Consider the following 209,011-nt stretch of genomic DNA (forward strand, 5'->3'; position numbering starts at 1 on the left):
GTATTCTTACTAGAGGACTAGCAGGAGAAGCTCCGGAGAAAGTCCGATAGTCTCAATTGAGCCATTTTTCAGACATGGCAGACAAATCCGGAGAAGTGGCTATGGAGTTTATCCACAGTTTGCTTCTCACACATGCACAACACAGCAGGAGCTTCTCTGCACAGACGCTTCACAACAGCAACAAATCCGTATTTTTCAGGCAGAGGCCGGAAGTGACGCATTAATTCTGCGGCGGTGATCACGGGGTTTTCTTGACAACACACGGACTCGTTCGCAGTGAATCCGGCGGATTTCTACGGACGAACTACGGAGTTCAGTGCATGTCTGAAAGCAGCTTCGGACATTTGAATTCTCACGCACACAGCCCATCCGGAGAAAGTCAGGAAATTATCTGGAGTACCAGCAACGAGCATGGGCCTCTTTAGTGGGGGCGAAATCTGCCTCGACAGGTTGGAGTGAGAAATGAAGGGAGAGATGAGAGTGAGGGGGTCAAGTGAGGAGAAAACCCAAATGAAAGCCAGACTCTAATATTATCTCTTCTTAAAGACTGACATTAAAACCCTCCCTCGTCCAGCAGGTTGGAGCAGAGGAGCCAGTCAGTGGGAGGTCTGTCTACCTGTGTGTCCCACCAGCAGCAGCAGGCGGATGATCCCTCCTCCTCCTCTTCCTCCTCTTCCTCCTCCGCCACCGTCACTGTTTCCCTGGAAGCTCACAGACACCAGTCGCAGTGAGACGTCTTCTGCGCCTCCGGTCCACAGGGCGCAGGGCTCAGACGCACACTGGAGGAATGCGTGGCAAACCCCGGCGTCTATTTGGATTCCCAGAGAGGAGAGCCGCCGTTTTAACCGAGTGCATTTTCTCCAGTGGAATAATATCCCCGTAGCTAGACATGTCTCTCCAGCCGCGGGTCGTGCAGCTCTCCGCCGCGTCGCTCGCTGTGATCCTCGGCCAGGACGAGGAGAGTTTGCGCGCCGGCGGAGAGAAACTCAGCGCGCGGACGAGCGGTCAGGAGATCTTCGCGGACTTCAAGGAGCAAAACTCGCGCAGCTTCTGGAATAAAAGGCTGGTGAAGGCCATCGCGGATGTGTGCTTCCAGGGATGGATGGAGAACTTGGTGCTTTTCATTCAGGGCAACGCGAACAACCTGGAGGTGCTGCGGGAAGCGTGGATGCGCAGGGCTCTGAGGTCACCGAAGGGGTTCACCATTAAAGCTGTCGGTATGTAACGTGCGGTTCTGTCAATGACCTGCTGTCACCATTTATATTATAAAAGTGTTATTATCAATCAATGGCACCAATGCAACTTTACGCACCTTAAAGTCAGAAATACAATGCAAAGCTTCACCAACAAGAGCTGTTGTAGTGATTACACTGGAAATAAAGACACCACGGGAGCATAATGTGTTGTCCTAACCAGTGACACTGTGAAATGTGTGTAGAATCGCACACCATTTGTTTACCACACTGAGAGAGGTGTGTGAAAGTCATAAACTTTGAATAACAAGGAGCTGACAAGGTTTAACACCCTTCCTCCTCTTTCTCCTCCTCCTCCTCTTCTGGATTTACCTTCTACTGATCACACAATTTAGTTAAATCTGATGGGTAAAGTGGATTAATCTTTACCCAAAAGTTATGGAATCAATAGTGATTTGTTTTCAGTACGTCTCACTACCCCAAACAGCAGGTCTGGACGACTATTTCATCCCTTGTGGAATTAAGAGTCTCGCCTTTTTGGATGTTTCTAAAGTGTAGAGGTATAAAAGAATGCCAAGGTCAAATATTTTCATATATCTACATGGCTGCATCAGTTTCCCCTGTACGAAACTGCTTTCAAAAATCGGCATACTTTTTAAAAAGTCCAAAATTTGTTGCCACAAGCAGTGAAAAGTTGCCAGTTTAACCAATTTCAAACAATTTATAACACAGATTGTTCTTTGGTAATTTGAAGCCACTTGATCCATCCAGATGATCTTAAACTCAGATAACACCTCTTTGGTTTGAGATGATTGCCTGACGATTGCCTCCCTTCCTTGTAGACATGGTGTTGTGTTTAACAAAGCTCTGCATCTCATTTAATTACTTCTAATTGCTCCCCTCCTCTGGTTTTCCTCTGGATTTATTCTAAGGCAGCATATACCTGCACAGAAACAATGAATGGAAACCTTTATGCAGCCTCCCATACCGTGATCTCATGGGTTGTAAATGCCTGACAGCACCAGCTGCTGGACAAAATGACAACCCTGTGTGTGGACTTAGCCCTAATGACAGTGTTCTTCAGAGATACACCAGGTCATTCACACGTTTTCTTCCTCTAGAAGACAGATACTAAACTGTAGGTTATAGCAAATACATGCGGGGGGCCTGATTTTATGGCTTTGTCGCAAAGCACCAACTTCCAGTCATAAATATGTAATCATGAAAAGTTCAATAAGCCGTTTTCAGACATGACCTGCGGGTAAAAACCCGGAGAAGTGGCTATGGAGTTTACCCAGAGTTTGCCTTTCCCACATGCACAACGCAGCGGGAGGTTCTCTGCACAGATGCGTTCACAACAGCAACAAATCCTCCGTATTATTCAGGCGAGAGGTGGAGCAGCCGGGTGCAACAGGCAGAGACAGGAAGCAAGATATTAACTGTGCTGCGGAGATCATGTGATTTTTCTGTGACACAGACACCGCCGTCAGCTCTTATCACCACAAACTCTCTTGACATCTTCATCGGTGACTACGTGTGTGATATTTGTTTTCTTTTTTCTTTCTTTTTTCTTTATAAAGCGTCTTTCACACATTAGAAGCATCATCAACCCAGTGAATTCAGTGGGGATCCCCTGCTGTGTTCTCACATCGACTTCTCCTTGATTTCTACAGGATTTATACTCGGAGGCCAGGCGGAGAAAGATCGCAGAAACTGAGGAGCGCCTCACTCGGATATTTGCGTTCACACATGCACCTCATTCAAAGAAAATAAGATGAAATCAGCTATAGTGTTAGTTATTCAATTGCCGGCAGGGTAGATAGTCAAGCAGCAGCAGGGTCCTTGTGGTTGTTGAAACAGTGTCCCAGCAACACACACATTTGCTCTGAGCTGCCATTTGGTGCAGCTGCCTCACGACACCTCTTGTTTCATTGTCTGTCTTTCCAATATCATGTCCGTCTTTGTTTGAGTGTTATTGTGTCTGGATTCAGCCCCTGCCGCTGTGTACCTGCTGATTTTGTGTCAGTCGGTCCGCTCTGCCAGACTGAGTGGTGCACGCACAAGTTAAAGGGAGGAATGTGAAAGGGGAGGAAGAGACCACACACATGGGGGAAGACCCGGGGGGGGGCGTGAAGTCACGGAGTGGGGGAGGAGGTGGATGCTGACATGCCGTCCCGCTGTGAGAGTTTCTGGCCCCCAAGCTTCAACTCGGCACACAAACAAGCACCATATGCGGCAGAGGTGATGCTGAGCCGGTCATTATGCACCGCGTCAGCACAAAGGTGCACACAGATATGCATGAGCTCACAGTCGGACACAAGGCCGAAGTCCATACCTTTTCATGTTTGAGCTTCACAGCAGACACTCGTGAGCAAACACGTCTGTGTGTGTGGACATGTCACCTTCTCCTCCTCCTTAAGAAATCCTTCGCCTCACACCGCAGCAATTTGTATGGAAATCAGTGCTGGCAGGCTGTCAGGGCCTGGTTTACTGCCTCCTCTCAACAGAGAGAGTTGGTCAGCAGTGAATCACCGTGCGACTGGCTGCCGAGTCGACCACAGACGCTTTTCTGTTACCCAGGATTAATGTCCCTCCATTTCATGGCCGGTGAGGCACTGTGGAAGTCAGACTCCGAGATTGATATTAGGCATGGAGCAAAAGGCCATGACATTGTCCTGATATAAATTTGTTGGCTGGAAAACAGAAAAACTTTAGAGTTATGGGGTGTAGTGAATTTCAAACAGCCCCGTGACGTGAGGAGATTTTCTTTAAGGGGAGTTCAGGGGCCAGTGTGTGAGCTGTTAAGCTTAGACTAACCAGCGTTCGATAATTGGAGAGAGACGTGGATGGTTAAACAAAGCTCCCAGACAAACAGACGCACTCACTTTGATTAATTTGTGCTAATTCCTCATTGGCCCTGTCTGGTTATCTGTGCTAAAAGCCCGAGTGAGGACAGATTGTTCTGTTGGCCAATCCGCTGTCTCTGGGCCTCTTAAGAGGGGCGAACACGTAGAGAAGGAGGTGTGCGGGAGGCGGGGAGGGTTGATGGAGGAAGGGGGATCGTAGGGAGGTTAGGCCGAGGTAAACAGACAGGGTGAGGAGTTAGTATGAACAGACATTATTGTTGTTATCCTTGTGGGAATGGGGCCCACTGGTACTGCGGTTGACCCCCTTCACTTCGTCTCATGAATGTCTGGAGGGTGTTTCTCATTCTTCCTTTTTTACTCGGAAATTATCTCTTCATCACTTCTCTGGCTTTTAGCAGTTGTTTACAGAATAATACCAACGCAAAGTCATTGCGTTAATGATCAGTGTGAATACAGAGGACATCCATCTTGCCAAGAGTCTTGACATTCACAGTGTTTACATACACACTGTAGCCTGAATACAGAAAATCCTGGTTTATAGTAACCCCGTTTAACCGAATTTTTTAAATAATCAGGATATGGTTTCTGTAGAAAACAGAAGCTGTATGAAGGAGAATTCTTATGAAATGCTAAGATAACTTCTTCCAACTCTTGCTAGACAATCTACTCATTACTGATCTGCAATGAAGTGCATAACCCTATTTCCAAACTTTTCCTTTAATCTGATTTGAAGAGAATCTTTGAAGTGTATGAAAACAAACTCATGGTCTTGTCCGCAGTCAGTCCCCAAAAGCTGGAGAACCACCAAGGCTTTCCTGTTGAAACCAGAGGCTTCATGATGGCTGTTAGCTGGTTCTGCATTATTTAGACAGTCACTGTTGTCGCTGCAGCGGTATGACCATGGATCCATGACTTGAAACATTTATATGGAGTCAGCCAGTGGTGTAATGAGGTGTCCTGTATCCTCCCTACAATCAACCTCTGTTAACTGCTCCTGTCCTCTTTGAACATGGACGTGAACGAGTCCTCTGGACGGGCCTCTCACTTTCGCCATGGAAAACACTTCTCTGGTCATTGTAGGACATACTGAGGGTCTCCCTCTGTGTGTTTTCGGGGAATTGGGTTATGGCTATGCTGCAACTTTCCAAGTTTCCTTTTTTTAAATGGTATGTTTCATTTATCCGTCCATACCATGAGGTGGTGAAGCATTCCTGAAATGCTTCATTTACTCTTGAGATCATTTCCTGAACTCGCAGGACCAGTGAGCCTCAGTTCTGCTCTCTACTTTTTACTTGAAAGCGTTGTATTCTCACACATGGGGTGTCTCCTTTCATGAGGGTGTTTTGTCAAAGTCTCAAAGCGCTCTACTAATGGTCATAACTCTTCCAGATGTCAGCTTATTAACCGTGACACTCCCTTGCCGGGGTTTACCACGTTTAAATGGCCCACCCTGTCCTAACTAAGCAGCGGAGGTCAGAGGTTACGACCTTCCTGCTAACAAGCCATTGAGGTCATATATCTTCAGAGGGTTTTTAGGAAGCAAAATGAGCAACATACAACAACAAAGTATCCAGGTGTTCTACACTGGACAGTTAAGCTTCTGTTGGTTTCCCCAACCTTTATTTGTCAGGCACACCCCCACACCCTCTAAATATATTCATTTACAATATATACGCCTATATACTGGATTTATTTAGCACTATTAACTATATAGAAGTGAATATTTTGCTTGCTTTACTCAAGTTTGTAGCTGTAGGTTGAGTGGCAAAAGCTGAAGATTACAAATGCTTTTTTAGTTACAATTTAAACTATAAACTCTACAAAGATGGAAGACATGACAGCCCCTTAAAAGTGAAGCCAAAGCGTCTCAATCACAACCCGGTGGCTGGCTGCAGTATAGGTTATAAACTTCCCCCCACCATGTTGGGATATGGACCAAACTACAGTAAAAAGTCAAATAATTTTTCTCAAAGAAGGTTTCTATCATTTTAGGTAGTTAGTATTACACTGATGTTTGTTCAAGTGTTGATTTTTCCACTAAGTTTGGTTTTAACTATTTATGCTATAAAAACGGAGTGAAACATCATGTTTGACAGCTGAGTCTGAATCCCAATTAATCAAGCATGTGCATTTGCGGGCCCTTCTTACTAAAGCTCCATCCCCCTATTGCTAATGCGCTGTGGCTTCAAACACGTAAGATAGCGCCGTTGGTATCCGGAATATTTTGGCCTCATTTCTGAATGGTGCTAGGAGGTGGAGACATGTCATCCATCTTTATATACAGTCTATGATTTCAACAGTTTAGCCACTGCGTCACAGCGGTGCAACTAGGCTGTTCCATTCCCAAGACTCCTTCAAATGTGGCCAGCAAATGAGTCCTTCCGTTCCTTAGCAATAAAGGATTGAATGGATGGATCCTTCTCCGGCCAACCTATCCCAGGATTCAATGAACAGTTACGAAGCCAACAGGCTAGTTATGCGTGTGACTGAGCTACAGTAAGAGCAGACATTCAATGAAGCTAATGATGCAATGTTAAGAGCGGGACAAGCTGGTGACGCAAATTTGAAATCAGAGTCCTCAGAAGGATGCAACTCCTGAAGAGTTAAGAATTAATGAAAAGTTACCATGGATCAGCATCATACTAATTTATTATCCTATCAGTGTGTTTATTTTCCTTATCAACAGAATGTGGTTATATTTGAAACTAGTCGAAAGCTATTTTTTCAGTTGAGTTTCCCCACATGCCTGGTGGTATAACCATAGGAGTATAACAAACTGCCATCATGGCATGTGTTTTTACTGAGACTTTGTTAAAGAACTCCTGTGATTTGTCAATGTCTGTATTTTATTGGTCTGGTTACAGACAGATTGATGAAGGGAAATACTCATGGAGGCACATCTGTGTGAGATCTGCTCCACTCACCATCAGAGCTGCTTTCAGACAATACTTGTTAAAGAATGACCACTCTCCAGATCCCTTGACACTAATAGCATGACATTAAGCTGTTGCACAAAATATATGCTGCTGTTTTTCAGGCTCAAAATGACGAAGAGTCTGTGTTATGGCAGTGGTCGGTTCAGTCGTGTTCTCACAAAAACAGAGGTGGAATGTTTTTTTTGAGAAAACCATAGACCAAGTCTGCAAGTGCCCATTAGTGTAGGGATTATCTGAATTAAATGTTGGTTTGACCAAAGAACACCTCATTTCATTTATCCAACAGTTTATGGGAGATAAACTGTTATATATCGGAAGGTTTTGACTTAATGTAATGAAAAGATAAAGCGGCATGTGGGATTTATGTGCAGATTTTTTTTTACTATTAAAATGCTTTTCAAATAGCCCTGTGCACTGCCAGGAGGATGTCTCTGTATTTATGTCGAATGTCTTTCTACCTATCTCCTGCGCTTGTAAACTATGGTTTATGATATCGCTCAGATAGTAAGAAACCTTGACCTCTGCAGTGTCTACACATGTGTGAGAGATTCTGTGCTTGCATACCTCTCAGCACATCATTTGTTAGTCACATCCTTTCCCATTGAGCAGGAAGCTCTACCCAGGTGCAAATCTGGCATGTTGGCCTTTTTATCGACCCAAATATTGGGCTCGCCCTTAGCGGTGGAGTGGAGCGGTGCCAGCAATAACAGCTTCCTCTGTATCCCTCAGCTTATACACCCTGTCAGCAGCCGCTTGGGTTTCACTCTTGGGATTTTATCTTCATTCACCCTCAGGTTGGACAAGTGGGTTGACATAGAAGTGAGGCTATATTGCATTAAATTTGGTATTACTATTACTCTTCAGTTTCCTGACAGGATGTTTTCTTTGCTTCATTTAGCATTGATAAATGCAAAGGTATGCTAACACCGGCTCTGTGATAGCAAACTGCTGTGTTATTGTATGCAAAGAGTGAAAGATACTTTCAAGCATCACACCACAGCTCTGTGCTGACCAGTTGTAGAGCATTAAAAAGCACTTGATCATATGGCAGACACCATGATGGGAGCTCTGTTCTAAATACTAAGATAACAAACGCAGAAATCTGCTGCACCTCAACCTCAATTAAATGAGAGGAAATGGGTTTCATCTGCAACCAATGAGCGCCGTCTCTCTTGATTATCTGACGTGAATCTGCTGGAAACCCCTTAGGATTGTATGTATGTTTTGGTGTGAGGTGTCCATTGGAGAAGTTGGAGGAAAGTACCTGGACCTTTGAATAATACAAAACTGGTATAACTAGAGCTCTGTTGTTTATATGGAAGTAACATATCCAAGCACAGATTAGTTTCATCATCAATGCAACAATTCAAAAACATCATATGCATAGAAAAGTACTGGCCGGTTTAATCGTATAAATATGTTGTTTGTGAATCTAAATTAGACACAAAGTCGGAATAACATCAGGAAATCATTGACTTAATCAATTGTTTTGAAAGGATAAATAAACAGAGCAGTTTTGTGTTATTCTAAGATTGCAGATAAGGCATTGAAAGGCCATTTTGCCTCAGAGTATAATGTACTACCTTAATAACTATACTGAGGTTGCGCAGAGCTATAAATTACTTTTATGATTTAACATTCATCATGGAGAAAGTACATTTACAAGTGCTTTTACTTTGAACGTAAGCCAAACACGAGGGTCTACAAAACATCTGGGCAAAGACCAGGTTTTTCTTCTTGTCATGACTACGACATATGAATCTCAAAATTGAGGGGATTTCAGTTTATCCATCCAGTCTATTGCATTTTGTATAGTTTATGCTGACAGTCCCATTGATTTGGAATAATACAAGCTTCATGGTTATTATCAATAATGCACGGGGAGATTAGACAAGACCGGAAAGTATTTTACGGTAAATAAATTCAATTACTGAAAACAAAATATTTTCTATGGCACACAATGAGCTTTTGTGTGATTAAATGTCACTGGTGATGTCATGCACGAAGGGCTGCATTTCAGGATAGCTCAGCCTCTGGAAATATTTTTTTTTACCATTCTGTTCTTTTTAAACGTTGCATTTTTCATGTGCAACACTAATCTCTGCAGTATCACTTTACTCAAACTTTTTCTAATCACATGAAAGGTTTACACTTGAACACACTGCATCTGAGCTGGGATCAGGCCGAGGTGAAGTAGTTACTCAGGAGATTGTGACAGATTTGGCATATGCAGGGGAGGACTTGGATGCAGTTTCTGTACAATGCAGTGATTCTAACAGAAATGTTAAAAGCACGAAGTCGGCTGTTAAAGAACAAAGGAAAGGCACTGTGGTCCACATTTAAATGACTTGGACATGCCAGGCGTCTGGCCCGAAAAAAGGCACCGGCAAACTGTGGGGTAATGTTCCTGCTCATGAAAGCAGACGAGAACCAGATCTGTCGGGGTGTGTCCCATCAAGTCGGGGGAGGTAGGAAATAAAAAGATGGGGAAATAAAGTGTAGGGAAAGTTGTGCTTTAAATCCTGTTTCCTGGCGCCACAGCCATGTATTGGTGTTATGTTACACAGTGCACTTTAGGCTGTGATATAAAATACAGCGTTGTGTAAGTCCACATTGTCACTGGTCTTCTGATAAACACCTGCTCAGGTGTAATTCCCGTTTCACAAGAATATGATAACAGGATTTCTGCACTAGTTCAGCTCCAGGTCATTGATATGAATAGCAGTCCATCACATGTCACAACAAATGGCATGTGATGTGAGTTCTAATGTCTAATCGGATGGTAAAAGCATTATTTAATGGCATTACAGCTGCAGGGATTTGCAGCCAACATCTGCGGTAACGGGCTATGTGAGCGAAGATGTTTTAAGCTCTGTAAATGTGAAATGAGAAGCTTAGTCACAGGCTGTTTATCCTTTCTTGCCAGCATATGTTAAATGTCACAGAGTTGGTTTGGCAAAGTGAGTCTCGAGGCTATAGCTGGATTGTCAATGTCCGTACGACGCGTCTGCTGCTGTTTCTTCTTTTTCGTTGGCTTTGTATTGCATGTGGCAGGTCGTCGCCGCAGTAAAGGTTTCTATGGCGATGCTAGTCAACACAAAGCCTGCCTGTGTTTCACTTCATTGCCTCAAGTTGTAGCTCATGAATCCTCTTTAGTCACAGTGTTTTGACTTTTTTTTTTTCTCTTATCCGTTCGTCTGCTGATTAAGGAGTGCGGTTCGCTCTCAGATGGAGCATTCAGAAGTCAGCGTTCAAACCCTGACACGAAATCAGATTAAACAATACAGAGCAGTCTCCAGATAAAATCTATTTAATCTGAGGTAGCAACCTGCCAACAATCTCATCTTCTCCAACACTGATTACAAAGAGGGCACAGTCCAGATTTGACTCTTTCCCTCCCTTCACTTAATATTTAAACAGGAGCACTCAGACCTTCTCAACCACCAGTGGGTCAGATTAAATATTTACCTAATTCTTACAAGTCTGGCCACAATTGCTGGTTTTATTATTGTGAATCAATCAATCAATAAAACTGTAAAATGATCAGTGGCTCCGTTTTTCAAGTTTACTGCATATTGGTGTGGTTTTAAGTGGTAACTGGCCGCCGTGTTGTTAAAGTTGTTAAAAGATGCTGCAGTCAAGTAAATTAAACAATAGACAAACATTTTGATTAAATGTGGACAGCCGTATTTCTTTCAGAGAGGACGGACAGGAAAGGGCAGTGTTGCTAGACTGGGCGAGGTTTGGTTGTTGGGACACTCGGGCTGTGATTGCTCTCTGAAGGGATCTTTTCACTCACTTTATTGGGCCATTTCACTGCACTGCTCACATCTGTGTGTTCTATGGGAGTGAGAGACACAAACTCGTAAAGCCCTTTTAAAACACACGCAACACATAAGAGGGGGGCGGGGTCACGGAGGCCTGCTGGACCAAAAATCCCAAACCTGAGGGTAAACTCGTCATGGGACTGGGAGGGAGTCGCGACATAAATTACAGTTGGCGTCTCTTCCCGTTACACTGAATGTTTGACATTGTCTCACCTGAGACGATCGTTCACGCACAGCCGTGCAGATTCACTGAAGCGTGTCCTTCACAAGGTCTCCGTCGACTGGGAGACAGGGAGCGATTCTGCAGTTTGGGCAGGCCTCAAGTTCATGTTGAATGCCATGCAGTGTGTCCTTAATGAGGGAGAGAGGAGATTAGCCTGTTTGCCTGCTGGAGCCTAAAAGATTAGACGATAGCAGGATGAGATAAAATGGTGTGTGTATGTATTTGTGAGTATGTGTTTCTGGAGAGGCCAAGGAGCCGGGGATTGCGGCAACAAAGCTGATGTTTCAAAGTGGTGGTGTGATCGACGCCCTGAGGGGCCACACTGATAGCAGGGTTAATGAGCACGCAGCATTATAAACAACACTTCACATTCAAATGCAATGTTTTAAGGTTTAGAGGAACCTGGCTGCTTTAAAGTACAAATTAAAACAGGTTTTTACTTGTTTTACTTCACTGTACAATATTTTTGTTTACAGGTTTTCGGTCATGAAGGGCTGGTTGTGAGGGAGAAGAGGATTACACTACTGCTGCACTAGTTAGCAAAAATATCAAGTATTAAAAATCTCTGTTTAATAGTCCATCCATTCATCCATCCAACTGTCCGTGATCTATACCGCTTCGACATTGGGCGAGAGTTGGGGTGCACCCTGGTCACCAGTGTGTCCCAGGGCCAACAAAGACAAACAACCATTCATATTAACACTAGAGTCAATTCAGTGTCTCTGATCACCTTAGCCCTATCTGTATGTATTTGCACGGTGGGAGGAAGCTGGAGTACCTGTTAAAACCCAAACAGTCATGGAGAGAGCATGCAAACTCCACACAGAATGGCCCAGGAAATGTAGATTCATTTTCAGGCTGTTGTGAAGGCTTTATCTTTGTTCTGTACATCTACTTCTGAGTCTCTGGAATTTGTGCTTTTACTAAGGTATGTTCTAAAGTTTAACAGGTACTTTAGCTTTAATTGCCTAATAGTAGGGTTACAAAATGTCCCTTCCCTCTACGATACAAAATTATTCTGGTCCTTGTGCGGCTGCAGGACACATTTTGACCGTGACATAGCCGCCTGCACTCATAATTGGAAGAAACTCCCTCCTTCCTGTTCAGTAAATGTACAGATAGCAGGATGTACTGTATAGTGTGTTGTTGTGTTAGTGTTTCCCCCCAAGAAGCTGGAGGTAATGCAATCACGTAAAAATGGGACTCATGTGGCTGCGAGCTAACAACACAGCCAGCTAACAACACAGCCATGTGAATACATGTGGCATTGATCAGCGTCAGCAGACAAAAATGTCTCAGTGGGGACAGACGAGAGAAAGTCTGTGTCAATCATCTCCACAAACTGAGCAGTCAGCTTCAGGCATTATTCATTTTTCATCCCCCAGGCTGCAGTTTATTCTGACATGGAAAGTTTATGGCACGGGGGAAAAACAACATTCTGCGTGGAGCAGAATAATGTGGGGTTTGTCACTTTATTCAAATGTTGTGGAGAATAGCATTAAAATGAAATTTCAGACTTATCATATAAAGTTGCAATGATCTCTTTTAATCCACATTGGCATATAGAGTATTTGCATTATGGCAGCAGCTCTGAATACACTTGTTGATGTCATGCTTTTATCAACTTTCATTTCAAACGAAACAACATGGACAAGCTGTTTTGCTCTCTGCTTATTCCTGTCAAAGTGGTTCACTCACAACAAGTCAATGCTTTACTCCAGCAGTTTAGTATTAATGTTTGGAGACACATGCAGGAAACAGTGTTGGCAACAGAGGGTGTGATATTCTGACTTTAGTCCATGCCTTTGGTTCAAGTTCCCAAAACACTGGATCCTACACTTCCCATATTGCAAGCCATCTTTTAATTACAGTTGGGTTATGCTTAAACAAAACCAGTTCCTTCAACATGTTCTCCAACGACTACAGAAACTGTAATTGTTTCCAAACGGCCACACTCAGGCAGCCATCATCCAGCAGCGAGACATGACATTGTTATGGATGAGGAGGGAGTATGGGGATATTCAGACAGTCACTCCTGGAGGACATTCATAAGCTGCTTTCAGACATGCACTGAATGCCAGATGATCTCCTAAATCTTCAGTTTTACGGAACTTTTCCTGTCAGTCCCATGTCCAGAGAATGTCCAAGTGAGCTCATGTGAGAATAAAGCGGGACAATGTCCAGAAAACAGCAAGAAAGTGAGCGTGTTGATGACGTTTCTAACAAGCTATGAAAAAATAAAAATAAAAAAAACGATGAAGAAGTCAACTTTGAAAGACAACAAGATACGAGCGCTTTACGTAAGTGGAATTTATACGTCATGTGATGCCTCCTGCCTGCTCAGCCCAAGCGCCACCCCTCACCTGAAGGTTTCAGACATTTTCCTGTTGTTGTGAACACATCTGACCCGGACAATCTCCTGCTGCAATCTTCATACATGAGGGCAAAGTCCGGAAAACGTCTGTACCCAATTTTCTGGACATTTTAATGTCTGAAAAATACAAAGAGAAAGATTGCACGCTGGCTTTTGACCCTCCCTGCTTGATAAACAGCAAAGTCCTTAAAATTCTGTAACCCCAGTTTGTAAATCAGGGTTTCTGTCTGCAAACCCAAGGTGTGATAACCTTGATGGCATCATGGTGACATCATCAGCACTTCCAGAACCAGAGAAGACCCTACACAGTTGTTTTCTTAAGTTGAGCAGATCTAAACATTACAGGGGAACAGACTTATAAAATTGTTAGGTTCTGTTCTGTTTCTCCTCCTAACTTGCACCGACACAAATCTCGCCTCTTGTTTGATTCCCGAGCTGCTGTTTACCCCTCCTCCCTCTTCCTTGTGGCACAGGGTTCGGTTGCCATGGCACCCAGCCGGGTATTCATGCCGCGTATGACAAAGGGTGTAATGTCGGCGGCCCTGTCTTAGATTACAGGAACACTGAGGTCCGTTCCCCCTGGAGAGAAGATGGTTACAACAGCGAACCTCCTCGATGGTCACGCCTGCTAATGTTAGACTCAATAAACACTAATCCTCCGCTCGGCCCATCCTTCGGTTACACAGACGTTTTCCTATATAAAACACTGTAGGTTTATTAATGTCTTCTGTTTTTCACCTATTGCCAGTCACTCTTGTCTGTTGAATTCTTTTTGTCAGTACCGCTACCCGAGCGTAAAGAATTGACTGGTATGTGGGAAACATGCTCTCGCTTGATCCTATTTCAGTTTTAAACTCCCTTACGAGTATAGATTATGTTCTCCAATGTCAGACAGGATATCCTGGTCTGATCCAGGACGTGGTCAGAGAAGTGGAGCTAATGGTCAATGCAGCGAAACTACCTTTGTGTGTTACCTCCACCAAGGAGGTCATTACCAGTATTCCACAAAACCTACGAGACAGATTGACCACAAAACTTAGTGGAAGGATGTTTTAGGGAAGAATCCTTACATTTTTGGTTTGGATCCGGATCAGAGGGTTAAGAGATAAGGATTGTTTCACCATTTTCAACACCAGGGAAAAATGTATTGACCATGATGAAAAGAATCTGCCATGTTTAGGGATATCTATGAGTGTAACTTGCTGCAGCTTGATGGAAGTTTAGGGGGCTGTTGGGCCGGAGGTATGTGCTCTTCAATACTTAGTGTATTAATTCCCCATGACCCTTTGACTGTTGGCTATAAGTGGTTGCTATGTGGACAGGCTGCCGCTCATATAGGAAGTCAACAACAATGAGGAGCACAAGTCAGCAGCACTAATTCACTGCCCAGGGAGACAGCTATTGAGATATCTGTGCAGAGGTTTAGTCAGATTAACGTCCTCTGTCGGAGCTGGGGGAAGGCAGATGTTTTTTTTACAATCCCTCTGTGTGTCGTAGGATCAGTTTTACAAAGAAAGACCTCTGTCTGTGAGACTTATGGGCCTCAAGTGAGCTCACTGTGCTGGTAATTGTTTTTTTTTGTTTTTTTACTGACTTAGTTTGAGAATAGTTCATTTTCAGTTTAACTAAACACATGAGTATCACTTTGATTAATTTCAGCAAGTTAAAGAACTGCTGTGGTCAGTGTGGCCAGATTGGGTGATTTTCCACCCAGTTGCTTTATAAGTCACCAGTTGGATACTGTTTTTTTTATTTAGGTTAAAGTACATTTTTAATAAATAGTTTAGGTTTGTTTTTGTACGATTGAGTTCACATCTACATAATTTTGGACTATTTTCCCATAGATTGGCCCTTTCCTCTCCACTGATTAGTTAAATATATCGACTGTTAACTGATCACCATCTAACAAAAGGTAGGTATAGTTTAGTTTGATAAATTGAGCCATCGCCCCTGTTCGAATTAATATTGTAGCTCTGAGATAAAAGATTTGTTAAAATGTACATGTTTGTGTGGGTCAGGAGGGAGAGAGGGTTGGTGGCTCCAAGTGTCCTTGGGCAAGATACTGAACCCCAAATTGAGATTGTATGAATGGGGTTTGTACTGTCATGTAAGTCCATTTACCATTCATATAAAAGAATATGCTAAATGAAAGAGTTAATGAAACAACTATTTTTACAGTGATTGGACATGTCGTAGGCGGCTCAGGCTACGTGTCTGTGGGGCTTCATTGGTTGTAATAAACCATTTGGGTATATACACATCTCTTGTCAAATAAAACAAACATCAGTAGACTTGCCTGGATCCATCAGCGTGGTATGTCTGTGTTCTGTTCCGCTTCACCGTGGCAGATATTTGATTAGTTGTTTATTTTCCCTGCGTCGGACATAAGTGGTTCAAGTGTGACGGTTGTAAATGTTTGGTTTACATCAAGTGTGAGCCTGGTGGTGTTTTCACTGAAAGCCCTGGAGATGATGGGAGTATCACTCACACACTCCACATGGTGAAGAGTGAATCCACACAGTTACACAACTGGAGACATGAAATCACAAGGGGACAATGTGTCAATAACAAAAACAAGTTGAAACTCCAATTGAGTGGAAATTGTTTAAACACGTGTGTTGCATTTTTTACTCTCATATTTGGACTAATATTGGATTCTGTTGTTATGAATAAAATAAAGCAGGTCGAGTGTGATGAGGAGCCTTTTTTCTTGTTACCACCTTTTTTATTAACTTATCTCCTTTCACTCTTCATGTACCGGACACGGATGCAGTGTAGCTCATTAACTAAAACCAATTTTCCAGTTCTGTGGGTAAGGTTAAGTCTGTGCCCTTGTTTTTTATGTGGGGAGTGTCTGTATTTACCCAGATACTAATCATTCATCAGCAGTGGGATCTGATGTGTTTTGGTGCTTTCACTGAGTTTACTTCACATTAGTTAACATCACTACTTGTGCTTTGTCTGTAGCTGCTTTCAGAGCTGCATTGAATAATCGGTCATTATCCAGGGGGGCTGTGAAAATTCAAACGTCCGAGTCAGTCGCTGCGGACATTCTCCAGAGTTTTTCCTGACAGCCGCCTGGTAAAAACTGTAGAATATCTAAATAAGCCTGTGTGTGAATGCAGCAGGATATTGCCTGAAGAATTCATAGCAAGCGAGTGGGTGCGTTGATGATGTTTCTAACACACAACATACAAAAAAAACAAAGCAAACAAAGATTTGCCATTCATGTAGAAGACGCAGACGAAGTTGTCAATCTTGGAAAGACAATGAGATTTTAGAGCCTTTATGCCATGTCCTGCCTCCTGCTTCTCTACCGAGGCACCAACCTTCACCTGAAAGCTAATGTGTATATTTTCCTGTTGATGTGGACGGGTCTGACGCGCACAATATCCTGCTGCATATGTGAAAGACAAATTCCAGACCCCATTGTCCATATTCCGGAGTTCATGTGGATAATATGAAGACATTGATGCCAGTATTTTCAAAACTAATGATCTTTTGTTTAAAAATAAGTTTTGCAAAGTCTCCAGGATCTAAGAAAATATCTTTTCATTTCCCTTTAATATTGATGTGCAGGGCTTTGTATTTCTTATTGATCCCACTGTAGTTATGCACAGCAAAAAAAAACTGTCTCTGAACAAGATGACACATTGAACTCAGAGGTAACAAATAACATCAGTGTGAAACTCCACATTCAATTTCAACGCATCTCGCTCTCTTTGCGATAGGCTTTGCACAAAAACAAACGATTTTCCTGAATGAACTTAAACACCCCATGTTGCTTTAATTATGTTTTTCCGTGCGTGAAACTGCCTTGATTGTTTTTGATACTCTAATAAAATCTCTCTAAAAATGTCAGTTTAGCTTTAAAAGCAGCTTAGTTTTATGGTTTGAAAGACTTGTGGCTTCTGTCTAATGGGCTTTGTTTGCCTGTCAGAGGAATATTGTCTGTTAACGGGGGGGGGTTGTGACGTGAGGTAGACGTAAATAAATTTAGTTTCCTGCAATTTTAACAAAGACAAAATATTTCAGTCTTTTCTCCTAGTTGTCTCACTTCTAGTGTTGTGTTTGTATAAGGGCACCTCCTAGACATGTGGGGCAGTGTGATACGGGGGCAGGACATGTGATCTGCCCAGCAGGCAGCGCTGTGGTCATTTCTGTGGGAGTAATGGAATTCTGTGGTTTGTCCCAGAACTGATGGAATTTCAAAAGCAGTCAGGCATGGTTCATATAACTCACATAAGTAGACCACCTCGGTCATGATTTAGAGGGTGGTTAGGGGAGGAATGTCAACTTCAGTACTTTGAGTTGTTTTCTCTGGCAGGCAGCACGAGTCGGAGAGAGGGGCTTCTCTAACCCAGGTGTGTTTGTGTGTACTGCAGCAGGCCCACCTGTTTCTCACTCCGTCATCTGCTGGTGTTTTGTTTTCAGGTGACCTGTCCCCGGTGCAGATGTCCCCCGTCCCCCAGTCTCAGTTCATTCCCCTGGCCGAGGTGCTGTGCTCGGTCATCTCAGATATGAACTCCTCCCAAACCATCGTCAACCAGGAGGCACTTGTCAACTACATGAGCAAAGCCCACCCAGGTAATCCAATAAAGAATTTACTCATCTTGCTTTTGAAAGGACTATTTCATCATTTTGATTTGCGTGCTTATTCACTTTCTGACAGGGTTTTAGATTACAAGCTTTGTAAAGCTCATATGATCTAAGCTTAGCAAAAACACTAACCTAGTTCAGCCCTAAATCTGGCTACCAACACCTCAAAAGCTCACAAATGATCACATTATATTTCATCTTTCTGCATCCTTCCACCGAGTTTCGTGGAATATAAGTGCTGCGCAATCGTGCTAACTAACAGACAGACGCATACAAACATATAACCTCCTTGACGAAGATAATTACAGTTTGCTATTCTAGGAGGGGTTGTGTGCCAGACAGCGTAACAGACAAAGTAATAAGAAATAATTTGTCACATAAACCCCTGTTGGTTTTGCGTGACTCAAAGAAGCAAAATGTATTATGTGAAATATTGACGTAGTTGGGAATTGCATAGAGCAGGCGCATTGTTTCCCCATTTTCAGTCTATGGGCATAGCTAAATGGCTGCTGGCTTCATGTGTAACAGACTCGGGTGAAGCCATGAGACATTACATATGTTACATGGTATTATTGGACTAACTATATTCTTAAACCAGAAACGATTTTCCTTAACTTGCCTTTCTCTTGCCTGTCTGTCTCAGGGATAACCATCCCCACTCAGGACATCCTCTATAACGCTCTGGGCACTTTGATCAAGGAACGCAAGATTTACCATACAGGCGAGGGCTACTTCATCGTCACCCCTCAAACTTATTTCATCACCAACAACATCGCCCGTGAGAAGAGTTGGTGGACGTCTGGGTCAGCAGATGACCCTCCCTCTCCTCCTCCAATTACTTACCTCCTGAGCAACGACGCCTGTGTGGAGAGCACCCAGTCCCCCCCAGTGGCACACTGCAAGTCCTGCAGCTGCTTCAGCCCCCTCCAAACACCCACTAATGTCACCCCTGCTACTGTGACAGCCACCGTGTCGCCTTCCACTGTCCCAGACCAACATTCGGTCTCTATCTCAGTAAGTGAGTGCACAGGTAAGAGCCTGAAGTGGCCCCGACCGCTGGATCACAAACCCACGGTGCAGAATCAGTCCACCTCCACGGCAGCAGACTGTCAGGCAAGCGAGATCAGCAAAAATACAGCTTCCACTAACGCCACTGGTCGCAAAGAAAAAGACACCAAGCCGGGGAGGAAGTTTGGTCTCAGTTTGTTCTGGAGGAATGGAGGGAAAAAAGAGAAGCCAAAGAAAGAGTATGCATCTTTCTCAGGTCAGTTTCCTCCAGAGGAATGGCCGGTGAGAGACGAGGACGACCTGAACAACTTACCTCGTGACCTAGAGCACGCCATCATCAAACGCATCAACCCTGAACTGACGGTGGACAATTTGACTCGCCACACGGTCCTAATGAAGAAGCTAGAGGAGAGGAGAGAGAGGGGGGTAGACAGAGTGTTAGAGAGGGGTCTGGATAAAGATGATAAGGGAGTAGACAAGGGAATGTCTACAGAGATCTTAGCGTTCTCAAAACCCAGGCACCATCACTCCTCTAAGGCGGCGGCAGGAAAGAGATCTGCTCTGAAGGCTTCCCGCAGCAAGCGGAGGGCCCACTCATCCAGAGAGAAGCAAAGGGAAAGAGAGAAGGAGAGGGTTAAGAGTAAGGTTCCCATATGTGCGGACAATTATCCAGAGGGGGACGATTTGATCCCTACTCGGCTCAGAGGGGAAATCCCTGTTGATGAACCAGATCCAGTGGAAGAAGGTGGAGTTGTCGGGGGAAAATCCCTTTATAAGAAACGCATTGAAAACCCTTTCCAGACTCAGCCAATCAAAGACCCGGCTGATGCTGCCATTCCCGCCACCAACAGAGAGCAGAGAAGACGAGAGGTGAAAGAGGGCAAGGCCTCGGGGCCAGGAAGGAAGGACCGAACGGGTCACCGGTCGAAATCCTGGGACCCGCATCGGGCCAAAGTTAACGCCACAGACGGAGAGCACGTAGGGAAAACCCCGACATCTGACGACAGGTACGACTATGTGCATGAGAAGGAATTCGCTGCTGATCATCAGCTCCAAGCAGACACAAAACTCAACAGAGAGCTCCCGCTGGACTACAGCCCAGCCTACCCACAGAGCAGCACCCTCCGGATAGACGACAAGGTCCGACATCAGAGGGAGGGAACTGGCAAGAATGGCTGGGAGAGAGACGGCAAGAGCGCACCTTTTCAGGAGGTTGAATACAACACTGTGCCACACCAAACTATAGCTGAACAATACTCAAATGCTAACAGCAATCTTTCTACACCTGTCGTAAACCACTCACATGACACAACCCTGCCCTGGCCCAAGCCCCCTTTGCAGAGGAAACACTCGCTCATACTCTCCAACCCACAGAGGGACGATTTACCGAGGCCTGACAAACTTTTTTCACATCAGCCGACCTGTGAAAGTCCAGCCACCCAGGAGCAACAGGAGATCAGACCTGTCGCTACCAGCTGTAGAGAACAAAGGGCCATGAGCCAGGGTGAAAGGTCTGAGCTGATGACCCAGAGCAATCCCTCGATAACAGACGCTGATGGATTGATAGAAGACGACTACAGGCTCTATCAGCGAGCAGACGAGCAGCAGGACGAGGACGCCTGCAGCTCCCTGTGTCTCAATGAGGAGGAGATTATTGATGTGACAAATGTGTACAGAGCCGGTGTAGCAGACTACCGCGGTCACCAGCTGGTTTATCATAACCGTGAATCTGATTTGCAATATCAGGGACACCACAGTCTCTATTACAACTCCAACCTCCACCAACCACAAGGCTCAGGGGACAGCACTGTGAAAGATCTCATCACCCCAGCAACCCAGAGGGCGTCTTCCCTCAGCCCCGCCAGAGCTGGAGAGACCAGCTGGAGGCTCCGTCATCACCATCAGAAGGCTCGATCACCAGGGGCCCAAAGTGGATCCACGTCCATCCAGGGGGAAGGGCCCCACGAGATGAACCTCGATTTGGATTGTCCCGAACCGTCCGAAGTTGCAGACAGTAGCATCTTCGACTACTGCCAGACCAGCGAGATCGAGTCAGACGCAGAGACCATCCGCAAGTCGGCTGACGAGGGCGACGGCGAATCCGCTCACTGGGCGGTCGAGGCAGAGGAAGCGAGGGAGGACGACTTCGACGAGACGGGCGTCCCTCCGACTCACAGGGTCGTTCTGGGCATGCCCGGTGGAGCGAGAAGGGCAGAGATCGGGGAAGCGGTGGAAATGGGAGAAAACCAGAGCATCACAGGAGACAGTGGTATCGATTCTCCTCGGTGAGTGCCTCTCTTTAGAGTTTGTTCATATTAGCTGCAATAAGACACTGTGATATTTCGCTATAGCCCAGGGGTATCCTGTCACAGCCATTGAACTTTGTGAAAGTTAGACAGCTCACACCTTCTGCTGAAAAGGTTTTATGTAGAGGAAAAAGAGACGTTCTTAATCCCTTAGCACAGATGCTCATTCTTCAGGTCAGCCCTTTTCTGCTTTTCACACCTCGGGCTCTATTTCTTTGCGGCCACACCAGACTCCCCCCTCTTGGTGGAGCTTTAGTGACAGTTAAAATAAACACTGCATTGAGGTTAGTTAACCTCTAGGTTACATGTCTGTGGCTGGCCTTACTACCAATTAGGTTTTTTTTCTCCTTTTAAAGTAAATTGCAATAAAGCTGAACAAACACCTCATGACCAATTACAGGTTCCAGTATTTGGACATAAGGGAGTCATTTTGATAATAATGTGTAATTGCTGTGCAGCACTTAAATTATTGTGTCATTATCAAAGAGGAAGAAAAGACTTATATTCTGGCATTGAACTCGTCGTGCACTCTGGTATGTCGGTGGACTGATAGAGTGCACGAGCGCTTCACCTTGTTAAAGTGGCGTATTTTCGGAAAATATCAACCTCGTGCCCCCTCTCTCCTCTCCCCTCCCCACAGGACCCGTGTTAGCCTGGCTTCCACTAACACCAACATTCTGGAGGGTCTCAAGAGAAGAGGCTTTCTGCAAAACCTGGAGAAGCTGCACTCAAAGAGCAGCACCATCCGACCCCAGAGCTCACTGCTGCAGCTGACCCCCGTCATGAACGTATAGCGGGTCCAGGTCTCCTGCTCGGGCTGAGATCTCTTCACGCAGCTCAGAACGCAAACCGAGTGCTTGAATGTTAAATTCTATGCAAACCGCTCCATTAGAAACACACCCTGTAAGAAGGGTGCGCACGTTGTTGCCTTCCTCCACATAATGATACCTGCCTTACAGGGGTCAGTGTACAGATGTACAGTAACTATATTTTTCTTTTTGTAAATATGTTTTAAAGGTAATATGCTACGATTTATCTATTCATGTATTTGCTGTTAAACGTGTGTATCTGCAGTTTTTGTCTTGTAAATATAGTTTTCTTTCCCTACATGTCTTATTGGTTAAAATGTTCATAACAGCAATAACATGTTCTTGCATTTACTGTGAAGAAACAACACGAGTATGTGAGACTTTGCCGTTACTTAAGTAAAAGTTCTGAAACTTGCTATTAATATTGGCACATCAACCTCAGAATGCGATGTTGTTCTAGGTCCAATAATGCTTTTATAGCCTTTGTCCAATTTTTAAACAGGCATTTTTGTTTTTACTGGAAGATATCACCCAATGCAACTAACAAATTGAATTTAAATACATATATTTGTAAAGTTTACCCAGTTAAGTCGTTGTATGTGTTGGTGGGAGATTGTGGATGGTTCATCAGCTTGAAATAAAAACTATGTCCCATCCCTAATGTAAACCAGACATTGCTTTTCACCCACAGGACTGATAAGGTTCTATTATCTCCGAAGGACTTGGTGACAACTGATCCCAACAATGAGTCTGATCCAGTTCTGAAGGAATGTAAAGCAGTGTCGTGCTTTTTAGCTTGGAAAGGGGGGAACTTTCCTGGTGTTATGTTGATGTGTTTACATTTGTACTCGGGACATTCCCATAGTTTCCCCCAGGTAAACGCGGCTCCTCTAACCGCAGCAGACTGGCTCAGTTTCTTTAAGACAAAATAATCCTTTATTCTTCCCACAATGCAGAAATGTGTTATTGCAGCAAAGAGGACAGTCAAAATAGACATTGCTAAAGAAATAAGTGAACATGCAATACAAATGTGAATGAAATGTAAAAAATAAATGGAATAAAATGATAGAGTAAACTGAATATATAAATTACAGTTAAAAATTACAGCTTGAGTCAAATGTTTTAGTTGTATAAAGGATAATAATCATAAAACACTAGCATTAGTAAAGGACTAAAAAATATATAACACTAGCATTAGTAGCTATACCACATCTGCAATCAAAGCATTAATGTAACTGTTGCTGCAGTTTGATGCTTTCATGGGTAAAGAGTGACACCATGTGGCTACACTGTGGAAGTGCAAAGGGCAGAGTACAGGCACGTGGTGAAAATAAGACCAGGTGTCAAGCAACACAAAATTCATGTGATTTATTTCGCTGGATTTTATAAATGAGTAAACCTATTAAATATTGAACAAATAAGACCTGATTAGCTCTAATGTTCGATGCCTTTCCCACTTTAAGAATGCACTGCATTGATCGGACACCACAAGAGAGTCAACAACCTTTATTTATCCATAAATGTGCCACTCAGAAATTGGGATAAGGTGTTACAGGATTTGCCCTTAAGAGAAGCTTATATGGATGATTTACAATTTCTCTCTACAATGAGTCCATCGACAAAAAAAAAAAAAAAAGGAAGGGTGGGGTAAAGACAATATGGTCGTAACAGTGTAAACACATGGTAATATACATGAAAGCAAAAGGTATCAGTGACATCAAATTAAAATGTAGGGTAAGTTAGTATGAATAAGAACAAAAGACTCCTGGAAACCCTAACTTTTTTTTCCTCAAATAACAGCTCGGCATACATTTCTACATCGCATGCAATAAGGCACCTATCTAACACAAGGAAGAAACCTATGCTACAGTTTGAAGCACAATTGTTATCCAAATGAAAAGAAAATATTGCTCACTATAATGTTCACTCCCATAAAAACTGTATATCTCTCATTCCCTTTCATAGAGCCCAAGCCATATCTAAAAAAATACATCAGTTTGTAAAAGATATTTTACACAGAACAGTAAATAGAGCGCCATCCATTGGAATTCCAAAAATCTTGTAAAAGTGAGATTTTTCACGTTGTCTTTTAGTATACACAATCTATTTTTAGATCAAATCGTGACAATCTGCAGATCAAAGTGTGTGTTACCTATATTCTGTACACGGGTCATTGAATTAGTCTCCAAAGAAATAAAGTGTGGTGTTGCATTTCAGTTACATTTGGTGCTGGGGTACAGAGGAAAACCGCACAGTAAATAATTAGGACACAGGTCATGTCTTAATATGCTACCCAGTAGGTTTTTATTTCTATTATGCATTTTCTTATGGCTAAATTGCATGTCATAATAGAACCAGGGGGTGAGCCAGTATTGCTCTCTGTACAGTCTATGCAGCAGTGCCAACCCATAGTAGACATACAAGAAAACAACCTCATAAATATACAGGAAGGCTCGTGTCTGATGGAGCCCAAATTCAAGAACAAGCTGCTTGAGAACACCTGCAACACGTTTCATCTCCAACACTTAAAACAAATTAAAGTCATAAAAAGGAGGAAAAAAAAGGGTGGAGACAAAGTGGATCTTACTATCAAAAATGTAATCTTTTGGAACAGCACACTAGTCACCTATACATATATATAAAAGAAAATCAATACGTATTTACATTGGATTTTTGACATTTGCTTTAGATGGATTATGTGGATGAAAAAAAAAATAACTATTTAAATTGAAACAAGTCTTGTTCATTAATTGTGTTGGTAGCCTTGAATAAAGTTGAGGCTGAGAAGCATGTGTGCCCACCTGAAAGTACATCAACTGAATTTGTCTATTGAAAAATACAAAGCCAGAGGGTGAAGCATATTTTCCCCAGGTAACAATTTTATCATGTAGATCTTCAAATCACATTTTTTTTTCTTTAAAAGTGTTCAAAAGAGCTCCTGGAGCAAGTGAAGCACAATCGCGAACAAGAATAACCGCTGCCTTCCCGCTCTATTATTATACCCTCTTTAAACTGAGCACATAGTCACAGGATCAGCTCTGAATTATAGGTTACATTGTCCTTCAGGCCAAGCAGTTTCTTTCTGAAGACACATGTTACTGTCCATTTATTGTCAACTGCTCCACTTCATCGCAGCCATGTGCTGACCTGACCCTTTGTCTATAGAGGTTGGCCTGATGATGGGGGTTTTCATTGATGGGAACATCGTCGGTACAGAAACAGGAGGGGAGTGGTGGTGTGTGCTTGGATGGGACAACATTTGAGGGATAGAACTGGTGCTCACTGATCAACGTGGATCCTATGATGTCTGGAGAGGGAAGATGAATGGTTAAAGCCTTTGCCGCACTGAGTGCACCTGTACGGTTTTTCAACAGACAGGATGCGCTGTTTTGGGAAAGCGTTGTTAGGGAATGCCTTCCCTGTGGGGATGGTGGTGTACTGCTGCGGTTGCGGCTGTGGTGGCTGTGGCTGCTGCTGCTGTTGTTTGTTCTCCAAGTGAACTCTCTGATGTCTTGCAAGGGAGGAGGAGTGATTGAATCTTTTGCCACAGTGAGCGCAGGTGTAACTCTTTCCCTCTGAGTGGACTCTTTGGTGCCGGGACAGGGAAGAGGAATGATTGAAGCCCTTATCACAGTGGTGGCACATGTAGGGCTTGTCTCCCTGCTGATGCACCCTCTGTTTGGGGGGAGTGCCGTAAGACAAGGGTTTCCCAGGCTGCGGTGGAGAGAACACTGGATTCTGCAGGTGGGTCTTGTGGTGGCGAGAGAGAGAAGAGGAGTGATTGAAGCCCTTGTTGCAATGTCGGCAGGTGTAGGGCTTTCCTCCAGCATGGACCTGCTGGTGCTTCTTAAGGTGGCGTTTGCGGACGAAGCTCTTCCGACACATGTTGCATTTGTATGGCTTCTCACCCGAGTGGATCCTCTGGTGTTCTCTCAGAGTGGCTGCAGCCGCAAAACACTTTCCACACTGCGCGCAGCGGTGGGGTTTGTCTCCGAGCACGACTGCAGCATGGGTTTTCTGGTGCTGCTTCAGGTTGGAAGTTGTGGCGAAGCCCTTGCCACACTGGCCGCACGTGTATGGCTTCTCACGTGCATGGACTTCCTGGTGCTTTTTTAAATGCCTTCTGCGGACAAAACTCTTCCTACACTGGGTGCACTTGTAGGGCTTGTCCTCGGAATGCATCTTCATGTGTTCTCTCAGGGTGATGGCAGCAGCAAAGCTCTTACCACACTCCGAGCATCTGTGGGGCTTGTCTGGCAAATGAATCATCTGATGAGACTTGAGGCTGAAGGCATCGATTACATCTTTGCCCATAATCTCAACTCCAGGGGGAACATAGGGCTTTTCTTTCATGTGAATCTTCATGTGTTGCTTGAGGCTGGCCTCCACAGCAAAGCTCTCACCACAGTGGACACAGATGTAAGGATTCAGGTCCTTATGGATCTCAAAGTGTTGGTGAAGATCGGCAATGCTGCCAAAAATCTCCCCGCACTCGTTGCACTGCAGACCATGGGCTTCATGTATGATTACACCATTCTCAGACTCCACAGTCAACTCTCCACCATGGTCAGACTCCACTTTGACCACATGCTCACTTTCGGTCTTAAGCAGCACCTCTCCCAGCAGAGCCTCGCCTCCTGTCGTCTTGATTTCTGCTGCCGTGAAACAGTGCATCTCACCATGTTCCACCTTGATGTAATCATGGTCTGTCTCGGCTACAATTGCCTCCACGCAGGCTACAGCACCGAGGTCCGTTCCCAGTCCCTGGATCTTTAAGTCTGCGCCGTGAATCTCCAGTTCTAATCCACGCTTTTCTTCAGTCATGATCTCAGTTTCTGCTCCATAGTGTAGGTCTACATGGCTGTGGGCTATGACACACTCCGACCCAAGTGTGTCAAGGCCGGGTGTGTCACATTCAGTCTCTGACTCGGCCATGAGAACACACTCCAACCCCACGACCTCCGTTTTCGTGCCGGGCGATGACTTCTAAGAGAATCGGGGAAATAGGTTTGTTTTGTGTGGGGCGCGTTGGTTCTCTTGTCAGTCAGCAGACCTGCAAGAGGAGAACAAAGGGGGGAAGTTAATCATCAGTGTCATAGAGTAGCTCTAATTGGTCTTGCTTACCTCCAACATGGGAAATTAGGTGGCAAGAGAAAAGATGGGACAATTTAACAAGCAGTCCTAAAAAATTAATGTCAGAACAAACCATATTTCTTATACAACTCCATATGTTTGTACGCATGTCTCATATTTAACTAAACTGATAATTTCTCAGTCGAGACCCGTCAAAATACTGGAAAGTGACAACAAGCCAGATTTAGAGTCAATGGCAGGTCTCTCTGACAGCTAAGTTTGTTGACATGTGATAAGTAAAGTGATTTTAGTTAATATTGTTTACCACCCTCTTCCCAGGACAGGCATGGACAACATATGACAATAATATAATAGATGTGATAAACAAAAGGCTTAATATTAGATAAACTGATCGACTCTGATAGTGTATAATCACTTAAAGTGAGTTGATTTGATCTAAAACAACTGAGTTTGCACCATTTAGGTTAGGAAAAATTACTTGAACTGGGAGGTGCAATTAAACCAAATAAAGTTGTTGGGGCGGACGTAGTGACATTTATGAATTAATACTACTACATGTTTCTAATATCCTCAACTGCAGCAACGCAACACTACTTAGCGAGCTATGAGATGAACCTGTTAGCTTCGTTAGCACTTAAAAAGAGCTTCACCTCAATTGCTAACAATATTGATAAAACCAAACCAGACAACATCCCCACCAAGCTCCCAGTGCGAAATTAATCCGTAAGCCAAAGTCAACTGGCCTGTGAAACTCGCTTTGTTTTCAGTCCACTGTTCGTTCTGATAAAAGCACAAAATGTAATATATTAAGGCATTAAACTTTGATGTTTTGCTACCAAAACATTGAACTGTTTGGTTGCTAGCCTCCTGAAACGGCTACAAATAGCCCCCATAGCCGCTAGTTAGCTGGCTATGGTGGAAGGGGGAACTGGTTAACGACAAAACAGCATTGTGTTAGCTGCTAATGTTCGCGATTTAGCCAGCTAACTAGCTTCGTAGCGAAAGCACCGCGCAAGTAATGAGCCAGAACCTGAACAAATAACGAAATACTTACATTTAAGCGAATAACTGAGCTCAGTAATTTGGTGCGATATGTGGGTCTGCTGTCGACGCGGAAATTCGCTCCGTGCGAGTATTAACAGGCCATCTTGTTGTGCCACACCAGCACTTCCAGCTAGCCAAGATTACATGCTCGCCTAAGATGGCTGCCGCTTGCTAACGTTAGCTCGCTTAGCCTCCGCCCTTCATAACATACTGAATTAGAGCTGCCTCCCGAAGCCATTTCAAACTGAGCGGAAATCAGACTGAGTCGTGCTGCGTATAGGCTTTACTGGGTCGCCGAAACGATCTCAAACTCCCAGTAAACCCACAGCTTCGCCAGAGACAGCCGTGAAGGCTAGTTTGAGTGTGTTAGCAAGCTAAGAGCCACATCGTATTTTCGACCAGGAGCGGGGCTAGCTGAAACAAAGATGGCTAACCGTGAGGGAGATGAGTGCTGCGAAGAAAAGCCCGGGAAATTATGTCTTTTACTCACACAAGAATGGACGCAGGGGATAAATCAACAAGCAGATACAGTTTAAAATACATAAATACAATAAAAAACTACAGGACACGCAGTGGTTTGACGTTGGGGGAGTTGCGAGTAATCTTGGCTACATTCCGGGCTAAAGCTCCCCCTCACTGCGGCAGCTCCAGCAGACCGCACACACAACTGCAATGGCGGCCTTGCTGGGGTTAGCAGCTACCCAGCCCCGACAGTGTTAGCGTGCTGGCTACGTAGCCATGATGCCAAGCTAACGAGCCAGCTAATCCTGCCTGCTAGCCCGGCTACAGCCCGCTGTCCAGGGTCGGTACCAGCCTGTGGAACACTGGAACGGAAGCTTTGCTATTAACCGCCCATCCGACCATGTTGAAGTCTGCACAGATAAACTGGACTTGGTCTCAAAACAAGCGGATTGGTCGATTGTACACAAAAATAACCTAGATGAGACCCAGAGCTGAAATAGTTCATTATGTGTAGTAACGTAGTGTCGCTGTCTGTCTGGGTTTTTCCTACAGGACACGAACAACCAGTGCGGGTCAGGGCCTGTATTTTTCCATGACAAAGTTGGCTATTACCACAAAGGCAAAGAGAAAATACACACCCTACATGCTAACTAGCATGCTAAATAACAACTAAGCGTATATTGACTAAAACAACGTCCTCCTGCCTCGGTGCCGCTGCTGCTCATGGTATCGCAAGTTGCATTTAAATGGTGAAATAACCACCACGCGTAAACACAGCGCCGGCTCCAAATGTGTAAATCGATGCATGCACACACCCACCTTATGAGTCTTTAGAGAGATGGAGGGAGGAAAAGAAGAAGAATCGTATAAATGCTTCAAACTCCGGGTGGAGGAGAGATCTTTGCAAGCTGTGGTGAGCCTCGTCTGATCACTGTGTGTGTGAGTGTGTGTGTGTCTTCCCCTCTCTCTGCCTCTGTGTGTAGCTGGCGCCACTGCTCATCTGGCGCCAACGTTGGACGACCGACGCACTTTACCGAACGCTACCCGTCATTTCAATGCGGCAACACAACCACTAGCGCTCCCCGCAGCCTGGGAGTGGTACGTGTCAGAAAAGCCAAATCTTACAAGGACAAACTTGGGCATGAGAATGGTTCTTATTTGTAGTTTGTGGCCCTCAGTGGTGAGAGGTGAGCAAATAAGCAAGTAAGTTACACATGATGAGTAAGCATGTTAAAAGTATCGTGCAGGTATTTAAAGTGTATTCACTTAACATACGTATTTCCATTTCGGGATATTTGCTGATTATTTTATGACCAGTCTGCTTTTTTTTATTGATCATATGATTAGTCTGCTTTATTTTGCTGCCATTGTAAAGCACTTTATAATGTAGATTTTGAAAAGTGCTCTGTAAATATATATTTTGTATTATTATTATTATTATCTCCCCTCCCCTATCAATGTTTAAGTAAATGTAGCCACGTTGTAGAGACACTGTTTTACAAGTAAAAGACTTGCATTCAAAACTTAACTTAAGTGAAACCCCAAAAATGTTTCCATCAAAACATGTTGAAAAAAATGAATGCGCTCATTATGCAGACTTATTATAGATAAATTAATCTAAAAACTTCACTTTAATTGAAGTAGAGGTAGAAGTAGACTAACTCTCAAAACTGTATAGTAACCGAGCTCATGAGACAACCAGACTTCACTGTAAAGAATATCTATCTATCTATCTATCTATCTATCTATCTATCTATCTATCTTAAATTTTGTTTTAATACCTTCAACTCTCTCTCTCCTTTCTCTCAGTTGTGTTTGTCAGTCACTGTAACGCCCACTCCCTGTAAATTAAACATCCAACCTGGAATACTGGTTTTACGATGGGAGTAAAGCACATAGCTAACATTCTGTCACAAACAGAGTCAGTCACACAGTTTCACTGAAGCTGTTCACTTCGGGAGCTCGTCTGGTTTCTTCTCCTGCTTCTGTTCAGTCTTTTTCTCGGCCTTTTGATCTCAGTCCATTTTACCAAGAGGGTAACATATTTGCTGTTGAGCTAAATCCCCTGTGGATTTTGAATCAACATTTTGTGACTTCTGGTAGGAAGAATGTCACACCCCAGCACTCTGGATTTGGACAGAAGCAGCGTCCTGGAGAAATCTCGTCGCTCCACCAGTCGGAGCCTGCCCCGGGCCCAGGCCAAGCCCGGGGAGGTCCTGTGTGACTTCTGCACATCAGGGAGGGAGAAGGCCGAGAAGTCCTGCCTGGTGTGCCTGGCGTCCTACTGCGAGGCTCATCTCCAGTCCCACTATGACTATCCCGCCTTGATGAAGCACAAGCTGGTCAAAGCCACAGGTCAGATGAGGGAGAAGATCTGTGCACAGCACGATAAGCTGCTGGAGGCTTTTTGTCGCGCTGACGACACATCTGTGTGTGTGCTGTGCATGATGGATGAACACAAACATCACGACATTGTCCCGGCTGGAACTGAAAGGACAGAGAAACAAGTGAGTGGAAGAAACAATCTGTCAAGTTGAAGTTTTGGTGAAGATTATGAGATATGAAAAGTGGTTAATGGTACGATGAGCACAGAAAACAGTTTGTCTGCAGTGTCCACTGAAAGTTAATGACTGTTAGGATGGACGTCTTTACAGTCAAGAAAAAACAGTCATTTTATGTTAATCATCTATAAAGTTCTTCTGTTTTATGCTTCCAAATACCTCACCTCTCATTTCAAACTATAGTCACTAACGTATACAATCCAGTACCTACATCATCTTAGATATCACCTACTCTCACACTGATGTTGGCAGAACTGGGTTCAGGTATTATGCACCGAAATGGAGAATGGACATTGCAGTCTTACATTCCCCTTAGTTATTCTAAATATTTGTTGTCTGATGTTTTTCATGATTCTTGAAATCGAAAAGTCCCCATTGTGTTGCTTTTATTTATGAACTCTTTGTTGTGTTGTATTTATTTGCTGATTTTGAATGTCTCCTGTTCTCAGGTCTGTCTTGAAAAAGTGACTGACAATCTTAATGAGATTACACAAGGATTAAATAAATAGAAAAATTAAAAAAAAGTAACTCTCTTTGCAGAAACAACTTAGTACTACGCTGTACAAATCTCAACAAAGAATTGACCAGAGAATCAAAAAGTGGCAGGATCTCCGACAAGCTGTGGAATCAGTCAAAGTAAGCGAAAAAAAAATCTCATTCTTAGTTACACTACATGATGCTGAGAACAAATCATTGAGGTTTGCCTGTTTGAAAAAATAATCGCTTTTTATCCACACCTTACTCATCAGCATTCTGCTCAGACGGCCCTGGAGGAGAACGAGCGGATCTTCACCGAGCTCCTGCTCTCCATAGAGAGGAAGTACAATGAAGTCAAGGAGATGATCCGCTCCCACGAAAAGATCACGGTGACACGGGCCGAAATAGTGCTGGACCGTCTGGAGGAGGAGATCACTCTGCTGAAGAAAAAACATAACGACCTGGAGAAGCTCTCGCACACCGACGATCACATACACTTTCTACAGGTGAGGTCTCGGACAAGGCCTCCAACGTGTGGTGCAAAAATCAGGGTCCATGTATTAGATGTCTCATGTCTCTCCTCCACTTTCCCATTGTTTTTATCAGAGCTGGCAGTCTCTGTCAGGACCCTCTGGGTATGAAGACCTCAACAACATCTCTGTCGCTCCCAACTACTCCTTTGAATCCACCAAGAGAGCCATCTCTGCTCTGAAAGTACAAGTTGAAGAAGTCAGCAAGAATGAAATGAGCAAAATCTCAGGAGCAGGTGAACAAATCTCATCTTTTCCTCTGTTTGTTTCATGAAACTTCGCTATCTCTCTGCATGAGTGGTTGTTTTTTTTAGTCTACTGTTGCTTTCATGAAGCTCACCATGTGTTTGTCACATGTATCTTCATAGTGAAGGAAGTCTACGTCACACAAGAAGGGGAAACCAAGGCACGAAGAGAATCGATTCTGAGGGAAGAACCGAGAACAAGAGAAGAACCAAGACAAAGAGAAGAACCAAGAACAAGAGAAGAACCGAGAACAAGAGAAGAACCAAGAACAAGAGAAGAACCGAGAACAAGAGAAGATTTCCTGAAATGTGAGTTATCATGTTGTTTTTTTTAAAAGAGAAGTCTGCTTTTTAACCGTGATCTTAAACTTCCGGCTTGAAAAGCGTAGCCATGGTGTCATGAACATAACCATCCTTAACATAGGCATGGCCTAACTGTGGTGAAACTACAGTTACGTAAGGAATGTTCTGTGCAGAACAGGTTTGGTGAAACTTAAACAAACACAGGTGTTGCTGCTTTCACTCCGTCTACATGGGAGTTACCAGCCAATGGTTTCAGTCGGCTAACTTTCCTTAACACACAAGATTAAGTTTGACAAATTATGTGCAACAGGATGAAATCCAATGAGATATGTGAAACTGTGACACTGCAGCAGAACAAATGATAAAATTAGACAATAACAACACAAAGAGGGATGGATGATAATCTTGTCCTTCAATGTTTTCAGACTCCTGCCAGTTGATTCTGGACGTCAACAGCATTCACCCCAGCCTCCACCTCTCTGAGGGAAGCCGGACAGCCACGATGAGGAGTGAGCCCAAGAACTACCCAGACCACCCAGAGCGATTCGACCACTGGCAGCAGGTGAGGACTTGTGGCCTGCCAGAACGCCATTTTGTGCCGTGGGGAGGGAAACTGATAGGTTGTTAAAGCTGCAGAGCCCAAATTATGACTGTATCCAGAAGGGAGAATGCGTAATTCTGTTTAGAGACTTAACAGTAAAATAAGCCTTTGCTTTCAGAGAACTTGCTCTTTGAATCACTCTCCTGAGGCAAGAATTATTTATGGGTTAATATCTTCTACTTTTAAAATATGGTTCTCTCCTCTACATTAGTTTGATTGATGAAAATTACTTCCCATATATTTTTTTGGTATAGCTATAACAAAAAAATCTGTTTTCAATCGTGCAGCAAGTGAGTCCTCATTTAAACTCACATATAAACAGCTTTAAGTCTTTCAATCTATAATTTCATCCATTCCACTCTAGGTATTGTGCAAGGAGAGCCTGACTGGGACTCGTTGCTACTGGGAGATGGACTGGAGGGGAACAGAGGTAGACGTGGCTGTCACCTACAGGGGAATCCGCCGCAAAGGGAACGGGAATGAGTGCAGCCTGGGCTGGAACGATAAGTCCTGGAGTCTGTACTGCTCTGACTCCCAGTTCTCCTTTGTGCACAATAACAAGAGGAAAGAAATCCTGGCTCCAATATCGTCTCGTATTGGCGTCTACGTGGATCGTGCAGCAGGAACACTTGCGTTTTACAGCGTCTCTGATGGCATGAAGCTTCTGCACAGAACCCAAACCACGTTTACAGAGGCCCTCTACCCTGCATTCAGTGTGTGGGGCTTTGGCACCACAATTAAACTGTAGCAGAGTCACTATACTGCTACTGATCTGAATTCACTTCACACATTTTCAACAATATACAACAGGGTGTTTGATTAATTCTTGTTAGTTTAGTTTCAGTGGTTCCCGAACTAGACCCCCTGGGGGGTCAAGGGGGAAGCCAATTGGTTAATAGTGAGATGTTTGCAGAAATCAGAGACAATGCACAAATAGTTAGAAAAATCATATATTTTAGCCATACATTGCTACAAAAGATTAAAAAAAATGTTTACATTTAGAATAGAAATATGTTATCAGCGTCTGTTTTACGTTTTTGTTCTGTTGATCATTGCTTTCTATTTTTGGGAGAATCAAGTTTGAAGAGTAAAAGAACTAAATGTTGAAATCATGAAACATATTCAATAACTTATTTTTGTGGTATTTTGTTTATGTAGAAAATATTTTCTCTTTTATATCCATGTTACATTTGCATTATTGGTGTGTTTAATGCTGCGTATAAAATTAAAGCACAGTTGATAAAAAAACTCATGTTGTCACTCATGTTTGTGTCAATATAAATCTGGATTTGAGCTGATTTTGTTCAAATACATAATGTTGACTGAGGAGCAGCTTTACCCGAGCTGGAGTTGCTGTTGTTGTTCACACTAAGACAAGCATCTCACCTCCATTAATACAGTAACCACCCCTATATTATAAATGATATGTATGCATGCATTATATTATATATATTATACGGATGGTGGTTTTGATTGATCATTGGCAGACACAAATTCACTCTATGGTCTTCAGGACATTCAGTGCAGAGATATTACGTTTAAACTCTAGGCGGCAGCAGACACACACACACACGCACACACACACACACACTCACACTCACACTCACACACAGGGAGGGAGAGAGAGAGAGAGGGGGGGGGTCATATGCGTGTTTATTTTTCCTTTACAGAGGTGGTGTTAAGTTTCACTGTGGCTCCATCGTCTGACAGTAAGAACTGAAAACGAGGCATCGAATTGGGGGAAGAAAACCGCAAAAGGAGAAGGAGCGCTTGGTTATTTGCATCAAACACACCGGAGGCAAATTCAGACGAGCCAACGAACAGACATCCTGCTCCTCTCCACACTGATAAACTGGATTAGTAGAAATAGATAAACTACAAGTGTCTTATACTAACAGACCTGAAGTTTTACACATTTAACTTGCTACTGTTTGAAGTGATCATATTTCAATCTGCTCTGTCTGAAACAGTTTACTGGACATGGCACCTGGAAACATTCTGTCACAAACAGAGTCAGTCACACAGTTTCACTGAAGCTGTTCACTTCGGGAGCTCGTCTGGTTTCTTCTCCTGCTTCTGTTCAGTCTTTTTCTCGGCCTTTTGATCTCAGTCCATTTTACCAAGAGGGTAACATATTTGCTGTTGAGCTAAATCCCCTGTGGATTTTGAATCAACATTTTGTGACTTCTGGTAGGAAGAATGTCACACCCCAGCACTCTGGATTTGGACAGAAGCAGCGTCCTGGAGAAATCTCGTCGCTCCAGCAGTCGGAGCCTGCCCCGGGCCCAGGCCAAGCCCGGGGAGGTCCTGTGTGACTTCTGCACATCAGGGAGGGAGAAGGCCGAGAAGTCCTGCCTGGTGTGCCTGGCGTCCTACTGCGAGGCTCATCTCCAGTCCCACTATGACTATCCCGCCTTGATGAAGCACAAGCTGGTCAAAGCCACAGGTCAGATGAGGGAGAAGATCTGTGCACAGCACGATAAGCTGCTGGAGGCTTTTTGTCGTGCTGACGACACATCCGTGTGTGTGCTGTGCATGATGGATGAACACAAACATCACGACATCGTCCCGGCTGGAACTGAAAGGACAGAGAAACAAGTGAGTGGAAGAAACAATCTGTCAAGTTGAAGTTTTGGTGAAGATTATGAGATATGAAAAGTGGTTAATGGTACGATGAGCACAGAAAACAATTTGTCTGCAGTGTCCACTGAAAGTTAATGACTGTTAGGATGGACGTCTTAACAGTCAAGAAAAAGTCAAGACGTGGCTCTGTCTGAAACAGTTTACTGGACATGGCACCTGGAAACTAACAATTGTCAGTTGACTGAAAATGAATTGGCATCAATTTTGATTAGTGATTTGGTGTTTAAGTCCTTTCTTGCACCAAATGTTTGGTTGTACTCTCAGATGTGTTTATTTTCCAGTTTTCACAGTTTTCAGGGTCAGAAAAGATAACAATTTTGTATTTTGAGAGCTGGTCACAAAACAAAAGACATTAAAACACCAGGAATGGAAAATTATAATTTTCAACTATATTCTGACATATTATACACTGAACTTTTATTTGATGATTAAAGAAAATAAATGTGAGATGCATGGGCAAAAAAAATATGTTGGACTGGAGCCTTACAGTTCTCATATGATAAACATTAATGCTACTGGAAGAAATGTGAGGAATCAAATCTTTATGATCTTTATTTAAGAATGAGGCCCACAATATCAATGTGTATAACTATATTAATTAAAACACAGACAAATACAAATAAGTATAATTACTTATTCGTGTTATATATCATTCTGCTATACAATAAAGGCTTTCAATTAACTCTTTATGATACTTTGCTTAAACACATCTCACATAGTGCATTTAAAGTTCATTTTTTATAGTATTCATCTAAAATTATAGTAACCATATAGTAACCATCTTATCTCATCTCATCTCATCTCATCTCATCTCATCTCATCTCATCTTTATCTTATCTTATAGTTACCTTACCTTACCTTATCTCATCTTATCTTTATTTTATATTCTTAAATTTAGTGATCCACTGATTTTTTTGGAGACAACATACAAAACTGTTGCCAGCTCAGTTATTTTGCCTTAGAGCCCACCTGCCCGCCCACACGGCGCGCCTCTAAACTTAAATGCAACGCACCCTGCCACTTTTTTTATTTAAAGGGGGGGGGAGGAGTTAAACAGCTGGATTCTCTGAGCGTCTCGTGGCGACTGTACAGCAGGATGGACCACATGTGTGACGGGATCGGTACTGTGCAGCTCCAGGAGAAAACAGTGGACTTCAACACAGAGAAGAACCGGGAGCTGGAGCGGAGGCTCTGAGCAACAGGAGTCCGGCGAGGAGCAGCTCTGAGGCGGCAGAGGTGTGGAGCACAGGTCGGCCCGCTCCAAATCATCCAGGGGAAAAACTTGGCAGCTGACGGAGGCAGAAGGTGAGTTAGCGGCTGTAGAGTTGTTCTTCACGGTTGGTCGTGTGTGTAAATGAAAACACGAGAAGACCCATAGTGATGTGTAGTAGATGTTAGTTTCAATGCAAACCAATCATCACACTCTTACAATGTGGTTTTTTCCTCCCTGAAACACAACCAGAGAAATCCATCAGCTCTGGATCACAAATCTTGAAGTAAATGATTCATGGAAATAAAACCACTGGATTGTACTGCGTGTGTGTTACCTTTTTAAATATGTCATATTGAGTAATATGAGCTAGTATTTGTACTTTTAAACCGATGTGAGCATCACACAACTCTTATTACAGAGTACAGCTGAAACTATAAGTCAACTAATCGCTCAGTAGAGCAACAAAAAATCAATCTCCAACTATTTCCAGAATCAAATAATCATTTTAAACAAAAATGTCAAACGAGATCATCCTTCAGCTTCTCAAATGTGAGAATCCGATGCTTTTCTTCGTAAAAAAACGATAATAATCTGAATATTTTTGTGTTTTTGACGAATCACACTACCTGAAGATGTAATCCTGCAGGAAACTGCAACAGGAAGTTCTCACTAATTGACAGATTAGACAATAATTAAAGTAATTGTTGGTTGCATTTCTTACTCAGATTTCTTTCACCGGCAGGGCTTAATGATGATTACTCTCTCTCTCTTTCTTATTTCCGTAGGTGAATGATCCTGACCCTCTTCCCATCTCCGCTCATTCAACCAGCCAAGAGGACACATCTGTCCTACATGTGTCCCATCCACCATCCTCCGCCTTCAAGAACATGAACCCATGCAGGCGTCAGTCACACTCATTTAAATGTTAGAACTACTTGAGCAGATATCACTCGGCTGGCCGAAGAGGAAGAAGAAGAAAGGAACGGTTGAAGGTGCAGGAAGATGTCTCTGTGGATGATACTGCCTGTGAGCCTCCCAGCTCTGACCATCACTGGGATATGGGTTGTGTAAGTGTTATTTTTTTTCTTTGCCAGTTTCTCCTCAGGTCGGCTGAGACTGAACTGGTTTGTCAAATTGTCTGTCGCCCCGCTAGCGAGAAGTGATGCTCCGTGCAAGTTCTATTCTATTTCGACGATGACACTTCATGCAGTGATGTTGTGCTGCTTTTGTGAATACAGCAACTTCTGTCAAAGTACATAGGAACATGTACTGTTTGCTTTGGCAAGATTTATGTGCTACCAGGTTTTATTACACATTACATATCTGTTTTTCCCATACATATTCCACATCACAATATATCTGTGCTTTCACTCTCATTTTTGCTGTCTGCATACTCACCGACCAATCACAGCCATTTTCAGATTCCCACACTTCTTTTAAAGCTTGGGTTGGTAATCCTTGAAGAGCTATGCAACCGATACATCCCACCACCTCCCAGCGGCCCTCTCGTCAAAGCTATGCCCCCAAAACACATGAGCGTGCACAGCCTGACAACTGAGAAGCGGACTTTTCCCTGACTCGGCCAACGTCTCAGCTTCAGTGTGTGTGTCTCCGGTTAAAAACTTTGGTCTTGAGCAGTGAGCGCACAGGCCGGTGGGTTAGTGACAGACACCGACAGTACGCTGACCAATCATTTTACTCTGGCCAAAAGAAACGATTGTGTTTATTTTAGTCCTGCGGGGTCGACAGACACTGGCTTGACACAGACACGACTTTATTTATTGATGGTTATCAGGAGGTGAAGAGGATTTCACTAAATAAGAGAAAAACAAACGGAAAAATCAATACTACCTTAAAAAAAAATTACGTAAAAACCACAATGTCTGGTGTTTACTCTACATATTGTTTCTCTTTTATTAGATGCACATACCCAGGCCATATTCTTCACATTACAAATCTGTTATCTACAATGAAGCACAAACCTCTTGACACCTCAGCCTCTCGCCTGCAGGAAAGCAGCGCTGCATATTTACTCTGAATTCCTGGGCGCCATGGCAATTGCCATGTGGATTAACTCTCTCCGGGAAGCATCTGGGATTATCTCCCCCTCACTTAAAAGTCAGACGTTCACGTTAGCAGTGTAGCTTAATTATCTGCAGTATCGGAGCAGATGCACGGCAGGGAGAAGAGTGACTCCTGGTTATGTCTGGGCTGACAGCTCTCTTGTCTGCTCTGTTATTACTGTGGGAGGAGGAACCTAAACCCCAGGGGGAAGAGAGACAGATGGCCCAATTCCAAACTGTCGTAGTCCTGTATTTAGGCTGCGTGCTACATCTATGATGGGCTGTGTGGGGAGTTCGCAGTCTAATCAGATGCCAGAGCTAACATCTTGCACAATTAGTGCTTGTGTGCACGGCCGCTTCACAGTCGGGAGTGTGTATTCAGGTGTGCAGGGCTTCGCTGGAAAGTGGGTCCGTCTAGGTGGAGAACCCGCGGGTTAAATCACTGCCTGTGATCTTGTTTTGGCATTTTGTTTCCGAGGTAGAAAGTTAAAATGGCAAACGCTGCTGACTGTCAGTTCCTTTAAACCCATTTCCTTCCTGTTACCTCGACAAGGCGGCCTTGTTTCTAAGAGCAGTCGAGGGTCTTTTATTCCAGACTCGTGGAATGTCAAAGGATGTGACATGTTGCACAACCCCCCTCTTTCACTGTGGCAGAGCAGGCAAGAGTAAGGCACATCCATGGTAGATGGGTTCACAGAGAGTGTAAGCAGAACTTTGACTCAGCATCTGTCAGCCGGCTCCAGAGTACAGACGGAGGCAAATCAGTCTTGTGCCCACACAGGAGTCTTGTCTCAGATTCTTTCGCTGACCTTCTGCGAGTAAGGAATGTATTAGAGTTTCTGTCTGGCTCTGCTGTGAGGAACACTTGTTGCTGTTTTGGATTTTCAGAAGTTTTTAAGCTATGTTTTGCTTTAAAATGTTTTAAAATATTCCAATGTATACGGTTCTACATCAGCCAGCCAGAGAAGCTACTGGAGTCTAGCGCGTCCTGTGGCAAAACCCATCCACAGCCTTTTTATGCATCACACCCTTTCCTGTGGTTTCTGTTATTTTTCACCGTCAAATCAGGTTTTTCCATGAAAGACTTTCTTAAATGTTATTCATCGAATCTTGAATGAAAAAAAACTTGCTCTGTTCCACCTATATATTGCCCATGGACATGTAATTACAGTTTACAACCACTGCCGAGCTTTGATAGAGGTCCAATTATGTAAACAAACCTATTATTACTCAGCCTTCTCGGAAGAATGCACCAGTTTGAGCTGTTTTATTCAGAAATTTCCCAGAGCTGCACAGCCGCTCTTTTAGCCTTTGGCAGACGACCAAACTTACAAAATAGGCCCCAACATGGAAATTGTAACAGCAACAGTTGGCCGTCATTTATTTTCCCGTATTCTCTCTAATGATGTCCCCTGATGAATCTCTGCATTTCCTGTTGTTTTATTTTGTTTTTATAAAGTTGGTGTTACTCTACTGTGGTTTAAGGAGTCGGAGCTGGAGCTCTGGCAGTCTTTTACCTGATCTATACCACAGGTTTCCTCAGTGCATAATGTCAGAGCATTGCAGACAACATGTCTTCAATTTGGCTTATGTGATTTCAAATGGTGATTCACATAGCATAATGCAAGCCAGTAACCAGCAGACATGCATTTTACAGATCACATGCAGGGTTTCATTTGTAAAGAAATGACTTGAGAAGATGATGAAGTTGAGCCACAAAGAACAGTGTTTTTTTCGGCGGTAGTGTTTTTGCATTGTCATGATCATCGTCACAATTAAGTGGCTGCTGTAGTGATGATTGATGTTTCATTTGACATTTTGTTTGGAGGATGTTGTGGTAGATCTCTCTGAAGTTGCTTTCAGACATGAACTCGAGAATATTGGGCCCATACATTTTCTTTGTTTGGAGGAGTTTGCCTTTCATGTATGAAGAACGCAGCTGGACGTTGTCCGAGTCAGACGCTTTCACAGCAACAGGGACATTTCCGGAAGATTTGGGTGAGGGGTTGGCGCTGGGGTGAAGCATGCAGGAGGCAGGACATGGTGTATACATTCTGCTGCCTGTTTTTGTTTACAGCACATTAACACAAGCGTCGGCCCTAATCACCAAAACTCTTGAATCAAATTTTTCCAAGTTGACATCTTCATCTGCTTCTTCTGCGTGTATGGCTCCTCTCCTGTATGATGTCACCTAATTATGCATCTGTATATTTAATGGGCTAATGGAGAGATCATAATATTTGTGTTATGGTCACTTCTTTAATGAGTATTGCCTTATTACAGGACTTTTACTACTGCTGCAGTAGATATTGCCGGTGACCCCGTGTCCTGGTTTTTCTTGTAATTAGGTTCTCAATCATTAACTGTGTTATACTGTGTATCACACTGTAGTATATGTTCCATTGAAGCGTGAGACCTTGAACACTAATTAAGATGTTCAGCTTGCTGGATTCTGCTGGTAGGTATTTAATTGTTGACATAATTTCACACCACTTTCTTTGTCGTGCAGAAATTAGTTCTTACTTCCAGTGAATCTTGGCACAAAGCGCTGATTTGTTGATTACGAGTGTCTATGTGCTTATTAGCAGCCTGTGTGGGTGTTAATGATATGTCTCTGCTCTTCAAAGACCGGTTTGTGATTATGATACTATCGACCCTGGAAACATTTGTAATTGGTACTTAACCTCCCACTGAACCGACTGCTCAGAGGACCGAGTCTCTGTGGCTGACTGTCTCTTTTTCTGCCAGTTGAAAATACTGTTTTGATCTGTGTGTGTGTGTGGGTGTATTTATATAAAGCTTTTTCTATGATGACCACTCAAAGTGGTTTACAGTAAAGTTTATTGCCATTCACCCATACACACATACATTCATACAATGCATCTATGGGCAGCACTTTGAGAACGGCACAGCAATTTGGGTTTCAGTATCTTGCCCATGGACACTTCGGCATACAGAGGGGGAAGACTGGGATTGAACCGTTCTACCCCCTTAGCCGCAGCTGCCTCTACATGCAGTGTGTGTGTAGTTGTTTATATCTATAATACAATTTGAAAGCACAGTTTGGTATATGTTAATAACTAAAGCTATTCACTATGTTTTCCTTTGTTCTTTATGCTGAGCAATGCAAGACACATTTTAAAGTTACATGATTATGCACTGTGTAACTTTGGGTATGATGACGTATGATCTGCTGGATCTCCACTGAGTCCAGCAAGTTCCAGAGTAATGCAGAACTGAAGATCAGTTGGGGGGGAAAAAACAGCAATTATCTCCCATAGTCAGCAAGGAATCTTTGAAGATACGACTATTTCAAAATAGACTTTTGCTTGTTTTTTCAAGAGAAACGGTTCGTCTGATTCAGGAACTATGGATCATGAGGAACATACACCGTGTGGCTGTCTATATTGATAGACTTTGTTTTGTCTACTATTAAACAGATTTTACCTGGAGCTCAACAGCATTAACTGCCCCTTGTGGCTCCACTGTTCCTCAGCAAAAGTCACCAGGCAATGCTTTTGCATGTTTGTCTCATTCCCAACGTACTTCTGTATGACTTGAACACGTTTGGACAGAGACAGCTGATAATAAAGAGCCTGACACCGCATCCCTAAGGCAGCATTATGTAAACGTTATTCACCAGGTGTGCACTGGTAACTAACTCAAACAGCTCACTGATTGGTTGAAAAATCTTTCATTACGACATCAGTATCCTTTTGCTAGGGGAAAACTATTCAAATGTACAGTTATGACATAAGCGGTTATTTTTTCAGTTGGAAAAATAACTATCCAAGTCTTCTCTAGTGGAGAACTTACCTACCAATAGAGACACTTTCTAAACCGCCTCAATTCTAGTTTGGTATTTCTTGCATTTAATCATCAGCTAATTGAAACACCAATATCTCAACTTATTTCAGTTGATGATCACCAGTATCTTGTTATAAACAACTTTTTTCATCGTTAAAACCTTATTTCAGTTGTGGATGTTAGAACGCGAAAGACCGGCGTTCGTAGCAGTTTGGAACAATTACGCAATGTAACGAACCTTAACGTCTTTTATTTGAGGAACAATGAGTCTCACAGTTTGTATCTTTTGTTCCTCCGGTCAATGACCACTGTGTAATCAGTGACCTGATGAAACAAACTCTGCAGCTTGATCTCAGTATTATAGTCACACCATATTGACTGACACAAGCCAGCCTGTTCTCGCTGACCTCTGAGGTTTGGATAGAGCGATAAGAAGTGATAAGTCAACCTGGTCCTGCAGGTTGATCAAACATGTACAGTACAACAGCATGTTGAGGTTTGAAGACGTGGCTTTTAACGAGAAACTAATCATTCATGCTTCACTTTATCTTCTTTGGGAAATATCCCAACCCCTGAATCCTGATGTTGTTTTGTGTGTCTTCTGTGAGATTTAAACACGAGTTGTTTTTTTCTGAATGATTCTGAACTGAGTCACTCTGGATAACAATGTCAAAATGCTTGTAGTTTTACAGTAGAAGTCATTAAGCAGGGCAGACTCTCTCACTGGTTGCGGTTGTGTTTGTAATTTGTCTAATCACACTTCCTGTTCTTCAGGTATGCCATGGCCCTGTACAACCAGCACGTCTGCCCTGTGGATAACTGGTACGTTGCTTAATCTGTCCTGTATCCTATGCTTCATCTTGCTCCATCATACCTCTGCTGATCCCTGCGCACTTTACAAAATCACGCCTTGAAGTCAGGTGATTAATCGGTGTCAATGTCAGCATATTTCTCAACAGGATGTAATTACCTCGGTCGGTCTTTTAATCACTGGTTTCATTTCAACTCAGAAATGTTAGGGACTCAGATGTGAATCAGCTCACAACCCGTAAGAATTAAGTGCAGTAAATGAACACAGATTTAAACTGTCAGTGATGACTCACATTTAATTTCACCATCCCTACAAACAAAAGAAAGCACAGTTATGACTCCACTGTGTGTTTTTTGTTACTGTGCTGTCAATGACATATTTGCTCCACACAATCAAATAATTTATAAGAGTGAAGTTGTTGTGGCGTTTCCAAAACCAGGGTTTCCGCAGGGTCTTGTTGTAAAAACTTTTTCTTTTAAAGATATTTGCGGAGCATTTGACCTTCATTGAAAGGACAGTACAAGTATGAAATGGGGAGAGAGAATGGGGGAAGACGCGCAGCAAAGGGCGAGTTGGAATCGGACCTGCGGCCACTGCAGGAGGATTGGAGCCTCTGTATGTGGGTGCCCGGTAGCTGATCTAGTAGCAGGGGCGATAGTTTAGAATTTTAATAATCTTGAGTTTTAGGTCTTAAATACGTTAGAATCTATTATTTACTAGGTCTTAAATACATTTAGATAAGTCTTAATTATGTTAACATTCATTTAACACTACTTTTGTTGCACTTAAGAGAAATGTTTTGGCAGCATACATAGTTTGTAATGTCAACACGCTGTATTAAAACTCCAAACTAGACCATCATGGAACTGATAACTGATACACAAGCCTACAAACACAGAATCTCATTACACTCTGTTTGTCTTTGGGGACTATGGTTACCTACTGTCTCTGCCTTTAGTTTGTGAGATAATGAGGCTACATTAACGTATTGTGTCGTAGTCTCTACTCGGCCACTTCACTTTATCTTCAATTATGGAGAAGTGTAAGTCAGTCTGGGCCTGTGATAATCCTTCATATCTGTCATACTTGGCGTAGATGTTAAATTTCGCTATTGATTGTCTCAACAAGTCTTAGATTTTACTTATTGAGACCTGCAGTAATTTGATTTTGCTCCATATTTTAACACTGAACTTTGCTCTGTCTTTTTCTTTGTGTGCTTGAATGTGTGCGTGCCTGTCTGATGCTCTAGGTTGTACAACCAGTCATGTGAAGAGGAGCTTTATTTGCAGAGCGGGCCAACCTTGTGCTGCACGCTAGACAATGTACCTCTCATCAGGTCAGTGAGACTGGACTCCTCCTCCTCTCCTCTGTGCGTCCCGCTGTCTCCTCTCTGTCTGTCGGTTTGTACTTTGTGTCTGGTCATTAACAGGAATACTGCCCCATTGTTTTACCTGATTCCTGTCGCCACATTGTTGATAAAATGTGTGGGAGCTTCCAGGAGGTGTGTGTGTGTGTGTGTGTGTGTGTGTGTGTGTGTGTGTGTGTGTGTGTGTGTGTGTGTGTGTGTGTGTGTGTGTGTGTGTGTGTGTGTGTGTGTGTGTGTGTGTGTGTGTGTGTGTGTGTGTGTGTGTGTGTGTGTGTGTGTGTGTGTGTGTGCGCATTCTGGAAATAACTCGGGGCTGAAATATCCTGCTGCCACCGTGGCAGTCCAGAGGAAAAAACGTGCGTCTGCTTTTAACCTTGTAAACACTCACACAGCTGAATTGGTTCTGTTGGGAGAAAATCAAGACTACCACTCTTTTGTTTAGCTTCTTGGCTCACACATCACACCAGTTGTAGAGCGTAAATACTGTGGTTTGTATAAAGAATCTGGAGAAGTTCCTGTAAATACATCACTGCTTAGGTTTCTGTTTAAAGTCAAAAAATCATGAATATGTGCCCAGAAATAAGTTTACTTCCAGCTATGTGATTAACCGCAGACTTGGAGAGAAACTAAGAACTGTTAAATGTTGCAAAAGTACTCTTTCCTAACACAGTTCTGCTGCTGCTGCTGTTGTTGCTTAATTTACTGGTGCAGGTTGAAGAGCTGCACCTTTTTCTGCTGTTTTACTCTAGAACTCACCACTAAGCTGTGTCCTAATTCACTCTTTATGGGCTGGGTTGACCCTGAAGGCCTAACTGAAATAAGGCAGTCTGGCTTACGGAGTGTGCATGCGTTATACTCGAGTACAGTCTAGTCGCGCCACTGTGACGCAATCATTCTTCAAATGCAGCCTCTGAAGGATGTAGCCGCTGAATTGAGACACCGCTCGAGTGTTTCAATCAATAAGTAACTGACTGATATCAAGCTAAGTCAGATAACTATAATAATAATAAATGTACAGAACTTTCTATTAAAATACAAAATATTCCAAAGAGTTATTCCAAAAACAATGGTTGTAAATATTAGTCTACTGAATTTTGTGTGTGTGAGTGTCCGTGTGTGTGTGTGTGTGTGCGTGTTACTGCGGTCAGCTGAGAAGTCTTTGTAGGCAGCGGGAGCTCGGGCACAGACGGCCTGTGTTGACTGTCTCCTGCCTTCCCCTCCTACAAACATTTCCCGTTACTAGAAGAGGGGCCGTGTGCAGTAGGGGAAAAGTCAAAGGCTTCACGATGGGATGTGAGGAAGCGTAGTTGTACCCACCCCTCATGCCCCCAAACTACCCACCCACCTCCCTTGTTGCACAAGGCATCACTAACATTATATATTTCACTTAGTGCACAGCGTGGGAGGTGAATGAGTGGAGCTGTTCCTGTGTGGTGTGCGTAGGTTGATTCACAGTGTGTTCTCTAATTCATTTCTGTGTACTCTCTCTTGCAGTAAGTGTGGGACACTTCCCCCCGAGAGCTGCTTCTTCAGCCTTATCTGCAGCACCGGCTCATTCATGGGTAAGGCATCACGTGCACACGCATGCAACAAGCTCTCAATGGGCCCTATTTTACACCCAGCGCAAAGTGGTGCAAAGTATGATTCAAGTGTCTGTGCTAGTTTTAGACTGAGACAGTTCCCATTCAGCCCCTTGTTGCTTGAATAGAAAATACACTTGCACCCATTTGAGCACCCATGGGTTCGTGGTCTTAAAAAGAAAACCAAGAAAATACTTGTCTGAAATCAGTGATATCTTACTGTTGTTTTAGGCCACATTCTCTGAATAGTTTTATGCACATACATGGTGCTCATGTACAGCGCACATACTCTGCTTATTACACACACACACATACACAAGATCTGCTCTCACGAGAAGTGTAAGAAAATTGCAGAGGACCTTTATAAAGCCACCATTATAAAACTATAATAGCAATCTGCTGAGGTGCACCTGGATTTCAAAGGGAATGGTAGATGACACTCTGATTGGTTAATTGCATGTTAAGCCCAAAACACACCCACAAGAAACTAAGAGACTGGTTTTATCCGTTGATTTGGACTTTTCCTAAATACACTGCGCTTCAGACGATGAGCTTACATCATTGAAATAGAGCCCGACTTTAAATTCTAGTATGAGTCACTCTATCACTTCAACCAGCTTCAACAAAAAAAGGCTTAATTATACACTGATTTATTTAAATTTTGTTGGTAAAATGTCAGAAAATAGTGAAGAATGTGTTTCACAATTTCCCAGAGACCAAGGCAACACCCGAATAGATATTGTTAGATAGATATTCAAGTCACTCTCATATCATATATCAAAACAAAATCAGAAAAACCTCCTAAAAAAATTATGAATTAATTAAATTAAGTTAAATGAATACTTAAACATATGACTGATGAATGAAAAGGAGGCATCCCTTTTACTTTCTTTAACTCTTATGTCCAAAATTCCTTCTTAAACTACTGCACCATGAGAGATCAGTTTCTTTGTGGTCGGTATCGCTTGCAGTAGTTTTGAACAACTCTTCAGTTTATGTTGAGGCTTTGGAGTAGTTTTATTGTCCGTAGAGAAGTTATGATCTCTTGTAAAAACCTACAACCAGACTGACAAGGAGCCAGTGAAAACCTTCACTGTCATAAATTTGAATGCAGAGTTAATGTGGAGGATGAAATAACAACTTTCACTTGTGTGACTTTAAGTAGTCACCAGGAAAACATGCATGAAGAGAATGATCTCCCACGTGCTGCTCTGTGTGTTTTGTGCGTCTCCACGTGCTGTTCCCTGCATTAACTGCTGCTGCTGTCTACTCTGATGTAGTTAATGTTTCCCAGCTGTGCCTTAGACGTGTTCTCTCTCTCCCACTGTGTGTGTGTGTGTGTGTTATATATACATGGTTTCTTTACTTTTTCAGTCTGTCTACAGCGATTCTCCGTGCTTCTATTTAAGGCCTGACTGATTGGCCGACTCCGAACTGTTGCTTGATAAATCTGAGAGGGAGGATAAGAAAAATCCATGATGAGATAAAAACACTCAAAAGTACCTTACAACACAGTAAGATGTGTGTGTTGCTGAGCTTTAAATTACAGCTTAGGTCTTTGCCTGGAGCAAGATTGTGTCATGTCTATAGTGTAAATATACTGTATATGGACAGAGACTACACATAGTAATACTATATTTAAGAGATCCTGCTGCAGCTCAGTGTAAAAACATTTTTATGGATTCGGAGTTCTTTTTTGGTCCATTAAGTTTCGTGAAACCTTTTCTCTGAAGTTTTTGCGTAATACTAGTGACGAAAAACCAATAAATCAAAGGTGAAAACATGACCTCATTGTAACAAATCACAATTTGATACAAAAATGCAGACAAATCAATTCTGTAAAAACGTTATGTTGCAACCAAACAACATAACAGCCAAACAATGGAGCATCTCAGGATTTACCGCCTAAAAAAGCTGTGTTGCAGACTTCCTGTCTCCACTGGTGAGTAAATCTGCAATCAGCTAATATTGGCTGTGGCCTGGCCGATCCGTTGCTCTCGCTTTAAATGGGGACACACAAACTTAGACATCAGACTGTGCCTTGTGTTTTATGTGAAGAAATCACATCTGCTCTTCCTTTGCAAAACATAAAAACCTTTTAAAAACACATGTCCAAAATCCTTTCCCAACAGTCGTGTGAATATCAAGAACAGCTGTTTGAACCACATTTCTTGATTTCATCTGATATCACTACTAAAGTAGTTGTTGTACTTAGAATAAATACTCGTCCTTTATTTAGATTGAAGCTTAAGATGCATTTCCACCTTGTCGTGTGGATCAGTGACCTCTGCAGGTGGTTTGATTTTTTTCACTCTCCTGTCGGTGTTAATTTGTTCATTACCGTCTAATTAGCCTGAACATATCGTATGTTAATGCCTGTGATACTGCGAGTCATTATGGATCTGCAGAAGTAGGTTAAGTTGATCTGGCATGTAGCTGTACAACAGGCTATTGTAAATAATCTGTGTTTAGCTTCTTAGCCTATTGATTTGTGTCGTACTTTGTAGATTGTGCCTGCTGCCGGTGGCTCAGGGCTTCGTTCCTCTCTGGGATAACAAGGACCTGATGAACTGCACATTACATCAGAATTGTTCTTCTTATTTTTTATTTTTTTATCCCAGTCCGCACCTTTCTGCCAGTGTACACACACAATGTTTCAAAGACAATGCATCCATTCTTTTCCCTGCATACCTCCTGCGGGAGAGAAGAATGCCGCTGGAGTTTTGGGTTGAAATGTGTCCCCAGCAGGGTTTATTTAACTGTGAGGTGTGGTGCGGCCGATGTAGGGATATACGCGTCTGTGCGCATGCACTACCTCACCCCATGTCTGTGTGTGAAAGCAGAAGTCTGTGCTTGTCTCCGCAGGGTTGTATATACAGCACATTACAGTATGTCCACGCTGTTGCTACGTGACCTCCATGGTAGAGTAATGTGTGTGTGTGTTTGAGCCAGCTCTCTGCTGCTGTGGGCTTCAGAGAAAAGAAGAAAGATCTGAAGAGGCTGTTTGAGAGGCGACCAAAGCTGTGACAGTGTTAGAGACACAAGTACGACGTGTTTATGTAAATGTGTTCCCTCTGCTGAGCTGTCAGCTCTTCCTGACTCAGGAAAACTGGAGGGCAGCTCATCAAACATGTAACCCTCATGCTGTTGGATCCTGTGAGCTAATCGCACAACATGGAAATGGAAGATATGTGGATTTTCTAAAGGAGACTAATGGGGGGGAAAAACCTTGTCTTTAACCTTCAGGCCAAGCTTACACCATCGTAGGTAAATGCCAGCACATGCAGCCATTATTATTTGTTATGATGAAATGGTCATTTTGTTGGAAATGCTGTATGGAAGCTCCACAGCCAGCCAGTCTACGGCAGAGAGGCCGAGATGTCTAATTCAACAAATGCATTAGACTCGCTCGTCCCCTCAGTCACACAGTGTGTTCTCCATTTGAAAGAGAGAGAAGGAAAAAACAAGATTGTTTCCGAGCCTGAAGACACGTTTTGGTTTTCCATGATTGTAACTGAAATCACTTTGCCAAGATTTTGTTTAGCACGGAGGGAACAGAGGGCAGATGACACAAACAAGAACACACACTTTGAGGATTTGAAAAACAATATTGTACTTTATATAATTGTATCAAATTACATTAGCTTTGTATGCATTTCTTGTTTATCTGTGGTTCCTGGTAATCAAACCAAAATATTGATATATTAATAACACTCGGTAGAACACAGAACTCTGCCGAGGCCCAGCAGACCCCTTAAATTAAAACAAGCCTTTTTGCTAAGGCCACATTACGTGGTCCTAGTTACTATACAATGGCTGAAACAGAGCCAAACAGACCACAACAGATGTCCAAACTGTAGCTAGTGGAGAACTTTACATTCATTTCTCCTCTCTCTGTGACCATGGTTTCTGTGGACACCCTCTTAACGCCGGCCTTTAATGCCACAGTCTAGTCTCTGGGATATTGTACGAGTTTTCACGTCGACACAGGAGGGGAGCGTCGTCCCCTCTGATTCTCTCAGCCTCCTCTTGTCCACTCGTCCCCTCTGCCCCGCTCTCAAGCAGCCCAGTCAGCCTTTGTCAAGCGCCAGCCGTGAGGAGCTAACAAAGAGAAAGCAGGCGGGGGTCAGCTCCTCGGTGCACCAACAATACCCCCAGTCACAGCCCATTAGCACATCAGCAGTCATCTGTCCCATATACTGTATTCCGCTTCTCTTCGCCTTTTAATCTTATGTAAGACTTTGACCAACCCCCACCCACGTATCGTTGCCACTTTCCCGCCGTTTCCTGCCCCTCACTTGTAAGGCAGAGAAATTCAACTTCCTGTTATTCTCAATCAGCTTCAAAGGAATTCTTTTGTTTCCTGGCTAAATGAGGTGTGCGAGCGCTTTGCATTGAATTGAACTCGGGGCCTCCTGTGAAATAACCTGTGTGTACTTGAACTTTTTCAAGTCCAAGCTTAAAGCTGCTGCTTCTCCCCGACATGGTTTCACTGTTCGACTGACACATGATGTCTCTTTATGTCTCTCTCTTCCTGTAGTGATGGTGATCGTGCTGCTCCGATATGCTCACGTCATTGAGAAGCACCAAAACTGTGTTCTCAACACGGCGAGTCTCTCCACAGGCTGGATCTGTGCTGCTGGACTCATCATGGTGGGCAACTTCCAGGTACGGTCACCCACTTTATTCATCCACAGGTTTCTAGCCCTGTTTGTTACCATAGAGTGGTTGGAAAAAGCCTCTGCCCTTATGAAACCACATTTAACTCCACTAAATCAAGATTGACATATAATTCTCTTAAAAATCTCTCTCTATCTCCCAATGTTACATAAAATATAAAGCTTAAACCTTATCTGGATCCACACCAGAACTGAGTGGGTTCTTCCCTGATCCATTCCCCATCCACCCACCGTGTTTCATGATAATCTGTCCAGTAGTCTTTGCGTGATCCTGCTAACCCTAACCACTTTGGCAGACGTAACTATTCAAATTTTCAGGGAAAATAATTAAATAGAATAAGTTTTCATGTTCTTTTCTTTTTTTCAGTGTGAGAATTTTTTGGCTTCTGTGGTCTAACATCATGTTGTTGGTTTAGGAGCTGAATGGTGAAAACAAGAGCACTGATTGGATTTTATTGGGTTGTAGGATATTGTTATGGGCAGGTTTTATGTTTTATAGACCAAACATTAAAGGAATACATCAGAGCAGAATTATCAATAAGGAAAAGAACCGTAGTTGCAGCCTGTTAACAGAAGTGAATTTCACTGGGAGGTCTGAGTATTTCCTGTAATGACCCCTTCTTTCCACTCTCACACACACGCACGCTTACACATTGAATTTTCGAGGAAATCCACATAAAGGTTTGTAAATGTCTGTCGTGTAGTTTAGTGTTGAAACTGTGAAGAAGAAGAAGAAGAAACTCACCCTGAATTCCTGTCCTGTAGATATTTGTTCTTTGGTAGAGAATTTCTTCAAGTTTAAATATTTGGAGCCTTGGCTTGACGCCTAGAGTGAGTGTTTGTGTGGGTTTGTTTGTTCTGATGAATTTGCTTTGTAGAAAAAGTTTGAGAGAAGAGTTTGTTAGAGGAGCTTCAGAGATAAATGTTACTGACATTATTTTATTACCAGCATGGACACTGACTGGTCGGTGGTAGTGTGTGGATACCTGACCTGAGGGCCAAGTTCGGAAAAAAATGTTAAAACGATATTTGTCAATGCCTGTCAGGTTCAGACCAAAAGTTGTGGCCTGAATCACACTTGAGTCTGTGGCTACGTTGGTTTAAACCACAAGGGACTGTTGGGTATTGCCCAACACTTTGTCGGCAGTTTGCGATGAGGTGTTGGGCAATGCCTGTCCCTCCTCTGACTGCTGTTGGCAGTTGTTCACTGCACGAGGATCGCTTTTTCAGATTTGCTTTGAATCAGCAAATCCTCTCGAGCTGTCCCCTCTCAAATTCGCTCCGATCTACACACCACTTCATTTCTCCCAGATCCAACACGTTGACTACGAGAGTAAACTGTTCACGTACCATCTATTATTCCCCAGACCTTGACCTGAGCTGATGTTGGTCAGTTTGTTTCTTCTGCGAGTGGCGATAATGTTTCTCTGGTGTGGACACAGTTTGTTTTCTGATGACAGGCTGAATTCTTCTGTGTAGTTTTGTTGCAGTTGTGCTTTCGTCCTTTAACTTTGACAACTGTTGAATACACGACTGTTGATGGGAAACTTTTGAAAAGAGGGCCGAAGACGTGTGACTCACATCGTACGCACTCTTGTCCTGTTGACCTTCATCCCATTATATGTCCTTAGAGGGTCACAGGGGAGGGGGGCTGGAGCCAATCCCAGTTTAGGTGGGGTACACCCTGCACAGGTCACCACCGTATCACAAGGCCAACGTACTGAGACAAACAACCATTCACACCTATGGACATTTAAGAGTCTTCCATTAACCTAATCCCGATCTGGATGTCTTTGGACTGTGGGAGGAAGAGAACTCCTGCAGACACGGGGAGAAAAGGGAAACTCCACACTGAAAGGCACTGGGAGCTCACAGTGCTCACCACCGGCACCACTTTGCCACCCTTTCCAGATTATGATAGATAAATGATCATGTTTTCTGTCGTGGAAGCACATGGAAGTGGAAAGACTGTGACCATATAGCCAGAGCTTTTTTATGTGCAACGACACTGAGTCAAGGTCCTTCTGAAGTGCCCTGTGCAATAAAGAAGAAGAGGGATGGTCTTACAGGAGTGTGTGAAGCAGATGTGCAGTTTGTCTCAAAGTGCACGAAGGTCGTCTTCACCTCCTTCCCGCTTCTCCTCCAGGGGCCTCCGCTCTGAAGAACTGCGAGGAATTTTACGGGAAGCGCCAGGGGGAAGTGAGTCATCAAGTCTGGCCATGCATGAAGCGGAGCTGGGCAGACAGGGTGTGTGAAGCAGAGGCCCCATACCTAACCAATCACAGACACTCGCTCGCAGAGTCACATCTCTTCCAGTTGGGAACATTTTCAGTGGGATGGAGATAGAGATGTCATTGATAGTGAAGAAACTGTGGACACCACATGGAAGGAGAGAAATCCTGCTGCAAAATGAAGCGCAGGCCCAGATTCATAGGCTGAAAGAGCATCTGCAGGCAAACACTACAGGAAAGAGTAAAAGCAGCCAAAACACAACACATGCTAACATGTTTTAGCGGTGGTGACAACTGCTGCGGGTTGTAGCTGTGTGTTGCATAAGACTTTGGCAGCACGGCTGTGGTGTGGCCAACAGGCCTTTTTGTTAGGTCGGATGGTTTGGGTTGAGAAACAGAAGAATAGATGATCACTGCCGCACAGAGGTGGGCGAGTGTGACGAGGCTGCGTCGAGAGCTGCCTCCGGAAAAAAAGTTGTCCCTCCCCTCTTATGTTCCCCCGTTTCTTTGTAGTTTCTTACTTAAAATACCACATTTTAGTCCACGTCATTACTCTCAACATCCAATCCGTTTTTCATCCTCGTCACCTACGCCCTCACCTCTGACCCACAGTGTCTGGTCCTAACAAACTGTGTGAATAACACACATCAAGTTGAACAGCAATGGTTCACTTGGTGGTTTAATATCCAGCAAGTGATGGCTGCAGTTAGCGACAGAATCTGGAATTCCGGGATAGAAAGTATTATCATTATTATAATTAAATGGTGCTCATATCATTGCTAATTCTATTATTGATAACACCATTACACATGTAGGTATTATTATGATTGTCATTATAGCCATTATGACAGTGCTTGTGAATATAAGTGAATAATGCCCATAACACATTCCTGACTTTTTGCTCAGTACTGTAGTTAATCAAAATCGTTGTAGATATGTTGTCAGTGTGGTTAAGCTCTTGTATGGATACAAGAAGGTAGGTGTGTGTGTGTGTGTGTGTGTGTGTGTGTGTGTGTGTGTGTGTGTGTGTGTGTGTGTGTGTGTGTGTGTGTGTGTGTGTGTGTGTGTGTGTGTGTGTGTGTGTGTGTGTGTGTGTGTGTGTGTGTGTGTGTGTCCATTACTGAGTAACACGTTTGCTGTCCCTGTTTAGACCATTTATTTATTTACAGAAGATAAAGAGGTGATGAAGTAGAAGAAAATAGTTACTTACTTTGTTGTATCTATTTAAGAGGTATGAAATAAAAATAGAAATGTGAAAACTCACAAAACCCTGTGGGAAAACGCGTAAGGCCCGACAGCTTTCTTCACTCTCAACTCTGGAGATGTCACAGGCAGATCTGAGAAAAGACTCAAATCACCACGTGTGCGTTTCATATCTAACTGTCTGGAAATCTTACACTTCAAGGATTAGCCTACTGCACAAGAATGTTCAGTATGTATTAGCTGGGTCAATGGACAAATGGCTTAGAAGCCAAAACTAAATAACTTCTAGGCTGTTGCTCTAATGATCTCTAAGAATTATGTGGAGCCGTTCCAAACACAGAGACTTCAACCATTTAGCTTCAGTGAAAAACCCCCAGAAATAACTCTTTATCATCCGTCTAAATTAGTCTGGTTCATGGAGGTGTGTCCCGAGCTTTGGTTAATGCTCCATTGAATCTCTTATCTGTTCTCATCAGGACATTTCAGCTCTCTCTTCGTGTGTGTGTGTGTGTGTGTGTGTGTGTGTGTGTGTGTGTGTGTGTGTGTGTGTGTGTGTGTGTGTGTGTGTGTGTGTGTGTGTGTGTGTGTGTGTGTGTGTGTGTGTGTGTGTGTGTGTGTGTGTGTGTGTGTGTGTGTGTGTGTCCTGCAGTGGGAGCTGTAGTCACATGCTCCTGAGCAGCTCTTTTGTGTATTGTGTCTTATCGTTCTTGTGACCGTCGGGGGGGGAGGAGGTGTTCTGCTGTGTTGCTCGCTGCTGTCGTTTCCTGCACATCACCCTCTTTTTCCCCTTCGGCTCCTTATTCGAAAGAAACAAGAGGCTTTGAACAAAGTGAATGAATAAACCTGATCCATCAGCTCGATGATGAAGCTCTCATATGTTCCCCCCTTCGGATCTCTGCTGTCAGCTGCTGATTTTGTGTAATTTCCTCATCTCACCCATTTCCCTCACCCTCTCCCTCTTTTCCTCAAATGGCAGGTGGATAATGCCAAAGTCCTCCACTATGTCGGAGCGGGCATCGCCTTCCCCACCAGTATGCTGTTCGTGGGCCTGCAGTCGGCGCTGACCTACCGCCTGGCCAAGACGCAGGGGGAGTACAACGTGGCCCACCTCCGGCTCTGCATGACCCTGCTGGCCTTCGTAGCCTTGGTGCTCAGTATCCTCCCCAGCCACTGACAGATGGCAGCCGCCGAAGCTTTCAAGTGCTTCACAGCCGAGCGTAGCGCTGCCAGCCTGATATAGGATGGAGACTTGCCTCTAGATTCTATCACAACAGTTTCTCTGCAGTATATTTGTGTTTTTATGGGACACGTTTACAGCCATACTGTGAGAATAGATTGATGGAGGGCATGTTGTTAACGGCTCAATCAGTTTTACCTCTGGTAGACGTAGTTTACAGGAAAAGATAGATTTAAAAAAAAAAAAATTTTTAATATGCACATTTACTCTCCTAAGATATTAGTCTCATATATATGGTAAAGAATTAGCAAAAAATCAAGTTGAACATTAGCTCAGATACAACAACAGAAACCTACTCTGTGTTGAGCAAGAGAATCATAGCCTGTATATAAAGGTGGATGACTTGACAGCTCCTATAAAGTGAAGCCAAAGTGTCTCTATCACCCCCTGGTGGCTGTTTGCAGTATAGATCATAAATCCCACCTCCGCAGTCCTAAAAACTCTGAACTTTATGCTTTAAAAAGTCTTTAAAACATAAAATATTACGTACTAGGTCTCAAACATGTTTGCCTTAAATATGGCTAACGTTCTTACCTCTGTCAGGCTTGAGAATTAGATTTAAACAGTTTGTTATTATTATTTTGTTTGGTGTATGATTTGGGATTTTTGTTTTGTTGATGTGGGCAGTATAAATTGAGAAATGTAAAGAATATTATTTAAAGAGGGATATTCACTACTAGACTACTAAACCTTATCTTCATTATGGAGAAGGACTAATGGTAATAATAATAGTGCTGTGACTCTTCACTATCAGAAAATGCTCAGTTCCTCATTATATAAATTATTTTGTATTACAGTTTCTACACATGAAAAGTTCAGACTTTCCTCAGGGCTTTGTGATGTTGCCCTTCTTGCTGTTGTTGCCCTTAACCGTGTGTGCAGGTGGCGTGTTCTTCTGTCAGGAGAGCTTCGCCCTGCAGCACGCCTCAGCCATCTTCGAATGGTTGTTCTGCGTCATCATCATGCTGTTTTACGGGACGTTCGCCTTCGAGTTTGCCAACTTGTCAGGGGACACCATGGTGGTGCTGGCTAGAGGCGGTGCTGCTGGGAGAGAACACAAGGTGGACGCACTGGGAGCCCACCAACCGGAGAACCTGTCCATACTGTAGCCTCATCGACGCATCCAGATGTCACACAGATGGCCTGTTCATTCATTTCAAACTCTTGGTTGTAGAATGAGTTTAATTATTCATTTCCAGCCGCATTGTCTGGAGCGCTGAGGTGAACCAGGCCAGTGCAGCAGCCGCTCATGGTAGAGTGGATCCTACCCTTACAGCCCGAGGGGGTGCAGATCTACTGCCACAGTGGAGAGCTCCACTTGTATTGATTGTGTCTCTAAAGAACTTGTTTGCATTTTGCACATTGCACAAGTGTGAAACCAAATTTTCAGTATTTTGTCAATCATGGAAACGTGCTCTCCCTCCCCCGCTGAGATCCTGAAACCTGTCTCAATGTGTGGCCTCGGACCATTTCTGCTTCACTGCCGCGATGCTAAAGGAGTGAAGGCTGCTGGACGGCCTGGCTGACGGCGTTACAGTGGCGAGACGGAGTGAGAGAGAAGATGGTGTAATGGAGGATACAGTCGGAGGTCACATGAACATAGTAAATCCAGAGAGACGGTCCAACAGAGTATAGACGTTTCAGTCAGTGGTCTGCATTTTGCAATCATTTAAACCTGCAGTAAGCAATATGTTTGATATTAACAAATCAAATGATTGTTACATCCAAGCGTTCTCCAGGATATCGAACCACCTGAGAATTAACATCCTGCTCCACATAGATTTTAGCGGCTTTTATCCGACAGAAAGTTTGGAAAGCAGGAGACGTTTTTCTCTGGAGCTGGATGATTATGATGAAAAGGAAAGTGGATATTGGACTCGTATTCTTCAGATGGCCGTTAGGATAATAATGCTGCTCTGTTTCTGCTGGATGTAGAAGTAGCTATAGAAGTTAACCAAAACCGCCAAAAATCACCAAACACATTTATAATAAGGTCAACGACCTTATGTTCGATCTGCAACTCCACACATGCAAAGCTAACACTATTTTCTAAGCATCAGGGTCAGGATGCTTTGGGTGGCGTGGCATGTCATATCACCTACAACATGCATACAATAGATCTGGTACCTTTACGACTGAGTCTCAATGCAGCACGTCAACCTGAAACCTCAAATAGTTTTTAATTCAACTCCCTCTCTGTAGAGTTTCTGCCAAAGAATAGGAAAGGGAGATGACACGGCGTCCAGCGGCTAAATGCGTACCAGCTAATTCAAGCCAGAGCTCTGGCTTAATTGAGTTTGGTGAAGAGGCATCACACGTGGTTTCAGGTCTTACGCTTGGAGGTCTGCATGTAATTACTCCCCCCCCACCCAACCAGGAGGAGCAGAATGAGCTCCCACTGCTGAACATTCTGACTTTCTCTCTGGATCTCGGATGTCCAAGTGAGATGAACTGTCCCGCTCACTGTACGTGCCAAATATCAGTCACCGGTGCTCAAACACAAAAGGCCTTATCCTGTCATGTTTCCCAGAGTTCAGCTGTGATTATGATGAGTGAAAGCAATAAGACGGAGATGTGGGGGTCAGTTTGTGGAGGAGTAAGAGACAGGAGGTTGAATGAACGCCTGAGAGTGCCAGGAACTCCAAAGCAGATATTTATCACAACAAGGAAAATCCTTTCGATATCTGTAGCTTGGACTCATGGTTTAGTATCTTCTCTTCAGTCGTCGCTCTGTGAAGATACTCACATGTTGATTTGCATTCACTGACTTTCTCTAAAAGTGTTATGTTTATATTTTGAATTCTGTGTAACATTAACACAGTTTCCTATTTCGGGTGAAAAACCAGAGCAAGCTGCACAACAGCGACAGGCTTGTTAGTTTGCTCTTTAAAAATATCGCTTCCTCTCACCACAACCAGCCACATGTTGTGCCGAGGTTTTTGTCAGTGCCAGTATTTTTTGAGTGCAAGTGCTCAAAAGGAGCTTTCTTCGAATGCAGTTTCACAATCAGTTACAGAGCGACTGAAATATAGTAAATCACTCTGGGACTGAATGTATGAAACCTACTGAGCTGGAGGAGCTCGTGCTCGCTGCTCCCGTGGAATGAGCTGAGATGAGGTCAGAACCCCAGCAGCTGATCACCTGCTTCTCTCTGCTGGTCAAAGCGCTCATTGCACATGAGCTTGTGTTGGGATCGGAGCTGTAAAGTCGTATTTCAGTTTGTTTTCTACTTGAAAAAACGTTTGTGTCCACAGACGAGAGTGTTCAGTTGGTCAAATCTGCTTTTGTTCCTCTGGTAAAAACCTGACCTCGTGTCCACACACTACTTCTACAATATGCATTCTTCTAAACAAATCACATGTTCATATTCAATGTTCTTTTAAACGTTAATAAGCCAACTGATGGTGCTGCTGTATCAAAAAACATTTCATCATTATGCATTTACTAAAAGTTACTTTTACGGTTTGTGCATGCTCTGTTCCATTTAAATCTTTTGCATCATCACCTCGGCCTCCACGTCGTTTCATACCTTTCCTTTTATTTTCTCCCCTCGTTTTCTGATCTGTCTGATCTTTGCACTCAGGAAAATGTTACGACACCAGCTGCATTGTTTGATTCAACTGACTGTTTGCTTCTGCCTCCCGTTGCCTTTTTGTTTGAATGGAAACCGTTTCATGTTGGCGAGGACTCGTTGTGTATATTTTGCTTTTGTGTAGCGTAGGCGCAACTGCTTTTTTTATTTTTTTTTAACTGTTGCAGGATTGATGGTTGACTGTGATGTAATTGATTATTTTTGTTAATCAAAGACTCAGTAAAGCTTAAGAGAAGAATAAACATTCCTCAACAGTTAGCTTGTGAGGAGGTTTATGCTGTTTCACGCAGACATGGTTAAATATCTGCAAAGATAAACTGGCTGACTCTTGTGTTCAGTACATGATGTGTGAGAGCATTCTAAGAAACTAACTAGCATCTGTAAACCCGACAGTTACTCAATACCAAGTTTCCTCAGTTAAAATGCAAAATATTCCCTATGTGCCTTATGTATTATTTTGATAATGAAACCAAAGAGGTTTAGGATATAAAATTCTATTTTGATGAAAAGTCATATGATTGTATGTGTGAGTATAATATCTCTATATGTATAGATATAGATATATGCCTTAATGTTAAAAAAAATAAAAATACAGCTAAAAACATGTAGCATTTCTCCCTTCATTATTTACTTCCTGTGAGTTGTGTTCAGATATCGATGGAAAAAGGCCGGACAACACTTTAAAACTTTAATTTTCTTTCATTGTTGAATTATTTACATCGTCCAGTTTCTCTGCCGACAACGTCAACAGATGATGATACAGATCAAAACATTCAACAGAGGAAGACCTCTCTCACAAAAACAACGTTGGCTGTAGAAGAAAGCACGGATTGTCACCACAGAAACTCCTAAAGCTCCCCACACACTTCATCAAGCCCATCAGAAGTGTTTCAGACCAAATACTTTGATTAACGACAGAATCTGACTCAACATTAATTTTTTTATACACCGTGAGAAATATATTAAAGTATTTCCTCTAAATCCACTGAGACAATGTCGGCCCCGCAGTATATGGCTGCAGTGTAACCAGGCAACAGTCCAAGATGTGGTTTTTTTTGGGGAACATCAAACTTCATATTGAGGGGAAATGAGGAAAGAGTCTCAGAGATAAAAAGGGAAATGAGAGGGAATCTGCATTTGAGGCAATTTACTGTGTCTGATATGAACTTTGATTGAACACAGGCTTAAGACAGAATGCAGTTGTAAGACATCAGTGCAGCTTTAATTTAACGCCAAGAGGAGATTGATTCACAGTCAATTAGTTGCTAAAAAAAATTACAGACACATGATAATAAAAATCCGTCAGCAGTTGAAGTGAGCAGCGAGTTGATTAAAACAGTAAAAGTGGCGACAGAAGTGAAAACATGAGACTCCCTGACCGTTTTGCATTTGATTCATCGCAGCATATTTCATCTTTAGGAAATAAAAAGCTCGCCAACGTTGAAATGATCCGTGTGGTGGTCGCAACGGTGCAAACAGCTTCCTGTCGCACACGTTACAAAATAAGACTTAAAAAAGAAACACATTTTACACTCATGACAAAAAAAAAAGATGAATTTCTTCCCCTAAAGCCAAGCCTTTGGTTTAGCAATGATTACACCACTGACATTCACATCATCGTCACTGACAAAATACCTATTGTGTATAGCACCGTCATGAAAATGAAGCACTGAGGTTGTCTCTGTACATCGTAAGGTTGAAGTCACAGCTTTAAAATAAAACCCTGCTTCTAGTGGTGTAGATCTTTTTTTTCTTTTATCTTCAGAGGATTTTATTTTTTTGTGGTGTTCGTTTACCAGGGAAGAGCTTTGAATAGTGATGGATCTTACTGTGTGTTTGAGATGCAAGAAAAGGATTAGTTACTGAGACGTCCTCTGCAACGCCTCGCTTCTCGCTGGGAGACGCTCCCATTTTACATCCGTTTGGCTACAACCGCTCTCAAAATTATCTTCTCATCTCTTTAAAGCTGACCCTGACTTTGGCTTTAGTTCTTCCCATTAAAACGTGTTCTATCAGTGACCGGAGGTGGCAGTTGTAGCCCACGAGCAGCTGTCGATCAGGACGAGCAGGCGGTAGTATTTAGAAGACAAGCTTTTTGGGCACCTCCCAGGTAAACTCTGGTCGACCGAAGTGGCCGTAAGAAGCTGTTTGCTGGTAGATGGGCCTCTTCAGGTTCAGTTCCCTGAGGGAGGAAACAGAGGAAATGAATCATCAGAGGTGGGAAAGTCCACAAGATAATAGAAGCTGTACTTCTGCTTGTTCCTTTTCATTCTGTGTATTTCTAAATGGTTTCACATCTGCAGCCAAATCCTGTAATCCCCTCACTTATGTGATTTCATATCACCTGATGCATACAGGTGGACAGATTTCCTGCTCGGAGGATCCGTACGTTACAGACCCCTACAGTCCTGAGAGGTGATATCGCACAAGTTGTGAACTTGATCACACACAAGGATCATTTTAAACTTTAATTTTGAAAGAGGGGTCAGAAATAATGACTCACTTGAGGTTTATGATCAATTTACAGAATAACTTTTTGTGTTTCGTGCTGTTCAGTAAAATAAACTAATAATAAAATACTGTGGATGACTCTCTTTATCTATAAAGTCTGTATAAATTCAAAGTTTGATAACCTAATGTTTATGTTATCCTTCTTATCTCATCTTATGAGCTACCCTCTTAAAACTAGTGTTTACATTTTGAAACTGTCTTTGGGGCCCTCTAGTGGGTATATATATAAAAAAAAGGCAGAAGACAACAGCTATAACACTGCACACATTTTCAACAGGCTGCACATAATAATTCACTATCAAATAATCTGCTGATAATCTGCTGATTTTTGAGTCTTGATTGATCATTATCGATAAATTCTCAAAAAAAGTGGTGAAAACCCATCATCACTTCCCAGAACCCAACACGACGTCCTCAAGTGAATTATTTTTGTGCACACCCAGCAGCTGGATTAGTCATTTACTGACATGTTGGATGTAAACTAGCAGTATATTCTCGAATTTTAGAGGCTGCAACCTGAAAATATTTGTCTTTTTCCTTGAAAATATGAATAATTAATAAATACAAAATATAAATATATAATCAATAATCAAAAAAGTTGTCTATCAAATTTCTTTCCATCTGCTAATTGATGAATAGTTTCAACTCTGCCTTTAGACAAACATAATAGTTTGGCCATCCGATTAACAGGAGACATGCTGCAGTTCCCACACAGCTGCTTCAAGCACAGCAGTTTTGTTTTGCTCGTGACGAACACACGTGTTTACCTGACAATGACTCCGGGCCGCAGATCAAAGTTCTTGTTGACGATGTGCAGCAGCTCTGTTTCTGATTTGTGGGAGGAACCGTAGGTGAACACGGAGATGGACAGGGGCTGGGCCACTCCGATAGCATACGACACCTGGAACACACCCAGACAGGTCAATATGAATGCTTCTGTCCGCACATGTCAGCTGCTGGTCACTGAGTGAGAGTGACAGGAGTCGCTCACTCACCTGAACCAGGACTCTCCTGCACAGTTTGGCTTTGACCAGAGACTTGGCGACCCAGCGAGCGGCGTAGGCAGCCGAGCGGTCGACCTTTGAGAAGTCTTTGCCGGAGAAGGCTCCGCCACCGTGAGCTCCCCAACCTCCGTATGTGTCTACGATAATCTTCCTGCCCGTCACACCGGCATCGCCCTGGTGACCCCAAAATAAGATAAGTGGTTACTTTTCATTTTTCCAAGTTTGCTTTAGATGAAATGAACAGTGCAAGGGTGTTCATCACCTGAGGTCCTCCAATGACGAAGCGACCGCTTGGCTGGATGTGGTAGATCGTCTTGTCGTCTAAATATTTAGCAGGAACCACGGCCTTGATCACCTGAAAGAATCAATGCAACATTTAAACCTAAAAGAAACGACATCCTGAGTTATTCATCAGTGCGAGCTAACAGTTCGACGCGTGACTGAGTCTCTACCTTCTCCTTTAGCACCCTCTTCTGTTCCTCCAGAGAGATGCAGTCGTCGTGCTGGACGGAGATCACGATGGTGTGAACTCTCTTTGGGATCACGGCTCCATCCTTCTGCTCATAATGAACGGTCACCTGTGGGATGGACCTCGAGTTAGTTAATTACTTAAAACCACTGAACAGATTACCATGAAACTTGGGAGGAAGAAAAAAAATCTGCTGTCAAATCTAAAAAGAGCCAAAGATTCATGAAGCTGCTGCTGTCTCCTTCTTTCTGCTGTTGAGAACAAAGTGGGTCCAAATGACAGGAGTGTGAAAAGACTTATTATGATAAAAGTCATGATAATTCAACACTTTGTAAATTCATTAATACGTTTCTGGTGTAGTGAAAATGTGTGCTAACTCTAATCTGAGCTAAATCTAATGCTCTATGTTCGATTCCCTGGTTTAAAAACCGGCCATCTCTCTCCTGTCTGATGTTCTAACAACCTTCATTAAACATGGGACAGAAGGAGATTATCCACTTTGTGCTGAAATATTAAACTTTTGACTGATTTCGTAGGAAGTTAGCCGCTTATTTTTAAATACCCGCAGTAGCCACCGTTAATCTGATTTTGTCTGCTGGCACCGATATAAATCTCTTGGAAGACAACCAGAGTAGAAACAATGAACTCAGTCACACTGCGACCAGTGTAATGGTGTTACCGTTTCAGTCCTGTTGTGTTTTGTAATACCGCACATGTTATAACCTCACCTGTGTTTTAGAGTCGGGACGCAGCCAGGGGATGCTGCCGTCGCGCCTGAGTTCAGCCATCATTGAGTTGAGTCTGTGGGCTAAGACGATGGTGAGAGGCATGCACTCCTCCGTCTCGTCTGTGGCGTAGCCGAACATCAGACCCTGTAGACAAGAAAGAGAGAGAGAGAGAGAGAGAGAAATAAAATATAATAATAAATAATAAATAGTGTTAATAGTAATAATAGTGTTGGCTGTGATTAAGTAAGTGTTGGGGTACTTGTATTTGAATTTCATGAAACTTTATACGTTTGAGTGGGAAATATTGTACTTTACAGTTTACATATTGTTACTATTGTTGCTTCACAGATTTAAATTGTGGATACAATGTGCATTATGGGCTTATAAAACAATATACACTTTTAAATATGAACATTTTTGTCTTGTGATTCTTTATGAAAAACACAGCTGGGCCTGTTGTCATGTTCCAGATGTTGTCCCATCACAGAAAGATTTCACTTTAGTTTGAAAAATGTCTGTTTGGTAACATTACTATTGATTATCTGAGTGATTGAGGTTTTTCAAAATAAGAACAGCAGTGTCTGTTCATCAAATCTGTAGCAGGACGGAGTCAATCTAACTGATACTTGATTTTATGTCAATATCACCCAGCCCTCCAGCCAACACGGGCCCAAGGACACACTGAGCTGTTGCAACAGCCGTACCTGGTCTCCTGCTCCAATGTCCTCCTCCTGTCTGTCAACATGGACCCCCTGAGCAATGTCCGGACTCTGCTGCTCCAGAGCCACCAGCACGTTACACGTCTTATAGTCGAAACCTGCAGAGGGAGGGCGAATGAGAGGAAATGTTGACAAACCTGACCACACGCTCCCTCTACTTTTCTTCTGCTGTGTGTTATATTCTCACCTTTGTCGGAGTTGTCGTAGCCGATGTGTTTGATGGTGTCTCTGACCACCCTCTGGTAGTCCACGTTGGCCCGGGACGTGATCTCCCCACAGAGCAGCACCATGCCGGTCTTACACACCGTCTCTATGGATACAATCAACACATTACATGTGAAGTCATTTTACATAACTCTTGACTTGGACATGTGTTTAGACGCGTCCTGATTGCTGCTATCAGCAAGTTCGCAGGGTCGCGCTCGCAAGCCCTCATCTTGTGACATTCAGGGATCAATACTGAAATATGATAAATAATCTCAACAATGTCGATCATTTCAATTCCAGGTGAGACTCAGGCCTGTGGGTGAGAAGTTACTGAGATGACACTGAAATAATCCTCTCTCTCTCTGTGTGTCCGTGTGTTTACTCACCGCAGGCCACTTTGGCATCTGGGTCCTGCTTCAGGTGAGCGTCCAGGACAGCATCGCTGATCTGGTCACAGATTTTGTCTGTGGAGAGGAGACAAGCATAAAGGGAAAAGTTTAGATTCAGAATTTGGACCTGTTTTGGATTTAGGAGCTTTTGTGGCAGGAATACATGTGTTTGAATGACAGAAAAAAGTATATATTCTAGCTTTATTACTGTAGGTTTTGTATAACATTAACAAGAGGAGATTTTAGCAAAGTTTCCAAATATTTCTCCTGAGGTAGAGGTCACATGTGAAGCTAATATTTCAGACAGGAGGAGTTGTCGGATTTTCATTGTGGGATTTGAATGCAGCAGCAGGACAATGGCTCACAAAACACTCCATTCATCTCTCTGTCATCCTGCTGAAGCAACGCAACACACGTGTTACATCAGACACAACATCAACATCTGGTTGCACTGACTCTGCAGTTACACAGAGGACCTGGAATTATACACAGAACACAAATCAGGATGATTGATATCGAATATGGTTGTTTACAGTGCGCAGGCGTGCGACCACACATCTGACTCCGATCCTGAAACATGGGCAGGCTCTGTGGGAACAGCCCAGACCTCGAAGTGTGTTATCAAATCGAAAGGTGCGGGCTGCGGCCTCCTGCCAAGGCCACTCACCTCAGTGAATATACAAACAGTGTGAGGAAAGTTTTCATTTCATTACTAGAATATGTGTCTTCCTATGAGCTGCATTGTTATTTAATGGTAAAGCTTTTTTATTTTTATTGAAATATGTTCTAATGAACAGTGAGCTTGTAAGAAGACAGTGAGATGTGGCTACATTTCCTCCAGACCTGCAGCTCTAAACAATGATTTTCTACCCCTGTGGTTTTTACAGATGGTCGAGGGGCTCACAGTTCGCTCAAGTACTGTCGTATCTGCGAAGCTGGACAACTGGTCAACACTGCTGCGTTTACTGATTATCGATTTGACACAGGGGACTTAGTCAGGTTAGGGATTACAACACATTTAGAGGAATAGGGGGGGGGGGTCCTGAAGGCAGCATTGGAGAGGGTAAAGTAAATTTTTACTTTCATTATGAGGTCTTAAGTTACAAATACACTCGGTATGCATCAGGGTATCTATTTTAAGTCCCACTATCCAGCATTAATGAACAATATACAAACATTTAATAAATGCTTTACATCACACTATAATGTGGTTGCACACAAGAATCTTAAAGAGACAGTATTTTCTTATGAAGATATATTTTATATTGTTAAAACTGTGTTGTCATTCACCACCAGCCTCCACCTTTAAATGGAGTTATAGTTGTTGTTATCAATTACAATCAATTACCACTTATATCTGCTAGTGTGATATAGACCATTTATTATATTTCTCATAAAGGCTAAATAGGGAGACACAAATTAAAGTGTTGCCAAGATGGGATTGATCATTTTTGGGACTTGAAAACCACTGACAGCCACATGAAGTACCGTGAAGCAGAAATTAAAATTCTTGAATCCCCCCCTCAAGCAAAAAACATTCCAGAGAGAAAGTGTGACAAGGTTGTTCTGCAGCCGCTATTTTGATTTAACGTGTATTCGAACATCTCCGTCTAATGTCAACATGAAACTTGTGTCCACATGTCGCCCTTTCCTCTAATTTGTGGGTCCCTTTTATCTTCAGCGTGTAACCTAACACCCGGCTGATGCCCAGAAGTGGGGGGCAGCTAGCACATGTTGCTGTGAATGGAATACCAGCCATGCTTGGAGAGTAAATATGCAGCTCTGTGGAGTTATTTTGGACATAAAGCCTTAACTCACAGAGGGTTTATTCACATATCAATGTTTTGGCTGTTATGGCAGTTTTAAGCAGACGTGTTGAATCTATTCCTCTGTGTACAGGTGAAGAAATGGTTAAAGTGAAGTTTTGGGATATTGTATATTTTGGGTGTTGATCTGAAGTTGTCACACGTGTATCTGAAGTAGACTCACCTGGATGTCCCTCGCCTACGGACTCCGACGTGAACATGAATGAGCCATCATCCAGCAGATCACTCATTTTGTCTACAGCACCAGGTACTTGGCGAGACTCGGCACACACAGGGAGAAAAGGTTCCTCGGTTCCCACCAGCGAGCGTTCCAGACAGGACTGAGAGCTGCTTTATATTCCCACTGGTTCTCTGTAAGAGAGAAACGAAGAAAGGGAGGCAAACAGCCGTGCAGCCAATACAAAGTCTATCCTACAAAACTCCACGTCTGTGTCCACATGGCCCAATATATATGGCCAAGAGACCACACACGCACACACTGTCACTCACACGCACACAGGCACGCACACACTCACTCTGCTACTGTCTCTATCTCTCTTTCTCTCTCACACACACAGGCATGCACACTCTCTCTCTCTCTCTCTCTCTCTCTCTCTCTCTCTCTCTCTCTCTCTCTCTCTCTCTCTCTCTCTCTCTCTCTCTCTTTCTCTCTCTAACACACACTCTGTCACTCACACACACACAAACACAAACACACACACACACACACATGCACACACACACATGTCATGTGAATCCATGGGATGGTCCATTCTGGGAGTGGGTGGGGAGGTGCATGATGGGAGGCCACTTCACTTTGTGGAAAACACTTGTTAACCCCTTGTGTACAATACGTTTGCAGGAGTGTGTGTGTGTGTGTTTATAGTCTGACCCTGTGCTGCGACAGCTCCACTTTAGGGTGTCGCGCTTCTTGAGTGGGAGCAGAAACATCTTTAACCGAGGGGTTCCCCCTCCTCTCCCCCGCCTGGCACTCCGGTGGGACAGCTCTGTCTGCTGGGACGTGGCCAGGTCATTGGGCAAGCTATGGACAGTGGGAGAGGGAGAGAAAAGGTAGTTGTTTACTGGGAAAATGATGCAATCACTCCTGTTTACATTATGTTCAGATGTAAATAATGATGAAACAACACACAGTTAATGGACGAGAGAGGAAACACAACCGCGACATGACTGTGAAATATACAGAGCTGCGGCAGGAGAATTAATTAATGAATTTAAATTAAAAAATATATTTTGGATTTAATGGGGTAAATGTTGGAATTATTTTATGGTAAATATGCTGAAGGCTTGATGGTTCCAGGTTCTCTAGTTGTCGAATTTTTTATTTGTTTTGGTCTTATAGTGAGATAATGTAGGTTGACCCAGTCAAGAGCCACACTGGAATAAAATACAACTTTAAAGTACTTAGACAGCACTTGAGTGTTTCCACTGTACATACAGTATTCATACTCCATATTTCACTATCTTTCTGAAAATATTATACGCTTATTTAAGTACATGTTACTACAAATATAGTTGATAGTAAATTTGTGAAATATATTGTCACATCAAACAAACACCTGCATCTTACATATACAGTTATACAGGTTACTAATAATTAATCCATGGTTTCTAGTGAGAATTTTCTGTGGCCATGGCAACCAACTGATCAACCATGAAGATAAAAAAAATTGTGGAAAAGTGGAGGAAATAATATTTGTCTCTGAAAGTGATGATGATGAGGGATAAAATAAAGAAACTTAAGTCAAGTACTTCCTGTCTAGTACTTGAGTAAATGTACTTAGTTCACCCACTATGCTTTGTATATGAAATCTTTACACACAATCTATAATTTCAAAATAAACGTAGTAAAGTATTATATATCCCTATTGAAAATAAGTGGAATCAAAGCTTAAATTAGTATAAAAAGTACTAGTTTAAACTTGTACTTGAGTACAGTATTGTGTAATGAGTAACTCTCCATCCCTGCCAATAATTAAGTTTCGAGCCTGTAGACAGTCACCTGTTGTCTAAATGCTCTTTTCCATCCCACTCGCAGCCCGAGGCTGTTGTCTTTGTGCACAACTGCAGAAAATCTGCAGCCATTTCCTGAGAGAAGATCAAATAATGAAGATGTGTCTCTGAGATATCTCGTGGCCTTTCAGGTGACTCAGTGTGTCTGTGTTTTAACTCAAAACCAGGGACTGTCGTGGACTGTTTGTGCCAGTGATGCTCACATATGGACACAAACATACTGTGTGCCTCATGCACAAACATACAACTGGAGTGACAATGGGACGTTGGCCACACACAGCCACAGACACTGTGCCTTTCATTTGTATAAGCTCTGCAGAGACTGAGAGATAAACACATCTCTCTTTACTGGAGTGAAACAGAGCAGAGGAACAAATACTTTCTCTACATCTCTGTCGCTCTCTGGCTCATCTGGCCCTGGTTTCAGTTGGTGTAGAGCTGAACTCATGAAACTAGAGGAGAATTTTAACTGGCTATCTGTAGTGAATATATATATATATAAATACCATTTAAGTAAGTAGCAACCTGACCTAATTTTACCTGAGGTCAGCAGAATCCTATCAAATGCAGAGAGAGCTGTCTGCTGAATATGATATAAAAGCTCTGGTTTAACAGCTGATTTTGTTTAATAAAGTTAATGGGTAAAAAGTTGAAATAAATTCAGTTATGACTTATGCAATTAAGCTAAACTAACTGTCGAGTTCCAACTGATTTTATTTTTTCCCACCTGGAAATGAGACCAAGCTCCTTCCTGCAGGGGGTTTGGGGTCAGTTGAATGAAACAAACATGAACTAGATTAAACTAGAGTTGTCATGTATGTCCTGCCTTCAACGGCAAAGAGCGCAGAGCGTCAGTCTGACGGCACAGCGAGCGACCTCTGGATGATACACCTCTGTTTGTTTTGGCCTGAAATGAGACAGAATGAACGCACTCAAGACACACGCCCCTTCACCTACACTATCTGAAGACGGAGGAGGACGGACTTCTCAGTTTGTGTAGTTTGACTCAAAACACGTGTTAATGACTGACCTTTTTTTCAACACTAACAAGATGGTTCCAGTTGTGCTGAAAGATAACTGGTATCAGAGATTTGTCGTGTCAGCATGAAGCGTGAAGAAGGTGAATGTGAGCTATAGCCAATAAAATAAATGAAAGCTAATTGGGAAAATTATAATATCAAAAGCTTTAAATCGTAACTTATTGACTTCTACCTTTACTTTTCTGTCTCTGTCACGCGTCTGGTTGGAGCACATCAGGGGCTTTAAAGACAGGGTAAAATCTCCTGAGGTGAAATATCTGACCTCTAAGGGCTCAAGTTATCATGCACAAGGTGCCGAGGTCAGGTCCTCAAGAAAAACAATAGCAACGTCAATACCGTGTTTGACTGAGTATTAATGTAATAAATGTAACTTACTTTTGTTTCACTACATCACTGTAATGATTCTTACTAATTATTAATAGATGATCCGTTCGGTATGTCCACAGAGTAAAACTATCAATCTTCCATTTTTCTGGAGTAATGGATCTTGATAAAACAAATCAGACACATTTAGGGAACTGTCATCTGTGAGAGAGTGAAGTTTGGTGCAGCTTGATTGAATTTAAGGGGAATGTTAATTACCATTCTAGGTAAATACCTGCATTAAAACTACAAGTATATTTCTGGGAAACCACTTTTTTCCATGCAAATAAGCTCTTACCTGCAGAATAATTATTAGTAAATAAGTATTTCTTAAAAGTCCAGTTGCATTTAGCATCAACTATATTTTGTTTGAACAATCTTTATCAAATTTCGTGCAACTGAAACTGAAGCTATTTTTTTCCTATATAGTTTTAACTTTTGGGTTTACTTTAAAAACAAGTATTCTGAATCAAATGTATTTAAATAGACTGACCAGACTGATTCAGTTTTTTATGGGGGGTTAAACTACACTCAGATAAGATCTAGACTAACAAGGTTGAAACTAAAGACACGAGCTGGATGACCAATGAGTAAATTAACAAATTCATCAAATAGGAAAAGAGAGAGATACAAGTCTTCTAGGTGAGGTCAGTGTAAAGAGGTGCTTTTATGAAACCTACCGAGGTTACGAGTTCAAATCCTGCTGTGCGTTCATCCACGGAGCCTTTGGACCGCTCCGAAGATGAAGAGAAAACAGTGAAAACCTGACGACCTTTGGATTTGTTTCATATCTTCACCTCAGTCAATGAACATCTAACGATTATGTCAGTGACACTGAAAGCCCTGTTGCTTTTCACTCATTCATCCCTGAAATACAATAATTCCATGAGTACCCTCGCTCTTGGTCGAGGTTAAGGAGCGGAGGCCACAGTGCGTTGCTGCAGCCCACAGCTTTGGAACAGTTTTACACATACAGACATAATTAATAGTAAACTGATTTTATTTTATAATGTTTTATTTTATTTTAATCTTGTACTTTTTTATTGCATAACACTGGTTGTTTCAAATGTGTTTTTATACATAAAGCTGACTTGACTTGAGTGTCTGATATTGACAAAAAAAACACAATGTGGCTGAACCAATCCAAAATCAGTTTGACAAAATAAAGCCACACGAGCGTCTCCTCCTTCTCTCCAATTGGCTACAAGACGTGTGTAGTAGTGACCCCCAAGCCGGGGTTACGGTTTTGGGGTCACTTTTTGGTTTGAGTGTGAGTCAGACTAAAACTTGACAGAACAGGATGAGATAAACAGACCCTGGCAGACTCAGGGGCTGTTAACACTGTTTGTCTTTCCACAGGTTCAAGGACGCTCAGTTTACCTCCGCAGCTCGTCTCGGCTCGTCTGGTTACCAGCCAGTTCCATCTGGATGGCCGGCAGGGCGGGCAGAATGAGTTGGATCCTGCTGGCCTGACGTTTTATTGCATGGCCGAGCAACTGAGGAGCGATTAGTGTTATATAAGGAATAACATGTCGATAAAAGAGTAGATAGTACACACATGTAAACAGAATTTTCTTTTATCAGTGTTGTTGTTCTGTGTTTTCACAAGCTGTTACAGCTTCAGCCAACTCTCTGTGTTAAAGGTTATTTGTTACGTGTTGAATGTTTAACTTCTTGTTTGTATTTATCTGATTTAGTCTCATTGGCTGGAATTTTAGTTTTATGAAACACCAATGTTTACTGTCACAGTAATTATTAGGGTGCTCCCTGTCCTTCTTTAACTGCTGCCCACTTCTCATGTCAACCAATCCCTGTGGGCGACAACGCCACGCAGAAGGTGGGGTGCAAATCTCCAGCTGTGATTGGCTGTTGGTCCCACACACTCCCCACCAGAGGAGCACTGGTCAAAGATGAGGCTGTTGTGTATTTGTGTGTATTTGCACCCATGAGTGCGTGTGTGTGTGTTTATGTGCGTGTGTGTGTGTGTGTGTGTGTGTGTGTGTGTGTGTGTGTGTGTGTGTGTGTGTGTGTGTGTGTGTGTGTGTGTGTATGCATGCCTGCTTGTGATGAGAAAACCAGCTACAAAACTATGACCGGGCAAAGACCTCACTTGAACCTCACAAATTAGTCGTGCCTCGTGATGTGTGAAATGTTCACTGACTCCTCGTAGCATATTTTTAACTGCAAATGTTTGATTACCTGCACAAGCACAACCCCCACTTTAACACATCATAATATATATATATATATCCAACAGAAGTCCATTACGTTTTTTTAGAGGAAGACTTAAAAGGGTTTAAAATGATGAAAACAAGCATGAGACAGACTCTATCTCACACACACACACACACACACACACACACACACACACACACACACACACACACACACACACACACACACACACACACACACACACACACACACACCCACACACACACACACACACACACACACACACACAACACACACACATACATAAGCATATATGTCCGAGCGGCATAGAGGGAGAGCAGCAGCTGTGCTCGAGGAGTGTCATCCTATCCCATCTCTATTCTGGCCCATTTTGGACCCTCAGCACATTCCTCTGTGAATCTGTCACTGATGACTGAAATATTGCCACAATACCACTCGAGCAATTTGCCTCCATCACACACGATACGCAGGAGTGAGACAATCACTTCACTCGTCAGCTAATGCTAACCATGTAGACTAAAGTCTCTGTTTTCGTCAATGGCTCCTCCTTTAAAGCTGCTATCTCCACTGTTGCTGGTGGTAAAAAGGCTCATAAAACGGAGACAGGATGTTTTTGAGGTTGGACTTGATCTATAAATAGCAACAAAGTTGAAAAAATATATAGTTTCTAGTGTCACAATCCATCTTCTTTGATCATAAACGGAGGGCAGTGCTACAGTGTGTTTTTAAAAAACTGGAATAAAAGGTTTTCTATGTGTGTTGATGCAGGAGTGTTTCAAGGGACTTTGGGGGCCCCAGGCAAAAGGGACCTGAGGAACAAAACTGATCAAAATAATAAACAAAGTGCAAACCGTGCTGACACATAAATAAGAGTAAAGAAGTCAAGTTTAAGTGCAAAACTCCACCACCATCCCCGACACATCCTACACACTTATTTAGACGTTAGACGGCGTAAAGCTCCTGGCATGGAGTCTGGTTACGGGGTCTGAGACCACAGTGTCGTTGCAGTTTCCTGTTCATAGCAGATCATAGAATTTAAGGAGGTTCTTACAAAATTGTTTAACACCCGATGGCTGAATAAGTAACCTTAGGCTCTGCAAAATTATAACATTTTACACACAACATAATTAATCAACTAATCGTTTTCAAGCTAATTCATAATGAAAACAACTGTCAGCTGTGAGTCTGCTGTGTAATATCACTAACCTGCTGCAGGGGGCAGTCTTGCTATGAGCCTCGACAGCTGGAGTGAGCTCTCAGGCCGTCTGCAGCTACTGGGTCTGACCTGATGTCACAATAAATTTATACAGGAATACTTAATTATTAAAATAAGAAATTGAAATCAACTTAATCTAAAAATCAGGGGAAAGAGGGATTGTCTTGATAGGCATCACTTTCAAATACTGAATTACAGATTCTGTTTTATTATATCAACAGCTTGAACAACATTGCCACAACATAACCGATGAAATAAAGGTAAAAACTTTTAAAATCAAGGTGTGGCATTGCTCTTTGATGAGGACTGCACTCTGCACCATGCTGAACCTGGTACTGAGGATCCAGCTCAACACGAGCCTTGTTTCACAGCAGTCAGAGAAAAATTCCTCTCATGTTACGTCCACATAAACGAGGCTTTCACTGTGGCCGCACTGATCTGAGTTAAGAGGGCTTAAAGGGTCGGTAGAAAACTTCAGATTCCTCCACATCAGCAGCGAGCCACAGTCCGGTGAGTATCACTTTTCTACACGTAAAACTTTTACGATTTCATCTTAATGGTATTTTTCTTTTTGAGGAAATTTATGCATGTAACTAATCCATTATAATTATGAATGAGTGTCGAGTGGTCAGATGGAAGAACAATGTGAAATAGCTTTAAAATCTTTTCAGTTTGAGTTTAAGAAACTCCAGACAAATAGAATGGAATAAGAAACTAACAATTTCCATAGTTGATGTTTTTTACATGATTTCTCTGCAGGTGGCCTGTGGAGTTAAGGTGATGGTGACTGTGACCGAGGTGCTGCAGTTTTGGGGCCTGTTTGTCACAGAGCTCATCAGCTCGATCACCGACTGGTTCCAGACCAAACCAGCATGGGCCAACCTGGAGGTGCTGGAGGACACAGAGCTGAAGACCACAGGAGGAGGTGAGCCACACCACAGAAACAAGCAGTGAGAACTGTGGATTTTGTTCCCCATCACTTCTACTGGAAGTGCATAAGAAGGGGATCTGTTTATGTATTATAAACAGGAAAAATATTTTACAAAAACAGCTAGTAAAAAAGTAAACCCATCTTTTGATCCTACTGAACTGCGAATAATTAAATTGGTTTGACACAAAATAAGCAAATAACATTCATGAACACTTAAAATGAAGTTAATCCCTGAGATGATCAAAACCCAGCATTTGGCACCTCAGATTATCTACGACAGCAATTAACCCACTGACTGTGGACGTCTTTATCTGATGGATACGAGTTCTGTGTTTCCTTTAGTCCACGAAAGACACAAAGCCAAAACCCTGTGGGAGAAGACTGGAGCTGTGGTCGTGGTTTTACGACGACCTGGATGATTATTGTGCAGAGAGGTATGAAATCACAAGAGCCCTGTATTCACCTCACTGGTGATTCATGCTATTTGATTATGTCTGTGCCTCTGTCTTTGCAGGAGGCCGCTGAGCTGTCCTCTCTCAAATCCCAGCTGCAGGACCTTGAAGTCCCACTTTTTGCCGTGGTGAAAGAAAACCTTGGCAAAGAGCTGGACTGCTTCAAGAAGTACTTCTCTGGGAAGGTCTACGTGGATCAGCAGGTCTGTTTTTGTAAAGCCCCTCCCCTACACATGCCTTTGAGATATTAAGTCACACACGGAGGGGTTACATGATTTAAGCCAATAAGCTGCTTTTATATTTTTCTCACAGAGAAATTTCTACGGCCCTCAAGAGCGATGGATGTTTCTCTCCATGATCCTGCGTGTCGGTGTGTGGAGGAACCTGTGGCGGGCTTATCGAAGGGGCTTCAGGGGAAACCTGAGAGGGGAAGGACTTGTTCTGGGTGGAGTCTTCGTCATTGGACCAGGAAATCAGGTTTGGGAGAATTCATATTTTCTGACAAGTGGATCTGGATGATTTATCGGGGTATGATTGTTTTTTTTAATTTCCCCCCTCAGGGTATTCTACTGGAGCACCGCGAGAAGGAGTTTGGGGATAAAGTGAATCTGCTGGCGGTCCTCAAAACAGCACGGAAGATACAAGACAACATGACAAGATAGAGCTCGGAATGTGAACGTTTGTTAGTGTGGCATCGTGTCGTAGTGGGGCTGGATGATGTGGCCAAAAATGATATCAAGATAAAATAATGCATATTGATAATTATCACAGTAAATATCATCTTTTTTTTTTCAAGTTTAAAGACAGGTTTTTGCTCCTGAGTGAAGGGTGTGGCTTTAAACTCTCAAATCAACTCCTCAATGTGTTGACACAATGCATAAACAATAATATCAATGTAGCTATATCAGACGTCAGTTATGTTGCTGCTGATAAAAATGATATTGCGATAATTATTGATATTGTTTTAAGTCCCAGTTCCATGTTACAGTGTTTCCAGATTCGTGTCTTTCAGTCTGAGCCTGGATTCACTGCACCATGACTTACAGCACATATAACACATACTCTGCTCATGTTGCAGCTGCATAATCTCAATGTGTTTTAGCTGCTGTTGGTTTCAGGGTGTCTCAAAGGGATAGTTCACCAAAAAATTTAAATGAACTACTCACCACTATGCGGTGGGAAGTGTTTGAGTCCAGAAAAAGCATTTGCAGTTTCAGTGGTAAACAGCGTTGCAGCCAAATCCAATACAATTGAAGTTAATGGTGACCGATTCTTCAAATGTATAAAAATAAAAAAAATATAAAAAGGAAAATGTTTTAGTGTCTAAATTACAGCTGTGATCCACGAGTGAACGCGGCTCTGGAGAAGGATATCAGTGGAAGTTTAGGCTAAAAACACGGTGTAAGAAGTGGTCACCATTAACTTCAATTATATTGGATATGGCTGCAACTCTGTTTACCCCTGAAACTCCTAAAGTGTTTTGTGGACTCCAACACTTCACCCACCCCTCCATCGGCATAATAAGTGAATTTTCATTTTTGGGTGAACTATCCCTTTAAGCAAAGCAACAACTGAAATGTGCCTCTTTAAAAGTTTATCGTCCACTGTCTGCAAACCTGGGCTTGGATGTGTGATGGTGTTTCGTGTGTTTTAATGAAGATCTGTTTCTAAAACTCTGATGAGAGACACAGCTCTGATGTCAACACACCAACTCATCACCTCAAAACAAGACAGAGATGTGATGACATGATGGAGGATAAACAGCTGGAGTGAGGCAGTGTTTTGTTCTGTTTGACATCTCATAATAAAATAATGTTCATGTCCAGCTGATGTAAAGTTTCTCTGTTTGTTTATTACCTGTCTCTGTGTCTTCTTATGTCTCCGTGCTCGCTCTCTTCCTGTGCGTTCACTTGCTCCTCGGGAAAATTCCCTTTTTCTAGAGTCGTGAACGCATGTGTCACGACTTCGATGAGTTCATGTACACAAAATACTCTATGTTTTTATGTGTTTGGGGCGTTTAAACTACACCACAACTACTCTACAGACTATTTGCATGATGCAGAAGAGTGAGGACAAGGGACCAGGTGTGTTTGAAACAGGGAGGAAGTGGACATGTCATTTGCAAGAGACGTGTGTAAGAGCTGAACACAAAGTTCTTTATTCACAAGCATGGGAAATTCGCCACCTGGATTTCCTAAAGCTGGTAAATATATACATCACTAATAACTAACACACTTTCCTCAGGTAGCCTATACTTTTATGATGATAATGACGATGACGATGATGATTATGATTACTATTATATTATTATCAATGTTATTAGGGCCTGAGCACCGAACGGTGGGAGGCCCTATTGAAATTGTAGGGATTATTATTATTATTATTATGACCAAAATGAATTGGCTTTTTGAGGGCTTTAACATGCTCAAATTCTTACCAAACTTTGCAGAAAATTAGAAAGTGGTGACAATTTACGTATTCTGGAGTAATTTGAAATGGGTGTGGCAAAATGGCTCAACAGCGCCACCTGGAACGCAGCCCCTAGGTTGCCCTTTGACCGATCTTCACAAAAATCGTAGCCCAGGTGTATCATGACCAGACAAACAAAAAAGTCTCAATGAAAAACGCAACAGGAAGCCCGCCATTTTGCATTTAGTGGCCATTTTGGCCATTTTTCAATTAGCAGGCAAGGATCAACATCGCGTGACGGACGCAGGAAGTGAAGCGTTTATCCTTGCCGCAGTGCGCAAAACGCATGCAACGCGGAGACGTGCGCTTGGTCATGGTGAGGAACTCAACCCAGTTCTGACAGAAGCCACGAGAATACTCTCCTGTGTCGATGACGAGTCTCCACAGGCGGCTCTGGCCCGTTTTGTTCCTCAGAGCCAGCTGAGCCTCCCGCTCCGTCACGTTGAAGCTGATATTTATAACTTGCACCACTAAGAGGTAAAGCAGTCCACCTGTTACAATGCTGCTGTACCACGCACACGTGAAGCAAAGTGCTGAGCTGTGAAAACAAAGAAATGATGAGTGCAAGATTAAAGCATAAAAAAGTATTTTGTTTTAAGAAAAAAGTTGTTCTCGTTACAAATAAACCATTGGCCCATTTTCATTTGAAAAGCACGTTATAAAAGAGGAGGGAGGAAAGATTAATAATGAGTTTATAATGAAAAAAAAAACATCTATAAAGTGGAAAAATAAAACAATTACTTTAGGTTACGTTACGTTACGTTACTTTACGTTACTTTACGCTACGTTACGTTACTTTAAGTTACGTTACGTTACTGTACGTTACTTTACGCTACGTTACGTTACTTTACGTTACTTTACGTTACTTTACGTTACTTTACGTTACGTTACTGTACGTTACGTTACTGTACGTTACTTTACGTTACTTTACGTTACGTTACGTTACTTTACGTTACTTCACGTTACTTTACGTTACTTTTCGTTACTTTGTTACTTTTAGTTACTTTGTTACTTTTAGTTACTTTTCGTTACTTTTCGTTACTTTGTTACTTTTAGTTACTTTTTAGTTACTTTCGTACTTTTAGTAACTTTTTAGTTACTTTCGTACTGTTAGTTACTTTTTAGTTACTTTTGTACTTTTAGTTACTTTTTAGTTACTTTTGTACTTTTAGGTACTTTTTAGTTACTTTGGTACTTGTAGTTACTTTTGTACTTTTAGTTACTTTTGTACTTTTAGTTACTTTTTAGTTACTTTTGTACTTTTAGTTATATATATACATTTTATTCTTTTGTCTTTGAGGTTGTAAGTCTATTGCAGACAATGAAACAATTCAGAAACTGTGCATGAGGTATAAAGAGATTTATAAAACTGACATCATCATCTTTAATGTTCTTGGCAGTATGCAGTTCAGGAAAGTGTCTGATAAAGCTCACAAACAAATAGACACCCTGTCTTCCTGGTTGGCCTGAGACAGATCCCAGTTTACCAGTTTTCTAGTTCAAGTTTCCATTTCAAGACATTTTTGCTGGGAGCAGTTTCCATTTAAAAATCAATCTTTGGATGCAAAGAGTTTTTCACTTGAGCCCCCGCTCCCCAAAATGTCTGTGCACGGCCCTGAGGAAACCAGTGGGTACAGTAGGAGTTCAAGACATGAACGTTGTTGTGTAATTACAGGGCAGTTATCTAATCTGTCATAATTAAATATTCACTTTCATGATGTGGTGTGAATGTACAATTCAAAGAAGTATAAAGATGTTATAATATCAAATCCAACCCACCAGACACAGTGGTGGTCCAGACGCTTGACGCAGGATCCACAGGTTCGACAGTGTCCGGCCCGCGGGGGTCGCATTGTTTTGCACACAGAGCATCTGCTCCACTTTTCTGTCAGGGCAGGAGGAGAGGAGGAGGAGGCCGCTGATTGGATGGATCCATTAAGATGTGTAGAGTCCTCGTTAACCTCCTTACTCTGGCTGTGATAGGAGGTGGTGTGAAACCCTGGGCCTCTCTTGGTGTGAATGAAAGATCCGATGGTGAGGATCATCCCAGCAGTCACAGTGCACAGCTGCAGATGGCTGACGTCCCCACGCGATAGAATCTCTGTGATGAAGAGGTAATACATGTAGGCCAGAGAGAACAGAGCCAGAGTGAGGAAGAAGAGGGTGCGTCTCCTTTTGCGGTGCGTGGCGTAGTAGTACCAGAGGACCAGGCTGGGCAGAGCTGTCAGGATGATGATGCCCAGCAGGTAGTGCAGCAGAGGCAGCAGAGGCAGCAGCACCAGGGCCGGGATCATGGAGATCTCCAGGTTGTCAATCAGGGCCCCGAGAACAGGAGAGTGACATCCGCTGTGAGGGGGTTTGTGTCTCAGCCACCTGCAGCGCACACATTCAGGCAGAGTTACAAACACTTGAAAATAAAACAACTTCATTAGGAATGATGCTAATACACTTTCATTGATCAAACTAATAAGATGATATGAGGAAAAATCACATGTTGTTTTCTTATTAGAAGGGTCAGACCCTATAATTTTAATATTGTGCTTTGGTGTGATGTCACACGTGTTTGGTTTTAAATAAACTGTAAAAAGATAAATAAATGGATAAAATAAAATGAATTTATGATTAAATACATTGCAACTTGAAGTCATGAAGTCTCAGAAGGATCTGGGGCCCTGGGACATTTCTTCACTCGGCCTGAAGTTTATTGTACTAAAGCAGGGATTCCAAAACCTTTGAGTCCTTGATGCCCAAAATAACCGAGTCAGAGATATGTGACCCCCATTATCCCAAAGGATATTTTAGCTGAGCTTGTTCACAAAAAATCTCCCATGTGCAATGTTTCCTGTGGTGCTGTAAACTGACCTGCTGCAACTGATGCTGTCACTCATCTGTCATAATCACCATGCATGGTTATTTACATGGTTTTATTCTAACAAGTAATTTTTTTAGCTTTTGGAACAATTATGGCTAAAATATGATATTGAGAATTGCATCTAAATTGTATTTGATGTCTGTAAATCACCTTGTGACCCTTTTGTGTCTCATTAAAGGTCATACTTCTTCTAACCTGTTAAAGGCCTCGTCCAGATCTTCACAGTCACAGCAGCAACCGTACTGGTAGATATCACACAGTCGCAGCAGCACATGGGATCATCTGGCTCCGGAGGCAGATGATCATCATCAAGGCATTTGGGCCCTTTTGTATGTGCGTGATTTACTGTTTTGTCTATTAGGCGATGGTTTTTATGAAAGAGGCTGTCACACACAATGTATAATCTTCTGACTGGGCTCTGGCTAAGAGACGACGACATTATCCCTTGAAGGCTGGCTTTTTTTTTTTTTTTAAGTATGATTTAAGTATGATAAGTATGATAGTACATAATACTGTAATTGTTGCGTCATCCCAGATGATCCCCATGAAATGGGAGAAGTTACTCCCATTTCATTATGGCTTCCTGAAGTTCACAGGGCAACTTCGTTCTCTGGAGCGATGCACAAATGAACTACACCATTAAAACAAACTATTAGTGCAGGGAACATATCTATGGAAATGTACTGACAGAATCTATAACACAAAAACACACACACACACGATCTATAACTTTGAAAAAAGCACATATATACATACATATCAACATATATATAGGAGCAATTATCGTAATTATAGAGGGTTTACTTTACTATTTTACTGTCTATAATGATGTAAAACCACTTATCAATTAAAAGCAACTAATTAGGGCCCGAGCACCGAACGGTGGGAGGCCCTATTGATCGCTCTCTCCACTAACCGCAACAGGCTTCAAAATGCCTGTGCTCGGGCCCGTTAGTGCTACAACGTAGCCCTAGTTATTATTATTATTTGTAGTAGTAGTAGTAGTAATAGAAGTAGTAGTATTGCTATTATTATAATTTCCTTTTCTTGAATTTCTACACTTAGATATCTCACTACTCTATATGCACACACTCCATTCTATGTGTTGTCCATATATACCTGATTTCTCTCTTTGTTATTTATTTTTTCATTTATTTACTTTCAGTTTTTAAAAAACTTGTCGGGAGCACATTTTTACGATTATTCCGACGGCACTTGAATGCACTCTCTTGTACCAACCGGTCGATCTTGTTTGATTAGTTTCCCTGCTCCCTGTCTCTGGATCGTTTCACACTCCTGCGTGTGATCGGATCGCTGCAGCTTCGTTGCCTGAGGTGAGTGAGTCTCCATCACAAAACTGATCCATTAACCACCTGTCGACAGCTTCTGCACAGACTCGCCTGCTGCAGCGAGCCCCGTTAGCCGCTGAACACAGGGCTCACAGTTAGCTAAATGCTAATGTAGCCTCCGTCTGTCCCGCAGCACTGACAGTAACTCTGTAAGCTCTGCAGGGCACCGACAGTGTGTGTTTATTATGTAATCATCTTCATCCTGAGGCCCCTGATCATAATATTTATCTAGATATATATTCGATCACAGCTTTAACTGCAGGTAAAGTCATACATCACGTATCGATCGAATCAAGGTCATCACCTGTCTCCTGTGGGATGTCCGGTCAGTGTTGTCACCACCTCACCTTTACAGCTCAGATAAGGCTTTACTGTTTTCAATCAGCGAGATAGAGTTCTGCTGGATTACTAATAAACCAAATAACAGCTCATGTATCAAAGGTACGAATCACTGCTGTTTAGTTTATTACAATAACTGAAGGATCACAGGTTAGACTGTTTAGTCAGATGAGGTATTAGCAGTCAAAGTCACAGAGAGACAGAAGGTTCACACCAGCTTAGCCCACATTCATTTGATAGTAAAATGTGCTTTCCACAGGTTTCTCACGTGACCAGATCAGATCAAATATCAGAGGAGAGCCCTTCACTTATTAATTTATCAAATGAATCCCTGTCATTTTATTAATTATTTCCCTTCTTTTTGTAATTAAATAATTATTCTCCTCCAATCCTAGTTTTAGCAGATTTTCCACAATGTTTGCCACAAGATTTAAAGGGTTCATAGATATGAAGGCTGTGCAAATAGTCAACAAATTGTAAATTATTATATTAGAAAAGTAAAAAACATTTAACCTAAAACATCTTGTATATGCATATTCTTGTCCTAAAACCATAAAATTGAGCTGTCCAATTTTTCTTTTTGTTGTCCTGACAGAGAAAAGTTAAGCTCACCACATAGAACGGAACGGGGTGGGGGTGGTTATCTCTATCTCTCTCTCTTTCTCTGTTGTTTGCATTTTTTCAGCTCTTCGTCCTCCCACTTTGCAAATTGTCCGTTTTCAAAACCATTTGGGGATTTATGAGACAAGTCTCAGGCGAGAGAGTATTTTCTTCACACTTTGGAAACAGAGAAAAGTTAGTATAAATTATTTCTACTCTTAAAAGATAGATTTGATCTTTGTCAAACATATTGTCGGTTTTCGTCTTGTGTAATATCTGCAAAACTGGTCGTGTTTAATAGTGCACCGTGTGAATGGCTTTCTGTGTGTCTTATTCTCCTACCTTTGAGTTTCAGTTCATTTTCTGTGTCGATGTAATTACTTGACAAAAAAGAGAACTTGGGGTTGAAGAACGGAAAGTTTATTTGCAAGTAAGAGAACTGTTGCACTGAAACTGTCAACCACACATTTTCAGCTTTATCGGGCTCTCATCTGAACATCGCACGCTCTGCAGGGCAATAACTGTTATCTTATATATATAATAAACCTGGTCCAACAGTGTCATCTTGAATTAATCCATGCAATCCAATGTGGGCTTTTTGAAAGATGGGCTGCAGTACAGGTGGGATGTTTGTTTTCTGGCATGGCACGGCCGGTTTAACTTTCATAGACAAGACGTTGTGTGTTTCTGTCTTTCAGTGAAATCTTGAGGGGGGGGTGTATAGTCAGGCTTTTTTCCGGGTCCAGATGTTGGCTCTGTCTAGATGCTCCCCATCTGTGAGGTGGTCTGTCTCCATGCACCTCTCTCTGGGCAGCCTTACCCTGAGCCGCCAGTCCTCCGCCACAGCCAGGCCCCATATTTTGAGAACCCACTCTGCTCTGTCTCACCAAAGTAGAGCCAAATCCAGTCCTGAGCCAAACAAGCCCTCTCCAGGCAAGGACATGCAGCGTTGGACTGATACGTGTTCTCTGTCACAACCCAAACAAATACAGTTTGCAAGATTACATCGCATAAACAGTAACTTTTAACTTCAGGCTAGAGTCTAATCAACAAAGCATGACTGTGCTGAAACCACTTCATTAAGGCCAAAATAAATATTTGCTGATTTTCTTGGTGTTATGCGACAGTAAACTGAATATATTTGAATCTTGGAGTAATTTCCTGTTAGATAATTGAATAAATGAAAATGTCACAGTGAAAAGAAGAAGTTGCTGATGACTTTGCTCAAGATAAAATCTGCAAATGTGTCTTTTTTACTGAATTCGTTTCATCATCTAGCTTCTCTTAAATCCCTTCTTCAAACTTTTCTGTTTATGAAAGCTTTTACAAATGATTGATTCTTATTTACACAGACTAATCCTATTAAATTAAATTATTCTATCTATTTTATTTTATCTTGTCTGCTCATGTTTTATCCTTTTATTCTCATTGTGTAAAGCACTTTGTAACATTAAGAAGAAGGTTATATAATAAAGTTTATGCATTTCTGATGTATTTCGCTGTCTGTGCTGCAGTGTTTTCCTCTGGGCTGGAGGGGGATCTGATTGAGATGGGGATGTGGTCTCTGGGTCTGGGGGCTGTCGGAGCCGCCCTGGCCGGGATCTTCCTGGCCAACACTGATTTGTGTCTGCCTAAAGTTGCCATGGCATCGCTGGAGCACCTGGAAGATGCTGACCTGCGCTCCACCGTAGATGGTAGGCGGGCTCTCTGATTGGCCGTTTTAATTATGTCCCCCTACGTTAATCTTGTTTTTTCTTAACAACCCATGAACCCGTTAGGAATTAACAGAACATCAGCACAAGAATCGGCCATTCATAGTTTTCTTTGCTGTTGCATGAGGGGCACGCTTTGTACATGTGGTGAATGATGTGTTGTGTGTAGCATGTAAGACTAAGCTGCTTTCTTAAATCAGCTGGTTGTACAGATTAGATCCCTTAGCCTGAAGCTGAAGGTCCTGTGTTATTCTTCACAAGCGTGTTCAACACATACATGTTCCCTGTGACCATGAACATGGTCTTTTTCTCCTTTTGAAGGCCACATCTTCTATCTTCCACATATAAGTTTTAATGAGTTCTTGCAGATGTGAAAAAATTTGAGTTACTTTATTGAAGAGGAACATGTTTTCGAAACAGTTTGTTCTTGTTTTGTCTGCAGACGCCACAGTCATCAAAGCAAAGAGCCTGTGGGAGAAGAACGGGGCCGTGGTCATGGCCGTACGACGGCCTGGATGATTTTTGTGCAGAGAGGTGATCGCACATGGTTCTGAGCTTTTATTCAGAGTCTATTTACGTCACATCTTCTCTGATGGTATTATCTCTCTCTCTCTCTCTCTCTCTCTCTCTCTCTCTCTCTCTCTCTCTGTAGGAGGCCTCTGAGCTGTCCTCTCTGAAGCCCCAGCTGGAAGAGCTCGGGGTCCCTCTGGTCGCCGTGATGAAGGAGAACGTCGGCTCAGAGATCCAGGACTTCCGACCGCACTTCGCTGGGGACATCTACGTAGATGAAATGGTAGCAGACAGCATCGGATCTTGTCCTTCCACAGTTTCATAATGAGCCAAAACTGTTTTACATTTCTCATAGAAACATAAGAGAGATGTTTTGCTGCGTTGCTGCATTGTATAGATGTGCAGCTGTATTTGCCTAATTCTCACGCTATCCTTCATCAAGTTTCTACCGACCACGTCGTAGACAGTCAGACCTCAGATAGTTTCAGCCTCATTTGTGCTTGTAGAACACTGCTCTACTGTTAAGCCCAGGTTTGCATATTCAAACTACTTGTTGTGTCTGACCAACTAACCAAAACCAAGTTGATAGTGGAAAGTTTGAACAAAACCAAAACAACTTTTGTAAAAGAAAATATTTAGAAGAACTGAGAATTTTGTTTGCATTTGTTTAGGCTTTAAAAAATGACCTAAACAATCAACTGATTTATCACCAATTTTCTTGGCTAAACAATTTAATCTCTATTGAGGTTAAAAACTTAGTTGTGGATCTTCCAGTCCATTAGTGGAACATGTTATGACCATTAGAGTCTTAACTGAGCCCTCTACATCGTTTTAATAGTCTTTCTACGAGTAATAGATTATTTATCATAAGTTATTACTGGGGAATGAAAAAAAGTTGCATATCTATATTTTAAAAATGAGATTTTAAGTGACCCCTCTGCATCCCTGTATTTATCTGCTGCTAGGTTGGGGTGATAAAGAATCATGTTGTGAATTCAAAAATAGAAACAAATTATGTTCATCTTATATTGTCCTTTTCTGAACTGAAACCTTGTGATTACAGAAACTCTTCTACGGTCCGCTGCAGAGGAAGATGGGGGGTGTGGGGTTCATTCGCCTCGGCGTGTGGCAGAACTTCATGCGGGCCTGGAGGTCCGGTTACCAGGGCAACATGAACGGAGAGGGCTTCATTCTGGGGGGGGTGTTTGTCATTGGGCCAGGAGACCAGGTAGCGCCGCACACACCTGGACTGAGATACGATTCGGCTCAGTAGAGCTTCACTAAGCGTCTGTATTTTAACTGCTTGTTGTGTTTTGCAGGGGATTCTCCTGGAACACCGTGAGAAGGAGTTTGGAAACAAGGTGAACGCTGCAGAGGTGTTGGAGGCCGTCAAGAAAATTGTTCCAGCGGAATAAATTCTTCAAAGAGCAGGCTGGATTTAGATCTAGAGGAATATTAACATTTTAAGTGCCGAGTCCACCCATCACTGAAGTATGATTTTTACAATGACTTTAACGTATGTTTGTGTTGTGTAATGTCACATTAATTTACTGTCGTTTACAAAACCAGAGCTGTGAAATACAGAGCTAGTAATAAAAGAGTATCTCTCTTTACCTCCGAAGACACCTAAGAAGTTAGTTTCTTTAAAACGGGTATTACGAACAGGTAGGGAGGGGGATTTAAAGGCAGCGTTTTCATTCAGGTACAACGTCCATTACATACAAGTTCACTTGAAATCTTCCATCTAGATATAATTCAGTCTATATAAATAATATCTTTCACGCTTCCTGTTGTTTTGTTTGCTTCTCCTGCTCAGGTGCATAAATGTGCCTCAAACATGGTTGACAGGTGTGTGTCCACGCGTGCGTAATAATGACAACCTGACTCTAAACTCAGCATTGAGAGGAGCAGGTTTGATGCCCAAACACACAAATGTTCAGCCTCTGTCACCATGTGGAGGAGAGTTTGTGCTGCCTGAAGCAGGTGTCGCTTATGTGTGTGTGTTAGAGATTGTGTATTTCTGAACGTGTGTGTACTAGCAGCAGAAGATAAAAATCAATAAAGAACCTCATCACCATATCTTCACTGTGCTCGTTTTTATGTGCAAAACCAGGTTGTATTCTGAACACAGATTTTCTAGTATATAAATCTGACCCCTACTCAAGTTTTGAATTGACTACATCTACAGAAATAGATTGCCACACACTGAGGCTGAAAACTGAGGGAAAGTTCTCATTTACTGTTCAAAGCTGGATGAGTCCGAACATGTCGGTAATAAACAACCCTGTGAATTATTTTATCGTCACACATCTAAAAACAGAACATAGACATCAGATTTAAATCCTTTTTTTTGGTTTCCCGCTGGAGCCAACGGCTGTTTTATCTGATCACCCTGTTTCACTTTGGCATCAACTAGACATACAAGAATGTTCCTACAGTAACATTCACTTGGGAGTTGAAGGCAATATTATAATTAAAAAATATATATTACATACAATATTAGTGCATCTCAATAAGAGGAGAGTTCAAACATGAATGTTACACTTTTTATTCAGTTGTTCAAAGTAAAATGCATGTCACGTCAACACAATACAAAATAAAGAGGAAACACTGATCCAATATTGATGAGACGTATGAACATGAAATAACAAGAAACATTCGTGAGTGTCACAGATTGTCTTTACATTGGCTTTCAGTTAGCAAAGATTACATTTTTCTTTTTCATGACATGCACAACCAAAATTATAAATGTGTAATAAAGTCAGATTTATTGTGATGTCAATAAAATTGATGCCTATTGAGATTTATATCTGTAAACTTTGTGTTGATGCCGATGTATTTTAATGTTGTTGAAAAATGATTTTGCACCGAGGTTCACTTCTGTGAAAAAAACCCACATGTTTTTGATCAGTATCAGGTCGGTACAATAAAGCTGAAGCGAAAACATTAAAAAGCTCCACACTCCTCAATCCTGTACAATTCTTACCCGTCTCATCTTTGGCTCGATCTACGAATGCGACAAGCTGAGACACACGTGTGGGTTTAAACGCTCACGACAACCGTCCAGGTTTGTTCTTGACATTTGCGCGTCACAATTCAAAAAGCAGAAAATAACAGAAAACAGCAGAAACTGAGCTAATAGCTGAAGAATGAATTTGCAGTAACGGGACTCATTCAACATTAACCAGCCCGATAAACAAATACAATTTTCGATATATATTTTAAAAAGCTTTTTTTTTTCTTCTTTTTAAATCGCAACACAAATGCATAGAGTTACTACAGCAGCACAGCAAAGGTTATATAGTGCAGTTTTGCCCTCAGCAGTAAAAACACCCCAAACAACACAATGGAGACATTAAGCACAGAAACCCAAATGAATTAATGGTGTCGTCACTGAAACACTGTCCTGCAGCAGCACCAGTCGGTGTTACAGAAGGTGAAGAGAGATTCAGACAGTTACCAACATCCGTTCACATGAACGATACAGAGACAGTGTGATTGTTGCTCCAGGTTTAAATGTTAATATGAAAAGAGCAGCTGGAAGAAGAGTGCGATTGGAAAATGTGATGCACTCCATGTTAAAGTAATACAAAGAAATCCTTCTCCTACAGAAGTTTGGAGTTATATGAAGACTGTTCCAGGAGAGGAATCTGTGGGTGGTAACGACTTCATTCGGGATTGAAACCACTGAATTACAGGATCACACATAAACACAATCATCACGTATTTCAAGATGCAACTGTTTTGGCAGTTGCTACAATCCTGTTATTGTAATGTTCAACCTCAAATTTCAGAAACAAACTCAAGGGACTCGCGTGACGCTAAATGGTGATGAATTAAAGGATGAGCTCGACTTGTACAATCGTACTGTTGGGTTCAGTTTTTCTTCTGTACATGAAACAACACTTTACACAAACAGTGAATCATAGTCGGTGATCTGTGCCTGTTCTCATTCAGCTAAAGTGAGAGCTCATTAGCTCTAGAGCACAAGCAGCTGACATGGTTTCTGATGCATATATGGGGCCATCTGGTGGATTTGCGAACAGAGGCACACCTTCACGATAAAATCTCTAAAATCCCTCATGCATATGTGCTCCATACATTATACATCATATATATATACTATAGATATTTTCTATAAATACATCCAAGAAAAATATACGTATTACATCAGTCAGACAGACAGCACTGGAATAAACTGAGCTGATAGGTCCTCACTATCTAATCCCGGCGGACAGCTGTGTGTTTGTGTTTGAGAGCTTGGTCAACAACGTCAATGAGTTTGATCAGAGAAGCGGAAACTTGCCAAACTGTCAACGACCAAACTGTCAACGACAAAGCTTCAACAAATACTGTGCGCACACACACACACACGACCTGGATATTATAAGTATTCAATATTTTGACTCCGTCACACAACACTAGCTACGTTCATTTGGTACAATGGAACATCAGTGGCTCCAGTGCAGATGGCTGGCTGTTTGCTGCACATAATAACCCTGTATTTCCAACAATAAATCCAATAAACTGGAGTCTAAGTTGCATTATTGCAGCGACACATCGTCTATGGTCTGATGATCAAATTTTTTTCTTGGCGACGAAACAATGACACAACATAGGACATTCCTCTCCAGCTAACACAACCAGCAAACATCGCCTACAGCAATCAAAGACCTCATCAATATGCTACTACAGTTAGCAACTGCACTATTTCATATAGTGATCTCAAATAATTAAAGGCCTTCAGAAACAGGCTGCCATGGAAACAGCACGTTTACGCTGACAGATCACCACATCAGATTCTCTGACGCACTCTACTAAGCTTTTGTCATATGATTCCTACACATGTGCCACATGTACCTAGCACCTCATTGCCTGGTCTAAGAGAACGGAGGAGCATAAGTACACTTGAAGGAGAGATGAACAGAGTTAAGAAGGTGCAACGGTTAACAAGGAAGCAGAGCACAACAAAAGAGGAACTTATTCATCGAAGGTTGAACTATTCAGGGCCGATTAACACAACTTTTGTTCCAGTGTAACTGCAGCAATTCAAACAAAACATGGGTAGTGTCTAATAAGCTATAATATCACAAAAGAATAATGTGACGATGTCGAGGGAAGAACTGGAAAAGCGAAAAAGTTGCACCACCTTACAACAATCGTAATATTTACGTTACATATGTGACTCACAAGCACAAGTCTTCATTTTAAACTGGAGTGAGATCATAGGACTGGTACAAACCTGAATGCGACATGATATATAAGTGAGTCAAACATGAATCAGCGAGTGCCACCAGTGACGAGGCAGTTTCGACTAAACAAAGACAGAAAACACGACACTGTTTTATAAAGGAGTCAGTTTGTCTTTTCTACGGAGTGTCATCTTTTCTACGGAGTGTCATCTATGTACAGAGAGAACTTTCTGTCATGATCCTTCTCAAAGTTTTTTCCCTTCAGTGAATCCTCCGAAATAATTGTCAGCCTCCGCTCTTACACTTGGAGCAGCTCCGTGCAGTCAAATTTTTTAAAAACAAAAATACACCAGTTACACAAACCAACAACAACAAAAAAAAAATGCATATATTCATTTTGTATTGCCCTCCCACTTGTGCCCGCAGGACAGCTGACATGTGCATATATGTGTGCGTGTCTGCGTGTCTCGTGTATGTGTGTGGAGATGTGTTGGCTGGTCCTACAGGCCCTTGTTGAAGTAGACGGTGGTGGTGTGGGGACTGGTCTGGTGTATCCTCTCCTGCAGGTCTGCCTCCAGGCTGCTTACGCTCATTGAGCTACAGAGGGATTATTGAACAAGTTTGATTTGCTGCAACGGTTTAGTTAACACACACACACACACACACACACACACACACACACACACACACACACACACACACACACACACACACACACAGGTATCAATGAGAGTGATGTGAAAGAGGCTGTCGTTACCTTTTCTGTGGGAACAGGGCGCAGCACAGAGGAGTTGCAAACACCAGGCTGAAAATAAGATGTAGAGAGGGATGGTTTGTTAGTTACAGATTCTTGAGTCCATATAAAAACATCACCATAGATAGTGCTGGTGCAAATAACTTACCACAGGCCGACCAGCCCCACCTGGATTGGAGCATTTAGAATTGGGAACCGCTGCAGGGAGATAAAACACAGGACTGTGTCTCATGTGGCATGTGACATGACTCATTCATCAGCGTAACAAGCACGGACACCAGCACAACCAGTAAAACCACAGACAAAAACAAACATATTTGACAGTCATACATGCAGTCTGCTCACCTTCATGAAAGCTTTCTTCTCCAGAGCATTCATTATAACCGGAGGGATGGCTGTGAGAAAATAACAACAAAGAATGTGAAGTGTTTTGCTTCATGAACAAAAGCAAAGAAGAAGATACATTTCAGACTTTTGCGATAACAAGTTATTTTTCAACTTTCGCACCAACAGTTTGTTTCAGGATGAGTCAGCTGATGATTGGTTTCGATAAATGCTCCACTATGTTCACAAGCTACTCCCCAACTCTGTCTGTCTGCTGTTGGGTGCTGAGCAGGAAGTATGCACTGGGGCTTTGAAGTGAATTCACTGGAAAGATATGTTTTCTGCTGAGGCAGTCAGGAACTGAGAGTGAACCAAAACTGATAGGTTGTGGGCTGGGCAGCTTAACAGAGCTAAACTTCCCTGTAAAGCTCAATAAAGCTGAAGGGAGCAGCCGATTGTCATCATGAAAATATTGATAACAGCTGCTTTATCGAATCAGTAGATGATTTACCCATTGCTGGCACTGCCATTCCGATCCTCGAAACCACCACCTGCACAATGGCCTGCTTGGCAGCGCTGGGGGACTCTCCTAACCTGTTTCCATTCTCATCAGTCACAGGGATACCGTACTTCAACTCCCTGGTAGAAGCAAAAACAAAAGTTATGTAGAGCAGCTGTCACAATCTCTAAAAGCTACTGAAAGCTTTATGTTGGAGCTCTTACCTCTGTCTCATGAAGGGAATATTGATACAGTTAGCAGCAGCAACAGCAGCGAAGGGGACAAACCGGCTGACGATTGGAGGGAGACGCTGCAAAGACGGGGTTGAAAAAGAGACACGGTCAGAAAAACAGTATAACATTGCTGCACTAATATAGACGGATCAGTGTGTCTGTATCTCAGTTACACATCACTCGATGTGTTGATTCACTGGAGCCGCAGGCATTATTACCTTAGCTAGAGACTTGAATCCCAAGGCAGTGACTACAGCACCAGTAGTAGCACTGACGTAGGCTGCGCCGAGCTGACTGCGAGGAGACGGATGCATCAGAAACATACGTTAATAACCAACTTCCTCTTTTAGAATTTTCACCTTTTAACACGTCATGAGTAGCTCTCTTCTGCCACAGCACATGAGGACTGCAGCTGGTAATCTGTCGGTCACACTTGAGTCGGTCAATACTTTAATATTTAACATAATAGTCGTCTCAGTTGCGGTGCAAATTCATGCTATGTATCAATATGCAAAGCTCAATAAACAAGAACATACAGGAACAGAAGCAGAGGAAGGCACTGGGACATTTGTCCTCACTGACATGCTAAATCCATGATTATGCAATTGCATGTCCTGAACGCATGCATTTGATGTATTTCTGCAGCATCTGAAAGGTGCAAATTCTAGCAGAATGAGAAGACAATGCAAGTTGGCCTGACATCAACAGGGATCATTTAACCTATGTCAACATGAGTGCATGGTCACATGGGGCTGAACATGCTTAACAGTGGAACGTAGTACCGCTGTGAGGGTAGCGGAGAGGACGGCAGCTCCCACAGCCTCCTTACAGACATTAGTATTGGGGGAGGACAGGAATGATCTAGAGTGGATGTGAGGTGAGAAGTCCTCCCTACTTCACGCTGATGGGGGCATCTCCGCTGCGGTTAGTGTAGTTGACGACAGCGTTGAAGGACTGGTTAACCCACTGCCAGAACACCACGGCCGGAGTAGTCCTGCAAACACAAGGGAACGTTGAGGAAGTGAGATTTCACACTATGTTCAGTCAAAACTGTAGTGTTACATTTAACACCACAGAGATAGAAATCACAAGCAGTTCTATTGAAATACCCTGAAGATGCTTTATCAGGGTGGACATAAGAATATCTAAAAATGAGAGTAAAAGTCAAGGCTGTATTGACTTTTTTTGCAGTTGTTTCTTTTATATAAAATGTCACACAGTTATTATTCAAAATTCATCTTACACTTGGGCTAAAAAAACATTTTTGTAATTACATAACATTTTGGTGATATTGACCGAGACGTGAACTGAGATTTACTCTATAATGTTATTCAGTACGACAAGTCACAAATTTATTCAGCACATAACCACCCACATAACCCTCATCCCTGTTGGAGAAACATATTGTATTTATACTTTCACATTGAGATTTTGATTTAGATAAAAACTTATCTCTGATGTAATGTGTGTAAAAGTATTTAGTTTATTCTCTCCTCAGATAAATCATCTTATCTCTAACTTATCGTGGTTCCTTTGTTGTGCCAACTTTACATATAATGAAACTAAAACTGAAACAGAAACTTCAGACTTTAGCACCCCCTGGTTTACAGCAGTGCACATTGCTATAAAATTCACTAAATAATACATTTATCAGTGAAATATAAAAAAAAAAATTTACAACATTATCACATGGCTTCACTATCGTCTCAGCAGCTCAGTGATTTATCAGTTTTCAGCATCAAGAGTTATATTTTCAATTCTTTAAGAGCATTTTTCCTCTGCAGGGATTAAAACCTCAGATTTGTATGCATCACTGCAGGCTGCCATACGGTTAAATTTACAGTCACATGGAAACTGTCACACACAATTATTCTTTATTTTGGCCAATCACAAATTTCCATTTCTCTATTTTAATTCATAAATCTTGCTTTTTGTGTTTAGCAAAACATGAGCTGTACCTGTAGAAGGTGAGCATGGAGCCTGTGATGGACATGTTCATTGGCACCTGAGCTGACATCCGCCCGATCACGAACATCTTCTCGCCAGTGTCGGGGTGGAAGGCGGAGTCGTAGACGTACTTGGCTCTCCACAGCTCGTCCTCCGTCAGGCCAGGCTTCGGATTCCCAGCTCTGAAAAAAGGCAAGAAGGTGGAGAGACTGAGTCTTTCCTTCACAGGACAAAGACCAGATAAGGGAGTTTTACTAATGTATTTGTCAACAACCAGTGTTACCTTCTCAGTTTTAGATACATTTAGAAATTCTTACTTACACGTGAAACAAACATATCAACACAAAATATGACATTCTCATTTTGAGTCATATTACCCCATTAAAGAAGGAACACTGCTATTTTTACCTGTGCTCATTTCTATCCATGCCTCACACCAACAAACTCACCCTAACATAATCCTTTACACTCCCACCCCATCCTCTACCTCCTGACACTCTACCTGTAGTCCTCCACGATCACTTTGGCCTCATCCAGGGTCTCGGAGGACAGCAGGACGGTCCTTGGATCTGTGACCATGAAGAAGTGCTTGGCGCGCCCCATGAATGTGCCTTGGTCCCATCGTGGCTCCTTGATGTTTATGTTGAGGGACAGTTCTCCGGACATCGTGGCTTTCTATGATCAATGACACCAATGTTTAATTAATAATACCGTTTTGATTATTTCCTTTGACAGTATATGTTTCTATAAACCTTTTTAATTTAAAGGAAAACATATCTCATCAACACAACATCTCTCAGATATTTGATGAGTCCCAGCACTAGAGGTAATTTTTATAATTAAAAAACCTTTGCTGCACAACTAAGCCCCCACCTCTGCTCAATTCATCACTGTGCTGCAGTACAGTAAAGTGCTGTATTGAAGCAAAGCCCCCAGCCCAACCACTAAACAACATACAAGCTACAACATACACTGAACACTTATCTGAGAAAATTACTCCAGACAGACCAGTTGTTCAGGTTTAGTCTCCATCAGCATGTCCTGCCTCTCGGTGCTTTAAGCTAAAATAAAGGATGTGCTGTGAAGTGTCTGATACGTTATTCATATTATGACACATAAAGAAATTTGTTATCAAATTGTTCTTGGGAGTATCCACCACCCAGGAGGCTTATCTCAAACGTCCCGTATCAGTTGTGGCTGCGAGTACGAGATACGGGAAAACTGTACTAAAAATGAAACTCTTCGAACTGTAGGTCAATATTTGTGGTTTTTTTTTTTATAAGTCAAACATACCACCACTTAGTGCAAAGAAAAAGAAAGATTTCTACTTTTGGTTAAATAGCCAATTAGGTGCAGGTGATATGACAGTTTTGTAAATGTTGTAAAAATGTACTAAATGTACTTGATCTACCTTAATGATGTGAATCAATGCCACGTTCATAAACCAACACAATGATTACCCATTAGATGGCTTTGCTGATTGGCCAAATTATATCACACGCCAAGTGTCTCGCCCAGGTCGGTACCACCCCATTAATGTGCTCAGATCGTAGGTTGTGAATGTTCGCCATTTGTGCCAGTGACTTTCTTTATGAACTGATTTATTTCTAGCATGTCAGTTAATTTTGAAAAATCATATTCAAAATAATTCCATAATTTAACCAAACTGATATTTGAATTGCAAAAAAAAATCCTACACTTAATTCTTAGTTTGAATACATTATTCAAAAACAATATTTCAACTTTAGGTTTTTCAATAACAATCAATTTTTTTAAATGAACAAAACTATTGGCCCTGATGGCCTCCATATATCACATTAGTTGTCATAATAGTTTGTTCATCATCAGACAAAAGAGAAAACCCAGGCACTCAGTAGAACACTTGCCACTTCCAGTACATATTTACAATATATATCCTTCAATAATTGTAGGTTATTGCTCTTATTTCTTTTAAATTCCAGTTTTATGATCTTTTTAGTTTTTTACATGTCACCTTTGGCGAGCAGCAGGTTGGAATTTAGGTCAGCTGATTTGACCATTGGAGAAACTGAAACTAAACGTTAACCCAGTTGTAAACAAGGGTGTTAGAGTTGCTGATAGGGAGTCATTCATGGGAATCACATGAGTCACAGTGTAAGGTGCTGAGCGTGTACAAAAAATGACGTGACACATGGATTTGGAGAAGTCACGACAAGCTGCTCCGGTTCCTCTGAGCCGGGGCGGCTAACCTGAGTAGCTAACAGACCCTGGAGCACAGACACACACACACAGACACACAAACATGACACTAACACGACATTGAATCCCCTTGCACGTCAATAACAAGCTCAATAACAAGTTACACGGGACAGAGAAGCTTCATCACACCGTCAAAACAAACCCCTACTGGGTCAATAACTCAGGTAGCCAGGTAGCTTACAAGCTAGCTGACATGCTAGCACTGCAGTTAGCGTTCCAGGAGAACATGTGGACTCAGAACATTAGTTCAATAAGTCGTATTGTGACTTAAACCAGGTAAACAAGTGTGTCCAGTCATCACAGGGACTCACCTGCTCTGCTCCCGGTGCTTGTAGCAAATGTTTGACCTCTCAATATCACAGCAGCGCCGGGTGGACCTGTGCCGCCTTCGAATGCTCCACAAAGTGTCGTAAAACACACCTTCACAGAAAATGACGGGGAGAGCATAGGAAATGTAAAAAAAAGTTTTCATCTGCCGGTAAACACTCGTGATGATTTGATACATGATCTGGATTTGCGTGGTTTTGCTGTTCTTTAGCATAAAAGCAAAGCAAACTCCTTGTTAAAAACATTAATCCAACCACAACAACATAATACGTACAACAGCAATCATTACTGTGGTTGTAATTTAATCCACGTGATCACTGAACAATATTACAATTTTGAGTGACAATATATCATATTATAAGATCATTGTGTGTATGTAATAACTTTATATGTAAAATACATGCAGCCCAATGGAATAAGATATAAGATAAGGTATCTTATTAATCTACAGTAAAATAGCAACACACTCAACCATGTCAGACATGTGTTTTAGAAAACCGAGCTTGTGATAAGTCTTTGAAAGCAGCACCCACTGTGGGCGGTGTTTGTCATGAAGGGCATCGGGAGGGGGGCGTGGAGCAAAGACGGCAGATGATTGGTTAAAAACCACTGACGTAGATAGATAGATAGATAGATAGATAGATAGATAGATAGATAGATAGATAGATAGATAGATAGATAGATAGATAGATAGATAGATGTAGAAATTACAATTATTCATAAGAAGTAGACAAGTACAGGGGAACAGGTGAAAGTATTGGGTGATAATAAGTATGTTTACATGATGTTGGGTAATTTCAATAAAATAAATCAATCAATAAAAAATACATTCTATAAGCTTATTTGTTTCGTATATGCAGAGTCTTAATCTACAGATTGTAGTAACTTGTGACTAAAGTTCAGCCTGATGGAATAAGAGCAATATTTCCAATTCTAGTGGAGTAAAAAGAGAGTATAAAGTAGCAGGAAAAATAAATTACTCAAGTAACTTAAACTGTAAAAACTTCAGTTCAGAACTTTAAGTGAATGCAACTGAATTACTTTGCACTGCTGTAGGTAACTGGTGAGAAAATGTCAGGAGAGCATGAAAAGCATGGAAATCAGGCTGCCATCATATGAGCTCACTGTGGCATTTTATTAATATATGCTGCCGTATTTATTTTTTATCATACTTACTTATTTGTTTTGTTTATTTTCTTCTTTTTAATTGTTTTGAAGGTTATTTTACCTTGTATTTAGAATAGTTTAACAATTGCTGACACGTGAAACTTTTTTCAAACTGTAATGTATTAATGGACTGTACATGTATTGTGTTAATCACCTGTTAATCACCTAGTCAAAAATAATACTTGTGTTCAACTCTTATCCAGACTGAGTTTAAATGAGATAAAGACCTGACGTGACATCCCTGACCACCGGGTGGGGTTGTTTATTCATCTGTGTGGCCTTCACGGTGGAGACGGTCAGCTCAGCTTTCTCCACCTCCACCTCTCTGGAGTTTCACTGCACAAACATGGACTTCATCAGCAGGTGATCAGTCAGGTTTACCTGAGGACAAGCTGCCGCCGACCCGAGCCCGTGTTTGTGTAATGTTGTGCAATTAGTGCACTCAATCGTCATCGGTGCGGCGCTAATGGCCGCACAGCTGCAGGGGCTTTGTGTAAAAGGCTTACAGCTCTTAAGACAATAATGGTCGCCCGGAGAACAAATGAGGTGACACTAATACTCCGGAGGTGTCACTGAAGCGTCTCTGCCCCCGAGCTCGTCCAGCAAAACACGGACACAACAGGTAACAGGCACCGCTCTCTTACTTTCATCACAACGCAATGTCAGGATGCTTATATTCATCTAATGTTTCACAGTCTAATGTATCAACAGGAATAAGTTTAGACTGTGTTCATGTTGCAGTTTTACACGGAGGCAGATGTTGTCTGCAGGTGATCCAGAGGTTTAGTTAGTTAGTTATAGTTAGTTACTGCGGATTAATTCATGATAATAAACAGAAACATATTCAGTTGATTTGTTAAGTCTACACTATCTGAGTCGCTGTCCATGGTGCTGACAGATAAAAAGGTGAGAGAACAACAGGTGTTTTCAGGAAGGGAAGGTTTATTCTCAGCACCACTGTCTGGTAGGGGACCATTTATACAGCCTTTATAGGCTGTAATAAACGATTAATATTTACCAATTATTTTATTTTACAAGCCATTAACAACAGTATGTTTTGTGTTGTCAGGTAATATCCTCCTCCATCATTTCATTCATCTTTAGCTCTTTGATTCATAGTTTCAGTTTCAGACCCCTCCAATGTACAGTTTGAATGGCTACCTCCCGAAACCGGACTGCAGGACATTCGGACCAAAGTCCATGTGTAAAATGCACAACAATTGATAGTTGAAGACTTTATGGATTGCAGAATTTACACTGATATAAATGGACAAAATAATAGAAACACCCGTTGGCATAACACAGTTCAACAGAAGCGCAAACAACATCCTCCACAGGACTGTTGTTTTAGACAGGATCATTTTCAGCAAGGTGTACCTAATGAACAAATGCTTTCGAATGTGATGTACTATTTATCATTACAACTGTGCCATTATTGAATAGAAACAGCAAGTCAAAGAAAGTTAATAAGTTGTTATATCATAGTAAATCTGTTTTCCTATAGCCTGAAGATAAGTGGTCAAACAGTACATTGTTAAAAAGATAGTTTAGTTTGGTTTACACAACATAAATAGATGAAAGCACATGTGGAGTGTGGTAGAAACAAGTAATAGCTTTTATTTTCATATATTTACTAAAACTTAAAATACAAAACATATAAAAATAATCAACACAGGTTATAAAAAGCTATAGGTTGAACTACAAGCACATTCAAAATGTTTTTTAAAGATCCCAGGTTAAAGGTCCTACCTGTATCACAATGAGAGAGTTTTATTCTCCCATCTCAAACTTCTGACCACATATTGCTTATTCTTCTCACAACAGATATCCATTTAATTAAACATGACCCGAGGGGAATCACCATGCACCGCTGACTCCTCTGCAGAGAGGCCTGCAGCCGCTCAGCTGGAGCAGTGGAGAACAGCCACGCACCGTGGACTCTGTGGAGATGAATTCAGAGCTACAAAGGACTCTTGTGGATTACAACAACATGACTAAACTATTAAGAAAATTAGGATTCCATCCAGGAGTGAGACAATTGGAAATCTTTTTGCCATAATTTTCCAATGGATTTATATTTCGTTCATTCAGATGTGTGGAAATGGTTCAACTCCTACCTTTTCTAAGTCACATTTTCTTCTTCTAAAGCCTTATTTACGGTTTGAAACTGTTTTTGATGAAGGTGAGTTGCCTACAGCTCTGTAAACTGGCTGCTTCGGTGAAAAGCAAGTCATTTATTATCATTACATCATCCACTTTGGACCAGCAGGTTCAAACAAGTCCAGTTCCCCACGACACCTGTGGCCCACGTCCTTCCCCCAAATCCCAGGCTGCACCTCTTCCCTCCTGGCCGCTGACCCCAGACGTCCTCCTGTCTGGATGACGAGAGGAAGAATCGCCAGACACATAGCATGGCTCACTCCGCTCACCCCCCTGGATGGAGGGAGATGACAAACGGAGGCGGGAACCCCCACTTCAACAATGGAGGCCAGGCGGGGTGTTCCCACAGCAACACGCGCTACAGGCTGAAGAAACAGCAGCGCCACAGACGCAGGTCGTCCTCGCCAATGGGCCGGGTCATTCTCATCAACGCACCTGTTGATGGTGAGGTCTGGACGTGATAATGATCCTCTGTTGCCTTGGTAACAGACGCAGCACCACTGGCAGAGTTAAGATATATTAGATTATACAGTATTTAATTAATGCTACAATATACTTTAGATATTAGAACTGAGAAGTTTTGTCAATTAATTGTTTAACTGATGGAAAATAATATGAACTACCCAACAGCACGTTTCAGTGGTTAAAATTAGCCCCACTTTGACCAAGTATATTAAATGCCACTTTTGTATTAATGCTTCAAAAATTACACAATTTATAATGTTTATCATGAATTTCTGCAGATGAATTGATTTTCACTCAGTTTTAAATTTTCAAACCTTATTGTAGACACAGGTACGTGTGTGTGTGTGTGTTTGCAGGAGGTGATGAAAGTGAAGACATTCACACAGTGACCGTAGACAAGAGTCCTGATGGGCGTCTGGGTTTCAGTGTCCGCGGAGGCTCTGAACATGGACTTGGTATATTTGTCAGCAAGGTGGAGGATGACAGCTCTGCAGGTTTGGAGGACGTGTGTTTGTGTTTTTTTGTTTCGTGGGCATGTTGTGTACATGAGACCTTTACTCCTGTGTGCCATGCTGAGTTCCACCTTGTGTGTGCAGCGGAGGCTGGGCTGACTGTGGGCGATAAGGTGGTGGAGGTGAACGCTGTCAGCTTGGAGAGCATCACCATGAGCAGCGCTGTGAAGGTCCTGACGGGCAACAACCGGCTGAGGATGGTGGTGAGACGGGTCGGAAAGATCCCCGGCATCCGCTACTCCAAGGAGAAGACCACATGGTGAGGACACACACCTCAGAGGCTCAGGTTTTGTCAATGAGGAAAAGTCTAACAAAAATGATTCTAATCTACCTTTACATTTTTACAGCACACAGTCAATTTCCCAGCTTAACCAAATAGATTAAGACAATATTAATATGCAATGTACAATGTACAACCTTGTTGTAAGAAGCACTGGCCATTGCGTGGCTGTTGTTTTGTGTAGTCTTGTCACTTGACTGTAGGTCACTCTGGTTATCTTTCTTTTGGGATATACTGTATCTTGGTTTCATGTAGCAGCAGTGGATGGATTACCGCTCTGACCTTTATGGCTATTTGATCAACCAGCACTGACAGGCCTGAGTTCAGCGGAGAAAGAGAAATTAGTTTAGTTGAATGTCTTCAAGTGTGTGTGTATGTGTCCTCTCTTACAAAGGGTGGATCTGATTCACCGGCGGATGGTGGTGGAGGAGAGCGGCCGTACACCATCAGACGCCAGTTCGGACAGCGCCCTCCGCAGGATCGTACATCTCTTCACCACGTCGGACGACTACTGTCTGGGCTTCAACATCAGAGGAGGCAAAGAGTTCGGACTGGGGATTTACGTCTCTAAGTAGGAGCCTTGAAGTGACAATCAACATCAGACAGATAGAACTGGCTGATTCTTCGTGTATTGGAGCCCAAGTTCATCCCATGCCATGTATTTTCTCTGCAGGCTGGACCCAGGTGGGCTCGCAGAGCAGCATGGCATCAAAATGGGCGATCAAATCCTTGCGGCCAACGGGGTGGGCTTTGAAGACATCACCCACAGCAATGCAGTCGAGGTCCTGAAGAGCCACACCCATGTGATGTTGACCATCAGGGTGAGAAACAATTTTACAGATAAACTTGAGGTCAACTTTAAAAAGCTGGGGTAATCAAGAGGTTTATGTTCATAGCAGACAAAATGCTCTATGGCAAGTTTTAGCCTCTTTAAGCTCATTGTTTCGGGTTTCAATACATAATTTCTGTATAACTCTCACTGTCATCATTCCAGTTTTCTAAAAAAAACCTTCTAATAAACTTACCTTGCACTACCTGCTCACTAATAAACAGCAAACACACAAATTTAGCAGCTAGTTGGTGAACATCGTAGAGCAACATATCTGCACCAGAGGCTGGTTGAGAGCAAAACGTTTCTTAAAGGAAAGTGAATCTTGGACATCTGGTCAGAAACAAACTCCACATGAACGCTGATGTTGCTAAATGTCTGTTAGATTAATGAGCACCAACATCTCAGCCAAACTAACAAGGTAATAATATGTCAATGTTTTTACAGCTTGTTGCCCGTATGAGTCCAAAAATGATTTAATGCAGGTTTATGTCAGATCTGAAATATGTGGTGCAGCGTTGCAAAGAAGCAGTATTCATCCACTCAGGTTTGAACATAACAGTTGATTGGGTACTTTGAGTAGCATGACACAATAATAAATGACACAGCCTGTTAAATAACACCAGCTCTTCTCAAGAGTGGACAGAATGAATATGCCCAGCAGAGCAGACAGCTGGCTCACGGCCCTTGAATTCCTTATGTGTCTGTGTGCATGCGTGTGTGCAAGGTCACGTCACTTAACCTGTGTCATTTTAAAGGAATCATGTGTGTACGTTTGTGTGTATCAACGGGCACATGTGTGTTGTGTTGTGTTGTGTTGTGTGTGCGCTCTTAGCTCTCTAACTTTGCTGCGTGCTCATTTTACTCCTCTGATCTCAGGTTCCACGTGTGAAAAACAGCCAGGGACGACGTTCATTATTCAAAGGCAGTCAGGGATCAGGTTATAATCAACAGAAAGCCAAATTTTATGTCTTCCTTCTGTCCTGTCATAGACACATTATGGGTCAGAGTCACACATAATGGAGCCAGGGTCTCACACAACCGGCTCTTTAAGGCTTTATATCGATATCTATTGTAAGGATTCATTTGAACAAATTAGCAAAGCAATGAACATTAAGTGCAACATGCTCACTGACAAATCATTCCATCCTTTTTCATGGATGGAAACATCGGCCTTCGTGTCAATCCACCACTTTGGTCCTAACTTCAATATCTTAACAACTGCTGCATGGAATTCCCTTTAGATTTTATATTGACATCATGGCATCCAGAGGGTGAAGCCTACTGACATTCATGATCCCTTGACGTTTCCTCAAGTGCCACCATGAGGTTGATGTGAGGTTTTGAGTGAAATATCTCAACAATTAAGTACTCTTGTGCCAAAGTCTTAAAATTCTTCTACATGTACTCTGAAGATGAGAGAAGGAATTTGTCAATAGTCACTGATGGTGAATTTGGACAATGTGGATATCTTTGTCCCACAAGTAGCTAAAACCTACAGTATTAAAATGTACAATTGAGATGCTGGTTTACTTGTTGTGTTTCTAGTCTGATGATGTTGACGTTTAAATATTTCATGCTTATGATTTCGTGTTTTTGCACTTCAACAGGAAGCTGGCAGATACCCTGCATACAAGGAAATGGTGGCAGAATACGGCTGGCTCGACAAATGTATGGTGACTGTTCCAAAAGTGTGTTTATCACGAAATATGTGTACATGTTCTTCTTGGAGAGTGGGGTCAGTCATTCAGTTTATATTCAAACTCTTTGTGGTCCACTTTGATACGAGCACTTCTGAACACAGGCAGCGATTAATTCAGTGAACTCGAGTGCTCATCAGACATCTGGAACAGAGCACAACCTCATATGTGGGTCAAGATGCTGAGTCATTTTGTAGTTTGATTTATAAAAAAAGAAAGAAACAGAAAACTCATGTTCTGTCTCTCGGAGGATTAACAGAGGGCAGACAGGGTTTAATCCAGACAAAGCACACTGTGTAAAATAAGGAAATGAAGCCTCTTCTGTGTGTATCTGTGTGTTTTTGTAGCATCTGGAGAGTTTCATGAAGTATTATAATCACACAGTACTTATTCAGGAATGGATTGTTTTCTACAGTGGCCAACGGAGGCCCTTCACCATTCCCTCAAGGTTCAGACTCCAACTCCTCTGTGTCCTCGCTGTCCTCCAGCACCCCTCTGAGCTCCCTCAGTGGTCTCTCCCAGGTCCTTTTCCCTCCCGTCTTTGGCCTGGACATGGTAGACGTGGCCATCTCCACAGAGGACCGCTCCCGTCATCCAAGCAGTGCCGAGCGAACTGCTGACACTGCCATGCAAACTGACCCCAACCCTCCAAACTACACGGACCATCCCTCCCATAACGGATCGTACCCAGACAGGCTGGTGGGGACAGAAACCAGCCGCAGTGTAGGTGCCACAGTGCTGCTGAAGGACACCGTCATACGTGGGAAAGGGGAAGGACCGAGGGAGATGGGAGGAGCTGGGGAAGGAGGGTGGGGACGGACAAGGATGATGTCAAGTGGGGACCAGGAAGTAGAGAAACACTCACCTAAGACGGCGGCGTTGATGGCCCTGAGCAGACCAAGGAAACCCATCAGACGTTCCCAGAGCCACATCACTGAGTCAGGTGAGACCTGAAGACTTGCTGCACAGAAAAGGTAAAACGTGTCTACGGTAATTTAAAAACAGTATTTATGATATAGTTTGATGGAGAACACTGACGAGTTTGCAAAAAGTCAAGAAGAGAGCTTGGTCACATTCTTATAGATATAACAAAATTAAGCTCCCTCTTCAATATTAAAATTAGTTTTTATAAGTATCAGTATAGGCTGATGCGTCCCTAGCAGATTTTATAAACTCCTTTGTGTCCAGTATCAGTCAGGCTATACTCTGTATTGTGGAGTATTCTACATCACAGTTGACAAATCAGCCTCTCCAGCATCACAGCACTCTGGGTATTGAAGCTGGTCAGGTTCAGTTCTTGTTCAGACTTTTGTGACAGCACCTTCATTCACTTGATGAGATCCGCCGTCAAAAACCCTTCACAGATCTTTCTGCAGGACATCAGCTGCTTTGACGACCCCTCATTCCTCCATCACTCCATGAAGTAAACAAGAACATCCAGACTCCACATGGCTGATTTAAGCTCCAGACTGAACCTGTCCAGCAGCATAAAGTTAACACAGACTCATGATTAATCACCGACCTTTACTCTCACTTGTTGTGCCTCTGTGAGAAATAAATAAGAACAAGCATACGGAGAAGTATCCATCCAAGCTTTGGCGGGGGGGTTGAGTTATTAGCTTTTCCTTTTCAATTTATCCAGCTCATTCATACCTCCAGGACCTGGCGGAGGCTTGGGGCAGAGCCCAGGGCTGATTGGACGTTTGTTATATAAGCCGCAGCACTTCACTGTAGTGCTCCAAATGGATGTGAGGTGTGCGTTCAGGTTGGGGTAGCTGCAATTCATCAGTGTTACTGTGTTACTTTCCAGTGGCAGATTTACTGCCGCGAACAGAGGAGCTGACTGGAAGAGAAATGAAGAGTTTAAACTGGTAGCGGAGAGTGTGTATCACCAGTGTTACTGGCTAACTGTTGAGCATGGAGCAGTCTAAAGCCTAATGGATTGTGTTTTCAACACATGCAGAATGGGCTATTCTTAATCAACAACCTTTAGAGTACAAACAGGATTAGGTGCAGCAAAGATGACATCGGCTGCCTGCTCTAAATTAGTTAGTTAATTAGATAATAAGTAAAATAACTAGTTAGTAATTTTTATAAAGCCAGAAACAACCAGTAGTTGCAGACATTATGTTTTCAGTTTGTTCGAAGGTCAAAGTCACAGGGATCCCATGTTCCTGTGAACTTGACACATCGGGAACACCCATTGGGAGTTTCATCACATCCGGCACAAACATTGACTTGGAACAAAGAATGACCTGATTAGAATGTGGATGTCAAAGGTCAAGGTCTGTGTGACCTCATTAAACCCTTTTTTGCCTCATGGATGTATTGAGGATGTCATCTGAAGAATGCCTAAAAAGAATCCTTTCAAATTTGGTACAAACATTTGGTAACAGACTAGATTTTGGTGGTCCAAGATCACGTATGAGTTTAGAGTTTGGTTTGCGGAGGCATACAACCACAGGCTGGTAGTTCTAGTTTACATTAGAAAGCCTGTGCAGACTTCACTCACAATGTTAAAATCTGTGAAAGTCATATCTTACAGCGTATTTTGTAAATGTATCTGTATAGACTACATACTCTGATTTAGAGGTACTTCACATTCACTTTCTCCCTTTAGAGGACAGACAGAAGAAGAAGAAGCAGAAGAAGGAGAAGAGCTCGGGAGAGGGTAAAACCAGCCTGCAGCGCTCCAAAACCTTTGTCAACCTGTTATTTAAGAGAGAGCGTAAAGAGAAGAGTCGCTCCAGGTCCCCATCCCACGGAGCTGACAAAGGTGAGGCTTCGGTCACAAGACATTCTTCACCGGCACATGTTCTGCATCTTATTAAATATAACAAAATGTCTTTGTTTCAGAGGTCTGAAACCAGTATAAATTATACAGTGTTACATTACACATTATAGTTCTGGCATTAGGGGTTCTGATGAGCTTTTTGATCATTTCTGGGGGTACAGTTCTGACCATAATAATAATAATAACTTTATTCATATAGCACTTATCAAAAACAAAGTTACAAAGTGCTTTACAATAAAACCATTGAAAAATTTAAAAATAACAGCAAAAATTAAGCCATACGATGAAAGTGAGTCTTAAGAAGAGATTTAAAAGAAGATGCTGATGTTGCCTGGCTGCCTAAGTGGTGTTCTTCAAATGAGTGACCATTTGTGTAAAGGTAATGATTCACTTCCTCAGGTAAAGAGCGGGGCCGTCCTCTCCAGATATTGACCTCTCCGAGGGAGTCCCGAGCTGGGGTTAAAGACGCCAGCCCGCTGCCCCGGCCTGAGACCCTGGATCACGTGGAGGACGTGGCAAAGAGGCTGCTCAGCCAGGACGAGGTGGCTGCCGTGATGAGACACTGTCATCGCGTGAGTTCCCGATCTGAAATGACCATCTCTAACACTTCAGTGGTGCTCTCACATGTGAATGGACATCCCTACTTGAAGGCTCAAGTGTGCAGTGTCGTCCCTTCTGTTGCTAAGTGCCCTTCAGTGACAGGTGTGTCTGGCAGCGGCTCAGACAAAAGACAGATTCGAGCTGTCATTTATGCTTACGATCAAATATCAGCTGTCATCTGATCCGCTTGTCTCTCCCCTGCCAGTCCTCCTCAGCTGCAGAGGGTATCGAGTCGAGAGGCAGAGTTTCTAAAAAAGTCTTTATAGTAAACAACACTACAGTTGTTTTTTCCATATTCTTCTCCTCTCATTAGTTTACCAATCTCGTCTGTTCCTCAGTTTTTGTCCGACAATATGATTGAGGATTTGGTACGTCCTCTTTTGGCAATCTTGGACAGGCCAGAGAAACTGCTACTTTTCAGAGAAATAAGGTGAGATACATAAAGCATTGGTATAGTGTAATGCTATTTTTTATACGTGTACATACTGTGCAATGACTGACTGTGCTCATATCCTCTGCAGGATGCTGATACCGACGAATAAATTGGGTCGGTTTGACAGCATAGTCCTTCCCTTTGAGCTGGAGGCGTATGATATTCTCAAGAGTCGCTCGAGTAAGAACAGGAATGCACTTCACAACACTTACACAGGTTTTTATTTATGCAGATTCTGTTTGCATGAAAGTGAGAGTGTAGGTTTGTCTGCAGAAGAAAGTGGGAGTCAGATTCTTTAAAAGAAAACGGTTTTCAAGTTAATATTTATAGAGATCATGCACAATTCATTACCGTAAAAGTGTAATAGTAGTCTAATGACTGATATTAGAATGGCACTTAGTGTCTTAATGTAATTTCTTACTTAAAAAGTATGTAATTGTTCTCTAGATTCCCTGAGTTTTGCCGGCAACCTGCCTCGAGGTTGACAGTTAAAAAAGTCTGAGAGGCAAAATTCAAGGCAAAGGCAGTAACTCACTGCAGCTCATAAAGTTTACTGTCGTTTTTATCAGCTCATATCTTCTCTCTCTGGAAAGTGATGGAAACACTTCTCCCCTATCGCCAGTGGAAATGCATAAAAGAAAGAAAAGAGACAGAAATGAAGTTAGAATTAAATAAATTACACAAAAACAAAGACATATATGGTAGGACAGTGATGTATGTCTGGTTGTTTATTTCCTATCAGTACGTTCTCCCGCTCTGCGCTCCCCTCGCAGAGGAACCCCTCGACGTCACCTCATCACCCCAATCCCAGGTACACCTTCTTTTCACCTGTTCTCTTTCCAGACATCACCTCTTTCTTCTCACTCTCTCTCTCTGTCTAGTTGATGGCTTTTCTCGGATCCCTGAGGGAACATGAGACACAGAAGGGGCTTAAAACTCTCACCCGTTGTCTCTTTCCTCTCCAGCTCTTATTTTTCATTCCTCAAATCACTCCTTTCCTCATACCTGAGTCAAACTCAAAGAGTTCCTGTCCCCGGCGTACCCACCTCCCGAACTCATATGAAACACATGTAAACACACACACACACATTAGTATGCGCACAATATCTCAGGTTTCCTGTGCCTGCGCTGAAGAAGAGGCTTGTGTTACATCTCTGTGGGCGACTGAAAAGGACTGAGACCTGTGTGGTGTGACACTTCAACAATACAGAGATGCTCAGAGCGTTTTTCCTCATTCAAGAGTCATTGAGACACAATCAATAGAGTCTTAATTTAGGCCGACTGAAGCCAGCTCACTTTCTGGGGGCACAGGTTAGGGGTCAAAGGGTCAGCGTTATGAAAGGAGAGGGAAGCTGACAGGCCATCAGTGTGGTGTCAGTGCTTAGAGGTGAGTGACCTTGTATATCTGACTCTGACTTCTTAATAAACTATTAAATTATCACCAAATAGCTAGTTAGTCCTTAAGGAGAAGAAATTATGTATCATAAGAGGAAACAGGCAAACTTATGCTTCACTGAAATTCAGTCTGATGCTCAGTTTCAGTTCAATTGTTTCAGTAAAACCCACATTCAACCAAATGTAGTTCTACCTACTCAAAGTGACAGGGGCAAGTTATTCTGATGAGAACCAGACTGTCCAGAAATATATATATATATATGAATATATTGATTTATCATCTATACTGCAGCCAGCCACCAGGTGGAGATAGAGATGCTTTGGCTTCACTTTTGGGGAGCTGGCATGCCTCCTATCTTTATATACAGTCAATGGGCAACACGACTTATGTCAGTATAAACAGATGTTGGGCTTGAGTTGCATTGTGGGTAATGTAGGAATCATGTTTTGACAAGGAATGCATGGAATAAAAAGGTCAGTTTTTTCTGAATTGATTGAGATTAAACTCTCCATCATGAGTCTGACTCTGTTATAGAAGAGCGGTGATAAAACAGTGTAGTTTTCTTTTAAGTCTGAATATTCCTCATGTCACTGCATTTATGTGCAGATGTTCCACAGATCTTCCACATCTGTCTACAACCTTCAGGTTATTTTTATGTCTGTCCAGACTACAGGGGTGGGTTCCACCTCCAGCCGTTTCAGGACCCACTGGGAGAGAATCAGTTGATTGAGGAGTTGGAGCGTCTGCGTTTGCCTGGACAGCAGTCAGGAATTCTGCCTCCATCACGTCTCTTCACCCCCTTGCTGGACGTACCTGTGGACAGCTATGCTTCCTCCTCTGTGCGGTCCCGCTCCCTGAGCCCCTCACCCACCCACAGCTCCCTCCTCACAGAATCGCCACACAGCACCCATCGTGGGTGCCATCCCCATCGCTCCCCAAACAGACGAGAGAACGGGGCGTCGCAGTATGATGAGGTCTCCTTACTGTCCGCGTCTGACCGAGGAGATGTGGCTGCTGAGCGAGGGAGGTCGCCTGTGAGGAACGGCCAGGGGAGAGCGGGGAGGGAGGCGAGCCCCGACAGCGTAGATGGCAAGGGGCAGAGCAGGCAGCAGGGCTTCACTGAGGTCAGCGTGCATGTTCCCTCACAGCCGAGAGGGAGAACACCTCTGGCTGATGTGTTTGAGCCCCAGAGAGACAAGAGTCCGTCCTCAGGCAGAGGGAGAAGTCAGCAGGTGAATCAACCTGCACAGAATGGTGTGAAGAGAAGAACCACTGTGCCACATGAGGAGTATGAAATCTGCACGTTGACCATCTCAAAGGCCAAGCAGTCACTGGGTGAGCACGAGACAGAAACATATGTGTTATAAAGTGTAAACTGAATGTATTTTAAAGGAATTTCTTGGTCCTTGCATCTATATGCATATGAGTAGAATTAAACCTGCCACATGACAATTGTAAAGCCATAGATTTTAATGTTTTTAGTCCCTGATATTCATTAACCAGCAGAGGTCAGGGCATCACTTACTATTTAACTGAGAGGGATTTGGAGCTATAACATTAGCTGAAAAAGACAAAAGGGACAATATACACTGTATGAGTTAGAAACCAGGAATCTGGTACTATCAAGTAATCCCTGAGTTTCTAACGAGTCCCCTGTTTGTTTACAGGTATTAGTATCTCTGGAGGTATGGAGTCAAGGGTCCAGCCCATGATAAAGATTGAGAAAATCTTCCCAGGAGGAGCCGCATCTACAAATGAGGCTCTGAAGGTGAGCAGTGATATGATAAGTTTATGTTTTCATTGGCCTTTGTTTGAGTGTTATGTAGCAGCATTACACAAAAAATACTGGATGGATACCATGAAACTCAAGGGAAGGATTTAGTATGGGTCAGAGAAGAACATATTACATTACATTTTGGTGCGATCCAGGAATTTTCTCACACAGGGTGTTGTACATTTTTGGGAATTTCTCAACAAATGAACCAATTATAATTTTTAACAAAAAGAACCAGGAATATATGTATTAACAGGTTAATTTGTAAGCGGTTTGTAGAAAATGTCATTCTGTATATGTATCTGATCTCTGATCTCAATCAGCCTTGGCGGAGATATGCGCTCTCCAGCTGCCATAGTATTTTTTTCCCTAAAAAAATTGGTTTTAATTGACAGACAGGGCTAAAAAAAATCTGATTATGATCCTTAGCTTTGAAGTAAATTCAAAGAAAATGTGATAAACATGTTTTCGACTTTCCAGATTGCACTTTTCTCTCATTATACCACACTCTGTGCTGGTTGGAGTGTAAGGACCTGTCACACACACGTGTCCTGTGGTTATGACTTGTTGCTGCTATAAGTAAGAAGAGAGAGGTTGACGGTGATGCAGGGACTGGATAAGAGATGAGTGGAGATCAAGTAGCCCATCACCTCCATTATTGATGAAGTACACAAGCACTACTCTGCTAATGTATCGGTAATATATTGGCTGCACAGTAACTTAACAGTCATCTGTGATCCTGGCCTGGTTCACTTAAACACACATGATACACACACACATTCACTGCAGTTAACCACGGGCTCATTCAAGTGCTGGAGTCAGAGATAAGAGCAACCAAACAACACTAGCTCCCCAAAGGTTTTTTGTAGCAAAGGATATATAAGTAAAATAATAAGTTACATATGGACAAAAAAGCTGTTTTATTTATAGATATTATTCATGTAATTTCTATGCAAAATCGGTGTACCCATCCAGCCGAGAAGAGATTCAACCTGTGACAACAAAATGACCCAATCCTGCAGGAAAGCCTCAAAGCAAAGTATTCTTCAAGTTACTGATTTGAAATGACGCTGGTTTCAAAAGTCAAAGGATCACTTAAGAAGAACATGAATGTCTGTATGAAAATTAACGCCAATCCTTCCTATTTCTGTTGAGACATTTCACTAAAAACCACAAAGGTCCACCTCATGGTAGCGCTAGACCAAAAGTCAGGGGATAGGGTAAAGTTTGTTGGATAAACTCATCAATGTCTGAAGAATATAAATCAGGATAACTGAAAACCTACACCTGCTGGTGGCGCTAGAGGTAAAATCAGGGGTTATCCAAATCCAGAGGATTAATCTTGCAGGGCACATAAATGACTCCACTAAATTTCATGTTCCATCTAATCATTGTAGAGGAATTTGAGTCTGAAGTGACATTTCTCTCCCAGCAGCCGTGCACGTCACTGTGGTTATAAACAAAGACGTTAGAAGCCTCAGACACAGATATGAAGCCACTTCTGTTGTCTCTACCTGACACATCACATCATAGGCTCCCTCCAATCTGCTCTGTGGCTCAGTGCTATCTCCCCCTATTCTGTAAGGGGAAATGAGACCAGGCCAGTCCAGTGTTAACATGCATCCTGTCCCCTCGCACACACACAATAACAGACAATCAGTGTTGTTTTGTGTGTGTGTGTGTGTGTGTGTGAGGTCATGTGTTCTGTCCTGTGCATTAGACTCCAACACCTGCTTGTATCTAGTGTGTCATGTGCCTACATTTAACTGGCTCTGGAAGAGGGCGCAGTAAAGAACGCTGAGTGGATGTGACATCATGATTTGTTGGCCTGTATGTGGTTGAAGGGTTGATTCCGTTTTTCATTTGTACCACTGATCTTTTTAATCGCACAACTGTTAACATTGTGTTATGTGAATTGTTTAGAATAACTAGGACCATAGTGCTTGCTGGGATGCTGATTGGTTGGTTCACCACCACTCTCGTTGATATAAACAGGGTGGACAAAATAAAAGAAACACAATACAGCTCAACAAACAACTGTTTGGATGATTTCAGTCACACCGCAGACTGGGACCAGCTCTCGCTAAGGTTTTCAGTGACATCCACATAAACACAGACAGTGGTCTCAACAAAATCGACCGCAGTATCCTACCAGACAAAGAAACTGGGCTTACAAAACTGGTATACAAATACACGTGCCTTGCCTAACAATCAATCTGGACAAATATGCCCCAGCCCCTTTAACAGGATTCAAACTAAAATTAGACAGGTTCTTCTACGGCCTATGCACCATCTCTCTGCCACGTTTAGTTCAAATTGTTTCAGTACTTATTGCATCATCCTGCATAGAAACAAATGTGTGATTCAATATTACCACTTTCATGAAGGCAGGGTTTATTTCAGGACTGTTGTTAAACCTAATAGATTCCAAATGACTGTGTCTCCTCTGCTTTGCTAAATAAAGTAGTTTGATTTGTTTATAATGGAAAACGAACAAACGATTCACTGATCCTTTCCCGCAAACAGTAATTTTTTCAAGCTATGTTGTTTTTGGATCGGGACGTCCACTGGCTAGAGCGCTCCAGAAATGTCCGTAAAGAGGATGGGACAGATTAGGTTGTGATCTATTTAATTCAAATAAATTACTTTTCAAAAATGAAAAAAAGCCATTTTAATCTCTTCTTTGGTCAAATGGATCTAAATCTTTTGATGCAATTCTCACGAAACACTATAAGGTTATTGGTGGACACCAGATGAGCTGTAAGAAAAACCTGCCAGGACAAACAGAGGCCAGCGCAGATGTAACCTCCTCTCATATGTGACCTGTAATAGAAAGAATAGTCTGGTACAGAGTAAAGGAGGAAAATCGTCTATTTTTGTCTAATGACTGGAAAGGAAAAGGGAAAGGGAAAAAGACATGATTGGTGGAGATACAACAATGGCCGTCGGCCTTGCGTGCATCTGTGTTATGTGTTGCTAACCTTCACTGAGGCTGAGCACATGAGGCAGGTGCATCCTCGGCAAACGCTGATGACATCAGAGGAAGTTCCTCTCCTCGGGGGTCCAAAGCTTCGCTACTCTCTGCTCACATCCTGCAGGAAACAGCGAGCAACTCTCCTAACTGTGTGTGTCTCAGTGTATGTTCTTGTTTGCAACAACCTTGTGCTGACGAGGAAACTTTATATGTGCACTAGTGACGGCCTTCAGTGTGAATATGCTTAAATAACAGAAGAGCCCCAATTCTCTGTGTCATAAATCAGGTTCCTGCTAAGGCACACGATCACTGCAGATTCATGGCAACTGTCTATAATGTTGTAAAAAGAGAGGAAAGTGATAACATATATGTAGTTGTGAAATATGAGTTGGCCTGATGGATTTGCCTGTTTTCCTGTGATCTCATCTGCAGGCAGGATATGAGCTGTTGTCCGTGGACGGCGAGAGTATGCAGGGGGTGACTCATCAACACGCGGTGGGTGTCATTCGCTGTGCGTTCGGCAACAAGGCCAAAGATCCGATGGTTTTTGTGGTCAAGGTTCCTCGCAGCCCCACCAGCAGCCCCAGGAGACCTGCTGACTAGCCTCTCTGGGCCTCTCAGCCAGACTGCAACTCGGGCATGAAGGACAACAAATTCTGCAGCTCCTGAGGGAACGAATAAACTCCAGGATTCACTGCACGGGGGAGAAAATATGAGACAGGTAGAGCTCTGGTCCCAGCGGAGAGGAATGGATGCACAGTCTCATCGCTCCTGTTAAAGGCCGAGTTGTGACAAGAACTACAAAGATATTTGTCACGAACAGAGGTTGAGGCTTGAAGCAGTTTTTTAAGACTGATACAGTAGCTTATTTATCAGAATAAATCACTTTCACTATGATAAAATGTAAGATACTGTGTTGAAGTATAATCTAAACTGGATGTTGCACCTGTACAACATTCTTACTGAAAGCATTCATTGCACAATAACTCGTTTAAAAGCAACTTCCTGTCTTTCTTGATAAGATCGCGTGGTTCATGAACTCCTCCTTGGTTGAAATCGTGCCACTGTTTGACACTTAACCACCTTTCCGTGACCTCTGACCTCTGTCTGATAGTGAAGCCAGTGGTCTGCACATTTCAGCCGGACGATCTGACTCCAGCAGCCCCACAGGCCTGCCAGAGGGAGATTACCCCAGCCTGCGTTATGAGATTTGTAGATTTATACCCAGATTAAACCCCTGTATTATGTCAAAACTGATAGTTTGGGTTTAGTGGATGTCTGGGGGGGATTATTCCAAATTGCTGCTCAGTAATTTTTTGTGCTGTATTTTTCTGGCCTAAGTGCTCGTGCTCTGGAGCAATCCGCCACTTTAGAGGCTTAATTACACCCTGCTGTGGACTGAGCTTATGCAGACATGCGGAGGAGTTGGAAAAACATGTCAATGAGAAATGCATGACATGGAGGTCGGTGGCACAGTTTGAATTAAAGTAGGCTAGAGGAGATGTGAGCAGCGAGATAACATGGACTACAGTGTGCATAGTGCCTTACTCCTGCAGATGACCAGTGGGGGGAAATGTTGATAAAATGCTGGACAAACTTGGTTTTAATAAGTGACTTGTCTCAATCCAGAGATACAAATAAAGGTTTAAGATGAAACTTCAATGACTCAGTGCTCTTTGTTTACCATGTGTTTCAGTGAAAAGCTAGAATTACAGCCGGGCTGTTGTAAGCCTCCATCAACCAGAGCAGCCTCAGCCCACACACACTTTTTCTAGACTCATGAGGTCATCGTGACCTTTGACCCCCCAAATCTGATTAGTGAGTTGTGAACATTTTTGCCAAATTCAAAAGGATTCTCTCAAGGCTTCCTTAAGATAAAGCATTCATGATACAAAAAAGGGTTTGTGAGGTCACCGCTTCCTTGACCTTTGACCTCCAAATTCTAATCAGGTCATCCTTGAGTCCAAGTGAATGTTTGTGGCAGATATGATAACATTTCCTCAGGGTGTTTTTTTATATATCACATTCACAAGAACATCAAGTCACCATGACGATGACCTTTGATCTTTAACCAACAAAACCAAATCAGTTCATCTTTGAGGTCTAACTGAACGTTTGTACCAACTTTTAAGAACTTCCACGAAAACACAATGCCTTTGGCCGCTAGCTGTCATCGGCGTGGAGGCATAAAAAAAGACAGTAACTCAACAGTCAGTCTGAGGTGTGACAACTTGTTCTTTAATTAAAAACACAGTCATTTGTACAAGAAATGTACACGTAAAAATATACATGGACAACTACATACTTAATGAATTATGGAGGTCGCAACGGAAGCGAAACAGAAATATGCACAAAGGGATGAAAAGAAAACTGCCACAAAAAAAAAGAAGAAAGAAATGTGTTACGTTGCTTTGGTCTAATCACAGTGGCTACGTTCGAAAAATAGACACTTGGTCTAAACAATGTCACTCTGTTATACTATTTAGTGTTTTACATATTTACACAGAAAAACTCTTACGCAACAATACAGAGGAATGAGATATGACGAATGAGTGGAGGTCTGGCGTGAACCCAGAATTTTTGGGAGTCGGTTTGATGTGCAACACCTGTGCTTGTTGTTTGTCTGTTAACCTGTGGTGAGTGAGTAACAGTCTACGTCTGGTTAACAACGTGAATATGGTTGGACAAACCCATCTTGCTCCATTCAAAAGTCCCTTCCCATAGCTGCATTTTAACAATCTATGCACGGTGCAGACTTTTTAATATCCTGAAACATGTCTTTAAGCCACGCTGAATGTGGGAACGTCCTGCAAAACACAGACCGGTAGAATTATCTTTAGAAGAGGTTTGATTTAAATTGGATTTCCGAGAATAGGAAACATCACATCAGCTCCCACCTCGACTCGGCGAAGACGTCACTGACCCGTCTCGTGAAGGACGAAACGCACAATGAGGACATGGATCGCTGTGACTCTATGATCATCAAGTGACAGATCAATAAAAATGGAGAGACAACAGGTCAAAACTGAACCATAAATAAAAGCTTCTAACTGCTTTACCAGCTGCAAAGTTTGGTCTTCAGATAATGTAAGTTTGTGTCACACAGGTTATATATTGTAAACAGATTCTCATGCATTACAGTATTAGGTGCACTCTGTCTATGCTGCTGCCTCCATTTGTAATTGATCCATCATTTGAAATATTGGTATGTGATATATATATATGTATATATATAAGTCTTTATAATTTGCATATTAAACCCACACTTATACCAGTACTACAACAAAATATCTTCAGGTGCTATATATAAAAAAATATACAACATCTCCTCCATTATATAGATTTCCATTTAGCTATTATTCCGTGATATAGACTCTTTGTAAAATAAAGTTCTCAGCACGTTAGTATTGTTTCCATAGAGACCGGCCACGCCGCTGTGGCCAAACTGAGCGACCCAACAGCTGCGGACGCTAACATCCTCCTCATCGGTTTATATTCAGGGCTTTAACAGCCGACCCGCCACGAGGACGTTTCAGTGCTGGAGCTACTGCATCTGCAAATCCCCATCTCAAAGCAAACTGAGCCAGCGTCTTCTGAAATCTGATATAACAAAGACATGCAGACATGCCAGTCGCGCTACCTGTATAGCAGTCATGGAAGATTATAGTCTAGAGGGGGAGACTAGGAAGACTTCGAAAAAATGTTATTTGGCTTTTGGCTGCCAAAGGCTAAATAAAGAGCACTAATGGGAGAGAAGCTGAATAAATGGAAACTCTGAATAAGCATGCCTACGTTTTAAACACTGGCTTATATCTCTGAGTGACGTGGTGACCAAACTGAAGGAATATGCTCCATTTACAGTTTCCTGATACCGACTGCGGAGGTGCTTTTCAGTGTTATAAAAATAGCTGAGAAAAGAGCAGATATAGAGATAGAAGAGAGACAAAGGCGGAAGAAGACAGAGAAAAAAGGAGAATCAGCAGCATCCTGTTGATATCTACCATGCTACAGTCTGCTTCCTCGTGCTACACAAAAATGTAAATGTTTATGTCAGAGCTTGTGAATGAGTTGACACCTTGATCAAGTGCAAAAGCAGAGACTCTTGGTGGTCTAGAAAACATGACCGGGCGTTCAAATAAACCGTGTCCTTTGAACTTCGAGCCTCTACATCCTCTGCGGTTTGGGAAAGGGCAGAAAGCGACGTCCACGTGTAAGCAAACCAAGAGCCAAATGTAAAACCTGGTTTGTTTTGAGTGTGATCGCTTGCCTCACTTGAAAGAGGAAGGGAAGTTGTGCAAAATAATCCCGCGTATCCCTTGGTGAGCGATTCTTCCGTTGCCCATTTATACTGCATTTCTCTGGAGTGGTAACAGTCACAATACATTCCTTTTCAAATACACACTGCTGAGGAAATACCTTCAGAACTAAAGTATTCGTATCCTCTGTATAACATGAAGTGAACTACTGATCATCTCAACACTATTAAATACAAACAGCGGATGTTGTAATATTATAGTGTTACTTCCCTTTTAGCAGTTACATTTTGTGTTGCCCAACAACTGTATATGAAGATGGATGAAATGACGTGGCCCTGAAAGTGACGCCAAATCATCTTGATCGCCCCCTGTTGGCTGGCTGCAGTTTAAGTCATATACCTCGCTTCCTTAAAAGTTAAGCCCAGTTCACACCACAGGACTTTCAAAGACAGCAGATCAGTGGGCAGCTAACACAACACAACTTGCTTCTTGTGATCAGGAGACTTGCAGTCGCTGTGAGTTTGCGCTACTCGACTGATCTTTTCACTCGGACAAACCCTGACTAGTGTTTCTTTAATCACTAAAAGAGGACACAGTCTAAGAGATCCATCCTGCTCACAGAATGACACATCAAGCTGGAGGAGGTGAAACGGTTCAGTGGACACAACAGTTGTAAAGAATAGAGAGCAGCTCGGGTCGGCTCTTTCTGTCCAAGCCTGTTCGAGGCCAAAAACTAACCGAGCCTGACCAACCAGTCAGGCATTCAGTTTTTTTTCTGTCCGAACCCGACATGATGCCGCTCTGCTTGGTTTTGAACTTGCTTGTTTTCTCCCCAATTACTGACAAAGATCAGGGGGCACCTCATCACTAAATGCATCTGACCTTCACCCCGTCCTACACTCTGATTGGCTGGAGTTTTTGCCGACTCTGACTACATTTGGAAATGTGATAGGAGTTTGCAACATTTCGCGGATGTTTGCAATTAGCGACTGCAGATCTGCATCGATCAGGGGCTTTTGTTGGCAAGTTGCAAATAGGGCTGAACATCGTGTGGTGTGAACTAGGCTTTAATAGATGGGATGCGGACCTAACTGAAGAGTCTAAGCTAAACAAAGTTTTTTGTCATTTCAGGTAGTTCTAATCACACGGAGGTTAGTTTAAGTGTGAATTTTTTGTTAATAATTTGATGCTATAAAAACAGAAAGCTGAGAATGAGTTATGCTTGGTCAATCCACACCTCAATCACTACTGTGGAGACTCCGGTTCCAAATGACGTCAAAAGCAAATCCGAGGTATTTTAGCTTCATCTTTTTTACAGAAGGAGGAAGTGGGGAAGTGTCGTCCATCTTCATATACAGTCTATGGAGTTGAGAATGAGCACAGCTTGGACAGGTGATCATCAGTGGTGGTGTTGATGTTGATGGGACTAATTGTCATGATGCATCATAACATGCATGCTGGTGGCCCGCTGTCTGAAACCTTATGTGCTACCAGGAAAAAGTGCGACTCCACTTGGACGCGTAGTAACATTTTTTGCTTTAAGTTCCCGCCGATGTTCGATACCCTGATTTGAACGTGGTCTGCGAAAGAAACACTTTTTAAAAACTGCTTTTTCAACAGAAGGAAAGAAGTCTTTGTGCTGGCTTTGGATTGGGATGAGACTCCAGGGGCGGACACCTTGTGAGGATTTATTGGAGTGAGAGTTCACCTTCGGGCAATTTTTGTTCTGACAGTGATAAGTGGTGAGAGCTCAGTGGTCCAGGTAAAACCATGTCGAAGAGTTCAAGATGTTTGTGTGTGTGTTCCTGTGTGTTTCTGTGCTCATATTACTGCAAGTGCGTGTGTGTGTGTGTCTAGATCTCAGTGGCGGTGATCTCCTCAAAGTGGATGTCGTTGCTGCCGCTGTGAACCTCATAGTCCTCCATGTCCCTGTTCTCCAGCTCCAGACTCAGCTCCCTCATCACCCGCTCAAGGTCCCGGTTTCGGCGGTACATCTGGATGTAGTTCTGCTGCAGCTGTTTCTGGTAGCGGATGACCTGGGTGAAAGAAGAAAAACAGTATGTGAGTATGTGGGGGAAGTTTGGGAAATCAATCAATTTATCCATGAACAAAAAAATGCACATGATGAAGACTGACAGTGAATGAATGGTTCTTCTTCTTCCTTTTTACCTTTTCCTTCTCCTCCTGCCACACCCTCCTCTCATCCTCGAACCGAGAGAGGTGCTCTTCACTCGTCCTCCTCTCGTACATGAGCTCCGCCTTCAGTCTGTCCATCTGAGAAAAAGACATAAAGAACTTCTTGTACAACTGTGTGGATATATATGTATGATGTATATATGGACATGCTCATATATGCAGGTATGTGCATGTTTATTTTTGTCAACAAGCTTGAATAAAATATATATAATTATACAATAAACTATTCAGTTATCAATAGGGGAGCATTCATTAATTAATAATATGAAGGAGCCTATTTTAACTACCTTATATACTGTTTTGTAGTTTGATCTACAATTTATCGTATATTCTCTTTGTAAAATTTTAATCTTCAAATCAACAACTACAAATGTGAAATAAAAGAAGAGAAGTAAAAATAAAAAGTATATTGTTCTGAAATGTGGTGGAGCTGAAGAACAAAGTAGCACAACATGGAAGATCTACTTCAGTACTTTGGAGTACTGCCCTGTTTTCTAATTTACGCAAAATCCTGTACCTGTTGTCTGAGTCCCAACACTGTTTCTGCATTCTGCCTCTGAGCCTTGGCCTCATCACTCTCTCCGCCCCAGACCAAATGAGTCTCTTCTCCATCTCGGTACAGAGAAGGACTGGGACCGGCCCTTCCTGCCACACCTCTGCCGTGTTGTAGGGACAGGTTTATACATTGCCCCTTCATGATTGCATTCCCAGGTATAGAGGTGTGATTGGACAGAGTGTCACGGAGCCGGGCCGACTCATCCTCCAAACGGCCCACTTTCTCCCGCAGCAGCTCCGCTTCGCTCTTGCGCCTCTGGAGTTCATTCTCGCAGACTTCGAGCTCCAGTGAACGCGTCCGCACGGCCGCCTGGGCCTCCTGAGATCGAACCTGGCTGGACTGCAGTTCCGACCGGGCTTCTCTGAGCTGGGCCTTCAGGACAACAATGTCTCCTGCCTTCTGGCTCAGCTCTGACTGGAGTTGCGTCAGCTGCTGTTTCAGGAGGGAGATCTCTCCTGACTTCTGACACACCTGGAGGGGGGAGAAGAGGAAATGTTTCTCAGGGCAGATTACAGACTCACATTTTTGATTTCTTTACTATTCCTTTACTATTTAAGTTAAACCTCAAATTTGAGCCTATGCAGTGCCCCCATGACAAAACCTTTCATTTTGGGTCATTAACAATTGAGAGATGACTAGAAAATGAGGTGAGAAAGAAATGGGGAATAAAAAGCAGCAATGGTTCTCTGATAAAACTCAAATAGGAACATAGCAGCTTATTATTGTTGGTTCCTTTAATCACTGACTCTCACCTCCCACTTTGTCTCCTCCAGACGTGGCCCAAGCTGCGTCTGCTCCCTCTGGATGGTGGCACACCTCCTCTCCAGCGTCTCTCTGTCCTGCAGCAGCGAGGAGAAGTCCTCCTGCAGCTTCTTCTTCTCCTGCTGTAGCTGAAATACCTGACGACACACAGAGACGTGTCCTTTCAAACTCTTCAGTTAAGAGTTGACTCATATATTACATTAAATATGTAAAAAAAACAAGAGACAGTGACTCTTGGAAAATGATTGATTGCATACAGTAGATGTTTTGAGAGGTTTTTAAATTCTTCACATACCTGTAACTGTAACACCTGCTGTGCCCTCTGGGCCTTCTGAGAGGCCTGCTTCATCTTCGAGGAACAGCTCTGTCTCATCTCCTCCATCTCTCTTTCACAGCGCCGCTGCTTCTCCTCATACACCTGAGAGCAAAAGACATGTGTGAGTTCTTCATCTGTATTTGAAGCACATCAACTTATTCCTTTGGTGTTTTGAGAGACAGTTTGATCCGGGTGGTTTGGCGAATGTCTTCATGTCTCACCTGGCAGATAGCAGCTTCATTCTCATCCAGATTTTCCCGGAGCTGCTGGAGCTCCAGGTCTCGTTCCCTAAGCTTCTCCTCCAGCTCCCTCACCACCGCCTCGTAACCCTCCATCGGGGGTGGCGAGTGGCCACAGGACCCGCTGTCTGACAGGGGCTGCCCGCGCCCACTCAGCGACCCCGAGCCCGTGCTCTTGCTGGATGAGGAACGTCCACTGTCCGAGTTAGTGTGACCATGGCTCCCATTTCCACCTGAAGTGTTTCGACCCAGGCCTGTGACGGGCTCCAGCTGGCCCCCGGAGCCAGACCCAGAGCTGGAGCCCTCACTGGGGGCCAGACTGTAGCCTGTACTGCTGTGAGTGGGGAGGCTGGAGAGGGAGTTCCTCCCTGAATCTGACATGGAGCAGGACTGGCTGCTCCGAGGATTGCGACCACCACTGTAGGAGTTGCGTTTCCCTTCCGTGCTGGAGTTGCTGCTCCCTCCGTTAACTTTGGTGCTGCTGGAGATGTTGGATCCTCCGAGGGGCAGCAGGAGGCTGAGGCTGGCCTGGCTCTCTGACAGACTGGTGCCCCCTGGCCGCGGTGACAGGTACTGCACAGAGTGACGATTCTTGGGAATGACGGGTTTAAACGCCGTGGGGCGGATCAGCACTTTCTCCATATTCTGAAAGCACAGAATTATAAGAACAGCATTAGTAATTGAAAAATACTAAGCTGGGGGCGAATAGAAACAGTCAAATAAACTCATTATAGAGGGGTGAGTGATCCGATGGCAGGTCACCCCTCCAGGCTCTGATTATTTTAATTTGGTTTAATTGATATTCATGGTCTTCATTTAGCACTTCAAAAAAGTCCTTTTCAAGATGGAGGGACAGGGAAAAGAGAGGGAGAAAGGGAGGAGAGTCCAGAGAAAATCTGATTAAAGGGCAGAAAAACAAAGAGGGGAAGGAGGAGCGTAGAGGAAGAGACGAGACAAAGACAGAGAGAGTCAAAAACTCCTCACGTTCTGTAAGTATTTTGCTTAGCAACCATCCTCTGGGTTCACTAACTACATCGCAGCTGAATGTGAGTGAGCTCTGACATTGATCATCATGATGTGTCTGCAAGGTGAGTAGCTGTGAAATGATCCATCTGAGCCTGTCGGGCCAATGATTAAGCGTCTCCCTGAATCGATGGAAATAAATAGCCAATTAGACAGCTGAGGTAACCTGCTGTAAAAGGTGACAGCACAAGGGGCAGAAACGCTCATGTCTGCATAAATGTTTCATGGGGACAGTGTGCGTTCACGAGAGGACAGAGAAAAAATGTCCTCACTATGATATTAAATGTCAGTCTGTGATCATGAGCTGTAATTGAACGTTTTAGCAATAAATATCTTCAGGTCAGAGGTCATCGTCAGTTATACAACAACACTTATGGAGCTGGTAGGGTGTCTTCTTAAATTTGTCTTTTAGAGACACTTGCATATCGCATGATACTCACATGTTGTGTACAAATACCTTGAGTCCAATCTCAGCTTTGTCTTCGTCTAATCTGATATGTTGAAATGTGTTTTGAGAAATTCTACAAATGTCCAGTTTTTTCATGTGGATGAATTGTTTTGCCTGCAAAGTGTTTACCAAAGTCTTAGGTTCACAAGAGTAGTGGAATATATGTATAAAATACTGTATAATTATGACATAACCGAAACTTAACTGAAATTTCCAAAAATCTCTTATTCAGTAGAAGTGTTGTTTGTCACTCTACTTTCACCAAACGTTAGAGGGACTGAGACAAATAGGGCCTGAATAATGACCTCATAATACATTTCAGGGAGGTAGTGTTTCTACTTTATACATATCCCTATACCCTCAAAAATATATTAATAATGAAGTAAAATGTAAAACAAATAAATTGTCTCTAAAACAGACTTCATCCTCTGTTCATCGTTTGTCGGTGTCGCTCCACGACCTCCTTCTCTTACCTTCTCTAACTGTCCAGACACTGGGATGAGTTTGGGTGGAGGTCCTCCAATGTTGCCGTTCAGTGTCCGGTTCTCCCTTTGCTCCTCTGAGTCACTGCAGGGGCTTGCAGCTGCCACCAGGTTGTCGTTCCAGTCCCCGACCACCACCTCATCGCTCACGTACCCAAAGTTCCCATTAATGCCACCCACTGTTGCAGCTGAGTTTCCGGGCCGAGGCTGCTTCTTGGTGGGCAGCGGTGGGGGCAGAACCTGGGCCTGAGGCTGCGTTTGGTGGCTGATAACCAGCAACTGCTCTAATGAGCTCCCGCTGCGCAGGGTGTTATCCTGAAGCCGGAAGCAGCTTGTAGCTGGTGTGGAGCGCCGTGGTTTGGTGGCGAACTCGCTTGCAGCCCGGCAGTGTTTCTCCTGGTAAGTCCGGCCCGATATGAGACTGCTGACAGAACCCATGGCTGTCCCGGAGCTGCAGGGCCCACAGGGGACAGAGCAGGGGCCTGAGGGGGAGTGGGATGATAGCGGCCGACACTGCTGGACTTCGAGACCTGGATTGGAGTGGTCAGTCACGGTCACTGGTAGTGCCTGAACCAGAGCCATGGCAGCCCGACGCTGTCAGACACACCACACACTCTGAGGAGAGAGAGAGAGAGAGAGAGAGAGAGAGAGAGAGAGAGAGAAAACACAGAGAGAACTATCAAATTCATATTCTATGTGCAACAGATGTGAATATCACACATGCTCCCTTGAAGATATTATCATTTACACCAGTGCTTTTCCAAGTTGAAAACACGAAACATAATCTCTATGGTTCCTGCAGGGTGCTGACACTCACTAATGTGATTGGTGCTTAAAATCACATCCATGTGTAAAGAATGATATGAATGAGACTCATTATGTGGCAGATTGCAAGCAGTTCTTTATTGTCAGTGTTGAATTATGAGGCTAATGTTATTGTTATTAAATGGTTTGTATTGAAATGATTAAATGCATCAACTTCAATCAAAGAAGATAGATTCACTGTATACGTGCCAAACCTATGATTAAAAACAATCCTCTTAGCAACAATGAAGCCAAATTATTTATTGATTTCTTTCCCGGCCGGTTGTCACTCGCAAAACTCATTAGCCGCAGCCACTTTACAGCTGTTCATTTGAGATCTTCCTCCAGACGGAGCAGGTCCCCAGACCCCCACTTCTTCCCCGTGAGGGCTCATCCTTCATTAAATACACTATGCATCTCCAGCGACGCCACCGCTAATTGTCCAAGTCATTAACGAGGCAGGAAGATAAAAAAAAAGAGAGGATGGATTTAGTAGAAACCGAGGACGACACAGACAGAGGGAGAGCGAATGAGTCATGGTCATCACAGTCTGCAGCTGCTCTCTGATTTTCCTGCATATCCTCGGCTGAACCTGTGCGCAGTCATCTGTATCTTACTTCTAAAGGCGTTTGAAATCGAGTCACTTTCCTGATGCACGATCACAATGCTCACAGGCCTGTGAAAAAAAAAGTCTTTGAAAAAAGCGAGCCACTATTTTTAGGATGAGAAACATGGATACACATTACTACAACACAGTAAGTGGCAGCAGATTAAGGTCTTCCATTTGCAGATAGTATTATCAGTGTTAGTTGCCTGCGGGGACAGAGAGGGGACACACATCCTGAGCCTGTCGTGCCAAGCCCAAATCCGTCTGGCCAAGTGGAATAATCCACGCCAGCTATGGCTGCACTCAGTCTGCCAGGACTAACACAGGCATACAAACTGACACCCATAGAAACGCACACGCACACACAGCGCATCAATCAAGAAAGTCCCAGAGGAAGTGTATGGCCTCCAAAGTAAATGCCAAAATAGAAAGGGGGCATGGATTTGTTTATTGAAGCACAATTGAATCAAGGAATTAGATCAGATAGCGCCGCGTTGCCAGATTCCATAGAAATGTGTCTTGCTCACGTCTACTCAGGAGGTGCAGTGTGAGCAGCACGTTTGCAGAGGCAGCTTCAATGCTCGGTGTGTGTGTGTGTGTGTGTGTGTGTGTGTGTGTGTGTGTGTGTGTGTGTGTGTGTGTGTGTGTGTGTGTGTACAAAGGAGGTGTTCAGGCACTTTTTGAGTTTTAGGTCGCCTGCATTTCAACAATGCTCAGAGTCCAATACACAATCACTGCAGTTATGTAAAGTGGTAGAAAATAGACTTGAAGTGTAAACATCTGCTTTGATCCACATTTCCTGGTGGAACAGCACAAGTGAAACACGAGCAATCGAGCCGAGTACAAAACATTGTCAAGAAAAGGAATCAGAATCCTGCAATAGAAGCTCCAAATGATGAAACTGCTTTCACTGTGGGACGTGGACATTTCAGAATGTCACTTCACCCCAAAGCCTCAATTCCAGCTTGGGAAAGTTACGATTTTACGATGCTTTTCAAAGCTCCAAAAAACACTTAGCTCGAAGCATACTGATGCTTTGACTTGTTATCAGTTGTAATCTGGTGACCACGCCCACTATAGTTAGTGATAACCCATTTGTGAGGTGAGAAAACTATTCCTCTTACTTCTTTCACTTTTCACGTGCACAACCAGGCTCAATATTGTAAATTGCTTTGAGGACGGACTGACCCTATTATCCCTATTTGCCTTCAAGTATTGCCAGGTACGAGTGGAGGTGATTTAAAAACACGCCATAAAACTAACTCTAGCGAGGCAGATGGATTTCTCTCCGGCAGGAATCCATCTTGCAAGGCTCAAAGAGGCAGAAACACAGTGTTTCAGACCAAAAGGTCATGTGAGGGAGGAACTGCTGGCAGCCACGAGTGTGTGACGACAGTGAGAAGCGATAGTTTGCAAGGTTTCTTCAAGATAGATTTAAGACTTTTTAAGACCACAATGAGGGAAATTTAAGACCTACATCAAGTACGACAGATATGAAGGAATATCAGAGTCACAGAATTACTTACACTTCCCATAATTGAAGATAAGATGAAGCAGCCGAATAGAGAATGACCCTCAAAATGCTGTGTTATCTAACAAACTATGCAAAGACAGTGAGTATCCATATTTCCCACAGCCAAGCCGAATGCTATAAATTCTGACTGGGGTGTTTGTAGACTCTCAGTTGTCAGTTCCACATTGTTCTTGTTTGTAGTTCTATTATTTATTTCATCCAGCGTGTTTATATCTGTATAGTTGAGAAAGAACTAGCACACAAGGAAACATTATTAACTATACATGATGCCAAAACACTTTAATGTGCAACAGAAGTAGCGTTAAATTAACCTAAATGTATTTAAGACCGAGTGTATTTTAACATATTTAAAATGTTTCAAGGCCTAAAATTCAGATTATTGAATTTTAGACTGTGGAAACTCTTGGTTTGTTAACGACTACCGAAGAGATCATCCTATCAGCTGCCAAGTATTTTTTGAAAGCGCCTGCTCTTTTCCAAATTGTTTCCAAGGAAGCTCTCCCAGATGGTTCTGTGAAACAAACCATGTGGCACTCAGATCAATACAAACTAGTTTAGTTTAAACATATTGAAGAAACTGCAAAGATCAATAAGAAGCAATTGATTGTGGAGGGATTAAGAGGTGAAGAGGGCAACCAGGAAGTAAATGTACAGTTATTGTGACTCTACATGGAACTTGAGGGTTGCTATATAAATATACAAATGCAGGGAGTGAGAAGGAGTTAAAAAGAGGCTACATGAGTACACGAGTCAGGAGATAAAGTGTGGTATGTGATGTGAACTTCCCATGCAAAAAATGTTTTTAATCATGCGTCTCACCCTCCTTTCACCTTCCTATCCAGCCTCCCCACCTCCCAGCCCTGACAAGGACCTCTCAGGCAGGGATAATAGAATTAACAACCCTGTGAGACCGTCAACCGTGACCCCCACAGCCGTAACCCTACGACCCCCCAATGAGTAGAGGGGAGCTGGTCTGATTCTCCCCTCCCACCCCTGTGACCTCCAAGGGTCTGTTTTTGTTCTGGGTACTCGGGCAACCAATCTCAAAAGCTAATTTCCCCCTCTGATCTCGCTCAGTGGCTATTTCTCAAGAGTTATTGAAGCCCTCCTCCTGCCCTCCTTGGCTGCATTCCTCTGACAATGTGAAAATGCATTTTCCATCTCTGCAGCCTCGCCTCCACCACCTTCCCGATTATACGCATCCTTCTCTGTTGTCAGCAGCACAAGACAGGCAGAGAGGAACCAGTCATGGTCACTAAATATAGAAAACATCTCAAGTGCCTGAAATCATTCTGATAGTCTTTCATGAGGCGTTTCTCTCAGCGAGGCATTTGATTCGATGTTCAAAAATAAACTCCTGTAGTGTTGCAGCCAGCTATTATGGGGTCAAACCAGGGGCACTTTACACTGCATCCTGACACTCTACAACTATTAAATGATGCTGGATGGCTCAAAGGCAGCCTCACTGCCTCTGACAGGGGCTGAAAATAAACCGAGGGTTTGGGAGAGTTTACCCTCCACAGGGCACCAACTGGCCGAGGATGAGTGAGAGCACTACTGACAGAGGCAAGAAGTTCCCAGGTATCTCTCTAACAAGATCCAGAAGTGGGGGTCTATCATGGGGAAATAATCCCGTTATGATAAGTCTGTTAATAACAGCGGTATTACTCAGGAGAGGAAGCCCATTATTCCGCAGCACCAGATCGCCCCTCGCAATCACACGCAACCTTCCAGCTCTTCCGGAGACTCTGCTGTGAGTCAGGACGGAGACAGAAGAGCGAGACGAAGAGGGAAGAAAAGGAAGGGGGTTTCAGGGGTGAGGACACAAAGGCGGGCGGGTGGAGGTGATGGTTGGGGGTAGAGGGGAATTCCAATGCCAGGTAGTCCAAAGAGAGGCTCCAAAGAGGCCTGAGCTCTTGGGAAAATCAGGCATCTATAATCCTGTTTGGTCATTATTATGAGAGCACGCAGACACCGGGGTCTGAGCACCTTCAGATCTCCGGACAGAATCGAACCTGAAGGGAGACATTGTTTCCAACATAAACCATCTACTCTACTGCTCAGTACCAAACATGTCCCTGATTTGACTTTTCTCTTGTTTCTCATCTTCCTTCCTCATGGGCCCCTTTCAGATAAAGTAATGTTTAAGGACAAAGAGGAGAGAGGTTTCAGTGGATGTGAGCTTTAACTATGAAAACACACCAAGATGATGGGTTCTCAGTCCAGTAAGACCAGGGAGGTTATAGCTGCATGTTGTCAATGAGTTCTATAGTGAAGCCAACCAGGACATGAGTGACCCAACAAATCAGGACAAAGTGTTCTTTCAATAGCAGCATACCTACTATTCATGCTTCCATTGCCAACACATTAATCACAAAAAAGTAATAAATAAGAAAGGGCTGAAACAAATTATTATTTTTATTAGGGTTAGAATTAGTAAGGTTTAGCGTTATGAGTAATTAACGGATTATTTTTTCAACTGATTAAAGAATAAATTATGCAAAAACTACTCAAAGAATTTTGTGGAAGGGTGGTGCATGACCCAAGGATGCACCCATTAAATTCTGATGCAGAAAAACATTACGAGATAGGATGTTTTTCAAAGCTTTCCTTTATTTCTCGTAGAATAATTCAAGGGTATTGATGGAAAAATACAGCCAATGTTTAGGGGATATTTATAGATGTGTGTGCAATTTGACACAGAATCAGATATAAATAAAAATCCAGATCTAGTGAATATAAAGGTTGTTTCATAAGGCGACTATCGGGCCTTGATGTATGAGGTATGCACAGTGTCATTCTGATTCTCTGTGGACTGATCACCAGGACCGACCCTGTTCCACGTTACAGTAATTTGATCCTGATTAGAGCAGCTTTAACCTTTTATAAAAGGTGACATCTTCCTGATTAACTGCTGTGTTTTCAGGGTCTTTCACCTCCTTCCTCCGATTTCATCCCTCTTTCCTGTCCCTGCTCATTTTCACCCGTTTCCTCTTCCTTGCCTCCTGTGCTGGATTATTGCTCCACCGCTCCTCTGTCACTCTGTCTTTTTTCCATCCCCCTCCTTGCTGGTCTGTGCCGGCTAGATTTTCATCTGGCCCTTCTTTAACAGCAACACCACAGCGTGACTAACCGAATGCAAAGCCAAACGTGAAGATGAGAGCAACAGGTGGAAAGTATCAAATTGACAGAGCAGAGCAGAAACTGTGCGGACGAGAATCAAAACTGTTCTGATTATAGGTGAAATTGTTGAGAACTGTCGATAAATCCAGAGACTAGTGGGTGAGAAAGACGGATAGAGAAAATAAACGGGCTAGGTGATCCACGATAATCCTCTCTGGGTACTCAAAAAGGAAATCCACAAGTATGAACAAGAGCGACACAGGCGCACGCAATACCTCAGCATGTCAAGTCAGTCCGCACCTAATCTACTCGCCCATTTATTCATCAGGCATCTACTCACACAAACACCACAGTAAAACTTCAAAACGGCAAAGTAAATGGTATTGAAATGAAGTCAGCCCCCTCAACTGTAAAATGAGAAGAGAAGTCTTTTAATGTTTTGCCAGAAGACCTGAGGTTATATTATGCCTCCATTCCAACACAATGACCGTCTGTCTGAGTGGTCGCTCACTGTCACCTTCCCCCACATGGCTTGCCTTTGTTTGTGTGTGTGAGAGAATGTGTGTGTGTGTGTGAGAGAATGTGTGTGTGTGTGTGTGTGTGTGTGTGTGTGTGTGTGTGTGTGTGTGTGTGTGTGTGTGTGTGTGTGTGTGTGTGTGTGTGTGATCTCTGAATGCATGCAAACCTACTCATTCCTCATTAACGCCGCACCTCAGTGCCAAATCGTGTTTTGCTCAAATCAGAGAGACATTGTCCTCTTTGGCAGAGCGACGTGGTCGACATTGTAGCCTAACTAACGCTGCCCGAGCGTCGCAGGGCTCCGACTATATCAAAGCAGGTTTTCTGAGGTGAAACAAAGGAAGAAATACGATTTCGAAAAAGTGAGTCTGTGCATGAGTAATTGGCAACAGGTCCGCCCTCAGTCCTGTTTTTTTCCCCCTTCCCTTTCTTTTACAACCAGCTTGTTGGTGTTGCAGACTTTAGTTTCGAGCTCTGTTTAGAGGCGTCGCCATGGCAGCGGAGGCCATGCACGGGGCGAAAATGAGACAGGAGTAGTGGGAAAAGGAAGGAAGGAAGAAAGAGAAAGAGTGATTGAATAGGTGAATGAGGGAGTGGGAGTCTTGTGATCGTCTGACAGCGGGCAGGTTGGCTCCTTAGCATCTCAAAGCATCTGGCCTCAATTCGGACCTGAGAGGCTGCTGGAGAGCGGGGTGACCGAGGCCTCCGTCTCTTTCTATGGAAGCGCACACATAACTGCAGAGAAACTCACCGAGTCCCTGTGGGGGTTGACGGAGAGAGCAGCCAGCCATCTATTGAAACGAGATTCAGTAGACGTCAATGACATGAAAGTAGCGACAGAGCCTTGTGAAAACACTATGGTCATTCAGGGACGCAAACTGTCAGTCAAACGCTTATTTGGGGGACAGTGAAATGAGTTGTGCTCTTCCTGTTTCTCCGCAGAGCATCAGCTACTTAAAACAGTTGAGGTAGCCAATGAAATATCTTTGCCCATGTCAAGTTTAGCCATTTTACTGGAATGTTCCTATTTTGTCTAAACATCACAAGGCTCATTTGCCAGCTTTGGAAACCAGTGCAAAGTTACAGTACTGATACTATAAATAAAAAAAAAATGTTTTTCAGTCATCAAAAGAAGCAAAATTTCAAAAATATTAAAGAAATGGTGAAACCTTTTGGGAAATATTGCAGCTAGCCAGCATTATAACATTATATTATACTGTATATTAAACATTATATTTCGGTTGTTTAACCTGTACAAAAAACAAAGTGTGACAATGAGAGATGTATTGCCAAATGTGTTTTTTGGGAGGGCAGTTTTGCAGGACTTATGTGACCTTTACTGTGCTATTAATGGTTTGGTCATAAAAGATTCATTCTGCTATGTGCACAAGCAAACTGTACACATACACACATGCCTGGATTAAAAGTAGAGCATGGTAGGAAGCAAAAAGCTTATACAAAGATTGATTAAAATAAAGGAATAGAAAATGTAAACATCATTTGGCAACGTTAAATAAAAGTAATGAGGGATTGAAGCAAAACTGCAAAACAGTCTATCTCTTTAAACGTTTTATAAACATGAACAGCTGTACACAAACCTTCCAGCACTGAGAACTGGTAAAATTTTGAGTTAACGTAGGAACTATCTGATCAATTAATATGTTTTTTGGACAAAGCCTCTCGCAGCAGTAAAGCAGTTGGTTTGCAGTCAGCTGGCACCAGAGGAAATCGAGGCACCAGTATGTGAAAAAGTGGAGGATGGCTGACATTCCTGGTCCGTCGGATTTTCCAGGAGGTTCTCCAGCCACTGACAGTTATCCAGCGGTGGCCAGTGGTCAGACCCGCAGACACTGGAAATACCGAGGATGCCAGTGGTAGAGACGGGGATTAGTCTGGCCTGCGGACTACTGTTTGTGAGGATCAATGACTTATGGACTTAATACAGTGGCAACAATTTCTTATCAGAGCGAGAGCAGGTAATCCTGTCTTAGCATGGTTGTATACCAGATTTTGGAAAATCCTGGTGCTCTCATTGTCCCAACAGCAGCGAGAAGAGTAAAGTTTTCCCTCCTAAACTTCCCTTCCTTCCCCCCCCCGCTGCTTTCGCTGTATGAACAGTGGAGAGCCATTGTTTCAGTGGAACAGAGGGCAGAGAGCAGAGAGAAAGAGCCTGTTATCTCACGCTGAAAGCAGCCACACTTTGACTGACAACGTGACCCACAATCTGAGGGAGAGCGAGGCGCTGGCGGTGACAGGATGCACGACTGCAGCAGAGCAGTTTCCTTACGACCAGGCTTCACTGACGCTACACTATCTGACACGGCTCAGCTTCAAAAAAAGAAATCATTTTAGCAGAGGTGTCACAGCTTCAGTGTGAAATCACTGATCAGACCCTGACACACATAATGCCACCCACCCACACACACACACACACACACACGCACACACGCACACACACACACACACACACACACTACTAAGTACAGCCCTGCAAATGAGTTCCACAGCAACTATTACATAAGCAGCGACGCCTCATTTTAACGGTGCCAGCCTCCATGTATAATTCACTTCCACTCATCTGAGGAAATATCTGACATGGCAAAGAAGCACATGTGCAGACGTTTTCAGACATATTGTCCACAACCACTGTAAACTCGAGAAAGACGGAGGAGGAGGGGAACAGACTGGCGTGGAAAACACTCATTCAGCAAACTGAACAGAGGCCAGGCCGACGTTTAATCTCTCACTCAGTCTTCCTCCGTCTCACTCCTTCAGTCGTCCACCATGCTTCTCAACTGGAAGCTTTACATAAACACCTGGCATGAGATTCAGCTCGACGGGATCCACTGGAAAATAATGGGAGCTCGAATCTGAATCCAGTTTGGAATCCGCTTGTCCAATCCGAATGATTTAGAATCCGACGATTAAACAACTTACCTCAAAGACATCTTTGTTAGAAAACATTGGTTTTATTTTACTCAGTGTCATACCTCAACCACAAGGATTCTACTGTGCTGAAAGGTTGTAGGAGGTACATCCCATGTTTTGTCACCGCTCTGTTACGTTCTTAAACTGTGTCCCAACTCATTTTTCTGCTCCACCCAGTTCTCTGCTAAGGTGCTGGAAGCATCTGTGAGTCTCTGCACACTTAGATCTATAGGCAGTGTTTTTAAGTAAAAACAATATTAATTCTACTTTATCTATTTGCAAAGCATCTAACATTAGCTGAGCCATTGTTGTACTGCAGGTCACATATTCTGATGTGTCAAAAAAAAAGTACTTGGCTTTGTCAAGATATCAAACATGCAAACTTGCTGCTTTCAGACATGTGAGAAACTCCGGATATGATGACATTATGTGAGAATGCACAGAGGATTCACCGTGAGTGAGTGGATGTGTTGATGACATTTCTAACAGACGCAAAACTGAAAAAAAAGAAAACAAACGAAAAAGAATACAAATTTGTCCAGATGAGATGCTGGTGCTGATGTACTGTAAACAAAATCACCTGATTTCCAAAGCAAAATTGATATGTTATGTCCTACTTCCTGGATGACGCTGTCGTGTTGTGAACATGTCTGACTGGTACGATCTCCTGCTGCATTGTTTATAAGTGAGAGGCAAACTCCAGAGAAAGTCCAATTGTCCCATTTGTCCATGTCTGCAAATGACTATGAAGTCTTTCATGAGGGATGGTAGATAAATATCTACGCAAGGTAGTAGTGGTTATCTCCTTTGTCACAAGTACCCTCCAACAAATACAGCATTTCATCGATGTTTGGTTGTTAATCCACACTTTGAAGTTAGGGTTAAGGCGGATCATCCTGTTCCTTGTGTGGCTCAGTTTGAATGTCACCAGTGTTTTTCCTTTGCAGATGACTGTCGTGTCATAAGGGGCCCAAGAGTCATTCCAGGAGAAATCATGGATAATTTCGATAAAGGCTTTGTTGCCTGCTGAGGTTATTATTTTACCAGTTGCCTCCAAAATGGAACAGACTATCAGCCCGAGTATAGAGGATGAAAGAGAGGGGAAAACTGAAGGTGAAAGAGAATGAAGATAGGTCACTCTGCCTTTCATTTCAAGCTACTTTATTATCTTTTAATACTGTAAATATATACACCACACAGGAAGCATGAGCCAACACAGCTGGACGGGGTTACGTATGTAACCTGCAACACACATTTAGCTCATTTGTTTTGTTCGGAGCAGATGAGGTAACCCGTCGTCAGTCCCCACTGCTCCCCTCTACCTCAGCGCTCGACTTAAACTTTACGTCAGCGTTCACGCCTCGACACCTGCATCAGTCCCTCTAAGTCAACGCCAAAATCCAGTGCGAGTAATTACAGCCTTCTCTCGAACGAGAACCTCGACATGACACGGTCAAACAGGCAGCTACTACAAAGAGTCGACTTGAATGGACGGCCCCTCCAACCGCTCCTGCTATAAACATATCTGCTGACACATCACTCTGGGGCCATAACAAACTTGATGAGAAACTACAATATGTGGCCCGAGGCGCACAAGGAGTCTTGTAATTACACGCGTAGGGAAGACAGAAGAGAAACAGCAGCAGCCTGTGTCTGCCGGAGTGCTTCGTCATCAAAAGAAAACTCAAAGATTCCCTTTGAGTCCTCTGGATTAAAAAAACAAAACATGTTTTGTACGGGTCACACTTTGGAGATGCAGCCTAATAGTCTGTTTTGGAAGAAGAATGTATATATCGCCTTGTGCTCTTTCTTATCTTCAGTGGGAGTGTGTGTGGTTGCGTGTGTGTGTGTGCAGACAGATTGAATATCACCCTCCTCCTCCTCCTCCTCCTCTTCTTCCTCCTCCAGGCCAACTGTCCAGAGGGTGGAACAGCTTTTCTTACTAGGCTAAAATTTCAAATCAATACCCCCCAACAGTCTGTAATGAGCAGATTCCACAGGGTCAGGATTAGAAAAACTCACACACCAACCAAAAAACTCATCATCTCACCTCAAGAAATCCGAGCTACTGGCTCTGTTCTACCCCACTCGGCAGGCCAGGGGTCAGTTAGAGCAGCCACAGTCCCAACAACTGCAGAAAACTCACTTTAAGTCAATACCAGTCAGCTGACTCTGAATCATCCAGCTGCCTTCAATCAATCTCTGGCAAAAAAGGACCCGAGACCAAGTTTTCCAGAGTTTCTTCACCATTCAGATCTCAGTTTATCCAGAGTTTAGTTTAGTCATCATCACAGACTTTTTTGGCCTTGTCCAGCATTCCTTCACTAGTTTCCAGTGCTGTTTAAATCAGTGTTTCTGTGTGGACGGGCCTGCCAAACAACTTTTGTCTCCAACTCTTTTCCGTTTAACACCTTCCTTTGACGGCGTTATCGCAAATGACACCTTCCTAAGTGGCTTCACACTGACTCATGGTGCTTGTGAACACAAAGTTTCCTCAAGCAGATTTGAATCCATGTAAACAAAGACCATCTTAAATACAGAGGATTAGGAGACACACACACACACACACACACACACACACACACATGCCTTCACACACACTCACCCCAGTGAGAGCCCTGCATCGCTGCCTCCACTTGTCTGTCTCTCTTGCAAAAGAATTAAAAATTGAAAAAAAAAAATCCCTCCAGTCTCTGTCAGCTCAGATTCTCCTCGTCGTTCCTCCTTCTTTCCCCTCCGTCGTCTACCTCTTCTCTATCACCCTCCACCTTCCTGCCGTTGCCTCTGCACTGCTCCAGGACTTCATATCCCCACACGAGGAATTTCAAATGGAAGCCCCCTTATTTTCCTGTCCTGTCCTCCTCCTCTCTCGTCTCACTCCACTCCACTGTTCCTCTTCTCAGTTTTCCTTCCCTGCCGTCAGCCTTAGCACCGCCTCCCCCACCTCCTCCTCCTCCTCCTCATTCCTCCCACCCCTCTCATACTTTTGTCTGCCAGCCCCCCTGCCTCTAGTTTCCCTCTACTTTTAACACACATACACACTCTGCCTCTCTCTCTCTTTCTCCTCCCCCTTCTCTTTTAAGCCTGATCTTCATCCATCCCCTTCTCTTTCACACATACATATTCACTGCATCAACACAATCCTGCGTCAGATTGAAACAGTTTTTGTGCAGTTTTTCCCACTGGGTCAGTTTGATGGGTGTGTGATGGGCCCACATGCATCAGGGGAACACCCCCCTCTTACCACATCCGTGTGTGTGTGTGTGTCTGTCTAGATAACAACACTGTTACAGTCTTTTGTGCAATTATCAACAGAGAAGGACAACAACAAGAGCTGCAGCCCCTACAGAGGGAGGGGGCGGGTCAATTAACCAGTAAATTACATAACACCTTTGTGCTGCTTCTACTCGCACATGCTGAACTCTCTCTTGTGCACATGAAGGTGAGCACGAGCGATGCTGCAGGTAAAGCACGAGTGTGAAGTCAAATCAAAAGGTGGTGAAGAGGTTTTTGTTGCACTTTGAGATGTGTTGAAGACTTTTGAGGTGAGATTGAGAGGATGATGGTGGAAAGTGAAGTGTGTGTGATGTGAGATAGACACATGAGAGCTGAAACTAATAAGTAGTCACGAGTTAATCAGATGCTTATTTTAACATTTGCAGTTTCTATTAGGTCTCAGCAAGTGTCAAGAAATAATTAGAAATACTAATAATACCTTCCATGAGCTCAAAGTGATGTCAAAACAACATTCAACAACATTCAATAACTTTCAAAATGATATATAACAATGAAAAGCATTACATTTGAAAAGATCGGATGAGCAAATGGTTTAGTATCTTTAGCCATGTTAGCAGCATTGGCTCTAATGTTTGTCAGTTATCATAAGAGATGTTCCGATAACATCTTCTTGATACTGATTCCGATACCTGGACTTTGCGTATCGGCCATTACTGAGCACTGATCTGATACCAGTGCATTGAAAAAAACAACTTATATAACGTATCTAACAGATGTATGTGTATTGTGGTGATAAGAGCCGGCACCGATGTCATCACTTCCTGCCTCTGCCTGCTGCAGCCGGTTGCTGTTGTGAACACGTCTGTGTAGAGAACCTCCCGCTGCGTTGTGCACGTGTGAAAAGCAAACTGGGGGTAAAGTCTGGACCCAATTCTCCGGACTTTACCCGTAGTTCATGTCTGAAAACGTCAATGAGACTGATTACAGACATAGACATTTACCCTCAGGATGAATTGTTATCACTTTTAATGAAGAGTCAACATTCAGTCAAAGGTTTAAATTGTCTTTATACCTTGGGTTAAATACTGTGACAAATGATTCCAATCAGTCTGAGCTGAATTTCCTGCTAATAAGACAACAAACATGGTAAACATAACTGCTGAACATGTTTGCATGCTGTCAGCATTTAACCCAATAAAGCAGCCCTGTGCTTACGTACAGCCTCACACACCTACTAGCATGGCTGTAAACAATTATTTGATTTTCAGGATCGTTAAAGTGTTCAATGATTTTTCCACCAATTTGCGATTGTGTTTAATTCAGTAATTGAGCAGCACCAAGCACTAAGCTACTTATAAATAGCTCACACTGCTCTGCTGGGTGGCAGACAACACTAACTACTTTAGCTTTATTGTTGTATGCTGCCATGGAAAACCAGTAGGAGGACTGAGTAATGCTGGGAGAAGCTTTGTGTGTGTGTGTGTGTGTGTGTGTGTGTCTTTCTCTCTTTACTGGAACTTCCCTGTACCTCCCTCTGAGTCCCACAGTGAGAAGTGAGAAGAGAGTTCACTTTCTGCTCCCTGACTTGGCACTTTACTGCCATTAACATGGCCCACCTTTTCATGCTGAAAACACAACACCAGAAAGCTTTTGAATCACTTATACGAGTGTGACAGTGGTTGCGTGTTTGCGTGCGTGCGTGTGTGTGAGAGAGAAAAGATAAAGTAAGCAAGATTTTCTATTTCAGCCTCCGAACAGGTAATAATAACTAAGAGAATCCTTCAGTTCAGTTTATGAGTCGGTGCAGAGCAGGAGGGTGAATGTGATGTTTACAAAAAGTAGGAAGAGAAGTTTAAACTTGTTTATAGGTGGGCTTTTTTAAGAGGGATGAAGCATAACACACACACACACACACACACACACACACACACACACACACACACACACACACACACACACACACACACACACACACACACACACACACACACACACACACACACGCACACGCACACTCTTACTTCTTTTCCTGCTACTGCAGTCATCAGTTGTTCCCTCAGCTGCTTCTCCTTGGTGCCAAACAACCTGATACACAATGACCAGGTGAGGTAATTTTATGAGGTATTTTTTAATAATAAGATAACCCGTATTTACAGATTCTTTTGGCCACTCGGGGGCAGCAGAACAAGCCACACCATAGACTGTATATAAAGATGGACGACGGGTCTCTCTTCCTCCCTCTATCCAGAAATGAAGCTAAAATATCCACAATGCAAATGCCATCTTGCACATTTGGAGCCAGAGTGTGCGCAGTAGTGAAAAGGGGATGGAGTAAGTAGGGCTGGGCGATATGACTTCAATTCAAAATCACAATTGTTTCAAACTTTTACCTGCGTGTGTGCTCGTCTCTGTCACTCACTAACATGTTTATTTAGTTTTTAAATGATGATGTTGTTAAAGTATTAACCGAATTAACCGACATGAGCAAGATTAAGGCGGTAAGAGGTTATAAATGTTGTTTCTGGTAGATTTTCGGTTAATTGCCCAAACTTAATTGCAAGTAACTCTCAGCTGTCATCATGACATTTCACCCCATTTTTTAGCATCAAAGAACAAATTAAATCTAATCTTAAGGAAAAAATTTGCAGTTGTACAAACATCAGTGTGAAGAACTTACCAAAATGACAATAACAATCTTTGACTAAAACTTATTTTACATGCACATTGACATTTTAAATTGTTTCATGTCCCATCCACCAACATGGAGGAGGTAGGGGTTATGACCTATACTGCAGCCAGTCACCAAGAGGCAATCGAGATGCTTTGGCTTCACTTTTGGGAAGCAGATAGCGTCCATCTTTATATAAAGTCTATGGTTAATCAGACATTCACAATTTTTTTCCATGTTCAACATAAAATGACTGATTATTGCAGCTTTTGCTTGCGAGAAACACGTCTCACCCATAAACAAAGCACTGGGGCGTATTTGCACAGAGTCCTTTGTGTTTTGAAGGTGACCTTCCAACACAGGCGGTGAGCAGTGTTGGAAGTTAATGAAGGAAGGGGACAGCTGGGCTCGACTAAGAGGAAAGACGGGGAGCAGAGGAGACGGCGGATCTGTAATGGAGACAGAGGAAAGAGGAGAGGAAGACAGCTGCTGCTGTGTTGACCACACATTATTATCAGCCCACATGTCTCACTGGCCTTTACAGTGGAGCCTCGAGCTGACAGAGACGACAAGGAGCTAATGTCAGGATTCAGCTTCGTGTGGAGGCTGAAAAAACAAAAAATTTGTTCCAAGTGTTGTCCAGAGAAATTATGTTACCTGCGAGAAAGTTTCATTTGAGGCAAAGGCAAACTGATAGACCAATGTTCTCTGAGTCCTCTGGGGCATTGCTGTCACCCGGCTGCCGTATGGAACAACACAAGCTCCGCCACAAATTCCTGACCCCTGACCCCCAGTGCCACACACTCTGACCAACATCCATCTCCAAACCCAATCCCTAAATGGACACTTCAAAGTCGGAGGCCAAGACCCCTATTTCCATAAATGTGTGTGAGTGTGTGTGTGACAAAGTGACCACAGTGGGTCACTCTAAACTGAGCCTACACCAAGTCAGACCATTGATCAATGTCCCCGTCTCCCCCGAAAGACAGGAGAGAAAAAGAACAACGACGACAGCGAGGGAGAGAAAGAACAAGAGAGTTAGGGGGAGTTGGAGGGGGGGGGACGCTTGAGTCAGCAAATATTGAAGGTCAACGTCATCAGAGAAGGGTTTTGTCTGCAGAGGGTGTTTTATTTTGTGTGCGTGTATGTGTGTGTGTGTGTGGCTTTTTACCTCAGCGTGTCACCCAGTGTTCTCCTCCTATGGGCCTGGGGGAGACAGGGAGGAGGCAGAGAGCTCTCATCCCAGGACCTCGCTCCTCTCTGGGCTTCTTCTCCTGAGCTCTGGTCAAAGATAAAACCCAAAGCATTGTTGTTAACCTCTTAACTCAAAATCCCACTAAATCTTTCAGCATTTACGTGATATTAAACCTGCAATAGCTTATTGCTCTGGCTGCTTTGGAGCAGTGTAAACAAGCTGTGAACCCAGTATTGACAAATAATCTCTTCTTAGTCGTGTTTTTGGCCTCTACAGTGATTTATAAATGAAAAAGAAGTAACATGACAGAGTTTGTATTGATTTTAGCTAAATTGTGTTTTCCTTGTAAGAGCTCAACAGAACTGAATTTATCTGACTTCCAGCAGAGTAAAAGAAGCAATGAATTCCTGTGTAGCTCATCATATCCACATATCTATTTTCTTTCCTACATTATTCTGATTTATGATAAACTTTACATGATGACCACAGCGCCGATGTATCTGGTCCAAAAGTTGGATTTCATGAGCATCAGCATTCCCTCTTTGCTTCCTCCCAAACATCCCTCCTCTCTCGACGCAAGCATCCAGTGAGGTAATCACTCAGCTTGATACGGTCTGATAAGTGATATGATACGAGACTATTGATTTCTGTCCCTGTGTCCCGACGCAGGGGTCAGTCCTGCCACACACCGCCCGACTGCCAAGCCGAGCCTCGGAGCTGCTTTCAGGAACCCACCAACAGCTGCTGACTGAGCTCTTTCGCAGCTTTTGTCACAAACAGGCAGACTGTCGAAATCTGGACAGGCACGCTGACAAGATTTTTCCTTCTTACACAAAGTACTGTCAGGACAAATCGCGTCAGCCGCAGTTTGATGATTTGTTTTGGCTGCGCACAAAATCAGCTATTTGGGTCAAACTTTGATCAACAATGGATGAAAACATCATATGGCTCTCACATGAGCAGAGGGGAGTATTTGTCTAATTTTAATGACATTAACACAGATGATTAAGGTGGAGCAGAATCTGAATAAAATAAATAAATATACACGCTAAACATGCCTCACTTTTTTCATCTAGATCCATAAATGATTCCCTGGGAAATCTGCAGAAATGTCAAAAAACAACTGATCTCTGATGCTAATTGTATCCAGATCCATGCCGAAAAGTAATGGCTTCTTCCTCGACCCAAACTGTATCCTTCAACCAAGTTTTGTGGTAACGCATCTGGTATTTCATAATTCTGCTAACTTTCAGACAAACAAACGCAGACCACAACAGAAGCTCAACCATATTCCTGGCACCTATTTGGAAACCATAACATTTTAAAACCAAATCAATATAATCAATTTTGCTCAGACAAATCACCAGATAAAAAAATTATTGATAAACATTAGGATTTCCTTACAGCTGTGCCTGATGGCTTTATGACGCTGACATGGCATCAATATAGAACAGACAGGAAATGAAATCATGCGCTGGTGTGTGTCAGAAAATCTCATAAACTTATGAATGGATTTCCGTAAAATGTCAGTTAGGCTTTATAGGCCGCGGCTGATTAAAGTGGCAATCAGGATCCGGGATTTCTGCCATTAGATGATTATTGTGTTGGAGGCATGATTTGATGGCCATGTGCCTCGTAGCTGTTACCGTGAACACCAGTGAGACACTGTGCGATCATCTGAAGCTGTGGAGGGGGTGAGAGGGGGTGAGAGGGGGCGAGAGGGGGTAAACGCATCAGAGTGTGTCCTGACGAGGAGCCACCAGGAGGACAGATGGTGAAGGTCCTCCCTCGGGGACACAGGGGTCGGGCAGAGGGTGAAATTGGTTAGATAACAGGGTGGTGGGGGGGTTAAGTCTATTTAGATGCCCCAGCCCTCCTCCCTTAAACTGATTCTTTCTCCCGGTAATGCATTTATTTCATAGATTTCATTTTCACCCACACACGCACGCACACTCACTCAAACCTCTAATCAGCAGATGACATCTCAGCCTGTATGATCAGCTGATGTGAACCCACGGATGCAGATTATAAAATCTTTAGATCAGTGGTAGATAGATTATATCACTATAGCAGCATATGTCCTCGGTGCAAGGTCGACACTTTATGCAAATTCAATGACACTCTGACTCAGGGTCGTGTTCACACAGGGTGCTGCAGTATTAACTGAGGGTGTTGTGAGGTTTGTGCATCCTGGTTGCCTTGGGTTCACTTTGTTAATCGCTGTGCTTCTAATGTTACTGTTAACGGGTTACACCGGCTCTCTATTGAGTTTCTTCAAGCAGAGCGATGTTGTACTGATGAAGGAGAGGTAGAGGAGGGTGACGGAGAAAGAAGCTGCCATCACACAAAAGTGCCAAGGTCACTCCTACAGAATGAAACAAGAGAAAAGTTCAGCTAAGTCCTGAAACACATGATAGGGAAAACTTAATATAGACTGTATGGTGACTGGAGGTGATAGGCGGCTGTGGTGGAGGTAGAGAGGGTTGTCCAATAACCAGAAGGTCGGTGGTTCGATCCCTGCCTACTCCAGTCTGCATTCCTAAGTGTCCTTGTGCAAACGTACTGTATGTGCATATAGAAGTGCTGTACGAATGTGTGTGAATGGGTGAACGCGACTCGTACTGTAAAGCGCCTTTTGGACATTTCATGAACCAAACCATTAATAATCAATAAAAGAATCACCAGAGTGTTGATAATGAAAATATGAACTCGTTGCAGCCTCAGCCGGATAGAAGCAGAGATATTAAGTGATGTTTAGCTCTGTACAAATAAAAAAAAATCCTGATTGACAAATTTCGATGTCAACAGCACAGTTTCTAAAAGAGAACAAAATCAAACTAAATATTAAAACATTTGCCAGGAATAGACTCAGTCAGGTGATACCACTTCTATACCTCTTTCCATTTTCTCTGTCATTAACCAAAACCCTCACATTGTACTCTGTGCCCAGCACTTTGGTGGCTTCTGCAGTCGCTCTTTTTTTTTTTTTTTTGTGAGATAGTGAAAAGCTGTTTTGTTGCCATAATATGCCCTGTGTGATGCTTGGCCCATTTTCCAGGCTGCTTTCATTGTGTAAGCACACATACATAAAACATGATTTGCTGCCTCAATTTCTGACTTCTATTCAGCAGGGATTTGGTGGCAGACAACATCAGAGCCATGAAAGGAGGAGCGGAGCGGAGCAGCGGCGAAACCCAACTCTTCCTCTCATCCTTCACGTGAGGGAGAGAGGGAGAGAGTTGGCTACGATACAGAGAACAAGGTTTAATCACTGACCTCTGGACTTACAACCCAAGACAAATGGCCTTGTTTAATGAGGGCCACTCGTCTAATAGGAAGACAAGAACCATGAGTGGTGCAAGTTCCTGTGCTGCTCTGATACCTCTATCTGCCTAAAGCATTACACTCCAGTTCTGTTAGTTTGCACTTTGCTTCAGCTCAGCTCAGGTCTGGCTCAGTGCAGATCCAGTACTCATCACTAGAGGGCAGTGGATTCCAACCTAGGGGTCAGGCCCCCATGGGTTCACAAGATAAATCTGGGTGGTCTTGTAATGATTGATAAGGGTTATAAAGAAGAAGAAGAAATGTCCAGCTTAGTTTGGCCAAATCTTTGTATCTTGTTTTGAAATACCAGCTAATTTGACCTGAAACATTTATTTAAAGATACTGACACTTATTTTGAAAGGGGTCACAACCCAAAAACGATGAAAGCCTCTGGCTTAATCCTAAACAGTGTGTCGTATTTTAGAAATTATAAAAGTATATATTATTCAAAGCAATAACCCTTAAATGCAAAGACAGACAGACAGACAGACACACAGACACACACACACACACACACACACACACACACACACACACACACACACACACCGATCAACCAAACGCTTTGGAAATCTCACTGGAATCAAAGGAGGAGCTTGTGTGTTTGCAGACAGCTGATGACTAATGAGGTTCGTCTGTGGGAAAACAGAGACACACGTCAGGCAGGAGGAGCAAAGAGTGACCACACAGAGGAAATACAAGGAGCGCGGGGAAGAAATGGAGACATGGGAAACACTGTAGGAAAGTTTTCATTTGGCTCTTCAGCACTTGAACCTTCAGTTGGAGCCAAAAAGCTAAATCTTGTGATTTTGTCCTTCTCCAGCTCTGTAACAATTTATCTGTGCGGAGGATGTGAATCATCTTCTTTCATTCACACACTTTGTCTCCTCTCATGCGGTTCCCTGTCTCCCCGTCTTTAACTTTACTTCCATTATTTCGAACGCCCTCAGATTCCCTCTGTCTCAGCCCAGAGGAGCGGGAACGCATGGTGAAGTTTCCACAGAGGAGGGCGGGGGGGAGAGCGAGGGGGTCTGCCAGGCAATATGTCTGAACATATTTCACAGAAACACAGTCGAGCACCTGTCAGTATTTGGCTGCACTTGCTGAACTGTGCAGTGAAATAGAAAGTTGAAATGAGACAAACAGCAGGAGAGCCACTGCTGTCACGCTTCAAGCCAGCTGCCGAAACCTGGAAGATTTAAACCTCCGTCATATTTCACCATCTATTACAACCACAGAACGGTTGGTGATGTCACAAGAAGAACACAAGGAAACCGATCTGAGGGCGCATAAGGTTGTTTGTTTTGTTAAATTATTGATAAATATATCAATACAGCAATGTAAAAATATAGACATTTTCTTATGCATGAATATTTTAAACATTGACACACTTTTACATTAAGTTACAAACTGTTATTTTGATTTGTGAATATGGGCTATACAAATAAAAATTGATTGATTGAAAAATATGCAAATACAAGTAAAAGTCCTGCACATTTAATTATAATGTATTCATGTTTACGTAGCATTTTAATGCTGGTTAGTCGTTTTATATACAGTAATGTAGTTTAATCCGTGTGGTTATGGGATCATGAGTGAATTTTGTGTTATAGTCCTTAATTTGACCTCTACAGGCCACAGATATAACCACTCACACACACCATGGCTGCCTCATGTGCCCTGTGTCCATTTGGTGCAAGGTTGTCCTCAGAATTTAATACTACAAGATGCATTTCGCAAATGAAGGGAAGAGGCATTAAAAGACAGGGTCAGCAGTAAAAATGGCGTAGAGATAAATTCTGTATGGTTTGAGTTCTGTGATGTGCCCCCTAGTGGATTAACCCAGTAACACAAGACCACAACTGTTCAACTCAGTTACTTGCCAGCTCTGCAACACACGAGCGACACTCTTCCACGGCTTAGGAAAAAACTGCACAAGACTGCGATCAGTCAGTTACTACAGAGCGAAGGAAAGTTAACCAGATAGAAGAAGAAATAAAAAACAAATGTTAATATTTGTCTGAAGCCTTGAGATAATTCCCAGGTCTGCTTCTAAAACATGCAGCAGTACATGAAGGCAGTGAAAACGTGAGAGTGAGTAGAAACGGTCCGTCTCGTAGATGCCTGCACATGTGCATGTTGTGAGTACTTTGCATTTATGTGAATTCATGAATGTGTGTCCTCTGCCACAGCCAAATAAAGTGTGTTATTGGAGCAGAGTGAGCCGGGGGCAGCAACAGCAGAAACAAACGAGGTCCTGTGCAACTCTGAGACTGTTCCATGAATCATCAGTCAACTTATACAGCAGCTGGCCACAGTCCTCACAACCTTCAGGTCACACACCCCATAACTTTCCCATGCAACATTTCCTATAGTGGGCTGAGATTAAATTAGTGTTATTGACAATGTAAGAAAATTAGCTTTTATGTGTAGGAGAACAAAATCTGTGACTAACAATGAGCCTGAATACTCTTACAATAAATAAGCATATCACAGTCCTCTTATGAAACCACTTATAAATTCACTAGATCCAGATATTTATTTGGATCTGCATCAACTTGCACACACACAAGTCTCCTAAATATGCCAGATTTTTCTTCATCAAGATCCATGAATTGCTCTCTAAGAAATTGCAAAACACAAAAACTTCAAAACATTAAAATATCTCATCTCATCCTTCGACCAAGTTTCAAAATAATCTGTCGAGTAGTTTTTGCGTCGTCCTGCTAACTGGACGTTATTTACAGAAACACTGAACGTCTCCTGTGTTTGGTTTAAACAAGAACAATTTCTTCTGCCTGTGACACAAATAGATTATATCATCCTGTGTTTTATTGTGTGTTTACGTGTGTGTTTACGTGTGTGTTTATGTGTGTGTATGTGTGTATTTGCCTGCAGCAGGTACAATAAACAAGTGCAGTGATGTCATCAAAGTCAGGTCAAAGTCAGCAGAAGGGAAGCCCACAGTTAGATGCTGTAATGGGAACACGTTTTCCTCTCCACTGGAACACATGTGTTCACCTGCACGTGTCGCTCAGCGTGTGTGTGTGAAAGAACAACAACAAAAAAGATGTAGATATGCAAATGTGAACTAGATGGGCATGGGAGAGGATGAACAGTTAATTTATTCCCAAGATTAAGAAGTAGAATCAGGGAGATAAGGCTGGTCCCAGTGAGGCAAAACATTAGGGTCCTGGTTAAGATGTGAATTGTGAAGGGTTAAGGTATAAGCTTAAGTAACTATGGAGCTATAGAGTGAGTCCCCAGGAAATCAACATCAACGTCAATTTATTGTCCTCTGAAGTCATGGAGAAACGACTGTGTGTGTGTGTGTGTGTCTGTGTTTGTGTTTCATATTGAACCCACTGCTCTGAAGTGTTTTGCTTGTTTCAGCTGTTTGAGCTGAGTGGCACGCAATACCACTGTTTCACAGCATAGTCATGTCACACGCTGACTGACTCTTAATTCTACACACACACACACACACACACACACACACACACACACACACACACACACACACACACACACACACACACACACACACACACACACACACACACACACACACACACACTACGTCAGATTGTTAATTTTCTCAGTACTTCAGAGGCAAAGGTCAGTGCACCGACATTTCCGTGACAGTCTGTATGTTTGTCCTCCAGATATACACACGTGTGTGTATATAAAGCTAATGGACAGCGGCATGAGGACTGACATGGATGCTGAGCTGTGCTGTGCTGGGCCAGGCGGTCTAACCCAACAGCAGGGATAGGATAAACTATAAATAGACCATCTCATCCACCTCCAATGTTCCCCCCATCCCCCTTTTTTCTCCTGTTTCCTCTTTTCCTTTTTGTCGTCTGCAGCCCTTTTATTTACAATTCGCCCTCTTTCTCAACAGCTTTTTGCTATTTCCTGCCCCCTTCTATTTTTGACAGAGAAGCACAAAAAAAGACAAGGCTAATGTTGTGGTCTCAGAAGAGTAAAGAAGAGTGTGGGGGATTGAGAGAAGAGGGAGATGGGCTAGTTAAGGGGGATGGGGGGGAGACAAAGTTATGTAAGTGGGGCTAATCCCCTCCCAACCCTGCATAGTAAATGAGACGGGATGACACTGGCCTCATTTCATCCGTTCATCTCTGCATCCGCTGCCGCTGCCACCCCTCCAAACCGCTCACCCGCCACCTTGATTGTATCTACTTGATCTTTTTGGGAAGAGCAGAGCTACATTTCAACCTCCGCAACACACCAGCCAATCAAAGACAGCCTGACAATGAGCGGAAGTTTGACACACAGCAGATGAGTTATTATATAATTCATGGTTCAATCATGAAGACGTTCCTGCAAAAATCTGCGTCCCGTCCTCCCGCTTTATTTCCCCCAGATATCGGTGATAACATCTGATCTTTCAAAGCTCTCTTACATAACACAAGCCAATCAGGACAGCGAGGAGGAGAACAGAAAGGAATTGGGACACGATAAAACCACACATAAACATTCCCAGATCCTTTCTGCAATCGTATGCCAGACATTCGTACAATGCTTTGGATTATTACTCATGAAACAGTAACCCCCACCCCCACCATTTGACCTTCACCCCTGTGGCCTCTCTCCCCTCAACTCTAGACAGACAGTCTGACCTCTCCTCATCTCAATCCCGGCTCACAAGACTCCCAATCATCCTGATCTGCAGAGTTATGCTTTGTTCAAGGGGGTCAACAAGGGCGGCGGAGTGAGCTCATGACCCCAAGCAGCCGATCACGTATTAAAGTTTTAGTATGAAATTGTACTTTGTGTTTAGTGCTACTGAGCAGCTACTTTTCTACTGGGTTTCTTTTTCACAATTAATCTTCTTTGATTAAAAGATGATGATTATTAGTCCAGATGACATCCAAGGTTCTTAAACATTATTACGGATGAACAGCAGTACTTAATTACATTTTTACCTTCGCCAAAGGAATTTATCATTGTCATCAAGGTCAAGGTTGTTTGTCAGCAAGATTGAGCAAAAACTACTGTGTGGATTACCATGAAACGTGATTCGGAGGATGTGGTATGGGTCAGATAAGAACCCATTCAATTTTGCAGCTTGATTGAATTTAAGGGGACTGTTGGGCCTTGGCAGAGATACAGGTATGTGCTCTACTTAGTGCCACTCTAGTTTATTAATATTTAAAGAAGAACTTTAAACCCTCCTTGAGTCTCTGACATGGGTTAAATGTTCCTGTTTCAACTTCACTAAACTAAAGGGCAGCACTCATGACGTGGGCAGGAGGTCCCTGGTACCAACAACAACCTTACCCCCCCCCTCCACTGCACCTCTTCAATCCTCCTGCCCAGACAGGACGCTCCACTAAACTTTGACCTAGTTCTGTCGGCCCTCAGGGGGAGAAAAACACCCCCAAGACCCCAAACACACTGAGCTTCATGCTGATCCAGCCTGCTAATAATAATCTGAATATCAAAGACTTACTTGGACAATACATCTTTTGAATGTCAAACCGCAGAGGGAAGCCGAGGGAGGCTTGAGGACGCGTGTATGTGAGAGAATCACACTGGCCTCATTGTTTGATATTGTATATTTAAAACTCAGCCGGGCACTGACAGACAGAAACTGTAAATGTCATGCAGGGGACTTGATTTCACTTTTCTGCTGATCAGCCACAAGACAAACGCTGTCCTTCTTTTTATCCATACCCTGTCTCTTGTTTCCAACAAATCTCACTCAGCAGATGGATATGATCCTCCAAAGCCAATTCTCTGCAGGATAATGCCGAGCAGACAAAGACAGAAGGACACACGGGCGGACACCACCTTCAGGATTCAGCCCCGTCAGCCAGGGCCCAGGTCCGACGGAAATTGAGCCGCAAACCAGTGACAGCATCAGTTTGTTAACTGCAACTATGTCAAAAATCTGCCAAATGTTTCATAAGCGCAGGGCCGCTTCCAGCCCACTGTGACGGGACCGCAGAGGGATGAGGGCTGGCTCGGACGAGAGGGCGGTGGGAGTTATGTTACCACAGCTGGGACAGCATCCCAGAGGTTCCCAGAAGAATTCTGGGAACATTGGGGCCCAGTATGTGTGCATGAGAAAGAGAGGGATGGAGGCACGGACAATAAGGTCGAAGACATCTGTCGCCAATTAAAAAGGAGGGATTGATTCCATAGTTTAATTGCTGAGAGTTACAGTTTGAGGGATATGACGGGGTTGTGATGTAAACACTTTCTCATGGTTAAAACCTGTGGTCCCCCCCCCTCCCTCTGCTTCCATGAGAGAAGCCGACCACAGTTAACCCAAGCGAGTCAGCTGACAGGGGAAGTGGGAGGGTCGCTATGTGGTACGCATTCGACTGAAGGGTCATCTGGCAGACACATCCTCCGAGCTGGCTTCTCTTTGCTGAGCAAAATACAAACACACACGGGAAGAAGCTCGCCAAGAGGGTGGAGGAGATCTAATCTATAAATCAGACACATGTCCAAACAACTGGGTGTCAACAGATCTTTGCTTATGTTATTAGCTCAGTGGTGTCCCACTGTGACATGCTGAAAAACTCACTGATCCAATTCTGCTGAGTCAGTTGTTTCAGACGGGGCAGAGTAAAACAAAATGCGTAGTGTTTGTACAGATAGAATCTTTCCGAGATCCACACGACGTTACAGCTAAACCAACCCAGCAGGAGCCTATTAGCCTTTACACCAGATCAATAATTCAAGTTTTGCTTCCCTTGCTGGCACAAATCAGGTTTTCAATAGACGCAAATGAACAAACAGCTTAATCAATGGTTTTCACCCTTGTGATGAGCTTTATTATTCACGTTTGGTGCTCTACCCTCACAGAGGATTTCTAAACTGATTTCAAGCTCAAGGAAGAAAAAACGTCTCCTGACAAGACGACGCAGAGAAACCAGAACGGGATTTCTTAGTGAGAAAAGATTGCTGCCAATAAAAAAACATCTAATTGTTGCAGCCGCGGGTCGTCTCCGTCCAGTCGGCTCCCCACCTCCCAAAGCCATTCATCTGCTACCAGGCAATGAGCCTCAATCCTGGAACTAATACTCGTGTCATCCATCAATCTTGTGTTTGTGTGCAGTTGTGTGCGCGTGTGTGGTCTGCTGTTTCAGCACTGTCCATTCCTGCCCTCATACATCAACCCCCCGAAGAGTGAAGTGACGCTTTGTGACATAAGAGGCCACTTTACCTTCTCCACAGAAACGGAAAGAGAGAAAGAGAGTGGTGTGATCGGGCGGGTGAAATCTGTGCTCACAGGACAGCTGCTCCGTGTACAGTGCCAAGGTGGATACACATTTACATAGTAATTGTGATTTTGGTTGCATTATGACATGATAGCTGGTTTCAAACATTTCCCCGAGGTGCTGTATGAGAGAAAATTTCCAGAAAATTAACAACAAGCAAGTGGGCATGTTGATGATGTTTTAAACTCGCCAGGGTTGCAAGACTGTTGGAATACAAATATCTCATGAAGAAAAAGAGCAGAAATACACGTGGATGACGCTGAATAAAATGTCAACTGGGAAAGACAATAATATCGTAGAGCTTTTGGGAAGAAGGGCCAACACCAGTGTCGATGTAAACAAAAACACGCTATTTCCGCAGCGGCATTGAGACACTAATGTCCTGCCTTCTTCGTGCTCTACCCGGGCGCCACCCGTCGCCTGAATGTCCCAGAAATGTTCCTGTGGCTGTGAACGGTGTCTGACCCAGACAATCTCCTGCTGTGATCTTCATATGTGAAAGGCAATTCCCTACAAATCTTTGTCTGGAAACTCAAATTGCAATTTCAGCGATTGATAGAAGTTTCTCAACAGTGACTTGGTGAACAAATACTTGCGTGTTGAACAGTTTGATTGGCCTAATAATGGATGTTTGGAGCAGTTGGCAGACTTTACCGCTCCTGGTGCTAATGTGATCTGTGCCAAGCCCTGCCCACTAATGTCCAATATACACAGACTTACTCCACTCTGCATTGATTCTGTGTCTTCTTACCGACTGTCAGGGCTTTTAGAGCCCATCTCCGCCTGCAATCTCAGCTATCAGATATGAAAAAGCAATTTGATTGACCTGCAATCTACTCATGCACTTAGACATTTTCAGTCTCCTCTTCACTCTGCAAAAATGTCCTTCGTACGGAGCATAATAGACGGATGAGAGTGTACAAGTTCATGAGGTCGTTTTCAAGGCTGTAAAAGTCAAAGAGGGGTAATGACAGACTGAGACTGAGGACGGCCTGACGATGACAAACTAAGAGCAGACGTGGTCCAACCCGAGTTTGTACAGCCACACCTTGGGGCTGATGAGTAGCTGTGCCGGGCAGATGTCTTGGTGAGCACCTATAGCTCCACATTCCGCCTGAATTGTTTGGTAAAACATAACAAAGCTTGATTCAGCCATGTTCTCAAACTCAAAAGGGCAGTCTATTGATTTTTCTCACAAAAGGTCAGTTTGACCATCATAAGGGATGAAACTCAGCCAGAGAACCTAGTCTTCAGGCTTCTGTGGCTCTGATGGGAGCTTCCTGAAACCCAAAAGCATAACTCAGATAATGCTTTAGTTTAACAGGGAGAGATGGCCTAAAGTAAAATGTCGTTGAGGTACATTATTGGATCTGAAGAATAAAGTGTTCAACCCACACTAAAGATCAAAAGCCTCAACTGCCTCGATTTTAGTCTAAAAAACAGTTCCACTATCACTATGAAGGGTCCTTACTTTATAGAAGTGTAATACTTAAGCTTCATCCACTCTGGAGTTTTCTAGACCCTTTTTACTTTTTGGAAATGCTGCTGGTCCCGTTTTAGGTTGAAAACTCAGTATGGACGAGCAGAAATTGACACGTTTGGAAAAGAAGATGTATACACTCACGTTCCCTTCCTGATTGGGTCTCATCAGTGACAACTAGACTACCAGCGTTGAATGGAACATGGATAATAAATTAAAGGTGTTTCTAAGTACATAATAGTTTCAGTGACATTTACACCGCATCATCGGTCCAAGAAAATAAATTACTTGTCTTCTGTTTACGTACATGCACATGAATAGTCATTTGATATACGCATTTTTTATGTGTTAGTATGGATGGAGATTGTTTCTGACACAGAGCTTAAACACTCATCGAGACAGAAATGTCTTTTTGTTTTAAAGCGCAGCCAGGAAAGCTTCATAATATCATTTTAAGTTTTCTCAGCAAGTAATTCAATTTTCTTTCTTTTTTCCATTCATGGCAGAAATGACTATACAGTATTTTTCACTTTGATTACACTGAACAGACCTGGTGGCTCCTACTGAAATCACTCACATAATGAGACGTTTTTCATTTCGTGATTAGACTGTCCTAATGTCTGAAAAGACTGGGAATCAAATGTCTGAGAATTTAGTACTTTTATTGAGACCAGACTCACTAATAAATCAGTGTTCAGAAAATCTAATTTGTGAAAAACCTCCATAATATTTAATGAGAACATGCAGCGATATATATTTGCAGCAGTTAAATGTCCTGTTCTCGGTTACAGAAAAAAACATTAAGCCTTCTTAAATGAACTATGAAGGAAAGTGAGACACCACATGATGAGAACCCACAATGCTAAAAGACAACATCACATTTGTGAGCGATTTGTTTCAAGCTGTGACTCAAACTGAGTAAAGAAATTCAACGCTGAAAATCTAAATCAAAACAATCATGTGGTTCAATAATACATTTCTTCTGGTATGAAGTTCCAAAGCCGTGAGATCAATGGCTCTGTGTGACGTCTGGATCAGTATTAATCGTCTAATATCTAGTTCCATTCAAGTCCAGTAAACTTCACTCAAGCTACAATAGCAGGACAAACATGTGGACGCCTGCAGGTCACTGTGAACGAGGGAAGATTGGTGTTTTCCACTTTGATTCAAGGTAAGTCTGATGTAAACATGGAGCCTGCACTGACAGGCTCACACAAAACTAAAATAATCAAACTGCTTAAACTGTGCAAATCTGCTTTGGAGGAATATGTTTATGGCAGACGTTTGTCTCTTCTTTAACAGTGTGCTGTTTTCTATTGAGAAACTATAAAAGCTAAAGTCTAATATGTCATCTGTGGCCGCTGCAAGTGGTTTCCTGCAGGACTTTGTTTCAAGCCACAGCAACATCTCTGGAATGCGAGTCCATTAAAATGCATCCAAATGAACCACAGACAGTAAATTAACAGAAAGTTGAGAACTCATTTTAGACGACTCTCAGCTTTGGGAGTTTTACGGTTTATTCTGTGCTCAATCGGAACTGTACTGATAATGACAGATCATGATCAACAGACAAGTTACAGCTTTAAAATATTGATTACCAGTGATAGGTGATTATGGCACTCACTGACAGCCAGGTAGCAAAGGTTCTCACGTGAGAGAGAGAGAAGCGCATCGCAGGCCACTTGCTGGTTACGTGCACAATTTGCAGCTGCAACTGAGGTCTGACTGTCTGCGTGTACGATAACAACTTTATGGACAATAGCGAGGGTGTGCGGCAAATCACGCAGCAAGTAGCGCTACACACAGCCATACAAAGCAGCAATAAAGTTCTTATGTTATTATGATGATTATATGTTTTTGGTTCATTATGAAACTGTGGCAGGACAAATTAGAATATGGCAGGCAGCCACAGTCTAGATAATTAATGGGAAACAATGATGTAACAGTATGAGCTGCAACTGCTCTGGCTGTAGCTAGCATCTGCTAGCATGCTCTGTAGCCAAATTATATACATTTATAAAACTGATATTTTGTCCTGATGCAAATTTGATTTACTTCTTTAGAGTTTCATTGAAACTTGGATTATGGAAAGTTTTTATTGTAAAAGAAAAAGCTTCATTAGTAAATTAAAGCCTTCCTCCACACTTGCACATTTGATATAGTGTTGGTGCTACACTATTATTTGGATTGATAGTTAAATATTGGTGAAATTACTCATAACCGTGATATTTGTTATCACTATAATCACAATACACAAATTTCACACCATTTTTTCTCTATACTATACTGTATGAAATTCAACTTTAGCAGTTAAACATAATTCATTCATTGTATAATGTCTCAGTCAATGACTCAGTCAGAGGCGATAGTGATGTTGTTGCTGCACTTTGAGTCCAGAATGGGCCACTGTAAAACCCATGGCTGCTACTAATTACAGTTTCACATACAGGGGTAGTCTTTGTTTGTCAGTGAGCGTGTGTGTGTGTGTGTGTGTGTGTGTGTGTGTGTGTGTGTGTGTGTGTGTGTGTGAGTCTGACTGGCAGCTTGTCTCCCCCCTGCTGTGCTCCTGCTCTTGTCCTGTTTTAATGGGCCGACAGCGAGAAACTCTGAAACTATGACAGAAATCTCGATGACACTCCCGCTGTTTTCCGACACATCCACAGCTGAGGGGAAATCAAGAGAAAAGTTGGATCCAGGAACCAACAATACTCCCACGAACAACACACACACACACACACACACACACACACACACACACACACACACACACACACACACACACACACACACACACACACACACACACACACACACACACACACACACACGTACACACGTACACACATACACTACAGATGTGAAATGGGCTGCAGAGGGAGACGAAAGACAAAACTAAGAAAACATATCTGTTGAGCTGCTTTGTCCGCGCGGTTCCCTCGGAGGAATTCGAGGGTCCCACAGAGCTTCCGTGCACAAGACCGTTCACGTGCGATCTTTGCGTTACGACACTTCCTGGCTCCTCTCAGACGTAGTGGCGTTTAATCAGAGCAGTGCGAGCTGGTGTTTGTGTTGTGTAAGGCTTTTGGGGGTCTATGTTACACCATGATGGATGGCGATGAATTAAATATGCCGACATGCTGCTTGTACGCTTTTAATCCGATCCAATCAATCTACGCCATCGGTGTCACTGCAGCAAAAATGAAATGGAGGCCCGTCATGACTTCAAATTCCAGATGGCTGCAGAGGCATTTTGCTAATTGAGCATCACAGGTAGGGATAAGATTGCTCTCTCTCTCTCTCTCTCTTCTCCCCCTCGTGGGATTTTCCTTCACTTATGTAAGAGTTCTCCCGAGTGCACAGATGTGCCCCTGTGTGCACATGTGTGTGATATTTTCAGCTGACATCAATGAGCAAATTAAGCTGCTGCGTTTTGAACAGTGGGCGTCGCTGTGATTTTTCAGCATCTTCAGAGCAGAGTGGTGACATATGTGCCTTGGCTGAGATTGCACCTCTGGCTGTGTTCTAGTTTTGACTCACACATATTTGTTGACTCAACGCAGACGTGGACGGAGAGGATGGGAGGTCGCTTTAGTGGAGGGGAAGGAAAAACTGTTTTGGGATTACATGCTATCGAAAGAACTTTGACCGTGACTTTGGTCATGTTCCCGGCTGCCTCAAGCACCCCCCCAGGGCTTCAATTGGAGCCATGTGACAAAAACACCTCCTTTCTCCTCTTTAACTGCTCCAATCCTGATCACCTGACAGCATGGTTATCATCTCCCAGGCTCCCACCATGAAATCCCCCACTCCCACTTCTCTCTCTCCCTCCTTCCTTCAGGATGTGTCCTACCACCTATCCTCCCTCCTCCACCCTCCTTGCCTGTGCTGTGGTGACAGGACAGGAGATGATGGAGGGTCTCCGAGTGATGTGGCGCGACGCGACGCGAGCATCAAGTTTAGAGGTGGGTGGCACTGACCTGAGCAGGGGGAGGAGGGAAAGTCTAACGATTTACGTTTGCACATTTGTGTTAATGTTTGCATCCAGCCAAAGTCTCTTAGCTTGCGACATGACGTCCAAGCCCTATCAATAAAAGTGCAGCAGGGGGGAGTTCAACACAGACGAGAAGGAGATGGAGTGGCGTCTCAGGCGTGCTGCTGCTCCTTCAGCGTTTATATCTGCTCCTGTGGGAATTATTTATGGTCCAATCAGACCTCTGGGCGCTTCCAGTTCAAGTCAGAACTAATCCATATATTAAAGTAGGCCTTGAGAGCATAAAACAAGTGGTGCTCAGGTCTCTCTCTCTCTCCCTCTCTCCTTGTGACCCCTACTTTTCATCACACTCCCTTCATCCCCTGCTATAGGCTTCTATAAGTCTTTATCAAACGAACTGCAGAACTCAAACGAAAAAGATCAAATGGTACAAGAGCAGATGTGTACGTGCAGCTGAAAAACCCATTCACTCAAACAGCTGGATGGAGACAACAGAGCAATACTTCTTCTCTAGTTTCTCTCTCTCTCTCTCTCTCTCTCTCTCTCTCTGAGGAAAGAAACAGCTGAAATAAAACTGAGGAAACTAAACTCTTGGGAAACTCCATTCATCTGGATCAAGCACAGATTAAACTCAAGTACTTTAATCACTCAGATGAGTCAAACTATCAGTAACCAATTAATCATGGAGACTAATCCATGCAGCAGAATCAGTCCCATCAGGAGAAGGCAGATTTTGTCTTCAGGCTCCACAAACCCAACACGATTTATGTTTATGTCTCAAAACAAACAAACAAACAAAAACAAAAATATTTGTACAAAAACAGGATAAAATGTCTTTGAGTCAGAGCCAATAACTTTATTTAACCCCTTGTTAGAAAAAACAGCACAAAAACAAAGCCAACACCATGAAATAAGTTCCTCTCATTCTCCCTGACACTTACAGAAACAAGATTAAAAAAAAACACAGCACAAAAACACAACACAGCCTGGATCCCTGTTGCACTCACCTTAAAACAAGATGTTCTCCACCAGCAGCCCGCACTGCAAACCCCCCCCCAAATGATCCCGTCGTCTTCTGTCAGCGGAACTTTTCCCTTGAATAAAACAGCAGCTTCTGGCTTTGTAAGAAATCAACTCCTCTTTTCCTTCTTTGCTGCAGTTTCGATCCTTTCAATGTTTCCCCCCAAACAAGCAGCTCCTCCGGGTCTCAGCAGCAGCTCCGGTACATCCGCTGCTGCCGCTGCTCAGGCGGAGTGTGCTCGCTCCTCTCACCGCCACAGACCGGTCCGCTGCTCTGCGGGGCGGGCTCTCTGACAGCTCTCCAGCAGGGGCGCCACCGCTGCTCATCCGCAACAGTGACAAGGTTTACGAGCGGGGTGCGATGGGCAGAGGGGCTCCTGGGGGGGGGAAATATTTCTAACAATTACTTTTTTAAATATTATAATTATGATTCAATTTGATTATTTATTCTTATCCATGTTGTTTGTGCCTTTTTATGTGGCTTTTTTATTTTTGCTCCTGAGTGAAGTTTGTTTTTAACACTTTTTTACAAATAAGAGGAATAGATCAATTATGTGTTTGCACAATGCATAAGCCATATATCGATAAACATTGAACTTTTGTGTTTTGCTATTGATATCAATTATATGGCTATTGTTTTAGCCCTATGTTCTACATCCTGATATACTTTATTTTAAATCAGAGCTGTTTTTTTTGTGTAACCATATTGAAAGGTGAGCGTCGCCCTTCACAGTTGCAGTCAGGTAAATTCAAAATAAGTCAGATAGGCCACTTTAAATTGTTGATAAATAAAGTATATTTGAGAATTGTTGTTCAAAGGACAATGGAAATGTTTCAATAACTATTTTGATAGAGACAATATCAAATCGGTTATTTCATGTCTCACATCCTAACTTCTTGTTGTATTCTGTTTATTTAGTTGTGTTGTTTTTCAGAATAATCTTTATGTGAATTGACTGTGCACGCACACACAGTTTGACAACAGCGGAATTTTCCTTTTAATCCAGCATTCCCCTTAAACACACTCTTATCAATATCCATGAATCATTCAGTGGGAAATTGGTGAAAACGTAATTGTTTTTGTCAAAGATAAATAACCTGGACTTGCCCCTTTGTCCGGAACCGCCCTAAAATCTAAGCGTTCTTTCTTGGCACATGTCTTTCCACCAAATTGTTCAATAGTTTCTGTGTAATCCTCCCTTCTGAAAGCTGCTGCTAAGCCAGGTGGTTACAGGTGAACATCCTGCTTTGAACTCTCAGGTGGACAGATTCCCGCCCACCGCCACCTGTCCACTCACACACGCCCTGGAAACACAATATGGAGTTTTCTCCTCTCGCCACAATAGACCGCCACCTGCCTGATTCTGCCGTGAAAGAGGAGCTGTGTGGATGCATGAATGACCTAATTTGTTTGAGAAACGTATGGATTGATCTCCACATGGTCATTAAGAAAAAAAAATCCCTGCCAGTCAGAATGAGCAGCTGCCACATCTGAGCAGATGTTAGACTGGAGAGTCACAATAAACAGATACATAAGATATAGACCAAAATATAGTTTGTTTATAAATAACCACTTACTTTAAGTTCTGGCAATGTGTGTTCAGTGAATCAATCAGTTTACTCTAGTCAGGATGTAGCTCATAGCATGAAAAGGTCAAATAAAGCATAAAAGACTCTACTAATCTACATATGCATGTCGTTTATTGGAAGTTTAGTTTTTTCTAGCAATAAGTTATATTGTTATTTAATAAGTTATTTTGCCTGAGAGTAACACATTCGTAGAAGTGAGTATTGAAACTACAAACACAGGTCAGAAAGAAAAGACTTTGGATGCCTACTGTCTGCTGTGGTGTTAATATTTCTGCAGAGCGGCATTACATTTTTATCACGTGTGTGACTTCATCTTTGTCAACAGCTCAGACATGTAGATAGGAAGCTTTATTGCGTTATGATTATGAAGTGCAGCTTTAAACGTGTTTTATTTTACCGCGGCGTGCAAGGCTTCACCTCGTGTCTCTGTCTCTGTCGTCAGGCAGGAGCTTTGTCACTGCTGAACTCCCGCTGACCTCTCCTCCGCTGCGTACGACACACCAATTTATTTCCTGCCCCAATGCCAAGTGTGGAGCCATCACCTCCACTCCTCCTCTCCTCCTGCTCATCTGTCCCCTCAGAGTATAAACCACCACCTCCTCTTCTTCACCTTAATCCCATTCCCCGCGGAAAACATCCTCATCTGTAGTTTCACCCGCGCGCTCCCTTCATCCATCCCCAACACCCCCGCCGCCATCCACGTCCCATCCTTTCTCAGACCTTCTCTCCTCTAAATCGTCTCCACGGTTCATTTCAACTTCAGGCTTCGCCAGCCCACAAACGCTAATATGATTTCCAGCTGAAATGAAACGTGCAAATGTGCTGCAGCCTCTCCTCATCCCCAGTGGCGTCCTTTAGAGTTTGCTTCATTAGACTGGGATGGGTGGAGTTTTTTTTGGGGCTGCAGAAGACGACAGTATTAAAGTTGCACATATTCTGGGCCTCATGTTTGTGGATCGAATGTCACTTATTTTTCCAGCATCACCATAGCCAAGTTAGTTTGTTATCTACTTACACAGTATGCAAAGAATGTGTGTGTACGCTGTTGCTGCTGTGTGTTTGTGTGTGTGTGTGTGTGTGTGTGTGTGTGTGTGTGTGTGTGTGTGTGTGTGTGTGTGTGTGTGTGTGTGTGTGTGTACACTTTGACACTCCTCTGACTTCTAGCACCACCATGAAGTTCATATTTTCATGTTTTTGTATTTTCCTGTCTTTTTGTGAAATAGTACCCACATTCATGTTCCCCAGAGGATGAATTGTAATAATTCCATGATCCCCTGACTTTTGCTGCAGCCCCATCTTCTGGTTACACTTTGTTCTGTGGCCAAACACAAAGTTGGTGTATTTTTTATATCAGCATTATGTAACAACAGGCTTTAGATTGAGTCAGATCTTTGCCTCCCCACTTCAGCTATATGTTTATGCCTCCGTGCCCACTATGCTGCTGTAGTATCCATGTGTGCTGCTGTATGTAGTACACACATGTCTTGACAGTGGAGCACACAAGCCTCCAGCAGTTCTGTGGGAACGGCCATGGGGCTCCCAGAGGGGGGACTTGGAGGAACAGCCCATCTGATCCATCTCACACACTGTTTGGTGTAACGGCCTCGTAAAACAAGATGAAACAGATTAATGGAGAATTCCTCACGCTCATTCGCCGGGCAGAAATAATACACTGCGAGCCTTTGTTTCCAATCCGCTTTGGTCTGTCTGTCTGTGGCTGTCTGCGTTGGACGCCGAGAGCCTGGATCATATGACTCACACATGCCCTGTCCCCCCGGGGTCTTCATCCAGAACAGGACACCTGACCAAAGCCCGACCTGCAACCTCGACATGATTCAGAAACATCAAAGAGCAACCGGCAGCACCTTCCAAATTAAGCAACTCCTCAACATTTTCTTTCACTTCACTACTTTACCTCATTTGCCAAGTGGAAACATTTTAGATGTTCAATAAACAATGAAGCTCAAAGGGCGTCCAGGATGAGTCTTCCAGACAAAACAATAAAGTGGGATATGTTAAATAATCCCATTATCTTAGTTTGGGCCCTTACATTTGTTTCCTCAATTAGATCCCTTCAATCCCGGAGCTGCATGTCCGGTATTCTCTAAAGCTTTATTTCCCTATTTCCATAATGGTTGAATCAGGAGAGTGCAGTGTAGCATGAAACACTTTATTCCCTCAGATTCCAGCTCTGGTTTGAGCCTGCGAGCTCATCCAATATTGAATTCTTTGTCTACAAGTAGAATGAGTGTGGCTGGGAAGCAGAGAAATGGGGCAGAAAACAGCTTCATCTCTGTTGTGATACTATTGTCTGTTCACAGCCTCTCAACTCGTCTTCGTCAAGGTTGGTCTTGTAAACCAATGTGACAGCTCAGTTTCTATCAAATTCCATGAGATTCTGTGCCGCTGCTGCACTCAGGGCCGTTGGCGGCTCAAACTCACTCAAACCACACACTGCAGATGATTAGTTTGAGCAGCTATAGTCTACACATTCTCATTAGGAGTGTGTCTGTGCAACAAAAATAGCCACATGGATAATTTATTCAGTTGCCAGCCACCACTTTGATCTTCCTTGTATTCCCGTCCTGATGCACTTTCATACATTTTAATTACTGTCCCATATGTTCATGTGTCCCCTGCTATACACTGGCACGGCAGCTGAACTCTGACCTCGATGAAACCCCTGCATACAGGAAATATATTATTATTACTCATAAAATATAAAGGTGCAATCACATCATTCTTTCAGAACCACTATATGAGCTCATGAAATTGTTCTGAGAACATGAAAAGCAGACTTTCTATGTGCATCAGTGTCTTTTAAGGAATTTTTCACTGTGTCCAGTCTCTGTAAATTCAAAAATGATCTGATGTTAATGTCGAAACAGAAAAACAAACGTTGAGTCATATTTTAGCTGCAGGCTTCAGGCAACAAATGTCTAATTTTGTCATAAAACTAAACTGAATTTTGCTGCAGACTTTTGTGTGTAAGAACATTTCCTGAAAATTACAATGTAACCGTGAAAAGAGGCATAAAATTCAATTTAAAACCAGTGAACGAAAAAAAAACAATCTCATGAAACAGCCGGTGTTTGTGAAGATTTGTTTATTGAAGTGATGCTCACGTTGAAATTGCAATTCACAAAACAAATATCACAAAAAGTGTGAACAAAAATATATTCAGGGGAAAAGGTACTGTACTTTCCCATTATAAATTCATTCATCTGAAAAAAAAATTTCAAAATAGTTCTAAATCGACATAAATATACAAATAATCCAGGATCTCATGTTAAACCTACCTTCAAATGAAAATGGAAACTAAAAGAAAACATAAATAGAATATGTATAACAATACAAAATCTCACATGATCTGTGCACTATATATCTGTACAGACTCTCACAGCTGATTTTACAGTCTATAGCTATGTGTTAAAATAATTATTTTGTTCTATTATTCAAACTACTGGCAACAAATTTCCAATTTAACAGACATGGCTGCCGAACACGTTGACATGTAGATAGAAAATGTTCTGCAGCTATAGGAATAGAAGAAATAGAATATTCAAAAACAGCCACAGTTAACGTTCACCAATGTAGAATTATCTTATACTCTTCTTCTGCATCACTATTAACAACCCACTGCTCTCTCCCTGTGACATGTTTACTGACTCACCCACATGAATATACTCACTCCTTGGACAGGAATTCTGGGGAAATAGCTAAAGTCGACGCACCTTTTTATACTAATTCCATATTAAAATCATCCCTGCTCTTATCTCCCTGTGATGCACTAATCCCAGCAGAGCAGAGCTCACTACCTCGACACTACTTCTCCGCCTCAACCTCTGGATTCAGGAGTCTCTTTTTTTTTAAATGGCAGAGCTGAAAACGTGATGCCGAGAGCAATCCGCCCTGGATTATTTAAACAGGCACTTCAAAGCAGAGCAATTATAATCCTTCATCACTGATATGGGGGAAAACAGCAAGTAAATGTCACCGTAACGAGAAATGAACCGCCACAGACACATGAGCACGGGATAAGTGCTTCTAGATTTGATGTTTACATTTTTTTAATGTGACATAAAAAGGTTAAATCTTACACCCTGGTCACATACGCAAAAGTGCGCAAAACCACAAATTGACACTCACATACATAGACGACATGAGCATAAGCATACACACCGAAATCCTCTGGGATGCTACAGTATGTTAAGAAAATGATGAGATACTTAGGCCACATATTCCTTGTGATTCTCTATATTTTATTTTCACAGGATCAACTGCTTTCTTTTCTCTCCGTACATTTTTGCACACACAGTCCTGAAGTTGCTGCAGCGTCTCCCACAACAGCGTCCTAATCTCAGATGCTTATGCAAGATTTATTCTCCTGCCCACTTTTCTGCATGCATTGTGTTTTCATGCACACACACACACACACACACACACACACACACACACACACACACACACACACACACACACACACACACACACACACACACACACACACACACACACACACAGTGCGGCACTATGCAGTATAGACTCTATAGTATTATGCGCTGTCAAGGGAGCTGCAACCTCCTGTAAGTGTTTGTTCACAGATCACATACATGGCGCGCTAATAAATGCCCTGACCTTTCCCTATATGGTGCATTCATAAATGCCAAGGGTGTCACAATAACTCACATACAAGTGGACGCACACATGCACACACCCACAAAATCACATGCAAACATGGCACCTGATGAAGCCACTTCATACATGACGGCTGCAGTTTGTATTTTTTATGCAAAACCAAACCACTTACTGATCTTGCTTCACGTAGTAAGTGTGCTGACCAAGATTAGACCATGCATCTGTGTGTCAATGTGTGTCAGTGTTATTAGTCAGTAGTAAGAAGCAGTGAATGAGGCTGCACGTGTCCCACAGAACTCAGTGCAGATGGTTATTTTAGTCAAGCAAACGCTGCAGGCAAGCTCACTGTCATGTGTAGATCTGGCTGCGGGGAAACGCTCCGTCCCCGCAGGTTACCGATGAGATTACTGCACGTTTGAGAAATGATGAATGCAAAAAACTAGTTATGTAACATTCAGCAAAGAGTTGGTTCTTTATTTTCACATTCTGCACCCGCTGTAATGACGCTCTGCTCATCGCCATCAGCGCTGCATGAATAATAACATTTTGTGCCTCAGTGACCTCAGTGGATTCAAAGTTTACTGACCTTTAAAATGTCTGCATCAGAATCAGATGCATTTATCAGACCTTTAACACGTTTGTTTCACTTAATACACATATTTACACTTTAAATTCATGTTCATTTACATTTTTGACCATCTACAAAGTGCGTCTTTTAAATCTGACATGTTTACAAATGTGTAACAAGTGTGTGTGTTGACAATGTTAGACATGTTGAAGGTTGGACTGTGACATGTTAGTGGTGAGTAAGTCATGGCTTCCTGCCACGACAGGCTGTCAGCGTACGTTTAATATCTAAACAAGCCAAGGACATGTCAGCGGGACAGCACGGCTGTTACACCTCTACGCCTTCACACACGGACGCACGCGACAGGATCAACACACAGAGACACCTCAGAAAAGAGCTTGTGTCTCCATGTTCATTCACAGCACACACAGTGAAACCACATCTCCAACGTCTTGCAAATATTTCTTGAATCACGCAAACATGCAGACAAAGGTGTGGAAAACAGAGGCGGTTGTTAGTTTAAAACGGCAGCTGTGGAAATGTTTGGATTGGCTGAGGTGATGCAAAACAGCGCGACTGCCTCCAGACACTCAGCACATGTGACACACACACACACACACACACACACACACACACACACACACACACACACACACAGACATACATTCATCTTCAGTGTTTTCCCTTATCATACAGTCTGTGGCGGCCGTAAATGTTGCTGTTGCATGTCCCTCGAACTGTGTGAGTCATGCATGTCTTGTTGTCACTGTGTGTGTGTGTGTGTGTGTGTGTGTGTGTGTGTGTGTGTGTGTGTGTGTGTGTGTGTGTGTGTGTGTTGCAATGACACGGAACAGCTGTCTTTTAAATTAGGGACTGAGGCTCAATCCCATCTCCTGTTCAAGAAATGCACAACATATTCTAATCTTCCAAACTTGACCCTGACCTTTGACCTGAAATATTACGTTTTCCTCTTTCAGGATCAATAGAACTATGATAAGTCATGTTATTATTATAAACAACATCTGAACAATGAGCATCCAGTCATGATTTCCAGAGATTGTTTCACATAAAAGGGATTTTGAGGTCTATGTACTTAACATCACAGAGATCACTATTTAAATAGACAATGTTTTGGTCCTTGTCAGATCTTCTTTCAGTCAAACAGTTTACTATATACAGTCATATACAGTAAACATATAATTATGCTCCTGTTACTATTGTGTTCTATTGTGAGTCTTTGCATGCAAGCAGGAAACACATGTAGACAGACAAGATGTACTGTGTTAGTGGCTCTGTGAGGCTGTTCCCAGTCACAGTTGTGGTTTGAGCTAAACGTTAACGGCAGAATGCTCACACGATCACAAAAGTACAAAGAAAGTCTGCAGGAAATTCCATGAAGACGATTCTGTCAAAAAAACATCAACCTCATGGTGTCACTATAGAGGAGAAGTCAGGGGGCTCTACAGCCATCAAGACGTGTTAATATGGATCAAATACTGACCTCAGGGCCTGAGATGTGCAGGAGCAGTGGTGAAGTTAATAACTAAATTATTCATGAGACAATAAAAAAAGAGAATCAAGTGGCTGGAGAAACATCCAGGACGGGGCGGGGGGGGCAGTCAGGACTGGGACAGGCATTTGAAAATGCAGGAAAACTTAAAAAGATGAGCATAGATTATTTTGTGAGCATGTTTCAAAAACACTGTGTGATACTTTCCTTTTCTTCATAGTCCAGAGCGGGACGGCTCGGTGAGAGCTTCAGGATGGTTTTGAGCAAAGAAATTGGCAGCATCAGAGAGATGAAAGAGATGGAAGATGGAAGAGAAAAGGTCAGAAGAGGGAGAGATGACAGAGGAGGAGAGAGTACACTGCACTAATGTGGGGAGACAGGACCAGTCAAGGGAGCATCTGTTTTTAGAGCCTCTCAACCCTGCTCTCCATCCATCCTCTTCCTCCTGACCCCATCAGTCTCTCTCTGAGTCTTTCTTTTATTTTGTATATATGTGCCAACTGCCTCTGTTTTACCATCGAAACGCAAAGACCCGAGCTCCTCCTGAGGAGTTGAGTAACGGCGAAGGGGGAGACAGCAGGGCTGCGTTTATTTTTCCGCAGCCCAGGGTCAGTCATGGGGGCTCCATTTAATAGTAGAAGGCTATAAAAATATTGAAGTGTTATTATAGTGGAGGCCTGAGAAATAATTCAAAGCATGTGTGCTCGGACCATTGTTACATAACATATTAGCATTCATAAAAGGAGTGGGGCGGGGGCTGGAGGCAGGAAACAAGGATTGGAAGAAATTTGTGTGTGTGTGTGTGTGTGTGTGTGTGTGTGTGTGTGTTTCCTTTCATTTAAATTGGCATTTAAATGAAAGGAATCTGGAGATGATTTTAGGTCAATAAACCTCATACAACAGTCGGTCATTAATTAATCGTAAGATGTAATGTACTTGATAGTGGAATTCAGCCACTTGAACTTTGCTCTCTGTATAAATAAAACAACAATTTCCCATCTTGCCCAGTCATGCATGTCTTCCGGTGTCAGTGGAGAGTGAAAACATGCTTGTCGTGCTCCTCCCACCTCCTCCACCCCTGAACCCCACAGCAATTTTCCTCTGTTTGGCTGCGACTTGAAGGCTTCAAGTGGACGACATCATTTCACCTTTATTGTACGTCATATGCCCCGGGAGGATAAAAAGAATGTACCCAAGTTGTTATTGAGGCCCCTGGGTCGACCCCGAGGCTCGAAACAAGCACTCAAGTGCCACAGCTTCAGCCACGATCAGGAACCGGCACATGCACACATCACTCATGGAAGGACACTTGTTCGTTGTAGAGAAAGGGCCCTTTTTCTGAGGTGCGTCTTTGAAATAAATAAATACATAAATTCCAGTTTAGGTACAGATTCCCTGGTGATGACCTCTCTACCCCCCTCCCCCAGTGTGAGTGTGTGTAGTATGTGTAGTTTAATTTGTTATATGAACTGTATGAAGCTGAACAGAGCAGGGCATTTCTGGTTTTTAAGATTTTTTTTCTCATATCTTTTAGTAAACTTCTGTTTTTTTGTTGTCAATTTCTCTGGTATTTTTCTGAAGTATTTCTTGTATATTTCTGGACTGCCCCTCCAAGCTCAGCGAGGCAGAGAGAGCGAGCTGGAGAGGTGGAGTGAAAGAACACACGATCCCTGAAAAGAGAGAAGGAAAAGATGGACTTTTCTCTCGAAATCTCTCACAGTCTCAATCCCGTGCTGCAGAACTCAGAGCTGCATTTCTATGAACCTCGGAGAATCTGACCCTCACTTCCAGGGCGGAAAAACACATGCAGCTGTAACGAGCAGAGCCGTATCTCCGAAAAGTTACTCTGGCAGGACGATTCTGAAGTTTTTTGGCACATGCATCTCAGCTTGTTTGAATATTTCTCTTCTATTCCTCCGCTAATGTTTAATAAGAGTCTTGCTAATGTGAGACCTCCCCACAGATCCTCGTGATTAAAGTTGTTATGGCTTCTTGCTTCCTCATAAAAACAGATGGATCTCTGGCACAGTGTGATGCTTGTCTCCATTAGCCAGTTCATTAGGAGCATCATGGCTTATTCGACCAGGTATTGATGATATTGCAACTGCTGCAGTGCAGATGTTACAGGAGCATGTATCACTGAGCCTGTGGTGTAGGTATCAGATTGATTCACAAACTTTTCATGCACGTGCACACACACACACACACACACACACACACACACACACACACTCACGATCATCAATTGTTCCCTGCTGACTGGACACCTGGTACTTTCGTCTCAATCACCAAAGCAGCGATACACACAGATTTCTTTATTATTTGATGTTGTTGTTTTGGGACATTTGTCTGTGTAATGTTTTTTGCTGGTTTGCATGTGTGTGTGTGTGCGCGCGTGTGTGTATCTAACTGGGTCAAACCCCTCTGTTGCCTCTCAGATAGTCCATTGGGAGATAAACACAGAGAGATGAGCTTTAATCCAGGATTGGAGCTGGATCCTCTAACTCAATTAAACATCTCTATCTTACAGGACACACACCACACACACACCACACACACACACACACACACACATTTGATATCTAACAAACATTGCCCACCCTTCACATTCAGTGACACACACAATCCTGCACCGCCTCACACACTCAGGTCGTCTCGCATACATCAGCAGAACCAATGCATCTGTGTCATCTGTGTCCTGCTCCGGTGCGTGTGTGTGATGTAACAACGCTCTGTCACAGATTGTGTGTTTATTCTGTGTGTGTCATAATCACACACTGTTGAACATGGAGCAAACTGTCTGTGATTATTTCTTATTTCTGACAAAACCATCTCAGCTGAAGGTCCATTCATCTGCTTGTTCTGTAGCTCTTGACTATATTAAATGGTCTTCATTAGCAGAGTGAGTTCCCTCAGTTGTCATGAACCTAAACATGATGGAGCCTCTTATTACTCTAGACTGTTTTTGAGGTAAATTTCCTATTGTGCAAGTTACCGAATAAGAATCAGTAGGGAACTAAATTTAAAAAGAGATATTAAACACATGTGACAGCAAAGATTATTTCGGTAAAGTTTGACAGTGTATCGATGCATAGACACCGGCAACATGTGCTTTCAATAAATGACAGGAGGAAATGATGGAAACAGGTAGGGAGTGGTGTAAATCAGGAGAAATGAGACATGCCTGCGTCCACACATGCATGAGATGAGGACACACACACACACACACACACACACACACACACACACACACACACACACACACACACACACACACACACACACACACACACACACACACTGACTTGTCCATTCACCCTAAGCAGGAATGACACTGAAACACAGACAAGTGTTCTTGTCATTGAAGCCTGAAATTGCCTTTCCTTCCTGCTGTTGATTGCGTTTCACGAGCTGCGACCCCATGATAGATTCAATGTGTGTGTTATTGGGTGTGTGTGTGTGTGTCTGTCTGTCTGTGTGTGTGTGTGTGTGTGTAGTCTTACACATCAATTTGAGAAAGATTTGAATTCTGCTGGCAAGATTGAATTTATGCATGGGGGGTACACACCATTCAATGAGAGAGCTGTCCGGTCAGTTCACAGTTTCACTTCTCCAGTGAGCAAGGTGAGGATGAGGCCTGAGGCTGCGTGATGCTGCAAATAAGGTTAAACATTTGGTGTGGTATGATCACTTGCTATTTGGGGGCTAATGTAAGCAAATGATTTCAGACCTAATGACACTCAGTGTGACACGTGACTCTGCCAAGGCGCAACAGTCCCTTTAGATTTAATCAAGCGGCACCAAATTTCACACACTCATAGATATCAGTTCTCTTAATGTGTCCAATTGTTTTCATCATGACCCATGAATTATTCCTCAGGAAATTAGAATACAAAACAAAACACTGTTTCTCACTATGTTGAAAGGGGTGAAAACATGACTATATAGGTGAGTATATATATGATATCATTATGTATATCCTTTATAATTTCAAATTTTAACCAATTCAAATGTATGCAATATGAATATTTTTACTTTTGATAAAAAATGTATATTATTTCTAAGTATTTTTGTTTCAGTATTTTACTGAGTGATTCATTTTCACTTTTAACAGTGAAAATTCTGCAGTATTTCTCTTTTCACTAAAGTAAAAAACAACAACAACAATACTTTCTCCACCACTGGTGTCACTGTTTTATTGTAAATTGTAAATTTGAGTTTACAATTATCTTATATTGTCTGTTGTGGATTGAAGTCAGGTTGGCTCCCAGTGACAGTGATAGGTTTGACGTTGATATAGTGTTTAACTTTTACATTCCCTGAGGGTATTTTCTCTTTGCACAGGAAGGTCAGAGGTCATGGTCTGCAATGGAACAGTGCCTGTGGAGCTGGCAGGAGCTCAGCCTCACTCTTGTTCACTGACACATTCATCAGGGTGGACGCTCGCTTGACATGAAGGATGGATGCCAGGGTTTTCAGGTCAAGGTTGGTCTCACACTCATTATGCCAACAGGCAGCCATGTTTTATTTTGCCAGATGGGCTTGTGTTTGTCTTGTAGGATGCTACAGTGAGACAGTCAAAAGACAATCAAGGGAAATCAACAGAGGGTTATTAGCAATAATCTGGATTGTTTTCAAATGTAAATCAAATATAGTCATCAAAATATCTTAGTAAGAACAAAAGTATATTCTGAAATAAATGATCGCAAAACTTCCTCATCAGTAGGTGTTTTCATCACCATAGCAACCAGATGTTAAGATTTGAAATAGAAGCTGATTTTGATTGACAGGGACACTCCCTTAATACCTCCATTGTTGTTGTGACAACAGGACGAATCTGATTGGCCAATTTTGATAGGAGACCTCTGATTGGCTGTTGATTGCCTTAAATACTGTTAAAGTTTAAGACAGTTGCTATTGCACTCTGACCTTGACTGAGGTAAGTCATGTCTCACGCTCTCTCTGTATTTACCCAGCATTCTAACCGATACAATTCAGGCTCATAATTTCAGTTTGAAATGAAACCACTGTATAATATGAAGTTGCTGCTGTTACCTGCTGCTGTTAAATATTGATCATGTGCTGTTTTCTGTGCTGGCTTCTGTTGCTTTTATAACAAATGTGGGAATATTGTTGCTGGCTTGTTTTGTGAATTCTGCTGCTTATCTTTGATTCCTGTGGTATTCTTGTCATTTTATGTTGCTATTTAAATGAATGAGTGATACGTGATAGCGTGATGCTAAGTAGCGTTAGGTCGCCTAGGCCAGGCAGAGCGAGGCATTGTGGAAAAAACATCTTTAGCACCAGGATATTTTCACATTTCACATCTTATTCTACCAAACGATGTGATTTTTGTAACAGTGGGGAGATTAATCTTGGTATTTAACGATAGTATTTAAGACAAAGTAAAAAAAAAAAAACTGCCATCACTGCCAATCAAATTGAGATTCAAATTCATATCAAAGCATCTGGTTGCCATGGTGATTGATGAGGGAAGTTTTCCCAGTCATTTATTTCAAAAAATGCTTTTTTTTTCCTGGTGAGTTTTAATTGGTTTATGGGGAGTTTGAATGTGTTTAAGGACAAGTTGATGGGAGCTTAATCTAATGCTGGGAGCACAATACATGAGGTGTGTAGCTCCTTTAAGGAAAAACCAATGCCTCTCCATTGGGTCTAATGTTATTTCAGAGAAAACCTTTCTGGAAGGAGCATCAACTCGCATAACTCACTCCCACGGTCCCATTTTTTTACTCTCACAAATCCCAAATATATCTGTGTGTTCGGCAAAGTCTTGGGATTCTCACGGTGTCTTTATTTCACAGATAGGACTTATAGTTTTTGAATTATAGTTGTTTGAGTGCTGCACTCAGAGTTTAGATTTGTCTCTTCCCAGTGGGGAGAGAACAGGTGCATTCAGTTAGTGAGCTTTCAAGAGTTTTAAACATATAATTAAATAGCATTAAATAACATTATATCATATTTAGTTATTATTCATAACATTATTATTTCAAATGTAAATCAAATATAGTCATCAAAATATCTTAGTAAGAACAAAAGTATATTCTGAAATAAATGATCGCAAAACTTCCTCATCAGTAGGTGTTTTCATCACCATAGCAACCAGATGTTAAGATTTGAAATAGAAGCTGATTTTGATTGACAGGGACACTCCCTCAATACCTCCATTGTTGTTGTGACAACAGGACGAATCTGATTGGACAATTTTGATAGGAGACCTCTGATTGGCTGTTGATTGCCTTAAATACTGTTAAAGTTTAAGACAGTTGCTATTGCACTCTGACCTTGACTGAGGTAAGTCATGTCTCACGCTCTCTCTGTATTTACCCAGCATTCTAACCGATACAATTCAGGCTCATAATTTAAGTTTGAAATGAAACCACTGTATAATATGAAGTTGCTGCTGTTACCTGCTGCTGTTAAATATTGATCATGTGCTGTTTTCTGTGCTGGCTTCTGTTGCTTTTATAACAAATGTGGGAATATTGTTGCTGGCTTGTTTTGTGAATTCTGCTGCTTATCTTTGATTCCTGTGGTATTCTTGTCATTTTATGTTGCTATTTAAATGAATTAGTGATACGTGATAGCGTGATGCTAAGTAGCGTTAGGTCGCCTAGGCCAGGCAGAGCGAGGCATTGTGGAAAAAACATCTTTAGCACCAGGATATTTTCACATTTCACATCTTATTCTACCAAACGATGGGATTTTTGTAATAGTGGGGAGATCAATCTTGGTATTTAACGATAGTATTTAAGACAAAGTAAAAAAAAACCAACTGCCATCACTGCCAATCAAATTCAGATTCAAATTCATATCAAAGCATCTGGTTGCCATGGCGATTGATGAGGGAAGTTTTCCCAGTCATTTATTTCAAAAAATGCTTTTTTTTCCTGGTGAGTTTTAATTGGTTTATGGGGAGTTTGAATGTGTTTAAGGACAAGTTGACGGGAGCTTAATCTAATGCTAGGAGCACAATACATGAGGTGTGTAGCTCCTTTAAGGAAAAACCAATTCCTCTCCATTGGGTCTAATGTTATTTCAGAGAAAACCTTTCTGGAAGGAGCATCAACTCGCATAACTCACTCCCACGGTCCCATTTTTTTACTCTCACAAATCTCAAATATATCTGAACTTCACAGGTAGGACTTATAGTTTTTGAATTATAGTTGTTTGAGTTCTGCACTCAGAGTGAACGGGGAGAGAACAGGTGCATTCAGTTGAGTTTCCATGGCAACCAGATACACACACATAGCAGGAGGGGAGGGGAGTCTCTCTCTCTCTCTCTCTCTCTCTCTCTCTCTCTCTCTCTCTCTCTCTCTCTCTCTCTCTCTCTCTCTCTCTCTCTGGGTGTCTCTGTATGTCTCACTCTCCTTAAACCAGCCAGTCCGTCTCTGTCCCTCTCTCTCCTTCTCTCTGTGTCTCTCTCTCTGTGTCAATTGTTTTATATTGAATGTTTGTCAATAGATCAATTTCACCTAAATCTTACACACTATTTCATCCTGTCAGCTGCAGACAAACGTCAAGATCCAGACGAGAACGGAAACTTCTTGTGAGAATGATCCTCGACGACCACAAACAAACATTAAGACAACAAACTACTGAGCAGATAAGAGATATAGAGCATCAACTGTTCCAAGAGCTTCATCAACAAATAGATCTGCTCTCTGTTGCTAACCATGCAGCAACCAGACAGTGTGTTGAGCCTCAGAGCCGAACTCCTCCGAGCCAACAGGGAGATTATGGCTCTTAAAAATGGAAACTTGTCTCTGATGGAGCAGGTGGAGCAGCAGGAACACCAGCTAAAAGACAAAGATGGTGTCATAAAGAAGGAGATCAAGAAACGGCGTGCTCGCCTCAGGGCCTACATTGACTGCATGGCCGAGCTCACTGAGTGTCAGGCCAAGGCTAGGAGTATGGAGGCAAGTATGCACCAGGAGCCACCTCAGCCTGAGACAAGCTGGAGCAGAGAGGTGGAGGTGGAGAAGGAGAAGGAGAAGGAGAGAGAAGGAGATCCAGGCTCTGAAGGAGCAGGTGGAGCAGCTGCAACATCAGTTGAATGACAAAGATGGTGTCATACGGAAAGAGACCACGAAACGGCGTGCTTGCTTGAGGGCCTACATTGACTGCATGGCCGAGCTCACTGACTGTCAGGCCAAGTCCAAGAGTATGGAGGCAAGTCTGCAGCAGGAGCCACCTCAGCCTGAGACAAGCTGGAGCAGAGAGGTGGAGGTCGACGAGGAAAACCAGGCTCCGAAGGGGCCGGTCAACCTGCTGGAGGTCGGACAGAGGAGGCTGTTGGTTAAGCTCATTAACAAGGACCAGCTCATCACATGCGAAACCAAAAAAAGGAGAACTCCCTACATCGGCTGCCCGGGCTTGCGCACTACAAACGAAAAGGAGCATAGGAAGAGTCGGGGCTGGAGGTGAAGCAGGAGGAGACGACTCCAACTATGGGACTGAGCTGCAGAAAGGTGGAGGCCGAGATGAGCTGGAGCAGAGAGAAGAGGTGGAGAAGGAGAAAAAGGCGTATCAGTGCTCAAAGAAGAGAGCGATGATTAGACGTTTGTACTGAAACGTCTCAGCCTTTTCCCTTCACCCATTCTTACCTCACCCACTCCTTCCCTCCTTGCCCCCGCCCCCCTCACCCGTTCCCCCTTTGGACAATATTATAAATATTTTAATGATGTGAATGTTGTAAATATGTAAAATTTTGTGAATAAATCTAACTAGTACAGTAACATCTACCTCTGTCTTTCTGAATATAGATACAGGATTCATGGCCCTGATCAATTAACAGTGTTGGAGTGAAACAAATCAGTGTGATTCATTTAGTGTCCTACTATTCACAACACAGCAACAGAAACAAACAATGTTTCTTAATTTTTTTACATTTGGTCTTATTTATATATTAATTATGACAATAATAATAAACTACATTGTCATCAGTTAGTTTTCATATTTAATTTAACTGTTTGCTGATGTTAAATGTAAAAATCACGATATTAGGCAAACATCTGTTCTGTAAATCTTGAAGATTTCACAGCATCTTTTGTGTAACAATGTCTATTTGAAGTTGTTCTCTTGTTTAGAAATGATACAAAGATTTGTAGGAACCATTTCCATGTCCTTTACGAAACTAAATACCAAAAGTCCACAGTTCTCCAAAAACACAAAAGAGAAAAACTGAAAAAACAAGGGAACACAATCCACATTCCAGAGTAATAAAGAGTCCAGAGTAAATGAGTTCACCGACATGAAACATGCATCTTTCAGAGAGTTGATGTGGGCACAGAGTCTGAGTGCCGGCCCCAGCTTCAGGTTCATGGCGCTGACCAGGTGATCCTCGGTGAGCGGAACTCTTCAACCACGACTCGACCGCCTGGAGAAAGAAGAAGAATAAATAGAATCCTGTTCATTTTAATGAGGGCAAATATTTGACTTGATTTATTAAAGCTACAACTAACAATCATATGCCTCAACTGATGTGATGATTTCTTAGGTAATTTATATTTTTTTCTAGAAAATAAATGAATAAACGCTTAATATTTTTTCCACAGTTCAAGTAGATTCAGATTATTTACACCCTGAGCCTCAGTTTATTGGAAAGTATTTTGTATTTCATTTGGCATGTAAATCTGAATATTAGTAGAAATTTCAATAGATTATTAAACAGCAGGTACTTACTGAAGAAGAACTAAACGTGTTCTTTGTTCCTGCCACTTTTATTTTCTTTTAGAACTGGGGAGTGAAGCCAGACACAATTTGTAAAACATGGGCAGAGCCAATTCTGACTTTTTGTTTATCCTTACACACAATAAATAACCACCAGCCATTTTACATATCCTCAGTCCCAAAGGAGTACCGAGAGTTGATATAAGAAAACCCTTGTTACCTGCCTTCCTCTCCCTCTTCATGGGAATGGGAGGATCATCTTGCTCCTCCTCCTCCTGCCCCTCCTCTTCCTCCTGAGCATTTTCAAGTTGAAACAAAGACTTTCATCACCCACTCAAGCTCTGCACCCTACATCAGACACACAGAGAGGTAATCCTGCTCCTGCAGCCCAGATGTCTTCCAGCAGGCAGACAGTCAAAGCTTTACGGGCCACTCGACTAAAAAGACCCACAGTCAGGAAACCAACACACACTCATGACGGACAATTAGATGATTTACATCTCAGATTACATCTCATCTCAGATTGATCTTCAGATAATCTCTGCAGATGTTTGATTTCAGACTTTGTCGTGTGCGGACTGCAAACAGGGAAGATACAATAAATGTTCCCATGTATATTGTAAAGCACATTGTAACCTTAGAATTTAAATACTACTATTATCATTATTATTATTATTTTATAAAGTACATTTGTTGGTCATACAACAGTTTATACCAAGAGAGTGGAATATACTGGATAGTGACATGAGGGTTTTTCTATAAACAGACTGGTTGGGACCTCCAGTGGTGAACAGCAGAAATGCATCAGACCTTATTAAACAGAGAGAGTCACTAGGTGGCGCCACTGCTGCGAGAATGAAACGTTTGGGTGTGAGCTCATTGTCCAAAGGGTAAGGAAGTTCAAATCCCTGGAAAACACACAAGCACACACACAAAAACACGCTCACGCACATCCACGCACACACACACAAACACACACACAGTTTTGCGCATCTATCCTTATGAGGACATGTCATTGACTCTCATTCATTGTTAACAGCCTAATCCCAACCTGATCTCTAACCTTAACCATGACCAATTCATACCTAACCTTAACGTTAACCTAACCACAATTCACATCTTACCACTATCATTACCCAGGACCTCACTAGGACCAGGCTTTGGTCCCCATTAGGTCTACTGATCCTGACAAGGTCAGTGTTTATTCTGGAAAAGGTCCTACAGATGTAACACAAATGAGTACACACACACAAACACACACACACATACACACACTAATTATGAAGGCCTGTTTCACAATGAGTTCTCTCTTCTGTTTGTCTACTTTTAAAACATTAAAAGACAAACCAGACCTGACCGGCAGCCTGGAGGATGTTTACACACTATCAAAGTCCAGGAGTCAAAGATGGAACACTTTGTCTCGGCCTCTCCAGGACATTTGACTCAGTAGCTGCCGCTCTGTGTTGATCCTCCTCACAGCCCCCATACACTGTAGCTACACAGCAGCAGTCTGTGTTTGTCTAAATCTGTTTAATTGTTACATAAGGAGAAGGAGAAGCACATGTAGGAGTTTCATTGTTATTGCTCACAAGGTTTCAGGTGAAACCGCAGCAAGCTTCTATCAAAACATCAGTCTGAAGCTCAGAAAACCTTGTGACATGTCAGAAAACCTGGCGTGATTGTGTGTGTCACACTACTGAGAATGTGATCAGGCTGATTTTCCAGGTGACGTGTCACCTAGGCGTGTCCGTGTCCTCGCTGGTGCCCTTGTCTCTAATTTCCTTCTCCAATTACGTCCTCTGCTCCTGCTACGTGAACAGAAAACCACAGGGTTTCATCTTTAATGCTGTGGTTCGGCCTTTGTATTGATTGTGTCGGCTGAAAACTAAATCGGAAAAAATGTGCTGCTGTTTAAGTGCAACAAAATCCAAAAGAATTTCACCAATATGCTTAAATAGCAAGTTTGGATTTAATCTCCTGTATCAAACCCAGGTTTTCTTGTGCTTTTCCAGAAAATAACTTGTAATTCTTTGCATGTTTACCTCCTGATGCCGGCGTGTCTGACTCTGACAGACTGACAGCCATGTGACTTGCCTGGAGAAACTGTGGGTTGACAGACAGTAAGCCGGTCGGCCCGCGTGAAGGAATGGGAACTATGGGAGTGTGGTGTTTGTGACAGCACAGGCGCGTGGCTTTGTTGGTGTCAAACCGGTCCGAGGAGGAGGAGGAGGAAGAAGAAGAAGAGCTGCCTGTTTACATGAACCAGCAACAGTATCTGTTTGTTTTGGGGGAAGAAAAGCGCAGTGAGACACAAATTGCTTTGTCCGTGTGATGAACAGGCTTTTCCATAGTAGTGACAAACACAAAGACTTCTCAGACATTATCACAGATATGCTCTGTGCACAGAAATAACAGTGTAGTTTAGTTTTTCATTAAATCGACAGACTGGATGGATCCATGTATTTGGAAGTGAGACCACAGTGAAGTACGCTTTGTGTGTCCCTGCAGCTTTTACTCTTCTGTACTTCACAGAGGCTCCAGATCCTCTTAATCATCCCGACTGTCCAGACTCACGCAGCACATCTCTGTCAGTGACATTTCCAACATCACACAGGCGGCAAAGATTCACACATCAAATGAAGAGTCCTGGGATGTTGGACGGAGGGTCAAACGTAAAATATAACATGAAACATCGGACATCAAACCCAGGATTTTCAATTTCCTTGTTATTTTGTATAGCACCATATTGAAAGAAAAAAAAAAAGGTGCTGAGATTTCAAGAAAAGGTCATATTATTTCGAGAATAAAGTTGTAATTTGATGAGAAAAAAGTACTTATACTATAAAAATATAGAAAATTTTTTTTTTTAGCAAATAAGCAACAAGGAGAACTCGTGTACTTGTAAAATTACGACATTATTCTTGAAATATTACAACTTTATTGTCTTAATTAAGTGGCCCTGATACTCGTCGTAATTCTCGATACGAATTTTATTTAAATTCTTGGATTTAGTTCAACTTTATTCATATTTTTTTATCATGCCAGGCCTCATAATACGGTGTCTCGCGTTTCACTCAAGTGCAACTAACAGACAACAGGAATGTAAAAGCAAATGAGACACAACTTAAACACAATCACATCGGAAGTGAGCGACAACAGATGTTGGTAATGGATGTCGTCATTGTGGCGTTTGCAGTTGTGTTTACTGTATAGAGATTGTGTGAGACGTCTCGTCCAATGTACTGTTACACTTCTGAAGTATCCTCGTTACAAAGCAGAGTGTTCTCAGCAGTTTGGTTCTATAATGGAAATGAGCTTTTTGTCCTTTCCCCAGTTTTAATGAGTCTTTTTCATCTGTATGAAATTTGATGCTTAATGTGACTATAATTTAATCCAAAGACACTTTAATAGGTGAGGGTTTTATTTTGGTGTTGTTTAGTAAACCCTAACAAAAGCACCTCTGCTGACATTTAAATCAAAAATTAAGAACAAATAAAAGAAAGAAAGAAGAGCGGAGATAAAACAGGAGTAAAAACAGAAGAATAGCTCCTTCCACCTCCCAACTCTTTCTACTCTGTCTCACTGAAGGTTACCTTGATATATGATTGATGTCGAGAATCTAAAATCTAATTTTTTTTTTATCCTGATGTGTCACTGAGAGTCTTTTCTACTGTCTCTGCTGAGATGACGTTTATCAGACGTCTGGAGATTGTATTCACAAAGAAGAAGAACTGATCAGATGAAAAGATTTTTGTCTCTGAGGTTTAAATCCAGTCCAGAAATAGAACATGTGTTTCAATCCCAGATTCAGTTATCTGACAGGATATTTCTATCTGTGTGGTGTTTTACAAAGAGAACGATCAGATAACTCACACAGAGTGAACAACAAAACGCCAACAGCAAGAGGCAGCTCTAAGTTTGATAATTGAACTGTACTGTATTATTTATATAGCCTATAGCTGAATGATTATTTTTCAGATATTTACATTACTTTGAAAAGACTATTTTCAATGTATGCAAGGATACAATTAACACACTGGATTGTATAAAAGAAAATTGAACCAAATGAGCGCTTTTCCTGACATGTTACCTTCATCTCACCACATCCATCTTATCCAAACCAGAATCTTATCTTCAGTGAGTGGAACATAAATCATTTCTTTGGTGAGGCTTGATGGAAACATGTCTGATATATACCTCAGCGTGGGAAGAGAAACATTAATACATGGAAAAAATTAACAAAATCTACTGAGAAATTGTCGATCTGTAACAGTGGTTCCCAACTGTTTTGGCTCGTTACCACCACCAATAAGACTAGTTTTCTACCGGTTTGGTTATTGTAAGGTGCAGATGTAAATAGGTATGGACTTCACCGAGTGCCATTCTAACTTTCTTTGTTTACTTTTCAGAGGCCTGAAGATGTAAAATCATCTATTAGATGAGTTGACAACCATAAATGCTAATATGTGGTAATACGGACTATAAACAAAGTAGAGCTGAGGGGAGTGCCATTTTCTGACCTGATGATTGAGAGACATTAAAGGTTGAGGGATCCTGGTAATAATGGATCATCCTGACATTTGCATGATGTGTGTTTGCCAGATTTTATGTCAATGAATCAACAATTTCAATGTTTTTGATAAATTTCACTGAAAACCACAAACAGGAGAAATGTCTGGGGCAGGCAGAAGGGATTCAGCCTCTGGGAAACATGAATGTCCGAACAAAATGTTGTGCTAAGTTGAGCTATTTCATTCTGGACCAGAGTGGTGGACCAACAGAGTAACATCATCAGCCATGACAGTAGCACAACCACAATTTTTTAACCTCACGTGTAAAAGAAGACGGTGTCGTGTCTGTTCAGGAGGTAGAGCGAGCTCTTCCTGTTGACCCCGATTCAACCGAGGCAGAGTTACGTAAATAAAACACACACACACACACACACACACACACACACACACACACACACACACACACACACACACACACACACACACACACACACACACACACACACACACACACACACACACACACACACACACACACACACACACACACACCACGACAGTTTGTTAATCACATATCAAGCTGTACACACTGTAGGTACCTGGCACACCTACGAATCACCCTGTGGCTGTTTGTCTTTGTGTGTGTGTGTGTGCCACGTCTGTCCTATTTGTGGGTGTTCAGTTGTGCTGCAGATAATGTATTAGAGCAGAGTGAGTTACTGCCTGAGAGCTGGGTGTTTCCTCCTCGCCCAGGAACATGAGAAAAGGACATAAAGAAGATGGAAAAATCTCTGGGTCTCATGTACTAACTGCGACATTTGTGGGGGATCAGTTCAAAGGGCTCAGATTCAATTGTTCTTTTATAAAAGCTGCATCGACGGAGGTATCGTTTTCTGCACATGAACTGTATGCTTGCGTTTTGTCTGTGACTTGGTCCTGTTGGGTCTGAACCAGCGCTCAATCTCCCCCTGGCAACATTTTCCATACCGGTCTGTGCCGTGCTGCAGGAACTCGGCCGGCTTCCAGCAACAACACCTCCTTTTTCCTGAGAGTTGGACAATATTTACCACCTGATGCACAGTTTGCTCAGCCTCCTCTTCTAAGATACCAGAGCTCTGACATGAGAGGTTTGTTTCATCGACCCGTCTTTGTGAAATGTGAGAGCAAAACTGTAAATACACACAAGCAATGATGAGAGGAGGAGGAAGAGGTGGAAGTACAAAGTTTAATTTTAAACTGGTGACTGAAGGAACCCAGTGCCATATAGTTCTTTGTGTTAGTTAAGTGAGAAGATGATTTGTTGTGTGCACAAGTGTGGTGTAACATGCAAACAGATTAAAAACTAATATGGTGACGTTACAGTGACAGGAAAACTGGAGGATACCTGTTTGAAGATAGGGTTGGTAATCCTGGAACAGCTACACAGCCATCAACCTCTCGTCAAAGCCACGCCCCCAAAACACATAAACGTGCACTGTCTGACCACAGCTAGAAGACGACTTTTCCTTTTACTCCCACGCTAACTTCCAACCAATAATTTGATATGGTCATGTTGATCAAAGTCCTGATGTGACGGCCACACACACCAGAGTTTTCGCTTTACCCCCCCCCCCCACACAACGTTATTTATTGTTCGGTACGGGAGGAAGATTTCATCAAATAAGAAAAAAAAAGTGTTTCAGAAACAAATGGCCAACCCTACCTTTAACAGGTCATAGTGAATAGGTAAATGAACAGGTTATAAATAGTAAATTCTGTGTTGCTGGTACAGCCTCTGCATGCTTCGGGCTACCGTACTTCTTCTATTGTGACCCTCGTATTTAACAGATAGGTGGCGCTTAAACAACAACATCGACCATAACTTCAAAAACACACGTACAAAATTAAATTACAAATAAATACGTTAACCCTCTTTTCTGGTTTTGCAATAAAATAGGCTCACAAAGCACTTTTTGAAACATAAACCGTGGCACTTTTCGTTGACATAAGGAAGGAGGATTGTTCTTGTTTCCTCGACTTAAGCAACAAAGCCCGAGTTGAAAGAAAATTCATGCAGCAGGTGTGAGGAAAGGGTCATTATTATACGTCGGGTTTGGTCGGATAATGTTGCAAGGACGCCGTCAGCATACAAAGAAGAGCAAACGCTGCTCGCTGAGACGCCGCAGCCGACAATTATCATTCCAGTTGTGGGGAAGCCAAGCTGCGATCTCGCTGCAGAGACTCTCTCGCTGTCTGTTTTCCAGCCTTTTCTGTCTCTTCTGGTGCTGACGTGTATTTAATCTCGCTTCTCATTAGGAGAACAGCCTGTCCTGCCATCTGACGCCGGTTAGGAGATGGTGTCCCCGGGATTGAAATTAGCGGAGGTTCAAACTGACCCGCGCTCATCAGATCTGCAAACGAGAGGGAAAGAGAGGGAGGAAAAATGATTCAGTCACAGGTGTCAGCAATGTGTCTCCACTACAGAGTATTGACATATTTGGTTTTAAATGATTTGGGAGGAATATGGCGTCAAAACGTGACAAAAGCAACTCCCGCTGCTGTGTTCACTGTGATGTGGTTGGCAATGAGGTCAGAGGGCTTTAATGAAGGCTGCTAATGTGTGAGCAGCTACGTCCGCCTCCCTTCACGTCTTTGATCGGCGCCACAGACGGGAACACTTTGCTCTTCAAGCAGTTTCTTCGTGCTCTCCATGTCAGCACGTCCAGCATCTCCCAGCCTGACTTCACAGGCTTCTTAGATTCGATTAAATATGTGATTACACGGGATCAATGATCAACGATCAGTCACGTCTATTGTGGGGAAATGTTTGAATTCCTTCGCTGCATGAGCCTATAAGTGTGTGTAAATTACAGAGCCCCACCCTGAGTGTGGGGGCATGAGAAAATAATTGGGAGCTTGAGAGTGTTGCGTAGTTTAACTCTCAGGGGAAAGATCTCTTCCGCTCTCTCCTCTTCCTCCTTCAGCAATAAGGTCAGACTTGTCATCAGACGAGCGATTAATTAATGCTGCCCTCTGAGAGGAGCGCAACAAGAGCAATGCAAATAAAGATGGAGTGTGAGATTGAACGAGATAATGCCGTATGTCTATAAAGACAAACACACGTTCTTTTCCTGTTTTCCCCAGTTAATAGGATTTTTTTGGGGAGTTTTTTTCCTTACTCTTGTTGAGGGTTAAGGACAGAGGATGTCGCACCTTCTTAAACCCCACGAGACAGTTTTATTTTATTACTGCCACCATGGAGGTTATGTTTTCACCCCCTGTCCTTCATCTTGTTTCTTGGTTTGTTTGTTTGTGTGCTAACCAGATTTCCATAATACTTGTAAAATGGGACATGGGCCAAGAGAGATCCAAATAAATTTTTATGTGGATTCGTACAAAGGGGCGGATCCAGGTTTTTTTTCCCCCACACTTTCTTAAAAATTGGGAGATAGGGCTTTTTCCCCCAATTTGCCAGGGAATATTGCATAGATCTTAATGAAAAACATTATCATTGTTCTGCAACAGAGATTATGATTTCATGACCTGCATTGTTTTGTTGGTTTATCTGTAAGACTTGAATGAATATAAGGGGACTGTTGGGCCAATTCAATCAAGCTGCACCAAACTTTACACATTCCTAGATGTCAGTTCCCTTTATTGGCTGGATTTCTTTTGCCAAAATCCAGGAATTATTCCCTGGAAAATTGCCCAAAATCTCACGATGTTAAATAAAGTGAAAACGTATTCCTTGATCTGCATGAAAATGTTTTTTTCCCTGAACTGTTCCTCATCCTTGTGGAAATCCCTTGAGTTGTTATTGTGTATTCTTACTTTCAAACAAACAAACGAACAGACGAGGGGTGAAAACACAACCTCCTTGGCAACGGTAATCAGATATTCTAAAGTTCTGTCCTGCAGGTCAGACAGTCCAGTGACCGTAGGCTATGAGAAACCAGGACGAACATTTCACTATTGATTGAGGAAATAATCTGCATATTATTTCATAAGCATGAATCTCCTCTGTTTACGAGGAATGAAGCCTCACTGCTTTAACATGTTTTTCAAAATGAATTACACTGTGAGAATGTTTATCTGTCAGAGATGAAACTGATCAGTTTATGAGTCAGACCTCAGTAGATGTTTTCACTCAGGCGTCCCTGAACCGAAACTTTCCCACAAGCGATCAACAGGCAAATGAAGGATCAGTTAGAACAGCAGAGGATTAAAATCCAGTGAGAGTGAGATAACACCGCTCTCTGTATCTGTATGTATCTAAACACTGATTCAGTCACCCTGCGTTCTCACTCCATGACCCATGTCTTTGAGTGCTTGTTTGGCAAAGAGCCCGTGGAGATGTGTTGGTGAGATATAGGACATATTTACCTTGGATGCTGGTTCCTGTTCTCCACAGTCAGCCATTGTGTGTTATGGCCTCATGCAGGGTGTCACTCAGCAGTGGATCCAGACTCAGCTGAGACATAGTCAATGTTTTCCTCCTAATCCACTCGTGTCCAGCCGGCGCAGCTGTGGCCTCCGCTGCTGCAGCTCCTCACACTGAGAAACGACCAATCAAAAAGCTCTGCTGCTTCCTAACGGGTGTCAAATTCCATAATGGAGTCCAATAACGTTTCCAAAACGCCTTAAAACTGGTCGTTAAAGTGCATTGAAATCAATAATACTGTCATATTTTCAGGTTTTTTACTAACACTTGGTGAAATAATCACAATTTAATATTTCCATGGTAATCTAAATTTATGAATGTTCTGTAAATTGTATTTATATATAATAATGACTTTATAATGTTTATGTAAATGTATGTGTAATGGTCTTATTGAGCTGTACTATAATAAAGACCAGTACAAGGTTTTAACACACAATAATTTAAACCATTTATGATGGATTGAGTGAAACTCAACTGTGACTTGAATTAGGGGTCTAAAAATTTTGATGACTAAAGGTTGACCTGCAAATTATGTAATTATCCAAAAATAGTTTTAATAGCACAAATCAGTGATCGTTTGAAATTTCAAAATAATTCATAATTAATAATAAAACCATGTAATAAATTAATACATATTTTATTTGGTTAATTACTCCAAACTTTGGTTAATAGTTATATTAAATATCGATTAGTTCACCATCAGTGATTTCAGTGTTAAGTGTTACTGTATATTATTTTAAAGTCAGTTAAAAAGTGAAAACTAAATTCCCTCTTTCACCATGTCTACTCCTCCATTATTTAAAACGTTTCAATGTCCCGTTTTAAAAATGCATAGGCCATCTGTGCACTTGTTAGTGCAAACAAACTTTGTCTAGCTGCCCTCCAGTTTGAATTGAGCCAAATCCGACCACCCCGCAGCACAAGGCTTCACATGTATTTATATTCCCACTGAGACATCAGCTCTGTAACCAGGGTCAGACTACAGGCGGACCACATGTGTCCTTGTGGGCAGTATTGAGGTGAGGTAGATCACACTTTCTGTTCACTTCATGCTCCGTCCTTCGTCTGGAACCTGGGTTGGACAATTTGGGAATTAAGTTTGAAAACAGCCCAGAGGTTTAAAAAGTCTGAATGTGGACTTGTAAGAAAGAAAAAAAAAAAGTAGATTAGACTCTTATTGCTTTAGTCCACAACAATAATGAGTCAGGCACTTCAGCACCAGGTAAAAACGCAGCAGTCCTCCCACCACAGGGGGAGATACATCACTACACAGAGCTCTCATCCGGCCTGGGCAGCAGCTGAGTGTGTTTCCTCTTCTCCAAGATCTTATTGAGCTCATCAGCAAATGAGTAGCAGTGCGGCGACCTGTTCTCAGTATCGCTTTGCCTCAGCAGCACGTAGCTGTTCCCGTTCATTCTCCTCAGCACACTGGGCAGCGTGGCCGACAGTCCGTTGGGGAAGTCGCACTCTGGAGAGGGAAGCTGCGGCGTGGGAGGGAGAGGAGGGGCAGGGGGAGGAGGCTCGTTGTTTGGTGACGAGTGAGCCTCGCCAGGGACAATCTGGAGGAAGCCTCCGTCCTGGAAGCTGCCTTTATGTTGCTTTGAAACGCCATTACAAACGCCATTGCCATTGCAGTGGCTTGAGATGGTCTTCAGCTCCATGTGGGAGGAGCTTCTCATCTGTTTCCTGTTCCTGTTGTGCCTCTTACTGTTCGGGTAGGCAGCAGAAGCAGCGGCACGTAATGAGTACTTCCCTCTGTTGCCCACTCGCAGGCAGAAGCCCACGTAGACGAGGACCACGGTGAGGACCACGCACAGGGCGCCGAGGATGGTGATGAGGGACAGGTACATGGCCTCCATGTTCCTGGGGGAGAGCAGCTTTGAGTGGGGGAGGAGAGGGGCTGGGGGTGGTGGCAAGGGCCTCTCTGAGGTTGGAGAATCAGTGGGTGGTGGCATGGTCGCAAAGAGACTGTAAGGGTCTTCAGTTGGCTCGAGAGGTGGCGGCGGGGGCAGGTTAATTTGGATGGTGACGTTGTAGGCAACTACAGCGACCTTGATATCGTTCTCAACAGCATAGCAGGTGTACAGCCCGCTCTGGTCCTGCCGCGCCTCGATGATCAGCAGGCCGTCTGTGCCGGTTCTGAAACCCGAGTTGAGGCCGTAACCCTGCAGCTCGCTGCCGTCCAGAGTCCAGAGCGGCGTCGCCAGGTTGGAGCTGAGCTCACACTGCAGCAGCACGTCGTCGCCCACCCGCACAGAGCGGCTCCGCTCGACAACATCTGAAACACACACATTAAGTTTAAAGGAAAACTTACAACAGCCTCTGACTTATTTTATATGTTAATCCCTTTAACACCAACTAAATTAAATTGAAATGCTGTTGAAAGTTCTTGAAGCATCAACTCTAACTACAGTGTTTTTCATTCCTGCCCTTGTGTCACCTTGTACAAAGACAGAAGAACGGATGACGCTACGTTTTAATAGACTGAAACTGTGAAGTGAGAGAAGGCATTTGGCTGTCTTGAATATCAAACAGATTTCTCTCCAGAGATGGTAAAAATGTGATTAAAGAAGGGAGGAGAGGAATTTGCCAACACAGTGTGCATAATCAACTTTCAAAGCCATCGCATGACAACTATGCATCTTTCAAGTCCTTCCTAACATTCTCTATTTTTAATCTTCCTTTCATCGCCCACTGTGCCAAAAGCAAACTTTTTCTAAACGCAGTGGCACCTAATGGTAGATGAGTTTTCTGCGTACCATCTTGTGTGTTCTCACATCCCCTGCTGCCACGCTGAATGTCCTGGATTAAAGTGGATCTGCAGAGAGAGAAAACACAACCATAAGAATATTAGTTTCTTTCTGTATTCTGATCCGTGCACATCCCACATGTCTTTTATTGCTTAGATAACAGCTTTCTCCTGAGTAAGCATTGCTGTCCACGTCAATCAGTAACCTTTAAGTCCACAGCTGCATGCAATGTTTATTATCCCAGCCACTATTCCTGCTGGCGTTGTCATTGCGCAACAGTTCTGGGAGCTGACAGTGTGACAGGGCACCGTGATACTTGAGGTTACTCAAATCAAACACGCCAAAGGGCACCTGCAGCACTTTAATCATCACCTGATTGAATCTCACGCACACACACACACACACGCTCGCTCATCCTGCAACACCCACATGTCTGCTTGTGCCATTACGTCCACACACTGGGCTCCGTTCCAGGCACAGTGAGGATCCCTGGCAAAGATGCAGTCGTAGCAGGATGTGTATCTGTGGCAGTTAGAGAGCGGGAGCTGCACCACGCCCGACGGAGAGCCCACGTACACACTCATCTGAGGGAGGAGGGAAGGTGTAATTATCACAGGATGGAGATTACTCCTCTGATACAGTATGTGTGTGCATGTGATGGTTAAATACACTACCTGTTTTGCAGATATCAGTAGAGCGTTAACAGGCTGTGGCTCCTCAAACAGTTGAAGCTCCTCGATAATGTGGAGTTGACCCTCGATTTCTACAGCTTTGTGTAACCATCCTTCATCTGAGGGACACATTCAAAGAGGAGAGACACAGATGGAATTTGTTTAGGCAGCCACGCTTATTTATTTCAAATTAACTTGCAAACACCAACTGAAGATATTGACGGTAATTTACTTCTTTGTCTTGGTTACAACATTGTTGAGTGGGGACATGTAGCCAAAGTATTCAAGAACATGCAAAGATGTGAGATGTGGACTCTAAAATCTCCTTGTATAGATAATCAACCTGATAACCATGTACCATCCATTCATTATCTCTTCCACTTATCCTTTGAGGGTTGTGGGGTGAGCTGACATTGGCAAACAAGCCAATGCCAAGAAACAAACAAGTATAGGTAAAATTCACCTTTGTCCAGTACAAAACACGGAGAAAACTCTATATGCCCTACCATCTCAGATGCGGGAACAACAAATAAGTAACATTGAGCAGAGAAAATGTCCTAGAAACCATCTTTTAGGGGGAAAAAACAGAAACATCCAGGCTCTGTAGAGCCCACCTTTGTCCAGTATAAAAGACTTGTGATAGCATGACATGTAGAAGAAAGAGCTGTTACCTTACATGTAATTCTGAGATCTATGCTTGAGCAAGGGCAATCTGTCTATCCAGTGCTGTTGCATGATTATGTACTGTGTTAAGCCTCCTTTTGGCAAAGAGGGTCCTGTCGTGAACAGTGGTGGCACTGGTGTTGGAGATACAGCCCAGTTCTGGTTAACAGTAAGTCAGTATGTTGAGTGAGGTAGACAAACAACCATTCACACTCACATTTACACCTACAGACAATTTAGAGTCTCCAATTAATCTAACCTCAATCAGCATGTCTTTGAAATGTGGGAGGAAGCCGGAGTACCCAGAGAAAACCCACGCAGACACTTAGAGAAAATGCAAACTCCACATAAAGACGACAGCCGAAACCAAGAACCTTCTTGTTGTGAGGCAACAGAGCAAGGATTGTTGGTGTCAAGGTAAATGTAGTCAGTGACAGAATTGTGGGCTGCCGTTTTTGACCAGGTCTCTGTTTTTGGTTTTCATATCAGAGTGACAGTAATGAAAGACACGAAATAGGTGTAAAAGTAATCGACAGGCAGCCACAACAGCGACAACAACACTGACAAGACTCCAGAAAAAAACTGCACTTTGACAGGAAATATACCAACACCCAACCCCTTCTAACACCTCAATGGAACAGATTAACACCTGATATGGATTCTTACACACCTGTGCCCATGTATAACACATGGTTTGTTTGTCCATCCAAGCCTTGGATCTGGTGCACAGCCATGTGCGTGTAGTGTGTGGTCCTCCTGAACAAAAGGGGACGTCTGTCTGAAGGCTGGACCTGCTGTGACATCAGTGGATGCCTCCTGACAAAGTCCAGCACATCATCGGTCAACGAGGTGGAGACGTTAATGCCCCTGGCCCTCAGAGCGTCGGTTATACACTGCAGGGGAAGAGGCCAAGGACAGGCATGATACAGGCTCCAGGAAAAGTAGACATTTTTGGCTCATTTGTAATTAAGGCTGTTAATAAAAACGGGCAGTGGAAGGGAGAGAGGATGTCATGAGGCTTAGCGAGATGGTCTGCACGGAAAATTAGGGGATCAAGAAAACGAGAGCCTGCGGAAGATTGGTCAGGGGGAAACACGATAACAATGAGCCTGTGTGAGCTCAGCGGGCGGCTCACGCTGACATGTGGGCGACTCAGCTCTCTGTGCACCTGACGAAGGGAATGACTTCCCTTCCCTCTTTGTGAGATCCCAACGACTTCAGCCAGCTCCTCTAAGAGGCTTTCACACTCTCATGTTAAAACCTTTGACTGTTTCTCCTTTCCCCTTAATAGCAAAGTTAAAATTAAGTCCGACAAAATGATACTACAGTGGATAATGTCTGCTCATGCCAACGGTGCCCCGGCCCTGGCTGCCACACTAAGCCACAGTCGCCAAACACTACGGGCTGGAGTTAATAGTCATGGAAATGGGTTTCAGTGGCATTAAGCTGGCTGTGCTTTGAGCCTCATCCTTGCGGATGCTCTCATCATCTCTCCTCCATCTTTTCCTCTGCATCCTTCCTCTACATCAGTTTAATCTGTTGTGGTTTTCCGGTGTGAATTTGTTCAGCCTGAGGAGCAGTGACACATTTCTTCAGTGCTCTACCTTGTGCAGTGTTCTCTGCGTGTGTGTGTTTACCGTTCCAGGTCGTGGGTCAGGGATCTTTCCAGTGTACTCCCTCCACTTGGAGCCAGAGTCCTGGTTCTCCATGTAGGGTCCTTGGAAGGCCTCTTGGACTTCAGACAGATTGAACCGACACACCGCAGACGCCTTCACGTTTTTCCTTAAGACACACACAGACACACAAAGACAAACCGTGAGAAAGACCAGAGCACAGGCCGCCTACAATAACAGCGGTAAACCCAGTGTTGCCATAGAGACAGTAGTAGAAGTACAGTAGATCAGTGGCTCACGTTAGAAAGAGACAAATGGGAGGAACGAACAGGGGAGGGGTGGAGAGATTGTACGAAGCCGATTTAGAAGTGAGAGTTTTCAATGAGTGTTTGCTGCAGTATAAAACCCAATTTGCTGTTACCATGGTAACCACAGATATTGCTAAATCGACCAGGACTGAATCACTTCAACTTTTGAGTAATCTGCATGTTTAATTAATATTCTGTCCTCAAACTCCTGCAAATCTCCTTCACCCAACTTGTTTTTCTATCGTTTGGATTAAAAAAAGTTCTCGTGGCCTCGTCTCGCCCTTCTCTTTCATCTCGTCCCCTCTCGTCTGCCTCAATGTATCGATCGCTGCCTTTCATCTCTGTCCCGCTCATTTACATTTGCACCCTCAAAGACCCGTCGGCTGGAGAGCTCGACAACACGTATATATTCCCCACTTACCACTCCAGGCCAAAGATGCCGTAGAAGAGCGTGTCCTGCGGCGTTTGCCCAGGCATGACGAACACGCTGCGCAGCATGTTGAAGTGGAAGTCGTACTCGGGCAGAGAACACACGAGCCTGGCCTTGAGGAAGGACGTCCAGCGCTTCTGGAGAGTTAGACGTCCTCCCCGGTCCCCCTGAGGGAAGAGAGGTGGAGGAGAGAGGAGGAACAAAGGAGGAGGAAGGAAGAGAAAGGGTCACATTAAGTCAAATAAAATAAAAACAAACTGAACACTCTGCTCGAGGGGGAACACAGGGGGAAGTGAAGATCCTGAAAAGCAGAAAAACGGCAGGGGTAAGCAATAACTGTACGTTCAATTCAGCTGACTAATCCACAGGCTTATATACGAGCGAGTGTTTGTCCTCAGTGGGTTGAAAGCGCACACTGTGAAGCAAAATTCTTTCATTCTCACAAACACACACAGACACACTTGAACACATCTCAACACCCGCCGACAAACCAGAAAAATGCTCTGACAGGTAAACGATGGAAAAGCTTGACTTGAAGCCACAAATATTTTGGAGACCTTGCATTGTCTTGGCCTTTGAATATTCAGCTAAAGGCAAATTAAAAATATCACACGTGCCGACCCAAGGCATTTCGATAAAGACTTTTCAAAACATTCAGGGAGAGACTTTATATTAAGATGCCACAGGAGAAAACAACAACAGGTTTATTACAGTGTACAGGTGGCTCTCGCTGCTCTTCGCTCCTTCCTGGGCTGCAGAAAATGTAAACCATCCACTTTTTAGGCAGCAGCGGATGCTGAATACTCCGTTTTTCCCACTGCAGTCACCCATCCCTCTCACTCTGAGGCACAGTAACTCCACTACCCATTCATCAGCTGCACAGTCAGCTCCCAAGGCCTTGTTACCAATGCATTCTCCATCGAGCCTCTCATCTATTATAGTACCCTCTCCTATCATCAACTACTTGCATTTTCCTGAGGATGCATAGCTTCACTCCCAGTTGCAAAATATCTCGCTGCATCTCTTTTTAAAACTGCTCTCACCTTGCAAACCCGAGCCACTCGTGCCACCCTGCTGTGGCTGTAGGTGGTCGTCTGCTCCTGGCTCCTCTCGGTGAAGAAGAAGTAGATCTTGTCATCGTCGCCGGTGCTGCTGATCAAACTCTCCTTCACAAGTGCAGAGCCGACAAAGTCTGCCTCTGTATGAGGGAGAAAATGATGCAATGACTCACACAGCGATACTCTAATTATCCAATTATAGAGTTTACATCCACAGAGACTCGTTAAGGTCATTTACGTAAGCTGCTTGCATGAACTTTTCATGAACCAAAACAGTCAAAAAAGTGAAGATAATGCAAGTGTAGAAACCATCTTTCATTGCAGTTTGCTTCCTATACTATGAGTGGAAACGTGTACGAGTTCATAGTTTGCACAGATGGTGAAAAGTTGTTTACATGCTTCAGTAATCTGCAACACATCATGTTTTTCGAGTTTCTGCCACCCAGCATCATATTAATGAGACTGTCAGAAGCTACAGGATGCTAGCATCTCTGTGAGTCTCTACAGTGACAGACTGGGAGAGAGAAACAGGATTATCTATGCATGTAAAACTAAGCTGCTCTGCTTTAAGAGTAAGTGGAGCAATCAGATGCAGGTTTAACGAAAAGTAAAATAACACATTATAGAAAAGGCTCGCAGGAGAAACTCTGGAGAAAGTCCAGAACAACTGACTCGAACATTTGTGTCCGGAGTTCATTGCATGTCTGAAAGCAGCTTCTGTGTCTGCATGGGTTTTCTCCAGGTACTCCTGCTTCCTCACATAATCCAAAGACATGCAAAGTGGTTAATTAACAGGTGAGAGCGTGTCTCCTGCCTCCCTCCCAGCTGGCTCCAGCCCCCTCTTGGGGGGGTATAGATAATAGATGGATGATCCACTGAAGCTGCTCAGGCTACTTCAGCAGAGAACTGTAGATTCTTGTTGATGTGGAGGCTTAACCTGGTTTAAGCTGATTGATGGACAGATGCTTTACCACTTGGACCACCCTGCCATCAAACATCTCTACGAGCTTTCATCATTCGAGAGGCTTAACTTACCATTCAGCCAGCGTGTGGGGGCGTCCTCCGTCTTCAGCGTGGGAGGCGGAGAGTTGCGGCGAATATCTGGAGAGCTCCTGAACTCGTACTGGGATGCTGTGTACATCTGCTGGTCTGGAGGTAAAATCAATTTATTGGATCATGTATTTGTCGGGTGAAACTCTGGAAATGATCGCTAACTGTTGAAGGGCTTCACCTATGATGAGGGCGGTGTAGCCTGTTGTCGGGTCATACGGACATTTGTCTCTTCCGTCCTCAGGCTGAGATGACATCACAAACCTCTTCTCATCCTACACAGGACAAAACAAACGGGGAAGGAGGAAGAGATGTAGTGAGCTTCGAGGCTATAAGAAGAAATTCAATATCGATCAATGTGTTGTGCATGGACATACTATATATGCACAGAGTGGTCTGAAGGCGTGAGTCCCACACATGTAGAGGTGAGTCGAGTTGAACCTCTGGAGGAAGCGGATGTGATTGTAACACTCGGTCTGGAAGAGAAATCGAAAACCAGAGAAAAAATGATATTACAATGAGGAGAGTGAATATCAAACCAAACAGAAATAAAGATGAAACGAAAGAGAAAGAGGGAAAAACTAAATGAAACCTTGTTGTCTTTTCCCTTGAGAAGACACTGGCGTTTCTGCTCGGGGGAGGCCTCCCACTCGATCTAGAACATACCACATAGCATAAAGTCACACAGGGGTTTCATACCACTGATTTGCATGAGTTTTAGCAAAACACCACAGATCTGACAGCAGATAAATAGAGAATAATGTCTTTTTTTTGCTTTAATAATTCATCTATCAGGCAAGGCAGTTTAATTTATGAAGCATATTTGATACACTGAGGTAGATTCAAGGTCCTGTACAGGGACACTAAAAACAACACAGACAAATGAAAAGAAATCTATTTAAAACCAGTTTAACACAACTTTCAAACAAAATAAGAGATTAGAAAGAGTAGAGTAAAGGAGGTAGAAGAGGAAAAAGAAATAAAACTGTTAAAATCTGTATAAAAATAGAAATAAGTGGAAGGAGTAAAATAATAAAAATAAAATTGACAGAAATGTGTAAGATAATAAAAAAACAATTGTTAGGAATTTCAAATTTTTACTGTGTTGCATGCTTTTTACTCTTATGTAACAAAAAAAGTTGACTTTAGTTGACATTTTTAATTCCTGCAGCATATGGAGGAGTGCTTGTGAAGGAGTTTTATGCACATGCGCGCACGCGCACACGCACACACACACACACACACACACACACACACACACACACACTATGACAAACACCGCCTCGTATTTACAGAATTAGCATAACAGCTTAATGTCAGACTGTCAGCAGGTAACAAACACTGCAGCGTGACAGGTGGAAAAAAGGCTTTTCAGCTTCGATGGCTACTTAAGGGAACTTCCTGTAAACATGCGATGGTTTGAGGACAACACTGCTGATAATACACTTGAGGGAAATGGAAATAGACGAACCGAGATCATAATTTAAAAGTTCTATCCCTAAAGATTTTACTTCTAGTTGATTTGGTAACAACTGTCGTTACTGATGAGAACATTTCATCTTATCCCAGAGTTTCAGTTTGAAATGAGGCATTTATTGATCATTGGAGGCAGGAAACACACTTTCTGCACCAATGACCATGAATTTTTATGTTCGTCTCAAAATAACAACTGTTGTGCTCTTCTCGAATATACTATGACACATGCACATTAATACTTGGTTTTCTCTGAATACTTACCCACCACAGAAGACACAAAATACCGCACAGATATAACTTAATAGCAATTGGTGAATACATTTCAGCTATAAATAGTATGAATAATTGGATTTCACATGAAGAGGAGATGGAGAAGATGGAAAAGATTCCAGTTTTTCCAAAGATCCCACAAAAGATACAGAAATGCGTAAAGAAATCATGAATTAAACATTGTGATTCATGTTTTTAAGTTGTAACTTAAATAAAGTAAGTATTGCCAATGTTGGGTTGTTGTAAATAGTATGCTAATTACTGCATTAACTAGAAGCTATTTCTGTTTCGACTTTTTCAATAGCTGAATGATATTAATATGAACTCTGAATCTGTTTAAAGGAAATACAGTAGTCTGTTTTTCTTCTATTTTTCTCATTAATATGTATGTTTATGCAGCAAAATACTCCTGTGGTGTAACTGTGAGCTATTGTGTTAAAAATAATGTTACTCGCACAGACAAACACAAGGGGTCCAAGGGGAATAAATATTGTTGCCACAAAATTTAAACTTGTTGCCTCAAAAAGTTCCTGCATTGTGGGATGCAAATTAATCCGTGTCAGAGTCGAAGATACGACGGCTGAGGTGCACGACACGCAGCGGCACGGAAACAAACAAACTCACAGTGAGAGCAGAGCTGGCTGAGATGTCAGAGGCGTTGAGACTGAATACAACCCCCCGGGCGCCGACGTAGAGACGCTCACTGTCAGCCTCCAGCAGCATGGTGCTGTAGTTAACGGTAGAGGAGGAGTGGAAGCGCCTGCAGCCCTGGAGACCTGAGGAGGAGAGGAGAGGAGAGGAGAGGAGAGGAGAGGAGAGCAGGAGAGCAAAGATTAGTAAAGATGACCTTTTGTATCCCTCTGTCTGCTTCCACAACATCTGTTTATGCAAAACAGCTCCGAATGTCCTTCAAACTAATTCATCATCAACCTCCACACGCACCACAAACACTGTTAAGTGGCTGAATCAGCGACACTGAAATGGAGGATTGGTGAAATTTGAGAGAGGACACTCAAATTCAGTGGAAGCAAAAACAATCACGACACCTCAGTTAAACCCTCTTTTGCTGTTACACTTCCTGAGATCATTTCAGTCACCTGTGTGATTATTGGACAATATGAGTGGTTGAAGAGGCCTGATTCCAGGCATGTCTCAGCACACTACGTTATTGATTATGGTCTGTCTCTATGGAAAAAACAAGGTTAAGAGAAAAACATCTTTCAGGGAAAAACACATTAGTCTTTGTTACAAATAATCCAGGAATGAACTAGTTTGTCTGGTATAGCACCACACAACAAATAAACGCAGCTCCTGTTGTCATCTCAATTCTTATGTGATCATTTCAACAAAAGAATTATTACAGATTCACAGACATCAGTGTCTAATAACACCTCTGTTTCTTTAGAAAGCCGCTGAATGTACAGAAAGTTATAAGCACCAGGAGGTGGCACATTAAAACCAGAACACTTCAGGCTTTTTCAACCAAACCCAACAGTACGAGTATGACAGTATGAGAATAAAGGGAGAAGTATGAATCTGTTAATCTTCTGAGTTGGATTTATCACTGTGTGATTGCCAAACATCAGTGCAAATTGGTGAGATGGCCTTACTCTCTGATTTGAGTGGTTGGCTTTAAAAAAAAAACTGAGATTTCTTTGGCGCAGCTGGGAAAATGTCTTTCTTAAAATCGACTGTGCTGCAGCTGCACAGAAAGTATTTTTAAGTGACTTCACAGAAAGAAAAATACACAGTACAAGAAATGTGAAAACACTATTCCTTGTAAGTAGCTGCTTTTTGTCAGCTGCAGTGTTTTAGACATTTTCTTTAAGGCCGTTTGTGCTCGTTTTTAGTGCTGAATTGATTAGTTAATAATTGATTAGATCAGTTAATTAATCTTCATGTAGTTTGATGACAAATTAATTAATACACAGTTCCCTGCCGCTAGCACAGCTAAAAATGGAACAAATATGTTGGTTCCTGATTTTCTACTTTTCTCTGTTATATAGACCACAAAGAAGATAATGAAAACGGTCCAATCACAACATGAGATTTCAGAGATCCACTTCAACCCAACGTGGGTTCAATGGTCCTGTGCTTTTTTTGTATATTTCCCCCGTCCACTTTTTTCCATCTATTTGACAACACAAGATACTAATGAGGATCAGTCATACAAACACTCAGCAACACACACACGCACACATACACTTGAAAAACACATCATAAAGTCACTAGCTGAAGTCATGATGTAGTGCAGTTATGTAAGGTTTAAACATACAATCTATTAGGACTCCACTTTGCTGAGGTAAATATGACATCACCGTCTCGTCTTACACACACACCACAGACAACCTTTAGACCAGTTATGATAATAGTAGTTAAGATAATCAGTTTTATTTGCAGCACTTTTCCCAGCGAAGTCATAAAGTGCTTCACAGAAGGATATATATATATATATACACACTGTACATAGATCTGGAAAACATTTAAGACCAAAGACCACTGCAAGATTAACAGTTTCTCTTATTTTACTATTTATAGGTAAGTGTAAAAAATATTTTTTTCTATTAAAACTACTACCGATGTAGAGATGCAGAGTTAAGACAAATCAGGAATGGGCTTTACATTTTTTCTGGAGCTGTATTTTTTAAAAAGGGATTTAAAGGCAGAAACAGTTAGATGTCTAATCTCAGATTGTTAATCATTTCAGAGATTGGAGGCTCATACTGGAAAAGTAAGATGGCCTTTAGTCAAGCTCCGGGGATTTTATAACCACAACAATAACTGCATTGTTGTAAGAAAACACTGTGGCTAAAAATAACAGCAATGTCATAATTTGATGTCTTAAATATCGGCCATGACGAATGCTGAGCAGGTTTAACATCATCTGGGGTGGAGCTCTGACGACAATTAGGCCGTACAAACTTGAAAGCGAAAGACTTTCCACGTCTACTGATGAGCGCAGGAGCTGAGCGCAGCCAAACTGACGAGTGTCAAAGTTCCCCAGCTCAACCACTTCCCCCTGAAGACTGCATGGTTATCAAATGAGCTGTTATTAAGATTCCTATCAGCTGCTGCACAACACAATCCACTCTGCTCACTTCAGGAGCAGCAGTTCTCATCCCGGACTGCTCCTGCAGCTGATCAGGTGTCTACTGTTCCTCCCTTGTGCTCAGCAGCAGGAAGAAGAGTATTACCTGTGTGAGATTTTCTGAACAATAACCTTTCCTACGTGACTTGAGTGTTTCATTGTGGGTGAAGGCAAAGCGTTACAGCAGAGACAATACCCAGTTTCCTCTGCGTAATCTGAGTATTAGGACGACACAATACCCTTTGTGTGTGTGTGTGTGTGTGTGTGTGTGTGTGTGTGTGTGTGTGTGTGTGTGTGTGTGTGTGTGTGTGTGCCTGGCAGTCAGAGCCAGGTAACACAAAACAACCTGCGTAGGTTACTGACACAGCAGAGGGAGGTTTATCTGGGCTTTATTAACAATATGTGATGATCCCACTGCACATTTTAGCCTCAGTTTACAAGGCTGTGCGTCAAAAGGTGCTTTGATCAATTCTACAGCAAAAGAAAAACAGAGAGAGGAAGAACAAGTGGAGGGACCTCAGCTCATCAGCATAGTACAGTGTTCAGGGACACATAGACAAACACACACTCTCTCTCTCAACCTCCAGCCGTTGGACTGTGACATGACAGCCTTATATACAAATTTACACTCGAGCGCCAGGCCTGTGTTCAGGACGACGGTATAAACAAAGTTAAATCCACCGACTGTGACTGATGTGTGTGGCAGATTTTCAAAATACTTCACGAGCAAATGAAAAGGAGTAACCAGTTCTCTGTTTAAAAACAAACAAATTATACTCTATCCGTTTTGCCGGCTTTTAGCCAGAATTCATCAAATTGAATAATTGAATAATTTTTTTTACGTTGTGTCAAGTGGAAAAAGGGAAATTGTAATCAGGAGAAAGTACAGGTGTGTGTTTGTGTGTTTCACTGTGTTCCGGTGTGTGCATGTACAGTATCAATTCTCCACCCAGATCTGGAGGCTTTTAGGTTGCTAAGAAACACAGCGATTAAAGGGATTACTGGTAAGTTTGCAGATCGAAAGATGTGCAAACGTTAAAAAAACGAAACAAAGACGAGAGGTAAAGGCAAGTGGAGGGAAATAAGCTGTGCAAATGTCAAAAGTATGAACTAATGGAGAAAAAATAAGCATGAGGGATAAAGAATCCAAATTGAAGCACTGTGGAAGAGAGAGAGAGGAGTGGATGAGAGAGTGATGGGGTGGCAGACGAGGAGAAGAGTGTAGGAGGACCGGTGGGCTGCAGGCTCCAGCACAAACTGGTGATGAACAGAAACTGAGCTAAAGGTACAGAGGAAGGAGATGAGTAATGAGTGCAAGTAGGTGATGCGTGGTGAGAAAGACGACTGGAGGAGAGGAGCGGAGAGATTTTTTCCATGGGTAGTTTGCGTAAGAAAATTTGGTCGCGAGTCAAACTGGAGACGAGAGAAAATGACACACACACACACACACACACACACACACACACACACACACACACACACACACACACACACACACACACACACACACACACACACACACACACACACACACACACACACACACACACACACACACACACAGTATAGGACCATCTTGCGCCATACTATGACAGTTGTCATGGTTACGCTGCTTCTCAACTACTTACAGTGGTGTCAGTCTCCCTGGCTGCTCCTTAGGGATCCAAGCGTAAGCACTTTACTCATCTGCCTCAGTCTCTGTCACCCTAGGCTACATTCCATCACTCACACAGGGTAAATGAATAATAATAATGATTAAAAAAACTTGTGGTTTTGGGGCAGGTGTGAGAATTTCCCTGAGGCAAGAAAATGTATGAGCAAGTCAATGTGCACACAAATAAGACGAGGAGAAAGAGAAGAGAAAAGAGCTGTGTCAGGAGAGAGAAGGGGAGTGAGGGATGAAGAGAATAAGGATATGAAAGAAAACTAGATAAAGAAAGAGGCAGAAAACAGCTTCTGTGGTGTAGCAGAAAAACAAAGCATGTGAGGAGTTTCTTTTTTTTCTATTTTTAAAAAACCTGACAGGTTATTTTGCTAAATTATAGTTGGTTTGAAAGTGAATCCCTGCATCGGTATTCTTTTAGTTTTGATCCATCTTACTTCTTGAGCCATAGCTGGGACAGAGGTAGAGAGGGTCGTCCACTAACCAGAATGTCAGTGGTTCGATCCCCGTCCCCGTCCCTACCTCAACCTTGACAAGCCCAAACTACTTTCCCTTCTTGGGAAGGGCTCTCCCACCCAGGACCTTACTATCACCATCAACAACTCTGTGGTATCCCCCACCCAGACCGCAAGGAACCTGGGTGTGACACTCAACAGTCAACTCTCCCTTACTGCCAACATTGCTGCAACAACCCGCTCGTGTAGATACTGTACATGTTGCACAACATCAGGAGAATACGTCCCCTTCTCACTCAGAAGACGGCACAGGTTCTGGTCCAGGTTCTGGTCATCTCACGCCTAGACTACTGCAAGTCCCTCCTCGCTGGTCTGCTTGCTACTGCCATCCGACCTCTGCAGCTCATCCAGAAGGCAGCAGCTCGACTGGTCTTCAACCAACCTCTCACACTACACCGCTCATCCGCTCCCTTCACTGTAGCAGTAGCTGCCAGCATCCGCTTCAAGACACTAGTACTTGCGTACCGAGTTGCGAACGGATCGGGCCCAGTCTACATCCAGGACATGGTTAAACCGCACACTCCAGCCGGCTTGCTGCTCCCTCACTGCGAGCTAGCCACTCACCCAAATGGTGGAACGAGCTCCCCAATGGCATCAGAAAGTTTACACATCTTCCGCCGCAGGCTAAAGACACATCTCTTCCGACTACACCTTGGTTAAGAAGATGATGTCTAATAAACCTCGTCAACTCTGGTGTTAATATTTGAAAAATGATAATAATTACATTTAGTTGCACCTATATGTTGCACTTGTAGTTTGGCTTTTTTTAAGCTAATTGTACTTACATGGTTCTTGCTGTTCTGGGTTTGTATCCGCGTGGTTGAATGCACTTATTGTAAGTTGCTTCGGATAAAAGCGTCACTTAAATTATATGTAATGTAATGATGCTCTGCTTCTGCTCAAACTGTGCACTCACATTTTCTGTAGGACAGAAATCCTCTCTCCAGCTTCAGCTCTTCTCCTAGAAACAAAATGTCTGCGCTCTGATACCTCCTCTGCTCTTTGACTTTTTTGTTATGCTCTTAGATTGTGCAACAAGTCTGTCAAAATTCCCCAACCATTACAATGCCAGGGGTAGTTATGACAAATGATATCGTGTAATGAGAAGAGCTGGAGCGCAGGAAATCTATGCACCAGTAGGGTATATTTGAGTGTGAGTGTAGGGCTTTGAGTGAAAGCATTTCAAAATCTGAACATGAAATCAATAAGTCCTGCTCTCAAACTGAACGAGCACGATCTTGAATAAACCCCACAGAAAAAAAGCTGTATGGTTACAGTCCATTTTCAGTTCAATGTTTAAGAGAATAGAATTTGACCGTTCGACAGGAATGCGTTGCATCAGAAACCAATCACCTGCATGGTTTTGTCGTTGTTTGCTTACCGCTGTTTAGAATAGTGATGCGTGGAGTCACATCCAGGTCCAGGGGTGTTTTGAACGGGTAGCCGGCCGTCGCACACACACAGAAGCTCAGTAGCAGGAGCCACAGCGCAGGGGATCGAGCTCCCGGCATCTCTGCTGAGCGTCTCGAGGGGCAAACACTCTCCGACCAGGGTTTATAAACATGCAAAGGCACTCACACAAACATAATCCAACCTGTCACTCACACACGTGGTCAGATACACAGGCGGCCTCCTTCAAAGTGCAGGAGGAAGGACTGAAGAAACCTGTAAAAAGATAAAAACACACAACAACTGTGTTAGCACGTAGGTGTACACTAGAAGTAAACACAAAATCCTGCAGATGTGGTGAAAACGTGACACCTTAAAAAAGTCAGAGGAGAAGTTGAAAAAGAAGCAGCGAAGTCGAACGTCAGAGTTCAAACACAGAGAATAAGCTGACGTGCAGGATTTCACAAGGATGACGACAGAGATGTGAAAGAGACCCAAAGTGCATTCGCTCAATAAAATATATCGGGTGCTTTCGCAGATCAATGGCGCTCTGCGAAACGGAGCCGTCTCTCGGGCTATTTAAAGTCTCACAGCCTGTGTGGTGTGTGAGCCGCAGCCTGGCCAGTCCAAACACATGACTGGAAATATCATTAACCAAACAGTGTCAGTCAAACACAGCAACGTGCTGATACCACAAGCAAACACTTGAGGATTAAATGGCAATGTGGAGCGATTCGGATCGATAAGGTGTGAGAGCGTTTGAAACAGCAGACGTACCTGAGACATGTGAAATCCAAAAGGGGGGAGACTGAAGTATGATAATATCTGGTAGTGTGTGTGTGTGTGTGCGCGTGTGTTGAGAATGTCAATGTTGTTACTGCAGAACAAGACGCTCTTTTGGAGGAGTGAAGGGAGAGATGGTGTGAGGAAGAAAGAGACGTGCGTGTGCATGTGTATCAGCAGTGCACATAGCCATCTAATCCAATTTTGTGTGGGGGAATGGGGATAGCTCTCTTTTTCTTACTCTCTTTTTGTCTCCCATTTAAACACACACACACACACACACACACACACACACACAACACACACACACACACACACACACACACACACACACACACACACACACAATTCCTGGATCTAAAGCTAAACAGTCACACTCTTTAGCACTTTCCATTAAACAAAGCATGAGCCTCCAGCACCCTGAAGAGCTGAAAGTCCTCGGAGCTTGCTCGTTCCTTCAGTCACTAACACACACACACACACACACACAATGCTGTTTACATAGAAGCATGGATGCAACAAAAAAAAATACAGGAAAGCAGAGCCATTAGCACAAGTGTTTGTGACTGCGCTGTTATAGAAAGTCCCAGCAGAGCCTCAGGGCTGACACCATGACAACGGACGGCTTGAGAGCTGCACCATGTTTCGGTCAAACACAGCCGCATGCAGGTGGATAAGAGACACTCTGCTCGCTGTGATTTTAACAGTAGGAAGTAACAGTGAGACTCACAGGCTCACAACAGGCACTGTAACATGATATCATAACTGTTTACCAAGCGCTGGTTCTATGTGAGACTTTCATCGACCACTAATATTATAGAAAGTTCCATGAATGTAAATTTTATATTCCGGATCATCCTGCAGGTTCTTCCTGTTCCAGCTGATTTCTCTATCAAACTAAATCAGCACAACAACGTGAAACTTATAGATTTATGTTATACTGAACTTTCATTCCTATTTATTTCTTAATTAAATGCACAGCGATGCAGTTGCAGGTAAGAACTGTTTTGAAAATAAATCTGCGTTTGGCCAACTACCACAAAGCACTATAACCACAGGTTATGTTGTCAGGATGTAAAATCACAAAGACGATTAGAACAAAACGTTCACGTGAATTTTCATGAATGAATTGATTGAGAAAAATAGGATTTCCTTGATTTCAAGGATGGTTTCTGTGATTTAAAGTAGTTCTCTTCACACTGTATCTTCAAATTTCCATTTTTCTGGTAACTTTGGTTTTAATTTGTAATTTAATGTAAAGCAAGTGAAATGTCATGATTGACAGCTGAGACTGACCTGTAAATAGTCGAGCACATGTATCGACAGGACCTCACTACCGCCGCTCTCTATTTTAGCAAGGAAGTGGAGATACGTCGTCCATATAGTCTTTATAGTATATAGTATAGGATTCTTATGTGTAGGACTTTCTCTGAATACAAGGAGTATTTCAAAGTTTTTGAAACAGTCTCTTATAGCAGCTTCATTGCCTTGACAGAAAGGAAGTTTGACTTTGAGAAGTAAAATTTAAATTAAAGCCAACAACATCTTCACTGCGATGGATTTAATGTCTCTGCAAATACATATTTCTACATCCCTGAAAGTGAGCCTGCATTATTGAGATCCTTAAATGCAGCCATTTGGTAAATATTACTTTTATCCCCCTTCTTTTCCAGGATGGTAGCAGAGGTGCACCGGATTGGCACTTAATAATTCAATAACTTCCCTAAAATGGGCTGTCAGGGTCTAAATCTGTCGACTGCAGTGGTCCTGATGTGGTCATACAATCCTGTGAGGAAGAGGAGTCTATTCAGGTGTAAATGTTTTACACAAAGAGAAAAAGAGTATGAGCATAAAATGCTGTGCGGACGTCCAGCTGCACAGAGCAGCGAGCCAGTAATTGTGACATCTCCAATTCTCTGTCATCTATAAACCATGACTCCAGAGTTTGCTCTGAATACCCATGACCCCCCCTAAATGCAGAGGCTTTCAATTGTTAATTGGCCATTGAGCACATGAGTCAAAACTTGGAGAAAACACAGAACAGAGAGAGACGTTGAAAAATAAAACGAGGCGCACCCAGAGGAAATCAGAGTGACGCCACCACTCACGATCCAACCTCTCTAATCTCTCTTCCCCCTGATTTCGCTGCCAGCTCTCGGTCCCATGACATCCATTCACGGAAATGGATTTTATCAGGCAATTATAAAGTGTCTATGAACCTGCCTGAATGGAGGAGATTGGAGCAGGGTGGTGACAGCTCCATCAACAGACAACTCTATATCACGGGACTCAAAACTCTTTTTGACTTGGATGTGTGTGTGTGTGTTTAACAAAAGATTACAATCAAAGGCTTTGAGTTGTGCGTCAACTGAGAGAGAGACTGCTTTAAAACGCAGACCCACAAAAGGAACCAACTGAACTGAACTCTATTTGTTCCCAGTACTGTACGGCACTTTGTACAGTCACTTGAATGCAGCACTAAACCGACTGTTCACACTGGGCTCATTCTGACAAAGCTAAAAAGAGACAAAACTGATCAGCGCATTCAATTTTGTTTACGATCTTTCATACGAGTGCATTGGCTTCACAGCTTATTTGTGAAGATATTTGTAGAGTTTAAGTTTTTAGACCTGCAAAATTCATGATCAATGACATTTAGGAAAACAATAAGTTTACAGACATTTCAGGCATTCAGTGAAAAATTGACAAAGAAAATCTCTCAAGGCAAGTATTAGAGTAAATAACCCAATATCCAACATTTGCCTGAAAGGTGGATTCACAGTCTTTCTTTCGAATGTCTTTGCAATGAGGAGAATGTTCTTAAGAGCAGTAGAGGAATCTCCTCCGGGACAGATAGACATGCTGTAGGTGTTGCTTGAACAAACTAAATGACAGTAGAAACTGAATTTGCTGTATTGTTAAAAGTAGAAGAATATGGAACAAATGTTATTTTGTTCACACCATAGACTGGACATTAAGATGAACAACACAACTCCACCTCCTCCCGCTGTCCAGACATGAAGCTAAAATCTTCCAGATACGAACTCAGCCATCTTGCTCATTTGGACCCAGAGCAGTAGCGATCAGGAATGAAGATGAAGCGAGGTCCGGCTAATCGCAGGCTCAGCTTTCAATTATGATGTTTCACAATATTTTTATAGCATCAAATAAACCAATTGTTGCTTAATCGGTATGATAAGAACTAGATCAAATGAGAGGAAGCATCTTTGAGCAAAATGTATTTACCGTGTAGTTTGACTTTTCAGTTTGATGTCCCATCTGCTAACATGGAGGAGGCAGGGTTTACGGCCTATACATTAAGGGGAGCTGTCAGGACATCTATCTTTTTATAGTCTATAGTTCACACCTACAGTATTTTTGCAGTGCAGACATAGCCAGGAGAAAAAATTTGAGTCTTGTGATTGATATACAGACCTAACTCAGAGCTTCCGTTTTTTAAATTCTGATTTATTATGGGCTGTGTTGAATCCCAAAGAGAGGCTGCTGCAGAATAATGATTTATAAGGAAAAATATAAAAGCAACAGTTAATTCATTTTGAAGGAACATGACATATGAATTGACAAAACCAAATTGTTTCTTAAGGGATGGGTTGATAACCAGTAAACCCTTTGAATGATGAGTTAGAAGAGAAGACAACAGGAAGAGAAAGTCAATGACTATCTGCATAACAATAAAATACCGTGTGTTCAATGGCCACATATTTGCATATCTAAGTGTTTCTCTTCCACTATCCACACCACAGCTTCATGCATTTTTAAAGAAAACACAGACAGATGAGTGGGTTCAGTTGGTTTGCACAGGTTTATCTCTATGATTGGATGATCACTAATGATTAGATCACAGGTACAAAGAGCATCAGCGTGGACAGGAGGAGGCTGATTACACGTCTTCAGCAGATCAATCATGCTCTCTAAGCATCATGCGTGTGTTTACGGCTCATTCACTATAATCACAGCTGCTCGGCTGGATGCCTTCCACATGAGTTTCAGGCTGAAGCTTCATGTTTGCATGTTGCACAGCTTGAACACAGTCCCCGTTGATGCCTGACAGGCCAGTGCAGCCCCAGAGGAAGTGTAACTCAGCAAAGCAGGAGATGGGTCACTGGCTGGTTATGATTCAGTGGATAACCATTAAACATAGTGCTAAAATTATACTGAGATAAAAATGTTCTTATCATTTCTAGAGTGATAATTATTACGATAAATGTCACATTACTGTCTCTGCTAAGTTTGAAGATTGAAGGTTGTGGGTTTAAACTCTTTTTCATGAGAAAAGAATGAAAAACACTTGAACATTTTTGTGTTATACGTCCTCACAGTGCTTACACAATGCATAACCAATATATTGATTTATGTTGTGTTTTTTTCCTTATAATCACAATATAAATCTTATCAATAGCAATATTTTGATATATATTGGACTTTTGTTTATAAATAAAAAAAGTCCAACCTATAGATACAGAATCAAATGAGTGTAAAATTAGGGCTGAGCAATAAAACTACACGATTTTAATCAATACTAATAGGCTACAACAAAATTTCAATATATATCAATATCTCATCAATCGCAATACAACAAAAGTTTAACATATATTGATATGTTGCTATTGATGATAATTATATTGCGATAATTAGTTTTATCGTCTACCCCTAAGATATTTACTCTGGTTTGATGTGTTACATCTGCTTGATGAAATATCTTACAACGTATTTTAGACATTTTGATATTATGGGCTACACGTATTAAAAGTCTGTACATGTACATTAAAAACATTGTTATAGTTTTAAAATAGAACTCATCGACACACACTTACACAACACACACACACGCGCACACGCACGCGCACACATCAGTGAGGAACACTGCAGACAAACCGTGAAGAAGAACATGGAGCAGAAAGTGGTTTGAACGTGTTTCTCCTGTGTTGGAGGTGAGCAGCGGTGGTTTCGTGTTCTCACCTGAATCCAGATCCAGTTCCTCCCGAGACAAAGACACGTACGTTTCCTTCAGCTCCGGAGGATCCAACTGGACTTGAAGCGCCCCCACGCACACGCACACACACATACGCATACGCACACGCACTTTGAAACACACAACCACCCACAGAGAGTGACACACACAGCAGCGGACACTCAGAGACTCCGAGTCCGAGCTCCTCCACTCTCAGCGCCGCCGCCGCCGCCGTCACAGGTGGTGCGCACCCACCCGCCCTTCCTCCTCGTTTCCCCCGTCTTCACTCCTCCTCCTCCTCTTCCTCTTCCTCCTCCTCTTCAGTTTTCTAGACGCAGTTCGCTCCTTCTTCGCTTATTTCGCCACGAGACGCTTCCTCGGTGCTTGAGCCTGTTCCTGCAAAACACAGGTGAACAAACACAACCTGTTCACTGCTGCAGGCTGAGCGCCCTGCGACACCCAGCGGCCGCGGAGGGAGTTACACCTCGCCAGGTGCCTACAGGGATGGTTCACCGGAAAATCAAAATTCACTCATTATCTAGTCACCAATATGCTGATGGGGGGGGGGTAGAAGTGTTTGAGTCCACAAAACACTTCTGGAGTTCCAGGGGCAAACAGTGTTGCAGGCAAATCCAATACATTGAAGTAAATGGTGACCACTTGTTCAACCGTGAAAAACCAACAGAAAAAAACATGAAATGCTCCGTACTGCTCCTGTGGTGCGTACTGCTCGTGTGCCCTGGCATTCAAATTTGACTCGAAAAAGGTAATTTTGTTTTCAGCGTAAATGTAAATTACATTTTAGACATGACGTTTAGAGTTTTTTTCATTTTTCGGTGAACTATCCCTTTAACCAATGAAGAGTGTAAAAATGTCTAGGCAATTCACTAGATCTGGATTTGTTTTTTACAAATTGCACACACTCATAAATATCAGTTCCCTAAACATGCCTGTTTTGTTTCATCAAGATCCTTTATTCTCTGGTCAATCAAAGAAAATGTCAAAAAATTGCCTATTTCGTAATGTTCAA

General features: G+C 42.7%; 11 protein-coding genes, 1 long non-coding RNA gene and 2 pseudogenes across 20 annotated transcripts; 7 read left to right on the top strand and 7 right to left on the bottom strand.

Moving 5' to 3' along the window:
• Positions 1–225: 225 nt before the first annotated feature.
• stox1 (storkhead box 1) lies at positions 226–23,191 on the top strand. The gene is made up of 4 exons (XM_035172332.2): positions 226–1,217; positions 17,855–18,007; positions 18,663–21,312; positions 21,974–23,191. Exons 1-4 carry the CDS (start codon positions 890–892, stop codon positions 22,125–22,127), a joined length of 3,285 nt encoding a protein of 1,094 aa, XP_035028223.2. The 5' UTR covers positions 226–889; the 3' UTR covers positions 22,128–23,191.
• Positions 23,192–23,495: 304 nt separating this feature from the next.
• si:ch211-198a12.6 (uncharacterized protein LOC563253 homolog) lies at positions 23,496–29,792 on the bottom strand. Of its 2 annotated transcripts, none has more exons than XM_035172333.1 (2): positions 29,562–29,792; positions 23,496–27,195 (listed from the first exon to the last, which is right to left on the bottom strand). In XM_035172333.1, the coding sequence occupies exon 2, from the start codon at positions 27,075–27,077 to the stop codon at positions 25,422–25,424; it is 1,656 nt and encodes a 551-aa protein (XP_035028224.1). In that variant the 5' UTR covers positions 27,078–27,195; positions 29,562–29,792; the 3' UTR covers positions 23,496–25,421. The 2 variants fall into 2 exon arrangements, with proteins under 2 accessions (XP_035028224.1, XP_035028225.1); XM_035172334.2 differs by lacking the exon at positions 29,562–29,792 and adding an exon at positions 28,291–29,202.
• An 855-nt stretch (positions 29,793–30,647) lies between these two features.
• Positions 30,648–34,649, top strand: LOC118119461 (tripartite motif-containing protein 16). Its single transcript, XM_035173478.2, has 7 exons — positions 30,648–31,249; positions 31,844–31,939; positions 32,053–32,286; positions 32,387–32,546; positions 32,679–32,864; positions 33,284–33,420; positions 33,824–34,649. Exons 1-7 carry the CDS (start codon positions 30,851–30,853, stop codon positions 34,205–34,207), a joined length of 1,596 nt encoding a protein of 531 aa, XP_035029369.1. The 5' UTR covers positions 30,648–30,850; the 3' UTR covers positions 34,208–34,649.
• Positions 34,650–35,463: 814 nt separating this feature from the next.
• LOC118119158 (tripartite motif-containing protein 29-like) lies at positions 35,464–36,087 on the top strand. Its single transcript, XM_035172873.1, has one exon. It carries the CDS (start codon positions 35,659–35,661, stop codon positions 36,085–36,087), a length of 429 nt encoding a protein of 142 aa, XP_035028764.1. The 5' UTR covers positions 35,464–35,658.
• Positions 36,088–37,168: 1,081 nt separating this feature from the next.
• Positions 37,169–60,488, top strand: zgc:154058 (Transmembrane protein 150A-like). The gene is made up of 8 exons (XM_035172678.2): positions 37,169–37,407; positions 38,101–38,382; positions 43,960–44,007; positions 45,246–45,332; positions 46,857–46,924; positions 51,483–51,610; positions 56,032–56,209; positions 57,175–60,488. The coding sequence occupies exons 2-8, from the start codon at positions 38,318–38,320 to the stop codon at positions 57,399–57,401; spliced, it is 801 nt and encodes a 266-aa protein (XP_035028569.1). The 5' UTR covers positions 37,169–37,407; positions 38,101–38,317; the 3' UTR covers positions 57,402–60,488.
• Positions 60,489–60,558: 70 nt separating this feature from the next.
• mat1a (methionine adenosyltransferase I, alpha) lies at positions 60,559–68,306 on the bottom strand. 2 transcript variants are annotated; one of them, XM_035172677.2, is made up of 10 exons: positions 67,901–68,304; positions 65,909–65,986; positions 65,503–65,625; positions 65,301–65,413; positions 64,597–64,740; positions 63,852–63,977; positions 63,662–63,754; positions 63,391–63,573; positions 63,163–63,296; positions 60,559–62,066 (listed from the first exon to the last, which is right to left on the bottom strand). In XM_035172677.2, the coding sequence occupies exons 1-10, from the start codon at positions 67,965–67,967 to the stop codon at positions 61,964–61,966; spliced, it is 1,164 nt and encodes a 387-aa protein (XP_035028568.1). In that variant the 5' UTR covers positions 67,968–68,304; the 3' UTR covers positions 60,559–61,963. The 2 variants fall into 2 exon arrangements, with proteins under 2 accessions (XP_035028568.1, XP_047198319.1); XM_047342363.1 differs by lacking the exon at positions 60,559–62,066 and having other exon boundaries at positions 63,159–63,296; positions 67,901–68,306.
• Positions 68,307–74,962: 6,656 nt separating this feature from the next.
• LOC118119150 lies at positions 74,963–77,589 on the top strand (annotated as a pseudogene).
• Positions 77,590–80,033: 2,444 nt separating this feature from the next.
• LOC118119159 lies at positions 80,034–81,725 on the bottom strand (annotated as a pseudogene).
• Positions 81,726–82,500: 775 nt separating this feature from the next.
• Positions 82,501–87,875, top strand: LOC118118880 (peroxiredoxin-like 2A). Of its 4 annotated transcripts, none has more exons than XM_035172354.2 (7): positions 82,517–82,620; positions 84,273–84,507; positions 85,089–85,268; positions 85,729–85,820; positions 85,939–86,079; positions 86,860–87,024; positions 87,116–87,875. In XM_035172354.2, the coding sequence occupies exons 2-7, from the start codon at positions 84,321–84,323 to the stop codon at positions 87,209–87,211; spliced, it is 861 nt and encodes a 286-aa protein (XP_035028245.2). In that variant the 5' UTR covers positions 82,517–82,620; positions 84,273–84,320; the 3' UTR covers positions 87,212–87,875. The 4 variants fall into 4 exon arrangements, with proteins under 4 accessions (XP_035028248.1, XP_035028245.2, XP_035028247.1 ...); XM_035172355.2 differs by lacking the exon at positions 82,517–82,620 and adding an exon at positions 83,663–83,769; XM_035172357.1 differs by lacking the exon at positions 84,273–84,507 and having other exon boundaries at positions 82,501–82,620.
• A 453-nt stretch (positions 87,876–88,328) lies between these two features.
• On the bottom strand, positions 88,329–97,426 carry sfxn3 (sideroflexin 3). Its single transcript, XM_035172353.2, has 11 exons — positions 97,295–97,426; positions 95,248–95,420; positions 94,757–94,927; positions 93,694–93,792; positions 93,017–93,092; positions 92,790–92,875; positions 92,578–92,705; positions 92,088–92,137; positions 91,891–91,940; positions 91,746–91,793; positions 88,329–91,585 (listed from the first exon to the last, which is right to left on the bottom strand). Exons 2-11 carry the CDS (start codon positions 95,409–95,411, stop codon positions 91,489–91,491), a joined length of 969 nt encoding a protein of 322 aa, XP_035028244.1. The 5' UTR covers positions 95,412–95,420; positions 97,295–97,426; the 3' UTR covers positions 88,329–91,488.
• Positions 97,427–98,762: 1,336 nt separating this feature from the next.
• On the top strand, positions 98,763–116,031 carry pdzd7a (PDZ domain containing 7a). 3 transcript variants are annotated; one of them, XM_035171725.2, is made up of 17 exons: positions 98,763–99,099; positions 100,302–100,659; positions 100,744–101,081; positions 101,459–101,596; positions 101,699–101,873; positions 102,289–102,465; positions 102,568–102,715; positions 104,334–104,394; positions 104,839–105,366; positions 107,044–107,199; positions 107,617–107,789; positions 108,156–108,247; positions 108,339–108,430; positions 108,993–109,061; positions 110,313–110,981; positions 111,314–111,414; positions 114,827–116,031. In XM_035171725.2, the coding sequence occupies exons 3-17, from the start codon at positions 100,889–100,891 to the stop codon at positions 114,995–114,997; spliced, it is 2,943 nt and encodes a 980-aa protein (XP_035027616.1). In that variant the 5' UTR covers positions 98,763–99,099; positions 100,302–100,659; positions 100,744–100,888; the 3' UTR covers positions 114,998–116,031. The 3 variants fall into 3 exon arrangements, with proteins under 3 accessions (XP_035027616.1, XP_035027617.1, XP_035027615.1); XM_035171726.2 differs by having other exon boundaries at positions 100,747–101,081; XM_035171724.2 differs by having other exon boundaries at positions 100,302–101,081.
• A 580-nt stretch (positions 116,032–116,611) lies between these two features.
• On the bottom strand, positions 116,612–137,118 carry LOC118118817 (leucine zipper putative tumor suppressor 2 homolog). Its single transcript, XM_035172227.2, has 8 exons — positions 136,793–137,118; positions 124,664–125,287; positions 122,702–123,364; positions 122,460–122,582; positions 122,155–122,301; positions 121,364–121,873; positions 120,820–120,924; positions 116,612–120,686 (listed from the first exon to the last, which is right to left on the bottom strand). The coding sequence occupies exons 2-8, from the start codon at positions 125,252–125,254 to the stop codon at positions 120,504–120,506; spliced, it is 2,322 nt and encodes a 773-aa protein (XP_035028118.1). The 5' UTR covers positions 125,255–125,287; positions 136,793–137,118; the 3' UTR covers positions 116,612–120,503.
• Positions 137,119–139,445: 2,327 nt separating this feature from the next.
• LOC118118818 lies at positions 139,446–158,607 on the bottom strand. 2 transcript variants are annotated; one of them, XR_004698005.2, is made up of 3 exons: positions 158,343–158,607; positions 141,264–141,373; positions 139,446–139,509 (listed from the first exon to the last, which is right to left on the bottom strand). It is a non-coding gene; the product is annotated as an uncharacterized LOC118118818 (long non-coding RNA). The 2 variants fall into 2 exon arrangements; XR_004698004.2 differs by lacking the exon at positions 139,446–139,509 and adding an exon at positions 140,331–140,541.
• A 23,466-nt stretch (positions 158,608–182,073) lies between these two features.
• sema4ga (sema domain, immunoglobulin domain (Ig), transmembrane domain (TM) and short cytoplasmic domain, (semaphorin) 4Ga) lies at positions 182,074–208,430 on the bottom strand. The gene is made up of 16 exons (XM_035173399.2): positions 207,990–208,430; positions 202,219–202,502; positions 196,196–196,347; positions 194,418–194,480; positions 194,203–194,301; positions 194,007–194,100; positions 193,811–193,924; positions 192,761–192,915; positions 191,709–191,884; positions 191,004–191,148; positions 190,037–190,259; positions 188,707–188,822; positions 188,462–188,616; positions 188,042–188,100; positions 185,225–187,560; positions 182,074–183,252 (listed from the first exon to the last, which is right to left on the bottom strand). The coding sequence occupies exons 2-15, from the start codon at positions 202,346–202,348 to the stop codon at positions 186,548–186,550; spliced, it is 2,694 nt and encodes an 897-aa protein (XP_035029290.1). The 5' UTR covers positions 202,349–202,502; positions 207,990–208,430; the 3' UTR covers positions 182,074–183,252; positions 185,225–186,547.
• Positions 208,431–209,011: the final 581 nt, after the last annotated feature.

The sequence above is a fragment of the Hippoglossus stenolepis genome, chromosome 12 (genome assembly GCF_022539355.2).
Source record: "Hippoglossus stenolepis isolate QCI-W04-F060 chromosome 12, HSTE1.2, whole genome shotgun sequence".
Taxonomy (NCBI): domain Eukaryota; kingdom Metazoa; phylum Chordata; class Actinopteri; order Pleuronectiformes; family Pleuronectidae; genus Hippoglossus; species Hippoglossus stenolepis.

Coding starts and splice junctions, on each gene's coding strand:
- zgc:154058 (XM_035172678.2), top strand. CDS start 38,318: ATGTCTCTGTGGATGATACTGCCTGTGAGCCTCCCAGCTCTGACCATC. Junction 44,008..45,245: donor GTCTGCCCTGTGGATAACTG/GTACGTTGCTTA, acceptor CTGATGCTCTAG/GTTGTACAACCAGTCATGTG. Junction 45,333..46,856: donor GACAATGTACCTCTCATCAG/GTCAGTGAGACT, acceptor TCTCTCTTGCAG/TAAGTGTGGGACACTTCCCC.
- pdzd7a (XM_035171724.2), top strand. CDS start 100,889: ATGGCTCACTCCGCTCACCCCCCTGGATGGAGGGAGATGACAAACGGA. Junction 101,874..102,288: donor TCCAAGGAGAAGACCACATG/GTGAGGACACAC, acceptor TCTCTTACAAAG/GGTGGATCTGATTCACCGGC. Junction 102,716..104,333: donor ATGTGATGTTGACCATCAGG/GTGAGAAACAAT, acceptor GCACTTCAACAG/GAAGCTGGCAGATACCCTGC.
- si:ch211-198a12.6 (XM_035172333.1), bottom strand. CDS start 27,077: ATGGCCGAGTCAGAGACTGAATGTGACACACCCGGCCTTGACACACTT.
- stox1 (XM_035172332.2), top strand. CDS start 890: ATGTCTCTCCAGCCGCGGGTCGTGCAGCTCTCCGCCGCGTCGCTCGCT. Junction 1,218..17,854: donor GTTCACCATTAAAGCTGTCG/GTATGTAACGTG, acceptor TTTTGTTTTCAG/GTGACCTGTCCCCGGTGCAG. Junction 21,313..21,973: donor AGTGGTATCGATTCTCCTCG/GTGAGTGCCTCT, acceptor CCCTCCCCACAG/GACCCGTGTTAGCCTGGCTT.
- mat1a (XM_035172677.2), bottom strand. CDS start 67,967: ATGAGTGATCTGCTGGATGATGGCTCATTCATGTTCACGTCGGAGTCC. Junction 63,574..63,661: donor TCGTCATTGGAGGACCTCAG/GTGATGAACACC, acceptor TGGGGTCACCAG/GGCGATGCCGGTGTGACGGG. Junction 62,067..63,162: donor CGGCCCGGAGTCATTGTCAG/GTAAACACGTGT, acceptor TTCCTCCCTCAG/GGAACTGAACCTGAAGAGGC.
- LOC118118817 (XM_035172227.2), bottom strand. CDS start 125,254: ATGGCTCTGGTTCAGGCACTACCAGTGACCGTGACTGACCACTCCAAT. Junction 122,302..122,459: donor AGCAGGTGTTACAGTTACAG/GTATGTGAAGAA, acceptor GTGTGTCGTCAG/GTATTTCAGCTACAGCAGGA. Junction 120,687..120,819: donor GGCAGGAGGAGAAGGAAAAG/GTAAAAAGGAAG, acceptor TCTTTCACCCAG/GTCATCCGCTACCAGAAACA.
- LOC118119461 (XM_035173478.2), top strand. CDS start 30,851: ATGTCACACCCCAGCACTCTGGATTTGGACAGAAGCAGCGTCCTGGAG. Junction 31,250..31,843: donor CTGAAAGGACAGAGAAACAA/GTGAGTGGAAGA, acceptor CTCTCTTTGCAG/AAACAACTTAGTACTACGCT. Junction 33,421..33,823: donor GATTCGACCACTGGCAGCAG/GTGAGGACTTGT, acceptor ATTCCACTCTAG/GTATTGTGCAAGGAGAGCCT.
- sfxn3 (XM_035172353.2), bottom strand. CDS start 95,411: ATGTCCGGAGAACTGTCCCTCAACATAAACATCAAGGAGCCACGATGG. Junction 93,093..93,693: donor GATGCCCCCATCAGCGTGAA/GTAGGGAGGACT, acceptor GTCTCCTCGCAG/TCAGCTCGGCGCAGCCTACG. Junction 92,706..92,789: donor ATTCCCTTCATGAGACAGAG/GTAAGAGCTCCA, acceptor TGCTTCTACCAG/GGAGTTGAAGTACGGTATCC.
- LOC118119158 (XM_035172873.1), top strand. CDS start 35,659: ATGTCACACCCCAGCACTCTGGATTTGGACAGAAGCAGCGTCCTGGAG.
- sema4ga (XM_035173399.2), bottom strand. CDS start 202,348: ATGCCGGGAGCTCGATCCCCTGCGCTGTGGCTCCTGCTACTGAGCTTC. Junction 194,481..196,195: donor CAGCCAGCTCTGCTCTCACT/GTGAGTTTGTTT, acceptor GGTATGTTCTAG/ATCGAGTGGGAGGCCTCCCC. Junction 188,617..188,706: donor TACTGATATCTGCAAAACAG/GTAGTGTATTTA, acceptor CTCCTCCCTCAG/ATGAGTGTGTACGTGGGCTC.